Source organism: Echiichthys vipera, assembly GCF_963691815.1.
Source record: "Echiichthys vipera genome assembly, chromosome: 9".
NCBI classification, from domain to species: domain Eukaryota; kingdom Metazoa; phylum Chordata; class Actinopteri; order Perciformes; family Trachinidae; genus Echiichthys; species Echiichthys vipera.
Genome location: NC_139834.1, coordinates 16,046,586 through 16,334,943, shown reverse-complemented (window position 1 = coordinate 16,334,943; position 288,358 = coordinate 16,046,586). Strand labels below are relative to the sequence as shown.

At 40.7% G+C, this 288,358-nt stretch overlaps 20 protein-coding genes across 24 annotated transcripts; 9 read left to right on the top strand and 11 right to left on the bottom strand.

Moving 5' to 3' along the window:
- Positions 1 to 33,477: 33,477 nt before the first annotated feature.
- LOC310952258 (G2/M phase-specific E3 ubiquitin-protein ligase-like) lies at positions 33,478 to 36,999 on the top strand (the record flags this gene model as incomplete). The annotated part of the gene is made up of 8 exons (XM_083920825.1): positions 33,478 to 33,559; positions 33,696 to 33,893; positions 33,982 to 34,068; positions 34,580 to 34,833; positions 35,430 to 35,552; positions 35,969 to 36,109; positions 36,551 to 36,686; positions 36,782 to 36,999. Exons 1-8 carry the CDS (start codon positions 33,496 to 33,498, stop codon positions 36,997 to 36,999), a joined length of 1,221 nt encoding a protein of 406 aa, XP_083776951.1. The 5' UTR covers positions 33,478 to 33,495.
- Positions 37,000 to 39,149: 2,150 nt separating this feature from the next.
- csrp1a (cysteine and glycine-rich protein 1a) lies at positions 39,150 to 49,141 on the top strand. Its single transcript, XM_083919784.1, has 6 exons — positions 39,150 to 39,390; positions 43,011 to 43,120; positions 43,665 to 43,833; positions 43,924 to 44,053; positions 44,145 to 44,241; positions 48,165 to 49,141. Exons 2-6 carry the CDS (start codon positions 43,012 to 43,014, stop codon positions 48,239 to 48,241), a joined length of 582 nt encoding a protein of 193 aa, XP_083775910.1. The 5' UTR covers positions 39,150 to 39,390; position 43,011; the 3' UTR covers positions 48,242 to 49,141.
- A 454-nt stretch (positions 49,142 to 49,595) lies between these two features.
- phlda3 (pleckstrin homology-like domain, family A, member 3) lies at positions 49,596 to 52,058 on the top strand. Its single transcript, XM_083920862.1, has 2 exons — positions 49,596 to 50,257; positions 51,399 to 52,058. Exon 1 carries the CDS (start codon positions 49,816 to 49,818, stop codon positions 50,245 to 50,247), a length of 432 nt encoding a protein of 143 aa, XP_083776988.1. The 5' UTR covers positions 49,596 to 49,815; the 3' UTR covers positions 50,248 to 50,257; positions 51,399 to 52,058.
- Positions 52,059 to 57,391: 5,333 nt separating this feature from the next.
- Positions 57,392 to 59,777, top strand: tnni1a (troponin I type 1a (skeletal, slow)). The gene is made up of 5 exons (XM_083920394.1): positions 57,392 to 57,430; positions 57,686 to 57,817; positions 58,472 to 58,561; positions 58,682 to 58,858; positions 59,397 to 59,777. Exons 1-5 carry the CDS (start codon positions 57,422 to 57,424, stop codon positions 59,499 to 59,501), a joined length of 513 nt encoding a protein of 170 aa, XP_083776520.1. The 5' UTR covers positions 57,392 to 57,421; the 3' UTR covers positions 59,502 to 59,777.
- A 1,609-nt stretch (positions 59,778 to 61,386) lies between these two features.
- Positions 61,387 to 69,246, top strand: lad1 (ladinin). Its single transcript, XM_083919429.1, has 14 exons — positions 61,387 to 61,488; positions 62,234 to 62,410; positions 62,943 to 63,228; positions 65,281 to 65,354; positions 65,941 to 66,106; positions 66,386 to 66,478; positions 66,799 to 66,842; positions 66,918 to 66,960; positions 67,169 to 67,212; positions 67,321 to 67,387; positions 67,498 to 67,638; positions 67,728 to 67,817; positions 68,382 to 68,507; positions 69,034 to 69,246. The coding sequence occupies exons 1-13, from the start codon at positions 61,451 to 61,453 to the stop codon at positions 68,478 to 68,480; spliced, it is 1,362 nt and encodes a 453-aa protein (XP_083775555.1). The 5' UTR covers positions 61,387 to 61,450; the 3' UTR covers positions 68,481 to 68,507; positions 69,034 to 69,246.
- Positions 69,247 to 75,721: 6,475 nt separating this feature from the next.
- tnnt2a (troponin T type 2a (cardiac)) lies at positions 75,722 to 80,557 on the top strand. The gene is made up of 9 exons (XM_083919602.1): positions 75,722 to 75,746; positions 77,972 to 78,035; positions 78,140 to 78,256; positions 78,362 to 78,439; positions 78,556 to 78,666; positions 78,760 to 78,869; positions 79,295 to 79,385; positions 79,484 to 79,524; positions 80,425 to 80,557. The coding sequence occupies exons 2-9, from the start codon at positions 77,982 to 77,984 to the stop codon at positions 80,456 to 80,458; spliced, it is 636 nt and encodes a 211-aa protein (XP_083775728.1). The 5' UTR covers positions 75,722 to 75,746; positions 77,972 to 77,981; the 3' UTR covers positions 80,459 to 80,557.
- Positions 80,558 to 83,612: 3,055 nt separating this feature from the next.
- pkp1a (plakophilin 1a) lies at positions 83,613 to 101,424 on the bottom strand. The gene is made up of 15 exons (XM_083920170.1): positions 101,062 to 101,424; positions 98,045 to 98,163; positions 94,137 to 94,328; positions 93,800 to 93,987; positions 93,343 to 93,484; positions 92,860 to 93,067; positions 92,458 to 92,626; positions 91,628 to 91,745; positions 88,298 to 88,462; positions 88,010 to 88,186; positions 87,497 to 87,650; positions 87,199 to 87,385; positions 84,985 to 85,069; positions 84,167 to 84,283; positions 83,613 to 84,022 (listed from the first exon to the last, which is right to left on the bottom strand). The coding sequence occupies exons 1-14, from the start codon at positions 101,243 to 101,245 to the stop codon at positions 84,209 to 84,211; spliced, it is 2,163 nt and encodes a 720-aa protein (XP_083776296.1). The 5' UTR covers positions 101,246 to 101,424; the 3' UTR covers positions 83,613 to 84,022; positions 84,167 to 84,208.
- A 2,767-nt stretch (positions 101,425 to 104,191) lies between these two features.
- tead3a (TEA domain family member 3 a) lies at positions 104,192 to 121,070 on the bottom strand. Its single transcript, XM_083919789.1, has 14 exons — positions 120,909 to 121,070; positions 116,280 to 116,522; positions 110,574 to 110,638; positions 110,302 to 110,364; positions 110,137 to 110,199; positions 109,067 to 109,078; positions 108,549 to 108,659; positions 108,332 to 108,375; positions 108,158 to 108,219; positions 107,938 to 108,071; positions 107,652 to 107,822; positions 106,546 to 106,686; positions 106,286 to 106,438; positions 104,192 to 105,934 (listed from the first exon to the last, which is right to left on the bottom strand). The coding sequence occupies exons 2-14, from the start codon at positions 116,284 to 116,286 to the stop codon at positions 105,821 to 105,823; spliced, it is 1,140 nt and encodes a 379-aa protein (XP_083775915.1). The 5' UTR covers positions 116,287 to 116,522; positions 120,909 to 121,070; the 3' UTR covers positions 104,192 to 105,820.
- Positions 121,071 to 135,983: 14,913 nt separating this feature from the next.
- On the bottom strand, positions 135,984 to 138,524 carry LOC310951361 (adenosine receptor A3; the record flags this gene model as incomplete). The annotated part of the gene is given in 6 exon segments (XM_083919555.1): positions 135,984 to 137,199; positions 137,359 to 137,828; positions 137,952 to 138,316; positions 138,318 to 138,414; positions 138,416 to 138,461; positions 138,464 to 138,524. Coding segments are annotated over 6 exon segments (1,251 nt in total). The 3' UTR covers positions 135,984 to 136,987.
- A 1,428-nt stretch (positions 138,525 to 139,952) lies between these two features.
- Positions 139,953 to 190,320, bottom strand: LOC310951517 (uncharacterized protein). 2 transcript variants are annotated; one of them, XM_083919778.1, is made up of 6 exons: positions 190,273 to 190,320; positions 142,042 to 142,076; positions 141,116 to 141,329; positions 140,900 to 141,009; positions 140,607 to 140,757; positions 139,953 to 140,422 (listed from the first exon to the last, which is right to left on the bottom strand). In XM_083919778.1, exons 2-6 carry the CDS (start codon positions 142,060 to 142,062, stop codon positions 140,115 to 140,117), a joined length of 804 nt encoding a protein of 267 aa, XP_083775904.1. In that variant the 5' UTR covers positions 142,063 to 142,076; positions 190,273 to 190,320; the 3' UTR covers positions 139,953 to 140,114. The 2 variants fall into 2 exon arrangements, with proteins under 2 accessions (XP_083775904.1, XP_083775903.1); XM_083919777.1 differs by lacking the exon at positions 190,273 to 190,320 and adding an exon at positions 142,260 to 142,299.
- lgr6 (leucine-rich repeat containing G protein-coupled receptor 6) lies at positions 158,890 to 197,012 on the top strand. The gene is made up of 18 exons (XM_083919776.1): positions 158,890 to 159,435; positions 173,982 to 174,053; positions 180,650 to 180,721; positions 182,562 to 182,633; positions 185,641 to 185,856; positions 186,052 to 186,123; positions 188,719 to 188,787; positions 189,261 to 189,332; positions 189,443 to 189,514; positions 189,882 to 189,950; positions 190,341 to 190,412; positions 190,855 to 190,920; positions 191,032 to 191,103; positions 191,578 to 191,649; positions 192,160 to 192,285; positions 194,609 to 194,763; positions 195,361 to 195,441; positions 195,578 to 197,012. Exons 1-18 carry the CDS (start codon positions 159,215 to 159,217, stop codon positions 196,831 to 196,833), a joined length of 2,907 nt encoding a protein of 968 aa, XP_083775902.1. The 5' UTR covers positions 158,890 to 159,214; the 3' UTR covers positions 196,834 to 197,012.
- Positions 197,013 to 197,189: 177 nt separating this feature from the next.
- On the bottom strand, positions 197,190 to 201,032 carry ube2t (ubiquitin-conjugating enzyme E2T (putative)). 4 transcript variants are annotated; one of them, XM_083919779.1, is made up of 8 exons: positions 200,915 to 201,032; positions 200,310 to 200,407; positions 200,085 to 200,197; positions 199,901 to 199,970; positions 199,690 to 199,795; positions 199,499 to 199,597; positions 198,954 to 199,037; positions 197,190 to 198,273 (listed from the first exon to the last, which is right to left on the bottom strand). In XM_083919779.1, the coding sequence occupies exons 3-8, from the start codon at positions 200,191 to 200,193 to the stop codon at positions 198,157 to 198,159; spliced, it is 585 nt and encodes a 194-aa protein (XP_083775905.1). In that variant the 5' UTR covers positions 200,194 to 200,197; positions 200,310 to 200,407; positions 200,915 to 201,032; the 3' UTR covers positions 197,190 to 198,156. The 4 variants fall into 4 exon arrangements, with proteins under 4 accessions (XP_083775905.1, XP_083775906.1, XP_083775907.1 ...); XM_083919780.1 differs by having other exon boundaries at positions 200,085 to 200,194; XM_083919781.1 differs by lacking the exon at positions 200,310 to 200,407.
- Positions 201,033 to 204,369: 3,337 nt separating this feature from the next.
- LOC310951839 (putative methyltransferase YdaC) lies at positions 204,370 to 207,547 on the bottom strand (the record flags this gene model as incomplete). The annotated part of the gene is made up of 4 exons (XM_083920279.1): positions 207,492 to 207,547; positions 205,435 to 205,691; positions 204,948 to 205,128; positions 204,370 to 204,566 (listed from the first exon to the last, which is right to left on the bottom strand). Exons 2-4 carry the CDS (start codon positions 205,687 to 205,689, stop codon positions 204,370 to 204,372), a joined length of 633 nt encoding a protein of 210 aa, XP_083776405.1. The 5' UTR covers positions 205,690 to 205,691; positions 207,492 to 207,547.
- A 1,251-nt stretch (positions 207,548 to 208,798) lies between these two features.
- Positions 208,799 to 211,236, bottom strand: LOC310952291 (putative methyltransferase YdaC). The gene is made up of 4 exons (XM_083920864.1): positions 210,979 to 211,236; positions 209,816 to 210,072; positions 209,366 to 209,546; positions 208,799 to 209,175 (listed from the first exon to the last, which is right to left on the bottom strand). The coding sequence occupies exons 2-4, from the start codon at positions 210,068 to 210,070 to the stop codon at positions 208,985 to 208,987; spliced, it is 627 nt and encodes a 208-aa protein (XP_083776990.1). The 5' UTR covers positions 210,071 to 210,072; positions 210,979 to 211,236; the 3' UTR covers positions 208,799 to 208,984.
- A 1,739-nt stretch (positions 211,237 to 212,975) lies between these two features.
- LOC310951402 (putative methyltransferase YdaC) lies at positions 212,976 to 215,414 on the bottom strand. Its single transcript, XM_083919604.1, has 4 exons — positions 215,157 to 215,414; positions 213,994 to 214,250; positions 213,544 to 213,724; positions 212,976 to 213,353 (listed from the first exon to the last, which is right to left on the bottom strand). Exons 2-4 carry the CDS (start codon positions 214,246 to 214,248, stop codon positions 213,163 to 213,165), a joined length of 627 nt encoding a protein of 208 aa, XP_083775730.1. The 5' UTR covers positions 214,249 to 214,250; positions 215,157 to 215,414; the 3' UTR covers positions 212,976 to 213,162.
- Positions 215,415 to 215,613: 199 nt separating this feature from the next.
- On the bottom strand, positions 215,614 to 219,962 carry LOC310951401 (putative methyltransferase YdaC). The gene is made up of 4 exons (XM_083919603.1): positions 219,826 to 219,962; positions 218,646 to 218,902; positions 218,197 to 218,377; positions 215,614 to 218,005 (listed from the first exon to the last, which is right to left on the bottom strand). Exons 2-4 carry the CDS (start codon positions 218,898 to 218,900, stop codon positions 217,809 to 217,811), a joined length of 633 nt encoding a protein of 210 aa, XP_083775729.1. The 5' UTR covers positions 218,901 to 218,902; positions 219,826 to 219,962; the 3' UTR covers positions 215,614 to 217,808.
- A 296-nt stretch (positions 219,963 to 220,258) lies between these two features.
- Positions 220,259 to 224,289, top strand: etv7 (ETS variant transcription factor 7). The gene is made up of 9 exons (XM_083920960.1): positions 220,259 to 220,460; positions 220,719 to 220,866; positions 220,992 to 221,156; positions 221,253 to 221,429; positions 222,635 to 222,742; positions 222,871 to 223,008; positions 223,184 to 223,326; positions 223,470 to 223,570; positions 223,655 to 224,289. The coding sequence occupies exons 1-9, from the start codon at positions 220,434 to 220,436 to the stop codon at positions 223,794 to 223,796; spliced, it is 1,149 nt and encodes a 382-aa protein (XP_083777086.1). The 5' UTR covers positions 220,259 to 220,433; the 3' UTR covers positions 223,797 to 224,289.
- Positions 224,290 to 227,015: 2,726 nt separating this feature from the next.
- On the top strand, positions 227,016 to 228,711 carry pnpla1 (patatin-like phospholipase domain containing 1; the record flags this gene model as incomplete). Its single annotated transcript, XM_083920524.1, has 6 exons — positions 227,016 to 227,223; positions 227,304 to 227,536; positions 227,635 to 227,700; positions 227,783 to 227,995; positions 228,531 to 228,623; positions 228,694 to 228,711. 6 exons carry the CDS (start codon positions 227,016 to 227,018, stop codon positions 228,709 to 228,711), a joined length of 831 nt encoding a protein of 276 aa, XP_083776650.1.
- Positions 228,712 to 249,230: 20,519 nt separating this feature from the next.
- On the bottom strand, positions 249,231 to 250,961 carry kcna10a (potassium voltage-gated channel, shaker-related subfamily, member 10a; the record flags this gene model as incomplete). The annotated part of the gene is made up of 1 exon (XM_083920523.1): positions 249,231 to 250,961. The coding sequence occupies one exon, from the start codon at positions 250,959 to 250,961 to the stop codon at positions 249,231 to 249,233; it is 1,731 nt and encodes a 576-aa protein (XP_083776649.1).
- Positions 250,962 to 277,191: 26,230 nt separating this feature from the next.
- On the bottom strand, positions 277,192 to 278,697 carry kcna2b (potassium voltage-gated channel, shaker-related subfamily, member 2b; the record flags this gene model as incomplete). Its single annotated transcript, XM_083920303.1, has 1 exon — positions 277,192 to 278,697. One exon carries the CDS (start codon positions 278,695 to 278,697, stop codon positions 277,192 to 277,194), a length of 1,506 nt encoding a protein of 501 aa, XP_083776429.1.
- Positions 278,698 to 288,358: the final 9,661 nt, after the last annotated feature.

Below are 288,358 nucleotides of genomic sequence, written 5' to 3'. Positions count from 1 at the left end.
AGAGCCCTACCAGTATCATGAAAGAGCCATGCAAGGTGTGCATGATGAGGTTGGTCACCTCGGCTTTGACCGCGCCCTACACCTTGCACGAGCTAGGTTCTATTGGCCAAGGATGGCCCAGGCCATTGAAAATAAATGCAAGAAATGTCCTCGATGTCTCATGAGGAAGGGCCTTCCCCAAAAGGCTGCCCCATTGGAAAACATTCACACCACCTATCCCCTTGAACTAGTGTGCATGGATTATTTATCCATTGAGCCAGATAGTAGGGACACCCGAAATGTTTTAGTGTTGACGGACCATTTTACAAAGTTCACTGTGGCAGTACCCACAAGAGATCAGAAAGCTAAAACAATAGCCAAAGCTCTTTGGGACAACCTGATCATTCTCTATGGTTTCCCTTGTCGTCTGCTTAGCGATCAGGGCAGAGATTTTGAATCTAAGATTGTGAAAGAGCTCTGTGCTCTGATTGGAGCAAGTAAAATCCGGACCACTCTGTATCAGCCCCGGGGAAACCCTGTAGAACGGTACAATAGGACACTATTAGACATGTTAGGCACACTAGAGGACAAAGACAAGTACCATGGCGGGACTTTGTTAAGCCCTTAACACATGCCTACAACTGTACCAGAAATGACACAACAGGGTATTCTCCGTATGAGCTGATGTTCGGCAGACAGCCAAGGTTGCCCATTGATCTTGTTCTTGGTACTTACCCTGGAAAAACTACTTCAAGATCATATTCAGACTATATCAAGACCCTCCGTGACAGCCTCCAAGAAAGCTACACCCTTGCGTCCGAAAACTCAAAGAAGATGGGTGAGAAGAATAAAACACGCTTTGACAAAAAGATAAGGGCTGCTGAACTCTTTGCTGGTGATAGAGTCCTAGTAAGGAATGTTAACATCAGGGGGAAGCACAAACTTGCAAATCGTTGGGAGCAAGCCATTCACACTGTCGTAAAACGCATCAGAGACAGTCCTGTTTATGTTAAACCAGAAACTGGAGAAGGTCCTCACCGCACCTTACACAGGGATTTACTTCTCCCTTGCGGTTTCTTACCGGTCGAGGATAAAAGTGAATCAGACTCTCAAAGGGAAAGGAACAAAATCCGGACAAGGAGCAAAACAAACAAGACTAAAGGAGCTGACACTGGAGAGGAAGGAGTGGATAGTGATGAGGATGAAATGAGTGATGATGAGGGAATCTGTGTTGCTGTACGGGAGCCACAGATTATCACAAAGAGCCCTTATGTCCAAACTGAACAGTTTCCACCTGGACCTCAACCCCTTGCATTTGTCCCCCCCCCCTTGTGTCATCTCCAGACATTGCCATGCCACAAATGTCTACACCCGGCTTTGACAAATCCAACATGAACACACAACATGAAGTCCCTGGTTTAAGTTCTGTTAAGTTATCGCCTACAGACACTAGGTCTCCAGACCATGTTGTTATTGACATTCCTGAACCTGACATGACACCCACCGTGACTGACCCAGTTCCCATTCCATCAGAACCTGTAGTCAGTAGTGACAATGTTGAAACTGATAATGTTGCTACAGAGTCGGTGAGCTTGAGACGCTCTGATAGAGAGCGACGCCCACCCCGAAAGTTTACTTATGATGAACTGGGAGAACCACTGACTTTGGCCATTAGTTCTTTTTTCCAAACCTTAGGTGTTGCATTCTCCAGTGCTGTAATGTCACCTTCACAATGTCCAAGTTGGTCAGCTGTGCATGAAGGGACTCATGCCGTTTAGAGGGGGAGAGTGTAACCCAGTGTTATTTTATTGTTAGAACTTTTATGTTATTTTAATTTTTTTCAGTCAATGTGAGTCTTTCTGCCAGATATTGTTTTTTCCCTATGTACAATGAATGGGTCACAGTGCCGCAAATGGCAGTTTTTCGCTAAGTATTGTTTTTTCCAATTTACTGTGACCGCAGGACTGCACGCGGGAGCCTCGGTTAGCGAGGGAGAGAACTTTCTTCACTCCTCTGAGAGTCGCAACGAGAAACGGCTAGGAGAAAAAAACATAGTTTTATCTTTGAAAATGTCCTTTTTGTACGTTGTAAAGTGATATTGTCGAGTCCTGTGATGGTTTAAGCCGAGGAGAGAATATTGTTGAAGAATATCCTGGTGAGTGTTAAATGTATGCATTTAGCAGCCTGTTTCTCGAATGTATGAACAAATAGTGTGAATCAGTGTACACTTTAAACGATAAAACCAGTCAGGATATGCTATTTATTGTGGGAAAGTGATTGTTTAGGCTGTAACGAGAGGTTAGCTGTGTCTCCAGTGAAAAGCTCAGCTAGCATACCTACACGTGTTGTTTAGCAGGCGCACTGCACGTGAGCTGACACACGCTGTGTGGAGTGATGTTGTGAACCCGGTATAAGTTTTATATGCACTTTCATTTGTTCCACTGGTCATTTATTGTATTATTATTTTGTTTTTGGATAAACAAATGTATTGTTATTGGCCAGTAACTGCGACAACTTTCTTTCTGACTTAAAGATATTCTTTATTATTTTGAAATCCAAATGCAGGTAATTCATTTTAGGTGGATTATACATTTTATTTTGCACATTGAGTAATTGCTCTGCATGTTTTGTGCAGGCTGTTTTTTTTTTTCCATTGATAGAATCGGTTTAAAGAATCTGCAGTGCTCTCCATGGACTGGGTTCTGCCTGAAGAGTCTGCAAAGGACGTTCTGGATCTGATGGCCACCTGCTTTCCAGGAGGGTGGTAGGACAAAGAAACGGATTTCCCATTTCCTTTGGAAGATTTTCTTTACTTTTTTATCTGAGATCTCAGACTTTTTACATATTTTTCTGACACACACACACACAAACACGCATACAAAAAAACTGAGTGCGACAAACTGATATGGACAGTGAGAAGAACTGCAGGAAAGGAGAACAACCTAAATGAACAGGATTGAAACTGATAACTCATCGGTAACAGATGTCATTCAACTGATTGAATTCTTTGTTCCAATTGTTTTTGTTCATGTCCATGTTGTGAAACAATTTTTTGGGTCAAGTCTTTAGTGAGAATGGTTAAAATTTTGACAATACATGTTCTACTTTTCCACTAAAGTAATTGTCAGTCTCTTATTATGGTTGGAGGTTTCTTCTCACTCTAAGCAGAGTTACCATTGCCAATCTCCTTACGAATCCTAGTTATTTGATCCCTGGGTTGTGTAGGCTTAGACAGTTGTGTTCTGAAAGACCAAATTGATTCAGATTTAGATTAGTATTTTCTGACTACACAGAGAAAGGGTGATTACACTTTCTCTTGAGAACCTGTCTGCAAAACTTGATAAAAAAATGTGGAAAAAATATAATAAAATACACAACCGTAGGTCTATACGCAATATATGTACAGTATATACAGTATAAGACCTTGTACCGGCTACAACATTAAAGTTTTGAACACATTTATGCATTAATTATTTTAATACGATTCTAAAATGGGTCAGTCACAAAATTGATTACTTTTGCTTTGGATAGCCTCCTTATTTACACCAATACTTTTGTACTTTTACATGTTGAATGCAGGGCTTATAACTGTAACAAAGTGTTGAACACAAAGGTATTGATACTTTTCCTGAATTAAAAGATCTGAGTAGTTACTGATTTATTTTCCACTGCTATGGGCCAATCAACTGATGATGGTGACATCTGTGTTACAGTATTGTCGCTGTACATCACTAGTAGAAATCTTGTCAATATTTATTTGTTTTTTAACATTTAATGTAATTAAAATCAAATCAATATTGGATGTTCACAGCTCGTTCTAACTTGCTGAAGGTCTCTGGTGTTTTTTTTTCTCCCCCTATAGTGAACCATGACTATGGACCATCAGATGTGTAGAAAGTGTATGGTATGGCCTGTATGAAATCAGTGCATGTGTCTGATAAAGTTAAAGGTAAAGTTATTAGTTAAAGTTGATCCTGAAGATGACCTGAGGGCCCAAATGTCATCTGAAGATGAATGGGATGCAATGGGAAATGCATTAAATCCAGAGTGTGCTATAGTTTTTTTCTACTTTTCACTTCTGCCTATAACAGCAGTATGTAATTGACTATCTCTAACGCAACAAATAATTATAAAATAATATATAATATAATAATGTAATATATTTTGCTGACTGCTCCCCCTCAAAATGGTTGCCATTGGCAGCCTTTTAACTTTTTACTGTCAAGCCCTAAGATAATTAACACAGTTTCATGTTACTTGATAATTCTGATGACACATAACTTGTGTGTTTGAAGGTTGATGTAGATGTGAGATTGTGTTTGTGGTTTTGTTCCAATTGAATATTAGGAATCAGACAAGTTTACAAAGTTGTAAAACTTCTCAAAAACAATGATAAATTAATTACTATTTTATGAGCCATCAAAGCCCAGCATGTTGTTCCGAAGGTTCCATCCACCCTTGTGACATCAATGGTTCTGGAACCATGCATCACAAAGGTCTACAGGAGTCTAAATTAAGGTGTGTTCACCATTGCATTATCTTTTGACTTTTGACTCCTTCAGCCACAAAAGCAGATGCAGAGACATCTAGTTTTCAACTGTTTTTACCTGCAATATTTTCAACATCTATCCCTCTGAGAGCATACACAGACATCGAGTCTCCACTAATATTATCACCAAACATGTTTGGGAAAAGCTTCAAGGGCAAGCAGAAGCCAAGGAACAAGATGGTAAGTTGATCAAATGTCTTGATTTGTTAAGTATTTTCTCAAAAGGTCAAAGCATTTTACTTAAGTTCACATCTAATTTACATGTACAACTGACATATTTAAATAAGCAGAGAAAACTGACAGACAGATAGATAGTATTGTACCATCAGCTATTTCACATTTATAGTCTGTTGAAAAATGAATTATGCTCAATGACTTGAAACGAAGGAAGATGCTTCTTCATTTGAAATCAGTGGGAGTAACATGACAAATTAAAATTTAAGTCAATGTTTATTCATTCAGGTCGTCTCAAAGACCCCTGGTGGGGCCAGCTTTGGTACAGGTCCAACAAGGTCCTATGACAGCCCAATGAAAATCGATGGATCCCCCACCAGTGTCCAGCAGACTTGGAAGCGTGATGCTCAGGTCCCCTCAAAGACCCCTGGTATGACCAGCTTTGGTACCGGTTCAACCAGGTCCTATGACAGCCCAATGGAAATCGATTGTTCCACCACCAGTGTCCAGCAGACTTGGAAGCGTGATGCTCAGGTCCACTCAAAGACCCCTGGTATGACCAGCTTTGGTACCGGTCCAACCAGGTCCTATGAAGTCCCCATGGAAATCGATTGTTCCACCACCAGTGTCCAGCAGACTTGGAAGCGTGATGCTCAGGTCCACTCAAAGACCCCTGGTATGACCAGCTTTGGTACCGGTCCAACCAGGTCCTATGAAGTCCCCATGGAAATCGATGGTTGCACCACCAGTGTCCAGCAGACTTGGAAGCGTGATGCTCAGGTCCACTCAAAGACCCCTGGTATGACCAGCTTTGGTACCGGTCCAAACAGGTCCTATGATATCCCCATGGAAATCGATGGATCCACCACCAGTGTCCAGCAGACTTGGAAGCGTGATGCTCAGGTCCACTCAAAGACCCCTGGTAAGACTAGCTTTGGTACCGGTCCAACCAGGTCCTATGACATCCCCATGGAAATCGATGGTTCCACCACCAGTGTCCAGAAAACTTGGAAGCGTGGTGCTCAGGTCCACTCAAAGACCCCTGGTATGACCAGCTTTGGTACCGGTCCAAACAGGTCCTATGAAGTCCCCATGGAAATCGATGGTTCCACCACCAGTGTCCAGCAGACTTGGAAGCGTGATGCTCAGGTCCACTCAAAGACCCCTGGTAAGACTAGATTTGGTACCGGTCCAACCAGGTCCTATGACATCCCCATGGAAATCGATGGTTCCACCACCAGTGTCCAGAAAACTTGGAAGCGTGGTGCTCAGGTCCACTCAAAGACCCCTGGCAAGACCAACTTTGGTACCGGTCCAACCAGGTCCTATGCCAGCCCAATGGAAATTGATTATTCCACCACCAGTGTCCAGCAGGCGTCCTGTAAACGTCCCATGGGCTTTGAGGATGATTCTCAAGTCCAATGTAAGAGAGGGAAAAGTACTCTGGAGCCCAACAACAAGAAGGCCCCCAGTAGGAGCCGTGGCAATGGTCTAACCAGGCCCTCTAACCGAGCCATGGAAATTGATGGTTCGACCACCGGCGTGAGGAAATCTCTGAAGCCTGGTGCTCAGGGCCAGACTCAGACCGGGACAAACAATGGACCAAGTCCTGCCAAATGCACAAAGGGCACAAATGAGTTCACCACTGTCAAGTGGACGCTGAAAGAAAGCTTGGAGGCCCATCGAAAACCTTACAATAGAAGGAAATATTCTGATGGCGGTCCAGTTGATATCAGAAGGTAAGTATTATATTACTTCCATGTATTCCTTATTAACTGTTGATGTTAAGATGCTGGAGATTTAAACTTTTCTTTTTATGCAGAAGGCCCAGACAACCAGAATTCTCTGACAAATCAACCTTTAGAGGAGGAGCACAAAACCTTGAGCATGGTGGCCAGGGCACTGACAGACACAAGTACGTTTGCCAAAAAATGTCTTCAGACCTAGGTTGTATCTTTTGTCTTTATCACAACTTTTAACAATTTATTATCTGTGCAGACAGGACAAGGAATACACTAGGAGAGGATGGAGAGGAAACACTGAGCCTGGACCAGGTGTAGACAGACGCAGGTACGTTATTTCACTCACTCTCACTCTCACACACACACAACACACACACACACACACACACACACACACACACACACACACACACACACACACACACACACACACACACACACACACACACACACACACACACACACACACACACACACACACATCACTTCTTATAAACAGTTGGGATTATTTATATGATTATTCATATCATTTATATTTATATGTTTTATATGAAATCCAGGATGTTTTCATCTTCAGGTTCGGTTTTGATTGCAAAGCTTTTAGAGACTCTTGATTTTTTTTCTTTGATATGTTGTTGCTTTTATCTGTTGTAAATGTTTGGAATAAATTCTCATTCGACAGGTTCTTTAACAAAAGGGAAGAAACTGGACCCGCAAAAATCCAAGCAGCTCACCGTCACTCCAGACCTTATCAACGAAGGGAGCAAAATGCGATGCATTTCCAACAACGGAGAACCATGCACAACACACATAACTATTATTGATTGAGTGATTGATTGATAATTGTTATGTAAATGTTGTAAATAAATGTGATAAATGTATGTCTTCCTATCTCACAATTTCTTTGTTTCGGTTCCTCTATAGCAAATGTCACAAGGTTTCCCGAAGATCTTCCCGAAGAACCGATGTATGATTTCTCCACACTGGCTGGGGACAAATCATACATCGGTTAAGAATGGCTCCCAGCTGAAGACCCTGAAGCTGATACTTGCGGAGGTGTGGCAGGCAGAAAAAGCAATGCCGGTCAAAACATTAACCTGTCAATAAACATCTTTTGGTTGTTTTAACTGCATACTTTTGTATTTGGGGCGAGACTATTTAGCAAAGAGGGAAGACTCTGTGGATACTATATACTGTATGTCCACCTTTTAATTCACCTTTTATTGATTTTGAAGATGCCTCTCTCTAATTTACAGATATGCAGAAAGTGATTATTTCAATCATTTCTAATAAATGTATAACCACTGACATATTTTATGGATATTTATGGAAACAAAAACAGTGCAAAACAACTAATACACTTAACAAATAAATCAAATAGTGAATGCAATAACTGCAGCAGATAGGATGGATTTTAAGAAGAATGTTTTGTGTACTGTACTAAAAGAAAAAAAAAACATTTACTGTATAACACAGGTGACAGTCATTGTGTCCTTTCACGTGTTAACTACAAAGCTATTTGACACTCTATTAATGTGATTAATATGGTTTCAACACTTCTTATCATCATACATTAATAAACCATTGGCCAACACATATTCTCACGGAATGAGTGGTGGATGATTCACGGTCATTGTTAATATAATGTTCTGCTTCTGCAGGACATGAACACTGTAAAAACCCTGAGTGTATAGTTTCTTCCCCAGACCAAACTAATCCTCATCCACTAGTCTTGCTGGTGTTACGAGTGGTCTGTTTTGACTATTTTTTCAAGTGCTTGTTTACGGCAGGCTTAGAGGGTTAAAATACAATGGCAAAGGGCAAAGTGAACCTGGAGGGCTTTGTGTTCACAATGCACAGGTTAAACAAAACCAAAATGCGGACATGAGGCAAACTGTACTCAGACCACCTCCCGAGGAGGTCTGAGTTCAGTTTGAGTGTTCACATATGTGCAAAAAATGCTAAGTCATCAATCTGAGAACATTTAGATGACTAAAAGGGGCTGGGTGTGAAAACACCCTAAGAACTCAGACCCGTCTGAAGCGACCCGAGCCGGTTGACTTCAAGTCCGCATTACGGTTCTCCCGTCCATTGTGAAAACAAAGTGCTCCAGGTTCACTTTGCCATCCCGCTGTTAAGTCTGACGTAACACCCTTTCAAAATATAATTTCCGGGTCCAAACGCTCCGTTGAAACAAAACAGACAACAACAGCCGAACAAACAATTATGGTTACCCTGACCTTTTTCAGAATAGTATTGGATTATTATAATTGATGCATAAATGTGTTCAACACTTTAATGTTGCAGCTGGTACAAGTTGGAACCCATCTGTCATATATATTTCATATATTTCGTATAGAACTATGGTTGTGTATTTTAACATATAAAAATTGATTATATTGAATATGAATTTACAGGGCAATCATTGCCAGAAGAATTAAATGTTCAGACGATGGCTTTAATAAAGAGCAAGTTGCTGGCTCAAAATTATGTAAAATTGAATATTTTGTTATATCTTGTATATTGTAAATCTTGCTCCAACTAAAACCACCCATAATCAGAAGCAGTAAAGCACCAGAGAAATTATTAACAGAAAGAAGACTGAAGGCCCCATCAGAGCTGAAGTGGACCAGATAGAGAAGATAGAGTCCTCTTTCTTATGAAGTAACAATGTGAAAGCAAAAAGAACTGAGTCCTGTTTCTCTTGGTCCATTTTTTGGTCCACTTAAAGAGTACTGAGTTTTGTTCGTTTAAAGTGAACTATATGTGAACACCCTAAGTATGTTGGCTGTCTGGAACATGGGGCCTCAGATGTGAAGTTGCAATGAAAGTATAATAGAGGAAAACACACAAAAGAAAGAAGAAGTACTGATAAAGAACAAACTTGTCGTGTCTTTACGACTACATAATTATAAAGTATAATTCTCAAACGGAGATGAAGTTCACTCAGTTTACTTTTAATGTAGAACAGAATATCACTGCGCATGCCGAACCACCAATAGGGAAAACAATGTACATGGGGAGTGATTACACCTAAAGAAATAGATCCTTTTATACACTACACTCCTCCCCTTTTAGATTTGTACTCCATATCTAAGCATATAGTAACATACTCAGTTTTGTGACACATTTCAATACAACAAATATCAAAACAGTCTGCCTTGCAGATCAATATCAGTGCATCAACAATTTCAACAATAACCTTTTTTTTTTGTTTTGTTTTTTTGTTTGTTTTGTTTTGTTTTAACAGTTCAGTCCATAACTATGTTATGGCCACTTGTAACTAAGACAGTCCATTATAAGTCCAGTCTCTTAGGTGGCTCCCTTATTCTGTCAGGGTAACGTCTTGGAATCTGCGGAGTGCTTTCTTCAGGAGGCACATTTCTTTTTGTAGGTGTCGCAGTACTGGGGGTGTCATGATCAGGTGTGGGAGATGGGTTTGACGAACACACCGTATCAGGGTTGTTGGATTCAGGCTGCTCAGTGGTGTTGTTTGGCTGAGTGTTCAACAGCTGATCAACATGACGTCTCCATGTATGTTCTCCAATGTCCACCTTGTACATCAGTGGTCCATTCTTCGTGACTATCCGCCCAGGTGTCCACTTGTTTTCACGATAGTCCCGTGCCAAAACTTGCTGTCCGACATCAAAACTCCTTGCAGACTCACTTGACATTGTTTTGAACTGTTTATTCTGCACTTCCCTCCGTAAGTTGGGTTTCATGAGGTCAATGCGAGATCTCAGGTGTCTGTTCATAAAGAGGGTTGCCGGGGCTTGATTAGTTGTTGCATGAACAGAGTTACGGTACACAAAAAGGAAGTTATCCACTTGATGCTGAAGAGAGATGTTCTCCTTTTCCATTGCTTTAATGGACTTCTTAAAGGTTTGGACAAACCGTTCTGCTAGTCCGTTCGTTGCTGGATGGTGTGGCGCTGACTTGAAGTGTTTAATGCCATTCTTCTTCATAAAAAGCCTGAACTCATCTGAAGTATACTGCGGACCATTATCACTCACAATTTGCTCAGGGAGACCATTCCTGGAAAAGATGTTCCTCAGTACAGAAATAGTCTTTTCTGAGGTTGTAGATTTCATTGGTATAACCTCTGGCCATTTTGAGTGGGCGTCCACAGCAATGAGGAACATGGAGTTCATGAATTGCCCAGCAAAGTCGATATGCACTCTCTGCCAGGGTGCAGATGGCCACTCCCATGGGTGTAAAGGTGCCTGTGGGGGTGCATTTTGAATGTTGTGGCATCCCGAACAGGTTTTGGTGATATCTTCAATTTGTTTATCGATCCCTGGCCACCATACGTAACTACGGGCGAGACTTTTCATTTTAACTGTACCCAGGTGACCTTCATGTAGGTTCTCCAACACTCTAGTGCGAAGCTTTGAAGGCACCACCACACGTGATCCACACATCAGAGTTCCCTGGCAAACGGAGAGTTGATCACGTCTCACAGAAAACTCATGAAACATGGCATTTCCGTGGGCTGGCCAGCCTTGCACCGTGATGTCATACACTTTCGACAGCATTGGATCATTCCGTGTTTCTCTCTGAATCTCAGCATTCGTTACTGGTAACTGGTCCACCAGTGCTGTATGGAACACTTCTGCTGGATCTCGAGATGTTGACCTTTCTTCCTCAGTTGTCTGTAGCGGGAGGCGTGACAAACCATCAGCATTACAGTGTTGCTTGGTCCCCTTGAACTCAATGTCATAGGAGTGCGCTCCCAAAAACAGTGCCCACCGTTGTAGTCGGGTGGCTGACATCACAGGGATTCCTTTCCTGGGGTTGAAGATGGATACAAGGGGCTGGTGGTCTGTCACTAATGTGAACCGCTGGCCATAGAGGTAGTGGTGGAACTTCTTTATGCCCCACACAAGGCTGAGGGCCTCTCTGTCGATCTGTGCATAGTTGCGTTCAGCGCTCGTCAGAGATCTTGAAGCGAATGCAATTGGACGCTCAGATCCATCATCCATACTGTGTGACAACACGGCACCAATGCCATACGGGGATGCATCGCATGCAAGGCGGATGGGGCGTGATGGATCATAATGGGTAAGGAGTGCATCAGAGGTGATCAGTCTTTTTGTTTCTTGGAATGCTTTCTCACATCTTTCTGACCATTCCCATTTGGTTCCTACCTGTAGCAGGGTGTTCAGTGGATGCAGCACTGAAGCCAGGTTTGGAAGAAACTTGTGGTAATAGTTTACTAGGCCCAGGTACGATCTAAGCTGTCACACGTTTTCTGGTCTAGGGGCTTTCAGTACTGCTTCGACTTTCTCTTGAGATTTGTGTAAGCAAAGTTTGTCAATGACGTGACCACAATATGATATTTCACTCTTGAAAAACTCACATTTCTCTCTCTTTGCTCGTAGGCCATACTCACTAAGCCTTGTGAGCACCTTGCTGAGGTTTTCAAGATGTTCTTTGTCATTCTTTCCTGTCACAATGATATCGTCAAGATAACACTGTGTCCTCGGTATATCTTGAAGCACTTGATCCATTGCTCTTTGCCAAATGACTGGTGCTGATGCGACGCCAAACACAAGCTGATTATACAGTCCTTTATGCGTGTTGATAGTTAACAACTTCCTACTTGATTCCTCCACCTCCATTTTGAGATAGGCTTGTGACAAATCAATTTTTGAAAACTTCTCCCCTCCAGCTAATGAGGAGAAAATGTCTTCAATTCGTGGCAGGGGATACTGCACAGTACGCAGCACCGGGTTAATGCTCACTTTAAAATCGCTGCATATGCGAACACCTCCACTTTTCCCCTTCTTGATAACTGGAACGATTGGCGTAGCCCAGTCACTCCAATCAACTTTAGAAAGAATGCCAGAAGTCTCCAGATTCTGAAGTTCAGCATCTATTTTCGGACGCAGTGCGTACGGCACTGGACGCGCCTTGTGGAACCTTGGTGTTGCATTGTCGTCCAATTCAATTTTTGCTTTTATGTGTTTCAGTTTGCCAATGCCTTTTTCGAACACATTTGCATGATCTTTTAGGAGCTGTGAAATCCTTTGATTAGAGCTACATGTGGAACTCTTCAGGCCTGGTGATATGTTGAGAGCTTTTATTGTATGCCAATCAAGCTGGATTTTTCTTAACCACTCACGTCCAAAAAGAGCTGGTCCTCCACTTTTCAGTACATAGAGCTCCAACTGGTGTGTTTTGTCACCATAAGTCACATCCACTTGCAGTTTTCCTTTAGGAGACACCTTTTCGCCAGTGTATGTCTTTAACATCACTGAGGTCTTTTCTAATGGTAGCTTGGAAAACAGTCTTTTACAGTCCGCTTTAGATATTACAGACAAAGCAGAGCCTGTGTCCTGCTCCATTTTCAGCTTTACTCCAGACACTTCCATATTATTTTCCTATCTGATTCGGTTATGCTATGCAGTTCTAGACATGACAGGTCATCTCCGTCAGTTTCAGTGCTGTCTGAGTTTTCACATTCTGTCACTTTGTGTACATGTTTTGCTTTACGCTTGAAACTTTTGTTTTTGTCATATTTGTCTTTTTGGCTGTGCTTTTTATCTGTTTTGCACGCTCTTTCTATGTGGCCTTGTCTATTACATTTTCTGCAGGTCTTTTCTTTGAACCAACAGTCATTTGCATCATGGGAGGTTTTTCCACATCTGTAGCATTTTTGCTTTTTTACATTGTTGAATGACATCTTATGCATTTCAGTTTCAATACTTTTCGTTTGTAGTTCTGAAGCATCCTTAGCTGCAGTTTCCATTGAGATAGATATAGTCAGTGCTTTATCTAATGCCAAGTCCTTTTCTGACAGTAGCCTCTTCTGTGTGCTTGAGCAATGCATGCCACATACTAGCCTGTCCCTTAATGCATCAGAAAGTCCCTCCTTGAAGTCACAGTATTGAGAAAGTTTTCGTAATTCAGTCATGTAATCAGAAATGCTTTCATCCTTTGCCTGATTTCTTTAATGGAATCTGAATCTTTCAGCTATCACCAGAGGTTTAGGGTTCAAGTGGTTTCTCAAAATCTGATTAATTTCGTAGAATTTCTTGCTAGACGGTTTATATGGGCTAACTAGGTTGCGTAGGAGATTGTACGTTTTAGCTCGCATTAGACTGAGGAGCACGGAGACTTTCTTCTCATCCTCCACGTCATTAGCATCACAGTACAGTTCCACTCTCTCTATGTAAGCATCCCAGTCTTCATTTGCGCTGTCAAAATCGTCTACTTTTCCAACGAAAGCCATTGTCAGTCTGCAGATGAACCTCTTTAGCTTGTTCAGTTGCGTAGCTTACTGTGTACTATGCACGTTACTCACGCATCCACATTTCCCCTCCGTTAGTGCTGCTGCTCTTGCTTTCTCTCCTTTCCTCCGGTTGACTTGTCATTCCATACAGTCGGCTCCATTTGCACGTTAAGTTCGTGGAATACTCGTCGCCAATTTGTCGTGTCTTTACGACTACATAATTATAAAGTATAATTCTCAAACGGAGATGAAGTTCACTCAGTTTACTTTTAATGTAGTACAGAATATCACTGCGCATGCCGAACCACCAATAGGGAAAACAATGTACATGGGGAGTGATTACACCTAAAGAAATAGATCCTTTTAAACACTACAAAACTAGAAAACATAAGAGGTTGATTGTAGCTGAGAGGAAGTTACCAGTTCCCTGTGAAACTTTGTATCCAATTGCCACACGACTAAATCCACCAATTTCACCAAAATCCTGGATTTGTCTCTGTGTAGGACTGTACCTCATTTGACTGCACAGTTAACACTAGATGGTATTAGAGTGCCTTATCATACACCACCAGAATGTCCAAGTTTGAGATGAAGCCAATTAGATGAAAGATTGCATATTAGAAAGGTTCCATATCACAAAGCCCGAATGGATGTAAATGGTTTTGAAAGGAACCGGACCCGCTAATGTATTCTTTGGGGAGGTTTTGTTTTGTGACACAATATAAACGTGATCATATAAATAACCAAGGATCTTCTCAAGATGTTTAGAGCAGTGGTTCTCAACTAGGGGGTCCTCAGAAGATGAGCACAATGTGAGCAAGAGTCATAAGAGTGACTAATATCTTAGTAGGTTTCAATTCCAAATCCCCACTGTATAACTTGAAAATTCATGGGAAAAGGATTTGGGGGTAGGCATTGCTGAGGGGCAGTGGAGGGACATTTTAAAACTGGTCCACTCTTCCTTGATTTGTGCCAGGCACGGCCTAATACAGTATTACTGCTCTTTTTGGGCTCCCTCCGTCCATTACTACACAACGTGTCGTGGCCTTTACTGCCCTGCTCGCCAGATGTAACATTCTCCTTAAATAGAAACATGTTTCTGCACCGAGTCACAATAGTTGGATACGTGACATTTTACAATGTCTACGGTTAGAGAAGTTAAGGTTCAGCATTCCACAAAACTTGGGACCCACTGCTGGCTCTTCTTAGTAATAGTCTGAACCCCCAACACCACCACCACAACCACCACCACCTTTTTTCCCCCTTTTATTTATTTATTTTTTCGTATTCCTCCTTGCATTATTTTATTGAATTTTTTTTATTTTCTTTTTTACCTTGCCTATCTACTTATGTTATATGTTGTTTGGTTGGTTGATGTGGCTGTGTCTGACAGGGTTTGTTGAGAGGGATGGCGGGATTCGTGTTGGGTTTTCTTTGTTTTTGTCTCTTTTCCTTTTTTACTTGAAGGCAGACATAAATGTACGGCTGTTATGCTTTTGTAACCCAGTGTTATTTTATTGTTAGAACTTTTATTTTATTTTCATTTTTTCAGTCAATGTGAGTCTTTCTGCCGGATATTGTTTTTTTCCCTATGTACAATGAATGGCTCACATTTACTGTGAATGCACCGCAGGACTGCACGCGGCAGCCTCGGTTAGCGAGGGAGAGAACTTTCTTCGCTCCTCTGAGAGTCGCAACGAGAAACGGCTAGGAGAAAAAAACATAGTTTTATCTCTGAAAATGTCCTTTTTGTACGTTGTAAAGTGATATGGTCGAGTCCTGTGATGGTTTAAGCCGAGGAGAGAATATTGTTGAAGAATATCCTGGTGAGTGTTAAATGTATGCATTTAGCAGCCTGTTTCTCGAATGTATGAACAAATAGTGTGAATCAGTGTACACTTTAAACGATAAAACCAGTCAGGATATGCTATTTATTGTGGGAAAGTGATTGTTTAGGCTGTAAAGAGAGGTTAGCTGTGTCTCCAGTGAAAAGCTCAGCTAGCATACCTACACGTGTTGTTTAGCAGCCGCACTGCACGTGAGCTGACACACGCTGTGTGGAGTGATGTTGTGAACCCGGTATAAGTTTGATATGCACTTTCATTTGTTCCACTGGTCATTTATTGTATTATTATTTTGTTTTTGGATAAACAAATGTATTGTTATTGGCCAGTAACTGCGACAACTTTCTTTCTGACTTAAAGATATTCTTTATTATTTTGAAATCCAAATGCAGTTAATTCATTTTAGGTGGATTATACATTTTATTTTGCACATTGAGTAATTGCTCTGCATGTTTTGTGCAGGCTGGTTTTTTTTTTCCATTGATAGAATCAGTTTAAAGAATCTGCAGTGCTCTCCATGGACTGGGATCTGCCTGAAGAGTCTGCAAAGGACGTTCTGGATCTGATGGCCACCTGCTTTCCAGGAGGGTGGTAGGACAAATAAACGGATTTCCCATTTCCTTTGGAAGATTTTCTTTACTTTTTTATCTGAGATCTCAGACTTTTTACATATTTTTCTGACACACACACACACACACACACGCATACAAAAAAACTGAGTGCGACAAACTGATATGGACAGTGAGAAGGACTGCAGGAAAGGAGAACAACCTAAATGAACAGGATTGAAACTGATAACTCATCGGTAACAGATGTCATTCAACTGATTGAATTCTTTGTTCCAATTGTTTTTGTTCATGTCCATGTTGTGAAACTATTTTTTGGGTCAAGTCTTTAGTGAGAATGCTTAAAATTTTGACAATACATGTTCTACTTTTCCACTAAAGTAATTGTCAGTCTCTTATTATGGTTGGAGGTTTCTTCTCACTCTAAGCAGAGTTACCATTGCCAATCTCCTTATGAATCCTAGTTATTTGAGCCCTGGGTTGTGTAGGCTTAGACAGTTGTGTTCTGAAAGACCAAATTGATTCAGATTTAGATTAGTATTTTCTGACTACACAGAGAAAGGGTGATTACAAAAGTGGCGAGCTAGCCAGGAGATTGGTATAGTGGCTGTTGTTATCTCCAACCTAGACGATAAACTGTTTTGATATTTCACAGGAAAAATGGATCTTTGTGGACGTTTTCAAATCGATGGTCAGAAAACCCTGTATGTTACAGGAGTTGAACAAAGTTGTACAGATGGTGACATTTCTGATGTGTTTGTGATAAATGGAAAGATATCTGAAATAATTAGAGTTCCAGATGAACCACATGAGCCTCAGGGCAGAACACTTGTTATCTACGAATCAGAACAGGCTATTTTGAAGATTGACCCTGTAACCTTAGGCGAACTTCAAAGCCCAGCAGACCCAAGTGTAATTTGGTCTTCTAAAACTGTTAGAGATATCACTCGAGGAGAAATGGGCAAAGAAGTGGCCCGCAGATATCTGAGAGAACTTGAGGTTTTGGGGGATAGTGGGAAAGCAGGCTTCCTTAGCTTCCTTCAAAGTGAGTTACAGGCAGGCCCCACACCCCAGACTGAGACACGACTTACTAATGACCAAGATATTAACACTACCACTCATTACACTGAGCCGACTGAACCGGTAGAGCCCACAAGTGCCTTTAGCCCCCGTGCTGAACCCTCTACAGGCTCAGTTCACATAGATGAGAGTATCTACAACCCTTCTCATGTCCAGAAAGTGGTAGTTGAACACATCATTCGTAATGAGCCAACTCACACGTCACTTTCATACGCAAAAATACGCACTTTCTCAGGTCGACTGCCAAGGCCCAATGGTGAAGTTGACTATGAGGCATGGCGCACCCAGGTTGATCTTTTACTTAGTGACTCTGTTGTGGAAATGGATTCTTCAATAAAGATCAACAAACAGGATCAGCTTTTTCTCCGTGGTTTATTTTGCCAAAGCATTTTCTTCTGCAGACAAAAATACGTTCATCCCCACATCCTCACAAGTTAGAGTCTAGCAGGGAATGACGATTTGCCAAATCTCGCACAGTCTTTTAGTTAGAGGGACAGGACGTGAATAGCCTTGTTTGGGTGACGTCTTTAGACCAAACAAAAACTGCCTTAGACATTACAATTCTGAACATTCTGAGCTTCTCTCATCACAAGGTCTCTAACACAGGGTACAGATGCACACATATGCCATTATACCATCATGAGTTAGCTATTTGCATTATCCATTAAGAATGTGAGACAGAGGAGACACTGAACTGTGTCTGACCTGAAAAAACTATGATTATGAATTACAAATATCCAAAATTCCCACAACAACTCCTTTTTGACTGATGCACACAAAGTGAGGAAGATACTAGAGAGCTTACTTAGCCCTGCCTCAGAGGTTGTAAAGCCCCTAGGAGTCACTGCACTACCAAGCGCTTATGTCACTCAGCTGGAATCTGCTTTTGGTGTTGTTGCGGATGGAGAAGAGCTCTTCACTGCATTTCTGGGATCCAACCAAAACAGTGGCGAAAAACCCTCTGCCTTCTTGAACCGTCTTCACAGTCTCCTCACCAGAGCCATTTCTAGAGGGGGAGCCTCTGCTTCAAATGTAAAAGAACTGCTCCTTAAGCAATTCATTCGTGGCTGCTGGGACCAAAGCTTGATAATAGGTCTCCAGCTTGAAGGAAAAAAGAGTTCTCCTCCCTCATTCCCCGACCTTCTTCTCATGTTGAGAACTGAGGAAGACAGACGGTCAGCCAAGTTAGATCGTATGAAGAAACATTTGGGCGCAACAAAGGCTGCTGCACATGCCCATTCTGTCTTCAGCATGCCCGACTTTGACTCAGTGCCACTTGCAAGCCCCACCTCATCAGAAAATGAAACTGTGAAACTTGAACAAAAAGTCAATGAACTCATGAAACAAGTTGAAAAGTTAAGTCAAAAGCCAACGGACACCACCCGAATGAACAATTCCCCTGTAAGCCCACAACCAGTAACACAAAAACTAAACGAAACTGCCAAGCTTGAAAATCAAATAGCTGAATTGACCAAACAAGTCCAAATGCTTGTCCAAAACCAGAGGGTTATGCCTACATGCAATTCTGAGAAAACCGAGCCCAAGGAGTCTTTAGCTGCTAACACTAGACAACCTCAAGCTCCCGCCAAAATCCCTGGCATGCCTCGTGCATGGTTTAGTTTCAAGTGTGGGGACGAAAATCATATAGCAGCCCGCTGTACAAATGCACCAAACCCCACTCTCGTCAGAGAAAAGAATGCTGAGTTGAGAAAGAAACAAGCAGACTTTGCAGCACGGCAGGCTGCTGCTCCCTTTGCTTTAAACTAGTAGCAGCTCCTGCCGCGGGACCCCCAGGAGCTGAAACCCCTAATTCCCAGAGTCCCAAAACTTTTGACACTGAACTGCAAAACAAAGACCCAATGCAACCCACGGGCATCTTTAGCCCTGACTTACCTTTGCCCCAAGGACTTATAGGCCCACGCTGTGGAGCCTCTGTGCTCGTCGATGGTATTACATGTGAATCCATAATGGACTCAGGTTCACAGGTAACAACAATCTCTGAGTCTTTTCACAAAGCGCATCTTTCTCATCTTCTTATACGACCCATAAACGCTCTTCTCGAAATTGAGGGAGCAAGAGGGCAGAACTTTCCATACTTGGGCTACATTCATTCACACATTACGTTCCCCCAGAACATGGCGCGCAAAGAGCAGCAGCTGGCCGTACTCGCACTTGTAGTTCCCGAATGTCACTTCAACAGTAAAATTCCTCTGCTGATCGGGACAAATGCACTTTTACGGCTTTATGAACAGTTTGTAGAGCAAGATGGGCCCGAGTTTATTCACAAGTTGCACTCTAAACAGTTTGCAATGATCCTTCAGCATGTCGCCCAGGCCCAGAGAAATGACGCTCATTCTTACCCTGTCATGTTACCCAGTAAAAAGCCAGTTACAATCCTGGCAAACCAAAAGATATGTCTCATGGGCAATGTGAGACTAAGGAAAACGAGCCAGAACATAAGCTTCGTCCTTGAATCTCACGAGCAGCACAAGTTACCAGGGGGACTGCTTATAGAGTCAGTTTTGGTAGACATTCCCTCTAAAGCCAGTACCAAAGTGCCTGTCATTGTGCGTAATGTGAGTGAACACAATGTTACATTGCAGCCAAATAGTGTTGTTGCTCAAGCTTGTGCAGCCTAACCTGTTTCGCCACTACCACCTGGCCCAACTAAGATCCCCCCAAGTCAAACAGAACAGGAAAACAGTAAACTCACATTCAATCTTGATGAATCTCCCATTTCAGAGCAATGGAGAGAGCGAATCCAAAAACAGATGCAATTTATCTCTGAACTTTTTGCTCTTGATGACATGTCATACGGCCACACTACAGCCGTGAAACATAAAATCAAATTACATGACGAAACACCTTTCAAAGAACGACCAAGGCCTATTCACCCAAGTGATAGGGAGGCAGTGAAGCAGCATCTCAGAGAGCTACTCGATGCAGGGATCATTCGCGAGTCTCACAGCCCCTTTTCTTCACCAATTGTATTGGTTAGGAAAAAGAATGGCTCGATCAGGCTGTGCATCGATTACTGTAAATTAAATCTGAGAACCATAAGAGATGCATATGCACTACCAAATATTGAGGAGACATTCACAGCTCTTAGTGGAGCTAAGTGGTTTTCGGTCATGGACCTCAAGTCCGGCTACTACCAGGTAGAGGTAGCCGAAGAGGACAAGCCTAAGACAGCCTTTGTGTGTCCCCTTGGCTTCTATGAGTTTAATAGGATGCCACAGGGGGTCACGAACGCCCCAAGCACCTTCCAACGCCTTATGGAGCGATGTGTTGGCGACCTCCACCTCTGCGAAGTGCTTGTCTTTTTGGATGATTTAATCGTGTTCTCAGACACGTTGGAGGAACACGAAACCAGATTAATGAAAGTGCTTACACGCCTCAGAGAATACGGGCTTAAATTGTCTCCAGAAAAGTGTCACTTCTTCCAAAACTCAGTTAAATATTTGGGACACATTGTGGATGCTCAGGGAGTTCATACCGATCCTGACAAAATCTCAGCCTTGAAAACCTGGCCACGTCCATCTACCTTCAAAGAACTGAAATGTTTTTTAGGTTCGCCGGATACTATAGGCGTTTTGTCGAGGGATATTCAAAGATGGCTAAACCTCTCAACCGCCTCACTGCAAATTACCGCCCACCAAAGAAACGAGGCAAGATTTACAAGCGTGAGCCATCCCAGTTAGTTCACAGTCCCAACATGTCTTTGGCCGAACAGTGGACTCCTGAGTGTGAAACAGCATTCCAAACAATAATCAGCAAACTCACCTCTGCACCCATTCTTGCTTTTGCTAACCCACAGCTCCCATACATACTGCACACTGATGCTTGTCGTGATGGGTTGGGGGCTGCGCTTTATCAGGAGCAGGAGGGGAGGCTTAGGGCAATCGCATATGCTAGTCGAGGTCTTTCCAAGAGTGAGCAAAACTATCCCACACACAAACTTGAATTCTTGGCCCTCAAGTGGGCTGTGTGCGAGAAGTTTAGTGATTATCTGTATGGTTCCTCTTTTAGTGTCCTAACAGACAATAATCCTTTAACATACGTTTTGACAAGTGCCAAGTTGGATGCGGCGGGATATAGGTGGCTGGCCGCCTTGTCCACCTATCATTTCACCATTAAGTACAGGGCAGGGCAAGCTAACAAAGATGCCGACGGGTTGTCTCGGCGACCCCAAGAGCCACCCCATGAAGATGAGGAGTTTGTCAAAGAGAGAGCTCGCATCGACAACATGAAAAAACGTCTTATTGAAACACATAACGAACTAGATCATGAAACTTTCTCCGCCTTGTGTCAGCGCCATTCTGTGTCAACCCCATCAGAGCCCCTTGTTGTTGTGGAGTCCCTCGCCATGGACCCTACAGCTATCCCTGAGGCATATGGGGAAAATATCTTGCCCTCAATGAACGATGCTGATTGGTGCACAGCACAAAGAGCCGATCCTTCTATTGCTCGTGTCACAACCTTGTTGGAAGGAGGTGTAAAACCTGGATTCAAAGAAACAAACCTTGAGCACCCTGATGTTAAACTCATGCTAAGACAATGGAACAAACTTGAGCTCCGTAATGGCGTACTGTACAGGAAGTTCGAAGACAAAGATTCCCCTGTGTATCCGTTAGTAGAGCCCTACCAGTATCATGAAAGAGCCATGCAAGGTGTGCATGATGAGGTTGGTCACCTCGGCTTTGACCGCGCCCTACACCTTGCACGAGCTAGGTTCTATTGGCCAAGGATGGCCCAGGCCATTGAAAATAAATGCAAGAAATGTCCTCGATGTCTCATGAGGAAGGGCCTTCCCCAAAAGGCTGCCCCATTGGAAAACATTCACACAACCTATCCCCTTGAACTAGTGTGCATGGATTATTTATCCATTGAGCCAGATAGTAGGGACACCCGAAATGTTTTAGTGTTGACGGACCATTTTACAAAGTTCGCTGTGGCAGTACCCACAAGAGATCAGAAAGCTAAAACAATAGCCAAAGCTCTTTGGGACAACCTGATCATTCTCTATGGTTTCCCTTGTCGTCTGCTTAGCGATCAGGGCAGAGATTTTGAATCTAAGATTGTGAAAGAGCTCTGTGCTCTGATTGGAGCAAGTAAAATCCGGACCACTCTGTATCAGCCCCGGGGAAACCCTGTAGAACGGTACAATAGGACACTATTAGACATGTTAGGCACACTAGAGGACAAAGACAAGTACCATTGGCGGGACTTTGTTAAGCCCTTAACACATGCCTACAACTGTACCAGAAATGACACAACAGGGTATTCTCCGTATGAGCTGATGTTCGGCAGACAGCCAAGGTTGCCCATTGATCTTGTTCTTGGTACTTACCCTGGAAAAACTACTTCAAGATCATATTCAGACTATATCAAGACCCTCCGTGACAGCCTCCAAGAAAGCTACACCCTTGCGTCCGAACACTCAAAGAAGATGGGTGAGAAGAATAAAACACGCTTTGACAAAAAGATAAGGGCTGCTGAACTCTTTGCTGGTGATAGAGTCCTAGTAAGGAATGTTAACATCAGGGGGAAGCACAAACTTGCAAATCGTTGGGAGCAAGCCATTCACACTGTCGTAAAACGCATCAGAGACAGTCCTGTTTATGTTGTTAAACCAGAAACTGGAGAAGGTCCTCACCGCACCTTACACAGGGATTTACTTCTCCCTTGCGGTTTCTTACCGGTCGAGGATAAAAGTGAATCAGACTCTCAAAGGGAAAGGAACAAAATCCGGACAAGGAGCAAAACAAACAAGACTAAAGGAGCTGACACTGGAGAGGAAGGAGTGGATAGTGATGAGGATGAAATGAGTGATGATGAGGGAATCTGTGTTGCTGTACGGGAGCCACAGATTATCACAAAGAGCCCTTATGTCCAAACTGAACAGTTTCCACCTGGACCTCAACCCCTTGCATTTGTCCCCCCCCCCTTGTGTCATCTCCAGACATTGCCATGCCACAAATGTCTACACCCGGCTTTGACAAATCCAACATGAACACACAACATGAAGTCCCTGGTTTAAGTTCTGTTAAGTTATCGCCTACAGACACTAGGTCTCCAGACCATGTTGTTATTGACATTCCTGAACCTGACATGACACCCACCGTGACTGACCCAGTTCCCATTCCATCAGAACCTGTAGTCAGTAGTGACAATGTTGAAACTGATAATGTTGCTACAGAGTCAGTGAGCTTGAGACGCTCTGATAGAGAGCGACGCCCACCCCGAAAGTTTACTTATGATGAACTGGGAGAACCACTGACTTTGGCCATTAGTTCTTTTTTCCAAACCTTAGGTGTTGCATTCTCCAGTGCTGTAATGTCACCTTCACAATGTCCAAGTTGGTCAGCTGTGCATGAAGGGACTCATGCCGTTTAGAGGGGGAGAGTGTAACCCAGTGTTATTTTATTGTTAGAACTTTTATTTTATTTTCATTTTTTTCAGTCAATGTGAGTCTTTCTGCCAGATATTGTTTTTTCCCTATGTACAATGAATGGGTCACAGTGCCGCAAATGGCAGTTTTTCGCTAAGTATTGTTTTTTCCAATTTACTGTGACCGCAGGACTGCACGCGGGAGCCTCGGTTAGCGAGGGAGAGAACTTTCTTCACTCCTCTGAGAGTCGCAACGAGAAACGGCTAGGAGAAAAAAACATAGTTTTATCTTTGAAAATGTCCTTTTTGTACGTTGTAAAGTGATATGGTCGAGTCCTGTGATGGTTTAAGCCGAGGAGAGAATATTGTTGAAGAATATCCTGGTGAGTGTTAAATGTATGCATTTAGCAGCCTGTTTCTCGAATGTATGAACAAATAGTGTGAATCAGTGTACACTTTAAACGATAAAACCAGTCAGGATATGCTATTTATTGTGGGAAAGTGATTGTTTAGGCTGTAACGAGGGGTTAGCTGTGTCTCCAGTGAAAAGCTCAGCTAGCATACCTACACGTGTTGTTTAGCAGCCGCACTGCACGTGAGCTGACACACGCTGTGTGGAGTGATGTTGTGAACCCGGTATAAGTTTTATATGCACTTTCATTTGTTCCACTGGTCATTTATTGTATTATTATTTTGTTTTTGGATAAACAAATGTATTGTTATTGGCCAGTAACTGCGACAACTTTCTTTCTGACTTAAAGATATTCTTTATTATTTTGAAATCCAAATGCAGGTAATTCATTTTAGGTGGATTATACATTTTATTTTGCACATTGAGTAATTGCTCTGCATGTTTTGTGCAGGCTGGTTTTTTTTTTCCATTGATAGAATCGGTTTAAAGAATCTGCAGTGCTCTCCATGGACTGGGTTCTGCCTGAAGAGTCTGCAAAGGACGTTCTGGATCTGATGGCCACCTGCTGTCCAGGAGGGTGGTAGGACAAAGAAACGGATTTCCCATTTCCTTTGGAAGATTTTCTTTACTTTTTTATCTGAGATCTCAGACTTTTTACATATTTTTCTGACACACACACACACACACACACGCATACAAAAAAACTGAGTGCGACAAACTGATATGGACAGTGAGAAGAACTGCAGGAAAGGAGAACAACCTAAATGAACAGGATTGAAACTGATAACTCATCGGTAACAGATGTCATTCAACTGATTGAATTCTTTGTTCCAATTGTTTTTGTTCATGTCCATGTTGTGAAACAATTTTTTGGGTCAAGTCTTTAGTGAGAATGGTTAAAATTTTGACAATACATGTTCTACTTTTCCACTAAAGTAATTGTCAGTCTCTTATTATGGTTGGAGGTTTCTTCTCACTCTAAGCAGAGTTACCATTGCCAATCTCCTTACGAATCCTAGTTATTTGAGCCCTGGGTTGTGTAGGCTTAGACAGTTGTGTTCTGAAAGACCAAATTGATTCAGATTTAGATTAGTATTTTCTGACTACACAGAGAAAGGGTGATTACACTTTCTCTTGAGAACCTGTCTGCAAAACTTGATAAAAAAATGTGGATAAAATAAAATACACAACCGTAGGTCTATACGCAATATATGTACAGTATATACAGTATAAGACCTTGTACCGGCTACAACATTAAAGTTTTGAACACATTTATGCATCAATTATTTTAATACGATTCTAAAATGGGTCAGTCACAAAATTGATTACTTTTGCTTTGGATAGCCTCCTTATTTAAACCAATACTTTTGTACTTTTACATGTTGAATGCAGGGCTTATAACTGTAACAAAGTGTTGAACACAAAGGTATTGATACTTTTCCTGAATTAAAAGATCTGAGTAGTTACTGATTTATTTTCCACTGCTATGGGCCAATCACCTGATGATGGTGATCTGTGTTACAGTATTGTCGCTGTACATCACTAGTAGAAATCTTGTCAATATTTATTTGTTTTTTAACATTTAATGTAATTAAAATCAAATCAATATTGGATGTCCACAGCTCGTTCTAACTTGCTGAAGGTCTCTGGTGTTTTTTTTTCTCCCCCTATAGTGAACCATGACTATGGACCATCAGATGTGTAGAAAGTGTATGGTATGGCCTGTATGAAATCAGTGCATGTGTCTGATAAAGTTAAAGGTAAAGTTATTAGTTAAAGTTGATCCTGAAGATGACCTGAGGGCCCAAATGTCATCTGAAGATGAATGGGATGCAATGGGAAATGCATTAAATCCAGAGTGTGCTATAGTTTTTTTCTACTTTTCACTTCTGCCTATAACAGCAGTATGTAATTGACTATCTCTAACGCAACAAATAATTATAAAATAATATATAATATAATAATGTAATATATTTTGCTGACTGCTTCCCCTCAAAATGGTTGCCATTGGCAGCCTTTTAACTTTTTACTGTCAAGCCCTAAGATAATTAACACAGTTTCATGTTACTTGATAATTCTGATGACACATAACTTGTGTGTTTGAAGGTTGATGTAGATGTGAGATTGTGTTTGTGGTTTTGTTCCAATTGAATATTAGGAATCAGACAAGTTTACAAAGTTGTAAAACTTCTCAAAAACAATGATAAATTAATTACTATTTTATGAGCCATCAAAGCCCAGCATGTTGTTCCGAAGGTTCCATCCACCCTTGTGACATCAATGGTTCTGGAACCATGCATCACAAAGGTCTACAGGAGTCTAAATTAAGGTGTGTTCACCATTGCATTATCTTTTGACTTTTGACTCCTTCAGCCACAAAAGCAGATGCAGAGACATCTAGTTTTCAACTGTTTTTACCTGTAATATTTTCAACATCTATCCCTCTGAGAGCATACACAGAGAGACATCGAGTCTCCACTAATATTATCACCAAACATGTTTGGGAAAAGCTTCAAGGGCAAGCAGAAGCCAAGGAACAAGATGGTAAGTTGATCAAATGTCTTGATTTGTTAAGTATTTTCTCAAAATGTCAAAGCATTTTACTTAAGTTCACATCTAATTTACATGTACAACTGACATATTTAAATAAGCAGAGAAAACTGACAGACAGATAGATAGTATTGTACCATCAGCTATTTCACATTTATAGTCTGTTGAAAAATGAATTATGCTCAATGACTTGAAACGAAGGAAGATGCTTCTTCATTTGAAATCAGTGGGAGTAACATGACAAATTAAAATTTAAGTCAATGTTTATTCATTCAGGTCGTCTCAAAGACCCCTGGTGGGGCCAGCTTTGGTACAGGTCCAACAAGGTCCTATGACAGCCCAATGAAAATCGATGGATCCCCCACCAGTGTCCAGCAGACTTGGAAGCGTGATGCTCAGGTCCCCTCAAAGACCCCTGGTATGACCAGCTTTGGTACCGGTTCAACCAGGTCCTATGACAGCCCAATGGAAATCGATTGTTCCACCACCAGTGTCCAGCAGACTTGGAAGCGTGATGCTCAGGTCCACTCAAAGACCCCTGGTATGACCAGCTTTGGTACCGGTCCAACCAGGTCCTATGAAGTCCCCATGGAAATCGATTGTTCCACCACCAGTGTCCAGCAGACTTGGAAGCGTGATGCTCAGGTCCACTCAAAGACCCCTGGTATGACCAGCTTTGGTACCGGTCCAACCAGGTCCTATGAAGTCCCCATGGAAATCGATGGTTGCACCACCAGTGTCCAGCAGACTTGGAAGCGTGATGCTCAGGTCCACTCAAAGACCCCTGGTATGACCAGCTTTGGTACCGGTCCAAACAGGTCCTATGATATCCCCATGGAAATCGATGGATCCACCACCAGTGTCCAGCAGACTTGGAAGCGTGATGCTCAGGTCCACTCAAAGACCCCTGGTAAGACTAGCTTTGGTACCGGTCCAACCAGGTCCTATGACATCCCCATGGAAATCGATGGTTCCACCACCAGTGTCCAGAAAACTTGGAAGCGTGGTGCTCAGGTCCACTCAAAGACCCCTGGTATGACCAGCTTTGGTACCGGTCCAAACAGGTCCTATGAAGTCCCCATGGAAATCGATGGTTCCACCACCAGTGTCCAGCAGACTTGGAAGCGTGATGCTCAGGTCCACTCAAAGACCCCTGGTAAGACTAGATTTGGTACCGGTCCAACCAGGTCCTATGACATCCCCATGGAAATCGATGGTTCCACCACCAGTGTCCAGAAAACTTGGAAGCGTGGTGCTCAGGTCCACTCAAAGACCCCTGGCAAGACCAACTTTGGTACCGGTCCAACCAGGTCCTATGCCAGCCCAATGGAAATTGATTATTCCACCACCAGTGTCCAGCAGGCGTCCTGTAAACGTCCCATGGGCTTTGAGGATGATTCTCAAGTCCAATGTAAGAGAGGGAAAAGTACTCTGGAGCCCAACAACAAGAAGGCCCCCAGTAGGAGCCGTGGCAATGGTCTAACCAGGCCCTCTAACCGAGCCATGGAAATTGATGGTTCGACCACCGGCGTGAGGAAATCTCTGAAGCCTGGTGCTCAGGGCCAGACTCAGACCGGGACAAACAATGGACCAAGTCCTGCCAAATGCACAAAGGGCACAAATGAGTTCACCACTGTCAAGTGGACGCTGAAAGAAAGCTTGGAGGCCCATCGAAAACCTTACAATAGAAGGAAATATTCTGATGGCGGTCCAGTTGATATCAGAAGGTAAGTATTATATTACTTCCATGTATTCCTTATTAACTGTTGATGTTAAGATGCTGGAGATTTAAACTTTTCTTTTTATGCAGAAGGCCCAGACAACCAGAATTCTCTGACAAATCAACCTTTAGAGGAGGAGCACAAAACCTTGAGCATGGTGGCCAGGGCACTGACAGACACAAGTACGTTTGCCAAAAAATGTCTTCAGACCTAGGTTGTATCTTTTGTCTTTATCACAACTTTTAACAATTTATTATCTGTGCAGACAGGACAAGGAATACACTAGGAGAGGATGGAGAGGAAACACTGAGCCTGGACCAGGTGTAGACAGACGCAGGTACGTTATTTCACTCACTCTCACACACACACACAAACACACACACACACACACACACACACACACACACACACACACACACACACACACACACACACACACACATCACTTCTTATAAACAGTTGGGATTATTTATATGATTATTCATATCATTTATATTTATATGTTTTATATGAAATCCAGGATGTTTTCATCTTCAGGTTCGGTTTTGATTGCAAAGCTTTTAGAGACTCTTGATTTTTTTTCTTTGATATGTTGTTGCTTTTATCTGTTGTAAATGTTTGGAATAAATTCTCATTCGACAGGTTCTTTAACAAAAGGGAAGAAACTGGACCCGCAAAAATCCAAGCAGCTCACCGTCACTCCAGACCTTATCAACGAAGGGAGCAAAATGCGATGCATTTCCAACAACGGAGAACCATGCACAACACACATAACTATTATTGATTGAGTGATTGATTGATAATTGTTATGTAAATGTTGTAAATAAATGTGATAAATGTATGTCTTCCTATCTCACAATTTCTTTGTTTCGGTTCCTCTATAGCAAATGTCACAAGGTTTCCCGAAGATCTTCCCGAAGAACCGATGTATGATTTCTCCGCACTGGCTGGGGACAAATCATACATCGGTTAAGAATGGCTCCCAGCTGAAGACCCTGAAGCTGATACTTGCGGAGGTGTGGCAGGCAGAAAATGCAATGCTGGTCAAAACATTAACCTGTCAATAAACATCTTTTGGTTGTTTTAACTGCATACTTTTGTATTGGGGGCGAGACTATTTAGCAAAGAGGGAAGACTCTGTGGATACTATATACTGTATGTCCACCTTTTAATTCACCTTTTATTGATTTTGAAGATGCCTCTCTCTAATTTACAGATATGCAGAAAGTGATTATTTCAATCATTTCTAATAAATGTATAACCACTGACTAAGTGACATATTTTATGGATATTTATGGAAACAAAAACAGTGCAAAACAACTAATACACTTAACAAATAAATCAAATAGTGAATGCAATAACTGCAGCAAATAGGATGGATTTTAAGAAGAATGTTTTGTGTACTGTACTAAAAGAAAAAAAACATTTACTGTATAACACAGGTGACAGTCATTGTGTCCTTTCACGTGTTAACTACAAAGCTATTTGACACTCTATTAATGTGATTAATATGGTTTCAACACTTCTTATCATCTTACATTAATAAACCAGTGGCCAACACATATTCTCACGGAATGAGTGGTGGATGATTCACGGTCATTGTTAATATAATGTTCTGCTTCTGCAGGACATGAACACTGTAAAAACCCTGAGTGTATAGTTTCTTCCCCAGACCAAACTATTCCTCATCCACTAGTCTTGCTGGTGTACGAGTGGTCTGTTTTGACTATTTTTTCAAGTGCTTGTTTACGGCAGGCTTAGAGGGTTAAAATACAATGGCAAAGGGCAAAGTGAACCTGGAGCGCTTTGTGTTCACAATGCACAGGTTAAACAAAACCAAAATGGGGACTTGAGGCAAACTGTACTCAGACCACTTCCCGAGGAGGCGGGATTTTTCACATATGTGCAAAAAATGCTAAGTCATCAATCTGAGAACATTTAGATGACTAAAAGGGGCTGGGTGTGAAAACACCCTAAGAACTCAGACCCGTCTGAAGCGAACCGAGCCGGTTGACTTCAAGTCTGCATTACGGTTCTCCCGTCCATTGTGAAAACAAAGTGCTCCAGGTTCAATTTGCCATCCCGCTGTTAAGTCTGACGTAACACCCTTTCAAAATATAATTTCCGGGTCCAAACGCTCCGTTGAAACAAAACAGACAACAGCCGAACAAACAATTATGATTACCCTGACCTTTTTCAGAATAGTATTGGATTATTATAATTGATGCATAAATGTGTTCAACACTTTAATGTTGCAGCTGGTACAAGTTGGAACCCATCTGTCATATATATTTCGTATTTAACTATGGTTGTGTATTTTAACATATAAAAATTGATTGTATTGAATATGAATTTACAGGGCAATCATTGCCAGAAGAATTAAATGTTCAGACAATGGCTTTGATAAAGAGCAAGTTGCTGGTTCAAAATTATGTAAAATTGAATATTTTGTTTTATCTTGTATATTGTAAATCTTGCTCCAACTAAAACCACCCATAATCAGAAGCAGTTAAGCACCAGAGAAATTATTAACAGAAAGAAGACTGAAGGCCCCATCAGAGCTGAAGTGGACCAGATAGAGAAGATAGAGTCCTCTTTCTTATGAAGTAACAATGTGAAAGCAAAAAGAACTGAGTCCTGTTTCTCTTGGTCCATTTTTTGGTCCACTTAAAGAGTACTGGGTTTTGTTCGTTTAAAGTGAACTATACAGTATGTGAACACCCTAAGTATGTTGGCTGTCTGGAACATGGGGCCTCAGAGGTGAAGTTGCAATGAGAGTATAATAGAGGAAAACACACAAAAGAAAGAAGAAGTACTGATAAAGAACAAACTAGAAAACATGAGAGGTTGATTGTAGCTGAGAGGAAGTTACCAGTTCCCTGTAAAACTTTGTATCCAATTGCCACACGACTAAATCCACCAATTTCACCAAAATCCTGGATTTGTCTCTGTGTAGGACTGTACCTCATTTGACTGCACAGTTAACACTAGATGGTATTAGAGTGCCTTATCATACACCACCAGAATGTCCAAGTTTGAGATGAAGCCAATTAGATGAAAGATTGCATATTAGAAAGGTTCCATATCACAAAGCCCGAATGGATGTAAATGGTTTTGAAAGGAACCGGACCCGCTAATGTATTCTTTGGGGAGGTTTTGTTTTGTGACATCATATAAACGTGATCATATAAATAACCAAGGATCTTCTCAAGATGTTTAGAGCAGTGGTTCTCAACTAGGGGGTCCTCAGAAGATGAGCACAATGTGAGAAAGAGTCATAAGAGTGACTAATATCTTGGTAGGTTTCATCACTCAGTCCACAATGTTTTTCTATACTTTTTGGTTCCAAAATTAAACATGTTTGAATATTTGACCAGGTGGACTGGCAGTCATCTTGGATTTGACCTCTCATGCCCCTCTGAGTCCAGATCTGACTTCGGTCCAAATCTAACCTTCCTAAAAATGAACAGATTGTCCACTGTACAAGAGCTGTAGCATAGCCTACAAGTACTACTAGAAATAACATTTCATTTGATTGAGCTGAATGAGAGTAGTCCTTCTCATGCTCATGGGTGTTTTCCTGATGAATTCTGATAATATACAACCTCACAAAGTACAGTTTCAGTGACTCTATCAATGCTGCTAGTTCATTAATCACTCAATAAATTCGATACAAAATACATTTCTAATATCCTTGAAGGATAAAAACCCAGTAGGGGTCAACTGGTCGTACCTCGAGTCTGAACAAAGCAGAGTGGGGCTGCTTTTACCTACGATGATGCGCACACAATGGAACCAACTTTTCTTTTACGCCTTTATTTTCAGTACAGTAAAAGGGTGACAGGGAATGGTGAGAGAGAGTGAGGGCTACATCCAGCAAGGGGCCACAGGACACAAATCTAAAATTATTTAAAACTTTGCGTTTCTCTTATGCACTTGCAGGTCTTTGCATTTGGGACAATTTAAAACACATACAGCTTTGTGTAACTGTATTTCTGGTCTATTCCATTTTATTAAATTTTTAAATATAATTTTTAATCTACCTTTTTTTTATTTTACTTAATTCTGTTTTTGATTGTTTTTAAATGTCATCTAATGCTTTTCTTTACCTATGTAAAGTACTTTGAATCACCTTCATGTTTGAAATGTGCTATATAAAGCTGCCTTGGCTTGAATAATACTACAGTATACCACACCTGTGTTGTGCATTGTGGTGAAACACTAAAAATACCACATTTACTGATATTTGTGTAAAATTAGTTAAAAGATTGCATCCATCCATCTATTTGGAGGTATTTTCAAACTCATGTAGTAATATTGATTTAAGCCATTTGAGTTATAGTTGTGACTAGTTAGTATGAATCTGTTGACCTTTAAAAAAGCAGCTGCCTTAGGCTAATAGCTACACTCTTTCTGCGTTTACAATACCTGTACTGACAAGTTAAACCAGCTTAGTCTAGTGGTAGTTGAAATTCCCTCCCAGGACCAATGACAGCACACACAAGAAACAGAGAGCAGACTGTCACAGATCTTCACAGGTAAGCACAGCTGCAACCTCCTTCTGAGCATTATTTACCTACCTTTTCCATGTTTATCTCCAGGTCCTGCATCTGTCTCACTGCTTTTTTCCCCTTTTCGTCTAACATCAGGCACAGTGTAAACTGTTTTTTATAGGATGAACCACACCATCTTCATAAAAAAAACATTTTCCTGTTGACATTATTTCACAGTCTGTATACTTTACAATAAACTAGAAGTCAGAATCACACTTTTCTTCTGGACTATTTGAGATTATTTTTCCCTTAACTCTGCTAAAACAATTTCACTTGATCCTAATCCCTGTCAGTAGTATCTTAATGTTTATATGAAACACATTGTGTAACTTAACAAGGATATCAATATTTTTTTCTAGAATTAACCCAAAGCTTAGTTATAAGAAGTAAATTCATCCATTAGCAACATAGAAAAGCTCATTCGCTAGCTCATGGTCAGATCCAAATGGGTTAAAAGTTGGGGAGCACTAAACATGACTCTCATTACCTCCTGCCTGAGGGTCACTCACACACACACACAAGCTGCATACCTGTAAACAGCAGCCTTGCAATTTGAACATTTTTCTGGACTTGTTTAAACACAGGGCTGTTATATACAGTACATTCTCTAGTACTGAGTTTACTGCGTTTGTTTAGAGCATTTGGTATTAACCCTTAATATAAATTATTTTCTCTCAGATTGTTGGAATGTACTGTCCCTAATGATTGAGTCAGTACCTGCAGAAATGGAAGGAACAGAAGAAGTTACCACAAGTACCACAGGCAGTACACATTTCTTTGACCTAATCTTTTATTGTATCATAAAGTCATTAGTGTTCCTTATACTTCATTTATGGACATTGTTTATTTCAAATAGTTCACATTTTATTTCCTTGTTTTGCTCTTTTTGGTGCTGTCTCAGAATGGAGAACATTGGCAGACCCAAAACAAGCCGGTTGGCTATTTTCACAAGATCTTCTCCACAGCAACAGAGATTCAAACAGCTTATTTCTGACTGTGGATATCAGACAAGGCAAGGAGGAGCAAGACCAAGCTTTAGTCACATTTTACAAGAGGGACAACGTTCGGTGGACATCACAGCTTAAATGCAAACTTAAAGGTAGTCACTACTGAATTAAAGAGCACTGCTATAACGAGTAAAAGTGATTTACGTATAGAAAAAAACAAAAGTGTCTTTTTTTTTACAGGTGACGTTGCAACAGGAAGTGGGGTCGACCGTCACATTATGTCAACAGTGATTTTCAAGCTTATGAGTGGATTCAATATAAACTTAGGTTAGACACCACAACATACACACACAACAACAGTGCTGATTATTTCGAAATGATAGGCCTATAGATCACATAAGTAATAAAACAGGAAAGGTTTATGTCATTATAGGGAATACTTTGGCTATCGACCATTGAAAGTGCAAGTACTGTATTTAGGGCAAAGTAAAGTTATTCATAAGAAAGCTTAGTTGTAGTATTTGTATAGTCGTAGTTGTAAGTGTCCTCTGTCCATTAAATTATTTAATTTAAATCTGAACAATCCAAAGAGAAAACGAACAAAAAAAAAAAAATCTTGACGATTTAACCAAATAATTGAACAGATGGTTGACAGACCATTTATGTGAAATGTACGATCACGATTACAGTAATAACTAACACCGCTTATCAGATTTCAAGAAATGTGAGCTATTGTACTGCATGTGTCTAAATCAACAAAAAAATTAATATTAAAATCTACACTTACTCATCTACTGTCTTTTCTGCTCATAGGTAAGTTTTCTTCATTCTGTTGCAGGAAGTGCGGCCATCACCAAAATCTTTGAAGGTGAGCCGGATCACCTCATCCCCTCCGTTTCAGACGAACTGCTTGACAATAACATGTTCACAGTTGCGGGCCGGATGATTGGCCATTCTTTCTTACATCATGGCCCCAGTTTCCCGGGACTCAGCCCAGCCATTATTCACATTCTCTTTGGAGGTTTGTTGGAGACTACTCCTGTGACAATACGGGACTGCCCTGACCTCGACATCCGAGACACTGTAAAAATGGTGAGTATTGAGTTTAATGGTCCCTTACTGTTAAAAGTAGGGATTCCTTGTATTGTTTTTTTTTTTATTATTATTCCGGTCAAGATGCTAGTATAAACACTGACATTCTCAAAATGCTCAAGATACAGAGAATACACACACAGCCAGTATTTTTTTAAAGAGCCATCAGGACTTCAGTACGGTTGTGATGTCACAACTATACTATAAATAGGTAGAAGTGCCACTACAGTGCTGTTAGAGTCATTCCCCATAGAGAAGGCAGATGGGAGACCCCGGAAATGTTGACCAATCAGAGCAGACTGGGCTTTTTCTTAAGGAGGGGGCTTCAAGAGATGGATGCTAAGTGTTTCAGACAGAAGGTAAATATAGGTATATTCAGACAGAATGAGAAAGCCTTTCTAGCAGAAATCTAAAATACAAGTGTCACCCTAAAAATGAGCACAATATGTCCCCTTTAACTGAAGTCAGCATACAACATGAAAAACATACCACTAAAAGGCTCTCTCTCTACCTGTGACTAAATACACTGAACCAAATATGTATTCTATTCATTCCGCCTGAATAAAACATGTTTATCATTATGTTTTTTATTCCAGCTTGATGGAGAAGCCGAACTAAAAGAATTTGACATCATCCACCAGCTCTGCGTGTCGTGGGACCTGCCAGCACCAAATACCACCAACAGGAAATGGCTGTCTGGAAAGCTTCTCTTACACGCTGTAATAAGTGTTTCTATTTACTCGACTTTGGCTTTTCAACTCTTTTTAATCCCTCCTTGCTAGTCCTGAACACATTGAATCCACTTTCATTAGGTAGAATATATCTTAATTTCACTATGCCCTTATAGAGTATTTCAGAGAGCATCTTCCACATCCATATCCTCTGATATACTTTCCATCTATCTTCAAAATGGTTCAGAAAAAGGGACTTTTATAAAGTCTCCGATTTTTCAAGAGCTATTTTTGGCATTGTAAAAAATGTGATAATTGCTTATGAAGGTGTAAAATTGTGGTGAGGTTAGAAAATACATCTGGTCCCGTTAAAAAAAACGTTCAGTACATTAACCTTCACTTTAAAGCATCAGAGAGAAGAGTTTTGATGAAAGATTTTGTTTATAATGTGCCATGAATTGCAGGTTATTGAGCGAACAAGGCATCAAATCAATCAATTCCGAAAAGGCTTGAAAGAGACAGGACTGTGGCCTCTCCTCATTCACAGGAGAGATGTAATCCCAATCCTATTTCCCAGGGAATCAGAAGCACAAGTCACACCTCAGGTACAGCAGACAAAGACACATCTATTGCATCATTGCCGCTGCATGGTTCGGCTCAACTTGACTTGACTCACTTTTGGTACAAGGTCTTTTTCTCTTTTTCTTTTTGCACTGCGGAAAGTACCCTCTCAGTGGAGATGGGATTCTCAGCTGATCATAACCTTTGACACGACACTCACTGGATCCTTTTATAAACACCTACCAGAGGAACAACTACACTTTGTTAACTATACTGAGTAGTGTACAGTATTGTTTTATACAATCTGGGTTGAGTGAATACAAAAAATGGGGTTGCTATTTACTGTTAGCCTGGAATGTCAAAAAAAGAACGAGTTGAGTAGAGCCATGCTGTACCATGCAGAGGAAATGCAACATAACTGTAGTCCGATGTTGCAAAAACCTGGCCTTTATTTTGAATACAGCTGGAGTTAAATGTGATTTCAGATGATCTTGGATTGCATCATATGGCCATCATTTATAACTGTCATCTTTGAGAGCTACAAAGTCGAGGACGATGGCGAGTCTGATGTCACGGATGTATGTCGAGTATCTGGCTACTTGAAAACATTTATTGAGAATGGTATGTACGACTACTGTTATATGTTTTGGGCTGCTGCAACATGAAGCCTTTTCAGAAGATTCTTTGTTGACTGATCAGATGCTTATTCAACACAGCGTCTCCAGCTGAGCTCAAGAGCCTCATTAAGTTCTGGATAGGATGGGAGGTGCCGGCCACAGAGATGAAGGTGGAAATAGTTGAGACCACACTTCCGACAGCTTTAACATGTTTTGAGAAGCTCAGGCTGCCGAGGCATTACACTACATACAAAACATTTCATCGGGATTTGTGTGCGTGCATATCAACCAGTTACAGCGGATTTGGCTGTGTCTGAAGTGGAATAATGTTCACTTTATGTAAATTGAATGCGTGGAACTGGCCAATGTGTGTGTGTATACTTAATGTCTGCTTAATAAACCAATCTTTGATTACTTGTCTTTTCCTAAATATGATAGTTTTTATAACAACTTCTTTCTTTTATAACAAGAGTCTTTCAACTCTTGAATTTCACTTTCCATATCTGGAATCTGCAATGTTTTTTTCTGTCGGTGCTTTATGCCATCACCATGGCTGAAGCTAAGAATCACAGATTGCAATTACAATGAGTAACAACCACAATGATTTGACTAACTACATAATTTCCTTACTCTTATGCTTTTTATTAATGACTCCCTTTTCTACAACACAAAACATGCTGTCATTATCATTCTGCATTGATATCAATTTATATAAAAACCTTCCTAACATTTTTGTAAGGACTTTTGGAATAAAACTGAAATGAATCTTTATAGATTATTCCATTGGCGACCATGTTATCACTCATTTTAAATAAGTAGCTACTCATAAATTTAGCACTGTGTTCATATATAATTGTCAATTACATTGGACAACAGACAGTTTAAAAAAGGATCAAAGTATTTTTTTAAATCTACACATTATCTCACTTTTCAAGACCTGGTGTCTACATTGCCCACAATGCAATTGAACGCTGACAGTTCAGTCAAGAGATTTAAGCGTGTTATTCTAGTAGCTGCTAATGGCCTCAAGTTGCTTGCTTCAACCAGAGATGAGGAGAGAGCTACAGAGGCCCGGTAAACTAAATTCTTTCTAACTCCAAACACATAGATTCTTTCCATTTCCAAAGTTTTGGTATCAGACCCAAAGAGTATCATCACTTGAGGCAGTTTATCAGATTTTGCTCAGCCAGAAAGGTCTTCATACAACTTGTTTTCCCACATGCAATACTATTACCTCAAGAACTAAGCAGACTGTGACGTGTGAAATCTGTGAAGTTCCCCTACCATATATGTTCAGATAAATCTATGGCTCCAGCTTCTCAAAAGTGAATATTTGTTGATGTTCTAGATGACTTAATATTTCTGGGTTTTTCAACTGTCTTTCAGAAAAGGCAAAACATTTGGACATCACTTTGGACTCTATTTTCGGACATTTTTAAACAGATCAATTTAGAAGATAGTCTGCATTTTAATTGATACTTTAAAAATGATGTGTTGTTGTCACTGTATGTAGGCCCTCTAGACTTTGTGCTGGTGTTCATTACCCACAACGACCACATGATGGTAGCAGAGGGAAATCATTGTAGAGCTAAATGCTTATCATCCACTCTGCTTTCTCTGTCAGCATTAGCGAGCAGACCCTCCATCCATTTCTATTAATGTTTTCTCATCCATTAAGCATATCAGAGTGACCTTTACCAGCTAGGCCCTAAAGGTCATTTAAGGTTGTGGTGATAAAGTGCAAAGGCTGCAATTACTTTGAGATTGCGTCCTATTTGCTGTGTAAGAGGAAAAAGAGCTGATTTACCATTTGACTCTTCAAATGTCTTATATTAAAGGTGAACCTTTCTAGACGGATGGAAAAAAATAATTAAAAATAATTAATTAATTATTAAAAAATAATAGTCAAAGCAGCAGGTCGATTTTCCTGTAAGTCCATGTTAATTTTGTGTAAAGCAGCCTGCAACCAAAGCAAAACAGCTCACATAAAAAGGGGAGGAAATGTTTAAAATACCAAACACTTTTAAACACGAACCTGCTTTTAGCATCCTGCCATTTAACATCAACAAGGAAATAACTAAATTAGGCCTACAGTGATCCGAAACAAAAGGAAAGAGAGGGAAGAAACACCTTTAAAATGTAGGAATTTCAGAAGTTGAAATGTAAGTCTTTGTGAAGCAGTAGTAGTAGCAGAAGTAGTCTTAGTGCTACTTCATATGTTTTCTGCTTATAATTTATTATTCTTATTTACTAGTCTATCTGGCTCTAATTATTAGTAGGCATACAATACGGTATATCCACACAAGGCAATTCTCTCTCTCTCTCTCTCTCTCTCTCTCTCTCTCTCTCTCTCTCTCTCTCTCTCTCTCTCTCTCTCTCTCTCTCTCTCTCTCTCTCTCTCTCTCTGTAACTCCCCTATTGCTCAGGGTGCCATAAGTTTGCTGACTGAAGCAGCACAAACAGAGACTCCTCCCTTTCAGCACATTTAGAACCGTGGAAAGTGAAGACGCACATACCAACTCTGCCTGAGTCTAACATTCGGGTTAGTAAGAAAATCTACTTTTCTCCTGCAGATTAAAAGTGCAACTCCTCCAACTGATTTTGGATCGCCAGTTTCCTGAACACACCCCAGTGCTGCATTTCTCCAATCAGGGAGTCAAACTTCAACCTGTTCATCATCACTAACTGACAGCACTTACTGACTACAGGTAAGTTACGTTAATGTGATACAGCCTGCTCAAGCTTCCTATTTTCTTTTTGCTTCTTGCTGTATCTAATTTCCTACTCTTTGTGCAGATGCATGATGGGAAAAACACCCTGCCATAATGTAAATGTAATTTCCGAGCAAGTCAGGTCAGAGGAAACTCCTTTGTTTGAACAGCTATTATCCATTTAAGTTTGCAAAGTGGTACCAAAGGGTGCAGTTAAACAACAACAAAATGTGGAACGCTACTGTACAAGAAAACCAGATACAGTAAGCAAACATCTGTATGCTCTCTGGTGTGGGCAACAAAGTGCTCCTGCTAATAATGTCAGCCTAAATCATACAGATGTCACATGCAGTCACATTAACTTCAAAAACGGACTTCCTGATTTGCTTCCACATTTTACATCGCCCTTGTTTTCACTAGGTTTTAACATTCCTGTTCAGCTGTCGCCACGTGTCTAAACCTGCAGGGCAACAAAGAACTGGATTATTCTTGTAGTTAAAAAAAACAAGTTATAAGTTAAAGAAAAGCCTTGACATTTAACTCTGAAAGACCAATAATCACGACCCTCGTCTTTGTCAAACCACTGCCCTAATTTTATAAAAGAATTATGGCTCTAATAACCTTTTAGCCTGTCAATCGAGAATGCCCTTCATTACTTATCACCTTGTCTGACCTCATGACAACTGTCTGTCTCACCACTATCAACTACACTTTCAATCCTGTGCTCTGACTTGTCATAACAAGTACAAAGCTAAATTTCTAATGAATTTATCACCTTTTTTTTCTCACCGTATTTATCCAGGAGGGAGCTGGGTGTTTTGGCGTCATCTTCACACCATGACACTCATCTCATGTCCCAGCTTCTACATTGCTCCTGATTGATTGTCTTGCCTCCAAAAGTACTATAAAACCACATGAAAGAGTCAGAGTTATTTGAGACTCAACACTTCGAGTCATATTTTCCTAGTTGGGCTGGTACAATAATATTCATGACATTTCTGCTTTTACTGGCAGTAAAAGTAAAGCTCTTGTCCCGTTTCCAGGACAGCACAATATGCTAACTTTGAGCCTTCACACAGAAATATTCCTGAAATAATGCCAGTTGGTGTCTGTTGGCTGTTGACAGGAATTCTCTCCAGGTGAACATTATTGATCAAAGCCTTTCACTTTCCCTTTCATATCCTATGCTTGTTCTGCTTCAGCACCGTTAGAACCATACTCAGTTCAGGCTTCTGTGGTTGGGCCAGTCAGTCTATGACTTATTAACAAAACAGTTTGAGTTCAATTTTTTGTCAGTTTACGACTGTTCGAGCATGTAGAGCCACAGACTCAATGATCCAGCAAAAACAATGGACTGGCTTTACTTGTTTTATTGGCTTTAAATAAATGAGCTTGCATGGGCTATAGAAGGTTTATAAACAAACTTGAATACGTGAGAATCCTGATAAATTGGTTTGTTAAACTCTGAGGTCTGAGCCCTGGCTCCATCAGTCAGCTTGTCAAAGTATTCTTGGGTAATACACTGAACCCCAAATTGCTCCCTCTCCCCCTGCAGGCCAGGCCCGTTTGTACTCACACTGCCTGGGCCCCGCGCGAATGCTTCTTGCTTGCCTATACGTCATCACACCGTAACACGTCCCACGCATTGATTGACGTCATCACGATGCGTCACTTTGTTTACAAATCTTTCCATCGACCTCAGAGTTTTTGTGCGTCTTGTCCGACTGTTTTGGGATATTTTCATCCGACCAAATCTGCGGTTAACACTCCACCTCCGCATCACACCAACGTGAACCTTTCGCCACCATTGTTTTAAATGTCAGCCTTTTTTTTTTTCTATGTCTGAACAGGCGCACATAAAATGACGTCAGAGCTGCTGTAGGCCTCGTGCTCGTACACGTGCGCACTCTCGTGCTCGTACATGTGTAAATGCGCTTACAAAAGCCCATCTCTACCAAACGGTCCGTGGCCGGCAAGCTGGCCGCAGCTAGGTGCGGTGCAGTTGCACTCACACTGGTCAAACGAATTAGGCTTTACCAGTGGAACCTGTTTGGGCACGGTACGGATGGACAGTGTGCGACCTAAACTGTGATGAGGGATCGACCGATATGGATTTTTTTGGGCCGATGACGTTAACGTTTTTTTTCCGCTGATTACCGATACGGACTGCCGATTTTCTTGAGCCAATATTTGAAGCCGATACTACTTTTGCTCCCTCAATTTACATCATAAAAATCATAAAAAATACACAATACTGATAACAAATGTTACTAGGCTCAATTTTTTTTGTTTATTGAACTTAAAAAAGGCGTCTCCAGCATCAAGGAGCTGCCTGTGAGACGCCTGCCGGGGGAAAACTATCGGCGAACACAGCAGCAAGAATCGATGTATCGGTCTATCACTAATTATGATTGATATAAAGGTGCCTTTAGTGGTTGGAAGACCAGTATAAGTCCATTTACCATTTACTGTACTGTATACATGATGTATATGTACTATATGCACTACCATTCATCTCCAGGGATATTCATCATCCATTCCAGTGATAGACGGTGCTTAAAAAGACGGAAAGTCACAGTGAAACAGGCAGACACAAACTGCTCCATCTATTTGCTCACCTGCTACGATTTAATATAATACAATGAGCTAATATTCACATTAAATACCATCCTATCTGATGTCTGCAGTCAAGATTTAAATTTTTGGGTGTATGTATTTTTAAAGAAAGGCTGATATAATTTTGTGTGACCAGGCATACACAGGATGTATGTCCATGGGTGATAGGAAATGGCCTTGTATTATACTCTGCTCTGAGAGCTCAGCTCAGAGATGACCCTTATAGAGTTGCAGCTGCTTCTTTATTTAAAACATTTCCTGCCTAATAGAACTGACCTACAACTCAGATAAGAGATTTGCAGAAGTGATGCAGAATGAGACAGAAAGGCAGGCAGGGAGTAGATTGTGAGTCAGGGCTAGGGAGGTGGGAGGGTTTACACGGTCAGGAATGTGAATGCGTGTACACAAGATTGGATTGGGAGGGTCATACTGGGAAACACACTGGGTAGAAACAGGCAAGATGCCAAGGTCTTTCACATTCCGTCACTTTTAGGACTCCTCAAAAAGTTACATTTTCACATTACTTCCACGCAGACTGTTTTCAAGATAGAGCAACTATCCTCTCCAGCAGATTAGGTACAAAAAAATAACAACAGGGAAATAAATGTGAATTCTTTTAGTATTTTCTTCTGCACTGCTGCAGAAGAAACCACAGAGAACTGGCAGGAGTGAAATTACACTCTCTGGGTCTGGCTTTACAAAGTCAAAATTACAGGCGACCACATTAAGTTTCTTACAAAATAAACGCTTGTGTTTGCTTGATGACTGTGCAAAGGAATTTATTAGTTCAGTGACTTTGTTGTGTTTTTCACATGTAAATTATAAGCTTTATAACCAGGTCAAGAAAATAGTATTTTAATTATATGCTCTGGAAGAATGTATATAGAAAAGATTTTAGCCAGATGCAAATGTTTATTATTTTCTACCATCAAAAACAAAACAAAAAAATGTTTTCACAGTGTGTTTGTGTGGTTGTGTTCATGTTACCTACATTGTTAAAGGATGCCATTAGGAGGAGGAAACAAGTGTGGCTGCTGTCAGAAGACAGTTTACTTTGCAGAAGAGGTACTCTGTGATCGGCGGAGCTTCCACAAGTCCTGCTTCCTGTGCAGTGAGTAAACTCTTTGCTGCTTCCTGTCATTGTCATTGTGGCAATGGCTGAACTTCTCACACTTATAGCTTGATAAAATAAAATGCTGTTGGTACTATGCATGATTGAAAAACTTTGACATGTACTGTTGATAAGTCAGATAAAGAAAATATCAAAACGGTTTCTAGCAAGCACCTACACCTAATCTAGCTACACTTACGGCAGTTTAGGTTATATTAATTTATTTCTTAAAATCATGCATTGTAAGTTTAGCCATTGAAATGCATTTAAAAAAATCCTTCTCTGCCTCAGCTTGAAAAGTATGTGGTTCACGGAGCTCTGAGTGGTGTTATTTGTCTTTTAGCCATGTAATCAAACATTCCTGTGATGGAATTTGGATGAGAACATATTTCTTAACTAGAACTGTTCCATAAAAGGAAACCATTAGGAGCCTATCTAAATACATGAATCTGTATGTGATAAAAACCATGTGCACAAATATGCAAAACAATAATATACATTTGCGTTTGTGTGCGTGTGAATGTGAATGTGTCTGCTTGTGCAGTGGTGTGTAGGAAGAACTTGGACAGCACAACTGTTGCTGTTCATATGGATGAAGTCTACTGCAAGGCATGCTACGGCAAGAAGTATGGGCCAAAAGGCTATGGTTATGGTCAGGGAGCAGGGACGCTCAGCATGGACAAGGGAGAGTCTCTGGGTATTACACATGAAGAGTGAGTAACACACACACACACACACACACACACACGTGCTGATCATTCTCTTTTAAAGACCCTTTATCCACAAGTCTCTTTCTCCATCAGACCTGCTCCTCATCATCCTACCAGCAACCCGAACCCATCCAAGCTGGCTCAGAGGTTCGGAGGGTCAGACAAGTGCCCTCGATGTGGCAAGGCTGTCTATGCTGCTGAGAAAGTGATTGGAGCTGGGAGTGTAAGGAAAATGCACACACACGTGTACACACACATGTATATGCTTGAAAAAACACAGCCCTTTTAAAGATGGATCTTCTATTTTTCTACAGTCATGGCATAAAGTTGGATGTTTCACCTGTGCCACATGCGGGAAGAGTCTCGAGTCAACAACACTCGCTGATAAGGATGGAGAAATCTACTGCAAAGGTAAAACTTCACTTCCTATACAAAAATTAAACAAAATCATAGCAGATGACTACAATTTTCCAGAATCACTGTGGTTCCATACACATCCCCTAAACTGCTAAACCATATGAGCATACCAGACCTAATATAACAAGGTTTTGTAATTATAATGGTATAATTATATTAAGCAGTTACATATATGAAAAAAAAACTAACCCGAAAAAAGTTCTAACAAAAGGTTTCATAGCTGTTTTTTGTAGTATTAGGTGTCGTTAATAACATACTCAAAGTTTACCAAAGTTTGACCACTAGAAAGGTGTCATTTTCATCTTGTGTGTCTAACCCCATGTTTTCTGGGTCTATGAATCCTCATCTCATCTCATCTTCATCCGCTTATCCGGGGTCGGGTCGCGGGGGCAGCAGCTTTAGCAGGGGACCCCAAACTTCCCTTGCCCGGGCCACATTAACCAGCTCTAACTGGGGGATCCCGAGGCGTTCTCAGGCCAGTGTGGAGATATAATCTCTCCACCTAGTCCTGGGTCTTCCCCGAGGCCTCCTTCCAGCTGGACGGGCCTGGAACACCTCCCTAGGGAGGCGCCCAGGGGGCATCCTTACTAGATGCCCGAACCACCTCAACTGGCTCCTTTCAACGCAAAAGAGCAGCGGCTCTACTCCGAGTTCCTCACGGATGGCTGAACTTCTCACCCTATCTCTAAGGGAGACTCCAGCCACCCTCCTGAGAAAACCCATTTCGGCCGCTTGTACCCGCGAGCTCGTTCTTTCGGTCATGACCCAGCTTTCATGACCATAGGTGAGGGTAGGAACGAAGATTGACCGGTAGATCGAGAGCTTTGCCTTCCGGCTCAGCTCTCTTTTCGTCACAACGGTGCGGTAGAGCAACTGCAACACCGCCCCCGCTGCTCCGATTCTCCGGCCAAACTCACGCTCCATCGTCCCCTCACTCGTGAACATGATCCTGAGGTACTTGAACTCCTTCACTTGGGGTAAGGACTCATTCCCTACCTGGAGTAAGCAATCCACTGGTTTCCTGCTAAGAGCCATGGCCTCAGATTTAGAGATGCTGATCCTCATCCCAGCCGTTTCACACTCAGCTGCGAACCGATCCAGTGAGTGCTGAAGGTCACTGACCGACGACGCCATCAGGACCACATCATCTGCGAAAAGCAGAGACGAGATCCTCAGCCCACCGAACTCCCCCCCCCCCCCCCCACTACGACTACGCCTTGATATCCTGTCCATGAAAATCACAAACAGGATTGGTGACAAAGCGCACCCCTGGCGGAGGCCAACCCCCCACAGAAACAAATCCGACTTACTCCCGAGGATCCGGACACAGCTCTCGCTTTGGGTGTACAGAGATTGGATGGCCCACAGAAGTGACCCCCTCACCCCATACTCCCGCAGCACCTCCCACAGTATCTCCCGAGGAACCCTGTCATATGCCTTCTCCAGATCCACAAAACACATGTAGACTGGATGAGCATACTCCCAGGCCCCCTCCAGGATCCTTGCGAGAGTGAAGAGCTGGTCAGTTGTTCCACGTCCAGGACGAAATCCACATTGTTCCTCTTCAATCTGAATCTAGTCTATGAGTCTATGAATCCATTGGACTAAAATGCACTGACATGATTACAATCTTATGGAATAAATTATTTTGTGAGATTACTGTAAGGTTTTATCTTTGTTTGGGGTGAATCAGAGATGTAAATGATTTAGCCTATGTCATAGAACTCCTACTCAGTGCGTGTTTTTGGACACCTACCCTTTTGTTTTTACTAAAACACAGACTTGACATTCAGTGTAAAAGTTATTGCATCCAAAAGTAACATAAACAACTCTGAATTAGCCCTAACAGAGGCCCGTGTGTGAACCCTCTAAAATGGTCAATCATCAATTTGAATAAGGTAATACATATGTAATACATCCTCTATTGCTTTTGAGTATAAAGGTGGCATTATACTAAACCTAACAAAACTAAATTCACAATTTTCAGCAATTCAGAAGATGGTGGAAGAGAATCCCGGCATTTGATACTGATTGCTGTTGGCAGCAGTGTATAGGCCTACCATTTGCTCAAACAAAATTCATCCTTAACTACTTGAACCCCCACCCCCAAATTTAACTGACTTCTTTACACACTTTGGGTTCAGTCTTTCCCCAGTCCTACACTGAACATAATCTTTCCCATCAGATGCAAATGCATAGCACCTACTCTCATCACTGAAGTGAACTCTGGACCAGTCTCCTCTGTCCACACAACATGCTCCTCAGCAAAGCCAAGTTTAGCCTTTTCATTCTTTCTGCTGATGAGAAGTTTGGTCATTGCACAATGGTCTTGTCCAAATTGTCTTAAAAGACGAGACACTGTGTGCCAAGACAGACCCTTTCCCTGTTCAACACTGAACTGGCAAGCAACTCCAGCAGCAGTGTTGAACCGATTCCCCATTGTGAGTCTTTGCATAACCATGTCCTCTTGTGCACTTGTTTTACATGGACGACCGGCCTTTTTGATGGACTTACGGAAATGAATCTGTGTCCTTGTAAAGTTTAAATTTTCTTGAAATAACAGACTTGGAACACCCAACCTCTCTCTGATGGCTGAGAGGGTCATCCCTTTGGCCTTCATCTGGACAACCTGCTGTCTCAGGGTCACCTTAGAGTAGCTTGCCATCTTGCAAAGTGATCCAGGAGAGTAAATGAAGTAAAATGTCACAAGGGGCCAGATTAACATCAATAACTGGGAGGTATCTGAAAGTGTCCTCTAATTTTGCTCATTGTTTTTTCACAAAATAAAGGTTTTTGTTGAAGTGCCTTGGTTATTTAAAAAAAAACATGCTAGTACAGCAGTGTTATAGCCACAGCTGATATTTTTTCATATTCTGAACAATAAGAAATAACAGTATTTCAGAATAAATCAATAATTAATACTTTGTTCTGTGATTTGTATCCCCACTATAGATATACGGTATATAAAATAGATATAATATATAAATAACAGCCCGCATTGATTTGGGGCTATTTGATCTATTCAGGCTGCATTTGTCTGGAAGAGATATGACATGTAATGCACTACAGTACTAATCCAACTGCACAGTGTGATGTGGGGGTGGGGATTATTGTACGCAACGCTCCAGTCGCAAATGAGAGAAAATGAACCATAACCAAGTTTGTTAGTGGTCTGTGAATGGGTGACTAAATTGTAATAAACCCAATAGCACAGCAGAGGGCCCCCTAATACAGAAATATATCCTCAAGTACACAACAGTAAAATGCTTGGGAATGAGAAAAACAGCTCAAAAGCTTATTTCTATTGTTAAACTTCTTTCTTTAATGTTTTTGTATATATTGAATTGAGAAGACTGGCTCACTCTTCAAACCAGAATTACGTTACATTATTGAAGATTTCTCTGCCTTACATAGCATGCATAATGAGAATACACCAGTTGTTTTTGTTACGTCTAACATTTTTAAAGGTGTGCTTTATATCAAGTTCTGGTATTCCATATGTTGATTTATTAAAATTATACAATAAAGGAAGGATGCGAACAGCACAACACAATGCTTCTTTCCAAGCTTTTTTTTCTCAAAATGATTGAAGCCATAGATATACAAGTTTATACAATAGATATACAAGTTTAGTGCATCAAAGCAGGAAAACATTCATGAAGGCTGCATTCCATTTAGATAAACTAGTTCTGGTATTGTGCATGCTCACTCACTGATACGGCTTAATGGGACGCCTCATGGATCTATCTTTACGCCTTTGCTTTCCTGCGTTGACAAGTCTGCTGTGGAGAGTCTAAACTTTGCCCACTTTGCCTTGAATGCTAAAGACACGCAAGGCACCAACTGTGTTTAACTGAAGGATATGATGTGGATACCATAGCGACGAGTGTTTTTGACATTACCTTTCTTTTCAACAGGCTGTTATGGCAAACAGTTTGGTCCCAAGGGATTTGGGTATGGATTGGGAGCCGGTGCGCTGTCACATACTCAGTAGAGGCCACGGAGCTCCTCGTTGACAGGTTTCCAGAAAGCTGCTCAACACTCTTCTTCCTGCAGAGGGCAGACTGCTGTCAGTAAACATCCAGCTGACAGACACATGCTTAATTTAAAAAAAATGAATTATAAGATTATACAATGGGAAATATAACACCATCTCTGCCTCATATAGGCCAAAGATGATTACTATTTAATACTGAAACATTACGCTACTTATCAGTTTAACGCTGCATTGATGATTTGCACTTTCACTCTCTTGCACTTACTGTTCTCTCCTCTGCAAATGAAATCTCAGTATCACATTCACAACATTTCATGTAATAGATTATGCTGCTTTTTTATATGTTGTGCTTTCCAAACAGAATAACAATAAATAAAGCTGAAATATTGTAATTTGTTATACTATGAATGTGCAGAAATTACATAAAAACATGTGAGTGAAACTGTCTGTTCCTTAGGAATAGGGAAATAATTGGAGGATGACGTTCTGTGTTAAAGTTTCAAGAAAGATCACATGTTCATTTGATCCATTCCTCTCATAACATCGCACTGACGAATCACATTGCTGAGAAGATAAGTCCAGTATCATGTTGGGGGAATCACAGCTTTACTCCACCCATAACGCTCTTCTGTCACATAATTATATTGCAGCCATGCAGCCTTCAGGGAGGTGAAGAATGACAAAAGGTTTTTGAAATGCCATAGTTACGCTTTACCCTATACAGTATGAGAACAGTGAAATTACAAGGCTTCGAAGTGTGTTATGAAACATGTAACCAGTTTCTCAACTTAATTAATTCCATTACGTTACTTCTCATTGGTTTCAAACATACCTGCTATTATTCCAGGGTGTATAATGTATAAACTACTGTATAATTTATCAGAGCTGATATTTCTCCAACACTTTATTGCAAATGGCACAATACACCAAACTAATTAAATTGATTTAAAAAAAAAAAAAGATTATTCACTGATCATTCCTTTTTTTGAACTGCTCAATAAAAAACAGTATTTCTTGTGTTTCTCTCTCACACAAGCATATCACATCTTAATCCACCTTTTAGCCTCCCACTCACATTCAAGCTCTCCAAGATACACGAGATAAAGCAGCTGTGACCTAAGTGGGAGGTGGCTAAATGCACCTACCTGTATGTCTGCTAACACAGAAACACAACACAGGGCTGTAAAATCACACTGTCGTGCACTCAATTGACTAACACGCGCACGCTCACATGAGCAGGGAATTTCATAAACAGCCCCGGATCTCCTGCCGTCACTGGAGGAGGCGTGGGAGGTCCACAGGAGCCGGGCATGTTCGAACATATCCAGGCAGACCAGCCTGCCAACCCCACGGAGTGCTGGCATTGCGCATGTATGGGATTTACGCAGACTATATGAGAGTTGTGTTGGTTGTTTTTATTAATGTCACAGCTCAAAACTATGTTTGCCTGAGGGACACTTGCTACAATAACACATGAGATGTGTATTTAATGGATACATCTCGAGACGCACCATTGCTGAAGACTGTCTACGTTTCGGCTCTGTATCTGAAGACTTCGGCACAGTGTGGCCATGTCTTATTACCCGGATAAGGTGATGAGAGACGGACTGCTGGAGAAGCGCAGCAGCGGGCTTCTCCAGCTGTGGAAGAAGAAGCGCTGTGTGCTCACCGATGAAGGGCTGCGACTGCACAACTGCAAAGGCGGCGGCGGGGGTGATGCTCCGGGCTCGGTGTGGAGCTCCAAAGCCAAGGAGATCCGCTTTGAGCGCATGGCCACGGTCGATTGCGTGGAGTACAAGCGAGGGCTGGTGTACTTCACCGTGGTCATGGCTACGGGGAAGGAGATTGACTTTAGGTGTCCGCAGGACGGCACAGCGTGGAACGCGGAGATCGCTTTGGCACTGGTGCGTTATAAGAACCTGCAGGCCGTGCAAACAGGACGGAACAGGCACCTGTCCACTGCACACCTGGGCAGCACCGGAGAGGATGAGGAGTTGCTCTGACCTGGTACAGGTAAGCCCTCTTTGCGTGGAGATGAATTAGACTGGGGCTGTCGTCCAAATGCATAAAGGTTTGATGATGTTATTAACTTTTTTAGGTTTACATATGAATAGTTTTTTTTTTTGGGGGGGGGGGGGGGGGGGCAGTGTGGCACCACAGCCTCTCCTAGATGGAGTGTCTCAGGTTCACTCTCAGTGTCACTTACAGTAGATTAACAGTGACACCCAAGTCAAAGCATCATTGTAATACATCCAGGGTTTATTTAAATGAATAGATGCCATAAAAGTATGTGTTTCTGTCCTCCCAGCCGGAGGTTCTCGTCCCATTTGTCATCAAAACCCCAAAAGTCTCCAAAGAGAGCATCCGCTGACTTCACCCATCATCTCCCCTTGCGTGGTTTAAGGGGGTGCTAATAGTTCAAACAAGGTGGTGCCTTGGTTAGATGGAATGAAAACATCCCAACTCTTGAGAAATTCGGTGGCACATAGCCGAGAAGCACTCAAGCCTCAAGTTAAAAGGTTATTTACAAGTACCACTTCAGTGTTTAGACGTTCCACTCAGAGTCAAAGTATGTCAGTTTTTCCCCTTACTATGGTCATCAGCCTTAACTGCACCACAGTCGTCTTAGGACACAAACCCACTCTCACTTGAGGACATAATTATGATGCGATGTGAGCCTCCAAAATAACATCTGCCAGCCTCTCCCTCACTAGGCAGCCAAGTATTTTTAAACACACACACACAGCCATACAGGCTTCTCGTATGTATTTAGCTGACATAAAGACAACTGGACATTTGGGTGGACCAGAGCCAAGCACCCTGTATGTCTTTGTCAGCTTTTCCACGTCTAGGACACAATCAGTGCCGTCACATGACAACAGGGTTATTTACTGAAACTGGTCACTGAAATCTCAAATGTTCATGAACTGAGTGTGTAAGTCTGAACTATGAGCTCACAGTCCAGGAATCCACAGCGATGCTTCCTTAGAAGAGCTGCAGTAGTCAGTGCCCAAATTAACTCAGTAGCCGTGGTAACAGTGTAATATAACTCACTACAAATGAACTTTGTAGAACCCCATCAGCCATACCCTGTTGAATATAAAAAGTAAGAATTGAATGTTGAAAAAAATCTGCTTTTCTCTTTTTACTCTAGCCTCCATGGGTGTGAACCAATCAGAGTGGAGAAGGGATACTTCAGCTTGATTCTGTGGTGCAGAGCATGATGGGATGTACAGTCATCAGTGAATGTGGATTAAAGGACAGAGAAACAACAAACGCTCTTCTTGTCTTCCTGCATGAGCTTTTTCAGGCTGTCATATAAAGCCTACAGTATGAGTCTGCTAAACTCTAAGCATGGAGAAAAGGGTTTTCTTCTCCGGAGGTCATTGTGGAGGCCGCTACATAAGGAAGATATGGCGTTATCTGGACAGAGACTGTCGAGCTGGGTCACTGTCTACCCCTTGTGCCTTGATGTTTTCAAAAATACCTTTCATTTTGGACATTAATTTCCCAACGTTTTCTAACGTTGCTGAAACAGGAGTCACTTGATGTCTTCAGTCTTACTTTTGATGGAAACACAGCGCTGTTTGACTGGCTCTGAAAGCTTTTGAACATGAAGAAGAAATAGTTTGCGCATATTCATTGCACATTGTATTCTATATATTTGCCATGTACAGTATTACACTCTTGAAAAGATTAAATTCATTTTTGTCAGTAATCCTGAAGTGCTTTTTCTATTTTTGAATTATGCCTCTGGAACATACAGTATAATGACTCTTTGAGCTAAACAGTCAGCTGTGATTTTATTTTAGGTTCAGACCATTAATTGCTAAGCTCATCTGTTTCCAGTTGTGGTGTACCCTTGCTGTTATAGCCTCTGGAAAAAACACACATCTCCAGATACACACACACGCATTTTGGCATCGCTCTCCTGCTCTTGCGTGTGTGCTGAAGTCAGGACACCTTTTGTTCTGAGCAGCGTGGAGGACTAATGAGAAGCACAGTGAGCCTGAGGCATGTGCACGCAAACATCCGCCCACACATACTCACCTACAGAAGCCTTACATGCACACCCAGCATGATATCCAGCAAGGTCTCAACAACAGCAGATTCTTGTTAGCGAGGCCTAGCATATGTATATTGTTCATTCAAGCCTGTTTCGTGTGTCATGAATTTAGCACAGTGTGTGTGTGTGTGTGTGTGTGTGTGTGTGTGTGTGTGCGCGCTCTGAGTGAGCTGTAGGGATCAGTGCAGGTCAGGAATAAAGGGTTGATTGTGTAGTGACTTCTCCCGTTACTGTGGAAAACCCCAAAGCTAGCCACACCGCATGAGTCAGCAAGGGACCAGGAGCATTGCAAGGAGTGGATACACCCAGTGATGGATCATTGGCCCAAACAGTGTGTGTTTGTGTGTGTGTGTGTGTGTGTGTGTGTGTGTGTGTGTGTGTGTGTGTGTAGGTACAAATAGACAGAATACTGTATGTAAAGGACATCAGTGGAGAAGAGCGAGGTAGTGGCTATGTGCAATATGTCCTTTGAATCTAGTCCTTCAGAGGGGTGTGTGCTCACACTACTCAGTGGAATGCCCTGTCTAAACATCATAACCGGTGTCCAGGGTGTCTGGTTTTCTCAGCAGATAAACACACACGGACAGAGATCTTGTTATTTCACAAACCAAATCCTAGAACATGAGCTGATCTAGAGTTGAATAAATATTAGTCAGAATGGGACAGACATGGCAAATATGACTGTCATCTCATCCGTTAATCAGTGCTGGTAGAAAGAGGAAGAAATGGAAGCATGTGTGCATTATTTTTTTGTCAAGGATTCAAAAATTTCTCTCCAAAATGGCAAGTCTCCTTTCTAGGCTTTACCAAATGGAGCTGTCGTCTGCTGTGTGAGCGTTAAACCACTAGAGGTCTGTCTCTCTCCTGTTGAGAGCTTCTCTATTCGCTGTTGTTTGGCTAATGTGAGTGTGTATGAGGAGTCTCTGTCATTTTCACATCAATGTTTTTGGGAAGTTTTCATTTAGTGCAGGCTCCTATTTTTTATTCTATTTTATTGATATCATTGTGCTATATTGTATAAGCTTGACATACCATACGTGAAATAAATCATATTTTCTTTCTTCTAGAAGATTCTTGGAATCTGTTGGACCCTGATCTGTGAGCCTCTTAATTGTGTATAAGCATTTGTATATTGTCACAACATCTTGCTCTTGGCATCTTAAAAGCATAGCAATTTAGCTTTAATTTAAAGAATCTTACGTTTACAAAACTGACATGGGAATAAGGGTTTGAAAAAAAAAAAGCATCTTGAGAAAGTGAAACCAGTAGAAGGGAAATAAACTCAGGGAACACGAGGAAAAAAAGAACAAGTGTATTGTAAACTAACAGCTTTAAATTAAAGATGCAGCATCATACAAATGGTAACATAGTAATTTTGGTACTTGCTTTACACCTCTGTATACAAGTATTACTGTCACCTAAAACTGTATTTTAGTCGTGTGAACCTGCCAGTCAGTCAAATGCTAATGCTAACATGCTGACATGATAATGTTAAGATGCTCATGTTTAGCGGGTGTGTTACCCACCATAGTTTATCGCACTAACATTTATACACATACTTACGCTTACATTCATCATTTGTCTTGCAAGTATTTGGTCATGAACTAAAGTTTCCGAAAAGGTGAAGTTTTAACCTGATGCTTGCGCTAGAAGTAAAGTCAGGGGAACACCAATGTTATCACAATTCATCCTGTGGCGAACATGCATTTCTGCACCATATTTAATCAATCCACCCAACAGTTCTCTTCAAATTTCACTTAAAACCACGAAAGCCAACCTCATGGTGGCGCTGGAAGAAAAGTCAGGTGATCAAAGTCATTATGACTATGATTGTTTGGAATCACGAATGTCTGTACAACAGTAAATGGCATTTCATGTAATAGCTGTTGTGATATTTCACGGTGTATGTGTGTGTAGCTAAAAATAAAACTTCATGGTCGAGCCCAATCATAACACGGCACAGGTGTTGTCACTCTCTCCTTTTTCAGCTCTTCTAACTGAAATCACTCATTTACAAGTGTATTCTCCCATTTTTATTTAGTGCCAATCTTTCACGAGTATAAACATAAAAACTCCTGCCTATAGTTCATCATATGAGTTGCCTTCATCATCCTGTGTCGTGCAAAGGCCAAATCTCTAGGCTCTAACTGCTGGGCCCTGGTTTATAATGAATCTGCAAGACAAATGGACAAGATTAGGCAGTAAGAGAGATGGGGTTGACTAATTATAGCCTCCACTAACAAAAGAGAAAGAGAGAGCGGGACAATGGGGGTGGCACTGTTAAATAGAGGGACACCAAATCGTTTGCTCCATCTCTGAACTGTCCATCCTGCCTCTGCTGTTGTTGCATCTCTCTCCTGCTTCTGACACCGGTAAGGTCCCTTCATGGTGTGGTCTGTAAAGCTTTTCAGTTGTGAAGTGTTAGGCTGTACATATTTGGTACACAAACCAGATGGATGGAAATTTGAACAGATATAAATCTGTCTGATAAAACCATTTATTTGTTGAGAATGTGTAGACTTTATTCAAGTTTTCAAACAGCTAATCCAGTAAGTCAGGATATTAGTAGAGGTAAAGAGCGTTATTAAATGTTTTTTATGTAATTTTGTCACTAGCCTGGTTTCATCCTTGGGGCTGTGGCTGCACCTAAACCACAAGTGCATTAGCCAGAAACACTTTGCAGGATGATCAATTAAAATAATACAAACTAGTCGGTTTAAATCTGAAGCTAAAGCAGCTCCATTCCAATCCGAGGTTGTGAGGGAACTTTCCAAAGCTCCTTGGTCTGTTTTGGTTTTTTTTTGCATTGCCAAGTTTGCTGTACCACAAAAGGCTCATAAGCATCCAGGAGTTACTGGCAGTAGATTCCATGATCCAGGCTGGGCACCCCACAGCATAATCACCCCCCCAGCAGCTGTCTATCAGATGTCCCCTGGTCTATTTGGGGAGAAAGGCCACTCTAAATTCCTCTCTCTGAGATAATCCAGAGGAGAAAGATGTGGATGAGAGCCGGCAGAGATGGATGAGGGATGGCAATCAGTGTGGAATTTTCCTGATCCGTTGGAGCGGCTCGTAACTCCATCATGCTAGGAGGTCTTAGGTGCTGTCATTCTCAACTGGAATCAACAAGTAAAATGCGAGACAGACATTAAGAGAGAAAGGGAGAGGAGAGCTGAGATGAAGAAGGACTGAGCGCTGTAAATCACTTGTTGATTTGACAAAGGCCAGCAGGCCATGAGACAGAGGGAGAGGAGGGTTAGGATAACGTGATGACAAAGGTGAAAACAACACTATAGAGATGAGCTGACAAGACAAATTAAATGGCAGTCTCACCTTAAGCCTTGTTATACGTGTCACACCTTTCATGCTATACAAAATGCAATTCACCTTCATTGTATTGTAGGGGATACAAGTCTCGACAGCAGATATCTCAAAACCTCACAAGCCTTAATACTAGACTTAAAGTTGGATTTGACGTTGCTTAGACCACCTAACCCTTTTGTCCTCCCAGTCCTGTCAGATGAACTCTAGTTCCCCTTCATCGTCAAGGCCATTTATAAGTTAACCTCACAATTTAAATGTTTACCCATTATATTAAAGCCATTTTCTTATATGAAGTCGGGACATTGTTCGACAGATCAAGTGTGGACATTGTCTGAAGTTTTGCTTTCGCACATGTAACAAGAGGGGCACCTTGGTAGAGTGGAGGCGTGACGCAAATTACACCGCACATCACAAAGCCAGTTGGTAACTTGGTCATAAACTCTTGCTGTTCCTTAAATTTGTCTGATGATTTTGGTGTTGGCCCATACTGACAGTAGTTCCTGCATAATAAAAACATAATCAACATCCCCAATCACTGGCTGTGAATTCTCGCACCTTGGGCTCAGACGGAGATTACACAGCCTTTGCACAAGGGAGCTGTCAGGATAAAGGCTGTTTGATGTCCGATCCAATTGATTCAGGATAATGTCCAGATAATTTCAGGTGTGCAGTGATTGTCTCCACTGTAATCAATTGGTTTTACCTAATGATTTTCACCATTTATCCATGACGTTTTGCAAATTTCTTAAACTGTTTATCCATTCCTCTTAGCTATCTATTTTAACCATCTACAGGTTTGTTATTTGTTTTATTTACCAGACACTTTTTATCCATTACTTTAAGCTAACTATTGAAAATGTGTATCAGTTAGTGTTACAATTTACATTTAGGTGTCCACTTTGCCAACTTCATAACCAATAACATGTGCTGTTCAAGTGTTACAGCTGACTCAATGTGGATATATTTCTTCTAATTCAAATTATAGTATCTATTTTTTTCCCAAATTAGTTAAACTGCTGTACAATCTTTCCACGTACCGCCAAGCAATCAAGAACCTCTTGTTGGGAATCAATGTCTTCAACCTCAGTAGCCAGAAAGTGTGAATGAGGCGAAATGGCACTTTAAATCCTCAAAGTCATAGGCTTTTTTCACCAACAGGAAATCCAGTCATGTGACGCTATGATTTTTAACATGCAGGAAATAGTTTTGTGAGACCTGAAAAGTAGATTCCACACTTCTCAGAAGTATGACAATCAGAAGTCAGTGCTGAAGCTTCGTACTGGCCTGCTGACAGCTTACAAACACTGAAACAGACTCCACATTCTGAGAGAGCACTCATAGAGAAGCGTGGAAAGATGATCTGGCCTTTCAAAGGCTGATGAACAAACATTGACAACTGTTCAGCGTGTGTTTCTAATCTCCTCTGTCTCTCCTCCAGTGAGATCTCATCAGCAGGATGCCTGAGCATGTGTGAGTGATTAGGCTTTGTGGTCTTATTATAGACCATTTTATTCATTCACACACAGACACAAAACAAATATCTCTCATCTTTGTTTAGGAATAAGCCTTGGTTGTTCCTTTCATTTAAATCTTATTCATTTTTCTTTTACAGACAAGAGGTAAGACCATTTTTCATCACTGATTACTGAAGTACTTCTGGATGCTAAAAATATTCAAAACAGTTCATATAATTATATTTCAAGCTCTAAGTGCAGTTTCTGCTTTTTAATTGTGTTATGAATTATGCTTTCCAGAGGAAGCCAAAGATCTCAGCTTCGAGGAAGCTGATGCTCAAGGTAAGAGACATGAACCAAATCGTTCTGTAATACATGTGTTTGACCACAGGCGAGCAGCAGAGTCATGTTCTCTGTAGCTGTACTGTATCCTTTGATATACAGATACATTTGAACATCCAGAGTCTGTATTGAGACCTGAATGATTCTTTAAAAAAAAAGAAAAACATTTAAACTTTATGTGCTGGTGTGCTTTACCAGAGCTATGTAAGAACATCGTGTATTACACTGTATTAATTGTCCATTCATACCGTGCAGAGTCTGATGGTGGCAAAGGCCAAGGAGGAATTGGAACAGGAGGTTGTGGTTAAAGAGGAGGAGAAACAGAACTATCTATCAGAGAGAGCTCCTCCTCTAAACACTGGCGGCCTGAGCCTTGCACAGCTGCAGGTAACTTGTCCTCAAATTGTCAAAAATTACCCCACATACTTTCTATTCACTCTCTCCATTGGCTCTCCAGTAATTTTAAAGAGGACATATCATGCTTATTTTCAGGGTCATACCTGTATGTTGGGTTTTTTACTAGAATAGATTAATATGCTTTAATGTTTAAAAAAAAACACATTATTTTTCTGTCTGTCCAAATGTACCTGTATTCACCCTCTGTCTGAAACGTTTTAATGGCTGTCTCTTTAAGACCCCTCCCGAAATAGTACAGTATGCCCTGATTGGTCGGCATTTCGGGATCTTCCACATCTGCCCTCTTGGCGTCTCTGCACCACAATTGCAGCTGGGAACATATTATACTGTAGTTGTGACATCACAATTGTACAGAAGTCCTAGCGGCTCGTTTAAAGGCACAGTTTCTGAAAACGAGCTGTGTGCATTTCTCTTTTAGATTGAGCAATTTGATACTATTACTTCGTATTAAAAAAGAAATGGAAATCTTACTTTTTAAAATATGGGACCTTTAAAATGATTCAGGGCATTACACCTCCTTAATCTAATTTTAGTTGTCTCTGTAAATCAACTAAATGAGAGAGGTGATCACTTTTGTAAAATACAGATTTTTAACTTTTGAGGTTTATGTGTGTATATGTACAGGACCTGTGCAAAGAGCTTCATGCCAAGATAGATGTGGTGGATGAGGAGCGATATGACATTGAAGCCAAAGTCATGCTCAACACACGTGAGGTAATCATTTCTTCCCCCAGTCCATTTCCATGTGCTATGGGATGATATAAAGCAGATGCAGCAGGACTGCCCTACAGTACTAGTGGTGATTACCTTTCAATTATCTGCCCCTTTGTCCAGATTAAAGACCTGAACATCAAGGTGTTGGACCTCAGGGGGAAATTCAAGAGACCTAGTCTTCGTCGTGTTCGTGTATCTGCTGACGCCATCCTTCGCTCGCTGCTGGGCTCCAAACACAAAGTCTCCATGGACCTCCGGGCCAACCTCAAGTCTGTTAAGAAAGAGGACACTGAGAAGGTGTGTTAACGCTCATGCATGCAGGCAGAGAACACAAGAAAACCAGGGCAAGCAGAATGTATACCTTCCTAAGGGCAAGCACGCTTGGTAGCTACTGTGAAGTTTTAGATATCACAAGTGTCATGGAACACCTGGAAAGTGTGTTTATGTGTGTGAAGGGTGTGTTTGAGATAGTGAGCTGTAGGCCAGTGCAGGGCAGTGACCTTGTGTGTGTGTGTGTGAGAGGAGGTACGGTGCATGGACAATGATCCCATTTTACATAAAAGAGTAGCTTTTGTGAGCAACTCCCTGGTCACTGTGTGTGTGTGTGTGTGCGTGCGTGCGTGCGTGCGTGCGTGCGTGCGTGCGTGTATACAGTATTAGGTGCTGTAACCAGTTATACTAGCACGGTTATACAGTTCCAAGGTGACAAAAAGGGCATCAAAGGCTTAGACACAACGCTGATGATCATATTTTCTGAACCTGCTCTATTTCACAGTCTCTTTGAATTAATAAAAAAGAAACCATTATTTTATACCATTTAACTCTCTTTCTGCAGAAGAGGCCAGTAGAGGACAGTGACTGGAGGAAGAATGTGGAGGCCATGTCAGGAATGGAGGGAAGGAAGAAGATGTTCGATGCTGCTAAGGGTCCAGCCCAGTGAACTCAGAAGGTGATGGGCTAGTGTCATGTGAGTGACATCACTCTTCCTGCATCTGAATCAACTTGGTTTTCCAACCGTCTATTGCAGCTTCTGAATTTATGTATAATGCAATAAACTCTAAACAACAAAACGTCCCTGCACTCATGAAATGTTTTCTTTCTTTTTGCCCTGTGCCATTATTAGTATTGTCCTCTTAACTGATATTGTACCTGAGCCTCCAGAGATTTAGGCTTATATTTGTAAAGCAAGAAAACTGAGGATAGTATTTTAACTTAATCAGCAGGCCAAGTGATATTATAGCCAATAAAAATATTATCTTGTCAAATTAAACTGCATCTTTGATATTCTTGGTTTCTGGTGATGAACTTTAAGCATGGCCTGTGGTTTTGTGAACAGCCAATGATGTGCACTTTATAAGCTGGATTTACAAATATTAAACACAAAATGTATCTTTTTTTCATGCTTTTTTCCCCTATGTAAATTTGTGAACAAGTAACTATGGCTTTCTTTAAATACATAAAGCAGGGAATCTTCACCATTACTCATTACAGCTGTCTTCCCTTTGCAGCAGTGCGAACTTCATGTTACAGAAAGCACCGCAAAAGTACAGCGCAACGAGCTGCGTGGCTGTAGACTTGTTTTTAATATTACAGGGATGTAAAAGAACATATGGCCAAATAAAAACTTAGGCTACAAGAAATGCACCTCTCACACTGAGGCACTTCTGTGATAGAGCACATTTCTGCTGATAAACTTCTGCGTCTGCCAGTTGTCCACCGAGCATCCTGTTCACAGCTTTAGCCGCTGTCTGTTTTGCATGCTCATAAAGCACATTGCTTCCCCAATGGTGCTTTAATCATTATCATCTTCTCTTGGTGAATGCAAAGGACCTGCAGTAGTCCTGTGTCACTAAATAGGCCACTGCAACAACATAAAAACACACATAATTCAGTCTTCAGTGTTTACAATTCAGTCTTCAATGTTTACAATGACAGCACGTTTTGTTTCTTTGCTCAGGGAGTGACATGTGAACTAGTTAGATTGCATCTTGATGGTTCAAGATATAAGACAGCCTCCTCCAAATATGAGTGAAGCCGGCTTGTGTCCAAACACACAAAGGGAAAGATGGGTATGGGCATCAAGAACTACATGTTATCAGTCATTATGACAGTAGCTCATCCTGTTTGTTGTGGCCTCATGGTCTGCACAGAATATAGCAGGTAAAAGCTTGGTAATAAATCCAGGTGAGGTGGAGGGGTGTGTGTGTGTGTGTGTGTGTGTGTGTGTGTGTGTGTGTGTGTGTGTGTGTGTGTGTGTGTGTGTGTGTGTCTGAGCTCGAGAATGGGTCAGAGTCCGACACATTGGGCTTTGAGGACAGGTGTGGCCTCACACAGTAGAATAAACAGTCTGACTCACAATGTAAAGAGAGTCATTGTGTAGTGCCATAAAGCCTCAAAACCCAATTCGACATAAATCATAGTTACATGTAGTTTTTCTTTCTTTCTGGACCATCCAAATCCGTTGAAATTTATTTTACAACTTATTTTCACTGTTGTTTTTTTTTGCTATTTTAGTTTATCTTTATTTCTTGGTTATATCTTTTGTTGCTAATTTCCTGTCTGTGTGTGTGTGTGTGTGTGTGTGTGTGTGTGTGTGTATGTGTGTACGCGGATTCACAGTACCACAACCACAAAAGAGTCACTGCCAAATTCCCACCATACATGGAGAAGAGCACTCTCTTTCTCTCCCTCCCTCTCTCTCAGGTGGGTAGCTCACCTTTGTGGTCATGTGACACTTCAGTGAGCTGCACCGGGGTAAAGGTGGACTGCTTTGTACCGCACTGACTGTAATCTGACTGCCGCCCAGAGAGTGTTAACATTTGTCAGTCGACTCTTTTCTGTCTGTGAGCGAACTGCATCTGGAAACTTTTTGGGACTTTTGCTTCCAATATGTCGCTCAGTCGGAAGAACTGGTCGGCTTTGTCCAGGTAAGATTATATCCGTGCTTAAAAAAAAAAAAAAGATAATATGACACCTGTGTTTGAGAGCACCATCTGCAGCTGCTGTTTAACTTTAGTCACTGAACTAGCATAAACGTAGCTTACCCTTGCAGACAAGCAGAACAAAATTAAGGGGAAGGGAAGTTTATTTCTATAGTACATTTCAGCAATATTAATTTAAGGATATTATAATAACTGTAATCAGCAGCCAGTAGCTTTATGAAATTGCCATTTTCTTCCTCAATTGCTGTCATTATTTCAGGCATTTCTATCTTTGCTGTGTTGTTTAAGTAGTATGCTATAAAGTCACAATTGTCTTCTTTCAGGTTAAATTATAGAGATAACTGGAAAATTGTGATGAATGTGATCAATCACCTGCACAACAGTAACTTGCTCCACCAACAGACTAAGAAATTCCGTTTTCTATACAAATCCTGCATAATACTGGACTGAACGAGTCATTCAAAGTTGTTAAGACAAGCAAACAGCTGTGCCTTTACTTATTCGCATGTGATGATGAACAAGTAAAGCAGGTTCTGTGTAACCATTATTATAAGAGATATATCTCTCCTTTCGAGTGAACAAAACAAGCAGCTCATTGGATATTTTCTGAAGATTTCATGAAAATATTTCATGTTGAGTTTGGGACACTATTTTATGCATTTTTGCCTCAGTTTCATTTACTGTTTCATCTCCACATACTCTTATTATCATGTATATCCCCTGTGCTCAGCCTAGCGCGCCAGTGGACGATGGAGGACAAGGAGGAGGAGGAAAGGGAGAAGAGAAGGAGGGTGAAGAGCAACACCGAACCAGACGCTGACTTCAGCCAAACAACCCAAGCGACGTCCACCGGTGACAGCACCTTTGGGACAGACTCCACAAGTGAAATGTCCCAGGAACTCAGCAGGTTATTCTCACAATTTAGCAAAGTGCATTATTTATTTGAATAAAAGACAACAACCTCAAACTTGATATATAGGCTGACTGAACATGTGTGCCTTGCTCTTCTCTGTTTGTTTTAGCACTGCTATTATCTCTTTTTCTTCTGTCTTTCTTGTATGTTAGAGGGCCATAGGGATGCTAGTGTGTAAGAATCCAGCTACTTTGATGGTGCGCCTTTTGAGTAGATGGATTTCAGAGGCAGAGAGAGGGAGAGAGAGGGAGAGAGGATTCTGACACTTTTGCCCCATGGGAGTGTGTCATATGTATACTTAACGCATGAAGAAAGCTGATACTATACAAGGAAAGTATGAAAAGCTATCAAAAACTCTATCTTGCTGAGTTCCTGGATCAGAAGCAGTCTTCAAAGACAGAGAGGAACTGTAGAGCCTTTCATTAGAGAAACCTGATCAGACACAGGACTGACAGGTCCTTTCCCTCACTCGAGACGATCATGTCGGTCATTCATGTGTGAGGGTGTATATACTGTTTCTTTTCAGTGTGGAGCAAATACAGCTAGACTTTGTGGAGATGCTGCGAGTCCGTGATGAAAAGCGGAGGATGAGGCATGTGGAGACACTGAGACAACAGAAAGAGGTAGAGGATGATGGAGCGGAGGCCTGCAGAGGAGGAGCCAGGGTGGAGCTACTGGGGGACATAGATGATGAGCAGGGCAGTGAGTTGCCCTCTGGGGAAGCCCCATCCAAACCACAACCAGCTCTAAAAACATCCTCTTACAGCCCCACCACCACCACCAGCAGCAGCAGCAGCATTAACATCACACAAGTAAGACTGGAGTCACCTGATACCTTTCATCAGAGTGAAAGAAAAATTTGGTTATCATAGTTATTTTATGACAACATGACTCAGAGTCTACAGCCATGCTGATAGCTCTGTGAGGCTGTACCTAGGCACAGCATGCTTTGAGCTAAATGCTAACATGTTCACAATGACAATGCTAGCATGATGGTGTTAAGCAGGTGTAATGTTGCCATACCATGTTCACCATCTTAGTACAGCATTTTAACATACCAATATTTGATAATTATTACAACATGTAAAGTACGGCCCTGTCTAGATGGTAACCTTAGATTTGCAAAACTCTCTGTACCTCCTGCCTGACGACAAAAAACCAAAGCCAGTAACACTTGATGAAAAGTTACTAGATCACCAAAGTTATTAGGATACATCATCTGGGAACCATGAATGCCTGAAGCGAATGTGCTAATCTATGCAGTAGATGTTGAGATATTTTACAGGTGGTGCTGAAGGATAGTGACTAGAATTTATCCTCTGGGGATGATGAATGTTGGCACAAAATGTTATAGCAAGCCATCCAATAGTGGTTGGCTGACCGACCAACATTGATAACCTTCGAACCATGCAGCTAATATAGCAAAAAATGACAAAAGTAGGGCTGGGCGATATGGCCAAAATAGGTAATTTCATATATCGATGACAAAATATATATATCACAATAAAGTATGTTTCCTAGTAATCCATTAAATACATAGTCTATATGATATAAATAACCATGTGGTACAGTCTAGCTTTGTTTACTCCTGTGTGAATTAAATACTTAACAAATGTTCTCATTTTAGTGCTAAATCAACGTAAGAGTCAAGTAACAAAGAGTAAAGTGACGTAAATATTGCTGTAATGCAGTCCAGCCGCTCAATTAACGCAATAGAAACAATACCGAAAAAATATATACGATGCACATTTATGAAAGAAGGATTAGCCATAAGGATTTATGGAAATGCTTATTGTGGTACTAATAAAGGAATATCTTATCTTAAAAATCTGCTCACTTTTTTAAAATCATGGGTTATGTAATCCAGTTAATGTCGATCGCACAAAACTGTGTTAGTGTAAAGTTTGATTATAAAACCAAAACTGCAAGTTTCAAATGATATTCCCTCAGGTATTTCAGATAACATTTCATAGAAGTTTGACTGAATGTGCTTGTTCTTGTCAATTTAGACAAGGTTAATGTGAATCACGAAATCTCTATATATCATTTTTCATGATATTAGTTCCATTAAAAGATTAATGATTAATGATTATCATATTGAATTATTGCCCAGACCTTTGACAAAGTATGAAGTGCCTTCACTGACAAACAAATTCTCTGGCAAGACAGGTGGAGAAAATCTTCCTTAACATCAAAACTAGTAATGCTTCACGCAGTCATAACGCAGTGCTACCAATAGTGCCACCCTGCAGTGGGGTTAATCAGTTCAACTGTTACCCCACACAGAGCAGGGAGAGAGTCGTGTTAATCATTTTCTAGACTTAACAACAACAACAATTTTTTCTCCCCCTCACAGAAAGAAAGATATTAACGTTACATGTTATGTAAAGATGTAAAGACTCTGTGTGCATTAGTAACGATATTCAGGGGAACAAAGCCAGACAGACAAACAGAGAGTGTATGATGCTCACACACAGTCATACACGCACGCAAGTCATAAGTCTTTGTTAGTTATCAACACCTTTGGTATATTTTCTTTGAGTAAACAACCATCAGAACATATAAGTCAACAAAAACATTTGAACATTGAGGAAACCATTGTATGGATCATGTGTTATAACTGGACCTGCACTCTTCCTGTCAATCAAATGACCATGCAAACCATCTATAAAACTTTGATAAGAAGTGCTTACAGTCATAGTTTGCACTTTATCTTTTATTACACTCCAGGTGGCTCTAATTCAGTGTATCTGCAAATTAGGCCATAACCATACAGTGTTATGTAATGCAAGGTGTGGCTCAGTTCAAAAGCTTGTTTGTTGTGAGCTCATGTTGATCGTCTTTCCTGTTTGTTTCTTTGTCAGCACGAGAACGGACAGTCATCAAGCAAAGACCCCAATCCCAAGCCGGTGTTCACTCCGGCCCGCAAGTTTTGCAGGTTATGAGCACAATTTCTGTCTGTTGTTTTTTTGTATGGGAGTCAACCGGTAGGATGAAATACAGATCAAACATTTCTTTACGATAAGATAAAAGGTTATCAATTTCAAACAGAGAAGTGAAGGACAGTGTAGTAGAGCAGTGTAATGGTAACCGAAAGCAAGATATTCCCCAAGTGAAATTGATTTTAATGATTTAGTTTATGTTGAAATATAGCATATCGATCATATGAAGAGAGCTATATGTACTTCCAAACCAGTCTTCAAGAGACACATTTGTTTAGATAAACAGTCAATATAGAAACTGGAAACTCAAGTTTGGATAACGAGACATCGAGGCAGCCAGACACCTGCTGTTTGCTCTTTGGATACAAACAGATTTCCCCATAGCATCATTTAATTGGTTTGAAGCTTTATGACAGCCTTTATTATCCCAGGGGTTGGACACAGATCCTAGAAAACAACATTTTATAATAATATTGGTGAACAGGGTACAGTACACACTTTACTGTGAGTTGGATCACTGGTTGCTTTCTCATGCACACCTTCAACTGACCTTTCAGTTCACTTGTGTTTCTGGTGTTGCAGTTCTGTCTCTATCTCACTCGACAAAAGCCCCTCGGCCAGCGGGTGCACAAGTCCCATGAGCCCTCCTTCTCCGACAGCCCCCATGTCACCTCAAGAACACTGGCCATCACCTTGCCAGAGCCCATCTCCTGGGGGAAGCCCTGTCCAGAATGAACACACGCAGGAGGTATTTCAACACACACGTGCACACACATAGTGAGATGACATAATTTACAAGTGTTAATGCCACTGCTCATCAATCAGATAAAGCAACAGCCCCCTCTAGTGTTGAGATTAAAAGTTGCAGTCTTGTGCCAATAACAGCAAACAATCATTGTATCTATACAGTAGTTGTACATGCAGCGTGCACAACAGTCTTAAAGAATAGAAGGAATGCTCACTGGAGCTCATGTTCATCTGAATGGGAATAGTTAAATATGATACTATGTATGTTACTTTACCTCAGACTGGTGTGAACGGCGCTTCCTCCACCAGCAACTTTGAACCGACGGCCAAACCAGCGTTTGTCAGGCAGAGCTCCAGGACTATATCTTTCCGGGTAAACATATCACACGCAATTTCCCTGCTACATTCCAACATTAACTTTTGCCTATTTGACTGTTAAAACAAGATTGAATCTTGCGTGCATCAGCTGTTAGAGTATCAGTTCAGGGTAATTTGCTTGTGCTACTCCCTCAAGCTTCAGGTTGATGCTAATAGCTGAAGCAATATTTACCAGCTTTTACTGTTCACTGGTTGCTTTGTGAACACCCTAACTCATCACAAGAGACAGGAGGCCTGTGCTGGTCATTAGCTGCTGATGTTTGGACGACTGTAAGGTCTGCTAACACACATTTACATCCACTCGGCTTTCCACAGATGATGAGGAAGAAAGAAGAGGAGAGCGTGCCACTGCAGAGGAGGCAAGAAAACATCTGTGTCTATATTTTGAGTGTCTTTACCTCAGTTTGATTGCTGACTGCTTTATTCTGTTGTAGTGCGAGTGTGAGAACTGCCTCAAAGAAGTTTGAATCCAGCACAGTAAGATTCTTGGCTATCTTATCTAATTTCTCCGTAACATTTACACAAAGGTATTCTGCCAGTAATGGCCGATCACCGATGCTGGCATGGATCATGGATCATAGTGCATTGAAATATTATTATTAATATACGTATTATTATACAATGTACATTATTTCTGTAAGTTGTACATAGAGGATTTACAGTGTGTGTAATGTTAATTATCTAGGACCAAAATGAAGATGGAGACAAGGCATCATCTTTCCTGAGAAAGTGAGTTTGTAGAGCCAAGTTATTTTTTAAAGTTTGAACTACTGTTATTTTAGTCAAAGTGTACACAGCTGGACCTGTGCATATGTGCATTCTGCTTTGCTTATCCAGCTCTAGGCAGAGGATTTCATCCAGGTCGATCCAGGAGAAGATGGAGAGACTGACACAGGCTGCACAGGTCAGACTCTCTGCAACAAAGCAGATTAACTCAATTTAAGTAACTGTATAAGTAACAATCATTTTCTTAGTCTACATCAACACTGATGTATTCCTCCTATATGAGCGTAGAAGTCAGAAGTGGCGCGATTTCCAGACGTGACCAAGAGGACCCTGTTCCTGCTGGATGAGGTGTCCAGGAAGAGAGGCCTCTTTGAGAAGGAGAAGGAGAAGCAGGCAGCGAGCCCCACCAGCCCGGGAGTTTCCAGACAGGTAGACTCATTACTCAGTGCATTAATCAGTACATGGGCTATAATTATTAGCACTTATTGGTTCTGATTGTTTCTGTCGGAAATTCACAGGAATTTAGGGGCTTCACATCAGGAATGTCAGACCGGATCAACCGCTGGCTCAACAAGCCCAACCATTCTGGGTCTTCACACAGTTCTTCTGTGAGGCTATTTGCATTGTTACATGTCTGTTAAAACTGCATTATGTAAGAAGGTATACAAGTGTAGCAGCCAGAGGGCAGTCATACTCTTTCAGCTAGTGTATGTGCCTCAAGTGTTCTGAGCAGGATATATTTTTGTACTTCCTGCTTCTTAACTTTGATTAGTAAGCCCTATTCCGATTATGTTCCTGAGAAATAGACTTTCATATCTCGTCCCGGCAACTATGATTATTTTTTATTTAAATTCATAGGAAATAGCAACATTCTTTCTTCAGTCTTTTCATTTTACTATGGAGGGGATGTTTAAGTTGTGGTGATTAGAGACTTCAATTAACTGTGGAAGTTGAGTTCTAAAGTTTATAAAAAAAAAAAAATACCTTAGAGAGAGAGAGAGAGAGAGAGAGAGAGAGAGAGAGAGAGAGAGAGAGAGAGAGAGAGAGAGAGAGAGAGAGAGAGAGAGCGAGAGCATACAATGGCATATACAGCTCTCTATTCTGTCTGTTGTATTGAGGGTTGATTTTGTTGTAGAAATAAGTGTGAACATTTTTCAATTTAATATTTGTAGGACTTGAGACATGTGGACATCACCAGTAAGAAGAGCCTGTTCGAAACCAGGCAGGAGGACAGCTTCCCAAAAACCAGTCCTGGAAAAATCTGCAAGTGAAGAATGTCCATTTATAATACCCAGCAGGCAAGATTACTGTCCCACACTGCACTTTAAAAGGTCCCATACTGTAAAAAGCTAAGTCTATGAATTTTTTGTTGTTTATTATAAAGCAGGTTGAAGTGCCATATAAATACTCTGAAAGTATCAAAGCGTTCAATCCACAGAGAAAAGCACACAACCCATTTTAGAAGACAGAGTCTTTAAATGTACTTATGACTCCTGTACGGTTGTGATGTCATACCTATACTATATATATATATATATATATATATATATATATATACATATATATATATACGTCCCTCCCTCTCTCCCTCTCTCCCTCCCTCCCTCTCTCTCTCCCTTCCTCTCTCACCGCCCCCCCCCCCCCTCTCTCTCTCTCTCTCTCCCCCTCTCCCTCTCCCTGAGGGTGTATATACGTATATTCAGACAGACCTGTACATGTATAAACCGGACAATGAGTGTAATATGGGACCTTTAACATAACTTTACATTTAACTATGAACTAAAAATGTGCTAATTGCTTGCCTTTGTGTGCCTTTATTTGCAGGATTTAATAGACGGTGAGGAGGATGCCGTGACTGACTGATTCGTTCTTCGAGCTTTTCAATGTTTTTCTTCCTTTCCAAAGCACACAGGAGGAACAGATATGTCACTAAAGAAGTTGAGTTGAGTTTTAGTTTTAAAAGGGCTGAAAATGGGGATACTGCTTTTAAATTTGGGAAGCTTTAATCATACACTTTTACATTGCTTTTTTCTTATTTCAAACACTGAAAAACTGTTTAATGTGCGAGGAGTAAAAAGCAACATTAGAGAAGAAGAACAGTGACAGAAAACAGCGGAAACAGGGTTATATTTCTTTTAAAACTCTTTAGCTATTTGCATTAACTCTGTGTAATTTTTAAGCACTTTAAACAGGTGAAGGTCTTAAGGCTAATGGTGCCTATGTCTAATCTGCCAAAATATTCTTTTTGTTCTGTGTCACTTTGGGCAAGATGCTGCCTGTCTAAGGAATAAAATGTTTTATTACAACAAATTTCTGTCATAAATGTCTTGTACAGTAATGTTGCTTACACAACACAGAAACACTTTCTAGTCTTAAATGTCCATATACTCTGCAACATCCCTTATCTCAGCAGAGGGAGGATGCAGATAAGAGTCAGATGCCTGTGTGTTGTCAGTGGCAGGTTGCCATACACGGGTGAGATAATGTGTGTGCGAATCATTGTCTGTGTGCTTTATCTGGATCTTTTTTGGCACTGCAAACCACACTCGGGCACACAGCAGCCTTTTTTGGGAATGGTGATAATGGAGAGTACATGCTATCTAAAAAGGTTATTGATAACACAACAAGGGGTCCTAAAGCCTCTTCTCCACTACCCAGTCTGTCCCTTTGCTCTCTGAGACCCAACTCGCGTTTCTATTAGTGAAAGCAGCGACATCTCCTCTGCTGTCTCTCCATCTGATCTCTTTCTTCATCACTCTTACTCAGGTAAGTTTCACTGAACGTTACATGTGTCTACTCGTACCCAGGGTGCAGTATTTATGCTATGAAATGTTTTTAGGAAGCTGTGAAGAATGTGAAGGAATTTACGCATTCTGTTTAATGTTTAGATTCACTGCTGCACACCTGAAGGCTCCCTGTCATGTCTGACAATGAGGAAGTGGTGGAGGAGTATGAGGAGTAGGTCAAAGCTTGTTTTTCATTTTTATGTTCCATTCAAAAGCACTTACACATGTTTCTAATGTTTCTGTTTGAATATACTGTACATGTCTGTCTGTACATATACAGCCAGTTATACAACTATACATTGTAGTATCTTTACATCAATTGTAGTGACAGATGTATGTAGACAAAGAGTAATAATGCACGTACATGTTTGGTTTTCACAGGGAGGTGGAAGGTAAGAACTCTCATCATGACTCACCGCATGCAATTTCACCACAGCAGAGAAAAATCTGACATTGTTACTGTTAAAACTACAGCAATGTAGTTTCAACAGGTGTTTTCTTTGAGTAATCTTTTGTATGTTCAGCCTGTAGCTCCCATAGGTCTCGTATATACAGTATAAATTAGCAATGTACAGTACTGTGTAAGTAACCGGCATGGTAACACTTTACAATAAGGTACACAACATTTTTGAGTAGTTGCCAGGGAACTAAAATAATACAATTTTATAGAATAGGAAATGATTAGTTATTGATAAGATCATTGAGAAAAGAGTGAGGACCTAATGAGAAACAACTTGAAAATGGATAAATCATTAATAAGTGTTTCCCTAATAATTCCTAATGGAGGACTCTTTAGTAGATCTAGAAAATTATGAGTCACTAGAAACTAGACTGACAGGTCCTATATTAATGAATCTTAAGTACTTTCTTCATGATGAAAACTAATAACGACTAATTTATCATTCATTCATTACTTAAACATTAGTAAGTCTTCTGAATCAAGTTCCTGATTCGTTCCTCACTTGTTTCTAAATGATCATTAACTAATCAATAACTAATCATTGACTACTCTTTAATGTTACTCATTGACTGATGGTTCACTCACAGTTAGTCCCTCATATTTGCTCTACATTTGTTCTCTGGTAACAACACAGCATTTTATGTCCCTTTTTGCTAAGTGTTGAGAGCATTTATTCATTTTCATGTTTGATTTACCGTAATGCAGCACAAAGTGTGTTTGTACCGAAATACTTTCTTGTTGAGTCAAAGATTGCAGTAGGTAGATTTGTTTTGGGAAAATCCAGAGGAAGTAAAAGTTATTTGTTTGGGATATTGTTGATGATGGATGATGATTTCCTCTTTTTGTTCTTTATTTTGCTTGTAATTAGTTAAAGCATGACAGCCAAAGTAGTTATGTGTGTGTATTAACATGCAGTTCTTCTCATTGTGTGTGATTACATTTGTATATTCCCTCTCTCGTGTATTTTCCTGGCTGCATGATTCAGAAGAGGAGACTACTGAAGGTATGGAACATTTATCACTGAAACTCTGGTACAGCGATAAACATTGACAGCCAGAGTGCCTGGCTAAAATACCATAGCTGTGATCGAAGTGCATAAAGTTTCTAGATCTTTTACTTTAAAGAGCACAGTGTAGGATTTAGTGAGGTTGCAGATTGCAACCAACTGAATACCCCTTCCCTCACTCCTCCCTTTCATTGCGTTGAATAGACTACGGTGGCCTTCAGGTAACGTAAAAATGTGAAAGGCCCTCTCTAGAGCCAGTGTTTGGTTTGTCCATTTTGGGCTACTGTAGTCCCTGCTCCCTATGTAGGTATGAAAGGCTCATTCTAAGCTAGCAAAAACACAGCAATTCTTATTTTCATGTGATTAAACATTAAAGAAAACATAATTATGAAGATTGTATTCCATTTCTGCCAAGAGATCCCCCAATATCCTACACACTGGACATTTAAGTAAAAGTACTAATACCACACAGTAAAAATACTCCAGTACAAGTAAAAGTCCTGCATTTGAAATGTTACTTAAGTTAAAGCATAATAAGGTAATGTACTTTGTAGCTTTCAAATCCAAGTTCTATTGCAGACAAATATTATTATATATTATATCATTAGGTAATTATTGGAGCTAATTTTTAAAATATTTTCTTATTTTACTGCTTTAATGTTTGACTATTGGTTATTTCTGTTTTGTATTAATCTGCGGATTACTTTTTTGATTAAAGGATTGATTGTTTGGTTTGTAAAATAATTTAAAAATAATTATAATTTTGTCATCACAACTACCTAGAGCCCAAAGTGACACCTTCACAATGCATGTTTTATTGCAGCCAAACCTCAACATTATTAAATTAAATTATTTAAATAGAGAAATTGTGTTGTGATGAGTTTACCTTGTCTATTTACATTGACGTGCCAAAGTGATTAGCTACAGGCTATGATCTTGCATATTTACGTGAAAATGCTTATTAATATGCACTGTCCCTGCTTTTAAGTAAATCTGAAATAGCAAATCATCCCATTTGGGAAGCTAGAACCATGAAATGTTAGGAGGTTTTGCTTAAACTGCTTAAAAAATTATCAAATGGATCAAATACTCGGCTCTGTTTAACTCATAGCAAACGATCATATTTTATAAGCACTTCATATGTTTTGTGCACAAAATGTAGTTTGTAAATTAGCTAGTAACAAAAGTAACAAATCATTGTAGTGAAGTAAAAAGCACAATATTTTCCTCTGAATTGTAGTGGAGTAAAAGTAGAAAGTGGCATAAAAACAAAACACTTAAGTAAAACTACAGTACTGCATACAGTAAATGTACTTAAGCACAGTACTTGAGTAAATGCACTTGACTGACATTCATGAATTACTTCATCTGAATCATTCATGCTTGGTTTTATCAGGCTTTGAAACATTTTCTTTCTGAATGTCGCTGGCTGCTTTGCTGGCTGACTGGCTTTACTAAATGGCTCTCTGCTTTTGCTCAGCAGGAGAGCAGGGAGTAGAGGAGGAGGAGGAGGAGGAGGAGGAGGTGGAGGAGGCAGAGGAGGAGGCAGAAGAAGGTACTGCTTGTGCTTTGAGCTGAAAGCATCTTTTTTGACACACTCCAGAGTCTGCAAATGTCAGGTTGTACCAGGAGTTTTGTTTTTGGACCAACCTCTCAATCACAATCAATCTCTAGTGGGATGAAGTTCACTATGCACCTGCACACTCTGGGCTTAAACATTAGGAACTCAAGATCCATATAAGTGTTACTGACAAATAATACTTGGGCTGAGAATATCCATTTAACATTTGGCAAACACGGAGACGTTTACATAGAGAGAATGAAGAATGACTTAATTATCAATAAATAAAATAGGAACAAATCCTGAAATTAAATAAATGATACATATTGAAATGTATTTATATATATCCGCTCTTATTTGTCTATGGACTGACAATTGTTTTTCTGTATTCTCACATTTATTCATGTATCTATTTCTGTGTCTGGATTTTAATGAGGTATGTGGTTTTAAATTATTTCTGAAGCAGAATTGGTCAGCACCATCTACCACATATGCACTGAAATACAGAAATTATATTATTAGAGTATAAATGTAGAAATATAGAAATAAATGTACAAAATGTATACATTTAAGAGGTGAATTTGAGTTAAAATTAGTTCTATTTGTATTTTAATAATTTGTCATTTAATTATCTATTATTATATTATGTATTAGTTGCATATTTATGTATTATTAATAAGATAGGATGAACCTTCACTGATCCAAAGAGGGAGAATTCCGTTGCTGCAGTAGCAAAAGAACAGAAATAAAAATAAGTAAATAGAAAAAGAGAAGGTAATAAATAAATAAATAAATAGAAAGAGGTTTATGAAACTTAAATACAGCAGAAGCCAAATAGAAACTATACATGGCAAAAGTACTTTGAATTATTAAAATTGTGTATTTATGATGATCTGACCTTTCTGGATTAGACAAACGTCAACAAAATCAGTGTATTTTTCCCATCAGTAATAGTCTACACCGATAAGACGCACACATACACACACACTGGCTCACAACAACTCTTGAGTGTTGTCTGATTGAAATACCAGAGGTGGGAAGCTAATTCCCAAACTGTCACTTGTTTTCTTTCTGCATTTAATCAGGCTTAGCATCTGTTCTCTCATCTCATTTCCAAAAATGACAGGCCATTGACAAACGAGAGTGATGGTTCAGATTAGGCAATGAGTGAATGTGAGTGTGACTTCTAACTGGTATGTCACTATTTGCTGTCAAACTTCCTTCTTTGCCAGAGGCCGTAGAAGAACGGGAGGAACCTGCTGCAGAGGAAGAGGCCAACGAAGAACAAGGTGAGCAGTTGGAGAGGAAAACATTTTGAATGCAGACATGTTGTTCAGTGCTTTTACTTTGTCCTTTATTACCCAGCAAGAAAACATCATGTGTATAATGTCGAAAACAAAGTAATGATGATTCACTCAAGACTGATGGGAAAATGATCTTCCATCTAGGTCACAGATCAAAACCTCATGTTTTCCTCCTGTGTCTCTCTCACTTAGTCACACCACAAACAGCCACTGGGTAAAAAATTAAGCCCTGTTAATCTTTATCTTGGTGTTATTTTTGATCAAGACCTCACCTTAGACCAAATCAATTGCTCAATCCAGCTTTGATCGGCTCAGAAATATTTTAAGGGTTAGACCATTCCTCTCCACTAAAAATCTGGAAACTGTTATTCATGCCTTCATAGCCAGTCAACTAGATTACTGCAACATCTTGCTCTCTGGCATCAATAAAAAAAAACTCATCCAAAACAATGCTGCCAGGATTTTGACTTGAACAAATGGCCACATTACACACACCCTGGCTTCCTTGCACTGGCTTCTGGTGCTTTTAGAATTTATTTTATAAGATTATATTGATTAATTACAAAGCCCTGAGAGGCCTTGCCCCAAGTTATCTGGCCTCTTATTGCCTTATGTCCCTCCCTGTAGCCTGAGGTCCTTGGATACATCATTCCTGGATGTTCCAAGGACCTTGTTCATACTCAATGGTCTTAGACTGGTAGTCACGGCACCGAGACTCTGGAAAGCCTGCTGAAAATGATCCTTTTAGCGTCCTGCCTTTATGGCCTGTGTGTCTTATTTTTGGTGAAGTGTCATTCAGAGGTTACAGATGCCATACCTTCTTTGGTGTGTAACTGCTTATTATCAAAACACCCTCTCTAACAGAATGCTATTCATGATATGTGACACATGCATCATTTACTGTTGACACACATACCAACACAGATTAGCAAACACTAGGTACCTGACTTGCTCTATTTTGGTCTTTCTCTTTATCTCATGTCCTCCGACAAATGATTGTGTCTGTCAACACATAAATCAAAACAAGTTTCTGTCCTCTAATAGACACTTATTTGACACATACACTCATAAATTCACACAAGCCTCTCAAGTTTCTTATTTTGGTTTCAGATGGAGAAGAGGAGGAGGGAGAAGGTAACACTATTTATCTAAATTGCATCAAAATGAATGTTGGCCACCCATACTCATTCTGTTTTTCTTGGACGTACTCAACATTAACCAGAGTGAAACCCAGATGAAATCTGCTGAACTAAATTTCCCTGCATAACAAGCACATAAACTGTCATTTCCTGGTAGGGTTATGAAAGGTTTTGGTGTGCTCTTGGTGAGAGTGTGTGTGGTCTGAACTAGCTCACTGGTGTCTTCTCTTTCAATTCTTATTTTCCTTCTAAACAGAGGAGGAGGCCAAACCAAAATTCAAGTAAGTAATGATCTCTGATGTACACGCACACACACACACACACACACACACACACACACACACACACTCTCACACACACACACACACACGTTTATTCTTCTACAGCACTGTTATGGAAACCAAATAGCTGTGGTGAAAGAAGTATTCAGATCCTTTACTTAAGTAAATGTACAAACACCACACTGTAAAAAATAATTAAAAAAAAGTCCTACATTGAAAATGTTACCTGGTCTAAACACTAACAACTAAGTACAGTACTTGAGTAAATGTACTTTGGTTACATTCCACCACTGCCAAATGCTTAGTGTAGAGCTAGTTCTGCTTTCTATATGGAAAGCCTTTGAATAGTTGGAGATTTTGGCAAATACACAAATTGGCTTTTTGCAGAGAACCTGTTAGATGAGAAGATTGATAACACTCTCATATCTGTATGGTCACGAATCATACCCGCTAAGGGGTCATCCCTATGTTTCCCAAAGGGATCCTATATTCCCTGGCCGTAGAAGCCTCTGCCTTCGCTGATCTTATTTAGCATTTTGTTGAGGTTAGGGGTTAGTGTTAGGGTCTACATAAGCCCATTTGCCCAGGAATTGATTGTGAAAAAAAATAACGGACCGGGGAACATAGGACCCTTTTTTAAGAAAAGTTGGGAACATCAGGCCTAAGGGTCCTATGTTCCCTGGTCACATACAAAGCGGGGAACATAGGTACACTCCCCTGGCTACCTTAGCTAAACTTCACTTAGCTTAGTTTAGTTTAGTTTGAGTGTATTGAATGACATATTATTGTATTTGATGTGTGTTGTTGTGTGATTTTGTGTGGTATTTTATTGAGTTTTAGGTGGTGAAGCCAAAGACAAATTTCCACAATGTGGGCAATAAAAGGATATTATTATTATTATTATTATTAATTAATTTAGCTTAGTTTAGCTTAGCACAATGCCAGGAAACAGCAAGGCTTTGTCCAAAGGTAACAATGATCCTTCTACAGCGACTCTAAAGCTGACTAATAAACACTTTGTATCTTGTTGTTTGTTAAATCTGTACAAAGATACTGCCTCTAGACAAGAAATTAATCATTAAAAGTTGTTTTTACATTGGCTTTTGTATGCATTCAATAAGCGAGATGTCACATGAGTCAATGCACAACTCGTGACTATTAAGGTACTTTAGTTGAAACCCCTTTTGATTGAATAAATGTGTACCGAAACTCCTTTTCACAGTTATAACTCCTTAAAATATAACAACACAAACATGACAATTTTTTCAATTCAGTGTGACTTACATGTCCTGAGGATATCAGTATGTCCACTGCCCATCCATCCATAAATCTGCTTCGAAATCAAAGGAAAAAAGACGGTTCCTTGTCCCCGAACTTGCCTGAGAATGATCACGTTTTTAACGTTTCCTCGGCATCAAAGTAATCCCGTAATTGTCGTCCGTGCATCCATTAGACAGTGCACATAGGAACTGCTAATGGATAACTCGGCTCACTTTTAATGCTGCCAATTTCTCAAACATGTAAACAAAGGTGCATAATAAAAAAAAAAAAAAAAAAAAAACGGGGTTCAAGTTGTAGCTACGCACACCAAATCTTTATCTTAAGATAAAGACTTTAAGATAAAGAAGATTCCTGTTTACCTCCCCCAAAGCATCATGGGAAGCACGATGGTAGTTCCAAAACTTTCAGCATGAATATCTACCAAATTAAAGTAAGACAAATACAATAGGAGTGATAAAATACATCACTAAAACCAATCACATTGTACTATACATATATTTGACATTTCTGAGGTGTCTTGGTGGATAATCGTCCCAATAAATAAAGTAAGACAAAATAAAAATAAACAAGTACTGTGAGTTAAAAATTTAAACAACAATTAAAAAAAATGTATAGCTAAAATTTCAGTTGAACCTGTTTGTAAACAGTTGAATCTCACCCATGCTCTAAATCTCAGCCATGATGGCTACTATCAGTCATCGGTGTTTAGAAATGACATTTGATACAGTGAAGAATGCAGCAGAATATTAATTGGTTAAGACTTGACATATAAAATCTGAAACTTGGATGAACTTCAAAGAATACAACATGCAGAGACATGCACATTAAAGGGACATTTGCACTTTGTTGAACCTTCTGCTTGCATGTTATCCTCATTTGACACCCTCAGTGACAGTGAATAATGATGTCTTTCTTCATATTTCTTCCTATTTTTTAATCTTCAGGCCATTTATCATGCCCAACCTCATCCCTCCTAAGATCCCAGATGGAGAGAAGGTGGATTTTGATGTGAGTGACAGATTTACAGTACTGTGCTTTGTCTTATAGTGTAAAATCAATGAAACATAGACCCATTAGCACATGAAGCACGCACTGAACCCCATTTTCTGTAGGATATACATCGTAAAAGGATGGAGAAAGACCTGATGGAGCTTCAGACTTTGATCGAGGTTCATTTTGAGAGCAGAAAGAAGGAAGAAGATGAGCTCATTAATCTGAAGGACAGGATTGTAAGAGCCTTACACTATAACAAATCAAATTTAAACATTCACACACACACACAACAATAAAAATCCGCTTTGAGATCTGTTTAGATGTGATGATCTGTTATGCAGGAGAAGCGCCGTGCCGAGCGAGCAGAGCAGCATAGAATCCGCAGTGAGAGAGAGAAAGAGCGACAGAAGCGCCTTGAGGTAACACCCTGTTCAAGCTGCTGTAATGTTATGTATACTTCCTGCATCTACTGAATGAGCCACATCCTAACATTTCAGTCCTCTCTCTCTCTCTCTCTGGATCCATGTTTCTTTAGGATGAGAGAACTCGTAAGGAGGAGGAGGAGGCTAAGAAGAGAGCAGATGATGATGCGAAGAAGAAGAAAACCCTCACCAGCCTCCACTTTGGAGGTTACATGCAAAAGCTGGTAAGCAGGTGGAGGGTTCATAGCGGAAGGGTTAAAGTTGTTCTAATGTGAAGGATGTAGACCAGAGCCATGTTTTATTTCACTTTCCCACAGACAGAAAAGCGGAGTGGTAAGAGGCAGACTGAGAGAGAGAAGAAGAAGAAGATCCTGAGCGACAGACGTAAATCTCTGGATATCGAGAACTTGAGCAAGGACAGACTCAGGTAGGTGGAGACATCAATGGGATCACACCAACCACAATGCCAAATCGGGCCAGGGCCGTAAAGTTGTGGGACCAAGGACATTCCTTACTTTCTACCCCCCTACTTTAGTCCCCCTTGCTCGGATCACAACCGTTTTCGAACCACATTTTGATCTGAACTACTTACCAGTTATATTTTATGACTATATCTTGCCCAGTTGCAAAGCTATTGTGGTGACAAAATGTATTCACAGAGAGGTAGAAACCTGGCAAAATAATCAAAACTGTCTCGGTGGTAGTTCCTGCTACAGTCCGTGTCTCCAGGACAACATCTTGCCACGATGAGACACACACACATAGACATACAAGGTGGATACATTTACCAGTGTCGCTGTTGCGGCTGGTAACAACCATATTGTGTCATTTTTCTGTATCTATGTTTCACAGTGAGAAAGCTAAAGAGCTGTGGGAATGGATGCACAAGCTGGAAGCAGAGAAGTTTGAACTGCAGTACCAAATCACCAGTCAGAAATATGAGGTGTGTGCTACAGTACACAATATATTGTTGAAGTAAGGTTCAGCTTATAATAGGCCTCATTTGATAACGGTAACATTTGTACATTTTCTTTAATCCAGATTAATGTGCTGAGAAACCGCGTCAGCGACCATCAGAAATCGTAAGAATGAACTTGGAATCTCATTTTTTTTAATCCCTCTGATGAAACACACACTTTTAACACAGATGTACCATGTTCATGCTCCTCTTATGTAGACTTTATATACTTGAAAACAAGTACCGGTAGATTGTACTTAAAAAAAAGTCCATCAGAGAGAGAGAGAGAGAGAGAGAGAGAGAGAGAGAGAGAGAGAGAGAGAGAGAGAGAGAGAGAGAGAGAGAGAGAGAGAGAGAGAGAGAGAGAGAGAGAGAGAGAGAGAGAGAGAGAGAGAGAGAGAGAGAGAGAGAGAGAGAGAGAGAGAGAGAGAGAGAGAGAGAGAGAGAGATATGTGACACGGAAATGTTAATCAAAGTTTTAAGAAAACTTGCATGATAAGTTCACAAAAATCAATAATTATGTACTGGATAAAGGGATTTGATAACTAGAATAGTATAAACAGTCACATACTGTAGACATGTAGAGTCACAGACACAACCCGTCGAGTTGTCAAAGCTAAGCTTTAATTTGACCCACTGATCGCAGCATGCAACAGTGTTTTCATTTAAATGGTGGCTTTGTGAAGGTTATCAGGTTCTTGTGTATGTATGTTCATCTTGTCATCATGGCAGGTACAGTATGACGCCGCCGTTTGAATGATCATCACTGAGCTCAGAATACCTTGTCACAGCCTATCTCTCATTTTGCTCACCTTCTCACGAGCCCCCTGAGGCTCTGTTAATCACTCAGACTAGGTGTGGCAAAGAAGTCAGCTGTCACACCTGTCACAGACATGCTGAAAGGGCGATTGAATGTCTCACAGTGTGCCTTGTTATTTTTGGAATGGATGGTAGATGATTCTGCAACCTCACAATGTTGGCTATTTGTCTTTTGTCTCATGTGACCTTTCCTCATTTTCAACAGATCTAAGAGGACCAAAAGAGGCCTGAGAAAATAATTGCAGACCTTTCGAGTGAGAAGTGTAGCTATCAGCCCTGTCCTGCAGTCACCGCCTCAAACTAAGCCCTGGCTTTCCTGCCCCAACCCAGTCACACCTGTTTCCCCATAACAAGCACCACCTACAGGACCAATTATATCCAGTTTTCCAGCTCCATCTCTCTGTTGCTTTCCTCTTATTACCATCCTTCACATTAGCTCACCTGTGTTTTAGGGTGTAAATAAAACAGTCTTTGTCCAATCTAGCTCTTTCAGACTTTTGAGCGTGGGTGCATGAGCTTACTGGCACCCAAAACTCTACAGAGAATAAAACTACATTCAGATGAGATGAATGCAGAAAGCCTAAAGCAAAGACAGTAAAAGACATCTTCCTACTCAGAGACAAGCTCCGACATGATTAAGACTGTCATGATGCTCCTCGGGCTAACGCCCAGACCTCCAGCCGACACACACACAAAGCTGTAAGAGCATGAATCATTTTTCATTTAACCGTAATCTAGGTGGGAAAATCCTTCATATGAAAAAAAAAAAAAATACATTCTTCCCTTTAACTGCTTCCCAACTTCTCTTTCAAAATGTAACAACACCTCACTTCAAAGTGAATTTACACGACAACATCCTTGGTTTTGATAAGTCAGAGTTGGAAAACTAAACACCAACTAAGTCACTGGTGAGGAAGTGATGTGGCACCAAATATGCGGAAACGTTACAAATTATAATGAAACAAGCATATCATTCAGAGGTGATGATAAGATTTATGAATATGTGGACGGATTAATTAACAACACTACATCATTCAGGAGAGGGATGATAATATATAATTTGTTCAAAATCAAATTATATACAGAATATTTGATATAGATCCATGATGGAATACAAAAATATGGCTACCTCTTTGAAAATAGAATGAGGCACGGAGAATTTATTTTTTCATGCAATGTGGTTTATAAGTCAACAGCAGGCCATGGAGGGACAATTGGTGGTGAGACAATTTTTTCCCCCACTTATTTTCATTACATGTCAGGACAGCCCTTGTGGTGAAAGTCAAACGGTACGGACATATTTGTTCGTGTTTACTTAATGTGTTAATGGTCTGGTAACCACAGTGTAAAGGAGAATGGAGAAAAAACGCTGCAGAGTGAAAGCTGTCCTCTTTTCAGACTCAGGTCTTAAAAATCTCACCACACCTGCTTCAGCCAGACCAGGGGTAGGCAATTCTGGTCCTGGAGAGCCACTGTCCTGCATGTTTTAGGTTTCTCTCTGCTCTTACACACCTGACCTCCAGGACAGGAACTGCCTACCCCTGAGCCAGACCCTAATACCAAATTTAAAGCTGAAAGGCTTCTCATTTTGTTTTCATGTTTTTTCTCTATGTCGGAAAATGGCACGCATAAAAACCCAGCTGGAATGAAAACTTGGAGCTTAATTAGTTCAAGATGTCTACAGTACATCGAATCCTACTTTGTATTGCAACTGCTGCACCGCAGTTTCCCCCGGGGTAAATAAAGTTCTATCTTAAGAAATGATGAGCAGTATGCAATGATCCACTATCTTCCAGCACAGCTCGTACACATATTATGCACATTGTATGAACCATTTGTTAGCACATTGAATTACTTTAAAGTTGGTTGTTCAAGAAAGAAACTTGTTGTTTTCATATCTGTTATTTATTCTATGTACAGGCTGACTGACAGGAAAAGCTCCTAATCATATGCCACATACACACATTTCTCCAAAAATACATTCTAAAGCAATACTGACATCAATCGTCCCCGAGGCCAATGGACCTCGACAGGACTTTGCCTCAAGTGTAAAAAAAAGTCACTGCAGTGTATGGTGGAGTCGTGGGGAATCCCCAACAATCTCAAGTCTTTGCTGATGTGATTTCTAATGCTGGGTCTTTAAAAAGCATTGGAGTGCTGAGAGGATTTAAAAGCGGTTTTCAGTAAGTAAGACTATAATTTGGTTATAAGAGCAGATACCAAGTCATTGGTCCTTAAAACTTTATAGCTAGCACAAACTACATATAAAAGGTTTAGATGCTGAATATTCTTGAATAAAAGAATGCATAATGTTTATATATCTTAATGTGTAGCTCTTCTTGCCTGAGGTTGTGCAGACAGATAATAATTCATTAGACGCAGCCTCTTCATTATCTCCTTAGTGATTTTGATCGAATGCGATGAAAGAACACTTGAATAATCTCAGCGTGCAGCCAGCAGCCAACCCTGACTCGGTCAGGCTGTCAACTGTTGATACATTTCCAATGAGACTTCTCATGGGTGTGACTATCTATAATGCTCCAATTCTCTTTACACAGTTAATCAAAGTGAATGGGCACAGCTGGAGTTGCGTATTATATTCCAATACTTCTCTGTCTCCAATTCCTCAGTTTATGCAAAAAAAATGACAATAATGAAAATACAAACATAAAAAAACCCAAAACATAACAAGGTGGGTTTATGGCACAGCAACAGAAAGGGATTTTAGTACTGCATTTTACCAAAATAGTTCAATGTTTTGGGCTTATTCACTTTCTTGTTAAAAGTTAGATAGTAATGTCAATACCGCTCTCATATTTGTTCCAAAAATATGAAGCTATTGCTTAGCTTAATTTAGTTTAGCACAAAGACTTGAAACAGGTACAACAGCAAGTCTAGCTCTTTTCAAAAGTAACATATTTCCACTTCTTAACATGTTAGATCTTGTTTTGTATAAGTGTAAAAATGACACATTGTGCTTTCAGGGGTCCTCAAACCCCTGTAAAACCCACAAAGTGTGGTTTTAACACTTTGGATTGTAGGGATTAAACAAACAAGATGTTAATTATTGAGCTTTAGAGGTGCAGGTAGTTGAATATTGTTACCTTTGGACAGAGAGAGAGAGATAGTTTCAGTCTTTGTGCTGGGCATATTCAGTGTACAGACGTGAGAGCGGTGTAAATCTTCTCATCAACTTGGTGACAAAGCAAACTAATTTCCAACATGTGGAACTATTCCCTTAACTATTGAAAGCTGTTTCTGTTCTTTTTTTTTTTATATATAAAACAAAATTCTGCATCACAGAATGAAACAGATAACAGAACAAAGTAACAAAAAAATCCAACTGGATGTACAGGATTTCATCTGGTAGCAACAGTATCACAAACACACAGTCTTTTCATATATTTTTCTTAAAACTTTTAAAAACATTTTTGGGCTGCTCAATGCTCAAGGTCAAATTTGAAAACAGTGTTATTTGTGAGTCTAAATAATCACAGATAAAGTAGTCTGGTGCATTGCAGCTCTCAGGCTGAAAGAACTGGGTTTCAGCACTTGCACACTTTACCAACCAAAAAACACGCTCAGCCCGCTACAAACACAGACAGAAGCGTATCCAAATTAAATACATAAAACACCGCAGGACTACTCATGAAATTGAAAGCTCTTTTTCACTATATGTACAATGTATGCTGGACTTTTAATCGACAGGCTCTTTCAACAGGGTTATTATGTGAAGAATGTAATTTTACTCTCCTCGTTGCAAGGGTGTGGCCACAGCAGTGTCGAAACATGCCAGTTTCCATCTGCAAGCACACAGATACATGCAGAAAAAGAGAAACACGGAGAAAACATTTTAATCCTTAAGACACAAATTCTGCCAATTCTGGCCACAATGAGCCTTGAAATCTGAATATATATAGATACAGGAATTCAGAAGCAAATCGTACCTATCAAAGCTCTGTGGTGCCGTTCCACTCGTTCCGTCACACTCACTCGATAACCTGTGCTGACCTGTGCACAGCTGTGGTGTTGTCATTGACAAAAAGTGATTTGCCCATACCCAGCTGTGGATAAAAATGTTTTTAAAAAATCATCAGTTAAGGGTGTTGCATGTATGCACGCACACGCACGCACACACACACACACACACACACACAACACACCCTTGTCCTAATAAAGAAGAAATGTACTGTATCAGCAACTTAGATGAGCCTCAGGCGAGTCGCGGCAGTGTGAAAACGGCAGTTTTCCCTCTCACAACAGCTTTTATTTCTTTATTAATTACATGTATACGTGTTGCTACTACTCATATCAAGCATGTTTGCACACTTGCTCATACACCTACACACTCTTAAAGAATATCATTCATGTATACTGTCTATCCTCCATCTCTCCACCCTTGATTTTTACCACGTTGACCTCTTCTTCATCTCTCTTCAATTTTCCATGTGTTACCCCCCCCCCCCCCCCCCCCCCACTTAGTAGATAGTGTGCACCAAGAAACCAGTCTTCCAGGATTCCAGTGTGACTGTTTCTGTGTTCACTGAACATTAAGGTGTGGCAGGAGGGAAGGGAAAGTGATTGTGTGCACCGTAGGAGAAATAATAAACACCCACCCTTTTCAGCTCGGCCCTCCCTCTGCTTGTGCAAGACAGTGTGAGCATGTGCTAAATCTGATAAAAGGATTCAACAGGTCTGTGTTGTGTCTGCCTTAGAGGATTAAACACACGTCTGTCACACATGATTTCAGTTCATTCTTACTTACCTTTTTCACAACGCCTTGCAAATTCTTCTCGTTCCATAAGCTGTAGAGCAGCAGTGAAGCTGCTTTGCTGCCTTTGGAGAAAGACCTACAACAGACGGGCAGAGGTCATTAGGGAAGATCAAAGGAAATAAGACAGTGCCCAAACACAAGAATTGTAAGAAAAAGAAACAATGTAGGCACTGAAGATAACACCTGTACTGCTGGTATTTGAGATACTTTGACAGTAGAAGACAGAAGTTGACCAAGTGGCAGTCTTTGTGTTCAAATAACCTTTTGACAATAAGCTACAATAGCAACTTCATAACTATAAATTAAACGGTTGCTTGATATAGTAACTGAAAAAAGGAAGAATGGTAGAAAATGTTTGCTGTGCCACATACTACATTGCATAATCACAGAACATGTGGACAATGGTTTTCATCAGAATTCCTTCAGCAGAAAGTAGTTCCGCTTAAAAGTTAAACTGAGAGAATGATTTTCTCTGGAAAGAGATGTTTTTGTTGTTGAAATGATTTGTTCCTGTGCTGTGAGCACCATAAACATGGTGAGTGCAATGACTAAAAAATTAAAGGAATCATGGTTTTCATATGTTTCCAACACACGGATTACACGGACAACGCGGATTGCCCGAATGTTCTTTTGTTAGTGTGCCAGTCGGTGTTTAATCAGACAAAATAATGGTTAGGTTCTTATTGAAAGGTCACATGGATCCCACATGGATAAACAAATCAGTGTTAAAAGGTGTTACAAATCACCAGACAGAAGGATCACAATTATACAAGCAAAAATTCGAGCCACAATGCAAACTCAGTTTAATTCAGTGTATTGCACAATGAGCTACACTCAGCAACAGATAATGTCTTTTAAATAATTGTCCAAAAGGTCAAAATAACTTTTCCCAACAGAAACAGTCAAAAATCACTTCTCGGTTTCAAGCACAACAATATAAAGAAAGAATTCCAGTTAGTTTAATTCTGTTTTAGTTGTTTTTTGTGAGGAGTTGAGCATCTTCCCAAACAATTTAACAGACGATCTTTGAACAAGTGAATCTCCAACTTTGTCTGAGTTTTCTGAGAATTGGAAACACGCGACCATGTAGAGACAGAATTTACATGCCGCCGTGCAAATAAGATCAATAACATAAGGCTATTTAGTTTGTTTACTAAAAGGACAAGGTATAGAGCTGTTCTATAGGAAAGGGATCCTTAAATGACTCCTGTTGGGATCTGACGCTATTCAGAAAACACAAATACGGTAGACAAAATTTACTTGATGTCCTAGGGGGGCAGAGGGTGCCTAACCCCCTTAATATAATGGTAGGGGAAACACTGGGATAGGAACTAACAAAGCTACAAAAACAAACTAACCAACTGAGGCGTCAGTAGACCAGCAACTCCTTTATTAAGTAAAAGTATTTGTCAATGAAGTCTGGTGGCTTTCATGAGAGCATAGATAAAAGCATCAATTTGCTCTGTGTAAACTCAAACAGGGTTGTCTGGTAAAGCAGTATTAAAATATTCTATATATAGCATACACTTTAAACGAAATTCCGATGTAAAATCATCCCAGGGTCCTTTTCGGCAAGTACACCCATCAAATAAGCGTGATAAGAGTCCTTACACATAAAACGAAGCATCACCAACGTAGTTAGTGAACTCGGAGTTTATTAAAAGAGTGTTTTTTGAAAGACTTACCTACTGGCCCCGGTACTAGCTCTTCTCATAGTAAAGTCCATTCAAGTCAATTACCAAATCAATCCAAAAGGAAGGAGCCTATTGATGCTTCGGTTACTGCAGAGGTTCGATGTTTTGAGCAGTATTAGTGGTTAAAAAAACTGCTTTAATGCGTTCACCGTGCTGCCCTGAGCTAATCAGTGTTAGCCGCACTCAGCTGTTAGCAACTGTTAGCGACTGTTCGGGATGTCTCCGATAATAGTTGTTACACGACAAAAAAATTCTGGATGGCTTATTTGGTGAGTGTATTTTCCGAAAAAGACCCTGGGATGATTTTTACGCCCAAGCAGATTTTTCTTTTAGGAGTGCCATTTTACATTTAGCTGCTTAAGGCAAAACAAGGAAAGTTCATTTGTGTACCACCTTTAAAACACTTATGCAATTCAAAGTGCTTTACACACAAGTCAAACAAGTGCACTTAAGTGTGTCACAGCTATGAAATCTGAATCTCCCACACAGAGATGAATAAATAAAAACTCACCGGTTCTCACTGAGGTCAGCAACTGATGACACCAGTGCATTATTGATGACCTTCTTGCTGATCTCAGTGTCCGCCAACATCAGACTGTGGACTGTGTTGCAAGCCGCTGCTATAGTTTCATCAGAGTTTCCCATCTCTCGTGGGCCAGAGGAGAGGAGGCTTGTGAGCTCAGGCAGAATCTGCTTTGCTACAGAGAAGACAAAAGACACATACAGTGAATCAGTTTTATGTAGATTAACTCTACATTTACATACCTGCTGCCTGTGAAACAAACATCAACATTTCAACTTTTCCTTACCCATGGAGGTCTGCAAACTGTTGGTCCGAGACATGTTACCTAGCAGGGACATGGCAGTCTTCTGCAGGCTCTGGTTATTGGACTTTAGGAGATGGGGAATGTGCTGCAAAGCCCCCAGTTTTTGAACCAGAATCTGACTCATGGCACTAGACCCCTGGAAATGAAGCAAACACAATACAGGAAAAAAACACATTAGCTCAGTTGTATCTCCCACATCACTGTCCATATCTGCATTATGGTTTTGTAATTATTTGACATTTGCATGCATCTCACTTTCCCTTGTTCTAACTTCTTCCTTCTTTCTCTCTTTCACTTTGAATCCTTGGAGACAAGACTCCACCCTTTCTTACAAAACCAGTCAGTTCTTATTGTGAGTTGTGCTGTTGTGTCATTAATCCCTCCACCTCTTCCTCTCTCTGTTGCTTTTTGACTTTCTTAAATCTGAGATAATCCTGAATGTCTATTAACACCACACACAAATGGTACGCCCAATAATGATCTTCTCCGACTCACCATTCCCTTGCCAGCAGTGAGGTTCTGCAGGGCACCACAACAGGCTTCCAGGGTGGCACCTTTCTGGGATGAGCCCAGCAGAGACAGGTAGGTCTGCATGGCTCTGGGGTGGCACAACCACTTCACACCTGATGGGTTGCTGTCCTCTGGCAGCCCCCCAACAGCGTCAAATGAAAACTGAGGAGAAAGAAAGAAAGACAGAGATGAAAAGGGGAAGGCCGCTTGGATGAAGGCTGTTCATGATTTAGCCAACAAACATAAGGTGGAGGTGTGGTGGTTGATGCCCACCTCCTTTGGAACCTTGCTGCTCCTGGGGCTGAAGCATCCAATCGTGGGGCTTTTCCTCCCAAGTTGGCCCTCTGTCAGAGGTTGGAACTTGCTGAAGCACTCCGGGGTCTCCTCCTCCAGTTGGTAAGTCAAGTTATGGAGGATGCATGAACAGTTCTCCACAGACTAGAAGAGAGGAGAGAAATAAACAACACATCATAACATAGCTGATCTACTTTCTGACTTACCTGCCTGTGTGTTTTAAGATAAATTCTAGCAAATCTGAATATATTTTTCCTAAATGCAAAAATAAAATGACACCATCCACTTCTCATTCACTGCAACAATATAACAAAGGAAGACCCCACTTGTGGTCATTTACTCTCAGTCGACTGCAAAGACAAGCATTTTAACTTATTTTTAAAAAACATTTAATTAAGAAATTTGAACTCTGCACCAAATTTCTACAAGGGAGGCAGTGAGTCAAGTGTTATTATCCATATTGACAAATTCTGGAACTTCCCTTTATGATCATTCGTCCATCCCACATAGGTAACTCATTTAATCTTTCTTAGAAATGTGTGGTTCTCATTTTAAGCACTTAAGCAAATGTCAGTTTGTATGTCACTTTCAGAATATCAAATGGATGAATTCTTCTAGAAACACAACACTAACATAGACATGTTGACCAAAATACACCAGTTTCAGTAAATTCAGTAGGGTTTGGTTAATGAGACTTGATTAACGGTAAAATAATCTTAATAAAAAAGTTATCGATATTCAATGAAATGAGGAAAGATTAAGCTAAATACACTAGAGAACAATATTAGAGAACAAGTTATGAATACTTTATTTATTCTAAAATGTTGTTATTCTTTATATTTCAAAATTTGATAGAAAATCTGCTGTGGCTATACCACTGCTGTACTAGTATGTTTTGTTTATTGTATAGGACAGGCAGGAAATGGGGTGAGAGAGAGAGAGGGGGAGACATGCAGCAATGGGCTGCAGGTCGGAGTCGAATCCGCAGCCTCGAGGACCTTCAGCCTCTTTACATGGGGCGACCGCTCCAACCACTCAGGATCCGGCCGCCCCTCTAGCATGTTTTTTTAATAACCAAGGCACTTCAACAAAAACCTTTATTTTGTGAAAAAAAGCATTGAGCAAAATTAGAGAACACTATGAGATACGTCCCAGTTATTGGTGTTAATCTAGCACCTGCTGAGAATTTACTTAACTGTTGGACACACCCTATTTATTAGGTAGCTCTCCTGGTTACTTTGCAAGATGACAAGCTGCTCTAAGGTGACTGAAACCCTGCGATAGCAGGTTGTCCAGATAAAGGCCAAAGGGATGACCCTCTCAGCCTTTGCAAGAGCAGTTAGGAGTTCCAAGTCTGTGATTTCAAGAATATTGAAACTTTAATAGAACACAGATTCATTCAAGTCCCTAAAAAAAGGCCAGTCGTCCATATAAAACAAGTGCACAAGAGGACAGGATAATGCAAAGACTCTCGATGGGGAATCATCATCTCATCGTTTAAGACAATTTGGACTGAAAGACCATTCTGCAGTGACCAAACCTCTCATCAACAGAAAGAATAAAAAGGCTAGACTTGTCTTTGATAAGGAGTATGTTGTTTGGACAGAGGTGAACTGGTTCAGAATGCACTTTAGTGATGAGAGTACGTAAAATGAATTGGTTTCTGATGAGAAACATTATGTTCAGCGTAGGACTGGGGAAAGACTGAACCCAAAGTGTGTAAAGAAGTAAGTTAAATTTGGAGGTGAAAGTGTCATGGTTTGGGCGATGTTTTCTGCAGCAGGAGTTGGGCTTTTTGTACAGCTACATGGCAGCTTGAATGCAAATGTTTATGTGAACCTTCTTCAGCAACATGCAATACCATCACTCCAATTGTCTCCCAATCAGCCCGTAATTTTCACACAAGACAATGCCCCCTGTCACACTGCAAAATGGGTTACGCAGTTCCTCGGAGCTAAGAATATTGAAACAATGAAATGGCCAGCCCAGAGTCCAGATCTAAACCCCATAGAGAATCTCTGGAAAATCCGTAGTGACAAAGTAATGTCTAAGAAACCCACTACAGATACCAAACTGTGGAAGAGCCTGCAAAAAGAACGGACCAAGATCAAACCAGAGCAGTGTGAGAAACTAGTGATGTCCTGTGGGCACAGATGTGCTGACGTCATTCAAAGCAAAGGCCTCTACACTACTATTCATTTTTTAATCCTATAGCCCTAAGAAAACATTGTTTAAATATTCTCTTCTGACACAATGCTTAGTGTCATTTTTCACAAAATTAAGGTTTTAGTTTTTGTTGTTGTTTGTTTTTTAATTCAGAATAAATCAAGTATTAATACTTTGTTCTCTAATTTTGATCTCCAGTGTATATACAGTATATATTACTAAAACCATTATAGCATCAACACGCATAAAGCAAACTGCAACTGTCCTCATCCATAACCCCAGTTACAGTTTACTACGTCACTTTCTGCCACTCACACAAGCAACACCAGTCATGCTCCACTACTTCATTTAAATAAACCTGTGTAAACAGAGTGCTAGCACAAACATAGAATTAAGCACACGTCCACGCCCAAAACAATGAGCACCCACTAAACATATACACATGCTGACTCGTCCTGTAGTATTTACCTGCTTATGCAGTGTGTGAACATATGCTATATATTTCTAGCATCCGGAAAGAAAACACTCGAGGTAAGCTCTAAAGAAAATATGAGTGAACTAGAATACATCTCCAAACATAAATCCAACCATAGCTGTTCTCGCCTGCTCACACATACACAATTCAGTGTTAGGGTTAAAACACTGCTGTGGGACAGAAATACAATGTGTGGCCTGATAAACAGACAAATAATTCTTGATTATAAGGTCAGTGAAGCAGTCGCTAAAATAAAGTTTCAAACTTTCAATGTAGACTCCCTATAAGCACTGTGGTGATGTCAATTGCTCTCTGTAGCCCTTGATCGTAGGACTGCAACCAACGATTATTTCCTTGATTAATTGATTAATCATTCTATAAAATATCTGATTATAGTGAACAATGCCTCTAAAAACGTCCTTTAGCCCATATCAAGGTCTTTCCATTGATTAATTTTCTGCTCTACTTGACAGCATCAAGTTTACTCTTACTTTATAGTGATGATAATGGTGTTGTCGATCAGGGAAGAAAATAAACAAGAACTGAAAAATCTAAATTTTCTCTTTTGTAGCCAATCAGAGGACAACAAAATAGGTAAAATTGCAGGGATAAAAATGAGGCTACTTGTTTTGAGAAAAGGTTTTGTTGATATAGAAGAGAAAGTTTACCTTGTCATCAGGGTTTTCCTCTGCCACACAGGACTGGACGTAGCTCATTAGGGAGTCAATGAGGCCACGGCACTCTCTCATTGCCTTTCTCTCCTTCTGTTGGGCGCAGCTCAGATTCCTACACACATTTCAATCATTCATTTAAATCAAAAAGGAAACACTAACATGTCTAGAATGTAATTGTAGAGTGCCTTTTAACCATGCACCATCACACCAAACTTGGCCCTGGAGATAAGGCACGAGCTGCATGTTAAACTATGGTTTAATACACATTTGTATTACATAACTGCCAAATAAGAAAAACAGTTCTCTGGAGTGATGCAATTTTTTTTTCTTCAATTCAGGTATCGCAAGCATTTCACATAAAAACAGGTGCTGGAACAAAAAAAAAAATAGAAATAAGACAAAGAAGTGTTTTTATAAATTATTATTGGCAATAATAATAAATCTGCCAATCACTTTTTGAATAAAACGTTAATTGTTTCATCCATAAAATGTCAGAATATTGAAAAATGTACATCACATTTTCCCCAGAGTCCTAGGGGACATATTCAACTGTCTTGTTTTGTCAAAGACATTCAGTTTTTAATATTATAAAACAAGGAAAAGCAGCCATTCCTCACACTACGAACATGAAGATGTCTGGCACTTTTGCTTAAAAAAGAACAGTTTATAACTTCATGACAATCAACTAATCGTTTGCATTGCGCAGCCTTGACAAAGAGGTCTCTGACACCAAGACATTGCTCTATTTAATGAAACTTATTGGAAACTTTCTGATCTGACAACATATAAACCATCAGACGTACTGATAAATTAAATGTTCTCACCGCAGACAACCTGTGGCGTTGTAGAAGACATCAGGGTGTATGTTGTTGTTGGCGCTGTTGTCTGACCAGCAGGTGAATGGCACCACCACATTCTCAGTCAGGGCGGGCAGAGCTGTAGCTATAAGTTCTTCCTTCAGCTCATCGGCAGAGGAGAGGTTCCATAGCAGGCCTTTATATGGCAGGAAAATTAAAGTTACAAGCATTTAAAAAAACAACCTGTGCATTGCATCTATGACATTGTGCTAGTGGATGGTCAAACAAGCTACGACAAAAGTAGAGTGGAAAATGATGATACATATAAAATATAAAAATGGAGAAATTCACATTGAATATAAATTTGTGCCCAATAGATCACTCTTCTACCTAATATTTTAAGGTTCTATCTAAATAAAAATGTCCTACCAGTGATTTGTTTCTGGGTCTCAGTGGAATCTGTCTCCTTTAGTAGCTGCAGGGCCTTCCCTATGCCGCCACAGTGCTGAACCTCCAGCTTGTTGCCCTGGTGTTTGAATACCAGGTTCCTCAGAGCCCCAGCAGAAGCCTGGCTCACCCCAGGGTTGGGGCTCCGCAGCAGGGTCACCAGAGCGGGGATGCCTCCTAGTTGGGAAACCTGTAACATAAAAATGTAGAGTAAAGATATAGGACTTAAAAAGTGTGGCAATATTTCAAACACTTCCAACAGAAGTACAAACAGAAAGAGCCTTCTCCTCCCCCTTCCCTCAAAGCAGGTTACAGAAAGGTCTTCACAGAACTCCTGCACCAATTATATCTCTACTGTAAGACAACCTTAACGCAAAGGTCCAGTGAAAATAAACAACATCCATGTGTGCATGTTTGGAGAATGTGTCTGTATGGAATAATGTATCTGTGTGCAAGCGTTCGGACCTCCTGTTTAGTGCTCTCCTCATTGAAAGTTTTGTGGTGGATGAAGGTGGCTCCACACTGCTGGTAATTCTCCTCAGGGTGAGACAGGTACTCTACAGCCTCCTTTAGGGTTATGTCTGACACGCTTGTCGTGTTGTTCACCCTGCAGTAACAGGCAGAGGAACACAAGAGGCAGGGTGAAAATTAGAAATAGAAAATAGACCGCTCATAGAATAGAACACTCCTGACCGCTAGCAAAAAAGTCATCACACAGAAATAGCTGCAGCCAAACCCTTAAACAAAGGATAACAACAAATAAAATATTAAAAAATTGACCTCCATGTTAAGACTACTTTATGATCAATACAAAAAATACAAATTGGACTACATATATTTCCCTATAAGATGTTACATATGTAATTGACGAACTCTTATCCTATACATGTATATTGTTGCCCCCATCAGCCCCTAAACTCACGATGATTGTTGCTCTATCTTGGATGTTTTGATGGTGCCCATCTTGCCCTCAGTGTGATGCTGAAGGATGGGTGGCTGGACGATGCGTGTCTGGCTGTTGGTCATCTGAGTGCCGTTGGTCATAGAATAGGTGCTGTGTCTATACATTCGAGTCTGGTTGCTTTGCTGGTTCACCTGCCCTTTGGCCCTCTAAAAAAAAAAAAAGTACAATGGTAAAACAGTATAGCATTGTGGAGTACTTGCAGCTTTTAAGATATTTGTTTGAAGAATTGATTCCCTAAAACAACATGTTTAACTACTTCAGGAAACATCAATTCTACATAAAAACAACTGATTACCATAAAGGATGCAGATGAAGGAACAACAGCAAATGGACGAGCCAAGGCAGGGTCACTACGAGCGGTTTTCAGCCCATTGGGATTCTGGGACCAGTTGGTCATGTTTATTTGCCCTCCCGATGTGCTTGAGGTGCTGATATGTTTTTGTGCCATGTTTCTAGCAGATAGAGTGCGAGTCTTCTGAGTATTTCCCTAAAAACAGGAAATGCATGTCTCAGGAGGTGTCTACAAAAAACATTTTATTATAAAATAATGAACAAATATTTTTTAGCCAGTCATGGAAAACAAACAAACAATCACTGCATCACATTAATGTTTTTTTCTGTTGCAACAAAAAAAGAAAGTAGGTAACCCACTTTTCTTGAGAACAGTTGTCAAAGACATCCCTTGTAACCCAGACAGAAGAATTTGACCTGACACAAAGCCTGCATAGCTTTTCTCTTTCTCGGTTTATGCTGAAGGCAACAGAATGCACCAAACAGTCACACAAACCAAAGTAACATGATATCTGTCATTGGAGACCGACTCAAGCAGTTGTGTTAAGAGGACTGCTCGCACAGTTGAGAAGTTTCTCACAGAAGATCTTTGTGTGTGCTCAGACCCGGCACCCATTAAACCTGTCTTCACAATCCTGACGTCATTAAACACCTTAATCTCGTCTCATTACGTCTTTGTTTATGTATCAATTTATTTTGACTTTACTTTTTTGGCTTTGTCTATGTATTTGTGTGTGTGTGTGTGTACAAAGAGCACACTATCTAAGCTTTGCCACAAAATAACTAAGAACGAAACTCGGCATAGCCTGAGCAAAATGACAGAACCTGTCAATTTTGTAATTCAGTGTGTAGTCATTCTCTCAACTAAATCTTGGCTTATTTGAAAAATTAGAGTAAAATCATAAATATGGCAAAGAAGAACATTCCCCATCACTCTTTGAATACACTAAATATTAGTAAGGAAGTGTGTAACAATGATCACCAAAAAATTATAAACACACAACAATTTTCGCACATTACTAACTGCCGCTGACATGTTAATTTATGAATGTTATCAGGAGGGGATATTGGGCAACAGGGAAGCAGAGACGTGGGATTATTGGTTTGCAGCACAATTAAAAGACATTTCATTACAACATCACAAAAGTCACCACTAGACATACACGCACACACACACACACACGCATACACATACTTCTCAACTAATTAGAGGTCAGGAAAAGTAAAATAATTGGACTGGCCAGACTAGCTGGACATCCTTTGTGACCAGGAAGGAGTGGTCAAAGTGCATGGGGGATAAGGTGTATGTGTACTGCATTGCCTGTTTAAAACCTTAATGGCTTATGGGATAAATGAAAACTGAGGTGGTGACACACTGTACTTTCTGTGTACCGAGTCTCTTTCCTGTTTCAAACCGGACTGGTAGCTCAGATACCTGCCAGGCCTACTTCTTAGCAGCAGAAGCATGATGGAGGAGCGATCTGTCAACAACATGTTTGATAAGAACTGTTAACTTTCAAAGTGCTGCGTGTTCCCTTCATTCAGAGGCCGGACAGGAGAGACGGATGCAAATACAGCAAAGCAAAGAGAAGCAGTGCAGAAAGAAATGCAGGATGAGGCTTATATGGGAACAAAAATCTAATACTAAAATATTATTGTACAACATGTAATGCTGAGTATGATTGATGATCATTGGATAGTGCTGCAATAGGTAGGATGCACACTGACTCTCATGGCAGCAACATCAAGACATCAAAGTAACACAAAGTAATGTTTGATCAAATATTAAGCAATGTCTGACTTTTATTTTGTATTTTGAGTGTCGTGGCTCTGCTGCCCTCTTGGTAGGATAAACTGCCATCATATTCATATTGAAAAATGAATTGGGGGGGGGGGGGGGGTCAAGCAGGCGAAGATTGTCTGATGCCCCTACCTGTGTCTCCAACACAAATGTTTACTGTTCACTCGATTTAGTGGCTTCTGATGGATGGAGTTAGGCATTATGACAACCTTCTTCTTTTTATTTAATTTTTTTTAAGCTTTACTTATTCAGGGGGAGTACTCTGAGAGCAATGCTCGATTTTTCAGGAATACCCTGATCACATTCACACAGTTACACATTCATACCTGGAAGCTACCAAGAACAACCACTGTCTGATCTGCTGGCCACTGAGCAGCTCCAAATGAGAAGTTAAAGGGGTTAAGGGCCTTAGTTAAGGGCACCTCAGTGTTGCCCTTAGTATTTTTACCTTGCAGGACACAGGAGTTGGCCTGGCCTACTGCTGGTTAATTTGTTTGTGTCATTGCATGAATCCAAACTAACCCTTTAAAACACCTAAGTCACACAATAACACTGCCTAACTAACTGGCAGAGGCAGTGGTAGACCAGAAACTACAATGTTCTGCGAAGTAAAATTATTTTGTTTTTTTCAAAGGACCCTGTGGTCCTTTGGCCCGGTGGCCCCCGTGAACAGCAGTACATTGCTTAGCTTCAAGGTCTGCTAAGTATGCCATACAACCCCACATCAAAAAAATCTGTCTTATCCCTTTAAATATTTATTTGGCTTCAGGTGACAGTTGACTCAACCACAGAATTAGAGCAACACAAATGAAAACAATGTGACAGAATGTTATTTCATGAAGGGATAATGAATTTTCATCAGCAAGAACACATCACCACACTCCCTAAACATACCTCAACTCACTGTCAGTAGGTCAGGTCAATTCAGAGCGTGACACACACACGCGCACACACACTCACACTCACTTTGATGAAGTCAACATTACTCCAATGGGGAATTTGTATTAGTCCAGTATCGCAAATTAGTTGAGCTCACCCTGATGTTTAGTGACAAGACTGAAATTGAGAATGACGTTCAAAAACAATATTGGTCTGTAAATTTCTTTAGCAGGCAAACATGCATGCCTCACTGCTAGATACAAAACTGTTACATTTTCATTATACTGTACTCACAGACAATATAGTGCAGTATATAAGAGAATGTACCTGACTCACTCACAAAAGCAAATTGTCTAACCAGTAAAGCTATGTGGGTATACCATGAGTTTAACCAATAGGAGTACGGTATGTTTCATTTCAACAATGTCATTAATCACGTGTGAGAGGTACCTCCCATCTGGCAGTATCCAGTGATTCATATTTTCTTAAAGACAAAGTAAGAGGATTGATACCACTCTTAAGTCTGTCCATTCAATATGAAGCTGGAGCCAGCAGCATTTAACTTCCAGCACCTCTGGGTTATGTGGAGTCACTGCAACCGGCCACTTAACAACTGGAACACCACAACTTGTCATTTTTACACTTCTCTTTTTGTATGGATTTAACAATCAAGTTAAAACATGTTCATTAGCGATATTTGGTAGCTGCTGGTATGCAGATTTTGCTACCTTTAGATAGTGCTAGGCTATCTGTTTCTTTATGGTAAGCTAAAAAAACCAACAACTAATTATTCCTTTAAATTATTTTTTTTAATCTATGCAATTAATAGTATTCATTATTATATTGTCAAAGTTAAAATTATCTTTGAGTGGTAATACAGTTCTTAGTATCTTTTAAAAAGCCTAATCTGCAGTACCCACAGTACCTTTTCTTTTTTTTAAATGGACAAAAAAGAATGCCAGTATAACATAATCACAATCTACTCACTGACATGGATTACTGCAAGCACGTTTTATTTCATACTAAAATATGAATTGAAACAAATGCCAAAATAGAAGAAATTGTTCAAAAAAACTAAAACAGTAAAAGTGATCAGAACTCAACATAAAGTATTTGGGATTGTAGTAAAACCACTGATTGAGTCCTTCAACGCTGAGTCTACGGGAGGGGAAAGGGTTTGTGCTATCTGAAAAAAATAATGAACGGGGCTGTTACATGAGAGGAACAATTACCGCTTTGTTGAAGCCCGTTGACAGAGTGGAGCTGGTGTGGATGAAGGTGCCATTTGCTTTGGATGGAGAAAACTTGAATGTTCCAAACTCGTATGGCATCAAAGTGTGGGGAGACGTGGCTGTTAAAAGAGGAGACGTATGAGAGCTGAAACAAACAACAGTAACATACAAAGGAACGACTCAGGGCAGTATGAGAAACACCAGAGAAATCTGAAACAGGCCTAAACAGATTAATGTTGTCATGGTGACCTCAGATAAGCATTGAACACACAAGCTGGACAGCATGAGGTTGTTGTCTTCATGTGGGGTTCAGGCCAAGCATTCACTGGATGGACTGAGATAAAGGACTTCAACTGCACTAAAACGCACGCGGAAATGGCTACGTTTCTCCTTGATCTGTAAGATAACATTCATGTTTACTGGTAAACGGTAACTTTCAGTCAAGCTCCTCTGCAATACTTGTTTTTATGGTGTGATTTGCCAGAGAGGATGAGTTCAAACAGGCTCAAACAGACTCCGGTCTCCTGTAGGCTACTGGACTGGTGGAATTATTTTTTGTTGTTGCGACTACGATCTTGAGACACTACATAGCGGTGTTCTGCTCATTCTCCATATTCAACCTTCAAGCAATATTGGATGCATTTGTTAAAATGTTGAATTCCTAAATTAAGATATTTGGAAATAAACTACAGTATTTGATAAAACATTTGGTTCTCTATTTTCAAATTGCCAACTCTATTGTTATTTATATTTCGATTTGGTGGCCTTGTTTTGGTGGTGTGTTGGTTAGCACTGTCACAGCAGGAGGGTTAGGTTAATTGATGATTCTAATTGTATTGTATAAAGTATTTTATTAAGTTTTGTGCAATAAATGATCAATGGTCAAAATGGTTAATAATTTAATTTGTTTTGATTTTGTGTTATCAAAGATAGCTGAGAGGACCTTCACACACACACACACACACACACAGTTGTTAATATCAATATGCATGTCTGGCATCAGTTAGTCAGACAGAAAGATAGACGTGACATAATGTAAGCTTTGCGAAATTTTGCCTTTACACATAGCCAACTTGTTTGAGCACCTTCGCCTGTCTGCATTGTTGGATGAATCATGGGAACATGAGGCTTACTACCATATTTGTAAGTCTGTGACTTTACTATTATAGGATTACAGTTGTCAAAACAACCGCATACTCATTAACATATTCATATATGAAGTCTGTGCAGGAAAGGAAATATGCTCCTGAAGTGTCTATAGCACTATCTCACCGAATAAAAAGGCCTTAGATGGTAGTCTCTAAGTCTATCTTTGTACTATCTAGCCAAGCAGATTGTTTCAATTTTATGTGCTGAGCCTGTGGTTTTACAATATCTGCCTCTGAAACTTCTGCTGCAACATTATAGTCGGAAAGCTGTTCCAGACTTTCAGTTGTACTGCGCAATAAAGGAAGGCTATTGCTATGACATTTATATTTCTTCTGTGTGGTTTTACATTTTATATATGTAAAGTGTATTTGAATATTTTGAAAAGTGCCATTTAGGCCTAAGTAAAATGTATGTTTGTTTTAAAATTACAAGGTCCATTTTGCAGTCTGATTAAGTTGGATGAACTAACTCTTCTTTGGATAACCAGTCTTATTCTACCTACTTGGTGTTTGAGCACCTTGAATACAAATCCGATCAGCAGCAGAAGTGTCAGGGCACATAAAAAAACAAAGCTAGTTGCATGGCTAGATAGCACTCGGGATACGTGAAAATATGCCCTTTTGTAAGTTGGTGACAGAACAGACTGGGTCTTGGCTGCTAACAGGAAAATCCCCAGTGGAGGCATGATGTTATTATTTGTTGCTCCAACCCTGACAGTAAAACTTATTTTGAATAAGCCAGGAATGTTAATACTTTAATGTGACGCATGAAGACCACCAAACTCTATTAAATACCATAAATTAATATTATACAAGTGCAGCCTCGGGTGTGTGTGCAACACTAACGTTGTGGTTGTTTTTCTTAATATACAGTGTATGACTTCCGTTAAGTTCCCTGAATTTGCCCTGAGCAAAGTATCATTTTGTTGTAGATCTACTTTGAAGATCTTCAGCTTACTTTTACCTTACATTTTAAACCACTGAAATAAGAATAAGAACAAAAGCCACAATTGCAAAAAAAAAAAAACGTTAGACATTGTGTATTACCAAGTTGGGCTTTATGCTTCTCATATGGGCAACATTTTTCTATCTATACTGAGATTTATCTGAAGCGTTGAATGCATCAGTAAAAGTAAAATAGCATACAGATGGTGTGTCCTACTTTATAGATATCACATTATACTGATGTTTTCTTTACAACTTCATCTCAACTCAACAGAAAGACCTGAAACTCATTTCGCAAGATAGAAACATGTTTCTCAATTTGTTGTGGATCTTTATAACGCCTCTTGGAATAAAAGCCAAATACCAAAGTTATTTTGTAAGACTAGAGTGTAATTTTGTGTTTGAGGGCTGTGTTACTAACATTCCTAACTAACAGAGAGAAACCGCTGTGGCACGCCGCGCTCAGGATAAGCTGGATGTGTCTCTGACAGTTTCTCAGAGCTCACACTAAACAAAATCACTCTCATGTTGAACAGAAGCCAAGGATCACATCTCACAACGGAGATATCATCCACAGTTCGTTACCAACACACCTGTACCTGCTGCTCCTGGCACCTTAAAGGCGGAAAACCCACCAAGAATTCTTCCACAAACTACAGAAATGTTTATCCCCACTTTTAGGCTGCAGTAGTGCATAGTTTCCGCACATTAGTTGGGCTAAACCGCAGCACGGAAAAACTTGTGGGGACGTTGTGACGCATTATTTGCAGGAAACACAAGAAGCTAACAAGTGGCTAAATTAGAGTGCCTGGAAGTAAACAGCACTGTCCAAATAAATAGGTTAGTTACAACGTGTATTATGCGGTATTATTCTTGACACTATGGTGTTGTATTAATGTATTAAGCTGCTTGTATTATCCATACTTGTTGGTGAGGGCGACATTGAGCCGTTCTTCCCGTGTTTAGACTTGCTCCTCTTGATGGTGTCCACTTGATCCAGCACGCGCTGCTGTCCCGAGCGCAGCTTGTTGTCGGAGGGCACAGCGAGCGACGTGTCATCCTTGCTCCCGATAGTCATAGCTGAACGCAGCGGTTCCGGAGCCATCATCTTTCCCAGCACGGTACCCTTCCTGCCAACACTTCAGTAAAAAGACAGTTTTCCAAAATAAAGTGTAGTCCCGGAAAAGAAAAGTGCGACTCGACTCAGCGCGAGGGAGTGCAGCACACCAGAGCCAAGTATAGTATGTTCCCAGAGCTGTGGCAGTGAACTCCACCTCGGGACCGCGCCCGTCGAGGCTGGGCTGGATAGAGTTCACAGGCAGGTGCAGAATGATGGGAGGGGCCGAGGGCACTACATTTCAGTGCAGTGTGCAAAATCTGCACAACTCAAAAGAGGGGGTTAGTGTAAATACTTTTCTGTGTTAAGGACTTTTCTATTTTCCCTGCAGCCCTGTAAGCGCATTTAATGACGTGTTGTGTATCTGAGGTCTTTGGTCTTGTGCTCCTCCTAATTGTCGCTAAGAGGCAAAGATGGATACTGTGACTTTCAAAACGTAAGCTAATAGGCTTCTCGAAAACAGCCTCCATTCGAGAGACCGATGGTTCGATCCCCAGCTCACCGTACACATGTCGAAGTGTCCTTGGGCAAGACACTGAATCCTGAATTGCTCCCCGTGCTGCGCATGGGTGTTACATGTGTGAATGGTTAGATTAGATGGTATGTAAATGTCCAGAATGTGGAAAGTAGTGTGAAAGCACCTTAAGTAGTCAGAAGACTAGAAAGGCGCTATATACTGTTGGTACAAGTCCATTTACCAAAATGTATTTATCTACAGGCATCTTGCTGTAATTATTGTAATGCAAAATATTCTGGAAATTTGTATTTTTTTGTGTGCCAAGAATGCACCACAGGTAGGCTTGCTACATAGGAGGTGCATGATAAATTCAATATCAGACATCAGCAAGGGGCTGGCTTTTCCACCTAATATCTCTGCTAACTTCCACAGTAATAGCTGAGACAATGAAACAGGATGATTATAGTTTTATTTAATCATTTAAAACTGCTCAAACTATCATGTAAGGTACGCAACAGCATCATACTGTATATTATCACTAATCTGATTTTCCTTTAAGCAAATTGTTGAGGACAGAGGTGAGAGTACAGGACAGGAGCAAGCATCTCTCAGCTCAGCCAAAAAGGACAGAGAGAGGGAGAGAGGAGATAATATGTGCACATGCTCTCTGCATAACCGGATTGTTCTGGCTATGTTTCCGCAGGTGACATTTTCCCACCACACCCTTTGCCTCAACACTGCCAAGGTAACGAATATCATGTGTGTAATTTATCTGTGATGCGTGTCTGTGTGCGTTTAACAATGTAAGTCAATGTTGGTACATATAACTCTCTCTCTCATATATATGCCAGAGTTCTTATCTTGACAGTGAGGGAGCACCATGAGGGAGCTATTTGTTTGATTCACTGATAGTGTAAATTCCTCTGATCAGGTGAGATTATAGGCTCAGCACAAGGCGGTATTGTTTGAGTGAAAAAAAATTAAAATCTCATGTAGATTTATCAGATTTTAAAGCAATTACCACATGAAACTATACCTCTTATCAGTGCTCCCCGTGGCTCAATCATTTACTGATTTAAGGTGAAACACATGAGCAACCTGTGAACTATTGGCAATAAGAACCACACCCAGACTATTTCAACGGTGGCAGTTTTAGCAGCATGGCATTGATTGAGCCTTCCACAGAAAACAATCTGACTAATGTTTGGCAGTAGAACAGTCATAAGACCCAATGAAAGGGTTTAACTGGAAGTGTCATTTTCTTGACAGGGTTACAGTTACAAGACATCTGCACGAAGCCAAATCTCACTCAAACTTAGCCACACTTTCTGCAGTTGTAGAGAAGTGTGTAGACCAACATACTTGAGTGGCCAGCATGGTCCAGTCATTTGAAGCAAAAAAATATTTCTGTGTGCTGAAAACAACTCAAATCCCAAGCACACAATGAGCATTGTCAGCACACCACTTTTGAGCCTGGATGGACTGTAAAAAAAAAAAGCACTCTTATCACTTACACGTTGCCATGTATGCCTTGAAAGGATGCCAAGACATATTCATTGTGCAATTTATTACATATAATTTTGAAAGATTCTGAAAAAGGTTAATCTTACAAACCGGCGTACAGCCCAGCACTACAGTAAGGTATATTAGCTGGAGATTTAAGATGGAGGTATGTGAAATGGATTAAAGTAGATGCCTGAAGGCACATATGACAATCTGGACAGACGAGATAGCAAAAGCTTTGTTGATAAATGTCAAACTTTGCCCCAGAGGAGCAGTATTTCTTGCGTATCTGTATAGTAGAGGCCTACCTATCATTTGAACGTCCCTTAATGTTTTACATCACTATCTCTTTCCCTTCAATGGTTCACATATTGTATTAAAGAAGCATACAGGATAGCCTTCACAAAACACCAAGAAATTAATATGGATAATTTATAGTAACAAAAATGTGTACTTTTCTTTTCTTCAACAGAGTCATAATTATCTTTAATAGCTTTTTTGATTTAATGATACGCACCAGGATTTGTACACAGGGGAGTTGTCTAAACCTTATGCCAATGCTATTATGTAACTGTGAAGGGGAGCCATGGTAGTTCTCACCCAAACAAAAGCGCACACCGATTGGGTTACTATGGAGAAGGTAAAGCTTAATCCTACACGACAGTGCTACAGATACACACGCCTCTCATGAACCACCCTCAGACTGGGTGGTCTGTAAAATTGGGGTGACAGCACCATCTAGCAGGCCTAATGAGAATTGCAACCTGTGGTTTCAGAAAACACAAATTGCATCAGGGGCTACAGCTTCTCAAACACTGAACCCGTTACAAAAGCTTTGTAAACTGAATAAAAGTTGTGATTTCTTTTCCTACACTTTAACTCAATACTACGAATACGACCAAACATTCAATGCCAACTTTTATTACTTGACAGTTTGATACTCCAGTCTATGACACATATGGGATTTCACAGAGGGTATTAACAGTTAAAAAGGTAGATAATATTTAGATGAGGTTACATAGGTGAGGTTGTGAAGTGTTAATATGAAGACTCTAAAATCTACATGATTCTGCAAACACCATGTTTATTGGTACAGCATAAAGGCACAGATTTAATTCACTGAGTAGACTTGACCAAGGAGTGATAAAGCACAGCCAACCAGAGTACTCTGATGGGGAAAATAAAAGAATAAAGGCTGACCACACCGTGAATATGGTTATTCAAAACTGAACCAGTCGGCTTTAACTTTCACGATCGAGACAAATCATTGTCACCTTCCACATGGTTATAGATAATCCTGCCAGGAAAGGGCATAATAGAGTCAGATAACACTTATAATATTAAAAAATGCTGGTAGCAATGTGTACCAGTAACCAAAAAACATTACATAGAACAAAGGAAAAAAGGTGTAAGCTGGATAATTGGTTAGTGTTAGCAGACAAAAATCTACCCCAGTGCACAGTGGGTGACCATAGTGTGGTCTGTACCATACATCATTTTGCATACATTGAAAAAGATACAACCAAAACACCCATCATTTCTGATGATTATAGTATAACACTTCTAACTGTGCTGGTAAAATACAAAAAAGATAGTTCATCTTTACAAAAATGAGTCTATTTACCTTATTTTGGCTTATAAACAGTACCATTACAAGTGTAGTGTACACGTCCTATACATCAGTGCTCCTCAGGTTAAGGCTTTATGAACCAAAGCACATTCTTATCCGAACTCACGTGGAGGTAGAAATACTGCAGTGAGCCCACACAGTCAGAGTAAAAACAGTATGGTGTACATGAACAGTAAAAGATCATTCTTTCATTCAAAAATGCTGCTCACACCAAATTGTGTAAGAAATCTGAAACTGTTTGTCAACTTTTTTGTTTCCAAATATTAGTGAGCCAAATTTGAACACCACCTTGACATTTGATCAAAAGATCTTCCTCTCCACACACCTTTAAACAGCAAATACATCTTAAAGGATGGCTCTTTACACTTTGACAATATGTTTCAAATATAAATATGACTTTCATCTCTTTACATGTAGTGTATTGCATTCTGGGGAAAAGGCACGCTCATACTTTCTGTCACATGATCCTAAAAGTTTAGATTAAACTTTGAGTTTGTGGTTCCTTACTAAGCAATGATAGAGGATACACCATTACAGGCTCATTCAATTCCTACACTACAAACTGTAGAAGTTAAAGTCATTATGGAACCGTGATATTTGAAGTCTGACTATGAAAGATGTGCACACTCAGTTTCACAAGACGAGTCATTTATGTGACTGAAAAATTCAATTGGATAACATCACAGCACTCACTGATAAATATGCCACATTTTGGTCGAAGTCTGTAAAAATTATTTTCACTTTAGTGTTTTAAATCACTGGATGTTAAGAAATGTGTGCATACATATTTTCAGAGATGGTATTTCATTAAAAAAACAACGGGTGTGACCACAGTGTGACTGTTGGTCTGTTAAAACAAGTGTGTGTGTGTGTTGAGAGTAGAGGAGTAGGGAGTCTGTGTGTTTGAGCTGGAAATAGTTTTTATGCTGTATGTATCAAAAAGTCTGAAGAGTCTCTGCATGCACGCAACGTGCTGCTAGTCGTTAACTAGTCGATAAACATGGTACTGTGCTCCGTGTTCACTAGTGGACACCTCGAACACAAAGGCAATGCACAGGAGAGTCTCCTGAGTTTCTCGGTTGGACACCACCTAGTTAAGAAAAAGAGGAAAACATTGTGTGGTTCAGGATTCAATAAGAAAGCGTACAGCGTAACACGCACGCACACGCACACACACACACACACACACACACACACACACACACACACACACACACACACACACACACACACACACACACACACACACACACACACACACACACACACACACACACACACACACACACACACACACACACACACACACACACACACACACACACACACACACACACACACACACACACACACACACACACACACACACACACACACACACACACACACACACACACACACACACACACACACACACACACACACACACACACACACACACCTGTAGGATGGTGAAGTTCTCCAGTACACTGTTCATCATGTATTTCTCTGGCAGGTGTTTGAGCTTGTGGATAAAGTTGATCATATATTCACACATGGGAGAACGATGGATGCGGAACACATACTTTCCCCCTTCCATGTGTGCATATTCTGTCTGGATGGGAGGAATCCACACATCACAATTAAACGTTTAAATGTTCATATGTTTTGACATTAATCCTTTATGTGCATTTTCAAGAAAAAGGGGATTAATCCTCTTACCTCAACCTTCTCGACCACCTGTTTGCCAAAGGAGCAGACCTTTGTTGAGACACTGATGGTGATGTTTTCTGTTCCACTGTACTGGCTGCTCACACCGTAGAACACACCAGATCCCTCCTCAATGTCACTGCTCAGGTCCGCCTGAAGCAAGCACACAAAAAGATGGACTGAGAGACAGAAAGCCAATACCCAAGACAGATAGGACTAAATCTATTTGATTCAGGAAGGAAATACATTCAACATGGTTGGATACAAACAACGAGTTTTGGGGAGTATGTCTGAACGTAAACATAACTTTTGATGGTACACTAGAAAGCTCCATAGGGCATCTTTAAACGAAATACTGCTCAATTTTTTGCACTCCAAAGATGTCGACATCCTTGCTCGACATGACTGTGTTAAAGAGGCTGTAGCAGGGTATGTTTTGAAGCTACAGTGAAGATATTGTTATCATATGACAGAAGACAACCTGAGGAATCCCTTACCACCATGTAATGCTAACTTATTGGGAATGGTGGTAAATAACGCTTGAAAGTCAGGTTAAATTTGGCGATGGACAAACAAGCATAACCATTTTCAAAGGGGTTCCTTGACCTCTGTTTTCAAGGTCTCTGATTGAAAATGGGTTCTATGGGTACCCACGAGTATCCCCTTTACAGGAATGCTTACTTTACTTTAACCCCATGCCGTTTGGAGCAAAATCTATGAGGTGTGGATTTGCATGCAGTATAAAGTTATTTTTGTTTATTCTAAAATGGTCTATTTTAATATCTCTCCATACTGGGGTCCTTAAACAGTCTTGGAATTGCATGAATTGGGTCTGACTGGAAAGTCGCGATTCTTGTTGATTCAGTGAGCCCAATTGTATTCATGTATTCAAAGATGAAAATTGGTCTATGGTAGGGAGGAGTGGAGTGGAAGAGGTTAACAAAGCAACTGCCTGTGCATCACATTGGCTTTGCTTCCCCTGTGTGGTGCAGCAGGTTATTACCTCAGCGTTGTGCAATGTATAACACAAATCATCTCCTGATTTCTTGTGATTACGGTTCTTGTGGTTATAAAAAAAAAAAAATCTAGGGTTGAGAACACAGGTTTTTTGTACTGACCCAGAACTTGACGAGGAAGAATGCGTTGTGCGGCCCTTTTTCGTACAGCTCCTTCAAGCCTCCTTTCTTCTCAGAGAACTTGTCGTAAATCTGCCTCACATCTATGGACTCCAAAACAGGGTCATTGTAGCCCGGATTTGATGGGCCAATGAGTACGAAAAGGTGTTTATACTGTAGGGTAGGAAGGAGAAGTAATAAGAAAAAAGAGGGAGTTAGTTGGTTTTGGTGGTAAGAAAAAAAAAAAAAGGTATATTGTTGTATTGCATGAATGTCTGGATGGCTGTACCGTCTCCCGGTCTCTCTGGATCTCCATAAAAGCAGAGTACTCCAGGAGCCGTAGTTTTGCTGAGGCGATGGTTCTGTCCTGCCATACAGGAGCTGCTATAGCTGCAGGGCGTGGGGGAGGCAGGGGCTCATAGCCTGTCAAACATTTAAACCATGAAATTACATACTGTACAATAATTATTGCTATTTACTCAAATTAGTGAGTTTGTGTTCACACTTACTGATAGGAGCAGGGACTGGGGCTGGTAGTGTAGTGTATGGTGGCTGTGCAAAGGGCTTGATGCTGCAAAAAGGTAGAGTAGGAACCCCAAAATTGAGCAACAGTAGCAGCTTAAGCATAAGACTTTCTCCAATTCTAAACCAACAAAATCGACTATTCTGCCAGTGATACTTACTCCTGAGAATGTCCAGGCTGTCCTGGCATAGGGCCGGGCCAAAACTAAATAAAGGGAAATGGGGCAGATAGCATTACTTTAACCCAGAAGGTAGAAAAGTACAGATACAGTTGTATGTGTGTGTGTGTGTGTGTGTATATAATTGTGTGTGTGTGTGTGTGTGTGTGTGTGTGTGTGTGTGTGTGTGTGTGTGTGTGTGTGTGTGTGTGTGTCTCACTCTGACTGGTGGAGGGAACGGAGTCTGTGGTTTCATTACACTAGCAGACACAATCTGAGCTGATGAGAGGTTGGCCACTGTCTGCAGTGCCTTGTCTTTTGATACCTGGTCCTGAATGAGAAAGAAAAAGTAATACACAATGATAATGCTTCATCTAGAAAATCTAGTGAAATTTAGGTTTCAAAGTAAGCCAACCTTCAAGGCCAGTTTAAACAGCAAGCCAGCCAACATATTATACAGTACTTGAGCATGATGCAGTAACTATGAGGGAAGACAGGACAGAGAGCAAAGCAGATATAGGAGGATGCCAAAGCAGGAGGCGCACCAAAGCTAGCAGGCTAGGAGAGCTAACTGGAGCCATCACCAGCATTTAACTAAAGCCACTAAAAACAAAAGAGTAATGAGAAGGATTTTTGGGTCTAGCGGTTGAACTGCATTGTGGACTAGCAGTTATGTGATGCCAACCACAAAGCACAAAGCCTGAAGCAGAAGATTGTAGTTGTATAGCCAAAACTTACCAAGTTCATGGCCTATGGCAAAGAAGACACGTTATTAATTAACTTCAGTACATTCAAAATAACAGCAGATCACAGAGTCACTATGAGGCAATGAGGAACACCTTCCCCCAGTACAAACACTTTCAAAATGACTACACACCTAACCTACATTGTCAAACACACTTCATGCTAAGTCTTACATTGACAGGTCAAGCGACATCCTATTAATCTGTGCTGTCTTAAAGCTGAGTGCTGACGTTTGAACACATCTGAACAAGCGCTCCAAAATGTGTATTAGAGTGCAACAAGTTATATGTGTTCTGGTGCAAAATGAAGTCACAAAGAACCGTTATTACAGTGCATGGTAAAACCACAAGAAAACTGAAAAGATATAAAGGACTGAGGGAAATGTCTTAGAGCGAGAACGTGGAGATCAGAAGTGATTTAAAAGAGAAAAACAAAATTTGTCATATGTGCTTGAGGGGGCACATTAAAAACTCCCTGCATATTTGTGTGTGTGCAAGCATTAATGTTCATTACTACAGCCATGCACATGCTTAGGTCCACCTACTGAATCTAATGAAAATATCTGTCCACAGCCACAAGCATCTGGAACTAAGTTAACAGATCAACATTACTGCCATGCATTAAACAAAAACCTCTTTCCCAAATAGTATGTATATACTGTACACTAATGCATTAAAAAGAAAATCTGACTTTTGCACTGAGTAACGCCAGACATTATTTTGGAAATATAACGCGTTTGCAAAGCCTGAGCCTGCCACATCACGTTCCCATGGCCATTATCTAACGCTATCTAAGTGCCCTAATGATGATCATGCATTTAACTACTTGTGAACTAGATTTATACTTCTCCAACAAGGTGTTCCAGTGGTTCTGCCTTAGGTTCCTATCCTGGTATCGCCACAACACTAAATTGATGTCATGCTTTATCATTTTAAAAAATAATCTGCCATAAACTCTGAAGAAGCCATCTATGGTGATTTAATGTTAATGTTTAATATTAGGTTGGATTAAGGCCACATGCAGAGCGAAGCAGCTGGCATGGTAAAGTCAGTGAGCGTGTGTACCTTGAGCTTAGACTGAATGTCACGAGACTTTCTCTTGGCCAAGACCTGCAGGTGACTAGAGACCTGACGAAAGACAGGACGAAGGACAGAGGATGGGAGGAAAAAGGAAAAGAAGAGGGGATGTGACTACAGAGGGAAGGGAGAGTGGATTCGGTGGGCACCCACCTTAATGCTGGTCTGGTATTCTCGTACCCTCTTACGTGCCAGAACCTGAATGTGACTAGACACCTATGAAGCCAGGGTTACCCCATGAAAAAACACACATTCACAGGGTGATTTTGCCATTTTAAATAGCCGTGGTCCATTAATAATCAATTTAACAAGATGAATGGGTAAATGAAAATGAAATACAACAAATACTCAGGACATATGAGCTGCAAATCATATTACATAAAGCACATGTAAATACTGTAGTCTTAAATAACACCTGTGCTTACCTGTTTGCGTGTGCGCGTCTTTCCTGTTCGCAGCTTGATATAGCGAGCTATAAGCTCATTTCGACCTAAAATTGAGAAAGTAATTTAATCAGAATAGAGCCCATAGACACACCAAAACATCTTCTACCATCATAAAACCTAAGTTACACGTAATACAATGTTTTGCTATGATGTCAGTAAGCAAAACACAGATTTACCGCATGCTAAAAGCTGCAGGGAACTGTGACTAATTTTAATAAGTCAGCCAAATTAGTTTACATATACATTGTATACTGGGTGAGTAAGTAGGAGTTCAACATTTTCCTCAAGATCAAAGAAGAAAAATTCCCCTTTTTTGGCATAAATTGTCTCCAAACCAGTCTTGAGGCATGTAGGGCCCTCTATTCATTTATAATCTAAAAATGGCCAGAATCTGAGGTGTTAAAACCAAATTAGGCAATCTAGTTTTTGTTTGTGTCATTCAAAAACAGGCTTGCATGTATTTAATTACACCACTCTAACCGCTGGTGCAACCAATCTCATTTGTTCACTGAAATAAATATGAACCTAGAATGCAATGATGACAGTAAGCCATGCAGTCTGTATTTTAGTTTGTATCTTACAACATAAATCTTCTGTACAATCAGAACACATCTGCTCAGACCCCGAGTCCATCATTCGTTTTTCAGCCTAGCCTCACAGTGACATTAGGGATTTTAACTAGTCAAATGTATGTTTAGGTTGTACTGAAATCGCTGCGCAATCTTTGGTTCAAGGCAAAAGATGATTAAAACAGACTTGGAAACTTTTTTCCATCACATTTGAAAGTAAGCCAGCATAATATGAAAGATGAATGCGATTGAACTTCCAGTAAGTTGATGGTGCAGCTACTGCATTCCCCCCAACAAGCTTTGATTTTATGTGGTTGTATGATATTCTCATTAAGGCTAGCTTGTGTTCATTTTGAGTCAGATTTGGCCTTGCTAGTTGCCAGATGGACAAGTGGTGGGAATGGAGGGAAAAAGAGAGGTCATCATGTAGTTAACAGACTTCCAAAATGTGGTCACTACAGACTGCATGGTCAGCGCTTTCTTTCTCTGCCTCCCCCAGCTCCAACCCACACCTGATGATCTGCTTGTCTTTAATCGTAACTTGTGAGCAACTTACTATTCATCCTGCTGCAGATGTCAGAATTAGAGAGAGGCTAAAGATAAAGGTGACCAAATGAAGCCTTACAGACTGATTCCACATCTTCAATCACACAAGTACGAACATCACCGGCATTACCATCATTCCTTCTGGGAAGTGGCTCGATGCTGTAGGGACTTAGGAACCATCAGACTGAGTCACATCAGCTCTGTGGACTTACCAGAACACTGAATTCCCCAAATCAACAGACGGGTCTGACTCAGACCCAGCAGTCTGCGCCAATTCCCCAAACAGGACATGTGAGCTTTCCTGCAGCCTACCACCACTCCACATAAGGCCAAACACTTTTTCAAGTCAACTCATGTTCCATTTGTTTTAATGTGTTTGTGATTTATACATCGACATGAGAAAAGTAGGCACATTAGGGGATCAGTTGGAAACATGTTTATGGATTGCAAGATAAAGTTCCTTTGCAAGTAACTATGCTTGTTCAAAAAATAAGCAACTTCATGAAGTTATTTTTCCATTTATCCCCTCATCTGCTTTTTAATTTTTTTACCCATTTGCTTCCTACCTGAATCAGGATGAGATTTTGCTTTTAAAAAAAAGTGATTAAGAGTGGCACAGATCCAAACAAAACAAGCTTTATTTTGTTATTATTTTAATAGGGTTACACAGTTAGAAATAGCTGGAAATGACTGCCAATATAGCACGATCTGCAAGGCGTCTTAGAAATATCAAGCGTACAGTTTTCACTTTGGACCAGTGGAGTCTGGCCCTCTCACAGCAAGGTGTGAAGAGGCCCTGCCAAATATGTATTTGACAATCTGCATCAGACTGTCTTTGAGCCAACTTGAGTTCATCCCATCTGTGAATGAGCACCTGACCCAAAGATTTTCAACCACATCCCAAAACAGATTTGATTTAGTAAGCCTTGGGCTTTGTTCACAAAAGGCCTGTATTTATCAAAGTGCGAGAAGTAGATTATGAACTTCAGTCAACTTTTACTCCCATCACAAAATTAAGAATGAAAGCAATTTATCACATTTCTTGTGTGTGTTTTGGAGGACTTTTACAAAAATAAATCATTGTCTATTTTAGCTAAAGCAATATAAATCATTAATGTTGACTTTTTGTGTTTGTTTCAAGTACAAGTACAGTAATTTTACCCCAACTTAAATATTTAAATATTCTAAACTAGCTATTTTATATGTTAAATTATAGTATATAATTTCCCTTAGGGCGGCGGTGTGGCGGTCAAAGCAAGAGGGTTCCTGGTTCGACTCTAAATTGCCCGTAGGTGTGAGTGTGAATGATTGTCTGTCTCTGTTTGTCTATGTGCCCTAAAAATATTACTCAGTAAAATGTACGGTTTTTAAAAAAGAATTAACAATATGGCAGATGCTACTCTTTGCTTAATAAATGTCTTATTCTCCACAGAACACTCCCAAATTGTCTGTCTTTGAAGAATAAATAAAAGCTCATTTTGCCAAAGCTGGACACAACGTCAAGTACAACACCAACAATATCATAATTAAAACAAGCAGCCTGGTTATCTGTGTTACCCTGGGAATGGAAGAGCAAATGATCTGTCTGCTGATCCTAATTTGGGAATACATGCCTGACACCATAATCCAGGGTGACATCATGGTAATTACATATGACTGAGAGCACAGAGACTTGAGCTCAAATACGACTGGCTTAGTTTAGTGGAGGGGAACATACTCAAATGCATTGAGGTAAAATGTATATTTTAATACAAGACTAAGCATTCTGGATTGTGCATATTATACAGTTCCTTATTCTTTCCCCGTTTTAACAGCTACACTAAGTGATCCAATTTTGTGAACATGACTGTTCCTATTGAGTGAATGAGCACCAAATGCTTCTAAATGCATGATATCCATACTTATCCACTTGAGCTACTTTCAGACAAGATGCACTATTAATCAGCCAATTTAGGACATTTCCTACACTGCTCAAGTTTGAATAAAAGCAGACACACTACAAGTTGGCGCATACAAGATTAATAAGTACATAATTGTGGCGTTTAGAGTAAGAAATGATTTTAGCCAGAAAAAGCAGTCCAGGAGGAAATTTGGACAATGTATTGAATTAAGTATTAGATGAATTTGGGCTGCCCCGACCAATGATTTTCTTGGCCGACCAGTGGTTGTTATTTAGAGGAATTAGTGGAAGAATCGACACCCTTGTGTCATTATTTAACAAGTGCCACAGCCACGCTCGAAATCTGCCATCTCTTAATAACACCGGCAAATTATTTCAGATTCTAATTCTGAATGTGTCAGAAAAAAATCAGCAAGGAGACTGTCGGAACATCAGCGGGTAGCTAGGCGATGCTAACTTCACTGACATGTTAAAGTGGTAGGTCATGTTTGTCGTGGATGAGTGATACTTTTTCTTGCACAGCTTGCATTTGACCTTCTTGGGGGCTATCCGTGTTCTTTTCAAAGTGATCCCATATTTTAGACGTCTTTGCCGACATGATTAGCTATTAATTAAAAACAAATTAAAAAAAAACAAAACACTCAGTGAGTGAGGGTCACGACTTTCTTTATCTTGCCCTTCACATTAAAAGCCCTCCAGCCTTTTAGGCCCAATACTAGCCACCAGTCACATAGACTTTCACTTAATTTTGACAAGACAGGGCTCCAAGTGTTTTTTTTTTTCTTGCGACCAATCGACCAGTGAAATTTTGGTCCAGTGCTTGGTCCACTATTTGGGGGCAGCCCTAAAATGAATATAAAGCCATCTATGCATGAGATCAGGCATGGTGCCTGAGAACTTTAAAGCCTGCATTGATAGTATGCAGTAATTATGCTTAAAATTGCTATAGTTTGTACTCCCCTTCCCATTTTGAACCAAAGACTGACATTATGAAAATATCAAACCATAGTGGAACAAGTGAAGTAGTTTTATTTCTACACCCCGTTTTGGAATTTTAATTTTATTTTGTCTAAAATGAATAGATATTTCTTGTATATAGTTAGAAAGTTTCACAGCTGAAAACAAAGTGACTCAAAAGTTTGGAGCTTGTTTGAAAATAAGAAACCACAAGTTTGATGCGAGCATTAAGTTCAGTGTCCAACGTGTGAATGTGTACCAGTGGGACGATTCTTGTTTATTCAGAAGGAAGTGGGAGTGGTCAACACAGCGAGCGCACACTCCCACAAAAGGAGAAAATGCTGCAACATTGAAACAAACATTCCCTTTCTGTCACATAGGATCACATATCTCGTTTTCCTCACAACACACACTCACACATACACAACTGAATGACACAAGCTGCTGCAGGCAGGAATGCCAACCCTCAGCCAAAAAAAAGACTTAAAATGCTTGGAATGTTGGATGCTAGCCAAGGCCTTCAATAAGGTAGGAAGAAACTTCAAACTACATCAAAGCTATACTTGCAGGCAGTGTCCTGGACGGCGCCAATACAAAAAAACACCACAACACTGGTTATGCAGTCCCAGAGACCAATATGAAATAGACTTTAAGCAATTAGTGCCCAGAGCAATCAAGCAACTTCTTCATATGCTAATCTTAACCTGACCTGAAAGCTCAACCTGCTCTAAACTTTGACCCTGTCAGTGCTGAATGCCCTTTGACATCAAAGCTAAATAGCCCTTTTCTAAAATACTTGCAAGCGATTACCTAGGCACAAACTAAGAGGTGTTTACAATAACAATCAATATGCGCATTTCCATTTAGGTAAAATGTGACAACTGGGAAAGTTTGATGGCACGCCCTAATGTCTCCATTACAAAAAAGGTCTCTGACTAGGTTTCGATCGTGCACTTCTTTCTCCAAGTGAAAAAAACAGAGTAGTTGCAGTTTGAATAATCTGGTTGACATCTTGTCTTCCAAGAAACAAAGGTTTTTTTAATCATTCCACTGGATAAAAGTATCTACTCTTTACTTCGCTGGCTTTTAAAAATGCTGCGTGTTGTATCCGCCATATAGCGGGTGTTTTTGTAGTGGAAATGACACTAATGACCCTCTGTGTTCCAAAGGGTTCGCACTGGATCACACCTGGCCTTTCCAGCACTTTTTTGGAAAAGAAACCATATAAGAGATAAAGTTTCAGTTTTATGTTAATTTGTAAAAGTTGAGGCCAATAAAGTGTTTGGCCAATTGGGTAATTTTGGCCACTATACTTAATAGTTATGTTTACTAAACCATTGTCACTGTCTGGCTTGCAGACAGGGACTCCACAACACACATGAACAACAACAACAACAGTTACCTAAACTAATCATTTAGAACTAAAAATATATATTTTTTTTAAATAACAAAAAAATTCTAAATGAATCATCCCTTGTATCACAGCTATAGTTCCAAAATTTACTTAACTTGCGTGTAAACAAAATTTTGTTTCTAATGGTAAGTGCTCTACATGCTGTATATTATCTTACACGTCTCATTCCTTGATGACACTGCAGCAGTGGTTGACATAAATATTGTAATTTAAAAGTCAGTCAGACATGACTATAAACAAATGTGGATAGGTTGGCTGGATGACAATCATTGTTAGGACAGAAATGTTCTAGTCCTCACCATACATCTTCCCCTCGTCTGAAAGTATGATCTTCCTCCTGCCGCACGGAGGGTAGATGGCCAGAGCTTCATGAAAGCTCTGCTCAATGTCTGGACTCCAAACTCCCTCAGGGTCACCGTCCAATCCACGGTCCGCCCCGTCCGCCGCCCCTTCTCCATCGCCACCCTCCTCCTGCGCCCCATCAGGGCTGCCACGGCAACTCCACTCCGACGCAATGATGACGGCTCCTGGCCACAGCACACCTAGAACAGACGGAACAAGACATTTGTAAGATTTCACATACTCTGTTACTTTCAAATGTTCCATTCTCGCATGGCATGGTGTTTACAATAACAGGCAGATTTAATACTCAAAATTAAATATACATTTTTTATAGACAATGGCTCCTTGATTTCACACACATTAAAAAAAAGCAGCCTTCTAATTTAGCCTTTGACCATTTAGTTTGACGGCTGAGATGACAACTGTGGAAGCTAATTGCTAAAACTAAGCTCCAACTCTTTTTAAAACAATAACCCTGTAAAAGGGGTCTTATATGTGCACATGGCTACATATATGATGTATTACTACTGGCAGCCAGTCACAATATTGTAAATATGAAAGAAAAGTATGAGTCAGGGTGCCATTTCCTTCTAACATAACTATGTTTGTCTGCTTAGTTTGTTAAATGTAACACTATCTTGGTTAACTACATCTGTGCTTGTCCTGAATCCAGGTTTAAAGATGGGTGTTTTTCTACAATAAAAAAGCATGAAAAGCATCAAAATGAGCAGAGCAGTATTTGTTTTTATAGCTGATGAATTTAGGCAAAAAGGCATCGCAATCAGCATGAAATTAATGCTGTCATCTCCTGGGTGTTTTGAAAACACAGTGCACTGTTAAATCATCCATTAAAGCAACATATACAAACCATAAAATGTATAGTCTGTGTACAAGGAATGTAAACAAAATCAATTTTTGTGGTACAGAAATTTTCTGTATCTTCAACCCACCAAAGAGCTGGAACTCACCAGCACATACCCCTGCCTACAGTTTTATCTCTTAAAAACACCTTTTCTTTGCTATACACATAAAAATCCTTTGATTGAGCATTAGAGCCTAGCCCTCAAGGTGTCTCACTCTAATGATCCACTGGACAGAGCAGGAGAGAAGAATAGTGCAAAAATAATTTGTTAGCTAATTGATTGCTCACTCCATTAGCCAATGGACAGGCATTATTTTGATTACCACTAAGAAATGACGAGAAAAAAAAAATCAGTTTCTCAAATGTGAGGATTTTCTGATTTCCTTACTCAAGTAGGTATTGAATTTCGATACTTTTAGGCACTGACTGAAAAGCTTCTGTAGTATGGAAAAATGACTTGTTCAATTCCAGGCTTCAATACCAATCTCAGCAGCGTCCGTGAGCCAATAGGCCCCAGCATGCAGCATGAAAGCTCTAATAATGGTGGTGATTGGCTGTCTAAAGTTACATGTCGTGTTTGTAAAATTGGTACCAAACAAGTATTGTCGAACAATACCCAGCCCTGCTTGTGAATTATAGTGAATGAAATTTTTTTTTTTTTTTTAATTGTTGGTCAGACAAACAAAAGGAATTTGAAGATTCTACTTCAGGTTCTGGGAAATTATGATGTTGCTTTTCACTATTTCAGGCATTTTATAAACAAAACAATTAATTGAGAGATATTTGGTGGGTTTATTGATGTGATCATTGCTTGCTGCCCTTTTATGTAAACATGCAAATTATAAAAAGAAAATTCAACAATTATCAATATTAGTTTATTATATCAAATGTTCCTGCCTACAAACATTTCACATAAAGGGAATATAACTGAATCCCAAGTTCTTAGATCGTACATGCTCGCAAACACAAAATCAAACGTGAGTTTTATGAATGAGGTCCAAAAAGAGAGGTTCCGCACTTTGTTTTCCTAATTTCAAAATGCATTGAAATGGATTGACGGAACCAGGATTACATTTGTGGATGTACAGAGAATGGCGACAGATTTCTGGGACTCGGAATGGCTCCACACTTCACCTGGAGCGAGATCAGATTCATCTGAAGTCATTTACAGCCCCCATGAGCACAAGGTGTATTAATAGCCCTGGCATTCGGGGTTAAAGACCCGACAAGCAAAATGGCAAAACATTAAGAGCTCGTAAAATTACAAAGTCACTGGCCAAGGTCAATGGAGACATTACCAGTTGGTCATGCTATTAAGGTTACACCAGTTAGTGATGGCAAGGCCAGAGAGCCATTTTCCTTTAGCCAACCGTCCTGGAGAAACTACTTTCGAGTTTAAAGGCAGTACATGAGCCATATGAACTTCCCAGAAGCCTGCAACGTTAGGCCACATGAGGAAATTACACATTCTTTTGTTATTGTTGAGAATGCTCCAAGTCTCCTCAAACACAGGCGCACATGCAACATGAATGCTGCCTGGTGTGTAATGTTTTCCAGAGTGTGGCTAACATGGTCCCTGCCACAGAAGAACCACAGAGGATCAGTGGTCACAAGAGCTTCCCCTGCTGTGGTGGGCTTATTGGACACACTCTGCACAGGGCCTTCCCACTTTCAATCACTGCTGGCTGGAATGTGCTGTCAGGCCCTGGTGAGATGGTTAGGAAAGAGCAGTGCCTGAAAGAACATTGTGAAATTCAAAGGGACTCGAAAGTTTTCTTGTGTGAGAAGTCAGATCTGATTAACTTAATGTTCCGTTTGAGGTCCTGGAGACCCCCCTGGCATTTTTAACAGTTAAAAAAACCCACTAATTATTGTTTAATTACAGTTTGAGTTAGATAGATTAGATACTGTGCATTTTTTGTCTGTGAATAGATTTTTGGCAAAAAAGGGGAATAGAAATTTGTTCATGCAACATTAAATACCCTCTTATTTGCTGTAATAATAATGCTTTATAGTAATTTCCACATTTAGTTGTAATGGTAATACTTTAATACTTTTCTGGATATAAGGTTTAAGGTCAGAGCAAATCAATTAAAAAGTGGGGAATCTGTGGGACCCCAAACAATGGGTGCAATGGTAAAGCCAACAAAAATAAGTTATAAGTTAGCTTTGATTAAATCACTTCAGTTAACTGAGACATGGTGCAAATGATATGCATTGTTGGCCGTAAATATTATACCACTGTACACGAGTGGCCAATTTTCACTTTAGGTATACCCGCAGAATCCATAGGTAAATTATAATCCAATCCAACACAATAGCTAGCCATAAATTCCACCTTTACAGAGATTATATTCGGCTTTGATTGACACTGTAGGCATTACTGAGATTGTAGTTGGGATGGTGTTGAAAAAACATAGATATATATATATTTGGGTTTACTGATTTGAGGGGGGGAAGAATATTAGACCTTTTAACACATTTTAATATAAATTTGCAGTCCAGTACAACACCATCATCTGCAACATCAGTAATAAGTTGATCCAGCAAAACTGAATATTATCATCTTCATGAATTGAGAATGTGTGGCATAGCTGTTGTATTGATTGTAAGTGTACCTAAAAAAAATTACCACAGTATATATCAAGGGTATATATGATATAAACTATGATTTGCAAAACCGTGCAACTAAGGCATCACAGCCACAGCTTTTTCTTTACCCAGAGCAGTGTGGCAAAGATAGGAAATTAGGCACTGGGGGCATATGCAGCCTTTGGCAGTTTCAATATAACTCCCAGTGGCCAAAAAGGTCAGATGTTTAGGGCAGTGAGGATCCAGTAGAGCATCAGTCTAAATAAAGCTATGAGCTCAACAAACACTGACAAGAGACACATGCACATTACGGGCTGCCTGCCTTCAGCTCCAATGAGAACAGTGACATTATGATTAACCAAAGCTGGATCTCATTATAGTACTTTCACATTTACATGGCCACCTGAGCTAACTACAACTACTAACGTTACTATCCTAATAATACTACGGAGTTCTGTAGGTTTAAGACTGTAAATCAATCAGACTTCAAGCACTTCATGTCAAACCAGAAACTAACAATAGGGTTGCATTTCTCACCAGATTTCTGTTGAACCAGTAAGACTAGTCTCACATGTTGATGACACCTTAACAATAACAAGAAATGAATCCTGTCGGCTAGCATGTTAGCATTAGGGGGAAAAAAACAATCACACTCAACGGTTGGAAGCAGTTTAGCCAACTGTGAGTTGGCAAAAACCACCCAAAAGTATGAAAAGACGACAATGTACCTGGTCCTAGCAAGTTGTTAAAACACTGTACAAAGACTTAACGTATAAGAAGAAGGGTTATTTTCTATATTTCAGTGGATATTTTCACAGACAAAGCGACTGATAACATAGTCGAGCTGGCATGCTAAGTTGGTTAGCTTGCGAGCTAATAATACCTCAACAAACTCCAAACTAAAGTCCGAAAGACACCTAAAAAGTGACCGCAATTACAGCAACGAGAGGCTGGGTGAATAAAAGAGGAACACCCTGCCAAACACGGGAGGCTCTGATTCAGCTAAAGCGGCAGCGGGAAAATGCGAAATATGTGAAATATCCCAAAACTTCCGAGCACACACGAAGCGAAGCAGCTGCCGCGGCATGAAAGTTGCAGCACACAACAAAGAAGTATCTGAGAGCGCACTCACCTCACAATGGCTTTGCTGCCCTGTTGTTACAGCCACACACTCCTCCTCGTGTACTTTTGTTTCTAAAGCGGTTTTGCCGTGTGTGTCGCGAGTATTTCCTCGGTTAAATTAATCGTGTTTGACAGAAAAAGGCGGAATGCCAAGTATGAGTTTGGTATGAAATCAACGCGCGGAGGAAAAACGCACACAGAGGCGTGGCGTCGAAAACACGCGCACACGCAAAAGTTTTGTGGGTCCCACAGGCAAACTCCTCCCCCCATGACACCAGACTCCTGGTTGAAAGAGGAAAAGGGGGGTAGGTGAAAATGTGCATTTTATTGTTCTCTTCCGACAAAATATAGGATATGTACTGCGTCTTTAGAATTTAGGGTGGTTTTATGCTCCTGTAATAGTCACATAAACTCACTCACTGCGATTGTATTCGCCTATTATGTAGGACTAAACATGACCTAAGTCCCAATAAATAAATAAATACAGGAATACATACATCAATGCAGAAATACAGAAATAAATAAATGAATGTTGAAATTAATAAATAAATGCATGAATAAATGGGGCCTTCTTCCTCATTAACTTATGGACATGCCCAAATAAATAAATGTAGGTGAACAAAAATGTAGAAATAAATGTAAATGTATTTATTTTTCTTTATTTTATTATATGCACACATTTATATATGTATATATTCATTTATTCATTTTTTTATGCATTTGTGGATTGTTTTATTTATTTATTTATACATTAATTCATGCATTTATTTATTTTTGTATTTATTTATTTATTTATGTATGCATTTATTTAGTCCTGTATTTATTTATTTATTTATTTATAAATATTTATTAAAGTCACTAAGTACATTTACTCAAGTACTGTACAACTTTGAGGTTCTCGAGTAACTCCATCTTAATCTACTTTGTACTTTATACTCCTACTGCACTACATTTCAGAGCAAATATTGGACTTTTTACTCCACTACATTCCTTTGGCAAGTTTAGTTACTAGTTACTTTACAGATTCAGATTATTTATACGAAATACTATCAACAAATCAAATAACATATTGTTATAGATTGAGCGTCACAGCAATATATAGAGAAAATCGAATAAGCACAACCTTTACCAGCTGCAACATTAAAGTGATATTTACTATATCATAATCTAATATTCTGAAAGGGGCCATTCTGCATAATGCGTACTTTTACTTTTTGTTCTTCAAGTACATTTAGTTGCTAATACTGTTTTACTTTTACATATTGAATTCTGGACTTGTACTTGTAAAAGAGTATTTGTGTGGCATTACTACTTTTACTTTAGGCCAGAGTACTTCTTCGACCGCTGATAGTGTCTCTCTGACTGTGGTAGAAGAAGTACTAAAATAATTAATACAAGCACCATATTGGAAATTATACAGTACAGAAGTAGTACAGAAGCCAAATGATTTCTACTTAAAGTAGAAAAAGTAAAAGTACTAATTATGAAGAAACACTTCTTGAGTGCCTGCTATTGGATATTTTTTCTAAATGTTGTAATAGGTAGCCTACTTTATCCACCACTGTTTACTTATCTTTGTTTTAAAGAGTCACAACTAGAAAGGATTGAGAACTAATGGAGCAGCAAGTGAATCAAGTACCTGACAGTCAGTTGTGAACCACATTTTAATAGAATAAAATAAAAATCTCACCAAGGCTGCTTCACCAATGGGGCCCACTCCGGGCTTACGCTGTGTTGGTTTTTGCTGATAACTGAAAATGTGCAAATAGACGCTACACAAACACAATAGTAAGGGTCTTAGAGTGGGTCTTGCTTTATTACCCAATCTTCTTGAAGATGTGTCAATCTATCTTTAAGCTCTTGATAACTTACATTTTGTGCTCATATCTCTTGCATATTCTAAGATGAATGTGTTTAATCTAATTGCTATGCAGTAAATCTTGCCCATGAGAATTATTATTAGATAATTCCCAGTAAAATGACAAATCCCCAAAAGCTATTTATATTACAGTCGACCGTGATTTTAATATACCAACAGTAATAATACATTGATAATAATATTAACAATAATAATAACAACAATAATACAATATGTAAGCTTTCTTTGTAGAGGGCAACAAACTGACACATCTTAGTATATCGGACCATTATTTTAATAACTCGAGTATAAATTCAGATATATTCATCCTCACATAAGATGAAATATCTAGCAGATTGTATTTTCCATCTTATGCTGTCACATATCAATACTACACAATTCGTAGTGACATGCTGGGACAGTGGGGGGGGGGGGGGGGGGGGGTAACAAAGCTGCTCAGGGATCCAAATAGGCTTGGGTCAGCCCTGGTTAATGATTTACATCACCTACAGTATTACTCTCCCATACTGACAAGGTGAGAGTAATTAGAGGAAAAGGCCCTGCTTATGCAGCTGACACGTAACAGTGATTCTATTGTAAAAGGGGAGTAATGAAATGTCACGAGACTGACGAAGAGACTTAACCCTCTTATTCTCAACATGCCCCTCAACTGCTGACAATAAGCTCCAGTTTAATGGTACAGATTAAATACTGACATCCTGCAGGATCTACACCTATTTCCAACAATTGGAGTCAGGATCAGCAGTCGTCGTATGATGCAGAACGTTATCACCCTAAAATTTCTAAGACTTGCTTGCCCAAACTGCACCTATAAAATGCCCTTATCACCCACTTGACGTCCTATGGACTGATGTTGTTAGTACATATGGCCACTGGAGGGCAGTGTTGCCACACTCATGGGTATTTCAGGGGTCGAGTAGGCCTAAGTAGACATGGGGATTGTTGAAAAAAGTGAATGCCATTTATAGCCATAAACAGCTTTTTACCAGCCCTGATAACAACACTGATATTGTTTTCACCTTGTGTGTGTGTGTGTGTGTGTGTGTGTGTGTGTGTGTGTGTGTGTGTGTGTGTGTGTGTGTGTGTGCGTGTTCCTCACTTCCCTTTGGGACAAAATCAGAGGGCTTGTCTATTTGGGGAAAAAGTTGATTCTTGGGTCTTTTTGTAGGTTAGGTAAGTGTTAAAGTTAGTACGGTAAGGGAAACACAAGCATTAGTTATGGTTAGGTTTAGGGTAGGTCTCAAGGAAATGACTGTAAGTCATTGTAATGTCCCCAAAAGTGACCTAAGTGTGTGTGTGTGTGTGTGTGTGTGTGTGTGTGTGTGTGTGTGTGTGTGTGTGTGTGTGTGCGTGTGTGTGTGTCATCTCTACAAAATTATTGAGGTATTGATTATTTTTCTAGGTGTTTATACATCTGTCTGTCTGTGGCCAGAGTTTGCCACCACGTTGGCATCACAACTCAATATACAGTCATGTAACATTACAGATGTGTACTGTACCAGGAACAAACAAAAGTGATCGATTTAGGCTGATAATAATAATGACAGACTGGCCTCAGTGTCTCTGAGTGAAATACACAGTAGATGACAGATTACCTAACATCAGTTGGATTTCTCTTTGACATGTACAGACTTGTCCTTATCTCAACCTGCCTGAACAAAGCCTTCTCCCTTCTGCAGTGAGTTTATGGCCTCAGTGGAGATCAGGTAGTTAGAGAGGTAGCCCATTTTCTTTGCCAGCTTCTGGTTGGGTGGGGGGATTATTTAATTTCCATCGCAAGAGTGGCTAGGCTGCTCTTCATACTGGAAACAAAGAAGAAGACATTTAGGCTAATGGTCATTCCAGTACTCCCTCCCTTCTTCATTCTTCTTTTCCATTTCTGTGTTGTTGTCATTACACTTTGATCACTAAGTAATGTTGTAATACAATTGAATTATGATTGTCAAAATAGAATATAATAGAATAGAAATACTTTATTGATCCCAAGCTGGGAAATTGCACGCACACGCACATGCACACGCACACGCACACTCACATGCACAAACACACACACACACACACACAGACACACACACACACACACACACACACACACACACGAGAATCTAATTATAACCCAGTACCTCCTGATAAATTACTTAAAAGTATCCTCAAAGAAATCAGTGTCAATGACTGTCACTCCAATGACAGTCGTTGGCATTTGGAGCACAAAGGCTTCCAGTGACCTCATTGGCCCTGCGTACGCCCTCACAAGAGGTTAAATACCTGGATCTCCACACCAGATGTTGGACCAGTCCCAGTCTGGTCAGATGTGTACATGAACTGATGAAGCCCTTTTGGATGAGAGGTGAGACGTCTTCCTAGACAAATAACCAAGTCCGGTTGCTTTTGACTTAGATTTCTTTGGGGAAAACGATGACCTGGACAAATGAGAACATTCACAGGCTACTTAATAGTATGTTTTTTTTGTCTTTAATACCGCACGGACAACTGTTTTCTTCCATCTCTGTGTAATAGTGTGTTTAAAATACAATAAAATAAATACAATGGAACTACTAGTGTTCTTTTTTTCCACATGTATGTTAAGAGAATGGCACATACTTCTACCCAACTATTGCTCAATTATCCTGAGCTGAGACATATAGTTACAGTTGGCATCTTATATCCGAGATATTCAAACAAGTGAGAGGAAGTTAGGAGGAGTAAAAAACAAAAATGTGGTTCCTTCAAGCATTCTCTTTTGCGGCTCACAAAATGCATTTACACAAGTCTGCCGCTAGATGGGGCGCCTCATCTTTAGAGTGAAAACTGCTCAAGATGGTAGTTTTACCAGACAGTGAACTCATTTATCACCTTTTTAATTTTTTTTTTTTTTTTAAATGAGCAGATGTTCTGTTGGAAGCCTTTCATAAACACTATCAGATATGGTCAGCAATGTAATAATTATGGGTCAATATCATATTTATCCATGTAAATAAAAAAACAACTAAACAGACACCGTCACTAAATTGGTTTAAAATGAATTAAACAAATACCTTTCTTCTTAGCTGATACAAACCAGCTATTCAAAAATTCAATTATTTGTGTATAGAAACCTATTTTAGGACTGTTATATTGACTGGTAGAAAGTGCCTTGCCTTAAGTATTTTTTTTTACTTTATTATGTATGTACGATGTAGCCTATTTGATTTTTATTTATTTAATCATGTACCTTGATGTATTGTCCATAGAGCCTTGCCGCTTTGAATATGTCTATAATGTTTTTGGAAAATGCAAATTCAACATTCCTATGAGAATTTGTAATGTAGTGAATTGTTCTAATAAAGTTTTGGAGAAAAAACAAAACACGTTCTGCTAGATCGTTAAACTGTTTAAAACTACTTTAAGCCTTTAGTCTGACTATTGCGGTCCTCTGTGAGCAAAGTTTTGCATTCATGCCAAACAACATATCACGATAATAGATCTAATGTAGATATCCCTTCACCCCTGCAGCTGGTGTGGAGCCTGGTGCTTCTCCAGCAGCAGCGAGCAGAGCGTCTCACCGGAGCAGGTGAGCAGCAGTTTAGCTCGAATGTAGGAATGGACAAAAGTTTATTTTTGCATGGTACGTTTATGTTAAGTTTTGCTTTTTTTAAAAGTGAAATCTTTATTTATTTATTATCTTGCTAAACAAATGCTTCAGATTGAAAGCTAGTGGCTAATACCTTCACATCATATTTAAAGAATATATTTTGGGGGGGGGTTATTATTATATTCTGGTTTTATTTGGATTTGTCAGGACTCTAAAATGATTCAATAAACAGGCCGAGGACTGTATAATAATCAAGTTAATTTATTTATATAGCCCAATATCACTTATCATAAATTAGCATTAAGGGACATTTATTTTCGCCAGACTTGGGATATCCCCAAAGCAATTTCAGTCAAAAGCAACTGGACTTGGTTTCTATATACTTTATATACATTATTATATACTTGGTATAATAATCAAGTCGAGTTGCTTATGACTGAAATTGCTTTGGTGAAAATGATGACCTGGACAAATGAGAACATTCACAGCCCTAGACTTTGGGTAACTAATTAATAAAGTAAATTGTTGTTTTTGTCATTTAATTAATCAATAACTGAATGCACATAAACTTCTATGGCTATATTTTCAGTATTGGATACCATAAATCAGATTCTGGTCGTTTTTGAACCACTGAAAATGCATTTCACATAGGATGTCACCACAATAACCGTGGAATCCATTTACAGTATTTTAGCTCAATGCAAGATTTGAACAATTTGCTGCCAATCACTTTAAGGGTACCTAATGAAGTTGTGAGGAATAAAACCTATTTATATATTAATTTACTCAAACGTTAATGCTTCCTTTAGTCCTGCAATTAGGGTAATTTAGTAAAAAAGCATTATAAGCCAATTTAACTACAGTTTAGTTAAAATAGTTATAAAAGGATTAGCCCTTTTCTAATAAACTACCTCAACATTATAGTATTATAACTCCTGTGCACCAAGTTGAGGTGAGTAAATCAGTAACAATGTACATGTGTGTGTGCGTGTGTGTGTGTGTGTGTGTGTGTGTGTGTGTGTGTGTGTGTGTGTGCGTAAAAACAGGGGGCCTACTTAGTTTTATCTTTCAAAATAATGTAAATATTTGGGTTTTCAAATGTTCGTGTGTGTATGTCTGTGTGAAGCTGTCTGTGCACACATGCAACTGAGCTGCTCGTGTTATTGATACCAGGGGAGATAACAAAGTGAGTGTGTGTGTGTCCCTGTGTGAACTGGGTGTGAGCACCAACACACACTGTTATCAGACTCAGCTGTCACCCCATCAGTTGACCAACATCACAACTGTGGCACAGTTTAAAAACTCGGCTTGATGTCTCGAGCCGTGATCAGCTTGTCTTTTACATGAGCTCTACAGTGTAATGCTTTACTGTTGCATAGAATAAACGCAGGAGGAATGTCACAAACTGCTCTCTTCCTGTATGAAACAAAAAATGGTCGATGTGCACTCGGAGTGCATCTGCTGCCACAACTGTACTGTATGGTCTTGCTGTGCCTATATTTGTCCTCCCCTCCTTCTCTCTCTTGCAGAGGGGACAGGAGAGTCAAGAGTTGGACGGTTGCCAAAAGAGGCCGGCCCGCCATGCAGCTGAAACTTTTACAAGCCAAGCAGGAAGAGACGCAGTGAGCGATCGAAGAAGAAAAGGAGGAAAAGAAAAAGTGAGAGAGACATCTGAGCTCCTTTCTCTCCTTCTCCCTGTCTCTCTCTACTCTGTATCTGTCTGTCTGTCTGTCTGTCTCTCTTTTTTTTCCTGTTCCTGGTTAAAGCCATACTGTATTTGCCCGCCTTCATTGGCAGGGGGTAAGTGTACTGTAGGGCTGGAGGACAGGAGGGGAGGGGAGGAGGGGACTTTGGGTTCAGAGAGTTCAGCTGAGGAGAGAAATAAATGCATAAACAACAAAGGAGACATGACGTCAGGTTGAGGGGCTGTCCAACCTGCTGGCTGAATCTGAGCCTCCATGGAAGAACTGGATTGTTAACACCACATGTGTTTGTGCGCCTGTGTACAGTATGAATGTGTGTGTGTGTGTGTGTGTGTGTGTGTGTCCATTGTCCTATCTTCGAGACTCATGTGGAGTTTAAGCAGAGAAGCTGGACTATTGTGGTCTGTTTTGTATCCGCGGTGAGTGTTTGAGGACTGGGAGAGCCCTCCAAAAGCGTGTGTGTGTGTGTGTTTGGTCAGTTAGAGGATTCATTAACTCAGGTATTTCAGCAGCTGCAACAAGGAATTAACTATTTTATGTGCAAAAGACAAAACAAGCTTTTTTTTGGTTCTCTTTAAGTGGTTGATGTGAGTTTTAGGAGAAGAGGAAAGTTGTTTGCTTGGATTTTTAGTATTCCTGTTTTTTTGTTTTTTTTAGAATTACACTCTGCATTTTCAAATTGACGTCAGCTCAGAAGCGAGCCCTGATTGGTCGGCTCGCCTTGGGATACCCGCTCAAACGTCAGTGATTGGTTCGCAGACAGGCTATAGAGATGGTCGGCCATTTACGAACAGATGGATTTATGTTTTCTCTCCTAATGATTGGGGTCATCTAGAGGCGATAGCTCGCCGGTCCAAGATCTGCATTAGGCGTTCAACTGTCTTGCTGGTGTGAGAAAGCAGAGGGAGACCTGGGAAAGATGCCAATGGCTGGAGAGAGAGAGAGAAAAAAAGTGACATTCTCTGAAATATCCACCCTCCTCGCTCATTGATTCACTCAGCTGAACTCCCTCAAACCCCTCCCACCGAGGGCAGATATTATCCCTGCTGGAGGGAGAGGACGAATTTTGCAGAGGGATGGAGGGAGACGCGGAGGAAAGCAGGCAGAATAAAGCTGTCAAAAAAAGACTCCTCTGTGAGGCGAGAGAACTTCAGTTTAGAGTTCGTATCTCAAGCCAGTTTTTTTTTCTTCCTCCGATCTATTGATTGTAAAAAAAAATATGGCGAGCTGGAACAACATGGCAGAAGTCTCACTCGCCATTTGTCTGTTGCTGCAGGATAGAATAAGTACAGTACAAGGTGAGAGTCGTGTTTTGGATGGTAGATGATTAACGTAAAAATTCTCAGAGTGCTCCAGCTGCTGTCCCACTGTTTGGTGTCACCGCGTCTGCTCACGACAGTTTCCTCTCTTTTTTATTGTCCGTCCGTCTCACACTCTTTCCAAACTCTTTTTCTTTGACTCCTCCTCTTTCTGTTCCTTCTCTCTCTCTCTCTCTCTCTCTCTCGCTTACAGCATGTCCCTCCCTTCCTCTTTCTGTCTCTGCACACCCCCCCTCCCCCCTCGCTTTTCTCCCCTTGCCTCTTGGCAGCGGTGCCAAAGTGGGCAGGCGGACCGAGGCAAACACAGCACAGGGCAGAGCAGAGGGCGATCCAAAGGCTGGGCGAATTGATTATGTGTATGTTTGTGTTTGGAAGTGTCCTCCGTCTGTGTGTTTGCCTCCGTTTTGGTCACACGCAACTGCAAGTAACGTGAGTCTATTGTGAGTCTTTTTTTTGTGCTCAGTTTGATACTGTGGCTTGTGTGCGTTTTCTGTGTATGTGTTATAGGGCTGTGTGAGAGCCGACGTCCCTCTGTCACCCCGTGTACGGACAGACGCACTCACGCCAGTAGGAGGGGATTGTGGGAAGGGGGTGTAGCTCAGAGGGTGTGCTCTACTCCTCTCTTTTCCCTTCTTCCCGCCATCACGGCCCTCTTCTCCTCCAGTCCTCCGGCCCAGCCCGCCGCTCACGTACAGGCTCCAGGTATTTTTCTTTTTCATCCTGCGACACCTCTTCCCATCTTTTTCACAGCCCTGAAATCTTTCTCTTCCAGTTCCTCTTGCACTCTTCTCTGTCCTTTATCGCGATCTTCCTCCTGTAAATGTGTCTACCGTCGTCAGTTGCCACGCTGCACCCCGCTCGCCGCCATTTTCACTCAATGGACATAACAGGAGAAACTTTTCTAGAGCTCAGAGGGACTCCTTGACTCCCTGCTGGCCATCTTCTTCCTCCTGCTTCCATTATCTCTTTTTTCTCTGTCCCTGTCTCCCACTTCCTCTCCCCTCTCTCTGCTCTAGGACAGCAGGCTCTGACAGAGTGGTAAACAGTCTTTCTGTGGCTTTCCGTACTAAACAGGTGCCTCTTTGTAGACTGGCAGGAGGAAGTACAGGCCTCCTCGGTTACTTTCTGACCTCAGAGGGTCGACTGAGCAAGAGAGCTGTCGGGTTCAGGTCAGTACAAGTTTAGCTGCACCCACAGTACAAGTCAGACACTTGGCAGGTCTCTTATCATCCAGAGCCGTTATGATAGCTGGTACGAGGGCACTGTTGACTTTGTTTCCCTTCACGCGCTGTTGTACTTTCTGCCACCGTTAAAACTCAGATATGTGGCAGCTGTTTCACAGGAGCATGCCCGTTTGAGTGCAGGTTTTTTTTTTATCTTTCTGCGATCTAGAGGTGTGCCAGCTTGTTAAAAGGTGGCAACTGTGATGTTTGCCTTGACACGTTGCATCACATAGGCTACTGTATATGATACCGTGTACTTCAGAGGAAACTGAGGCGGAAATGAAACCGAAGAGAATCAAATGGACAATGCTGTAAAGAAATGTTTCATGTTCTTTCTCATTGTATCAGTAAGGCTCTTGATTTATTTCCAACGGTTGTAAAAGAAAAAAAAATGGAACGTGAACAGTAGCAACTGTCCGATCAATGTTCTTACTCAACATATCATTAATATTACATCGTGGATTTCAGTACAGTATCATGCCAGAGGCCAGAATTCCATGAAATAAAAAGGCACATTATCAATCTCTTCGGCTGAGATAAAACAGGATATGTAAATTAATCATCGACCCATTAGAGTTTTCAACCTACTTTTAGAGGGGAAATTTAATCATTTTACTATCTGCATATTGTACAAGATAAGATATTTCTTTATTAGTACAAGTATTAGTATGTACAATTAGGACTCTAAGTGGACTACTTCTTGTTTGTACTTTATCTTGATCTAAATACGGGTCAATGTTAAGATGGCGTCGTTTTATGCCACGTGTTTATGAAACAGTGAATATGGGCAGACCCTTTCAACATGCCCCTTACAATCCATGGGTACACTACTTCTAAATTCCCCTGCATCAGCCTCTGTCATTTAAAATCGATCAGCTTTGGTGTTAAGCAGCATATTATTCTACAAAAAAGAGCTTCATGTATACTGACATGACAGTGACGAGAGGGAAATGTTAAGAAAGAAGAAGCTGTAGAAGAAAAAGAGAGAACAAGGATTACAGAGAAAGAAAGAGAGGTAGGAGTGAGAGAGCTCTTTCCACGCCCCTCTCTTATCCTCAGATGAACTTTTCGTGTTGCCTCATAATGTTTCTGAGTTTTTTCTCCGAGAGGCAGTCAGGCTAACTTCCTATATTCAGCCTCAACGTAGCTGATTGGTTGATATCTTGGCTGACCAGTCGCGGTTTGCAGCGAGGCAACAGGAAGTGTCTCTTCTCATGCAGGAAACTGCAGCTGCTTCGGCCTGACATACACCACTTTGTACTCTTGCACGTATACTCTTTGTATACATGCACTTAGATATGCGTGCACAACGTTTATGGATGCGTACGTGTGTTTGGCCTGCTCTGTGTGGCATTAGTGAATGCTATAACGTGGGCGTGTAGCAACATGCCAGGCCAGGCATCTGAGCTATTAGAAACATTTGAAACCATGGTAACCACACATCTCATCAGCACATTTGCAAAAGCATAGACAAGTGGAAAAAAGAGGAGAGGGGATAGAGAAGAGGAAACCTTTGATCTGCATTTGCTTCATTCTGAGGTTTTTTGAAACACATCTGGCCATTGGGTAATTGAAGGGTATACTCTAGCTAATAAACCAATAACTCAAGACAATCAAATGGTCCTCATTTTCATCTTATATCAGCTAATAACTCATTCTCTTGAAGAAACCAATTCATTTACATATTGGGACAAACTAACCTGAGAAGTATAGAGCTAAAATGGAATGAGTGTGTGCCCCAACATCTTTTTTTAAATACTAATTGTTCAACTTAGCTCCACTAAGTGAATGTATCTATGGGTTAAATAATAATAATATTGTTGGACACTGCGATAGTCAACACAATGGCTCCCTTATACTCCTGCCTTATCTGGGTCATACTATCTTTTCATCAAACATGGTGCCTGGCATGTTTACCTAGCTCTTATGCCCCTGAGCCTAACGTGTGTGTGCAGCCCTTGCGAAACAGAGGAGTTGATGGCAAAGAACCAGAAGAATTTTCATTTAGTTAACGTGTGTTATATCGGGATCAGATAGGATGAGCTTCTTTCATGTACAAAGGTCAAGCAAGCGACTGTACATACATAGCGTGTTTCTGTGTGTGTGCATATGTGCGAGCATGAGCCTTATGTGTTTGCGCTTGGTTAATGAGGATATACAGAACATCAGAGCAGGCACCATGCCAAGTCGGCACGGAAGAGGCTCAGTGCTCTCGTCGTTTAATGTATGAATCAGGCACTCCTTAGGGAGTGGGAAAGATGGTCGGATAAAATCACCATAGCGCTCAGCCCTCTTTCTCGTATCTGCCAGATGCCTGGACACCATTTCTCTCCAGAGTAAGACTGGACACGAGTAAGACAAGACATCCGTTTGCATCTTTTTAACTGTGGGAACTCTTCATCCTGCCATTTATTGTGCTGCATACTTCCTCTGCCAACTCCAACTCCCCCACCGCTCCTCCTCTTTGCCACCATCACCACCTCCTTCCTCCCTCATTGAAATTCTGCCTGGCACACAGACACTGCCCATTCTTGGCACAAAGCTCAGTGGGAGAGATAGAGAGAGAGAGAGAGGGAGAGAGAGAAAGAGAAGAACCTGTACCAATCGTCTGGTGCCCCCTCCGTTGTGTCTGCCAAGCATTCGTTCCATCTTGCGGACCAAGGGACCAGGCAATCCAATAGGTATTTCCCTGCCTCTGCTTCCTGTGAAAATCTGCTCCAATTGTGAGGAGTTTTGTTGGCAACTGAGTGTGCTGTGTGTGTGTGTGTTTGGGGATTCGCTGATTAATTTGTGCGTTTATGCCGTTTGTTTTGGATGAGGAACAAATTCGACGAAACCTGCACTCTTTCCCAGTGTCTTGGAGGAAGCTACAGCCTATTGTTTCTATGATATTCTTTTCATCTTAATTTACGCATTTCAATTTGTTAAAGATGGCGCTGTAATGGTGGTTTTTCATGTGTTTTGATAGCACAGCAGGTTGATGTTAGAAGTTTGTAAAACCTTAATCATGGAAAGAGCGAAATAAGTAGATAATTTGATTGTGACATCTTGTCTTTAAGGTATGTGTTTACTTTTTAAATTTCTAAAAGGCCCTTCCTATTTTATAGTTTTCAATTTATTTAAATCAAATATTGGATGTTGCATGTCTGCAACAGAATCAGGTATGTGCTTTGTAGATGCTGTTGCTGTACATCTGTTTGTTATTGAAAAAGATACATTTCCCCGACATGGGGTTTTTGGAAAACCCCCAAAAAACATGTGTAACTGTCACCCATACTAAACATACTAAAGCAGGAAATTGTCTCCAGAGAAACATATCCTGGTTTCTCACAGCAGAGCAGTGTTGTCAGAGGGCAAGAGAGGACAAGGACTGCGTTTCTTGGCGTACATAGAAAACCGCTAATATGAATTTACTATCATTTAGCTGTAATTCTGCTGTGACAGATGCACAGACAGACTGTCTGATAGGCAGATGAGATTAACTCAACGGGCCACATTTCTTCCTTTCCTCGTCTTTTCGTCAAGATCCCCTCAGCTGCCCCTCTGGCTGGGGGCTCATTTATTTTTGAGCTGTTGACAGAGAAAATGATTTGCCCCAGCCGAGCCATGTGTGCCCCCTTTATGTGCCACAGACAAAGTCCACGATCACAGACAACAGCGCCTAATAGAGCTCACATGACTGACCGAGTTTGGCCTCAGTGTTTCCAAAACAGTTGGGAGTTGTGCAGGGAAAGGGACGCCAATTTTCGCAATTAAACCAGAAGCACAGAATTTCCCACAAGCATTTAGTTTTAAATATTTTTCTTTTTTCATTCAGGGCCATGCTCAGATGTCTTCATTAATTTGACCAATCCCCCGCCTCCCCCCCAATACACTGTGTCATATCACTATTAGTCAGAATACGACTCCAGTCAGGAGACGTTTCCCTGCAACCAAACAGAGCTTGTAGATCTGTCACTGGCACGGTGGCAGAGTTGGGCACCATGCCAACACCCCCCCCACCCCCTTCTGTCTGTCTGGTCTTCTGTAATCAGACTAGCAGGGTCTACTGCATGCTAACTATGGGCCGATCTGGAACAAGTCTCAGGGGTTGTGGCTGTATGCTAATTTATGCAAGCAGTGTACCTCCTAACCCCTTCTCTGTCTATCTGAGGCCCTGGTCTGGCATTTAGTCTGGCACTAATTAACCCTTCGGTCGCTGCCATGTTAACCTGCTGGCCCATCCCAACCTTTATCCCATAAGACTGTAGCAGTTAGCTGCCTGAGGATGAGCTAGGTCTTTCTTAGTTTTGGAAACTGCTTCAGTGCCAAATTGTTGATCGAACCAAAGCTGATCTGGTGCCAGTAACATGCTGTATGTGATGATGCTTCTTCTCCGTGAACTTTTCAGTCTGTCTGATAAGTATTGTTCGAGTTGCTCTCTTACTTTGTACCCGTGGCTATGTCGTCTGGTCTGTTGGCTTCGTCTCATTGCTTGGCACAAGATTGATTCTCCATCACTGTCAATTGAACAGCCGCTCTTTCTTCATCGTGAGACTGCAGGCTCGGAAAAAAAACAGAAAGGTAGACCTTATAGTGTGTTTAAGCAGACCTAAAATGGCCGATGTGCGGGACGCCATTTTGTGTTTCCTTGTTGTGTTTTGGGGGGCAGAATCCCAGCCTTGTATTCAATCAGAGGCAGCTGGTGGAAGCCATATTTGCAGGCATCTGTGTGTGTACCTCCGTCTGAGAAGCAGCAGCCAGCCTACACAGGGATAGCCCGCTGGAATGAGCTCAGTTTTTTGGCAAAAACGGAAACGAATTCCTGGCACAGAGTCGAGCAGCTCTTTTTTTTCCCCTTTCTTTGCGATCACATGCCAGAGTCTCAGGAAGCCAGTGAGTTGTTTGTCGGGCTTTCACACATTAGTGCTCACACTTTCCGCTTACTGCTTAATTATTTGTCTTTGATTTATTTTAATGGAACGGAAGACATTCAGCTTCTCAAAAAAGAAGAAAAAAAAGAATGGAGCTGGTTTTATCGGTGAGGATGTGCCAATATGTAAAATCATCTTTTGGTAAGAAGTGAGAGACATTTCTCCAAATCTTGGCTGTTGAAGACTTGTTGTCACGAAGCAGTTTTTCAGGCATCACTCATGATTTTGAATCAATTCCAGGAAAAAACAAAAACAAAGAATAAGACATAAGAGATAAAACTGAAGACATGACTTCACTTGCTGGGACTCAATATGAACACAGATGTAATATAAATATACACACATACAAAAAATGACAACCCTACACAGTTTTATCTTGCATGTATTCCACAGAGAAGAGAAGTTAATTAAGAGAACCCTCTCTGTCTCTTTGTCTTCTTACCGTTACAGGAGAGTTACCTTTGTGGATCTTGATGCTGAAGCAACGTGGATGCTGTCCTTGGGGCTGAGGTAGTAGATTGAATAGTTGTGGGGTTGTGTAACCTCTTTTTGAGATAACTATACAATCTACTGTCTTTCCCAAGGAGACAGCTGAGTCAGCCACTCTCCGACTGTCATCTCCAGATGGGCGATCGTGCCGTGCAATCAAAATGTACGCCAGCAGCAATCAACATGATGCACTGTGTCAAGCATTGTTTGTTTTTGCTAGAGTAGGTAAAGTAGGTTTCATATTCCCTTGCAGGACGTGAACGTGCGGTGTGTTTGATTTGGGCTCTGTCAGGGTGAGGTAGTAGGTTGTATAGTTTGGTGGGTGGGATTGCAGCCTGCTCAGGTGATAACTATACAGTCTATTGCCTTCCCTGATGAGCTCACTGAACACTCATGAATGCCCAACACACTCTCATGATAGTATCACATTTATTTGTAGATTCAGAAAGAAAGCAGCAAGTAGAATATGTACAGCAAAAGGTTAGTGTTACATTTGTTGAAGCTGTAAAATGACAAAAATATGTACATCTCAATAAAGTCATACTGTATATGCCTCAAATCAGTTGTCAAAAAAAAAGAAATCACTGAATGGGATCTTGAAATTGTTTGTCACCCACTGCAACTCTGCCAGTTTCATGGTTTGTGTACAACAGCAGCTGCTGAGTTTCTTAGTCTACAGCAGCCTCTAGTGGAAACTCACAAGATAGCTTTGACTTAAGGGAGGCGAACGCATGTCATGGCGAAGAGAAGTTTGATTCAAACCAAACACTACACACAAATTCAAACATTCACTGGCTGCCTGTATTTCCTCCGTAGGTTTTGTGTAATAAAGCCATAAATGATTGTGAGATGCAGTGAGTGTCTTGTGTGTGTGTCTCGTGTGTGTGTGTGTGTGTGTGTGTGTGTGTGTGTGTGTGTAAAAATCATCCTGACAAAGTCCTATCTACTCAAACCTCGAAAAAAATTGTTTTAAAAATGACTGTGGTTCTTTGTTAGCATGTGGTCTTCCCTCCTGATCCACACGTCTCTGTGTGATTGGCTCGACTGCCTGATATTGATCGGCGAACTTGCTTGTCCCCATGGCAACAGATCAGCCTACCGATGAATCGTCTCCATATTTGACTGTAGGCCTGTTGGATCTTTGGGATGCGGCAAGCGTAGACCACAGGGTTGACTGCTGAGTTGACATGTGATAGGAGAATACCTGGAAAAAATGGGTTACTGTCAGATTTTACTGTAACTGCTGGTAAATAGTGTGATATGTAACATTTTTTTTTTTTTGCAACTTTTGAAACAAATCTCTAAACATGAATACAAAACGCAACCAAATGCAGTCTGTGTAAGTTCTAGAAAGGCTACCTGCCTGTATAGATTGTTCCCTGTGTGACAGCTTGAGGACCCTGAAACAGCAGCAGACAGTTCATCAGGTGCAGAGGAACCCAGCAGCTGGCAAACAAAATGAGAACCAGAGCCAGGGAGCAGGCCAACCTCCTCTCCCTGAGCAGAGAGGCCTGGGCTCGGGGACAGCTCTCCTTTAGACGGCCCTGCAGGCTCCAGAAGATTCGAATGTAGAGGAGGGTCATGACCAGCAGGGGTGCCATGACACATCCCAGAAAATTAAAGTAAACCATGAAAGGGAGGGAAATAACTGAGAGGAAGGTGCAGGGTGAAGAGATGAATGAGGAGGAGGAGAAGGATGTGTTGGTTGACACAGATGCTAGAGAGGAGTAGTTGTTCCAGCCAAACAGCGGGGTGAACCCCAGTAGACAGGAAAGTGTCCAGCACACAGACACAGTCATCCATGTGCGTCTCTGAGTGGCCAGGGCTTTGTATCTGAGGATGAGGGATAAAAACAGAAAGAATGAATAAGAATTATCTCTGCAAATCAACATGAAAGCAATGTCGTCCATGTAGCTTTTCCATCTGTAAACCAGTTTGTCAAGAGTGCTACCTCACCTGAGCGGTGTGTGTAACCGGAGGTATCGATCCACAGCGATAGCAAGCAGTGACAGCACAGAGGCCTGAGTCAGCACAAGTACGACACAGCTGAGGAGTAGGCACATGTTAGGGGTCACACTCACCCAGCCATCCAACAGTACGGCCAGGGGCACAGCAGCCACACCCACTAGGAAGTCAGCCACCGCCAGGGAAACGAGGAAGCAGAATGTGGGCTCCCGGAGGGAATCCCGTATACCAATACACACCGCACACACCACCAACCCATTGCCAAGGCAACAGGCCACAGCAATAAGCACTTCCAGTACTGTGTAGGCAACCCAACTCCATTCAGCCATCACTGAAGTTGGGCACCATGGAAGACCGAGAAGCAGTTAAGTTTGATAGAGCAGGTTTCCTTGAAGGCCTGGTCAGACGAATTCCACAAGTCCAACATATCCAACAGCGGTTATTGTTCAGACAGTGTTCCTGCACTCAGCTTCAAATGTCCAGAATTACATTGAACAGATGCTTTTTATATGCAAACATGCAGGCGCTGCTGTGTGCACTCACAACAACAGGCGTGTACTCCATGGAGACGCCATCTGTATTTCATCTGTGAGTGGAAATCCTTTTCTCACAGATAAATGTGCCCCAGTAGCCTTAGAGGAGGGGAACTCTGAATAAGCCATGTCACATTTTTCACACAACAGGAGTGTTTGACATTGCCAACTTTATCATCAAAATGTCCTGTTTCAGAGTGTTTTGTAATTATTTTATTATTTCTGAGCAGCATTTGCATATTGTAACTGCTTGAACTAATTTGAGCTAGTCATTTTATGAGTAGATCATGTATTATATACGTAAAATCTAAATCTGTAAAGTATCTAGTAATCAAAGTGGTAAACAAATGTAATGGAGTAAAAGGAACAATCGTTAAATAAGTAATTCAGCTCTGCAGTACAGACTGTCTTAGTCCAGTATGTTCAATATTATGTAATTTGCTCTTGTGTCACCTGCTTTTCAGCAGTGGTGAAAAGCCACTAAGTACATTTACTCAAGTACTGTACTTAAGTACAATTTTCAGGTACTTGTACTTTACTTTAGTAATTCCATTTTTATAATTATTTATACTTCTACTCTGCTACATTTCAGAGGAAATATGTACTTTTTACTCCAGTACATTTATTTTGTAACTTTAGTTACTTTACAGATTCAGATTATTAATAGAAAATGTTACCAGCGAACAAAATAGGATATATTGTTATAAAATTAGCCTTACCTTTTCAGCTGCAACATTAAAGTGATATTTACAATAATCTATCAATAATTATGATCAAATAATATAATATTCTGAAATGGGCCATTCTGCATAATAGATACTTTTACTCTTTGTATTTTGATGCTGATACTTTTGTACTTTTACTTTTGAATGCAGGGCTTTTACTTGTAACAGAGTATTTCTACAGTGTGGTATTACTAATTTTACTGAAGTAAAAGCTCTGAGTACTTCTTCCACCACTGCTCTTTAAGTATGTGAGTGGGGTGCCATCATTTGACTATGAAAATTAAACTGCAAGTAACATCTCTTATGTGTTCAATGCGTGTGTGTGTCTTGCTACTTTGTGTCTGTCAGGGAACTTTGTAGCTGCTGATTAACAGGTCTGTTTTTAGAGCTGCTTTTTCAATGCCTGCTTACTTTGCATACAGTTTTGGCAGTGTGTGTGTGTTTGCTTCAGTTTATAAGCATGTCCGTGTTTGCTTGTCTGAAATGCACTACACAGAACATCTTTGAAAATGTTTTAATTTATTTAATCTTAAAAAAAGATATTTTGACACAAACAGATCATGTTTACACAACCTAATTTTCTTAACAAGTTTATAAAATAATCATATGAATATCTGCTGAATAAAAAAAAAACAGAAATTCACACCTTTCATTTAAAACATTTTTTAAGTTCTACTTATAAAGTAGATATTATGTGATAACCTTTTAGATTTACATACATTTTAATACCAGTCTGACCTGCAGTGTTTCATCGTCTGGCTTTTAAAATACTCAGTATTCATTGGTTTCTACATGCCATAGAATTAGAATAAACAGAAAGGACATTAATGGGACAACCATCTGAATATCCATCATGCTTAGTCTATTGTTATGCTTATATACGCTCCTCATTCTTCCTACACTGTACTAGAGTCTCCTTGTAGGCCTCTCAGCGTCTTCTCGTCGAACCGGTAGGTGAGTTTCCGCTTCACCTTCTGAATCTCGCCAGTGCGGTTGTAGTTCCTCAGCGCCCGTGCCATCTTCTGGTAGGTCATGGTCTTGCGATTACCTTTTCGCTGGCCCCACAGCTGCGCCAGGCGCTCCTTGTTTTGAGAGGAGAACTGAAACGTACCAGAGGAGGACTGGACCCACCAGATGCAACTCCGCATCGATGGAGTCTGGAGCATCTCGAACAGGAACTGGAACAAACGCTCCTTCCTCTTTCCTGCAAAGGAGGAAGGGGATGTAAATATGAATATGGGGTGACTATGACTCATATGTATGTGTATGTGTGATTAAGCAACCCAACAGAGGGCTTTGTACTAAATACATATATGTTTGGTGTGTACATATGCTGAAGTTTTGTATAGCTGAGAGTTTTTGGTGTATAGGTGCACTTGTGTGTATACCTGAGAGTGGGGCAAGAGGCAGGGAGTCTCTGTCTGTCTTGCCTCCACTGTTAAATGATGGTGATGGGGAGTCTTGGTAATCCTGGTATTGGGAGCTACTGGACAGCGAGTCTGAGTCAATGTATGTAGGTGCCTCATAGGAATAGTGGTCCTGAAGCAAACACATATAAAAAACATATTAATAATTCACAGTCAATCGAAAAGTCTCATGTGTCTCACAGTGATGTATTTAGCTATGAAAAAGGTGAGTAAGCTCTAATTTACTAAGAGACGACTGAGGTCTTTGAACTCACCCACTGGTTGTCATGGGGACTAGGCCAGGCAGGAGGTAGGGCTTCTTCATAATCCTCGTTAGGAGAGCCACAGTGCCACTCATACGGATGCTGACCTGACCAGCTGTTCTCTATGCAGGAAGAGATAAAAAAAAACAGTGAGATAAAATATATAGACATCTACAAGCACATACATCATCTAGTTATCATCTTCTTCACCGTCACCCCTACACTAACCTATGATCCTGGTGCCCTGGTGGGAGTGTGCGTGTGTTTGTTGCCCCATGGTGGTCGGAGGTGAAGCGGGTTTGTGGACAGGCTGGACCTCCAGTGAGTGCTCCTGCAGGTACTCCTCGATGACCTCCAGGTCCACCTCAGGGCAGGAGGAGGGAGCCACTCCACTCCAGGCCCCCCGACCTCCACTCAGCCTGATCTCAGTCACATAAGCCATCTGAGAGACAAAGAGCAGGGCAGTGGCGCTCAGAAAGCATTGTGTTTTGTTGTGTGATGCTAACAGAGAGAAAACACTTTGCATGATTGGCGGTATTTATCTTGTGTCACAGCCTGAGGTGTGGTTACTATAAGACCGCACACCTGCTGTTTCTTCTCCCCATAAAAACATGTTCTTTAATAACCCTTTGCTTTGAGATCTGAAGATCAGGGATGCACTCATTCATCAATTGTTAATGAGCTGTGAGTCGATGAATCATCCTTTTTCTACATAATATTTAACAGCAGTGATCAGACTTTAGGATGATTCTGTTTTTTTTTATTTGCCTCCAAAATGACGAACACAAATTACATTCAAGGGCAGCAGTGAACATTACGATAATTAACCTGATGTGACTGTGTGTTTGTGCGATTGTTTTCTTGGAAATGGGCCAGGAAACAACACAGTGACCATGTCTATTTTAGTTTGACTAGCAAATGTATGCAAGTGTTTCACCAGCACAGTAGACATTCAGGGAACAGTGATGTGAGGTGACATTTGACCTTCAGCAAACACAAGTCAGTTACATTCATTGAGATAATGTTTTAGGGCACACTATTACTGAAACATACATTTATATATAATAAAAAGGATTTGCCTTTATCACTCATGGGCTTACTTTAAAAACAAAAAGATAAAACAGCAAACGCTTATAAAATATCGCCAAACTCACCATCTCCATTTCCGCCAGCATACTTAAAGGCTAATCTGGAAAGAGAAAACACACTTGTGAGACACCAGAATCAAAACTCAAAACGAAATGAAGTGAGAAGTGAAAGAAGCTGTCACACACACTTCTCTAACTTATCTGTCAAATGACAGCAAATGACTAACAAAGCAAATCAGAACCTGAATGAATGAGCAGTAGCACAACAACGAGGATATCCGTACCTTGTGAAGTCAGAGTGCTCCAAAGTAATATCCTCAGGCAGTAGAAGGTGGAGACACGAGAATCTGAAAGCTCACCTGTATGATGCTCCACCTGCATGTCACCTCTCTTATATATTTTGCAAACTTTTGGCCACCCCCCCTTGACCAAGAGTATTGTAAGAGTGGGAGTGGTTTACAAAATAGAAGTGTTTTTTTTTTCTTGACAGATTGTCTATTTCATATTTGAGATTCAGTGAGCATTTTTAGCTTGTGAAGTTTTGTTTCATGGAATCAAAACATGCGGTGTATCTGTGGTTTCTTATCATTTTATTCACAGGAGAGGTACCATGGAAGATAATGATGTGGCAGAAAGACTGAGCAATGTTGCGTTCATTTAATCTAGGGAGTGGGGACAATAGAGCAGAGAGGGAATGTGTATAACTACGTACTGTATATGTTTTGAAGAAAGATGGCTCTGGAATTTAGCTCCATTCTACACACACTTACTCACATGTACAACTTATTTACCTATAAATGCTCTTCTCACACATGAGAAATGTTTATGAGTGGACCATACTCAAGCTTTTTTATTTTATTTTGTGGTAAAAAAAAATATTATATATATATTTATTTCATTTTATTTTCTAATTATGTTCTTATTAATTCTTATCATTTTTAAATAAAGTGCTATGTTTTTTTATATTTACATTTATTTTAATAATTTATTACTTTACTATTATTATTACTCATTTTTTATTCATGCCTTTCTTATGTTGTGAAGAATATGTTGTTTTCTTGGCTGAACTCTATTCAATAAGGAAATGTCCACAAGACCGAATGAGGACCACGTTTGTGACCATTTACTTCAATCCCCAATATGTATTATCTATAAGCACTATATAAACATAATCAGTTGTTTACATCACATTATAATAAGAGATTTAAGGACATTTTAAACTGTCATTCATTATCGGTTTATATAACAGCATCTAGTTATATACACTTCACAGAAGGCGTTAAAGCCGATAAATTGTTAACATGATCCGAGATCTGCTTACAGCTACATTGTAATGTGTAATAAAACATTAATAAAACATTTAAGCTGCATACAATAGCTAAATAGGGAGTGTTAAAATAAGAGTTACCCTTAAGCCTCCTTCATCAGTAACTGGTAACATTTTTCTTTCTTTTTTTCTGGCTTTAACGGTATGCTTATATACTCATCTGACTAACTGACTAACTAACTGACTAACTAACTAACTAACTAACTAACTAACTAACTAACTAACTAACTAACAAACAACTAACTAACTAACTAACTATCAACTAACTAACTAACTAACTAACTAACTAACTAACTAACTAACTAACTAACTAACTATCAACTAACTAACTAACTAACTAACTAACTAACTAACTAACTAACCAACTAACTAACTAACTAACTAACTAACTAACTAATAACTGAGTATAAGTCATATACAGTAACTCAATTCTGTGCACATAATTTTAACTTTGATGTATAGTATTTTTAAATTACCTTCATTAGGCTGCTACAATCAAAATTACATTTTCCATCACACCCACTGATTTATGCTTGTTCCTTTTTGTTACTGTTACATGTATTATCTTTCCAGACAACAATTCCAGTACACTACTGGCAAGGCAAGGAGTGTGTGGAGGGATTTCCCCTTACCTTTTTAGCTCTGACTGTAACACATCAAACTTATCCACCTGCTGTACAAACATTAAACAATTTGAAAACAATCAACATATGTCTGGGGTTTGGAGTTGGTGACAGTTAACCCATTCTGAAACATCTACATCAATTCAGTGCCTCAGTACTAAAGTAAAGATGGTGATTCAATTTACTTTTATTTAACCGACGCTTCTATTTCTCCAGATTCTATACACTGGTCCTCTGTTTGAACTGGGCTCATGAGAGTTTCCCCAAACAGTCCAAAGACAAATCTAGTCAACTGCAACCTATACTTGTTCATTGGTGTGAACAGAAATGTCAGGGACTCTTTGTATAAATGTATTAACCCTCTGATGAGCTTGTGACCTGTTTATGGTGTTTCCCTGCGATGCATGTTGGAATGAAGCATGTAAATGTTGACAAAACAAAACAGCAGTGAATATTGTTAAAAAAGTAAAACAGGTATTTATGGCCTGATCGACAATGTCGTAATAAATCCAAATGCAGTGCCGCTAGCCTGTGACCTCCTTGGACTTATGATATATGATGAGTATGTAATGGGATATGCCGCAGGTATTTACACCCTGTGTTTCATTCCTGGGCTATCGTCTCAACATGATAAAACTCAAACTGTGCTTACTTACTTGATACTTTTCATCTCAATTCATCACAGTGAAATATTACCACAGGCAACAACACTGTAAACCTATCAGAGTACACAAAGAAAAAACCTCGGGTCATGGACGGTCAATATGTTAAAAGTGAATCAGAAATGACTTGCTTGGTTTCCAGACCAACCTCCTTTATTTTACAAAATACATGAAATATCCTTTATTTTCTTTCTTTCAGGTTCTGAACTGTACTTATAAAAATGTGTATACATGACGTGTAAATAAATGTGCATGTGCCCAATCAAACACACTCACGTGTAAAACTCTCATATTCTGATTGAAACACACAGCAGCTGAGCCAATAGTGCCACTGATTTCCCACCGATATGACAGGCTGACCATCTGGAATACTGTAGTCTTTATGAATCTCTCTCGCTCACACACACCCACACACATGCACACACTCCCACACACACACGCAAACTGCCATGCAATGTGAAATGTCTTCTGCGCTGCTCTGTTTACCCAGTGCATGTTTGCTCATGTGCAAGTACAAACAATTAGAACCTACTGTACACAAATACAGTATTTTGAGTCTGGTTTGATTGATAAATCTGATCGTGAATCGACTGCTTCACACCACTGTAATTGTGTCCTATGGTTTTTAAAGCAAAAGCAGAGGCAGTGGGAAAACTTGTTCAGCAAGGTGGAGTAAAAGCTTCCGTGAAATATCAGAAGCGTTTCCCGTACTTGATGCACATGATGTCATACACCCTTATTAACCCTGAGGATGCTAACTGTACATATAAAACAGATGAAAGCACATCCATAAGTAACAAATCAAACCGCAAATTAGGCCATAATCTTTATGATGTGGTAAAAATCAGTTAGTGTATCTAATATTTGTTCACTGCAAAAGTTATAAATATAATTCTCATCAAGGTAGATATAACCATCCTCCTCAAAAGTACACCATAATTCTCTTTTATGAGCCTTCGATGTCAGTGACGCAAACACAATGTCAACTGCATATTTTCTTTTCTATGAAACTGACATTGTGCCAAACAACTGCTGTTGCAGGTGTAACTTCCTTTGACACGCAATATGCACACGTACTGTACGTACTTAATGAACTACAAGCCAATACTTTTGTCAGACCATTATTACAATCCAGTACCAAACTCATACTATTAGAATATACCAGTCCCAATCCATGTCCTTTACAGAGCCAAACGTAAATTCTTCTAATGTCCTAGTTTGTCCAAATAATCAATATTCAGTTTACAATGATATTCGATGAAGAAAAAAAGGAAAATCCTCTGGAATCAGAGAATATTGGAATTGTTTCACTTTTTCAGCTTGAAAAACAATTCATCGATTATTACAATAGTTGCCAATTCAATGATTAATTAAATCATCTTTTCAGCTCTGAACCCTGAGTACCATTTACATTTGTAAACAACTGGATTTCAGCCCCACTCTGGGTTATAGGCTTACATCAAACTCGTGAGCTATGACGCACATCTATGGACCTTTTCAATGATGTAAACATAAACATTCCAAAACAGCAATGGAATGGCAATGGAATTCAGTTTAAAAGGTTTATAGAATTCCATTGCTAGGCAACAGCCTAACTTCCTGGTAACTTCCTGTTAGCTAATGTCATTCACATACAGTGCAACAGGAACTAAACTTGGACACATTCAGAATGTTTATGTTTACAACTTTGAAAAGGTCTATAAGGCCCGCCAGGTGCTCTCTTATGGTCGGGCATTTTGTCTACAGTCTGGGTTTAAGACGTGGCTAAATTTAGGTACAAGACTAAGACACATAGATTTACATTGAGATTGTAGATAGGTGAGGGTTTGTGTGGTTAAAGAAATAGTGTGGGAAAATAAGCTTATTCACTTTCTTGCTGTGAGTAAGTTAAGAGGATCGATACCACTTTCAAGGCTACAGACAGCAGCTGGTTAGCTTAGCTTAACATAAAGACCGAAAACCTTACTAATGCCCCTTTCACACATGCACTGGAAGCATGACATTATTATTATTAGGGAACTGTTTGTGAGAACGCCAATGTTTGAATCAGTTGAACCAACCACTAAATGGACTTTACCCTTTCAGCTCCCAAGTACAAAGTCTGTGTAAAGTCCAATTGCCCGAGAGGGGGCACGTTGATGACATCATTGTACGGCTTCCACAAAACCGGAGGAAAACAAACATCCTCGGGTCAAGAAGAAGGGTGATTTACTTGAAGACGGCATTGAAAATGTCTTACTTGAGAGACAATGAGATATGGGAACACATATGGGAATACGCCAGAAAAATTCAAGCAAAGGCAAGAGACTCAATTGTGAATGACCAAATTACGAAGTGGTTACGTGACCGTGTTGTAATCCGTGTCATGTCCTGACTCCTTCACACTCTACCTAGGCGCAACCCCTGATCTAAACCAAACGGAGCATTTCCAGTAAGTGAGAACGGAGAATCTCCCGGTGTGTGCTACAGTACATGTGTGAAAGAGAAATTCATATGAGAAAATGGCTTTATTAATATGTTATAGCTACATATTAATTAAGCAAAAAACAAAGTGTAAGAACAACATTGTGTTTTTCATGGGAGGTTATGTGCTGGGCGAAGGATCTTGCTGGAATCTTTGTTTGCTACCTCACTGTAACGACAAGACTCCAGTCTTTGTGCTAAGCCAGGCAAACTTTCTGCTTGTGCTAGCTTCATAACTATTGTACAGACATAAGAGTGTTATTAATTATATCATCCAACTTTTGGCAATAACGCAAATTTTCCAAAATATAAAACTGTCTGGTAAAGGTCAGGGTCAGTAATAAAACTGTGGCAGCAATGGTTGTATTGGAAAAAAAGGCAGACATTACCATTAGGCAAAGAGAGGCAACTGCCTGAGCACCCCAAAATCCAACCAAAGTAACCGTATACTAGTAGTAGTAACAGTAGTACAGTAGCACATGTATTTGCAGGAGTAGTGGTGCTAGTGGCCGAAGTAGACATTACAGTATAGTAAGCATAGTAGTTGAAGGAGCAGCAGCAGAGCTGTCAAATCATAAAGACACTACTCAAGTGTGCTTTATATAAAGACTTGATAAACGTGTTCGGAAAAACCCTCAGCACTCAGTGAAAGGGGTGACGGTTAGGATTCCTATAACTCAGCTTGCACCTGGAGGACTCAGACAAGGTGATAAGGCCGGAGAGACATTGGACCCTTGCAGTCTGAAGCACACAGAGTGAGGCAGGTGAAACCTGAGAAGTGTTGCTTTATTAGGGCATGCAGGTATTAAACTTATCGGATTTGTGATTTTGGAACTGCCGTAAAAATGTTGTGAATTGTCTTTTGTAAGAACGAGCTGGGAAAATCCAAAGCTAAAAATAAGAGTTTGCATCTAAAAATAAACTCAAGGTCATTACGGAGAGGGTGAGATTTTGAATCTGACTTCAAGTAATGTGCAGCCATATGGGCACAACAAATATGATACGATACATATAGGATCACTTTCTTTATTTTATACATGAAGCACTACTACGGTCATTGAAGGGACATAACAGCTACAGTATACTATATATTATTTCAGAATATTAATCTCTTGATAATAATCAGTTTGCATTATCTGACTGTGTACGGACCATACATAAGTGACCACTGTCATTCTGTGGCAATTAATATCAATTATAAATACATTTGCATATTTCTGATGTTGCTGAGCGTGTGTGAAGTGTGTGTGTGTGAGAGAGAGATTTGATCATCTGTCTGTCACAGAATTGCAGGTGAATTATAAAACTGACTTGTGGATACACATGCACATAAACACATACAAACATTGTTGACCATTAGTGTGTAAAGCACTAAAAGGTTTGTCCTGGTCTTATCAATACGTTAATCAGTTGCTGATGAGTAAGGGGCTGTGTGTGTGTGTGTGTGTGTGTGTGTGTGTGTGTGTGTGTGTGTGTGTGTGTGTGTGTCCAGGTGTAGTGGGTTTACAGTTATACACAAACCCCTAGATTAGTGAACATACGCAAATCACTTGTACACATGCAAGCTACTGGGAATTCCCCGCCTAGACAAAAAGGTGTGTGCTTTGGAGTGAGTGTGTGCATGTTTGTGTGTGTGTCAGGTGATAAGTGGTGAAGCCACAATTCCCCATTAACAAACATCAACATGTACAACATTCGGTGGACTTGAACTGAATAATATGTTGAATATTCAGCAGCCAACACCGCACACACTTTTTTGATCGAATCATTAAATTAATTATATCATTAAATTCTGGCGACATACATTTGCATGTTATTTCTTTATTCCATGTTACTCCGGTATACGTGTGTATTTGTAGTGATGGTGATTTGAATTATCTGTGAGGAGCAACAGTTTTAAAAAATCTGTTTGATGTTCACACCCATGGGTAGGGCTCCAGTGGAGGCCAAGCGAGTCTGGCAGGTGAGGAGGCAGTTGGACATGGCGTGGTGCTGGCATACGTACAGTATGCAAGTATGCAAAACCTGAGGTTGACCCCCAACATCACAACCTCTTTATCGCTCTCACACGCTTCTGTCTTTTTCTGTATTTTCCCTCTATCTCTCTTTTCTTTGAACTCAATTTTTTATTCAATTTTGTTGGATCCAAGTGGTAATAATGTTCCTATTTTTATAGCTTAAGTGTTATATTGGTAATGCATTTTGAAGTTGCAATATTATCATTAATATTTAATGAGTACTACTTTCTACAGCTTATTTTTTCAAGATTTGCGTGCTTATTTAACAAATCTTAACAAATTTGCAGTGTGCACATAAATACATGTCATTTACATATGATAACCAGCAGTGCAGTGGCCAAGTGGTCCCGGCTGAGGAGAATAATATACATCACTCATATGGGAATGCTGGAGATAAGGAATGGGATTGGGAACTGGTGGGACTTTGCATTCCCACGGAATTGATTGTGTCCTCCAGTAGGCAGTCCTACACTCTGCGGTCTCAATAAACAGTCATAAACTACAGACACAGACACGCACACAAACCCACCAGCCTTATCGGAATAACACATAAACTTGAGTGTGAAGACTGTACATAAATCATCTGTTTTCACAGTGAGATAAGCAATAGACAAAGAGAGCCAGAGGGAGAGAGTGAAACTTTATCTGAGCTCTGGAGGATAAAATAAAACATCTCCATGAGATTTTCCATCTTTCTCCCAAAGAATGCAATAAAGGGACGGTCTTTGATGAGCTATTTGGAAACCAGTCCCTGTTGCACAGAGGAAAGCCCACACACGCAACAATCAGGGAAGCCATGCATATTTGACAGCTTGACCATATCATAGTGTATTCTCCTGCTAGAGGCCCACACCTCCACGCCACAGCTGTTGTCATGAAGGGAGGGTAGATGAAAACAATAGCTGTCTTTTCTATCAACCTCCCACATCTAAACTCGTCGCCTCAGTGGCAACAAACGCACACGTAACATCTGTTTGTTGTCCCGCTTTACATTGTTTAGGGTGGTGGTGCTTGATCTTGTTCATATGTTAACATTCTAGAACAAAATGATCTGCTGTCCACCACACTTTGCTGTAGTAAATTATACGGATAGTGTAACATGAAAAAAACAACAACACCATAGTTTGTTACAGTGTGAGGGCGGATCAAATCATTGTTGTACATCTTGACCCAATTAAGTCTGAAGTCAATTCCCACCAGAGAAATGCAGTACTATGTTTGTAATTTCACTACTCTATTGCACTGAGAGCCTTGGTAGTGAAACTGGCATCAAACAAAAATACAACTGTTTTGAAGTTACAAATAAAATGGAATCTGAATGATCTGGAATTAAAGCAATAAACATGAAGAATCTACAGACATGGTCGCAGCTCTGTGAGGCTATGCCGCAGAGCTTTGAGATACAGTAAATGCTAATGCCAGCATACTAACATGTGCAATTTGACAACACAAAACATACAATGTTTAGTACGGTAAAATGTTGCTCACCTTCTTAGTGTTAGCATGCTAAATTAACAAATTAGAATCTCAAAAATAATGAGAAACTTGAAATATTCACGCAATATATCCAAATAATGAGAACATTTCTACATATTTAGACTTAAGCCCACGTTTCTTATTATTTTTAGATGGTTTCTCATTTTTAAGCTTGTTTTTTTCCTTTACTGGCAGAAATGTCATTGCCCTTCAAAACATATGGAGGAATTTAAGTGATTCTCTGTCAAAGTTTGGTATCAATCCAAACTATCATCCACTTTTTTCCACCAAAAATAACTCCTACAATAAATGTATATATAAGTAATTTAAAAGAACATTAAAACCGAGGCTCTCAAGTCAGGTGTTTGCAATTAAAGTCAAGTTCAGTTGAAATAAGTTTTTGCTTCTGTCAAACTGCACCTTGCGTCCACATCTCTGCTGTATGATGGTCTCAAGAGAAAAAAACAAAACACAAAGTAAATCTTGGGGAACAGTCCTCAGAAAGGGATGAAGAAATTCCAAAAGGGATGTATCACAACAATGCACTTCATAGTTTTATTTGATTGACGTTAAATCCATTCAAACCCCATTCAGTAGGGTTTTTTCCCGCTGTGATTTCTGCACCTTTAGGAGTGTCCGGCAGAGTCAGGACAACCGTGTCAGCATACGTGTACTGCACTTTATGGTTAGCCTGTGTGCTCTAGAAAGAGCTTGCGATATTATGGCATAGGAAAGGCTTCCTCTTTCCACAGAAGACCACGTCACTGTCTGGATGGCTATTGGACATTTATCACTTCTGCTTTGCTGAAGTCCTCAAAGATCAGAATGTGGTCAGCAGAGTGAATGGCAGGACAGTTTGTGTTGGGTCCCTGTGGTTTGAGTTGTTGTGCTGAGAGTGCATTAACAGAATCATAGTGCTGGAGCTACAAGAGTACATAGTGTATTAAAAGTATTAGCTTCATGTTTAATTGTTTTACAACACTGAATCACAATTGATGTAATTGTGATTTCAAATGATGTAATTTATGATTATTCAACTCGTTGATATTGAAGGGAATACTTTCATTAGCACATGTATGTTTTGGTAAGTATGCGTGACAATAGACACAATTTCACAACACCATGTAACCTGACTAGACTAGAACTTGGAAGCGGCTCTCCGGCTGCACATCAGACTATATCAACTTCTGCCTATGATGCTTATGAAGGAAAGACCCTGATCACATCACACATTAAAATGCCTCCTCAGCAGAAAGAGATTCAGGCCTACCGCATGAAGGATTCTGACCAGAGAAAAACGGCGGATGAAGAATGACTAGAGGAAAAAGAGAGAGAAGGCTCATTCTTTGTGAAGAAGGCGTGGATGTGTTGCAATGGGCATATGACCGAAGAGATGGATGCAAAGGAGAGACACCCTAAAAAAAGTACTGAAAGTCATGGCGGTAAACATTGTCTAGTAATGAACCGGGTGATATACGTGACATTATAGTTTTTTCTTCACATAAATGAATAACATAAACAGATGAGGATTTGTAAATGTTTTCTTTTTAAGAATTGTAACCAAGATATGTATGTATGAGTGGTTTGGAAAAATAAACACTTTTATTTGTCATTACTCTACTGCAACACCATTTAAAGGTAATGTGCTGATTTATCTGTCTGGCTGCAATTAACATTACTGATTTACTGTAAGTTAGACTGACAATCTAAGAATAACATGTACATTAGATCTGATGAATTGAAACTTCAACACAGACATCTGATGACTATTGCTATAACTTTCGACTATTGCTATAAGCATATTTATAATATTTATAATATCACTAAACAATAAATAAACTTACAGTTAATAGTGGTACATGTAATGTTCTTAACAAAATAAGACAGGGGTCTATAACAAAATGAGGGACTTCATTTAGTTTATTATTTTTTTGTATTATTAATTATTATAATTATTTATTTTTGATCATTTTAAGTTAACACGAATAATATAAAAAATGAATTATTCACATTATTTGTAAATAAAAATACTGCTTGCAGGTGATCAGTGTCCAATTTGACTGTGTTGCCTGTGAACTCACTGGTGCATTTATTTAAAAAATATTATAAGAAACACTAATCTCAGTTAATCTAAAACGCTCGGAAGTTTAGTTTATCAAAGATTTATCCAGACCATGAGACCAGGGGGTTGTCGCCACCAGCAGGTTATTTACTCCCTGTCCAGCTGCAGTGATGCGGTTCTGTCTTTTGGCTGAAGATGGCGCCATTTCATCAGCTAATTCAAAAGTCTGCTCTGGAGGCCATAAAGAGCAGTTCACACAATATAATGGTATGTTTTAATAAGATTATTGTAATCATGCTCTCAGTGATAAGTTTCATTCTTCCCAGGTGTCTAATTTCTGTCCGTATAGCTGTAATCTTTCAACTGCTGCTATGTTCTTTTTAGATGTCTAGTGTGAAAGCTACAATAATAAGTCTCCTCTCTTCATCTCTCACTACATTGTGTTGAGTCTCCAGCTAGTCCTATCTAGGTTCTGCATGAATGGGACTCTATGGAGACAGTCCAATACTTTCAGTCACTGTTAACATTCCACTTCAGTCTCCCTCCACACTGATACGGCTGATACTATCGAGAAGAACTGGGTACGACGGCACAAACATTCATCACTTACACACATGCAGACACAAGTGCACACAAATAGACATACACACGCTGTAGACGTGAACCTGCACGCGCTATACAGAGGCATGAAAAGGCAGTCTTTTCCACAGTGATCACTACTTTATTTCTACCCAAAACAAACTTTTTATATACGATATTTACAGTTGTAAGTCACACAGACAAAGACATGCATCTAACTCACTCAAAAACACACACCCTCCGATGGCAGCGCCACTGGCGTCGTTCAGAATAGCATCAAACGGAGTGGAGCGTCTCTGTCTTTGGCAGTGTACAGGTGCAGACCTGTCTGCTTTAGTCAGTCTATTTCACCATATTAACCCCCATATATCACACTGTCACTGCAGAGAAAACAAGCAGTGGAGATCAAAACACAACGGTGCATTGTCTTATGACATCTTAATGTAAGGGAAAGGGTTTGCATGTAGTGCATTTAAAGTTTTTTACCCTCTTAAAATCATTCTTTGGTGAAATATTTTATTTAGTCAAAAAGGGTATGCTTATGTACATAGAGCACTCTGGATTTAATCATTAGTTTAGTTAGCTTAATACACAAATGTATTGTTTGACGTGTGTCAATGAAAATGTGATGTCATGACATTATTAATATGATGAAACTCAACACAAACTAACTAGACAAAGGAATACTGTGTTTACATTTGCTTCAAAATAAGTGATATTGTCCATTTCTGTCACTGCTGAAAATACTGTTCTTTAAGAATGTAAGATTATATCTGATACTGTGTCTTCTGTATAACATTGTGTGAAAAGCCTGCTAAAAGCTATCCAACTCTGACCACTGACAGTTTTTATTAGCCATGCTAGCGATGTGGCTCTATGAAGGGCAACATGTATCTGCCAGTCCAGAACTTTGATGGTTGGTCGTCCAGATAATTGATGGGTTACCATGAAACCTTCTACAACCCTTCATGGTTCCCAGAGGATATAGCCTGCTGACTCTGGTGATGCTCTGACTTTTTCTCCAGCACTACTTTTAGGTTCATATTTGTGATTTTGAGTGAAATGTCATGTCAACTACTAGATGAATCACGTGAAATTCACACATGAAAATCAACACATTTCCATCATCCGGTCAAAATAACTTGTGTTTAGTGCAAATTAGCAAACGTTAACATGCTTGTACACTAAACTATGATGATAAACATAGTAAACATCATACTGGTTAAACATCAGCATGCTAGCATAGCATTGACACTGTGAGCATGTTAGCATGCTGATGCTGTATTGATAACAGCTCTGGAGGTGTGTTACTGAAAAGATACAAACCTCCGACCCTCCAGCTGAAGTGATCTCACCAGCCCTCTGATGGATGGCTTTGCTGAACTCCATGACTGACTATGTCCCTGGGCCTACTATTGTTCCACATGAACTACAAACACACAAGAAAATACCTCCACCCCTGTCTTGCCCACTCAGCTGCACCCCCTCCTGCCCATAACCCCTGCCCAACCCTTGCATCCTCATCCCCTTACCTCATCCCCCTTCCGCCGCTGCTCTTTCTTTCATTCATTTATTTCCTTTGTACTGTGAGATGCAGAGAGGAAGAGAGGGAGAAGGGGAGGGATGGAGGGAAGGCGAGGGACCTTTTGTTGGCTTTCAGGTGCTTTCACATGAAAAGCCTCAGTACACACCTAGGTTGCCGCCACCGGCGACCCACGGCGTCTCATTTGCTTCCGCTGAGCATACCTGAGTGAGCCTTCAATTGCCTCTGCCCAAACACAGACACATTAGCTAGCACGTGCATCTACAGACACCTGCATCCAAATGTGCATAAATAGACATACACTTCTGTCGACTTTTTATCTGGCTTAGATTGGGTAAGTATTGGTAAGTATTGGATGTGCAATGGGGTGGGGCAAGGAATATGGGTGGTGAGGTAAGGTGGGATGGCGTCTATGTGTTGGGGAGTTTGGGGGGTTGATTGCACGACTACTTTCTCTGTTTTCTCCCTGAATGGACTCTTCTTGTTGCAAGGAGCTCAGGTAGCCTTGTGTGTGTTTTATTCCCAGGTAGGCCACGGTAAATGCTCTCAAGTTAGTGTCAGGTGTCAGGTAGCTACTTGTCTTTGTGTCTTCAAGGCTGCCGTTGCTTGGATAGTGTTTACTGCCCAGAGAAAGGGAGGGGGAGGATGGGGAAAAAGAGGGAGGGGGCTCTGGCTTTGATCTGAAGCTGACTTTTGATAGTGTGGATGAGTGAGAGAGCGAGTGTGAGAAAGGAGAGAGAGGGAGAATAAGAGCGCATGCATATTTCTTCAGTGGCATGTACAAATGTCCGCACACATGCTAACAACTGTGTGTGTGTGTGTGTGTGTGTGTGTGTGTGTGTGTGTGTGTTTGTTTGAGCCATTCATTCAACCCAGGCCTGGACCCAGCCTTTCTGGAGCCCAGTGAAGAATTTGATTTGACTCCCACCCTATCTGAAAAATGTGGGATTTGAACAAGACTACAGTGCAACACACACATCATGGAAATGTCACATAATTTTATGCACGTCAATTGACAAATTTATCCTACATCGAATGTGTATTACACGCAAAAAAAACGCCAAATTTATCCAGTTGATTGGAAATTAAAACTTTTTTTCACCTTACATAGTATCAGGCAAACTTATGGTTGCAATCTGTTTTTTATTATTATTATAAAGCAGGTCAAGGTATATTAATATATAAATACTTTGAAAGTATCAAAATGCTCAATCCACAGATAAATGCACACATGCCGTATTCAGAAACTGTGCCTTTAAACGAGCCATCAGGACAGGACTGTTGTGATGTCACAACTATACTAAATATAGGTAGAAAGTGCTGCTGCAGTGCTGTTAACAGTCATTCCCTGTCTGCAAGGATGGTGCCAAGATGCAGGGAGTGCAGAACCTGGAAACATTGGCCAATCAGAGCAGACTTTTTTTTTCTTCTTCTCGAGACTTAAAGAGACAGGCGTTAAAACAGAGCGTTTCAGACGGAGGGTAAATACAGGCATATTCAGACAGACAGTATGAGAAAAAGAATGTGTTTCTTGAACATTAATGAATGGAGCAAATACATCCTCTTTAAAGATACTTCTCAGTTCTCTATCTGAAAATGCAGTGAAATCAGCTGCCACAGATTCCTAAAAAAATGGATTACACTGACCCATATTTAACACTTGCGTCAGTATTGTCAGAACAGGTGCAGTTTGACCAAACATGAAGCTCACTTTTTCTAAAAGGAAAAAGTGTCATGCCTGGTTGTCTGCATATTTGTGATTGAAGGAAGGGAGGCTAACAAATGAGAAGATAGAGAGACCAATAAGAGAAAGAGACAGGCAAAGACCAGACATGCAGGTTTTTACAGTGCATGTGTTTTAGGGCTCCCCTAGGGCCAGACAATTAAAGAGCATTTAAAAAGATGACAGAGCTCTGCGCACAAGAAGGGAGGGGCAAAGAGCCAAGGGAGTGGAAGAGTTTGCAGGTGTATGAAGAGCATGTGCATATTTTTGTGGATGTGGATGTGTGCCTGTGGGAATGTACGTGTGCGGTACATGGGTGTAATGTAAGATCAAAGTTCCTCTGAAGAGTCTGTATATCTGGCCTGTTTGCATCTGAGGTTGTGAAAGAAACAAATACCACAATACATCATGTAAAAACAATTTTGAAATCAACAATAGACAGAGACCAGCAACATGCATTCCAATACAAAGAAGAAGAAAGAGCAGAGAGAGCACAAGAGGGACAGAGAGAGAGAGAGAGAGAGAGAGAGAGAGAGAGAGAGAGAGAGAGAGAGAGAGAGAGACTATGTGAAGAACAGCTCTGAAAGACTTTTTGTAGGGACATAACAAAGGCCCCTCAGAAAACACAGTGGCATCGGAATGTTAATTAATTAATGAGAAACTATTCAGCCTACAGAGAATGATGGAGAAAGAAAGACAGAAGAGAGAGACGGAGAGACCAGCCGGAAGGGTAGGCAAACTAAAACTGGGTGCAAATACATTTATAACTGTATCAGTTTCAAATAGCATAGTATGCACTTATTCTAGGCCCAGTTCTATGCAACTTCCAAGGCTTGTTTAGGGCATATGCTGGTCATAAATTTACACATTGCATCTTTGTTCGTGGCTTTGCATGTGTTTATTGAAAGATTCTGTTCCTCAAACCTCAGCTTTCTAGGTATTAAGACAGCCTTGTTTGAAATTCACTACCAAGCAGTTTTGAGTCAATCCAGTTCGGTTTAAAAAGATATCATGGGTACAAGTGGTTGTTTGATTTTTATCAACTCATGGAAGACTGCATAATCTATCTCGTAAAACATGAAAATCCCCAAAACTTGAGTCATGAGGTGTGGTTTAATGCCCATTCAGGATTTCCTCTACACTTCTGGAATGTATTGCAATAATCAACCATTGCAGTGTTTTATTGTAATATTCCCTTCTATTGGAAAAATGTATTATCTCCTCTCCCTACTGCTGCTTTTTACTTAGTACGGAGATACGCCTGAAATATACCAAAAGATGGCTCTGCTTTGAAAGGCAAACCAGTTTTTCTTTCTTTGATTTGTTATTATTAATTATACAATGCATCATTAGGTGGGTATGCAACCATCCTTACACAAGTGAGTTGTGTGACATAAAGCAGAGGCTCTAATTTTTTATAGCATTCTTGTTTTGTCCTCAGTGTACCAGGAAAAGCACAGATTTATTTTTAATATAAAATCGACGCAGGTAAGAATTATGTCTCGTAATAAAAGAAAGGGAGGTTGGATGAGATTATTTTCAAGATTCTGTGGAAAAAACTGCAAGTGAGCACACAGACCATGAAATACAGATAGGCTTTAGCCCGAGGCAGCTGACACTTCTTCACAAATCCACACTCTTCTCTCTATAGAGTGGAGTGTGTGTATGTGAAATTGATATGTAGGCTCCTTTGCGCTGGTCACTCATAATCTGTTATTTTCTATAGGTGTCCCATGTGCATGTGTGCATGCAAGCATGTTTGTGTTTGTCTGTGTGTGTGTGTGTGTGTGTGTGTGTGTGTGCGTGCGCGATTGCGACATTCCAGCAGCAGAAACCTGAGAAGGTGTGACTTACAAGACACTGGATTTGGCTCTTTCTGGGGGACTGAGGGGTGCTGAAGTGTCAGAATTCCAATTTCCTCCAAACAGTCACTCCCAGTCACACAGTCTGACCCTTTGCATCTCTCTAACACAGCCAAACACACTCATTCCTATCCTCCAGAGCTTGCTTTTTCCTCCTCTCTCTTTCAGCTATAAACACTGTCTCTCATTTTCTCCCAGCTGCATTCATAAAGTCCCACAAGGAGAAATCTTGTCTCGCACCAATGTACTGCATTGCAGCCCCCCTCCTCCTCCTCTTTTCCCTTCCTCAAACCTAACACTCACTCTTTCTCTTCACATTGAGCTTCTAGGCAAAGTAAAACAGGGGGAAAGGAAGAGAGGGAGAAAGAGAGGGAAGAGTTTGAGAATCGCGGGCCCCTCCTACTTTCCGGAGATGCTCCAGCCCATCCCTAAATTGTGAGCCAATGAGGGTGGCTCATTCGCAACTCATGCGCTCCTTCTACAATAGGTAAGGAGAGAGAGACAGAGAGAGCAAGAGATATATACAAGGAGTGTGTGAGAGAGTGAGGGAGAAAGAGTGACTGTGTTTGGGAGAGAAAGACAGTGAGAAAGGAGAGGGCAGAGTAAGAGGGAAGAGGGGAAACAACAAAGTTAACCCCGGGGATGAAGAGGTGACTGAGAGATACAGAGAGATGAGGAGATTGAACTTGTGACAAGGACAGATTTACAGTTTGGACATCCGGCACAGGACAAAAAGGCAGTCAGGGCAAAGCCAGGAGGGGAGTATTTTGGAAAAGCAAAGAAACATTGGAACCCCCTCACTTGATCAAAGCTGCCTCTTCAAACATCAAAGAGGACAAAAGAGAGTGTGAGAAGACAGAAATCTCTACAGGTGTAGTTGCAGACAGGTGGACAGTCAGTCATGCTGCACGTGTTTCTGCTACTCTGCGTGGCTGGAGGAGTTTGCGGGTCCACCCCGGGAGTGTGGGGGTATGGACACATCCAGGAAAGACAGGGGCCAGCGGCACCGCAGTGCCCGTCTCCGTGCCAGTGTGAAATAGATGGGATCTTCGTCATGGTGGACTGCTCAGAGTTGGGACTATCATCTGTGCCGACCAACCTCAGCCCTCTCACCACTTACCTGTGAGTACCACATGCTACTGTTACAACAGTTTGGGACTTCCTGTGTGTTATTTTATCTCATTCCACTTTCACCTTTCCACCTCCAGGCCTCACACTTCATCCTGATTGTTTCTTTGACCTAAATCATCCTTTTCTTGTGCTTCCACATTGTATGCCCAAGTCATTCTCTTTTATCCACTTTCCTTCTCATTCATCATGATTTAGTGCCAATTTGTTTTATATGAAAAATGAAAGCCAATCGTGAGGTGCAACTGTTCTCTTGATCATTCATTTTTAATTAAAAAAGCTGAGATTCCTCTTATAGAAATACAGCAGAAGGCAACTCTGGCTTGTGGATGTGTGACCAGCAAACAGCAGCAGAACCTGCATGTACATAAGAACGAACAGGGTCAAGAGTGTGTGTGTGCTTGTGTGTGTGCTTGTGTGTATGTGTGTGTGTGTGTGTGTGTGTGTGTGTTGACCAATATGGCAAAATTACAGGACCACTTCTTTCAGTATCAGGTTTCTGGGCGCCAACTGGAGACTGAGCGTGAGATTGAGTGTGTACATGCACATGTGTATTCCTTTGTGTTCATGTATGTAAGTGTGTTTGTGTGTGTCAAAGTAAATGACACAAGCATGTGTTTGTGTGTGTTTGAAAGAGGAAGTGTTTAAACGCGGATGTTTCAATGCGTGTTTAATGACCAGTTTTCTGTCACTAATCTGTATCTCACTGTTGTTTGGTACACAGATAAGATTGATGGCATATGATCCTGCTAAATTAAGTTAATTTTCTCCCATTTTAAAGAACTTAACTTCCTTTTAGTCCTTTTACTAAATGTTTGTGTTTGAAAGACTGGCTAGAGAAGTGCCACATACTGTAAAACAATTAGAAACATGATGATTAATTACCATAATGAGTTGCAGGAATTAAGCCCATTTCACCACCAGGAATGTTTACGAGCAATAAGAAAAAGCTTTAGACTAAAAGACAGCAGGTCTGAGCGGTTTCTAACACCACCCTGCTGTGGCTTAAAGCCAGATCTATTAAATTGCTTCACTACGTAAACCTCCGAGGACAGATTGGAGACACTTTGTGATAACTTATATTGAACTGATAGAAGTCAAATCCAGGAAACAGAGCGGGATAGAGCAGATGCTCACAAGGGGCTCCACAAGCATTACATCAGTGGAGGGACAGAATTTAAAGGGAGGGAGGAAAGACTGACAGTTTGTGTACCAAACGACTCTAAAGGAAACATAAATGCCATGAATTATGCCCATCTCTTCAGTTGTCACAGGAACCTGCAATGGGCGGATTTCACTGTTCCTTCATAGTTAAAACACATGTAGAGTTTATGAAGGTGAAATACGGTCTCTATCTCCATCCAGGAATCCCTATACCTGTGAGAATGTCAATTGGTTGGCCAAACACTGGGGCATCTCACACAACTAAACCAGCCCACTCACCTACAAGCAGAGATGAGATTAATCTGAGAGGGAGAGTGTTAAATCCAAATTAATTTAATTGAATAAAAACAGTGATGACCTGAGACTCTCTTTGTGAAAGTCTACACTGCTCCTAACTGCTTGACTATAAACACAAACATCAAGGTTGGCCGATACTGAAATTCCCCTACTGAGGATATTTCTTTAAGAAAAACGATATGAGAATATTGTCCAAGAAAAGGCTGAAGAGAGAGAAGCACATAGATAGAAATATATATGGACTAGAGATGAAAATGTCGCATAAACCCAGAAGAGGCCACATTGTATAGGCAGTAAGCACTATTTTACATGAGGGCATGCTGAGACCAGTAGATCAGGCCAATATTTCATTGATCAGCATTGATACACAGAATTAGGATAACACACCTACATCTCTACAACCTATAAGTTTGCTGAGCTGGTGAATTTACTCTTTATCCGACCACAGCTAGCGATCATACCCCGCCGCTACTACTGTGTTGAATAAAAGCATGGAAAAAAGCTAACCAACTAACTGACAGATATCTTGCTATACTTTGGTGCTACACTAACACTCATCCTGCGACAGCAATGTGCTTTCCTACGATGTGACAGAGTGTGTGGAGGAAGCATTACCTTTTACTCCTTTAGCGGCTGGTTAACGGAGGCACTGGCATTACAGTAACGTATATAACTTCCAGCAAACTTCAAACAGCATCAGGTATCTGTTTTAATGGTATATTCCCTGGTCTAGACCACCTAAAATCATAATAACACAGAATCTGTCAGCATATTAGTGTATCGTTCACTACGAAGACAGTTTGTAACTTGTAGGCTACCGACTACGTTAAATTCACCTATTCACCTGAATTTTAGTTTACATAACAGACACTCAACTGTCCTGCAGACGTGACATGAACTAAAAACAGGCAGCTGCCTCATTAATGGTGAGTATTAAATATGGGGAAACACTGAAGATAGAGACTGAATAGTGCAGAATTGAAAACAGGCATGGCATAATTGAATATCGTCCTGTTATCATGGACACATGATGACCATTATTAGGGCCAATCAATATCATACTGAACGATCATTTTGTCATATCGCCCAAGCCTCGCACACACACATACAGACACACCCACACGCACACAGATATACACACAAACACACTCATTCCCTACAAACACAAGAGTAATTGCTCATTTCCCCTTGTTACCTAACAGTGGAACTGGACCAATTAGTGAGTTTGAGGGCTGATTTAGAATAAGATAAATAAACTCAGAGACCAACCGCACACGCCCACACACACAGTGACACACACACATTGCAGAGAGTAGAAAAAGGGAATGTGGGACAGCACGAGAGATGCCGCAACAAATTAAGATAAGAGAATCACAGATCTCTCTTACCTCGCTGATTAAAATCATCAAACACATACAAAACAACCTCCCCTTCCAAAGCCCACATGCGCGCGAACATGCACGCACAAACGCAGGCACACACACAAACACACACTCAGTTTCTCCTTTCGTCCTGGAGTATAAAAGGTTACAACAGCGGAGAGCTGGTCCAAACCCCACCAGGATCTGTCGAACTGTCCAGCACGCCCTGCTGTGCTGTGAAGGCTGGATTAGCCTCCAAGCACATACTGTAGGCTGCCGAGGTCACAGGGATTTGCTTGGGAACAGTCCACATTACAAACCACATCCACACAATGCTGTGAAAGTATATGACATCATTTGCCCGTGTCATCGGAGAGCTCTTCAAAGTGAGCACAACTGTTCATGCTATAGTGGCCGAGAGGGCAATCCAGGCTATGCATGATTCACTCTACTTTCTAGTGCTTTTTTGCACATTCGGATAACCCCACTGCATATCAGATACAAAATAGAATATTAATCAACGAAAACAATTTAAACACTGAGGCAAATCCAGCTTGCCTCTGCAAAGGAATTTAACTTTACAGGGGCAAAGCAACTCAGAGCAGAGTGGGTAGAGATTTATGACAATAATCGTTTCCGTGGGCAACAGATGAAATGAGCTGTCATGTGAGACGCTTTGAAAGACCATCTCTTTGATATCAGATTAGAGAGGAAAGATAGTGCCCAAGGGTGTGCGTCTGTGTGTGCATGTATGTGTTGAGTTTGAGAACACTGCGTACAGTATGTACAATGGGGATCGGTGCTGTTTTATGTGTAGCTGCAAGCAAGGTAATTTGTCATAAGAGATAGCTAACAGTGACACAGTAAGTACCTGTCTGTCACAAATGTTAGCTGGGAGTAAATTAATTAGTCAGTGGTCCCCCTATTACATATACAAAGAAAATATTTAATTGTCTTGGAAATAATTAAAATGTTCATGATCTGGCTGGCTGGTACTGTACATAAACTGTTTCTAAGGTTGCCAGGTGCTTATGTTCACACATGTCACACATCCTTCAGTGGTCATCAGTCTGTGCATGTGTGCGTAAGAGGAAAAGAGTATGTGGGTCCGGGGCTGGTCTGTGACTGGAGTTGAGAAGCGATTAGGTGATGTTTTGCGGTAGCGGTGAATGCGGTGAACTTTTAATGGTGTTTTGGCCGAGGCCAGGAAACCACTGCTAGCGCTTTACCAGACAGAGGAAAACCAAGGAGTGTGTGTCTGAGTGAGCATGCATGTGTGTGTGTGTGTGTGTATGTATGTGAAGACCACCCAGACTGCTGAGTGATTTTCTTTTCTAGCAAGTGGAGGTGAAGCAGGAATGTTAGAAAAATGAAGCGAGAGAAGATGAAGAAAACTGACGAGAAGAAAGGTGTAGATTAGAAATTGGTGATGGAGAAATGTGTATTGATTTTGAAGAATCAAGCGAACGCATGCACACACGCACACACACTCTGTATATACACATGCAGGGGACAACATCCTGCCCTGTATGGTGGCCATGACTGTGCGTGTCATTTAGCCATTATGTAGATGGAATGATTCCTATCACGAGTGACCGGGGGTCACACTGTAAACATCACGTCTGAGAGAGAGAGACGGAGAGAGGGAGAAAAGGGGAGAGAAATTAAAAGGGATGGAGGAGGAGAGGAAAACATGAACAAAAGTAAGACAACTGCAGAGAAAAGAGAACAATGTGTGTGTGTGTGTGTCCTGTCACTGGAAGGTTCTCTATACAGCAGCTATCAGCTCCAGCATCAGTGTCCTGGCTCCAGACGTCTATAGCCCCCCCCTCACTATGCTTCCTCCCCCATCTATTCTCCTTTCCTCACCTGTTTACTCTGGCCTCCTCCTTTAGATAGAACAAGAATCCCTTTGCTTGAGTGTGTGTCTCTTCAAAGCAGGTGTTGAAGCTGGTGTGAATTTATGATTCCTGACTTGCAATGGCCTCTTACTAAATCTAAATAAATCTAATTTAAATCTAAATGAATACATATAGCTCAGGGCAGCGCAGTGTGCAAAGTGAAGGTTGTATACCAAAGCCAAATGGTAAATGTTTTCAAGGTGTGTGTGTGTGTGTGTGTGTGTGTGTGTGTGTGTGTGTGTGTGTCGGCTGGGGGAGGAGGTGCTTTGGCTACAAGCCAACTAACTAGCAGCTGTGATCAGAGTTGGAAATGAGAGTTACAGGCATTATACAGAGAAAGAAAACAGTGGCATATGCCATCATAGTTCATCTATACTGCTTCAATAGACATTTCAGAGTATTTTGTTTACCCATTCCTTCCCTTACAATTTTGTTCCTCCCTTCCTTTCGTCCTTCCTGCAAACTTGAAGTGTTTGCCTCAAAGTGTCAATTCCTCAGCTCTCTCCTAGATTCCCTGGAGGCCGGCAGAAAAAGCCACTTCGCCCTGCTGCAAAAGTGATACTTATGCCAGAAGGGTGTTGCAGAGAAGGAATAGGCAGTTAGCATTGGATAGTGCAGCAGTTTGTGGTTTCCTGAGAGCAACCTGGGAGGCTTTTAAATGTCGCTCAGGGACAGACGGCAGGTAGGCAGGTAGAGAACAACAATGGAAACAATGACAATTCCCTTGGGAGCGGCATGCAAAGAAGACACAGAGGCCATAGTGTGCTCTACCGTTCCATATCCTGTCCTTTAGAAAAAGGTAGAAAGCAATCACGATACAAGATCTTAAAGGGGAACAGGGTGGAGGAGGTGGATACCAGAGAAGTAAAGTGGAGAATGTGTTTGTTGTGTATATGCACAGGAGCCTGCATGTGGACTGAATATAACTGCGGTTGGTATTTGTTGAGGTCAGACCTGTGCCATCTGACTGAATATGTAAATCTGTTATATTTCGTGTAATAGCAGTGTGACGCAAGTATAATACTGGGCCTAAGAATGTGCTCTGTGTGACGTGTGGTTGAGAGGTGAAGGGCGGTTTCTGACTGAGAGGATTCAGAAGGCCTGCATGGCCCAGATTCCTATTCAGCCCCTTTACAACCCTGGGAATCCATGGGAATGTTTGTGTGTGTGAGTGTGTGTATGAATCCGTGCAAGTGCACAAGCCCTCTCCTTTCCATTACAGAAAAGGCATTGTCTAATCCCGGGCCAGGCCACGACAAATGTCTGTAACTGCTCTAGTGCGTGTACATGCATATACACATGTGCATGCATGACCTGTGACTTTCAGAGCTGTCATTTGTGTCAGTGTATGTGCTTACGGTTAGGTAACACACACACAATCATACTTTTACCAGTTAAATATAGTTAAGTATATGTTGTCTCCACCCATCCCAAACGTATTCTGTTTCTTGCTGCAAGAAGACGCAGTTTACAACAATTTGCTGCTGTTGTTGCTTGCCAAGTGTTAGATTACAGAGAAACCAAGTCAGTGCAAAGATTAATTAGACATCATTTTAAAACTTTCTTGTTTCTTAAGCTTTCTCTTGACTGTATAACTTTATATTTTGTGGTTTGTATAATTTATGTCTCGTCATGTGTATCTCTTTTATTTTGCCGTTTTCTTTTCTAGCACTTAGCTTTGGTGATACCAGTTTAATTACTTTCTTTTGCGATGAAAATGACAAAGGAAGGAGCCCAGTGATTGATACCGTTGTGATACTCTGCAAAGTACATTTTGCCTTATCTTATGGTGAAAGCTCTGTTTACGCTGAAGAGGGAGCTGAACATTTAGGAAACATTTTTGGTAACAGAAAGTGAAAAGTAACATGGCAGAAATAGTGAGCTCTAGACTGGAGAATCTCTACAAGAGTGTTGAAAGCAGTGCATTTAGGACATAGCTCTCCAAGTTCCCCCTGTACCTCAACATGGGTCTGTCTGTCTCTGTCTGACTATCTGTGTGATCGCTGGCCAGGCCTGCCAACTAAAGTGGCTAATGTGGGGCTGGCAGTGTGCAGGTGATGACTAGTAAGAGTTAATGATACCTAATTCCCTTTCCAACAATGTACGTACATATAGAGACACACACACACACACACACACACACACACACACACACACACACCCCTGTGCGCACACACACACACACACACACACACACCTGTGCACATACCCACAAAAGACACCCCTCTGCACATACACACAAGAAAACATGTTGCATAATCATGGCTATACCGTATGTACACACACATGCTTGCTGGCATACACACTCATGCACAAACTGACTTAATGATGGTTAATGCTCTATCCAATCCCCTAGTGCAGCATCAAAGCGTCCCACAGAGTAGTGCTAATACAGCGATGCTAGCAGGGATTAGGATGGGAGAATGGACCACTGGGAAGGGAGTTAGCTAAAAGGAACAAAGAAGCAATCACAGACACACTTGCCAAATGTCACACACGTGTACACACCTTAGGGGACATGCGTACACGGACATAGAGTAGCCAAATTGGGGTACTGCACAGGAAGTGGAGGAGAGGATGTAGAAAACAGAAGGTACAGAGAAAAAGATGATTGAGGAATCCTAATTTAGTTTTGTGAAACTGATCTGAATGTAGAAACAGCACTCAGGTCACTATGACGGCATGAGGCAAGAGTATAATTCTTGCTAAGACTGGGCTTCACAGGTGTATTTCCCATCTGCTGTAAACGGAGGCTTGAGGGAATTCTGCCACTGTGGAGCCTTTGCAAGTGTAGCCAGACTTACTCACATCTCTGTTACATGTCTGAGAAGGAGCAAAATAGGAAATCTGGACTTTCTACATACATGGCAAGAAGCCAAACTAAACCCCTTTAAACCAACAGCAGCCACATGTCCTCATTGGTCTGGGGTAAGATTTCATCAAGTGCTGCTCTTAGTTCAGGTCTAGATGTTATCCGCGTTAAATATATGGCACAGATGAGCTGGTCATAGATGTGTGAGCACAGCGGTAAAGGAGAAGTGAGCCAGGAGTGGATTTGAGGAGTCTTCTAACTAGATCCAGTGTCCTCCTGTTTCTGCCATTCAACCAAATGAAGTCATAATAGAGCCTGACACTAATACTCATCGGGTTTCATTTACTCTTGTATCCACTGTTGAGAATCTGCCTTGAATCAGCATGCAGGAAAGGACACCTCTGTAAGAGATACCTTTACAGGATGTGTGGAAAAGTGGTGAAATTTGTATCTCTTTTCCACACATTTTTGCCATTATTTTAACAGATTTCAGTGGTTGGACAAGTGGTTGTCCTGTGATCATGGAACATTTCCTTCATGTGATATAAACTGTTAGCTTTGATTTAGGAAGAAACAAAATCTGCTGTCTGACATATTTCATTTAACAAACATATATAAAAGCCAGACAAAATATACATGCCAAAACAACGGAGTAGTGGACTATGGTCAGGGCTATGAATGCCATTCTGCCTTCCAAAGCTATGTCCTACCCACAACAGCTGCCTGTCAGTCCTGTCCACATGTTGGAGGCAATTGTATGTTGTGTAGTGCCGACTGTTCCAACACTTCCTGTTCCATTACTGAAGTGCTTGACCTTTCACCCTCCCTTTCTCCGTCTCATGACAGGGTTTGTGTGGGAGGACAAGGAGCGGACATAGAGTGTGTACATGCACGTGTGTATGTGTGGTATACCAGGGTATGAATAAGTCCCAGAGGGCATGAATATGTTTCCCATGACATGGCCTCAGACTAAACAGCCGCTCTCTCCAGCCAGACATCCGCCTGTCATTCTCCCCTAAACCGCAGCAAAACATGGGAACACAAAAACACAGCCGCATCTCCCTTTTCTGTCTTGTTATCTCCTCTTTTCTCTTCCTCCCTCCCTCTCTCTCTGCTCTTTTGTCGTGAAGTCCTCCCCGTGGCCCTCCTTGTCCAGGTGAAAGACTTCTCCTCGCCCTCTCCCTCTCTCTTTGTGCCCCCTTGAATGAGAGAAAGAGAGAATAAGAGAGGAAAAGATAAAGAGAGAGTGCCTTCGGACACAAAGGGCAGTGTACCCCTCCCAGGAAGTCTGGGAGAGAGGGAGGAAAAAAAAACACATCTTTAGAGGAAGGAGGAGGGGAGGACAGCATTGTACCCTCCTTCCTGACTCTTTGTGTGTGTGTGTGAGTGAGAGAGAGAGAGAGAGAGAGAGAGAGAGAGAGAGCGAGAGAGAGAGAGAGAGAGAGAGAGAGGGTGTGTGTGTGTGTGTGTGTGTGCAAGCTCATGTGTGACCACGAGAGAAACTCAATGCCAAAGCGGTCAGTCGATTCAGATAGAAAAAAGCTAACACACTTAGACCTCACCCTCACACACAGTACGCACACATTCTGCCCCCCCCCCCCCCCCCTTACACAAACAAACACACAGACACACACACACACCAACCATTTAGGCCCTCTTTAAGGCGGCGCCAAAGCATTGACTACCAGTTGCATTGTGTGGAATAAAAGATCCTCTTTCATCATGGCCTTAACTGTTTCAAAGCACTAAGCGGAGAGGATCAGACTGGCTGAATCCGACTGAAGACATTACTGTCATAGTAACTGTAAAAGACAGCCAAGGTGTGGCTCAAGTACCGCTAATTCAGAACTCCTGCCCTCTGGGCAAAGCTCTGGTTGTTGATTTCCACTAAAGATCTATTACTCTAATGTTCCTCACAGATAAGCCGCCTTCAAAGGTGCAGAGCTTACCGCCATTATTGGCTGTTTGTTTGGTAAGTCTCCACCTGAGTGAGTGAGAAAGGGATTGGCAGGGAGACAAGTAGAAAGAGAGAGAGAGCAGGGAAGGAAGTGATAGGGGAGACCTCAGGGTATGGCTCTTGTGAAGTGATTTTGTGCGTGTGTTAAGAGAGAAAGAGTCATGAAAACATGCTTCTCGAGGGCAGCAATGTGAGCCTGCTTGTTTACATGATTTTACTGCATTGTTATGTACTGTACCTGCATGTAATTTTATGCTTGAGCAACATGCCAGAAACTTTTCCATACATGGTATTCTTTTTTTTATTTTTTAACTTTGAGACAATGGAATTCTCCAAAGTGAAATGTATCAAGTCATCTCCCCTCAGCCTGCCCCCCACACAGCTTTGTCTGACTGACACATTTGACCATTGATGATAGAAACACCTGAATGGTGATCGCATCTGTCCCGTGCTGAGGGTATATTCACTCACCAGGGTGGTCCATCAGCCACCCCACATGAGCCACCTGGGGCCTGGAGCGTGTACATGTGCCTGTAGATGTAGAGCGTGTGTGTGTGTGTGTATGCATCTGAACGTAAACAGGTTTTTTTCATATGATGTGGCCAGTTGTTTTGCTCTAAATCAACCAACTCTTGTCAGAAATGCTTCCAGTTTGAAATTGGCTACAACGGAGCTAGGGGCACATTCACACCCTGACATACACTGCCTTTGATCACAGAGCCGATAACAAACTTCAGTAGTTCTGTTGACTGCAAAGAGGAAATATGATAAATTACATTATTGTAACTGCCGGGCTGTGTAATCCCATGCTCCAGTTGATATTTGAAACAGGGATGGGGAGAGAAAGAGTGAGTGTGAGCAATAGAGTGGCATAAAGGGCCATGGCTGATGAATGAAAATGTACCTCTGCTTGTTCATGCTTCCATTCCCCCCTTAAGACAAGCTCCTTGCCTTAGTTACTCTATCAATCACAGCATAAAGCGGTCAAATATCCAGTTCTTTACCTTTCTTCCCATGCCAAACCTTCCTCTCTTACAATCACATGCATACAAGCGTACACACACTTTGGAGATGAAAGAATAAACGATCTATCAGAGCACATTGTGTATCTGCAAATCACGGAACGATGGAGGGAAAAGGAATGGAAAAATGTATTTTTCTCCATACTCTTCCAATTGCTGCAATACTGGCCACAATTTCACACACGCTACTGTGCTTAAACCACACAAAATTACATGCACGCACATGAAAATATAATTTCTCTCCAGGGAAACAGAAAGAGATCACTGGGGGCTTTGTCAGTCATTCTGGTTCAGAGCAGAGGGGGATAAAAAGAACAGTTAAGAGGCACATTTCGCAGTGTGTTTGTTGAGGGATGAGCATGGGTCTCCATGCCTGGATCCTCTGCTCCTAATACTGCTCAGGAGTCTTTAGTTCGTCATTCAGCAGCAGACAGAGATCTGAGGGGTGGAGATGGCCTGTGAGCCTCTGTCGGTTGAGAGATGTGTTGTCCTGTGAGCAATATCTGGCTGCTTTCTTGACGCTGCGATGGCCAAGATAGGGTAAGACAGTTCCCTACTGAATACTTGCATGAAAAATAAAGCAAAGAAATCACACGAACTTCCATTCTGTCCCTCACACAGACAGACCCATACAGCAATCTTTTTCCATGCCCTTACAGTGTTCATGTAAGATGTGGTGAAAGCGCGCCCAGGGACTGTACCACCACATCTGCGGGCTCACTAGAAAACAATAGGAGTGTGAAAATGAGCGACAGACATCTTACCACACACACCACAGTCACCTATAAATGGAAAAAATATTGCACTTCACACACAGATATTGACACACATACTTTCACTCTCCCTTGCATACACACATTAAAGGTGCCCATAAAATGGGACACCAAAACCCCAATTCTAATTGTGAAACTCCCATACACTGCAGAGCCTGCAAAAGCTTTAAGCACTCCCTTTCTCATTTATATTGCGCCCGTTTATTTGCGCTGAAAATATCTGCACGTCACAGCGCCAGCCGACACAATGCACATGTGGTAGTCATCAATCATAATTATCATGGTTTAAAAAAGCCACAGCTGTTATTTGATTTTAAAAACAAGCCATAGCGCAGCGCCTTCCAACGATACGTCAAGTTGTCAGCGGAGGCCTTGGCCTGCACAGCAGAAATATCTCTCTCCTGCTTCCCAATGAGCTTGTTGGAGAGCACAGCAGAGCTGAGCTGCATTCAACCTTTCCCAATGACTCACCACTGTGTGTCTTTATTTTTAAACATTTTCTCTCTCCATTGCTTAGTGTTTATTCTGTCTGAGTGAGGCCGCTTTTATGGACTTCACACAACGTTTGTTTATGGCTTATTTAATCAGGACCAGATAATGGAGAGTTGTCTCCATTCGTGGGCGCATCCCCAGAAGCTGGGTGAGGTGATGTGTGTGTGCCTGCATGTGTGTGTTGCTATCCTTTAATGATCCCCAGAAGGTCAGAATAAATTATTTTTGCAGAAGAATATTAGTACACAGACAAGTAAAAGGATTAAGGTGTGTATCTGTATTGCTCATGAGGCCCAATAAGAATATTGTGCGCTTCCTGTGTTATATGTGATGTCACCTCATCTTGATTATGTCAGCTGGTTTGCCGCTACTGCTGGCTGTGTCATCTCCATGGCAACTTTGTTATCAATTATATTTACCTCTGACTTTAATCAAGCAGTACAGTGAATTACACTTGTTGCATTCATTTCCAAATTACTGCCTGGAGCCTGGGCAGATTGTGCCAAAAGCAGGACAAACATGAAGTATATAATTCACATGAAATCATTAGTACTTTTGTTGAGAGGGAGACCTGAAGTCAGCAACACCTGATAAGATTCTATTCTATGGACATATTTAAAGGTGCCCTGCGGAGTTTTTATTGTAAACAAACATGACTACATTTTTTCACATGAAACTGCACTGAAGCCCAATACCTCTTACAACATTTTCAGAGCCTTTTCTGAATTTTTGGACACCTGATTTATTTACTCTCTTGTGATCTCCTTCTCTTTTTTTGCCCTTAGCTACCTTTTATGGTGCATTACCACCACCAGCTGTCAATATGAATTACCACTCTCCGCGGCATAAATGTTTATAATGCCACTCCTGTGCTTATAAAGAGAAACTCCTCCCATTTTCAAAATTCATACATTTTATTCTTATAATATTAGTTATCCATATAATATTAGTAAACATTAACAAGTCTCTTTCAAACCCAAAAGCTAAAGGGCTAAAACCCAGATTTATGATGTCATCAAGTATAATGTGTGGTGCTGCTCCATAGACAATGAATTGGGAAAGATGCTATAGATGACACTGAGAGCACCCCGGGAATATGGGTACATTTTCAGTTTCATAACAACTCTTACAACACTACAATAGAATAAGCATATTTGGGTACAAAAAAGCAAACTGTAAGTCTCCCTTGTCTATTGAGCAGCTTCACAAATAGTAATTGAACTTTCCTAGGCCATAGGAGTACAGTGAAATGCATGAATTTTGAAAATGGGTATAGCCCTGTTTGTTCTGTTACAGAGATAATCAACCATTTCCCCCTCAACACTGATCGAAAGCATCCACCCTGACTGTGTCCCTGAGTAACACCTTGATCCCCTCTCTCTGCAGTCAGACCTCCCAGGAGGGGGCATGTGTAACAGGAAATTCCCATGCAGGGAAACGAACATGCCAAAATTATGCTTTCATAAGGAAAATATTCAATGTCAGCAGAGGCTGTAAAATGGATACATACGGTAATTATCTGAACTACAAAATCTCATAGGCAGGACACAGTTAACTTTGCAAGCTCATCAGATGGTGAGAACACACCTCCTCACCCACAGTGACAGTCCACATCCTGACCGCCTGATGTTAAATGTTATCCTTGACAGGGTACCAAACTGTTGGTATACTGAGTTTGTCTTGTCACAACTGCTAAATATGACAGTCAACTCAAATTCCCAAATTGGTAAACCAGAATGTTGCCATGCAGTGTTTTTTCCACATCGCCTCTGACGCTGAATATAGATCATGCTTGCGGATAGATTCATCCAGTCCCCCGTCAGCTTGGCTGACTTGACAAACAAACAGCCAGTGTGTCAAAACTCCCAACTGCAAAGGGCTTCTGAGAGCACAGTTTACACTTGCTAGCCCGGTGGTCTGGCTTTATGAGCAATGGTTAGTGTCATAGACACACAGAGACGCACACACATACAAGCCTCACTCATGAAGACTCATTCGAGACCCCAAGGGCTGTGAAAGCAAAGAAGGGGTGACGTCGCACCTCCTTGCTTTCATTGTGTTTATCAAGAGATGACCTTACATGACTGGGGCCACAAGGTTATGTATGTTTTCTACCAGAGGCTGACACATAAGTTATACGTCCTCATACTATCCCAAGTGTTTAAAATGCAGGTTACATATGTGTGCTAAATGTGTGAGTGTATGTGTGATTGTGTGCATGTATTTCGAGCATCCTGTGCCTCTCCCTCTTTGACCGCAACGCAGCTGCGTCAACACTCACCCCCCAGCACACCCTCTCACGTCAGAGTGTGTTAGAGAGGCAGAGAAATGGAGTGTGTCTATGTTACGGCAATGAACAAAGGGGGAAGGAGGTGATCTCCTGAGAAACCTGAGGAGGAAAAAAGAAGAGGGAGATAGATATGGAGGGAGGCTGAGGGGTCAGATCTGAGAGAAGGTAGAGTGAGACATCTGGAAAAGAGAAAGAGTCACTGGGACGAGGAGGAAATTACAGCTGCCCAACAATGATTCATTGGGGAAACTTCTACATCTCCCTCTCCTCCCTCACATCCTCCCAACCTCTCTACCTAACCCTCTAACCTCTCTCTGCGTACTACTCCCCACACTGAGGATTGATCGCCATGTGGAAATCGCGTTCTAAACATTCTTAACGTAATTTTACATGCAAGTACCTCTAAAGAACATGATATGGTATGCATTGATTGATACTTTGATACTGATGCTCCCCCTTTTCTATCTCTAGTGATCTAAGCATGAACAACATCAGTGAGATCCAGCCCAGAGCCTTCCACCGACTGCACCTGTTATCAGAACTGTGAGTACCAAATCATTCAGCTCACATTCAATTAATAAAACTCCATCGTCACAACTCACATATGACAAGAAACAGTCACTCCAAAAGCTGCTGATACGCACAGACCTCAGTGATGGGGATTGATGACTCTGGCCTGCCTCTGATCTCTCCTACCAAGAAACTGCCTGCAGCAATACACTAGAAGATCCTGGGACGGCTGTACAAAAGAGGGAGGCGGAGGGAACCCGATATTCTCCCGGAGTGAATATATGGTCTTTAAAGTGTTTAGGGAGCAGGTTCTGTGCTCAGCATCCAAGCCGCTGCTTTCTTGCCCCTTCCCCCACGACTTTGTTTCATCTGGACAGCTCAGCAGGAGCACTACACACGTAGACACAAACCTTTGCCAAGACAAACAACATATTATAGGAGAACTTCAGGACAGGACAGGGGAAAATGAAACAAGTATAAATGTATGTTTTTCTTGTTGTATAGCATTATGTATAGGTACAGTTGGGTATCATTTGAAATGTTTTGATATTGGTGCCAATACACTAAATGATTTAACTGCCAAAACAGACGCTATACTTTTCTTGGATGGTAACAAATTAAACAATATCTCAAAATAAAAACACAAGAATTTGATCAGCCTCTGTGCCACATTCTTTGACTTTTTTACTCAGGCTACAGGCACAATTTGGTCAGTGCTTCACAAAGTTGAAGGTATTGGTTTCACTCTCATAGGGCTGATGAAAGCATGCATACTGTAACAATACTTTTTTCCGGTCAACCTGGCAGATATCTGATTTGACCGCTCAGCAGTACTCAGTTAAATCTCGGTTTTACAAAGGCTGCTCACAGATATGCCCTAAGGGCGTAAATGTATGTGTATGTCAAACTTCACCTGATTCTTTTACTTCTAAAGCATGCCGTGTGTGTGTGTGTGTGTGTGTGTGTGTGTGTGTGTGCGCGCGCACGTCTTGGGTGTTTGAACAGTCCGCTATTTTCTTTGCTAAGTCTTGCAGCTGCAGCCTGTGAGGCATGAGCTAATGATGATGAAAGTAAAAGGTTAGTTGGATATCTATTCAGCTGACTTTGAGTCGCAGTCAAACTGGATCTGAAGAGTATAATGAAGCTGAGCAATGGCGTTTTGTGACACCTTAAAGTTGGAGAATTACATTCAAAACTTTGATTTATTGTCATGTATTAAATTGCGGATCTCAACTTTTGCTGTCATAAAAAAAGGTAAAGGTCAGATATTGCTGATGGTTTAATAATCAGAACCACACGGCGCATAGTGATGCTGAACATCAATTCTGAAAAAGGGGATGGGGATCTTAGATGCGGCTCCATCTGCAGTGTTTGTCCTGAGACAATCCTCGCAGTGTTTTACAGCCCTGTTGATCTTGCTTCGTCTGTATCGCTCTCATGTTCTGACACTTTATGGAGACGTTCTGTTGTTTTGTAACTCTTCCAAGGAGGATGTTCCAGCCCTAAAGCCAATTTTTATAGCCTGCTGACCATTTCTTGAAATACGTTGAGATGATGATGATGATGATGTTCCAAGGCAGGGAAAAGCACAATTCTGATATCTACTCCAATCAAGGAGGCTTAGGGAGATGAAGCATAGCAGGTTATGTTAAACACATTATAATTACTACAAGTTATAGAGCTTAGAAAAACAAACCGAGGCTCTAAACACAGACACAGTCGGACTGAGAGCGAGATCGTTTGATGTGGGTCCACAGCACTAGTTGGTAGCACAGGGAGAGGCAAGGGGAAGGCATGTTGTGACTGGTAGAATGATAAATTGTTTGATGTTGGGCTCTTCCTCTCTGCCTGTCCTCCCTCACTCTAGGTCCCTCCTTTCCAATTCATTTCTACAGACCCTCCCCCATCTCCATTTTACTGCAGGCTAAGCTAAACTTTTCTGCTGTAATTTTTCTACTTTTTTCCCTTTTGGGCCCTTTGCACGTTCTTACAGACCAAAACAAATCAGCTTATGGCAAGAATACCAGCTGTATACTATTATACGCTATGGGGAGGAGAGGGAATAAAATCCTATAAGTAACATACAATGTCTTTCTTAACCACTGCTCATAAACGTAAACTGTATCATGATGCCTTACATCTCTAGTATCAAAGTATCAAAGTGCACACAGCTAATCCCTTTGAACCTCAAATGAGGTGATTAAATTAATTCACAAAGCAGAGAGCAAACCTCCCTTTGATTCATTATGGCAGTGATATTGACAATAAGAAGTGTAATCACCCCTCCCTCCAGCCATTTCTCTACCTGTAACTCCTTATTTCTAAATTGTACTCTATTGATCTGAGATCCCTCTTATTAAGCCTTCATTTAGTGCTTTGATCAGTGAATTGGCCTCTTAATTCAAACACACAAACCTGCACGCAACTGTCAGACAGAGCATGAAGAGAGGCGACTAAGAGGCAGACTGCATTTCATGGATTAATGAGAGGGCAGCGATGCCCGCACTCAGGCACAGACTCTGAGACTGGTTACTCATCTACCAGACATATCAAAGACATCCCCTCTCTTCAAATGTTCAGGTCTAATATCAAAGATACATTATCTATTTCTGTTCTAATTGCAACCTCCACCTATAATTAGTATCAAAGTGCATGCTGTTTGTACCTCCGGAGGTCAAATTTCACTCTGCCTTTATTTTGCATTCACTTCCATCATAATCAGCTGTATGGGTCGAGACGCTCATGCTGATCTTATTATTATCTGTAGCCATCACACACCTCCTAAATACAGAGGCCTTACAGGGAAAACAATCTCATTGGATTTCTTAAAACCCTATAGCATCTTTTGACCTAAGACTGTATAAAACATTTGTGAAGCTTAATGTGGGCTGTTGCCATCGTGGGCAGTGCTTGATGCCGCCTAACTTCCAGCTAAAGTAAATAGATAAAGCGTGGGTGGAGCTAAAGCGGGTCGAATGAAGCCTACAGTGTATGCTAGCCATGCACAACAGCACCCACCTGTCACTAAAAGCGGTCACACCCTTAATTATGCAGAACTTTAAGCCTTAATATAATTGAAACGTTATATAAAAAAGATTTAGCCTCGTAAATTTGTTGTGAATGGGTAAATTAGCTATATAGACCAAAAAATATTTTTTGTACTAGGCTGTAAACATTATTTCTGCTGTAAGGTTGGACATTTTTATCATGGGGGTCTAAGGGCATTGACTCGTTTGTGAAACCGGCCTCAAGTGGCCATTCAAGGATCTGTAGCTTTTGGCACTTCCACGTTCGCCTCATTAATCAGCCACGGAGGTTGTTCTTGACACACAATATTAACAGCTTAAGAGAAAGTGCATGGAAAATAGTGTAAGCACCTGTTATCAGCTAAAGACAGAGAATCTGGATTATCCTCTCAGCCCTGTGAGAGTGCTCTCAGGTGCTCTCCAAATAACACACAGACGAAATTCGAATGTAAGAGGAGAGAAGTGGTGAGTGGAGGCCAGCACTGCCCTGCTCGTCTTCCTCTTGGTGATAAGATTGTCTGCTGATAGTCCAGGAGTATAATGTAGGTGAGGGTTAAGGGTTTACAATACTGGCTCTCTTGATAGTCCAGGTGCACCACACAGCTGGGACTATCTAAGTCAATTAAAATGTTTCTCCTTTTAGCATTGCCAACATTGTTTTTTGTCTGCTTGTCTCTTTCTCTCCCACAAACACGTAGCCAACAACACACACACACACACACACACACACATACACACACACACACACACACACACACACGCACTGTTTTCCACATGTCTATATTTTACTCCAGTAATTTTGGAGGTTAATTCCGGGTTAAGTGGTTGACCCTCAGGCTGGACCTCTGAACAGAAGGAGGGATAACATTTCTATTGATGGACCACAGGTGAAAAAGGTCATACATGCATTTGTACTTACAGACACACCCACCCACACACAAACACACACACACTCTCTCTTTAATAAGACCTGTTTCTCCTCACCTTCTTCTTTCATCATCTTCTCCTAACAACCATACTGGCCATGCTGCCAATATGGTGTCCTATCGCTACCTGAGATATTATCCCAAAAATAGGAATGATGCTGTCTGCTGTCTAGGTCTTTATTCTGTATTTTTGTTTATTATTTTGAGGCAATAGGACGTGGTGATACATAGTATAATCAGCAGTTGGCAGGCTTCAGTCACGCCCTCACTGATCAGCTCTGATAACAAGGCGGTCCCCCAACTCTCCCAATTCTCTCACATGCGTTTGAACTACACACTCTGTTGTTTTATCTGTGAGTTACGTCAACAGAGTTGAATTATGCTGAGGTGGAATTTTTATCAACGCAGTCCAGGGGCCAAGAAAAATTCTAACCATCCCCAAATCAAATTAAAAGAAAAAATAGTTGGAGCCACGGTTTGACAAGAGCAAGGCGCCTTTCATTAGAATGAGATTGATGTGGAACGACTAGGAGGCTAAGTGCGGAACATTCACTCATACGTAGAATCATTTACACGCACGTACACAACACTGATATCATGGAAACAGTTGGTCAATGGCAAATGCCAGTGTTCTGTTGATGTCTATCAAGAACGTCTGAACATTTCTTTCCTTTTTCAATATCCATCTTCGCTTTGGACATAATTATTCTTTTGACAAATGAAATCGGCAAAAAAGCATGATTCCACTCTAATGCTGTTTTGGCTCCAATGGTGCAGCTAATAGAGAAAGGCTGGTTGGCAGTAGGACTGCACATCATACCATGGCCTTAACTACAATGTTTGTTTTCTAAAACTCTAAATTGTTGGCCCTCCTCATCCCCCCATTGAGAAGACATTTATTTTTCTTTGGTGCTACCTATATCTTTTTTCCGTCCAGTGCGTCTGTAACTAATCATTGTTTGAATACGAACCAAAAGAAGGCACTTAGGGGTCTTTGCAGAAATACGCTTAGAGAGCTTAGAGCTTATTTCACTGATGTCAGGACCTCAGCAAGGTCTATTGAAACAGTAAACTCTGGAAATGTTGCTATTGAAACTGTCCCTGGTAACCAGCTTGTGCAATAGCGGAAACTGAAATGGTATTGAAGTAGCAGACCTATCGTCCACTGAGGGACAACAGATGGGCAGTATACAGGTTTTTTAATCAGTGAAAATCTGACCTTAGAGCAAATTATACTCCTTTATCTTAAAATAAGAAATGAATATTGAAATTTGTGGGGTCAAAGAGCTGCAGACCTACTCCATCATCTGTGTCTGTGAAATCTATATTGAGCCATCATGTGGTGCAGTCAAAGTCTGTTTGAATGAGTTTTGACTGTGGTTTGAGAGGCATGACTAAATGGCACCACAAAAGCCTGGATAACGATCAGTCCATTTTGTATTCTAGTATGCTGATTTGGGTGTGCATATACGTGTGTGTGCTTGTGTTGATAAATACGAGCTCTACAAGAGTTCTAAACTGGGCTGAGTGTGAGATTTGGCAGGCGCGGGTAGGGTTGTGCGGTTTGCCACTGCACAGTAATAAGACTGAGACATGTTGACATGAGTATCAGATGTCAGAGGGAGTTTGCTGGGAGCTCTCGTCCATTACCATCTGGGTGATAGTGGCTTGGAAAGACAGGCAAAGTGTTATATCATTATTTCAATATCCTGGCAATGATGGAACAACTCAGCCAGAGGCAGGCTGCTTAGCATAAGATTCAAATGTCAGGAAAATGTCACCTGTACAGCAACGGTATGAGTAGGAGGATGCCAATGAGTTTTGAAGTAGTATGTGTGTGTTTAATAAAAGTGGGTGGTCTCGAGCTGTGAAGACCAAATCTGTGTTTAAACTGTGCTTCCAGCTCGTGACCTTGAGAGTTACTCTGTTGGACTGAATGTTATTTATTTGGACATCTTATACACACTCACAAATGACCATTAGGTGCTGTGTTTGATAAACAAACTGATTGGATTGCCTGTGTGAATGTGTGTGGTTTCTCTCCCTCGCTGTCCTCAAGGCCCCCTCAGAACGAGCCCAATTTACCTCAAGGACATGGAAAATAGCACACGCATTCACACTGCAAACACATATGCGCTCATGTGCGCACCTTCCTACACACACACGCACATGCATGCACGCACGCACGCACACACACACACACACACATACACACACACACACACACACACACACACACACACACACACACACACAACCTCACACACACACACACGCACACGCACACGCACACACACATACACACACACTCACACTCGTACAAGCAAATATACTTTCAGGTTGCACTTGTTGACCCAGTCTCAGTCTCATTCAATTCAATCTTTACTCATTCATAAGAGCTCCCAGGATTGGTTAGGGTTTCAGGCTGCGCTTTGGGCCAATAGCAACCACATTGTAGGGAATCGAATATTGTTATTTGAATACTGCCCCAGCAGTAACCCCAAAGCAACAACTCAAGGATGAAGTCATATTACAGCTACATCCAAAAACATAGAATAAAGCAAAAGGCATAACTTCTCTTATGAGACTAGTAATTTTTTTTGTGTATGTGCTTCTATTTCATTTTGCTCTTTTATATTTTGCTTTCCACTTTTTGATCTCCCTGTTTCTCTCCTAGGCGTATCTCAGGGAATCAGCTGAGGTATATCTCAGGCCACGCTCTCCAGGGTCTCCACAGCCTCAAAGTTCTGTAAGTAAACTACTCAAACCTCCCACCCTATTACACTCTGGTGATTCAGACCTGATCCCAGGTGGGTTGTTCCACTATTCTGGGGGGGATAGAGTTGTGCTCCCTTGAATAAAACACACAGGCCACGCATCATTAACTGTAGTTAAAGTTTATGGGCTGGTTCCTTCATTCCCAAACAAGCCCTGTTTCAGTTGCGCGCGCACACACACAGACACACACACACACACACAGGTGTAATGTAGGGACCTCCCAGTCACACCACCCACAGAGATTACAGCAAGTGACAAAAAAAATCACTTAAAAACGCCATTCAAAGCTGTTCTCTCAACACCCCATTTCTCATAGTGTATTCATAGCCTTATGATCCATGGCCACCAACTGTTAGTGCTCCCGTGAAGTATTAAATCACAAAAATGAGCAAAGCAACCATAAAAACCATGGAACTTTCTGAGTTGTGATCATGGCATCTGATGAGTTGCTGCCATATTTCTACTGGTTGCGAGACAAGGGTATTAAGGAGGTTTTCATGAGCCTTGGCAAGAAACGCAATTCCTTTTGGACCCTCGCTGAGAAAAGTTTGAGAAGCCCTGCCACAGAATATAAACTTAGCTAGAGAATTGTAGTTTGTAATTTCATGGAATCTGGGGGATTGCCACCAGGCACACAAGTTGATCTTCTTTCACCTTGTGTTGTGAAACTAACCAAGACAGAATGAGTGAACCAGCCATGAATCCTGTGCTATTATGTCATTACTGCAGAAGGGCACACATATCCTAAATTCATACATGCCTGCAAGCATTCATGCTTCACACTATAACACCCTAGCAAACTTTGGACGGTCCCTTTGACCTCAGAGCAGCTGAGCTGTTGGTTTCCTTCCAAAATACATTAGTTAAAGTCAGGCCGTGTCAAACACAAATGGGCCGCTGACCTTGTGTAGGGTAACTGCAAGGTCCCTGCTAACTCTCTCACACACACACAGGGTATTGAGCCCAGAGTTGAGTACAGCGAAGTTACCCGAAGGGAATTTCTTTCAAACAGGAAAAGACATCTATTCAATGTATTTATCATGGCCCCAGTCGAAACATTTCCCCGATCCTCTCAAAACCTGAGCAGCAGTTTTTCTACACTGAGGCAATCATTGTACTGTATCTTACACAGGAGAATATTGTGAAACACACTACACTACGAAAACGTGCAACATTGAGTTATGTAAATAAATATAGCAAAATGTGCTTTTTACATCCTGAGACACCGAGAACGCATTCCCAATCAAAATAATTAATAGATAATAAATAATTTAGATTGAAAATGGTTCGTACTTGGCAGTAGAGGTATTAAGGTTAACTCATACTCAGAAAGATACTGGATTGTTATACTATAATAACTTGTGATGCAAGGCCTAATACTCTCAGCCTCAATAAGACTGACTATTGGGGCACCATGATGCGAGGATAAAAGCATAACGCCAAGATACTAAAGACCATACGGCTTGTGTGCTAATGTCAGACAACTGGCCACGATAAAAACTTGAAATAAAGAGGGAGAGAAAGACAGAGAAAGTAAAGGAGGAAAAGAAAAGAGAGGGATATTGTTTGCTCCCCACTTCCTCCTCACTTTTTGCTCCATTCTTCTGAGAATGACATCAGCAGCCCACCCAAGGAGCTTCTCTTTTCTTCTACCCCTCATTCTGCTTCTCTTCAAGCTTTCACTGACCCTTTCCTTCTTGTGTCAGATTTCCCTCATGATGGAATTATTTGTTCTGCTTGATATTCCCTCACGCACACTATCACGTACAGACCCATTACCTATAACTAAATGATCTGTGTGTGTCTTTCAGGATGCTACAAAACAACCAACTTGAGAGACTTCCTGATGATGCTCCGTGGGATCTACCCAACCTACTGTCTCTGTGAGTCTCTCTCTCTCTCTCTCTCACACACACACACACACACACACACACACACACACACACACACACACACACACACACACACACACACACACACACACACACTAATCATGCTACTATACCTCATCTAGCAGGGAATACATCCCCTGACCACCCACCGGCACATCTCAGTTCTAACCGCAGTGCAGGTATCGAGTACTGCTGACATATTACAGACCATACCCCCTATAGTTGTGCATTCAGTGCTGTACTGCCTGACAGTAGGACTCACAGCCCGACTCTGTCAGTGCAGTTCATGGTAGCATCTGGAAGCCATGAGGGAAACAGCAGACACTGCAGGCCAGGGAGAGCATCTCCAATGAGCTGTGAAACAACCCCATTTTCCATCAATTCCTCTCTCTTCCTCCTCCGCTCCTCTCCCACCACCCACACTGCTATCCCCCTGGCTAATGAGAGTGTTTGGTGGCATAAGTGTCTCATCTGTGGGGTCAGTGTTAGTGTGTGTGTGTGTGTGTGTGCGTGTGTGTGTATGTATGTCAGCGTGTGGACCACCTCATGTGTAATTCCCCACTCCTACCCATCTCTTACCGCACACATAATCCCTGGTTTCCAAATTAATAATTATTTTTGTAAATATCCATAAAGCCATTTCCTTCATCACACAGACACGCTCAAATTGCTGGAGTTGTTACATAGGAGGGGTGTGCACATGTAACTCCTCTACCGCCTACAACGTTCCCCTGTCTGGTATTAAGCAGGCCTGCCCTCCCTAAACACAGTCACCGAGCCTGCGCGCGCGCGCACACACACACACACACTTACACATCGTACACACATACTGTACCTACAGACCGCCACTATGGGACAGGCTGTCCCTGTTTGAGTTTATGTATAACTTCAGGATGTGTGTCATGTTTTCATACTATGTGTGGTCTCTTAATTTCTTCACATAGAGAAGCTCTCAAGTAAAAAAAAAAAAAACACACACACACACAGACACACGCACACACCTTGTCATTACAGTAATGATAAGCCCAGCAGAGAAAGATTACTGGAAAGCTTTGGAGAATTAAGCTTGTTGGCGCCTCTCACTGACATTAAACACACCAGGTAAAAAGAAAGAGACACCACATGGGTTTTAAATTGGTATAAATATATCAAGGAGGCCTTCATCTAAAATAAATCATGTCTTAATACGTATAAGAATCCTTTTGTCAGCAGTGAATTGAATCTGAGTCAAGAAATTTGTCTCACTCTTTGGAACAGGCAAATTACACCAAAGTGTTGAGAGTTATTGTTTAGTTCGGTGCCATCAGGAGGAGACAAGTTTTTTGGGTCACAACCAACAGGTTAAGCAGCATAATCACCACTGATGAGTTCCACAAGCCACATTAATCAGCGTAACCCTGTTTTTATAGAATGACTCGATAGTAGTGAAATGTGCACCTTCAAGTTCCTTGTTGTATAAAATGTTGGCCATCTGGAGAATTGAACCAGAGGAGGCAGGTTCACAGATCTCCTGGATCATTTAAGAGAACTCTTTCTGTCTCTATTTCTCTCTCCCGTAATCGTGCCTCAGACTTTGATGTGATGGACAGGAAATAGTTGCTGCTTTATTGGCTTCTGTGGAACATTCCTGGTTCTGTCTGGACCTTTTGGAGACCTGGCAGGTCCACCCAGAGGAGCAATTATTATTTTGCCCTAGAGAACAAACCAGAAATGTGAAGGGTCTTCCGTAGCTTTCATCTTGCAATTTGGGTCAGGGACAAACAATGTAGTTGAAATGCACAGGATGCGCAAGGACAATGTTTAGCACCAAAGAAAATGAGCACACGCTCAAGATGTAAAGAAGATGAACATTTCTTGAAGCATTCATGTGTATTTACATGTATGGTGGAGGGTGTTCCCTGCATGCATGTGTGTGAGCATCTGCCAATGTATACAATTGCCTCTCCTGGAAAATGGAAAAATGGAAAATTTCTCTAGAGAGAAAAGCCCAGAGTCCAGAGTTCAAGTTAAGATTTCACTTTGATGATGCTGTTTGTTTGGTGAAGCCTCCAAGGGGTGAGGAAGCTGAGAAGGAGCTGTAACACCAGAATCAAAGAACCACAGTAGAAGATTGATAAGGGAGGATGTTTGAAAGACGAACAAGAGTTAAGGAGTGAGACACAAAGAGGTTAGTAGTGTCTGGGAGTGTATCAATGAAGATGTAAGTGTGAGAGGGGCCAGAGGGAGGAAAAGTAGATTGTGAAGGGCCAAAAGAAAGAAGAATAGTCAGAGGAAGTGGTCTCAGCTTGTCAACTTTGCCCGAGGGGATCATTCATCACTATGGACAGTGTATGTATGCATGTGTGCATTTACGTGGGTGGGGGTAGGGGGTGTCACAGTCCACACTCGTTGCCTGTGGGTTGAGGACACTGAGGGGTAGAGGGAACAGAGGCATGTTAGGTTTGGTATGGTTGAAAAGATAAAAGTGCATGAGTGAAAGAATGTTTGCGTGTTTGTGTATGAGTGGTTGAAACTCCCATGGCGACAGTGGGACTCCGATGGAAAGAGTGAAAGACAAACAGCTGAAGATGTGTCTTTAAATGGTCATCCCTCCTTCTGTCTTTCTCCTTTTTGTGGCATTGAGGGAAAGAAGCTTTACACAGCATAATAAAATGTGGTAGAATAAAACAGGCACGTCACAACCGTTCATGCACGTTTGTATCTGCATATTCTCATCTTACATTTCATACATGTCTGTGCTGGTGAAGCTAGACATGGCTTACTTAGCATGGGAATTAATCCTAATGAGAAGCTTCTAAGACTCTGCAGCAAAGATGAAAGGAGGAGAATAAAAGATGCATAATTCTCATAATAACCTTACTGTAAGCCACAGTGTTTCATTGCCACGTCATACAACCACTAATGCACGGACAAGCCCGAATGCACATGCACATAAGCAAACGTACTGTACTTAGACTTGGTGATTATCGCGCTAAGCTCAGTTCCTCTCACCCTGCAGGCGTCTTGATGCTAACCTCTTGTCTGAGGTTCCTGCTGGGGCCTTCAGAGGGGTTCGCTCCCTCAGACACCTGTGGTTAGACGACAATTCCCTAACAGAGATCCCTGTGACGGCCCTGGACTCACTGCCCTCTCTGCAGGCCATGACGCTGGCCCTCAACCAGATCACACACATCCCAGATTATGCATTCACCAACCTCTCCGCTCTTGTCGTATTGTGAGTGACATCTTGATTTGTTTACTTAAAACCCTCTGATGTTTGTTTGTCTGATGAGTCTGATGTTTCTCAACTTACCAGAGAAATGATTTGTTCCATTGACTTAAGTCTAAAGCGGTGATGATTGCAGTGTGGAAACGTTTTTCAAAGGTAATTTTTCTGATTTGTTGAAAAATATGTATGGCCTTTTTCCAGGCATCTCCATAACAACCAGATCCAGAGCATGGGTGCGAGATGTTTTGAGGGCTTACACAGTCTGGAGACACTGTGAGTATCACACACAAGTCACGCATAGATGCACACACACGTAATCACAGACATGCATGCGCACATGCTTTTTTGGACAGAGGTTACCATTACAAAGTAAACACGAGACATTTTCACTATCGCACGTGCGCGCGCACACACACACACACACACACACACACACACACACACACACACACACACACACACACACACACACACACACACACACACACACACACACACACACACACACACACACACACACACACACACACAAAGTGATTTAATTTCAAAGGCTCTAATGAGTACCAAAGTATCAGCAAGTATCAACATTCATTCTGTATGGTCATCTTTCCCACAATCACATTGCCTTAAGATATATGAAGAAATCCTTGAAATATAACCCCAAAAAGGTCAAAAAGCCACCAATTTACTCGCATTCATGTCTGGCTACAGCCTTATTTCTTTGTGTTTGGTGTTACTTGGAACACCTAAAATGAATGTGTTTTCATAAATCTAATGTACCAAGTATGCCAAAGAATAATGAGGTGCAGCGCTTAAAGTCATAATGATTAATGTCCTGGTAATTTTAGCAGGTGCTTGAACATTTCTTAAAACCACATGAAACAAATGAACGAGGAATGTGAAGATGAAAAGTTCATCTTTGATTATCTTGAAGTAACGTCAACAGAGTCCTCTGTGTTTTGTAAAAGTAATTGCTTAGCAGTGCTGAGGTCAAATATGGCTCAACGTGGCTACAGGAGAGTTGTTTGAGCGTACGTGCCGTAGCTTCAATAACTAGATCCTAACCACATACCAACATGGAAACCACAGGATACTGACAATCCTATGAAAGAGGTGGAGAAAGAAAGCGAGCGAAATGGACACAGTGCAACTGTGTCTCCTGCAAAAATCATGGTGGTCTGATGAAAACATCGGTTCTGGCATGCTGCTTAACAACCTGTTGAAGTGTACAAAATGATGCGTTCCTTTTTATGAGCATGTGTGTAGGCACTTGCGTGTGTGTGTGTGCAGATAAGCAAGTACTTCTGCCTGAGCACTCACAAGCATATGGCCAGCTTAACACTCAACTTAAAGGTGTTATCCATACTGGGAGATGTGAGTGAACAGGGTGTAAGCCAGGGGAGCCATGCTTAAGGGGATGAAGGAAACTAGAGAAAGAGAAAAAGAAGGATGGAGCTCTCCGTACCAGAATAGTGCGTGTTAAAGTGTTTGGGCCGTCAGCGGCGAGGAGAGACAGATGATTCAGCGGGATAAGATGACAGGTGTCATTGACGTGGGGATTGCGCTGGTATGAGGGGTTAATCTCTCACAGCGGCCTCGCTTATGAGTAATATAAGAGACCATCTGCATCACCACAACCCTCCGCAACCCCTGGTGTGTATTATAAAATCATTACAATGTGGAGCCGTCCAGGGGACTGCTGGAAAACACAACTGCATATGCAAACAAGACATAGCAGACACAGACAGACAAACATTTCACAACATCCACTGATACTTAGGGGTAAACACACATGCATATCTAGAAGTACTTCATCAAAAGCATTTTGCTGTCTAATATTTGAAAAAACCCAAAACAAAACAAATCCAGTTTTCCAGTTTACCTGGATGAATCTTCAAAGACAACGTGCATACCCAGGCACATGTCTTAATATGGCAAAGGCAAACATGCACACTACACTCTGTTCCACATACAGTACACAAGCACATCTACAATACATACTCATATAGAGTGCTGCAGGAATTAGTCCTAAAACCTGGAAATGAGTTAGCATTTTTGCCCTTCCAGTTCCCTTATCTTGAGGCCAATATGCTTATTGAATGGGTTTTTTTGGTTAGATGCCTGATTTGTGGTTAACACAGGCTCAAGATATTTTCACGTAATGTTCTACAACATGAATTATAACAGTAAATACTCCATTTTTTTAAGCTTTTACGTGTCATAAAAATCATGGCAAACAAAATAAGTTGGAAGCTCTCGGTGGTGCCATTCTAATCATGCGACTACGGTGTAGTTTGTTTATAGCAGTTTGCCTTTCACTATTGGCAATTGTATTTACACTTCAAAAATCATAAAAGTGCTGTTAATTTGTGCAAAACTATCTTGCTGTTTACAACGGAGTTCGTTCAAATCATATTGGCTTTTTTTCGAGGGAAGCAGGGCGATGCTAACTTCCGGTTTGGCCTACAAAAACACATCAGTGCAGCACTCTATGCAGAAAAGAAATACAGTTAAACTCTGTATCCTGCCACCTGCGTATGAGCTGTGTCAGCTAAATTGAAGAAATGCTTGTTTTGATTCAGCGTTTCCTTGGAAACTAATCAGAGACAGAGCTGAATTATCAGGTCAGAGCAGCAAAGGTCAAAAGACAAATCCAAACTTCAAACTCGACAGCTATCAGCCTCTCAGAGTCTAGAGGAAATGACTGCGGATACACATGCAACCAGGAACACTTTCTCACACACTGATATAAAGAAAATCCTGCATATGGTTGAATTATGATTGCAGAGAAATAAAACCTCTATCATGCCTTGGACTTTGTCAAATATTATTCAATAATAACTGTTTATCTTACTGTGTCGCTCTCAGGGATTTAAACTACAATGATCTGCAGGAGTTCCCTGTGGCAATCAGGACACTGAGCAAGCTGCAGGAACTGTGAGTACACACACACACACACACACACACACACACACACACACACACACACACACACACACACACACACACACCTGCCTGACATGACTATCATGGTTGCGTTATCCCAAGTAATCCCGTTAAGTGATTTTAATGTGGCACTCGGATACAATCTCTCTCGCCCTAAGCAGGTGCTGGCTACACACCCACGCACCCGCTCGCCTACACATACACACAGACACGCACGCATGCACACACAAACCATGTTTTTCCTCAGCTTCAGCAGATGTTTCGCGCTGTGCATATGTGACACAGCTACAGCGTATGTGTGTGTGTTTACATCTCATTTATCCAAAAATGTTTTTCAGCTGTGCAATGGCAGGTGCAACATGAGGACATATCACTTGCCTTTCGCTCTTCAAAACACACACACACACAAAATCAGAAACATATTGATAAACTGTCTGACTAACAGTATGTTTTTATATTTGCAGGGGCTTCCATAACAACAATATCAAAGCCATCCCTGAGAGGGCCTTCGTGGGAAACCCTCAGCTCCAAACCATGTGAGCTTAATGCTCAATGTGCACATATTGTATTAGATAAGCACATAATTGCATGTCAACGTCATGTATGGCGCAAGTCACTAAATCAATTGTCACTTTCTTTTTTACAGTCATTTCTATGAAAACCCCATCCAGTTTGTGGGAAAGTCTGCTTTCCAGTTCTTACCGAAGCTGCACACACTGTGAGTATGCGGTCAGTAGGAACCATTCCAGTGAGTTAGCCCAAACACTGTTTAAATCATCCTCTGTCCCTAGCAGTGAGAGTTGAGTGGACATGTGTAATGGCCTACTGAATGATGTTGTGTTAGCGTATTGCTGTGCTCTGCGCTGATGTGGTAAGAGAAAGTGTGTTGTAAGAACATGTTGAATGGTGTGACTTATGATGTCTTGTGAGACAGCCAAAACAGCCTGTGTTGATGTTGGAGGAAAGGTTTGATGGCTGAAATGAGCTGTTAGACAAGGTCTGCGTGAGTGCGTGCGTGTTTGTGTCTGAGGGAGAGAAACTGAGCGAGAGAGAGTTTTCTGACACTTTTCTCCCTCTTGGTGCAGTTCCCTTAACGGGGCAACCCAGATTCAAGAGTTTCCTGATCTGAAAGGAACCACTAGCCTGGAAATTTTGTGAGTGTCTCCTTTATCCCCACACACACCACCACACACAGCATACTATTATATCATCTAGCGGGGTTCATCACATAGAACAGCAAAGAATGTGAAAAGCCACTGAGGTTGAGGAGAGAGGTGCAATCCTGAGAGAAAAAGAGTGGAGAGATAAGAACAAGCAGGAGGGAAAAAAAGAGAATGTGTGTTTTAGGATTCTAGGAGAGAAAGGGACTGAACAGGACACTCAGAAAAAGGCATAGGGAGGGGTAAGCTAGCTATGCCAGCCAGTGAAAGGTTTGGCGAACCTACACAGTTCACTGTCCGACCAAGTTAGACTCACAGGACTGGGGGTTCCTTTCGCTTGCTTGCACTTCAACAATGATCAGAGGATCCTCTTTTTCTCTATAGGACACTGACTCGGGCTGGTCTCTCAGCTCTCCCTCTGGATCTATGTGAGCAGCTGCCACGCCTCAGAGTGCTGTGAGTACAGACACACACACACACACACACACACACACACACACACACACACACACACACACACACACACACACACACACACACACACACACACACACACACACACACACACACACACACACACACACACACACACACACACACACACACACACACACACACGGGGGGGGGTGTTGAGGTACAAAAACTGATACACAAAACCGAACTGTGGTGAGTTGTGCCCTGAAGCAATCACTACGCTATGAAATCCAATACCCCCCACCCTCCAAATTTTTTTTTATTGTCCTGCTATATTGCCTTGCTCACAATCGACTGTTCCCTCAAAAATCCTGTCACCCCCATAATTTCCCACGCTATAAATCCACAGCTGGTCACTGTGTTTATGTGTACTTTGTGTGTGTGTGTGTGTGTGTGTGTGTGCGCGCTTTGTGTATTGTTGTAGGGAGCTGTCTTACAACCAGATCGAGGATCTGCCCAGCTTTTACCACTGCTCTGCACTGCAAGAGATGTGAGTAGTTCAACTGCCAACAAAATTGCACACACGTATAAATCACAATTAACATTTCCCTGCACTTTTTACATTGTTCTTACGGATGTCTACATGTATTTCACTCGAAAGAGGGCTACAGCATAACCAAATCAGGAGGATAGAGTCAAGCACTTTCCAGCTGCTCACCTCTCTAAGAGCACTGTAAGTCAACCTTTAACTGTTCTTTTTCTCCTACATGTCACTCATTCACCGTCGTGATCAGTGGTTCCCAACCTTGGGGTCAGGACTCGGAAATTATATCTGAGGTTTCAACAGATCATTAACAGAATAGGAGAAGAAAAAGGAATTACTAAAAAACGTAATTCTTCAACCGGCATTTTCTTCTGTGCTTAAATCTTGTGAAATACTTATAGTTTAGAAGTATATAGTTTTGCCCCTAAAAAATATAGAAATTGAACAATCTCTGGAGGGAAAATCACTCATAGTACGATGAGACGTCACAAGTAGATATTGGTTAATTTTAGCCTACAAGGTTGGGAAGCATGGGTCAGGATAAAAATATGTCAATTTATGGCATATTACTGACATCTAGTGGTGATCAAGATACAACACTTATTGTGTAATTACAATTATTTTCGCTCCATTTCACTTCACTTTGATTCATTTTTCTGTCAGTGATCTGAGCTGGAACATGATCGAGTGGATCCAAATGGACGCCTTTGCCTCGCTTCACTCTTTGATCAAACTGTGAGTAAACACAGATACATTACTATCATTAAGACTTTTTTACCCTTCATTTGGGCCTTGTGCAGTGTCACTTGTCTCCCCTAGAAGGCGTGCTGAATTCTTGCATTTCTAATTAAAGTTAAGCTGTATGTCAGAGCCTTTGACTTATACAAGCACTCCACACAAAAAGTGTTGTCTTTGGCTGAGTCTACAGAGAACACTGATATGCATTTATTGCTTTAAAAAGCCTTCTGTGTGACCAGGAGATTCATCTCAGGTCATGCCAATACAAACTGCTTCATTGGAAGACTGGTTAAAGTATGCGTAGCTAAATAAGCAGATACACTACATCTGACACGAAGTGTTATCTTGAAGGAATCTGATAAAGCCTTGTCTGGACAGTTTAAAATATCTAAGAGACAAGGTCTTTTTGTTTCCAAGGATGACCCTCAGATATGTGCACTGACTTAGCCTGATCTGACACCCACCCTCTTCTGTTTCTTTCTCAAATTCTTCCTATATTTATCTCAGGGACCTGACTGAGAACCGTCTCAGCTCAGTACCTGTTGCAGGTTTGGGGAGCCTTACCCATCTCAAGCTGAGGGGCAACACAGAGTTATATGAGGCCTTCAGTCCGGATTACTTCCCCCGTATGAGGTAACACACAAACACACCATCATACATCCTTTTATTCTTTTCTAACTTAAAGTGAAATTCCGGTGTAAATCATCCCAGGGTCTTTTTAGGCAAGTTGGGTCATTAAAAAGGCCATTGAGACAATTTTTTTCGTCGATGAACTATTAACTTAGATTTTCCAGAGACGCTAACAGCCTGCCGTGGCTAACACAGATAAGCTCAGGGCGGCGAGTTGGATGGAATAATCTTTTTTAACCACAATACTGCTCCAAAAAATCATGAAACTTCTGCAGTAGCATGATAAGCGCCCCTACACATTAACCGAAGCACCAACAACGTAGTATGTGAAAGAAACTCCATTCAAGTCAAATACCAAATACAATCTAAAGGGAGGGAGCTCATTGATGATTTATTCCAGCAAAACACATAAACGTGGTTTGTGGCAGTTTGGTGAAATGTCCCACACAGCTTTCCCTGCAGCAACGAAACATTACGCAGATCTCAGGGGTCAGGGTGTAGGGGGCAGAAGACGCACACTGAGTGCAGGCACGGGTAAAGACGACTAGTCTGCAACGTGAAGTGAAGAGAGACAGAATGTTCTGTATTTGTATCTTTCCCAGCTGCGAAACAAAAATGAAAGCTTACAACCATGAAACTTTTCATAGGCTGCCATTGCGGTACAATGACTATGCTCTGATAAACCAGTTATTGTTTTGAATCTGGACATTGAGACGGCGATCGAGAAGTCGGTAACTACAAAAAATATGTTTTTTTTCATATTTGCTGAAACTGTCACCATATCATGACAGCACAAAGAGACAGGCGATCTGTAAAAAAGTAATGTATGTCTACCTCAACCTTCTGTTCCAGTCTGCTTCCAGAGAACTTCCTGTGTGCTCCTTCTGGCATTTGCTAATTTCCACCGTGCCTGGAGAAAAACAGTCACTCTTGACGCGTCAGTGACTGCTCTGAACTCAGATCAAACTGTGAAACTAGGCAGCTATTGACACTGCGTCAGAAACCCCTCGGCTCTGTGTGGTTGATGGTCGGTTGGTAGATCAGGTGCATTGTGCTGTTGGGATTTGGTGACAGTTTCAGCAAACATTAAAAGAAAAACACTTTTTTAAAGAGAAATTTACCAACTTCAGCTTTAATGTTTCAAAATACACTTAAAGGTCCCATATTGTAAAAAATGTGATTTCCATGTATTTTTTTAAATTTAAAAAGCAGGTTGAGGTGCTAAAACTAAATAATAACTGTGAAAGTACCAAAATGCTGAATCCACAGAGAAATACACACAGACCGTATTCAGAAACTGTGCCTTTAAATGAGCCGTTGTGAATTCAGTACGGTTGTGATGCGACAACTATAATATATACAGTATAAATGCAAAAAGTGCTGCTACAGTGATTTCCCAGCTGCAATGATGCAGAGACACTGAGAGCGCAAGTGTGGAAGACCAAGAAACGCTGACCAAACAGAGCAGACTGGTCTTTTTCGGTAGGGGGGCTCAAAGAGACAGTCGCTAAGAGTGAGCGTTTCAGACAGAGGATTAATAAACATATATTTAGACAGTATGAGAAAATGTGTTTTTTGGACATTAAAACATGTAAACATGTTCTTGTAGAAACCCCAAATACAAGTAGGAACCTGAAATTGAACAAAATATGTCCCCTATTAGATGATAACTAACCCAGGTGTGTAACCTGTGGCGGTAACAAACAATGCCTCACTTCCCATCCCTTCAATTATCCTCCCTCACAATTTTCTATTAATATCTTCAGTTTACCTGAAGCAGCCAAGGCCGACAATAAACTAATTACACTGTATCCCTGCAAGCGATTCCTGAACTGAACTTCAACGATGAGGAAGCATTTGTCAGTAGCAAGTTCATTCTTGTTACAAAGATCCTTGAAGACCTGGAAAGGTGCAGTGAAAATGGAGAGTGAGTTTCAAAGACATAGGGGATGGCAGGTGATCATGTGACAATGTCAGCATTACTGTAAAACATCGTACAAAACAGAAAGCCATTACAAAAGCACTGCACATGTAAAGTAACTGTTTGCATACAAGCATCCACAACAAAGTCCGCTGATCCAGACAGCTGACAGTTTCAGCTACGTGTTCCCTATAGTCTATGATACCTCCTACATATGTTGCTTTGAAATGCTGATATAATAATAACATCCAATACTGTATGTAAAGCCTATGCTGGTAATGCTCACATTAAAATGGAAAGTCTTAAGGTTTTGTTACCATTTCTTTCTGCACTTTTTAGATCATTTGCTGTGACGTTTTTTTCCCCCTGGTGTATTATCAATACTGTTCCATCTGTTTGGTACAGGGTAATAGAGATGCCTTATGCCTACCAATGCTGTGTGTATGGTTCCTGCGAAAGCTACAAGCCAGCCGGCCAGTGGGACACAGAGCAGAGCAACACTGATGAGGACCTTCACAAGAGGACTGTAGCCATGTACCCTATCCATGCTGACACACATTGTAAGAAAGCATGCCATTACGGTATCTGTGCAAGCATATATGCAGTACACAACACACATGGTAGGCATCCAGGACAAGGGGTAAAGTAACAGACGGAAATCTGAGCCCCATATGTCTGTGGTCATAGCTGAATTATTGACACAAGCCCACTTGAAACATGTCAGACCCTCACTGAAACCACAGCTACCTGGCAGCTGACGCAAACTTAGACTTGACTGTTGACCCTCCACACATTCCTGTGGCAGCCATAAAATATAAACACCAATAAATTCAAATTAAGTTGAAATTAAAACCATTAAATCAACACCATTAAAGCTGAAAATAAACAATTACCAGGTGTACCAAAATATACAATAACAAAGGATGATTAAACCATGACATATCAGATTATAATGTATTTACCTTGAATTGTTAGAAAAACAGTCATGATGATCAAATTATCCTCTACAAATGCATTTTTTTTATTTCATTGCAAAAGAATGTCAGATCACCTCCTTTCTTGTGCCACACACTATCTAACATGCATATACTGTGTACATGTATAAATCCCAAACAGTCTGTAATAAAGCCATACACACGCTAACCCTGACATTCCAGATGACCCTGACCTGGAGGAGTTCCAACTGGAAATAGAGGAATCCAAACTACAGACTAGTGTCCAATGCACACCCACTCCAGGTAAATGAAATTACACCTTCAGTGATGATGTTCAAGCTACTGTTTGATAAACTGGCTACAGATTGTCACATCAAAGCTACCCTGTAAAGAAACTGAGGCATGAATTGTCTACAGCTAATGATTTGTTTGTTTGCAGGTCCTTTCCGTCCCTGTGACTCTCTTTTGGGCAGCTGGCTGGTTCGTGTGGGCTTGTGGTCCATCTCCTTAGTGTCTCTTCTGGGGAACTCCCTCCTGCTCCTCTCCCTCTTCGGCTCACCCGGCTACCTGTCACCGCTCCGCTTTACAGTAGCCTGCATGGGTGCTTCCAACCTGCTAACGGGTGTGTGTACATGCACCCTCGTTCTTGTGGACGCGCTGACCCTGGGAGAGTTTGGTCACCATGGTGCCCGCTGGGAAGGGGGTCCTGGTTGTCAAGCGACGGGATGGGTCTGGGTGTTTGCTTCTGAAGCAAGTGTGTTGCTGCTGACTCTGGCCGCTGTGCATTGTGGCGTGAGTGTGACGTGTGCCCGTGCATATGGGAAGTCCACATCCCTTGGTAGTGTGCGCACATGTGCACTTTTCTGCCTCACTCTCTCCCTCACGCTTGCTTCTCTCCCATTGATAGGAGTTGGGGAGTACGGGTCCTCTCCTTTCTGCCTTCCCTCGCCCCTGCCACCCCCAGCCTCCCGACTACCATTCTCCCTAGGCTTTCCCTTGGCGCTCATTTTGATGAACACCCTGTGTTTGCTCATAGTCACAGGCTCATACATCCGCCTATACTGGGAGTTACTCAGGGGAGAGTGTGAGGGCCTTTGGGACTGCGCTATGATCAAACATGTTGCCTGGCTCATATTCACCAATGGCCTCCTCTATGTACCAGTAGCTTTTTTATCCCTCTGCTCCCTCCTGGGTCTCCTCTCTCTGGGTGAGGAGGTGCTAAAATCAGTTCTTCTGCTTCTCCAGCCCCTGCCTGCCTGCCTTAACCCCCTCCTCTTCCTCCTCTTCACACGAGACCACTCCCAGTTCTTCTTCTGGCCTCACCCCAAAGCGCGTCCACAGCTACGCCGGGACCGTACCCTGGACTCACTGGTTTCTGTGGAGACAGAGAAGAGCTCCTGCTCCGATTCATCAACACAGGTGTCACTTGATGAGGCTGACGCCCTTTACAGTGGGGGGTCTTCTTTCCAACCGCGACTGGATCCTATCAGGTTTTCCCACTGCTCCTCTACTTCCTCTGTTCCTCTCATCCCTTGCCAGATACCCACTCCCACAGCCAGGGATAGAGACAGGGTGACAGAAGGAGGGAGCCTGAACAACAATGAATGTCTGAAGAGTTTGGATCAAGATGTGATTCATAACACTTGCCCTCTGTATCACTCTACCATGACTCCCCCTCTCACGTCTCATCCATGAGCCTCGACGTTAGCTGTCTGAATAGCTGGGACACTATGGACTATCATCAAACAGCAGCAGCGAGACCAGCTCTAGGTTATCGAAATGAGTCCACACAGGGTCTATAGAGTACTCTAGAGAAGTCCATGAGAGCACAACAAAGTGCTTCTGAAAATGAAGAGTGCAACTAAAAGCTCCCTTTACAGTAAAGACTATTAAAAGGAAACAACAAAACAAGTCTGTTAAAATAAAGGACAATTTCAGACAATACCCAGTGGACTGCATCAGTCATGGTCTGGCATGACAAAAAAGAAAGCTCAAATAAAAGCTGTTACAATTTACGCATCAGACAAATCAATGGTTTAGCCAGGGGGAATTACGATAGAACCAGTAGAATTGTGTAAATGTTTATACTGAAATGAGATCATGAGACATGCAGCTTAGAGGTTACAGATGTTTAATTGTTATATTTTAAGTGGAGTTACCTTATTTGTTCGTTTTTTAAATATAAGTTCTATCCCATTGCTAAGGTCTGTTTCAAAGAAAGGGAGTCATTATCAGACACACCAGGATATTTTTTTACCAGAGTAAGCTAACATTTTTCATTCACAGAAATGCGATTGTCAGATATTTCTTTGCAACTGTGTAATACTGTAATAGAGAATGTTATTCTTTATGTAGCAACAAAATGTAACAGGAATCAGAACCCAGTTTCATACGGTTTACATGATTATGTCTCAAATATGCAAATTTGCCCAACAGGAGGCAAGCAGTTTTACAAACTGAATGGGATGTAGCTATCTTTCTACAGACAGAGTAGGCTAGCAATATGTATATACAATGTAACTACCTCTGAACTAGCATGGTATTGACTCACTACAGCCTTATGATGTTTGTCTCCCTTTTATGATAAACAAATATATAATTTTATATATTAAGAAATAAATCCTTAGTTTGTAAAAAAAAAAACACTTGCTATTTAGGATGTACATACTTTGTATACAATTGGTAAGCATAAGTTTGAATAAAATTATTATCTGCATATTGTATAAACCATCAACCGCTCTGCTCATGCTACTACCACACTACACAAGAAGCCAAGACATATGTACATACTGTACTTTTGTAATACATTAAAGTAGTTTAATAAACTTTAATATCATCACAAAACACCAAAATTATACATATGTGGGTGTTTCTGGAATAAAAAGAGGAATGCATACATAGTAAAAGGAAGTAGGTATTAGCGCTAAATATTTAAATCATACTTTACAAGTAACCAGGGGTATAAAGCACTGTGGCTCTGGAGAAGACAAGTATGTGGCTCTAACAAGTGAGATGGAACTACACACAGGTTTTCTTTGCTGATTCCTCTTCCTCCTGCTGTGCACCGAAAGCCTCTCTTTTGCGGGATGAAGTTTTCTGATCCTGAGTATTTTCTTTGTTGCCCTCCATGACTCCCTGAACAAAGACAAATACAAACCATTTTAGACAATGACAGCACTGCCAATATCTTCCTCACCATCTCAAAAATGAGAATTGAGAGAATGTGGAGGACACATTTGAATATAAAATCGAACAATCGGCATGAGTTTGTTGCAATTCAATATTAAACTGGTAGACAACATTCTATCGAGGGACCATAGCACCACCTTGTGGGTAAAATACAATACTACAAAGAGCCAATAAAATGACAGTTCTATGGAGCAGGTGACTAGACCGACAACGATTAGTCAACACAGCTGATATCGTTAAGTAATTTTTCATGCAAAAATGGCAGAAAATGCTGTTTTCAAAATCTCAAATATGGATTTCCTGCTTTATAATCGTATTAAAATGAATTGTGTGGTTTTGGTCTAAAAAACAATACATTTAAAGAAATACCTTGGACTTTGAGAAACTGAACTGGACATTTTACAGAACGAATAATCCAGAAAATTATCGGTAGAATCAATAATGAAAATAATTGTCAATTGTAATTGAATTTTAGCCCTACAAAATAATCATGTCACCCACTAAAAAAAATGGAGCCTGCTGGAGGTCAGTACATAATGACATTAAAAAAAGTTAAAGAGGGGAACAGTTTAAATCATGAACAGAAGTTACATTATTATCGCTTCACCCATACACCAAACACTTACCGTGTTCTTCTGAACAGCATGTTCTTGTGTCCACTTCCTGGCCTTCTCTGTGAACAGCTGTTTGTTGTATTTGAACTCTGACGACTACATTCAAAAGATGTTAACTTCTCTTTACATGTGTATACGTCAGAGATACACAACTGATTACAGTATCACAATTCAAATGCTCTCTACAAGAATTTTAAGACCGTAAGAGGCTGTATATTTGTGACAAGAGGTACAGATGTTTCAGACTGATATCTAAATAAGTTATTCCGGGCATTTAGAAAAACCTCTGGTTTGTAATACAAACGCATACTGGAAAGAGTATTCATTCCAGGTGCAAATTTTAAACAGTGTTATCAAGTTCTCGGCCTAATCTCCAAAAAAGGTCATCATCTTCAAACGCCTGTCCCTAACGGGGTCGCAGGGATGTCCATATTTGTATTAGAATAGTCCTATAAATAATATTTTTAAAAAACTACCAGAGTGGGATTGTGTGTCAAAGTTATACTACTCTAACAGATATTATGATATCTATAAATGCAAGATTGTGTGCGACTCACTATATCAGCCATTAGGGGGTCATCTGGATTGGGCTCTGCCATGAGCAGCTGAATGGAGGTGAGGACGGTGGAGATGTTTAGGGATGGCTTCCAGGCCCCCTGAGTAATAATAATAATATAAATGAAAGAAAACCAGACAATGGTCTTAAATCAGAAAAAAAAAGTATATTTTATTGTTAACCTGTTCTAACCTTTGGTGGAAGTTTGAGGGCATCATGGCAGATGCGTCCTGAATTGTCAATATTTGGGTGGTAGATGGGGGTTAAGAATCGCATTTTTGGAGGCTCAAATGGGTATCTACGAGAGGAAAACAGCAGGTCAGTCCTACTAAACTGCAGTAAGTGTTTATAATGTTGAAATGGAGAGACAACATATCAATGTTAAAGCTTTGATAAAACATACCTCTCAGGGACTTTAATCTCTAAGGAGAAGAGCCCACCTTCATATGGAGTCGCTGTTCCACCCACTATCTCTGTAAATCAGAGGGAAAAAAAAAATACATGATCAGGTAGATGTAACAAATATATAGCTTTTCATTTATGTGGTATATTGCTGAGAACAACAGGCGTATGCTGAGAATACTTACGTGCCCTGAGGTCGTCTATCTGGTCCTCGGTCTGCCAGCATGTTATCCCTGGAGGTGGCTCGTTGCTCAGCATCTGAAGTTCACGCTTCAAACGGGAAGCCCGCTGCATTCTACTAAGGAAAGAAAAGAGTGAACAGGAAGAAGTGTTGATTAATGCAAAAAAAACAAATTGCCCTCTTGTGTATTTATGGATTCATTTTGACCAGACAGAAAATATCCACCCACTTTATAGTTGGGGGGGACCAGGTGCACAGTATTTTGATAGGTTCTAGTTTTCAAACGGAAAACCACTGCAGGACAGACACTGACTTTTATCCATATACCTGTGAGGAAAGCAGGGAGGGACATTACTGTGTTTGATGACAGTCAAACTGCACACGTGGGTGAGTTGTCACCATCTTTACCATGTCAGTCACCGTTGCTAACAATGATTTGGGGAATACGCTAATGGAGCTGGATATGTTTATACTTTTAACGGTTAGTAATAGAAAAAGAATACATGAGTGAGCTGATAGCAGACTATTACATAAGCTCCTTCACTCGCTAAAAGCCTAACCTGTAACCTGCAGTCTGTCTATGCATAGTCTGTGTATATATATATATATATATATATATATATATATATATATATATATATATATATATAAACTTAGTCTAACGCTTCATGTTAGCATTGGCAATGTGTCCTAACTTGTCCCACGCGTAACATTTAACTTGCTAGCGCTAAATTGTGTAAATATGGGAACATTTTAGTGTCTTAGCGAGTCCAATAACCACACAGTAGGCGATATAAGATGTTTTTTACTTGATATTAATTCACAATCACTTACTTCCTCCCGCTTTGTCGTCCACTTCACGACCGCTGTTCCGGTTAAACGTCCCTTTCCCACTTGACTTCCCAACAACTGTCCGAGAGCAGAAGGTGAGGACGGGCGAGCTCTGTTTTGGATATCCCCCTTCCTACGTCGTTTACAGCATAGACATATAAAGAGTAGATGCCGCATCGAACGTTGGGCCGCGAGAAATGCGGCCGCCATCTTGGACCGGTCATTCTCCCAGATCAGTTCTATGAGTGACTCGTTGAGCCTCTGAGTTGAGCAGCAGAAGGAACAAGATGCCAGAGCACTGTGCAGCGTATTCCTGCTCTAATCTAATATTACAATATTACAATTCATAATCAGTACGGTACAGTACAATTTTAAACAATTATACATAAATCCATGCATTTTTGAATGTTATAGTGAGTCCCTCAGGCTGTGGCAGGTAGATACATATTTAGCTGCCAGAGGAGCTGCTGTCCCTTATTTTATTATTATTATCTTGTCACAGTAGAGGCGTGGAGATTAGCCTCTGTGGGAATGTTAGTTAATTCACCCCCCGGCCAGATGTGTGTGTGCATGCCCGTGTAGATATGAAAGGAGAAGCAGGGAGGAGAGGGGTTGTCGTACATGTGGTCTAGTGTAAATGGATTGCACATTTCCAGCAGTAGGTCAGCGGAGGATGTGCTGTGGTTTCACGAGAGGAAGACACTTCAGAGACAGTTCATCTCAGGTCACCTCAGATATTCTCAGTTTTGTTTTTTTAATATTGAACATGACATTGAGATGAATTATGAGATAATGTTTCATGTCATGTCACTTTTTTTTTTAAAGTTAAGACTATCAAAGGAGAAGTGGCAGAATCTGACCAATATCCTTTGCTGTTAAACTGTTTCATCAAACAGGAGCAACATGATGTGGGGTTTATTATAAAGAATGAATTAGAGATTTACGAGGCAAGCGTGAACATGTATTTCCACTCTGTGCCCGATATTCTCACAGCTGAACAAAATGTTCCATACATTTTTACTTGGTTCTCCACATCTCCACTTAAAGCAGGACGAACGTCACATGTTTGTAAAGCAGAACTGATGAGTCCAGGCTTTTTTAGTTCAGTTGTACCACAGAAGTTGAAACAGTCTGAAAAGAAAAAATCATACATTTATTTAACTAAGGAAAAATCTTAAATCGTTTGTATAATTTAAAATGGATATTACTGAACTATGCCCCGTGTTTTTGTTTGCACATTAAATACAATTACTACATAATTAAAATATGTAATAAAGAAGACATTCACATAATTAGACCTTGCCTAAAAACAAAGGACACAGTCATTTTAGATACTATACAAAGTACTCCTACAACATCACTTTCTTTACCAATTAGAGCTACACTCTAATTGGTAACTGTGCAAGAACAAAACAGTGTGAAAATGATCGATTTAACAAAATGTGATATATATTTGTATACCACACACACTCGCTCCCTCTCCTCTCCACTACCACGACTATTCGACTGGCAGAGCATGGACCATTTCTGAATATTTATAAACATATAGGGTTCGGCTCTTGTTTTTGTTTTTTAGTGCTTTAAATGGAAGTGTGTCTGTTTGACTTGTATTTAGATGTGTCCAAAATGTCATCTCTCTCTCTGACCTAATTGTATTGATACTCTTGATTTATATGTATTTTAATTTTCTCTGTGGGTGTGTGTGTGTGTGTGTGCATGCGTGTGTTTGTGTGTTTGTGTGTGTGTGTGTGTGTGTGAGAGAGAGAGAGAGAAAGAGAGAGAGTGAGTGAGAGAGAGATTTATGTATTCATGTATGAAATACAGCCTATTAATACTCTATAAATGATTTCTATTGTTGTGTTTATATTTATAGTGTTTGCAAAACATCTATCATACATCACATATATCATATATCAGAATATTCTATTACTGCTAATCCCACTGTGAATATTAAAATACACTGAACCGTGTCCTGTCCTTACACTGAGTGGAGCGGGCGACCGGGCCAAGATGGCGGCTCCACCGCTCGTCAGCGCCAATAGGCCCAACGTTCGATGAGGCGTCTACTCTTTATGTCTATGGTTTACAGAGCCCGCGTTCAACTTCTTCTTCTTCTTCTTCTTCATGTAGGCTCCGTAGAATCGTATTACTGCCCCCCACAGGTCAAAGCTGGAACTAGAACATTACATACAGTCCTTTATCATGCAGGGATTGAAGAACTGCCATGGAATAGAGTTGATGTTTCTAATTGTGTCCAAACAAATATAAAAACAGAAAAAGTCTCAACTCTAAACAATACTTTTCTTCCTGAACTTTACTTTTTACGTTCTTGTTCACTGTCTCAAGACTCCAACATTCACAAAACATAAAAATGTTTTTTTTACATTGCACAACCACAGTGCTCCAACCTCTATCTTCACAGTTTAACGGACGGACAGAGACATGTTTTCCTAACTTCAGGTTGTGTAGAAAAGTTATGTCCTCCTGACTTCCGTTTCACACCCTCTCTGCCAAGTATGACACAGCCATCAAGTGTTTAATTTGGCACATATTTCATTTCATAACTAATAAAGTTGGTAAATATAGAGAAGCTTCTTCTTTCCTAGTTAACTAAGTCATAGGGGGACACAAATGTTTTCATGCAGTATTTTCTATTATTTTTAGCCTGCCACAAAATGTATCCCATCTCTAAAATGACTGATGTTGTCCTTCATCTTCTCCCAGACTCTGAAGGACAAGTTGCCCAAGTGTTTGGTGTTTTTTAAAGTGAGAGATACAAGCGGGTACAAGCGGCCGAAATGAGTTTTCTCAGGAGGGTGGCTGGAGTCTCCCTTAGAGATAGGGTGAGAAGTTCCGCCATCCCTAAGGAACTCATAGTAGAGCCGCTGCTCCTTTGCGTTGAAAGGAGCCGGTTGAGGTGGTTCGGGCATCTAGTAAGGATGCTCCCTGGGCACCACCCTAGGGAGGTGTTCCAGGCACATGCAGCTGGGAGGAGGCCTGGGGGAAGACCCAGGACTAGGTGGAGAGATTATATCTCATATTAATATTATATCTTATATCAAGTTAGAGCTGGTTAATGTGGCCCGGGAAAGGGAAGTTTGGGGTCCCCTGCTAGAGCTGCTGCACCCGCGACCCAACCCCGGAAATGCGGTTGAAGATGAGTGAGTGAGATGACCCAATCCCCTCCTCGTGAAAACTCATGACAGTGCTTTTTATTAAGTATTGGCAGATGCATGCTGCCCTCTTGGGAAAACACTAAATATACCTTTTCACTGGAATGGGAAATTGATGTTACAATGAAATATTGATTAAATTGCTAAACAAAAACAAATGGTGTGTGTGTGTGTGTGTGTGTGTGTGTGTGTATTGAACTGTATTTCTGTATTTTAGTTGTTAGCTGCTGATCACAAAAGTGGATACAGTACAGACAATCTCTCACTTGCAATTTGATTTCAATTTTATTTTGAGGCAGTGGCATAGATAGCTTGAAAAGTAACTTGTTTGTGCTGTCTGTCTTCCATTCTGACATCAGTGAAGCCAGAGTCTCTCAGAGCTGTCATGTAGACCTCCGGGCGCCAGTTCTCCCCAGAAAACACTCGCTTTGCTGCAAAAGCAGAAACACGTGACAGCCTCAGCGCAGTCACCATCACACCACCTGGGTGGATTCAGGGGAGGAAGAAAAGAATGACAATGGTGCAAAAAAGAATTACTAAAAGACAGTCATGGCTCAGAAAGTGACAACTAGAACTAATTTAGTAAATCACCAGAAAATCTGAGAAAAGTTTTAATTTGGATAAATGTGCATTGAAAAAAACTGTCTGTCTTGTTCACACCAAACGCGATAGACGTGAATAAAGTGGCAACTCTACATTGACGCTTCATCGCTTCGCTCTTATCGCTTGAATCGTGTCGTCTGAAGCGACATCGCGTGTCATTGTGTCATTTTACATTGATTTTGAATGGTAGCTTGATGCTTTCATCACCTCCATCACTTTTGGTGTGAATGCACGGTTACTGTGACAACAGCATGTCCTACCTGGTTTCATTACCCGGTGTATCTCTGTGGCTGCCTTCCTGAGGTCAGGCCAGAAGTAGTAGCAGTTACAATGAAATACTCTATCCACAGTGCTGTCTGCAAGAGGCATTTCTGCTACATCACAGTGGTGTAGCGTCACTTTCCCACTGGCCACAAGGTCCTTCAATAACTCACTTGCTGTCTGTAAGAAAAAATAAGACAAATATTGCACTATTCCATCCCCCCTTCAAATACCTTTTATTACATAGGACAGACAGGAAATGGTGTGAGAGAGAGAGGGAGAGAGAGAGACATGTAGCAAAGGGTTGCAGGTCACAGTCAAACCTGTAGCCGCTGCCTCCAGGAACTTCAACCTCTTTACATGGGCAGAGTGCTCTTACCACTGTTCCACTGGCCGCCACGTGCTTTGTTCTATTAAGACACTCTTACGATAACAAACTTCAAGACATGCACGTGATAAGCAACTCTGTCAGTATTTATACTTCACCTGATGCATGTATGCTGAGTAATCTACGCCTATGAGGCGCCCTGTGGGCTCTGTGAGCAGTTTGGCTGCTGACTGCAGACCCAGACCGGGGCCGTGACCCAGCTCCAGCACTGTGTCCTCAGGTTGGATCCCAGACACCTGCACAACACTCTCCTCAAGGATTTGGTTGTACAATGTGAGAAATCTATTGACCAGCCACCCTGCCACTGATCGTGTTGGGTGGCCCAGCTGTTTCCCCACTTTTTCAGCCCACATCACTGGAGAAAAACATGACAGCAAACATGTGGTTAGAAACTATCTCTTACAACCATAAATGGCCAGTGACCCAATATTTCACAAACCTTGACTATTTTAAGCCCTGGTCTACTATTAGAGAGGGGTTCATACAGGTTAAAAATGCATTCAAAAAGTGGCACTATTTCAATATTTTGAACATAATAACCTTTGTGTGACCTGTAGGAAGAGACTATTTTTTTCAAAATAAACAAAGAAAAAAACTGACACACTAATATTTTATTTTAACCCCATTATTTTGATCCAAAACCAAAAAAACATTTAGAGATTTTCTATCGGATTTTCTGGTAATCAGAAGACAAAAAATCTTAAGATACATCAGGATCAGGTGAGAAAAAATTGTATAAACCTCTCATCATGGATTTGTATATTTCTGAGTAGGACTTATTTTTATTATAGCCTACTTAATGATCATAACTGTATCTATTTAAAAAAATAAGATTAGTATGCGACAGCTGAGCGTTCACAGATCCATGTACGTGTTTACAGATTTTTCCACACATTTACAAATCTCAATACACTTGCAAACCGGAATACACACTTAGAGATATCTTTTAAACAATCTACAATTCTGAATATGCACACAATATGTATTAATACACACTTTACATACACACATTAGGCTTATGTCCTGAGAGCTGCTTTTACAAATCTGATTAGGCAGACATTGATTGAGATACAGCTGCCCAATCCACCACACACATTTGCAAATAATTCTGCTACAATAACACAGTCCCATAGATTAGCCAATATAGCTTATTGTCATTTTTATTTTCAACACATTCACCTGCAGGTTTTCTAAACATTTGCATACATGGCCAAGCTTTCTCTCCGGGAGGATTTTACTGTGACACCGGGCGTGCCACGTCATGTTCCTGCAGGTATTTCCACTGTGATATTCATTATCATTTTGTCACTGCACTTAGATATGGGTAATAGGGTAGCCAGTGGTGTAGTGGTAGTTGTAGCTGATGAGTTGGGTGCACTAGGCTAAGTAGACAGGTTGCCGAGGAGGAAGTGGCTAATATTATATATTCTAGTTACTTTTGGGCTGATAGGTGGGTAAGTTATAGGACTGACAGAAAAAAAGTCACCTCCACTACACCACTGAGGGTAGTCTAGGTCAGGGGTCTGCAACCTGCGGCTCTTGGGCCGTATGCGGCTCTTCAGCCCCTTTTCAGTGGCTCCCTGTAGCTTTGCCAAAAAAATGACAGTAGACAAGGGAACACCTGTTATCTTAGAGTTCAAGGTGATTTTTTAAACAATATTACGTGAAACTAAAAGATGCGTCACATCCTAGATCTACATCCCAGCGCCCTTCCCCTCAGGTGGCTAATCTTGAGTTGGTGACCCGCACTGGTATGCTAGCCGCGGATAAATCCCCCAAAAAACATTGGAGGAAAATAGTGTTGCATGGACATATTCATTTGCTTTGCTTACCTGTTTGCTTGATATGTGGTGAGAAATTAACACACAACATTTTTTAGGACAGGTAATAATAGGAATAAATTGTCAACAGTAACTATATATAAACCTTTATAGGCTGTGACATCAATTATGTTTTGCGGCTCCAGACAAATTTTATCTGGTGGAAGAGGGGGCAAAATGGCTCTTTTGATAGTAAAGGTTGCAGACACCTGGTCTAGGTGCATGAGGTGTTGTTGAAGGCGGTCGCATTGGCGTCAACTTCACGTGTCACCATTGTGAGAGCCACCACTGTGTAGGTTTGTCTTTAGTGCTACTCTCATGGATAAACACCTTACCTAGTTTGACGTTTAGCAGTCTGCTTGTACCAACGCAGCCGCTGGTCTGTCCGATCTTCCTGTAAGTCAGGGGGGAAGGAGGAGGAAGGGGAGGAGCCCCGAGGACGCACACGCGCGCTGCACTGTCCTGTCGTCCCATTCACATATCCTTACTCCTACTGTTTTTTTAGTCACTCACTCCCTGCAATTTGAATTTTTACCCTTACAATAATTCTTTATTATGATACCAATCTTCCCTCATAGGCTACCCAAGTTAAAAGGTAGTAGACCCATAGGTCACTTGAGGGTGTTAAAAACATATATTTAAGTATACAAAAGGTTATTACCTGTACATGTATACTTTTGTGCCTAACTTACGTACAGTGTACGTAAGTTCTACTTCAATGTAGCCTCCTAAAAATAAATATTATTGCGCAATACTTACAGTGGAATTTCAGTGCACTTATGAAAAGTTTACTTTATTGTATGTTGTACGTAAGTGTACTTTTAAAATACTTGTTTTCAAGTCCTTTGTTATACATTAGGTCTATTAATATGCTAAATTAAAGTATAGGCCTACTTTTATTTCACTAATTAGAAGTGTCTTTAAGTGTACTTACAAAATGTGCACTTAAAATAGGTTAAGTTGTTATGTTGCAAATACTTATAGTGGTAAGTTGGTTTATCAAGAAGTATAATCATTTTCTTTTTTTATAGTCCTTTGTAATACACTGTTAGTATGCTTTATTAAAGTGTATTTTGATTGCATTTCATTAGAAGAGATGGCCTATTTAAGTATACTTACAAAAAGTGAACCTTAATAAAAGTTTATTTTAAGCTGTTTTTCAGTGTTCTTTTAAGAAGTAAACTAAAATGCAAATACTTAGCACTTATGAAGTAAGTATAGTTGATGTCAAGTATTTTGTAATGCACTATTAGCATTCTTTATTAAAGTGTACTTTAATAAAACTTCATTAGAAGGGTATTTAAGTATACTTACAAAAAGTGTACTTTAATATTTTTATTTTCAACTGTATCCAAGGGTACTTTAAAAAAGTATACTAAATTGCAAACGCTGAAGTTGGAAGTTAGTTTTGAAAAGTATAATTGTTTTCAAGTCCTTAGTAATTCACTATTAATAAAGTGTACTTTAATTTCACTTCTTGAGAAAAAAAAGGAAAGGAGTTCCTCAACCAGCTCAATTGAGTCTGTGTCTAATTTTCTGGGTGATGGCAAAAGCTGATATTTTCAAATAAAATGTGAGGGTATTAGTTACTAGCCAGTGACAACATTCTTTTAGTATATAGAGCCGGAAAACTTGACACATGTCAGTGGAGAGAAATGTCTGATCTTTATTTGTTTATTATTATTACAAAAAGTTTTTAAAAATTCAATTTTTAAAAGGTACAGCTTAAAAACTGTGTAATGTAATCACACCAAACCTTTAAGACCTACTGATCACAAAAGTGGATACACACAATCTCTTACTTGCAATTTGATTTAAATTTGATTTTTTAAGCAGTGGCATAGATAGCCTGAATAGTAATGTGTTTGTGCTGTCTGTCTTCCATTCTGACATCAGTGAAGCCAGAGTCTCTCAGAGCTGTCATGTAGACCTCCGGGCGCCAGTTCTCCCCGGGCAACACTCCCTTTGCTGCAAAAGCAGAAACACGTGACAGCCTCAGCGCGGTCACCATCACACCACCTGGGTGGATTCAGGGGAGAAAAAAAAGAATGACAATGGTGCAAAAAAGAATAACTAAAAGACAGTGATTGCTCAGAACAACTAGGAGTAATTTAGTAAATCACCAGAAAATCTGAGAAAAGTTTTAATTTGGATGATAAGTGTGCCTCAAAAATAGAGTCTGTCTTACTGTGACAACAGCATGTCCTACCTGGTTTCATTACCCGGTGTATCTCTGTGGCTGCCTTCCTGAGGTCAGGCCAGTAGTAGTAGCTGTTAGAATGAAATACTCTATCCACAGTGCTGTCTGCAAGAGGCATTTCTGCTACATCACAGTGGTGTAGGGTCACTTTCCCACTGGCCACAAGGTCTTCCAATCGATCACTGGCCATCTGTAAGAAAAGAAAAGGAAAAATATCTTACTATTAAAAATTTGAGTATAATATTCTCCTGTCGAACACAATAATGCCCCTGGCTAAAAGCTGAAGTTTCTTCTTTTGTCTGTGTTTAGTGTTCCTCGCAGAAATGCTTGCTACATGGATTCTTAATATGTTGTGTGCTTTGTTCTTTAAAAACACTTCTGTAAGCTGCAAGACATGCATGTGATAAACAAACTTGAATTCAAACATTTTCTTCCACTCTGTCAGCATTAATACTTCACCTGATGCATGTATGCTGAATAATCGACACCTATGAGGCGCCCTGTGGGATCTGTGAGCAATTCGGCTGCTAACTGCAGACCCAGACCGGGGCCGTGACCCAGCTCCAGCACTGTGTCTTCAGGTTGGATCCCAGATATCTGCACAATACTCTCCTCAAGGATGCGATTGTTCAGTGTGAGGAACTTACTGACTATCCACCCTGCCACTGAATCCGTTGGGTGGCCCAACTGTTTCCCCACCTTTTCAGCCCACATCACTGGAGAAACATGAAAAACATGAAAACAAATACATTTTCATACGTTATTCAAGCTCCGGCTCTTTCTGTCGACATGTCGATGTTTCCTTGGGCAAGATTGAAATTGCTCACAATCCCCATCTTGAATGTTTAAGGATCAAATGATCCTTAATGGGTTGAGAAAATTCTCCCACTTTTTAAGTGTTACTTGGATTAGCTGGAAAATGCATCGACACAGAGCTGAAAACAGGGCTGTTTTTCTGAGAACAAGAACATTTAGACTTGTTCTAACAAGTGGTGTGAGGACCTGTGAGTCCTGTTCTACAGTATATCATGCTGATAATAATACTGAATACTTGAATAATGATGTGGGAATGTGCCTGCAGCTTCACAGGTATGGTCAGACACATCTGCAACACTTTACAATAAGGGCATATTTCCTAAAGGCTACCTAACTAATGTATGACTTGTGCTTATTTGCATGAGTCATGCATTAGGTAGTTAACATGACTATGATGACTTTCTGTGAGTAATTAAAATAATTATTTAATTAGTGTTAATTCAGTTACTTCATACATTTATTGGTATGCGGCCAAATGAACAGGATTCCTATAACAAATGTTTTGTTCCCTAATTATAAAGTGTTACCAACACATCAGTAAAACACAACCCATAGGTCTACAACAACAATATGATGCAGAGCATAGCTTAAACTATTCAACATCTAGTAGTTCAAACTAGCAAATGTAATAACTACAGAAATAAGAGGCAACATAAGCCTAAATATTAACAGCCATGCACCAGTCATATTAATCCAAAATCATCATATCTAATATTAAAACCATTTTTCCTGCATGGTAAGTGATTCAATGTTGCTGGTCATGCTTTTATTTTAAATAGGCTACTTCTTCTAAATCTACATCTTACCTGGTTTGTTGCTCAGCAGCTTACAGCTCCTCGAAACGCCTCCACGTACCCCTGACTGCAACCCGCAGATTGGGGAGGAGCTCTACAATTGACCCCTCCCATGTTTAGCTCCTCCAACTTTATTTTCAAGGCACCTGGTGGTGGAAAGAGTGCAACACATTCACCCTCGTTAATAATGTATCAAGGACAAATTCTTGAACAAGGCAGCCTACATACATATTACACAGTCAGATTTGTAAGATCCAGGAGAGAAAATGACTGGGACCTGAAAGGAATTGTTCCATTTCCAGGGCCTTCTCGGAAACTCACCTACTGGTCTTCCTTCCTTAAATATGGTTTCAAATAGGCTACTTTTTCTAAGTCTTATTCTACATCTTACCTGGTTTGTTGCTCAGCAGCTTACACCTCCTGGAAACTCAGCTGCTGGTCTTTCTTTAAGTCGGTAAGAGGAGGACGAGTTCCGAAGACTTTCTAGGCTTTCTAGGCACATGTGCATCTCAGTCCTGTAGTCTGTCATTTTTTTATCCACTCCCCCTGTTTATCACTAACTCACTGCAATGTTTCATAATTTTCCCAGCACAGTAAATCTCCATTCAGGTATTTCATGCGCGAAAGGAACTGCATTAAGCTGGTTTAAGTCTTATTTATCAGCTTGATTGTTAGTGCTACTCTCATGGATAAACACCTTACCTAGTTTGACGTTTAGCAGTCTGCTTGTACCAACGCAGCCGCTGGTCTGTCCGATCTTCCTGTAAGTCAGGGGGGAAGGAGGAGGAAGGGGAGAAGCCCCGAGGACGCACACGCGCGCTGCACTGTCCTGTCGTCCCATTCACATATCCTTACTCCTACTGTTTTTTTAGTCACTCACTCCCTGCAATTTGAATTTTTACCCGTACAATAATTCTTTATTATGATACCAATCTTCCCTCATAGGCTACCCAAGTTAAAAGGTAGTAGACCCATAGGTCACTTGAGGGTGTTAAAAACATATATTTAAGTATACAAAAGGTTATTACCTGTACATGTATACTTTTGTGCCTAACTTACGTACAGTGTACGTAAGTTCTACTTCAATGTAGCCTCCTAAAAATAAATATTATTGCGCAATACTTACAGTGGAATGTCAGTGCACTTATGAAAAGTTTACTTTATTGTATGTTGTACGTAAGTGTACTTTTAAAATACTTATTTTCAAGTCCTTTGTTATACATTAGGTCTATTAATATGCTAAATTAAAGTATAGGCCTACTTTTATTTCACTAATTAGAAGTGTCTTTAAGTGTACTTACAAAATGTGCACTTAAAATAGGTTAAGTTGTTATGTTGCAAATACTTATAGTGGTAAGTTGGTTTATCGAGAAGTATAATCATTTTCTTATTTTATAGTCCTTTGTAATACACTGTTAGTATGCTTTATTAAAGTGTATTTTGATTGCATTTCATTAGAAGGGATGGCCTATTTAAGTATACTTACAAAAAGTGAACCTTAATAAAAGTTTATTTTAAGCTGTTTTTCAGTGTTCTTTTAAGAAGTAAACTAAAATGCAAATACTTAGCACTTATGAAGTAAGTATAGTTGATGTCAAGTATTTTGGAATGCACTATTAGCATTCTTTATTAAAGTGTACTTTAATAAAACTTCATTAGAAGGGTATTTAAGTATACTTACAAAAAGTGTACTTTAATATTTTTATTTTCAACTGTATCCAAGGGTACTTTACAAAAGTATACTAAATTGCAAACGCTGAAGTTGGAAGTTAGTTTTGAAAAGTATAATTGTTTTCAAGTCCTTAGTAATTCACTATTAATAAAGTGTACTTTAATTTCACTTCTTGAGAAAAAAAAGGAAAGGAGTTCCTCAACCAGCTCAATTGAGTCTGTGTCTAATTTTCTGGGTGATGGCAAAAGCTGATATTTTCAAATAAAATGTGAGGGTATTAGTTACTAGCCAGTGACAACATTCTTTTAGTATATAGAGCCGGAAAACTTGACACATGTCAGTGGAGAGAAATGTCTGATCTTTATTTGTTTATTATTATTACAAAAAGTTTTTTAAAAATTCAATTTTTAAAAGGTACAGCTTAAAAACTGTGTAATGTAATCACACCAAACCTTTAAGACCTACTGATCACAAAAGTGGATACACACAATCTCTTACTTGCAATTTGATTTAAATTTGATTTTTTAAGCAGTGGCATAGATAGCCTGAATAGTAATGTGTTTGTGCTGTCTGTCTTCCATTCTGACATCAGTGAAGCCAGAGTCTCTCAGAGCTGTCATGTAGACCTCCGGGCGCCAGTTCTCCCCGGGCAACACTCCCTTTGCTGCAAAAGCAGAAACACGTGACAGCCTCAGCGCGGTCACCATCACACCACCTGGGTGGATTCAGGGGAGAAAAAAAAGAATGACAATGGTGCAAAAAAGAATAACTAAAAGACAGTGATTGCTCAGAACAACTAGGAGTAATTTAGTAAATCACCAGAAAATCTGAGAAAAGTTTTAATTTGGATGATAAGTGTGCCTCAAAAATAGAGTCTGTCTTACTGTGACAACAGCATGTCCTACCTGGTTTCATTACCCGGTGTATCTCTGTGGCTGCCTTCCTGAGGTCAGGCCAGTAGTAGTAGCTGTTAGAATGAAATACTCTATCCACAGTGCTGTCTGCAAGAGGCATTTCTGCTACATCACAGTGGTGTAGGGTCACTTTCCCACTGGCCACAAGGTCTTCCAATCGATCACTGGCCATCTGTAAGAAAAGAAAAGGAAAAATATCTTACTATTAAAAATTTGAGTATAATATTCTCCTGTCGAACACAATAATGCCCCTGGCTAAGAGCTGAAGTTTCTTCTTTTGTCTGTGTTTAGTGTTCCTCGCAGAAATGCTTGCTACATGGATTCTTAATATGTTGTGTGCTTTGTTCTTTAAAAACACTTCTGTAAGCTGCAAGACATGCATGTGATAAACAAACTTGAATTCAAACAATTTCTTCCACTCTGTCAGCATTAATACTTCACCTGATGCATGTATGCTGAATAATCGACACCTATGAGGCGCCCTGTGGGATCTGTGAGCAATTCGGCTGCTAACTGCAGACCCAGACCGGGGCCGTGACCCAGCTCCAGCACTGTGTCTTCAGGTTGGATCCCAGATATCTGCACAATACTCTCCTCAAGGATGCGATTGTTCAGTGTGAGGAACTTACTGACTATCCACCCTGCCACTGAATCCGTTGGGTGGCCCAACTGTTTCCCCACCTTTTCAGCCCACATCACTGGAGAAACATGAAAAACATGAAAACAAATACATTTTCATACGTTATTCAAGCTCCGGCTCTTTCTGTCGACATGTCGATGTTTCCTTGGGCAAGATTGAAATTGCTCACAATCCCCATCTTGAATGTTTAAGGATCAAATGATCCTTAATGGGTTGAGAAAATTCTCCCACTTGTTAAGTGTTACTTGGATTAGCTGGAAAATGCATCGACACAGAGCTGAAAACAGGGCTGTTTTTCTGAGAACAAGAACATTTAGACTTGTTCTAACAAGTGGTGTGAGGACCTGTGAGTCCTGTTCTACAGTATATCATGCTGATAATAATACTGAATACTTGAATAATGATGTGGGAATGTGCCTGCAGCTTCACAGGTATGGTCAGACACATCTGCAACACTTTACAATAAGGGCATATTTCCTAAAGGCTACCTAACTAATGTATGACTTGTGCTTATTTGCATGAGTCATGCATTAGGTAGTTAACATGACTATGATGACTTTCTGTGAGTAATTAAAATAATTATTTAATTAGTGTTAATTCAGTTACTTCATACATTTATTGGTATGCGGCCAAATGAACAGGATTCCTATAACAAATGTTTTGTTCCCTAATTATAAAGTGTTACCAACACATCAGTAAAACACAACCCATAGGTCTACAACAACAATATGATGCAGAGCATAGCTTAAACTATTCAACATCTAGTAGTTCAAACTAGCAAATGTAATAACTACAGAAATAAGAGGCAACATAAGCCTAAATATTAACAGCCATGCACCAGTCATATTAATCCAAAATCATCATATCTAATATTAAAACCATTTTTCCTGCATGGTAAGTGATTCAATGTTGCTGGTCATGCTTTTATTTTAAATAGGCTACTTCTTCTAAATCTACATCTTACCTGGTTTGTTGCTCAGCAGCTTACAGCTCCTCGAAACGCCTCCACGTACCCCTGACTGCAACCCGCAGATTGGGGAGGAGCTCTACAATTGACCCCTCCCTTGTTTAGCTCCTCCAACTTTACTTTCAAGGCACCTGGTGGTGGAAAGAGTGCAACACATTCACCCTTGTTAATAATTTATCAAGGACAAGTTCTTGAACTAGGCAGCCTACATACATATTACACAGTCAGATTTGTAAGATCCAGGAGAGAAAATGACTGGGACCTGAAAGGAATTGTTCCATTTCCAGGGCCTTCTCGGAAACTCACCTACTGGTCTTCCTTCCTTAAATATGGTTTCAAATAGGCTACTTTTTCTAAGTCTTATTCTACATCTTACCTGGTTTGTTGCTCAGCAGCTTACACCTCCTGGAAACTCAGCTGCTGGTCTTCCTTTAAGTCAGTAAGAGGAGGATGAGTTCCGAAGACTTTGTAGGCTTTCTAGGCACATGTGCATCTCAGTCCTGTAGTCTGTCATTTTTTTATCCACTCCCCCTGTTTATCACTAACTCACTGCAATGTTTCATAATTTTCCCAGCACAGTAAATCTCCATTCAGGTATTTCATGCGCGAAAGGAACTGCATTAAGCTGGTTTAAGTCTTATTTATCAGCTCGATCTCAGTTTGTACATGTTCATGACAAATCTTTCCTGTACACTAAAGTTAGTCACGGAGTCCCACAGGGTTCTGTCCTTGGAACGATTCTATTCACCTTATATATGCTTCCTTTAAGAAAAATCATGAGGAAGCACTCCATAAACTTTGATTGTTATGCTATGTTGTTAGCGTTTGACCTGCAATGTAGACTATTTCATTTTCTGGACGAGTTATAGACACGTGAAAATACACCAATGGAGCTGGATCTGCTTGTACTTTTAACAATTTTTGGAATAGAAAAGGGGTGAGTGAAAGCAGACTATCACAAAGCTTACTGTATGTATCACATGCTAAAGGCCTAACCTGCAACCTGCATGGTCTGCTCTGTGAATAACCAGAGGGAAAAGCATAGAGATGTTACAAGCTGAGGAGCAGAACAGAATTGTTTAATTTTAAAGACAGTAAGACATTAATCTTGTGTGCAAAAACTTAGTCGAACGCTACTTCTCAGCATTGGTAATGTGTCCCACCTTGTCCCTCGCATAACAGTTAGCTTGCTAACGCTAAAACTATGGGAACATTTTATTGTGTCTTTGTGAGTCCAATAACCACACTTTAGGCAAAATAAGATTTTTTTTTACTCAATATTAATTTACAATCATTTACTTCCCTCCCCTTTTGACAATTGTCGTAGACTTCACAACCGCTGTTCCATCTTAATGTCACCTTTTATCTTTTTCACTTGACTTTACAACAACTGTCCAGGAAAAGGAGGTGAGGCTGCTTAGCGTATTACTGCCCTCCACAGGTCAACGTTTGAACTAGAACATTACATACAGTCCTTTATCATGGAGGAAAGGAGGAACTGCCATGTAATACAGTTGATGTTTCTAATTGTGTCCAAACAAATCAAAGACAGGAAAAGCCTCAACTCCAAACAATACTTTTCTTCCTGACCTACACTTTTTACGTTCTTGCTTCACTGTCTCAAGACTCCATCATTCACACGCAAGAAGTCATAAACATGTTTTCCTACAATGCACAAAGAGTAATTTAACCCACAGTGCTCCAACCTAAATCTACACAGTTAAACGGAGTTCCTACAGGAAAGAGACGTACAGAGGCCAATTTTCCTAACTTCAGTTTGTGTAGAAAAGCTAAAAGTAATAAGCCATACTTTTTGAGGGAGTCTCTGCTCTGTAACCTTTGTTCCCCATCAAATGTTTAATTTGGCACATATTCCAGATCACAACTTTTAAGGTTAGTGAATATGGAGAAGTTTATTTTTTCCAAGCAAAAGTTAGGATAAACTTTAATTTAGGCTATTTTCTGCTGTTTTCAGTCTGCCACAAAATGTGTCCCCCCCTCTAAAATGCACGGATGATGTCCTACCATCAAGTGTTTCATTTTGCACATATTTCAAAGCATAACTAGTAACGTTGGTAAATATTGGGAAGTTTCCTCTTTCCTAGCAAAAGGTATAGGGGGACACAAATGCTTTCATGCAGTATTTTCTACTAATTTGAGTCTGCCACAAAATGTATCCACTCTCTAAAATGCACTGATGTTGTCCTTCATTTTCTCCCAGACTCTGAAGGAGAGGTTACCCTAGTGTTTGGCCACATCTGTCTATAAACGTTACAAATGATTAGGTTAATAAACTACTTTTTTTCAAAGTGAGAGACGACCCTCAGTGCTTTTTATTAGGTATTGGCAGATGCATGCTGCCCTCTTGTGGACAACACTTAATATACCTTTTCACTGGTTTAGAAAATTGATGTTACAATGAAAAACTATTGATTAAATTGCTAAATAAAAACAAATAATGTGTGTTGCATTGAACTGTATTTCTGTGTTTTAGTTGCTTTTATTCAAGCCGCCACAGAGAGGCGAACCGATTTTTTAGAAAAGTCAGTATAACAAAACCTTACAATAACAAAAGTGGGGTAGACTACCTACGTACATCTCACACTCAAATTTAGATTTAGACTTTTAGATTTTTTTTTTATTTCAATTTTATTTTGAGGCAGTGGCATAGATAGCTTGAAAAGTAATGCGTTTGTGCTGTCTGTCTTCTATTCTGACATCAGTGAAGCCAGAGTCTCTCAGAGCTGTCATGTAGACCTCCGGGCGCCAGTTCTCCCCAGGCAACACGCGCTTTGCTACAAAAGCAGAAACACGTGACAGCCTCAGCGCGGCCACCATCACACCACCTGGGTGGATTCAAGGTGAGAAAAACAGAATGACAATTGTGCAAAAAAAGAATAACTAAAAGACAGTGATTGCTCAGAACAACTAGGAGTAATTTAGTAAATCACCAGAAAATCTGAGAAATGTTTTAATTTGGATGATAGGTGTGCCTTATTAATAAAGTCTGTCTTACTGTGACAACAGCATGTCCTACCTGGTTTCATTACCCGGTGTATCTCTGTGGCTGCCTTCCTGAGGTCAGGCCAGTAGTAGTAGCAGTTACAATGAAATACTCTATCCACAGTGCTGTCTGCAAGAGGCATTTCTGCTACATCACAGTGGTGTAGGGTCACTTTCCCACTGGCCACAAGGTCCTTCAATAACTCACTTGCAATCTGTGTGAAAAGAAAAAGACAAATATTACACTACTCCATCCCCACTACAAATACAATAATATCCCAGAATAAAAGGTTAATTCAGCTTTTGTCTGTCGTTCAGGTATTGTCATGCAGAGAGCAATACATTATGTACAGTATGTGGCTAGTCTTGGCTTGCTAGAGGCTTGTTAATATGTATTGGGCTTTGTATTTTCAATACACTCTCATAATAACAAACTTCAAGACACGCTCGTGATAAGCAACTCTGTCAGTTTTAATACTTCACCTGATGCATGTATGCTGAATAATCTACGCCTATGAGACGCCCTGTGGGCTCTGTGAGCAATTCGGCTGCTAACTGCAGACCCAGACCGGGGCCGTGACCCAGCTCCAGCACTGTGTCCTCAGGTTGGATCCCAGACACCTGCACAACACTCTCCTCAAGGATTCGGTTGTACAATGTGAGAAATCTATTGACCAGCCACCCTGCCACTGATCGTGTTGGGTGACCCAAATGTTTCCCCACCTTTTCAGCCCACATCACTGGAGAAAAACATGACAGAAAATATATTTTTATACATGTTGTTCAACCCCGGGCTCTCCCTGTCCACATGTCAATGTTTTCTTGGGCAAGACACCAAAATTGCTCACGATCCACATCTCGAATATGAGATTTTTAAGGATTAAGTGTTCCTTAATGGGTTGAGAAAATTCTCCCACTTTTTAAGTGTTACTTGGATTAGCTGGAAAATGCATCGACACAGAGCTGAAAACAGGGCTGTTTTTCTGAGAACAAGAACATTTAGACTTGTTCTAACAAGTGGTGTGAGAACCTGTGAGTCCTGTTCTACAGTATATCATGCTGATAATAATACTGAATACTGAATACTTGAATAATGATGTGGAAATGTGCCTGCAGCTTCACAGGTAGGTTAGACACATCTGCAACACTTTACAATAAGGGCATATTTCATAAAGGCTACCTAACTAATGTATGACTTGTGCTTATGTAGGGAGTTAACATGACTATGATGACTTTCCATGAGTAATTAAAATAATTATTTAATTAGTGTTAATTCAGTTACTTCATACATTTATTGATATGCGACCAAATTAACAGGATTCCTATAACAAACGTTTTGTTCCCTAATTATAAAGTGTTACCAACACATCAGTAAAACACAACCCATAGGTCTACAACAACAATATGATGCAGAGCATAGCTTAAACTATTCAACATCTAGTAGTTCAAACTAGCAAATGTAATAACTACAGAAATAAGAGGCAACATAAGCCTAAATATTAACAGCCATGCACCAGTCATATTAATCCAAAATCATCATATCTAATATTAAATCCATTTCCCTGCATGGTAAGTGATACAAAGTTGCTGGTCATGCTTTCATTTTAATATGTTATATGGTTTCAAATAGGCTACTTTTTCTAAGTCTAACTCTACATCTTACCTGGTTTGTTGCTCAGCAGTTTACTCCTGGAAACTCAGTTGCTGGTCTTCCTTTAAGTCACTAAGGAGGAGGAGTTCCGAGGACTTTTTAGGCTTTATAGGCGCACGCGCTGCCCTGTCCTGTAGTTTGCCATTCACTTATCCACACTCCCGCTGTTTACCACTAACTCACTGCAATGTTTCATTATTTTCCCAGCACAATGAATCTCCATTTCATGCGCTGAAGCCACAGCGGGGTTTCCTCATAGGCTTCTTAATCTAGTCTTAAAAGTATGCAACGCTTCATTAATATGCTGCAGGATCGCGCTCTTATCAAGTGCGGTCAAATTCTGTTGGAAATGTTCTCCGCTGTTGCTTCCTCCAATCAGCCTATTTTGCACACACCCCCTGCAAGGATTATGTTTCTTTCGTTTTCATTTCCCGGAAGGGTCGAATGTGAAAATAGTGTTGTTTTATTTCTTCGAAAGTTCTTTTCTTTCTTCGTTAATGTGGAGTTTGGGAAGGTTTGACCCGCAGCGTAGGCTATTTCATTTACTGGAAGAGTTATAGACATGCTTACAGGGAAATCACCCATTATTTTGTACAGTCGCGCAGATAAAGGACATTTCCATGGAGAACGTTTCACCTTTGGTCAAGGTAAGTTAAGGTCACAGGGGCATACCTTTTAACAAATGGGGAACCCAGATACTTTTTTATTTTTTTTTTTCAGATTAAGAGCTTTCAGTATAATTCATTATGGACATTATTTATGTCCCACTGCTATTGTTTTGGTAAGTGAATATTTAACCATAAGCTAAAAGGTTTTAAAATATATATCTGCATTGTTGTTTCTATACTGCCATTTATTGGTGTGTATGTGTACTTATGACATACATGTGTCTGGATGCTTTGCAGCAAGAAAACAGAGCAAACTGTCCTCCATCCATAATGCATGGAAGGCATGTCAACATTCCTCTCAGTGTGCATCACTCCACCCCTAAGCAGCTTCCCTTGGTCAGTCCTCCCTCGCAGGAAGACTTGTGGCATCTACCTGGACAGCTGCGTGAGTCAAACTACCTGGAAGATCCCACTCCATCACTAATATGCAGCAAAGCAGATGTAGCAGCCTCTGGCACATCAAAAATCCCCCCTGTTACAATGTGTGTTTATGTAACATTTGTCTTCTAGGAATAAACCCATCCCTGTGGGACAAGGAGGACGTTGCCCACTGGCTCCACTGGGCTCAGAAAGAGTACTCCCTGAGGCGGCCCGAAAAGGGACGCTTTGAGATGAACGGCCGAGCCCTGTGCCTGCTCACAAAGGAGGACTTCAGGCGCCGCTGTCCCAGCTCAGGTTGAATTGAGTGTGCATGCAAAAAAAAGGGTGTATGCTGATTACTGACTGGTTGTTACACCTATGTTTTCATATGCACCCCCTTCTTTTCTACAGGTGATGTTCTGTATGAGATCCTACAGTGTGTCAAACAGCAAAGGAGGCGTGTTGTCTGTGAACCCCCAAATTTGTCTCCCTCCCTGGCAACTGGACCCATTCAAAGCCCAGTCAGCTGCCAGATAGCCCCTCAGAGTGTCCAAGAGCCCCAGTCTCCCACAGTCAATGGCACCCAAGGTCAGTTTTTTTTTTAGCTCTCAATATACCCAAATGTTTAATCAAACTTAAACATATGGCTATAATATAGAGGAAAGATCTGTACAACAAACAAATTCATAATGACATCTGACTGTCATGTGCTGCGGAGAACACACACACTTACCGTAGGCCTATGTAGATAACACACACAGTTGATTGTTAGAGCTGGTGGTGTATCAAATTAAACTTGTTTATCCTGGTTTAGACTGTGGGCGTGATTACTTCCTGGTGAGCATGCACATGTAAAAACATCATGCAGGAATTCATGCTCTCCCTATGTTTGTTTTACTGTACTTGTGGGTACATCCATCAGCTTCTTATTCCCAATTTTTAAAGTTTAACCTCTAACCAGTGCATGTGTCCCCTAAACCTTTATGCTTGTCAAGTTAATTTAAAATGTACCACTCACATGTACAGAAAAAGTATAATAAAAGGCAAATATGAAATTGAGTTGACTAGGTTAAGGGTTGGGAGTAGTCATGCACTGGTGGGGGTAAAGAAGTAACCACAATGTCAAATGTTTTTTAATTAAACAGTAGAATGAATATTGCCACCTTAAAGAGTATTCAATTGTAGTAAGCAGCATTTTAATGTTCTTAATGGTCCAGTTGTTGAGAAGTCTCACCAGATTATATGCTGCAACATTAAGTACTTTAATAAACAATATATACAATATATCATATGCAATGTGCTATGTATTGCATGTCAAACATTTATTTGCAGTTACACACATCACATAAATGTGCAGGACAAGATATGACAGCATTAATTTGCACTTAATGGAGATCTGAAGTAGTAGCAACCCAAACCTGTGCATGAGTAGAGTTCTTTACTTTAATTACTTAAAGTTTTTAATTTGCTACTTGACACCTCTTGGTTGAACATTTACCCTTCAGTCAAAGGAATACAAATACACACAAAAAAGGTGCTTTCTATTGTAAGTAGGCTGTGTGCCAGTGGGTGTGCCCTGTGGCTACCCATAAACCAATGATTGTATAACTCAAGTCTAAAACACTTTGTTCTACAGAATCTACTGTATGTAGTGAAATTTGTATTGTACAGTGCATTTACCTTTGGTAGCCTATTATTGTAAAAATGTTTCAGCTGTTGTAAAATCACTTTTGCTTTCAGTTTAGCTCTTTCTTATAGTTCCTCATATTTCTCTCTCGCTTTATTCACTGCAGTGTCTGCAGCTGTTGTAACCAAAATGAAAAGCCAGACGGAGTCCATGTCACCTCTCAGGGATTGTCCTTTGATCGTCTACCCTAACCCTGCTTCACTCGGACGTACTAGTGGGTATAACAAACCACAGTATCAGAAATACAGTGCCTTGCAGTTGTAATTATTTGCCCTGATGTCTGATTTTGTGTCCCTTGTGCTTTGTTGCTCACCACACTTTCCCTGTCTCTCTCTCTCTTAGATGGATCAGCAACTGTCTCTGCATTGCCCCAAAGCCAAGTTCCTCCCCAAGCAGAGAGTGTCATCCAGGAGCCGCTCAACCTGTCCAGTCGAGAGAAGCCAAGGGGCCCAATGCACAAAGTCCACGGCCGGATCCCAGGTATGTTAATTTAGCAGTGTTACTGCAGTAATCACTCAGAAAATACATATAAATTTCATTCTGATATGTGCACTGATATGCTGCTGAGATATGAACAAGGCTTTAAATACCAATCATTTATGATAGTAGTACAAGCTTTGGCAACATGTGTCTTATTGCTGTTAATATTGGCCAGAGTGCAGACTGCTGTGGGACTATGTGTATCAATTGCTGTGCGATGACCGTTACCAAGAATACATCCGATGGGAAGACCAAGACAACCTTGTGTTCAGGGTGGTCGATCCCAACGGGCTGGCACATCTCTGGGGAAACCACAAGGTGAGCACCCAGGCCTGTGTGGTTCATCTTACAGTGGAAATAAACACACAGGTGGAGAGACAAAACAGCTAAAACAGGGGACATGGGGGGCAGAGTGAATGTTGTAACACAGGTGTTTGAAGATGTTTGATCACTTTTTACAGAACAGAGACAATATGACCTATGAGAAAATGTCCCGGGCTTTGCGGCACTACTACAAGCTCAACATCATCAAAAAGGAGAGAGGACAAAAACTCCTCTTCAGGTATCTGTCCCTTTTTTGTCTTCTTTCTCCTCCGGTCCTTTCCCGCACATTTATTGTTATTGCCTCTTCTCTGCCTCCCCTCAGGTTTCTGAAACTCCCACAGGACACCAAGAAACCGCACAGTGATCCTGCGGAGGACTTTCCAGACAGCAGTCCTACACAAGAGTTCAGTGAGGACCATTTTGAGGTTTCCCCTGAACATGCTTCTCCACAGCATCCTCCATAGAAAAAAAAATGTATTAACAACACAAATGATTACAGAATAGGACATGTGATCAGAAATATAATACACTGCTAAGTGTGTTTTCACTATTTTTTATGCACTATGATATTGCTTTCCATTTTGCTGTGAATCAACATGTATTACTGTGATCAGAACAGACACTTACATTAAGGGATGAGGAAAACTGTGAAAGAAATCATATCAATATTCAAACAGCCAATTGATCATTATAACTCAGGCTTGCTCAATATTACCTTGCAAGTAAGAGGTGTAAATTAAATTGTTCCAGTTTTGTTGCAGATTGGATGAGGCTGTGTGTAGTGATTTTTCATGTTCATACAAAAAAGTTAAATGCCAGTGTGTACAGTTTATTTTACAATTAATTGGCTTTTTCAACTTCAAGGCGAGGTATTTGTAAGTTTCAAATTTGGTATAGCCTATAGGTTAATTGTAAATGTTTAACCTGCTTTGTAAAATATATATTTTTTTTGTTGCATATTTTGTTTACTCTGGTTACTATTAGGTTTCTCGTGAAGTTGTCCTGGAGAGCACGAGGGCTCAGCCCAAATGATCTAGTGCACTGTTTCAAAAACCTTTCCTGGAGTAACATTACCCCTCATCCTGCCTGTTTTAGATAGCTTCCTTCTCCAACACAGCTGATCAACTTATGAACTCCTGAAGCCGCTTAATAACAAGCTGATCATTTCAGTCAGCTGTGTTGGAGCAGGGGTAGATCTAAAACATGCAGATCAAGGGCTACTTCAGGAGAGATTTGTGAACCACTGATCTACTGTTTGGGCATAAAACATGATGCCCACTTGTGATTTTGAAAAAAGTCAGTTTTGTTAATGGGTTCAGACTAAAACTGCAGGTGAATGCCTCTTGATACTTACCTTTCCAGACAAAATGTAGTTGTCCCTTCTCTCTCTCATTTAAATTCATTATTTTAAACTCCTGGCTGTAGAAAACCCACAAAGCTGTGCCATATCAACCTCTCACAAGTTCCAGTTTCCAGTGGAGCAGGGGTCCCCAGTTGTATAGCTGGTTTCGGTTGAAGAAGAGCCATTAGGAGATTGAGACCTACTTATTTTTTATTCATAAATAATTGTCAATGAAGAGTGACAGGTAACAGGAGAGAGAGAGAGGGGGGGGGGGTGATATGCAGGAAAGGGCCACAGGTGGGAATCAAACCCCGGCCACTGTGTTGAGGACTCCAGTCTCCAGTAACCACTGAGCCACAACCCGTTAAGACCTACTTAAGACAAAAAAACAGGGCAGAACATTCTCCTTACGGACATAGGCCTGTAAATTTGACTTAATGTATCGCAGCATTAGCAAGCTCATAAAAAGAGGCAAACATACACCCACTCCCAATATTAAAGCTGCCATCTGTAACTCCAGGGGGTGCTGTGGGAGCATGATAACCCATAGCTCAGCTGCTGATAAATATCCTCACTTCCTAGACAGCGGAGTATAAGGACTTTACACAATGAGTTTACTTACTATATTTGAATTCACTTCATTTTACCAGGACAATACACTCAGTACCAATACTACTTTACAGGAAAGTCTTAGGTACCTATATTAAATGACATCTCTTTTACTGTTTACTACTCCAAACCGGGCCGCACAGCCATGACAAAGCAAGGAGATGCACACGTGACACAATAAACTAATTATTTATTGAAGAAAAAGTAACTTAAAAAGTAACCTAAACTAATCATGGCGTGTGTAGTCAGTGGTGTAGGTGAATGCATGAGTGGAGACGTGTGTATATAATGTTCTGGGATGAGAGCCAGCTTTGACTGGGCTGCGGGAGAGAGTTAAGAGCACCCTGACTCTCACAGCCCAGGTGATGCCAATGGTGCTGACGACCCTGCTGATGTCAGAGGGAGAGAGAGAGAGCAGGGAGCAGGGAGGGTCGTCATACCTCAGGTGGTGCAAATGCTGCTGACGACCCTGGTGATGTCAGAGTGAAAGAGAGAGAGAGAGAGAGCAGGGAGGGTCGTCACATCTCAGGTGGTGCAAATGCTGCTGACGACCCTGCTGATGTCAGAGGGAGAGAGAGAGAGAGAGAGAGCAGGGAGGGTCGTCACACCTCAGGTGGTGCAAATGCTGCTGACGACCCTGGTGATGTCAGAGTGAAAGAGAGAGAGAGAGAGAGCAGGGAGGGTCGTCACACCTCAGGTGGTGCAAATGCTGCTGACGACCCTGCTGATGTCAGAGGGAGAGAGAGAGAGAGAGAGAGCAGGGAGGGTCGTCACACCTCAGGTGGTGCAAATGCTGCTGACGACCCTGGTGATGTCAGAGTGAAAGAGAGAGAGAGAGAGAGCAGGGAGGGTCGTCACACCTCAGGTGGTGCAAATGCTGCTGACGACCCTGCTGATGTCAGAGGGAGAGAGAGAGAGAGAGAGCAGGGAGGGTCGTCACACCTCAGGTGGTGCAAATGCTGCTGAGGACCCTGGTGATGTCAGAGTGAAAGAGAGAGAGAGAGAGAGCAGGGAGGGTCGTCACACCTCAGGTGGTGCAAATGCTGCTGACGACCCTGCGGATGTCAGAGAGAGAGAGCTCTGTTGTGTTAATATCGAAAGAAATACATTTGACTTTGTTTCAGTGAAAAAAAATACAAAGTATTGATTTGGTAGTAAAATAAATACTAAATCTAAATATGAAATGTTAAAAAAATTCCCTAAATGTAAACATAAGATTTCTAATGTATTTGTCACATAATCATACTTTTAATGTCACTAATACCTAACTTGATATCTTTACAACAATAGTGCCTTAGTCCTTTTGAAAACTGTGAAATCCAAATAAAAAAAACCCTGTCTGTACCAAGAATACTAAAAGAAAGGACTCATTTAAAGTCTGATTCTGTTACTTGCTAGACTACTTGTGTTTCATTCATTCAGAATTGCCAAATATGTTCATTTTATATCCCATGGGATTCAGCCTTATAATCAAACCAAAATTGTGTTACCTTTAGGACTTAAAATGGACAAAAGGTCATTGAGATAATTGTATGTCACACTGTATCACATGGACATGGCTAACATGGTATGTCTAATTGACATCAGTTTAAAACGCTGACTGTGAAACCATTGCCCTCCATTCCACTGGATGACTCATCTCAGCCTGACAGCCTGAGTTTTTGAACAGCACTAAGGATTTTCACCATCTACGATTTAAACATTTAAATTGATCATTCAGAGCCTTTAGAAAATGGCTCCAAAAAGTTCCAGTTGTCATTATTGGGAAGTTCCTACTTCCGTCTCCTTCTCTGGGTCTGGATTCATGGCCACTTATCAGTTAGGAGTTGCCCAGTGCTTCCTGAATTATGCACCCTGGATACTGCGCACAGCACCTAATGTCCTGGGTGCATCTGCTGGGTCTCTGGTAGCAGCTGCTGTAGTCTGTGAAATTTCCCCAAGTAAGTGACTTTGTCTGTTTGTCTACTTCTGCTGCATGTAATCACTGTTTCTGACTCAAAGTCTTTTATTTCATTTACAGTGACTATTCGGGATGAGATGCTGAATTTTGCCCAACAGTTAATCTCTTTTCCACTTGGACCTTTTAACCCCTCAATCAATGTTTTCCAATGGTTAGAGTGCGTTTTACACAAACATCTTCCTTCTAACGCACACAAACTGGCCAACGGCCGTCTTTCTGTGGCTGTGACACGCCTGTCTGATGGCGAGCAAATTATCATGTCTGAGTTCCAGTCCAAAGAGGATGTGCTGCAGGTGAGTTGCCACTGCAAATTCACACCCTCATGAATTTTAGTTTTGAAGCAAAGAAAATAATTGTAATTAATATCATTTCTATTCCATATTCTCCTTAGGCTTTGCTATGCAGCTGCTTTGTGCCATTGTACTGTGGTATGCAGCCTCCAACTTTCAAAGGAGTAGTGAGTATTTGATAGTATTTTCAAGCTCACCTCAAGCACATTATTCAGTCTGTCATGTAATGTATGTCATCTTATCTCACAGTATTACATGGACGGGGGTTTCAGCAACATGCAGCCAGTGACAACTGTACCCTGCAGTCTAACCCTGACGGTGTCTCCATTCTCTGGAGAGATAGATATATGTCCTACTGACACACCTTGCATGTGGGACTTGGTGGTGAGTGGCAGCACCTTGAAGGGCAACATGGCTAACTGCTCCAGGATCCTCAACGCTCTCTACCCCATGACTTTAGAGGTACTTAACATTCTTAGAATTGTGAAACAGGACATTCAACTTGTATTTTATATCAATTTGGACTCAACTGAACACTATTCAGGCAATCTGATATTTTTCATAGTTTCTGTGCTACATAATGTTGCTATATATAATAAACCTACTGTATCTGTAAATGTTTAAGTGAATCCTGCATATAATCAAAATTGAGATGGGATGCCTCTTTACTTGACACATGTTGATTAATCGTTGTGAATTACGTATGACGGTGTATTAGTGCCAATTATGAAAAAAAATATGGAATGGGGGGGGGTTATATTTCAAGAAAAAAATCACAGATTATTAGATTAAAGTGGCAAATCTACTAGAAAATGAAGTCACAGCTTTATGAGATTCAAAGTAGCAAAATCTACAAGAACTTTGAATCTCATAAATCTGCAACTTTTTCTCGTAGATTTGCTACTTTTTTATCTCGTAAATCTGAGACTTTTTCTTGTGAATTTGCTACTTTGGATCTCATAAATCTGCATTTTATCTGTGTGCTTTCTTTCTTCAGACCCTGGAACAAGCCTACCACAGCGGCTACAAAGATGCTATTCATTTCCTACAGAAAAATGGTGTCAACTGTATCTTAAAAATTGAAGATTCTGTACATTTTTGTAAGTGCAGACTAAATTTGATCTACTTCTTTCTCTTTCACGTCTTTCCTTCATGTGCAGATCTTGCACCGGGCTTGACGATACACAAAGTATCCCTAGTGCCACTTAACTGTCACCAAACTAAAACGTGTTTGAATCCGAAGACTGTCGTAGAGGAAGAGAAGGAGATGAAGGTGGGAAAGGATACACTTACACCTTTAATAACAAAAAGGTGCTTGCAGACGGGCAGCTCTACTGAGGATGAATCAACCAGAAATCAACCTCCTCTCAATTTTGACATGGAAAAGAATGGTATGGCTTACTTACTTACTTACGCACGCACACACACCTTGCTCTGATTTCTTCTTCAGGAGATTTTTTTTTTTATTAAATCATACTGTCTGAAGTTTGTCAGAACATTAAAACTATTACACAAAGCATTTGCGAACATCTGTGTTTCAGTTCTGCTGACCTATCTGAGCATCTATGGACTCACTTCGAAAATCTTATCCCACCTGCTCATACCACTGTTGCTGTCGTTTCCTGCACTACTCCAGAGTAGGCACAGGTAATACTGTAAATTCACGGAACACACAGTAGCTGTATAACAAAAATGTACCAACCATTGAGAACAATGAGGTTGTATGTTCAGAAACTCTCATGTCTTATACCTCCATTAAGATAGTAACAAAAATATGTACCGTTAAGGATCAATCTCTATGATTTTTCAGGTTTAAAGGCACAGTTCGACATTCTGGGAAATCTACTTATTTACTTTTTAGATGAAAGTTAGAAGCTAGTCCCATATTTGTTTAGGAACATTGTGCAGAATACCTGAACTTAGCATACTGACTGGAAAAAAAACATAACACACTATACTATATACTATAAAGTCATTCTTAAAAAAATCATATATAATATTTTAATTAGTGCAATTTAAAGGCATTGAATTTTTGATATGGTCAGCTTCAGACAGAGACAGACTAGTTGTTTCCAGTATAAAAGCTAAGCCAAGATTACTAGCTGCTGGCTGTACAGATTGGTATCAGTCCATCTATTTCTCAGCAAGCAGGCAAATAAGCATAGTTCCCAATATGTTGAACTAGTGGTTAAAGATGGATATAGAGGATCCATGCATTCAAAAATCAAACACCGCCTGTCGCTTCCGAGGCAGATTTTGCTTTGATTTTTTTTTTGTGTAAAAAATCTGAATTCATACTTTGCCAGTTTTATACCATGTCCATTAGAAACTTTTAAAATGCTTGTTTTCTGAATGAAGTTCAGATGAATAAAGGGTATGCTATGCAAATTTTTCACCCTTTATTTCAGCTGGTCCTAAGTTGCGTCTTTGTAACTTTCTGTGTAATCCTGTCACGTGAAAAGTTTGCTTTGCATTTGGTGTGGTTACACCTTTGTGGTTTTGTTATGACCTACAAAGACACCATTATCAATAAGTAATTAGAAATGCATTATAATTTAACTTGATCTACAGGATTTCACTTTTCTCTCCCCTGCAGACTGGTATTGTTGTTCAGACTTGCGTCTGAGTTGATGTTCTTGACTTGGCATTGCCTGAGACATTTTACATCCTTCTTTTTCAACATATGCATCTGTAGCCTCAAGAAGAACATATTCGATCGGTAAGCCAGTTTCTTTAATTTAGTCATTGCTTTCTGAGTTACCTTTTACTTAGAATTTGTGAGATTATCTGTTGCACTGGTATTTTCTTCATAACATCTTATCTCATGTCTGACCTAACTTGATTGGATTGAACCCAACTGAACTCATCTTGTTTTAGGGTTATGTTCATCATCCTGCTGCTGCAGTGGGTGCTTATGGTGCCTCAACAAAGGCATGCTACAACTTGATGTGAGTATCTCTCTTCTGCTCATAGAGAAGATCTCAGGCATGGGATTCTACAAAAATGGCCCATCACTCCATTACTGGACACAAGAAAGCAACATTTCAGTGCAGAGAGCAACTGACATCTTTGAATTAGCTCACCATGCAGAATTGTAAATACTATATTCTTTGTATAGCTGGTCATGTGTATTTTGTGAAGATAGGCCTTGTTGAGTGCATATTGCCATTAAAGAGAGAGATGAAAAGTCTTGATGGTTTAGTTTTTTTTATTTAAAGGGGGATTTGTTTGTTTTAACTTTATCACGGCCTACTTGTAGTAGTCATTTTACAGTCAACATTGTACTGGATTTATAGTGGGATGTAATACAATGAAATACCATTTCCATGTGTAAATATTGTGTGATCACAGTTACGTCATCGGAAGATGGGCCTATTGAAATTGCTTGGCCTGAAGATCAACCACTTGCTCTGAAGATCAATGACATAACATCCTTGGTGAAGGTTTAACTGCTGGCTCTGTTTATGTTATACAACTAATTGTAATCATTTAAATTGCCCTGTTAGGCCTAATGAACTGAATTATAAACAATATTTATTTATTTTTTATGTATTACAGTGAAAATGGATTGGAAGAATGGATGTAGGTGATACATTTCCCCACTGTGGGACTAATAAAGGATTATCTTATGTGATCTTATTGGCTGACTGATGATTACTTGATTATATCAAGTCACATCAAGTTTTCACAGAACATTGCAGAAAATAACAGTGAAGTTATGAGTTTAGCCCCAGGTTGTCTTTCTACACTGTCCCTAATTTCACGTCCTTATTAGAGGTAGAAAACAGTCCTGTGATGTGCTGTTTGAACACTGCACTCTTTCTCTTCCCGTTCCTCCTCAAGTGTAAGCATTCACTACCTCACTATACTACTGTTCATTGAAATGATGTCAAGCATCAGTAGCCTCTGGCATGTCTTTATTTACTTCGCAGAGGTTGCTGCAGGAAAACATCCTAATTCTGACAAATGATGGCAATGCTAAATTTCATAAGTGCTATGCCACCTTTGATGTTGTTGGGGCAGAAACCATTGACCCTTTTAATCTGGACTGTAACAAAGATCAAACTGCTTTTTGAATAAATGGTGATCCTCTTATTCACAGGCGGATTAATGCACAGGCTGGCCTAGGCTGCAGCCTAGGGTCCACACATGTGCAGGGGCACCTGATTGGCCAGACTTTTATTTTTACATTTTTAATTTACTACACTGGGAAAAAAAACATGCCTCCTATTGGAGTGAATGAAGTCGCTGATTGGACAGATATGGGACACATTTACCAAATCAGCTGCCATCATGTGGCCGGGTTCATAAGTTCAGTTTTGTTGTCAAATGATACGTCACTCGCTGTTACTAGAAAGAACAGTGGAAAAATGTCAGAAAGGAAATGTGATAGTGGATCAATAAAAAGAAAAGCAGAAATATGACTGAAAGAACAGCAGGACCAATATATACTAAAGAAAACTCCTAAATTGCAGACTCTATCTGTTCATGAGAGCGGTCTAAAGGCTAAAGTTTTGTCGGCGCAGTTGATACCACAATTGCAGCTGTAGGTACAGCTAGCTTTGGCCAGGAAATAGACAGCAGCCACATTGGCCGCGACAGTGCCTCCGAATCTCACTCAGATCAGGAGTCTGAGACAGAGGGGGCGACACTTCAACTAACCGAAACACCGGTTTGTTGTCCCACAAACACCCCAGGAGTAATCCATGATGCCCCTGCCCTCACGCCCACGGACTCCTCCGTTACTGCCTCGCCCGTTCCTACTGAGAGCGAACAAGAGGCCGCCGATCCCGCTACCTATAACTCGGATCTGGAAGGAAACTACAGTCAGTGTTTCCAAATGTTGATATTGCCCTCCGACTATTCATGACTTTGCTTGTAACCAAAGCCAGCAGGAAGCCTTCTTTTTCCAAACTGGGACAAGTTAAAAACAGACTGAAAACCGCAGGTCTGTCTCTGATGTCCATCAAACATTCTGCTCAAACTGGATATTTACCAGCCTCATTAAAGACTTCCCAGTGATAAAAGGGGGGGGGGCTTCTAAAAAAGGTACAAATATGATTGTGCTGTTACTGAGCTACTGGGGCGGCAGTAGATTTTCTCTTCTTCTACTGCTGATTTGTTTTTTGTATTGTTATTTGTTGTTATTATATTGCACAATGGTCTGATTTGTGTTTCAGTCAGGACGTTGTAATTATTTATCAGTAGCATGCATATTCAAAGGGGCCCATGACCACCTTAATTCGCCACTGCTCTTATTAGTCTTGTATAATATATTTTTATAATTGTGAACTATCAGATGCTGATTAATTGTGTGGTTTTGTACACATTACTAACCTGTAAAACAGGAGAAATAATGACGCAGAGGAAAGTTGCTGCCGTTCATCTGGTCGGTCCTGCCAGAATACCAAGTTAACGGCATGTGCGTCATGGTAGCAGTCACTGTACGGCAAGCGTTAAAGTCCATGTACTAGAAGCGCTCTGCTGCCCTCTGCTGTCCTCTCCTGTCCGCAGTAATGTACTTGTTTTTAACACAAAGCCTTGAAAGTTTTCTCTAGACTTCCTCAACTAAATCAACTAATGTATGTATACAGGATTAATACATCATAACAAGTTGAATTAACAGGGTGAATATAGTATAACATTAAAATAAACAGATAATGTGACCCACATATTCTATGTGGCTCACATTTACTCAAAATACCTTGTTAAATAAATGGGCTGAGATTGCCTCCACACAGCTCTCACTTTGTCATGACCCTCAGCATACTCACATGCACTAACACACAACACATGGATAGACTGTCTATCACAACAAACAACAGAGAAACTCAGACTATAACAAACACACACAAAGTGAGAGTGACTTAGGACGCCATCAATCCACTGCATCTTTACATAACAAATGCTTTATTAATATTTTTAATGTCAAGTAACCTGCAGCTTCTGATTGTGCTGATTTGGATTCAACTTTGTACACTGTACTGTCTGCTGTCTTCACTTACTGCAGTATACATTTCAGATTAATAAACCATGTCAAATATTGAGATTCAAAAATATATATATATTTAATGTACTTTGTTGATTAATACAAGACTACACATGCCATTTTCTGAAACTGCTGATAAGTTGAAAGCGTAATTACTATAGCTGAAAGATGAGAGTGACCTTTCTGGCATTTTTATGCCTTGGTTACAGAAAGTACAGAGATGACAGAAAATTTGGAAAGAGAAAGATGCAACTGGTCCCCAGTCAGGCTTAAACCAGGAAACTTTCAGGTCACGATGGGTGTCTTAACCTCTAAACAACACCACATACAGTCCTACATGATCAGCTAATCCACCTTTCACAATCCTGCCTAAACGGCAACATGTGTTGTCACATCTCTGTGCTCCATGCCCTTTTCATACAGATGGCCTATTACCTGCAGAGAGATCCTCTTACATAATGAGTGTGGATGGATCATACGGATAACACACATCTGCTGCAGAGCTACACCAGCCGCTGATCCGGCCAGTCAGCGAGAAACCAGCTGGCTTTGTAAATACAGAGAGGAGACACAGTGTGGTGTCTGTACAACTGAATCATGTAGGGGTTCATACATTCAGGATATGCAGACTATCAAGGGTCATGACATTTTGATTCAAGAAAATGACTGACAAGGCTAAAATTAGAGCATACTCTGGTCCCTGTCTGTCTCTGGTGATGATACCTCTTAAAGCACATGCCAAATCCACTAATCCCCCTGGCAATAGAGTGAACAGAGTGCATTTAGGCAGGCTGTTCTCATTCACTGTTTGTACATAACTACAAAAAGTAATGCACTGTAATTCATATGTAATCCACATATTTATTACTGCAGATATTACACAATGAACAAAAAACAAAATCAGGCTGTAGTTTACTGTAAGAGAACTGCACCCTTTGTTCTTATCTGAACCAAGTTATTTTAGCGCTACCCTAGCTTAAATGCTGGTTAAATGATAAATCGACTTTCAAAATTTGATTGGACAAAATGACTCAAATTCTGATTGTGAAACACATCATTACACAGGAGTTGCAAGGCTCCAAAAAATGTATCCTCTGAATTACATGCATAGACTGTATAAAAAAGGATGTAGCATCTCTGTCAAGGTCCGTTCACTCAAATTGATCTAATTGTACTTGCCTACCGGAGTCCCCATCTTGTCAGACTTTAACTCCGCCTCATTTCCTCTTACCAACAAAGGGCATTGATGTGACGTTGGGGAAGGGTTGACGTATACCTCTGAGGTGAAGTGAGGGCGAGCGGCTAGCTGTCAATCATAAATTCATAAACTAAACATACAGACTAGAATTTTTTTGTACCAGGCCATAAATAGGTTTAATTATGCTGTGAAAAATGCCAATGGGTGAACTGCAGTTTTTGGCACTTCCGTATTAGATTAACCAGGAAGTCGCTGTGGTGGGGGACTGGCCCCACGGCATCATGTGACAGACTCAGTAGTTGCAATTTCACTGTGGCCACTATATGTCAAATTGGCTCCAAAGCCTCACTCACCTCCTGGGGACTGGGTTTTGGTACCTAAACTTAAAGTTGTACTGCATAAGAACTGAGGTATGTTGTTTCTAGCGGCCTCTTTGGCAGTAAGACGTAATTGCAGGTGAACCTGTTCTTTCAGAGCCCTCCATCTTGTCACTTTCATGGTAACTATGTGTGTGTTGACTTATTTTATTTTGCTCTTTTGTAAACCTTATTGGAACACCTTATTCTGTCATGAACGGTGCGGGGAAATAACAACAAAGGGACTGGACCCAAATGCAGACAAGGACACGGGGTTAGACGACGGACGGTCAGGGAACAGGACAGGAAAACAGGAACGTGGGAAACTACGGAAAGAAACAAAGACAACAAAGATTAATAAACTACAAACAACACGGAGCGCAAAACCTGAACGAACGAGAAATGGGAGCCAATCCGATGAAGAGTTTACCAAGGGAAGGATAACAACGGTCCGGTGCCGCATGCCTGTCAGCTCAGGGTTCTTATACTCCTTGGGTGATTAACGTAACAAGCTGCAGTTGGGAAGGAACACGCCTTACCGTACCTGGACAAACCATCACAAAGGGGAGACACATGCAGGGAAAAACAAACAGAGGGAGACAAACTTACACAAAAGGGCGAGAGGAGGGACTGACAGAACCAACTCTGGACAGTACCCCCAGTCGACCAGGTACTGGAATCCGCGCCCTCTGCGTCGCACGTCCAAAATGGAACTGACCATGAACGCCGGATGGCCGTCCACGGTACGGGGGGGTGGTGGGGTGACGGAAGGCGGACACAGTGTGCTGATGGATACTGGCTTCAGCTAGGAGACGTGGAATGTCAGATGGATCCTGAGGGACGCTGGGCGCTTCAGATGGACCGCATTGCGATTGATAATGGCCTCAACCTCAAAGTGACCAATGAAATGGGGAGCGAGTTTCCTGGAAGCGACATTCAGAGGAATGTCGTGAGAGATCAAACCACACCTTCTGACCTGGTCTGTACTTGGGCGCAGGGATGCGATGGCGATCGCCATCCTGGTGGCGAAAGGTTCACGTTGGCGTGATGTGGAGATGGAGTGTTTACTGCAGATTTGGTCGGATGAAAATATTCAAAAATAGTTGGACAAGACATAAACGTTACCATGTTTTCTGCGCTGCTTTCCATTATTAGGCCAAAAGACTGCACGCTTTTGTAAACAAAGCGACACATCGCGATGACGTCAATCAATGCCTGTGACGTGTTACGGCCCAGGTAGTGTGAGTACAAAGGGTTCTGGGGCGTGGTGGGAGAGAGACGGGGGGGACAAGTACCCTAAAGCATGGGACACGGTATGGATGGACCGTGTGAGTGTGCCCTTACTTATGGCAGATTGGGGACTAGTTCACTACATGAGGTAGAGACAAAAAAAAAACTGAAGGGACATGTACCCATATACACATGCTCTAGTATGATATGTGTGCATGTACACAAACTTGTATTTGTGTATGTTTTGCCGCTGGTTTACACTTGAGAGGGTTTAAGGTATTACAGATATGATGACATACTGTATAAACCCTTACTTATAGTATTAGCTCAGTTTGTGCATGTTTGTATGTATGTGTGTATTACTGTATGTCAGGTGTGTAAGTATGTGTGTGTGTTTGTGTGTAGTATCCATCGTCTGACCACTCAATTTAAGCCTTTTAACTCTCAGAATCCCATATTCTCACACATAAACACTCCCAGATGGATGGTTACATTATGCTCATCTCTCAAAATTTACATTCAATCATTCCACCACTTTGGTCCAGACTGAAATATCTCTACAACTTTTGGATGGATTACCATCACATTACTCACACTGGTGATCCTTTTAATTTTCCTATTATGCCAGCATCTGGTACTTAAAAAATCTATTATGTCTTTTATGTAGAAGTACCTCTAAAACAGATAGGCATTCCCATCAGTCTCAGCTGCACTTTGTGTTTAGTGCTGATGCTGATGACATCTCAACAAATTGTGAAAGGTTGTGTAAGTTCTAGAAAATTCTCTTAAGATGCACATGTGACCAACAGTCAGTCTACGTTTGCTTGTCTTGAAGGTAGGTAATCTGTCGGATCTGGAGGGGATAAATTTAGATTAAGGCTTTCCACTCAATCAACAGACCTAACCAGATGTTGCCAGGTTTCACTAGGCAGCAACACAAGTTGGACATGTTTTAATGAATCAGTGTGTTTGTGTGTGTGTGTGTGTGTGTGTGTGTGTGTGTGTGTGTGTGTGTGTGTGTCCTAACTGAGTAATAAACAGCAACAGATTAACAGTGTTCAGTTTCTAATCCTTTCCTCCTCCTCCTCCTCCTCCTCCTCCTTCTCTTCCAAATTTAGAATTTAGTGAAGAAATACTGTCTTCGTATTGATGATGCCCAGCACTAAGGGACATCAATTCTTTGCAAAACAGACAGCTCCCCTTTGTCCCAATTCGGACTATTTTACTCTTCATATAACCTCATCTATTGAGATGTAATCATTCACCTAAAGTTCAAGACACATCAAACCGACATCATAGAACTAGCGGTACAATGGCTCACTGTTGCATCACCTCACATTACCTGTGTCTGGGCCAAAAGGTTACACTTGAACACACTGAGCACACTTTGTGCTTGCGTAAGAGGAAAAAACTCAAAACTAACTATCATCAGGTAGTGTGAATGGCGGATGGTTGTAAAATCAATGTCACTGTAGAAACTCGAACATTACCTGGCAAAAGAAAAAACGCCCCAAAGATGGAGGAACCAGGAGGGTGATAAGAACCATTCTTTCTACAAATGAGACCAGTGAGTAACAAAATCTGTCTACTTATTAATGACAACTGATGGATCCAGTGACCAGATAGCCAGCCTGACCATCTAGATCTACTTGTTCATCCAAAATGCAGAGTAAATTCACAGAAACTAACTTCAAATTCAGAGCGCTGATGTGAAAAAAAAATCTTAAATAAGGACTCCAGATAATCATCCAGTTAAGGAGGAGTGTGAGTGTGAATGTTGTGTGCGTGAATGTGACTGTGTTCAGGGGAGAAACCATTTTCTTCTAATACTTTGATACAATTAGAACATTAACGTGAGGCAGAAGAATATTTGAAGCCTGGAGAGTTGCAGATAAAGGAGACAGGGCTTATCTTTTAGAGGAAGACAAGGAAGTCCACAGCCACACCTGAGCAGAGCAAAGAGGTTTTTGTCTCTCTATCCATATTTAATCTCACTCCTCTTTTTTCTCTCCTTCATGTTGCCATTACAGTGACATTATAGTGTGTATGATTTACCCCCTCACTTTCCCAACCATCCTTTCCTGTCAAAGTTGAAAATGTTTACTCTGTACTTTTTCTTCTGCCACACTCCATATCATCATCCTTTCAGTTTAGAAGTTGAATAATGTGTCGCAGTGTAATGCCCATGTGTAGGAATAAATGTCTACACACAGATCCTTTTACCTTCACTGGCAAAATCATATTCGATTTTTTTATGCATATTGAATAAAATGGGCGGCACGATGATGTGGTGGTTAGCACTGTTGCCTCACAGCAAGAGGGTTCCAAGTTTCGAATCCCTTCTGTGTGGCGTTTGCATGTTCTCCCCGTGTCTGTGTGGGTTTTCTCCGGGTTCTCCGGCGTCCTCTCATAGTCCAAAGACATGCACGTGTTAATCCGATACTCTAAATTGCCCATAGGTATGAATGTGCGTGTGAATGGTTGTCTGCCTCTGTTCGTCTCTATGTGCCCTCAGTGTCACAAGAACACAAAGTTGTTTTACCCATCACGATATTCTCTCATGACGGGTAGTTCATAAGGTCCCTGCTTTAAAAGAACAAAAACAAATCTTTTTTACCCATTTCCTGCAAATTTATTTTCCAAGAACACCCATGCTAGCACAAATACAATCAAACTCATTCATACCTTGTACAACCAGATGTGTTGGCCTCAGATGCTCCAGTGGTGCTTTTTCATGGGCCTTGCTCAAGAACACATCACTGGTGTTATGTAGGAGAGAGAAGAAGCAATAAGTTTCTACTTTCACCACGCATCTTGCAGTGGCAGGAATTGAACACGCAACCATTCAGTCACAAGCTCTTCTATTTAAAAATGTTGACAACAGCCATGGGTGCTATGTGAGACACAAGGAGTAACAAAAATCTTTATGATAATCCTCTAATGTACCTCAACCAGGCACCTGTTTTTTTGTTGTTGACATAGATGTGTTTTTATATATGTTCACAGACATTTGGCTTTCCTTCCATTTAATTCAGCCAATTGTAAATGTATGAATAAGAGCGTAAATATTATAAAAAATATTTGTACCTGAGCTCAATATATCCTTTAATTCTTCTATTAAATGCATAACACTGCATTTAATTTATTTAGTTTTTTATTTGTTGTTTCTCCAGCCTGGTCTCACCAAAAGGCGTGTGAATGACACGCTATTTCTCTCAAGCCATCTCGCGTATAATTACAACGCATGTCATGATTTTTGCGTGTCATTTCACGCCATGTAGTCTCAATTGACTTGTATTGAGATGGCGTTGTCATTTCACGCACAAATGTCATTGAGGGAAAACCCACGTGTTCGTATTTCTCTGCCAACTTGCGGAGAAATACGAAGTGGTGGAGCTTTCTGTCAGAGGGATATTTTTAAATCAATATTTCATGTGAAGGATGGCTGAAATAACGGGCGTGAAATGCCCTAACCCTAATCCTAACCCTAACCCCTAACCCTAACCCTAACCCTAACCCCTAACCCTAACCCTAACCCTAACCCCTAACCCTAACCCTAACCCTAACCCCTAACCCTAACCCTAACCCTAACCCTAACCCTAACCCTGGGGAACTACGGGCGTTAAATGACACGCGAAAAGCTTAATATGCGACATGCACGAAAAGTCATGAAAGTCATGAAAAGTTGCGTGCTATTTATACGCCCTCCCATGAGACCACGTAGGTTTCTCACTATTCACTGTATTCCCTTGCTCATTCAGGCAGTCATGGTGACTGAAGTTGTGAAAAAAATCAAAAGTGTAACAGTAATGTTTATTGTTCTTGTTGTTTTAATGTTTTTTTTTTTAATTTGACATTTGCTTCTTGTTAACTTTTGTGGATGACATGAGTTTTGTTTGTGGTTATTACACACGCATTAGATTTCTTCAAAGGATTTTTTTTTTTAAATCGTACCTTCACAATTTGCTTCTTTTGTTATGTTATGACACATTTCAGTTTGGAATTTTGAAGTCGTAAAATGTCGTCCATTCTATGTTTTGCTTTTTTCACTGATTAAGAAACATCACATTTATCTATACAGGAATATTATGTTTTTGTGTGAAAAGCCAAAACAAAACTTTAAAATGTGTGACTTGTTCCCTGGGCCATTAAAATCTCTGACTTTCCTTTATGTACGAACCCTATGGCAGTGGGCCATTATAACCAGTCACAGTTAATTATAGATGAAGACACACACGATACTTGACGCTCAGAGGAGGGAGGCCCTCACTTAAACTGAAATAAAGTCTGTGCTAGTTCCTTCCTCTGTGTCACATAAACTCTCCCTTCACCCTACGCCTGTTGTGCCGTCCTCTGTCTGTCTTCTCACTCGCTTCCCATATCTCTCACTCCGGCATGGAACTTTCCATCAAAGCAACTCGTTAATGATAGAGCACTCTCATGCATCTTTAAGTGCTTGACGGGATCTTCCACTGTGCAGTTTCAGCCTTTTGATCACAAACTCACACAGATGTACACCCCAAAAAAAGTCAACAATGCAGTATAGTTTGTTGTTTGCAGGTGGATAATAAAAGGGAAATTAGGCAATAAAGAAAATGTACTTTGACCTTACTGGATAGATAGGCACTATGTGGATCAACCGAGAAATCCTGTTTTGGCCCAAATGTGTGTTTAAGTTATTCGTAAATGTGTGAAAGATTATTCATGGAGTTAGTAGGTACAACTTAAAATCAACAGCTTTTTCTGTATGAAAAAATAATTTTGTTATGTGCATTCATTATAATGAGTTGATAACTTAATCTAATAAATTGGTTTAAATGAAAATAAATAAAAAAGTTGTAACGTAATTGTAATGCATGGATTTTCAACAGATATTTCTGCCTTAACTCAACATATACAGTAGGTGTATTCAGTTGGCACAACTTAAAAATCCATGTCTGTGTTACTTATAGCTGAGTACAAGGCTGACCGCGAACAGACCATGTGGCACTGCCAGATGGGAGTGCAGGATGCCAGTGAGCACAGCACACATCTGCTAACTTTGGGGTTTGGTGAGTAAAAATTGACTCATATTAGTCACAGCAGCTAATCAGCAGTCTGTATAAGAAAGAGTTTTACGAAAACACTAGGTGTTTTTTCTTGGTCAGCAGTGCAGGCTACTGTGTAAGATATCAGTAACTTGCAGTAGCTAAATTTTGTTTTTAGGTGGCAAGTGTTGATTTGTTTCTTTCAAATTTATTTAAAATCTGTAGTAGTGTTTGAGCAGCAATAGCCCCAGGATAGGCCATTGTAGGTGACGGCACACATTCAGTGTGTTTTAACTTAATCAGCCATTGTAGCACCAATAGTGCCTTCTAACATCTGCATTGACAACGAGGATATTGATGCCTTAGTTGTACCTAGTTGTTAACAGCACACGTGTATTGCCCACTGCCAATTTTGCTGCAGTACTTGGAAGGTGGTGGGGATAAGTGCAACCCATGCAAAGATTGTCTTCGAGGAAACTGAGGTCCTAATGGATAATGGATCACGTGAATATTCCCAGAGCCTGTGGATTGCTGATGGGGCTAATATATATATGCATTCAACATCAGCTACCCAAAAGAACTGAAAACCAGTAAGATATCCTCTAATTAAAAAAGAAAGGTTGCCATGTTGTGTGGAATTTGTTGATTACTTTGCTGTTTAATATTGTATAGTATGTGTATTGTTGAGAGTTTAGACATTTAGGTCGTCCTCAAATTAAGACGAAATGTTTCATTATTTACATGTGTTGTTTAAATACTGTATAGTATTTGTACTGTTCAGAGACTGTTTTAGATATATTTAGAGTCTTAATTTAAGAGGAAATATTGTATTGTGTTGTTTACGTGTTGAAAGTTTAGACATTTATGCTGGTCCTCAAATGAAGAGGAAATGTTGCATTACACTATTTGCAATGTGTTGTTTAATTATTATACTGTATGTGTAGTGTTGAGAGTTAAGACATATATTCCCTCCTCAAATTAACAGAAAAAGCATTATTTGCAATGTGTTGTTTACATAGGCCTTCTGCATGTAGGTGTACTGTTGAGTGTTCACCTAGTTCAAAGCAATGTAGGCTATAACTCAAACTGCCACACTGCGAAAATGTGCACTGCACATGTGCGTGAGACGCTGACTGTTTGAATAAACAGATCATAAAAATGGAATTGGATATTTTCTGACTTAGATAAATGGTTCTTGTGCGAAATAAAATAGGACTGGCTCAACATCAAAAAAATGATGTAACAATTTCCATGGACATGTCTGCGTAGAATGAAAGGAAACAAATAACTTGAATATACTAAAAGGAGTAATTTTAATGCAATAAAAATGAATTGGTTTAACTTAAATAAGCTTGTAGAGGAATAGGTGAATCTTGTTGATCAAAGTAACTGAGTTGGCCTAACTAGAAAAGTCATGGGGCATGTACCTAATACTAGCTACGTTGAAATAACTTTTTGCACTGAGCCAGCACATCATTCGTTAGTGTATATTTTGTCAGTTTGTGGGAGTGTGGGAGGATGGGTGCTTTGGAAGCCCAAACAGTTTAATCGTATGCCATCCCAGCAGATTAACTTCAAACACTGCATGAAAAAGATAACATTACTGCTGTCACCTACACAAACAGGATCATAACTGTTTGGGCAAAGAAAAATGGGAATATTCTTGGACCACATCTTATAATGGGTTCCTATATTTATATATACCGGTGTATATATATATATATATATATATATGTGTGGGAGTGCAGCAGAGGATCTATACATATGTGTGGTCCCCTTGAAGTTAAGTGAGGGTCACACAGTCATTTAAAAAAATTTAGTGCAGTTTGTGTCGCCTATCTCAGAACAGACACATAAAACAAGTTTTGAGGTGAGAGTAAGAAACTCCAATAACATAGTGGAAACCTTTATATTTTTATAAATTGTAACAATATGTGTTTTAATATTTGCATGAATTTGTCATTTCAGATATAATAACTTATATTATACCTTATTTACTTACACAGAAAGTAATCTGGGAGTATCTATTATTGAGTTTGGGTAATCTCTTGGATTACATTACGGATTACAATTTTGATGAAGTGTCTAGTGACTGTAACGTAATTTTAGAAACCTACCCAACCTTGCCAGGGATGCAATTGGATTGACTGACTGTGGAAAAAATCTCACAGTGTCATGCGAATATGGGACACACACACATACTGAATAAATCACCGGAAAGAGACACTAGCATTAATATCAAAATCTGTTTTAGCCCTCAGTAATATGATGTGATATCGGGATTTCACTTATCGGATGGGAATGATCTTTTCAAATTGAGTCTGAATCCATGGAAATGCTGAGGCTCAACAGTGTTTGTAAGCAAAATGCAGCTGTTATTGCAAGCTTAGAAGCCTGGGGCTGTATTCAAAGCTCGCAGAGAGCTTCTCATTTAGCCTAAAATGTCCTAACAAGGACTCATATTTTAGTAATGATTAATTTAAAAACATTCAGCAACTCTGAGGAAGGTAGGGATAAAAACTTTTACCATAGTGAGATGGTGTGGCTGGCTGGCAGATGTGAGAGCATCTCTAATGAGTTCAACCACAAACATTCCTTGCAATCTATTCTGTATCTGTAATCTGCGTTTCATCAACTCACTGTCATTCTGCGTTTGGAGAATATTTCCTGAATTTTCTCCTCTTAAGACTCCTGAAAGTCTTCCTCCCTATTCCTAACAGTTTTTTGTTAATAACTTTTATCTCTACCAGGATCTAATTTTGATTACAAGAGGAATTTCTTTTCATAGAATTTCATCACTAGACTGTAGTTCTTATACTAGGAAACTGTATGAATATGAGCCCAGGAACATCATCACAGATTTACTACTGAGAACTCATGAGCAAGATAGGTTTCTTCTTCTTGGAGTGTACTCCATGCTTGCTTGATGAGTGTCACCAGTCTTTCTTTTCATCTCTGTCTATTTTAATTTTATAGAATCAAAACACTCTTTTTATTGCTCATTTTAACCAGATTCATAGATCTTTTTCAGAGCAGACATTTTGACGTGTCATAGGAAAAGCACAGGGGGAACTAAAAAGATTATTGATGGCTCGTTAGAAGTCATTGCAATACAATGCAGCAATTACCATATTGATAAGGTTATTAGTTACGCCTGTGTTTGTAATAACAGAATGTGGGTTTGGGAAGCACTGAGTTAAAGTGTGAGCGTAAATATAATAAAAATACAAGTTCCAAATGTGTGTACATACAGATGTATGTGTGTGTAAGAGATCTATTACATTGTAACCCGTTTCCGCACTTGCTTGTAACCTATCTACTGTATGTGGCTTACACTCCATTACCAGAGACCAGGTAGCGTGTGAACTCCACTGCTGTCTCCTCCCAAGTGTAATTCATCCCTCCTTTCTCTCTTTTCATTGCCAGCTCTGTTTTCACTCTTTGTCCTTGGCTGTCCCTCATTTCTACGGCCATGTAGTGATAATATGGGTCATATATTCATTCATAGTTTAGGGTTACTACTTAGTTTAGTTTCTCCTGAAGAAAATGCAACCGGTTTTATTACAGCAATTCAAAATTTGGGGAGTGAGAGCAGCCAAAAAAAACCCGAATTTGCTCTCTTCAGCAGCACTCAGAGTTTGAAATTTATGAAACACTGTGTGTATTCGACATTGTGTATTATTGTTCACAACCCTTCAAAATAACACAACAGCTTTGCTGTGTGTCACAGAATAAAATTCAGCTCTGAAATGGTTTGTGTCATGAACGGTACTGGGAGAAACATGAAGAAACGGGACCCAAATGCAGACACGGAAACAGAGTCAGGTTTTAACGAGAATGACTAAACTATGTACAGAAGAGTCCAGAAAGCAGGGGGAAAAGGAGTGGGGTCCAGGTTAAGGGATTGCTCTCCAGAGTCAGTCCACTGAAGGTGACAAAACAAATGACAACAATATGATCACAGGAAAAACACGAGCGGGTTGTAGAAAAAAAGATGGGGATGCAGGCAAGGGAACAGGATCAAGGGAAACTAAAACAGAAAGAAACAAAGAACAATAAGCGTAAAAAATACACGGAGCAGAATATCTATCATAGGAACAAAGGAGAGCTAACGAACGAGACACGATACCACGTATATGATGAAACGATCTGGCACCGAATGCATCCCACATCCTGCTTCTTATACTGCAGGGGAGGTGATTAGTGGGATTGGGTTCAGCTGGGCATAACGCCTTCCGTCTCCAAACAGACAAACACAGAGAGGGGAGACACATACAGGGAAAAACAGACAGAACGAGACAAACACAAGCACAAAAGGAAAAGGGAAGGACTGCCAGGATGTGATCCTGACATTGTGAGTCTTAATCTGCATTTGTTATAACACATTTCTCGAATATCAAAAGTTGCTTTGATAGTTTCATTGTATATCAACAAACATCCTGTAAATACTGCTAATTTTTTGATTTCCGCACTTGAAAAGATGTACCATCACATCTGATATCTCAGGAAAGTGGCCACATTTAGGTTTAGTTTAAGGTTTTTGTATGTCTTTGTATATTTGCATATTTACCTCATGAGTTACATTGAGTATGTTATTCAGACACTAACATCTTTTACATACACAGATCTTCGCTGTAAAATGTGTTTCTTCACCTGATCTCTTTGCTTTTAAGAAAATATGGGTTTCATACAAATTGATATTTAAAATGCTGAAATCCTGAAATGTCTAGTTAAAGTAAGTATTGTGCATCATGTTTATGTTATCAGTTAGGTGACATAAAGTAGCCTTTTGCCTTTTATTTAGAAACATTTCTTTACCATACCATTCCTTTACCAACAGAACTTAATAAATATTTGGTTGATTATACTGTAGCAACTAAAAAAAAAATCCACATTATGATGTTACTGTGTCTATGCATAGTGTTTGCAACAAGCAATCCTTCATATTCATCTTGTTGTGTCTAGTTGCTTATGAGTGATAGAAAAAAAGACCCCTCATCAGCAATCTTATCCCCTGAAAAATGTGCCACTCCACCCACCAGCTACCTATTATGAATACGCACACCACAATTAGTTATTTGCTAGTAAAAAATCCGACACCCTTTTAACACCATTAGGTCATGATATCTAGATTTTCATACTGCATCACATTTAAATGAAGTACATGTTTATTTTAGGAACCTTGTTGGTGACTGTGAGATATTATTTCATATGACAAATAAGTAATACATATTAGAAATATTTACTGAATACATAAATAGTATCAGGAGCCTTAATCAGTCTGAGACGAGGTGTTGATGTCAGTCCAGAGAGAAGGGTGTCGAGTGAAGCTAACAGGCATTAATAGCTAGAGAGAACCACTCCATGTCAACGATTGACTGGCATCCTATTGTTGTTTGAATGTGTGTGTGTGTGTGTGTGTGTGTGTGTGTGTGTGTGTGTGTGTGTGTGTGTGTGTGTGTGTGTGTGTGTGTGTGTGTGTGTGTGTGTGTGTGCGCGTGTGTGCATGTGTGTGTTAATATTACAGTGAAAGCAGAGACAGGAAGTGTCTCACAAACACACACATGCACACAGATACACTTTTCTTATCAAACACATCCACAAACATGACAAGTGAGAAGACATGATTTGAAATCCCAGATTATATTGCATGTATAACAGTAATCCGTATACTGAAATGTTATCATTCATACAAATACAGTATAATGGTCTAGTAGCTGTGACGACACAGGTAATCACTTCAGGCCAGTCTAGCTCTGAGCTCAGAAAATACATAATCTTTGATCATATGCTCAACCAGATATTCAGACATTACATTACAGTCTATCATGGTATTCCTGCATCCCAATTAACACATTACTTATTCTACTTTCCAATATTTCTTTTACAATAGAAAAACATATTATAAAAGAATCACCAGAACATAACATTGATACTGTACGACATTATTTACAATGATTCATTCAAAAGTAAAACAGGTCATGGGACTTTTTGACCGGTAATTTCCCCTGATCTTGTAAGAGTTCCCTTTATTCAGCAGCTATCTTTGGCTTCTTCCTTCTCTCTGTTTTTGATTATCATGGCGTCACTGAAAGGTCTACTTCCCCAACAAGATATCCGCTAGTTGACAAAAATGATGATAAGCATAGTATCTAGTTCATGATCAGATGAGATCCACTATTCTTTGGATATGTGTAATTGTATTTAAGGCCAGAATGCATTTCTAAGTTTGACAGCATTTTGGAAAACAACTCTCACAAAATAATAATGCTAGAATGGAGAGAGGTTACAACGTCTACATTTTCAACCAAGCTGAAATCAAAAATACTGAGCATTATAAACACATGTATTACAGATTATGTATGGCAAAGTCAACAGTATCCCAACATTACATAATTTAAGGCACTCCATTATAATACATAGTGTGGAGTCATTACGACTGCTTACAATAGTGGAGGATTACACCCACGCTACTCATGAATAAATACAATAGTGAAACAGTTTTAAATAAATAAATAAATACATGGCTATTATCTACAAACTACGTATACACAAGTTACTCATTCAAGACACGGACAGGAAAATTGTGTTTTTAAAAAAAATGTAGTGCTATTTTTTACAACCGTTGTCTTGTTTAAGACTGTTGATCTTGTGGCCGTAGTAATTATGACTAGAGCAAAGGAGGAAGTAAGGTGACATAGTATAAAGAAGTCACTCACTCACAGGAAGAAGACTGCTGGGATAAAACATGCCATTGGCCGCCTATTTCAGCAGGCATTCTCCTCCCCTTTTGCTATCTACAGTATTTTGCAAGTGCACCGTCGTTGTTTCCGGGGCTTAGCACTTCCCAAGATGATTGTGATTGTTTTAGAGAAATACAAACAAGCCATGATGTACCAAAGTACGTATAACTACGTACATACTGAATTTAAGTGGCAAACGTAGGCATACTTATTTTAAATCAAACCAAGATCGTTTCCTAAACCTTAGCAAACTGTGACCGTTTCACAACATTAACGGCATGTTTAAAACAGCAACCACTATGTATGAAGACATATTAATCTGCCACCAGTAAGGCCTCTAATTTAGGAAACACTTGTTTGGATCGTATTAGAGGGTAGGAACACACAAGTTATGCGGTTGTGGGTTGGAGGACTTGATTTATTTTCCAAAACCAGCTATGATTTTGCAAAGTTGTCTGCGGACTGCGGACAGAACATACAGTATATTTGGCATTAACCAAATTGTCCAATATACAGTGAATGTATATTCCTGTGTTATATGACCCGTTCACGTTGGCTGATCTATGAATCTTCATAACAAATCTGATAATGTACATATAAGCCATTCCTCCTTTAAGCTGAAACTTTTCTCTTTCTCCATTCATTACATTTAACTGATTTAAACTTAGCTGAGACCTATGTTTTATGGCCCCAGAAGACACCGTTTTAAAGTTGAGAGTCATAGTGGCCACAAATATCAACAGTGAAGCTGGTGTGCATAACGATAAAAGCAATAGGATAAATGACCAATACAGTGAAAATAATAATAAGAAAAATAATCCTTTACATACATACTACTGATACACGGCAGATTTGTATGTGAAAAACAATCCTGAACATTGGTGAATCATTCTACTGTCTGTTGTCTGTCATGTTTGTTATTTTCAAAGTGTAGTTTTCATATTAGACGCAAAAGAGGTAATTAAAGTACACCCTGTATATCCTTATAAATCATAGTTTTCACTAAGTAGAAATAATTTATCCCACTGATACCAATAGACCATTATTTCAAGGAAATCATGACAGTTAACAGTTAATTCCCTCCATATCCTCTTCTTCAACATTTCTTTTCTACTTTGTGGCAGTCTCTCCTTCAAAGTTTTGTCCTTGTAGAGTCATTTCTCTTTGTCAGTCTGCCAGATGCCATTGGCTTTATTGAGAGAGGTGTTGCTACCCTCTTTGCTACCTGTCTCAGCCTTCATGGCTTGCTCAACAGCATCTGCTAAGGGCAACTTGTCCTCTGCTTCTGTCTCTCTGTGATAGAAGTAGTTAAAGTTGGATACAATGACGGGTACAGGCAAAGCAATGGTCAGCACACCTGCAATGGCACACAAGGTACCAACCATTTTACCCCCCATGGTAATGGGACACATGTCCCCATAGCCTACAGTGGTCATGGTAACCACGGCCCACCAGAAGCCATCAGGTATGCTGACAAACTGTGTGTTAGGCTCATCTACCTCAGCAAAGTAGATAGCACTCGAGAAGAGAATGACTCCGATGAAGAGGAAGAAGATGAGCAAGCCCAGCTCACGCATGCTGGCCTTAAGAGTCTGTCCAAGGATCTGCAGCCCCTTTGAATGACGTGAAAGTTTGAATATACGAAACACCCTGACCAGACGGATGATACGCAGAATGGCCAAAGACATGTTCTGTCCTGAGTTCTCTTGTGGTGTCGTGACTAATTCTGTAACCACGGTAACAAAATAAGGGATGATGGATATAATGTCAATGATGTTCATGAGGTTGTGGAAAAATTCACTTTTGCTAGGACAGACCAAAAATCTCACACATAGCTCAAAGAAAAACCAGGCAATGCAGGCAGTCTCAATGATGAAGAAGGGATCAGAGAAAGTTGTAGGCTTTACACCAGATGGAGCAACAGAACTGTAAAGTCCAGATTGGTTGAAAAGCTGAACTGCTGGGGGCACAATTTGGTCGGTGTCATCTCTGAATTCCGGCAGCGTTTCCATGCAGAAAATAATGATGGATATGACAATAACAAAAACAGACACCAGCGCTACACCTCGGGCTGCATTTGAGCTTTCTGGATACTCAAACAGCAGCCAGAATTGCCTGTTCACATCATTATCAGGTAGAGGGATATCAACATCTTTTATGAATCCTTCATCTTCTCTGAACTGCTCCATAGCCTCACTTCCAAGCTCATAGAACATAATTTCATCGGCAAACACATCCAGGGGAACGTTAGCCGGACGTCTGATCTTACCCCCTGACTGGTAGTAATACAAGATGCCGTCAAAGCTGGGTCGGTTCCGATCAAAGAAGTACTCATTCCTCATTGGATCAAAGTAGTCCATCCTCTTAAAAGGATCTCCTAGCAGTGTCTCAGGAAACTGGTCCAAAGTTTTGAGCTGTGTCTCAAAACGAAGACCAGCAATGTTTATGATGACTTTCTGTTCTCCTTCTTCCAGCCCTCGTTTATCTACAAACAGATCCTCACAACAATCCTTTGCCAGCCTGCTGAAGATCGTCTCACTTTCCTTGGTGCCCTCACTGTTAAGCAGCAGTTTCCAGTTGGAGATCATACTGGCGCAGCTACTGCGCCCTTGTCGGCTTGGACTTGGCATGGTTGGGGACTGGGGTACTCCTAGTTTCTCTGTGTGTGCAATAGGTGAAGATGAAGTGGATTCCCAAATGCAAGAGGGCACGGGTGTAGAGGGAAGCTGAGAGGCTCGCATAAGGTAGTCGCTGGATGGGCTGCAGTGCTCTGGGGGCATGTCCACTTTGAGAGCTGTGGTCTCATCAGCATAGGTGTCCACCTCATCCTCAAAGCTGCCGTCAAGCTCAACCAGGCTCTCAAAGTCTACCAGGGCAACCTCCATGGCTGCACGTCAGCCAGGGCAAAGCCTTGGGACCCCAGGATAAGACAATCTCACACACACACAGTTGTAAAGATGGGAGGCTCAGTCAGCAGAATCAGCAGCAGAGTAACAGAGCACCCAATCTTTAGCAAAGCACTTACAGTCACAGGAGAAATGAAAGGTTCCCTCTATTTTTGTATTCTCTCCAACACCTGTAGAGTGAAAGACAGAGAGTCAGTGTGTTTCTCTCAATGGTTAGTGGGTTTGTTTTGTGTTAACTATCAAGTGACAAGAATATGACGTTGGAAAGCACATTTTCTATCATGACTCCTATTTCTTAGATACCCATCTCTGTGGAAACCAGCATAGAGAGAAAGACAAGTGAGAGAGGGAGAGCAGTTCAGAAATGAAGGAAGAAAGGGTAGAAAGAAGGCGAGGCAGATCAAAGATGAAAAAGAAGAGAACATTACAGAGACTCTAATCTTTTTTCGAAAGAAAGACACATTTCTTGTTACTTCTTACCACAGTTATGAAAAAACAGTACTGCTATTGTTGAGGCATTGGAATGAGTCATGTAACTGTGAAAAAGTAAAATAACAAACATGAAACTAAACAGCAATAAATGGAGGCCTTAGTTATTATATAAATATCTCTTTGTCAAATTGTCACACACACACACACACACACACACACACACACACACACACACACACACACACACACGCAGACACACACACACACACACACACACACACACACACACACAAACAAACACACACACACACACACACACACACGCACATGAACATAATCACTATCATAACACCTGCTGCTCAAGGGAAAAGAAATCAATGCACATGCTTTATGTAATGACCCAAATGCAAGGAGAGAACAGAGCAAGGTAACTGGGACTGCCTACTCCAGGCACTAGAGTTAAGTTAAATTAAATTGCACTCTGCAACATTTTTTCTTCTAGGAAGCCACTCTGCACACTTCTGCTATTTTGACATGTGTAGCTGCATAGTACAAGCTAGTGTGACTTTTCTTCAGCATAAATAAGTAAGTTGATCCTTGAGTTGTGCATCGACTGGTATGAAAGCATTTTTCTTGATGTGCGTATGATTGCATGTGGTGTGCATGACCAGTTGCAGACGTCTGATGCAGATGTTTAATAAAATACTTCAGTCAGGAGATGAGTCACCATCTAAAAGCAGTGCCAGTGATAGCAACCTTGTTGGAGGGAGAGAGAGAGAGAGAGAGAGAGAGAGAGAGAGAGAGAGAGAGAGAGAGAGAGAGAGAGAGAGAGAGAGAGAGAGAGAGAGAGAGAGAGAGAGAGAGAGAGAGAGAAAGCGAGAGAGAGATGCCATCTGACTGAATAAAGAGGCAGGGCATTTTTTGGGAAGACAGATGTGGAAAGGAAAGGAAATGACATTGGGAGGATGGGAGTTGATAGGTGGGTGGATGGACAGACAGGATGATGAGAGGGGCAACAGAGGAAACCGATGACGATGTGGGGTAAAAGACACAAAAACTACAATATACTGTGCACACAGAAAGAAGAAATAGAAAACTGGTGTCAAATGAGAAGATGTTGGAAACAGAATCAGTTGAATGATTTATTTAGCCTTAAGTTAAACAGGAGAGTGCCATTGAGATTAGGAGTCTAGGGAGACCTGGCCAAGAAAGGTAGTAGCACAAATACCAACACCGTTACAGACAGAAAAGACAAAAGGAGACATAAACCATAGGAAGCAAGGATTGCAACAATTGGCATATTATATGATGAAAGCCATGCATGAAGTAGAATGATAAATCAAATGATACCCTCTTCTCCTCTTAAACCACATGAAAAAAAAAGCAATTTGACCCTTTAACCTATGATCCTAAAAAAGGAGCTGCAGACGTAGATACTTGCTCTTTGATAAATAAAAATTTGCAAATGATATTGCTCTGCACGACCAATTCCTATTTTTTCCCCCGATAATTCAATCTACTGTTGATGTTTTGATATTTTTGCATGTTACTGAAAAAACTGCCAACTCTTCAATGCCTGTCTTCAAAAGTAAAAACTTATGGAAAGACTTATGACTGCTCAGACTCTCCAAAATGACAAATGGTTTCCAAAAGAAATCAGTAACAGTGATTCGGCTATTGACCTTTAATTACAATTGTGCCATAGATCTCTTGAGAGTGGTATGTTTAGTTTAAGATTGTGGACATAACTGTGAAATCTCACTCAAGACGTGTGAAATAAAATAGCTCTGCAAAGGAAGAAACAAGGTAATGTGTACTAAAGTATAAACTGCCTAAACAAGCTCATAGACAGAATAACAAGCAACATATATCTTACCTTCCTTAGCAAGAATCCTACAGATCATATGGGTACAATACGCTATGCTGTGAAAAGCATAGCGTAAGAGGAGAGGAAGTTAAAGGTCCTCCACAAGTTCTGCCACTTCTGTTGCTCCCTGCTACTGCCTCAATTGACATCAGAATGGCTAATCTATCACAAACTACATAGGGTAACCTTATGCTGGAGTAGAAACTAGAGCTGTGGCAAAGGCCACATGCGTGTGCACACACACAATCTCTCTCACACACACACACACACACACACACACACACACACACACACACACACACACACACACACACACACACACACCCACACCCACACCCACACCCACACACACACACACACACACACACACACAAACACACACAGTATGCTTATGTCATAGAAAAACATAAAAAGCAGCCGAATAAAATACGTCAATATTGCGCCATTGATATTTATTTAAGTGTAAGTCTAAAGTGTGTGTCTGCGTTTGTGTGTGTCTGGCCATGCGTGCCATAAGCAGTCTCTCAGTTATCTGGGTAATGTGCTCAAGGCCTTCTAGACTGGAACGGTGCGATTAGATCCTTAGATCTCTCCATGCTTGACCTACTCACCCCCACACCCCACAGACACACACTGTATCCATATCTGACTTATTCACAGTTCCACAATAAATAATTGATGTTTAACAACATGTTCAACATGACAAAGAAAGAAGGATGAGAGTGACATATGCAGGAGGAATCAAAGCTCTCTTTCCCCCCTCACACAGCCTTCTACCTTTCAACTTATTGGATTAATTGTAGCTGAAAATGAATATTTTCTATCAGTAGTGCAGGAAAAAAAAGGAGAACTTGTATCCTAAGTATCCCTGAGTATTTTTTGGCAACCACTGAGGATATACATGGTCCAAATTCCAAGGAGCAACTCTCTGACGCATTCCACCATACCTCTCTGTCCTCATGCTGTAAAACATATTTGTACACACAGGCACTTAAGGAGGCTGCCACTCAACTCTCATTATTCCTAAAGCACGTGTGAACAACTACTACGGAGAGACTTGTCAACGGTGTTTAATCAGCATGTCTTGTTTGATTTCCATTAACATTTGTTGTTTGTTTTTGAATCCTGTTTTATGCCGTTCAATTTGACTTGTGACTTATGAATTATAACTACGCAAGGACATAAATAAGTGCTTTTTATGCTTTATGTACATCTTTAGCGCTTTCTGAAGAACTTTCTTGTTGTTCTTTCTGCCAATACAATCTTTAAAATCAGTGCATTGTATTGTATTGGTATTCTCAATTAAAAATGTTTTGATTGTATTTGTTTATTCATGGATAGCAGCATGTGTCACACACTTGCAAATGCTCAAGCAAGCAAAAGAAAAAACTACACAAAAACAAAGTTATTGAGCTCAATATGAAATGAATCCGGATGTTGTGCATTGGTAGAAAATACATGATAACCTTTTTCTAGATTCCATCACACATGAGTACTGTGCATTTGTTTATTAATTACAAGATGCAAATTAGCAAAAAATACTCAGGGAGGTCATGTTTCCAGCTCAATTTGGCTCAATTTTCTTGAAGCCTGGGTGTTACATTGATAAAGGAAGAACCCATTTATTTTTTGAGCGGAGCCTAATCATGGGGCAGATACACAAATTATATTGTGAGATCGAGTGTTGAGAAATTAGTTCCTGGCAGAGAAAATTCAAAATTGATATTGTGATATTGGGCATTTGGCCTTTCCAGAGGCCTGCAGTCTCCCAGTGACTATCCCTACAGTAATGAGATTGAAATTGATTTCATAACAACAATCAAAAGTTGTGATGTTGACATCATGAAACTTGAGATTACTGTTTAAACCCTTTTTCATTTAATTCAAGACAACAATAAAACTAAAGAACAACCAGGCTGTCTGAGGTGGACAAGGTATTGGTTCGGGGGGTTGACAGGGCTTATAACACTAACAAAGAATTAAAAACCTGGGGGGAATGAAAAATGAATAGATAATAAATAGATATTTAAAATTCAAGTATATGGGAAGGCCTTTGAATCTGACCTGCGACCCTTTGCTGTGTGTCACCTCCTTTCTCTCCCCCCTTTCCTGTTACTGTTAAGCTGTCCTAAGAAAAAGGAAATAAGGATAATAATGTATAATGACTGTAAATATCCATTACATTATATACTGTATAATACATTCACATATGCATTGAAAAAGACTCTAGCCAGACTTTAGCAGCTGTGTTCAGTAGCAGTGAGGACACACTTCTAAGGAGGCAGTGTGACCTTGAATTGTGTTAGGACAGCGTAAAACAGAGGTGTCATATGGGGCCCACGCCAACCCATGGTGCTTCGACTATTCTTACCATGCTATTAATACACAGGGAGTCATGGTGAGAGCAACCCATAACAACTGTTACATGTGTTCACAAATACAGACATGGTTGGTAGGAAATAAAAACAACATGTGGGACAATATGAAAATCTCTATCAGAAATATGGTGTTGCATGCTGTGCTTAGCTAAGCTACTGTGCATTTTAGTAAGCTGATTGCTGTGACTTTACCACATGTGTAAACATGAACAGATGTTCAGGCATATCTAGCTTAACCACAATCCTTTCCTGTAGCTGGTCTGCAAGAGATGCCTGCGTATGCCCAATATTAACATTACAAATAAAAGGGGACATATGCTCATTTCAGGTCAATACTTGTATATTGGGTTTCAACTGGAACATGTTTACATTATTTAATGTTCAAAAAGCATATTCATCTCATACAGTCTGACTAAATATACTTGTATTCACCCTCTGTCTGAAACGTTTTAGTACGCATCTCAGACCCCCTCCAGAAAAAGCCTAGTCTGCACTGACTTGCCAGTGTTTCCGGGTCTTGTGCATTTGTGCTCTTGGCGTCTCTGCATCGTCATTGCAGCCGGGGAATGCCTGTTACGTCACACTCCGACTACAGTTGAGTCATCACAGCTGTATGAAAGTCCTGATGGCTTGTTTAAAGGCACAGTTTCTGGATACAGGCTGTGAGTATTTCTCTGTAGACTGAGCGTTTTGACACATTCACAGGATTTACATAGTACCTCAGACTGCTTTATAATAAAAAAAGATGTGGAAATTTCACTTTCTACAACATAATTTTCTGCTGTCGAATCCAACAAAGGATTTACTATTTAAACCACAGTAACAGTGCTGTCACTGTCTAAACATTACATTACATTACATTTAGCTGACGCTTTTGTCCAAAGCGACTTCCAATAAGTGCATTCAACAATTAAGGTACAAACCAGAAAAGCAAGTTATTAAGTAAGTGCGGCGGCTTCAAATAAGCCAATCTATAGAGTGCTACATATGGGAGGTTTTTTTTAATCACCTTCTTAGCCAAGGTGCAGTCGATCATGATGCAATGTTTCCACATAACAATATAATCTAATTGAGACAAAGTGCAGCAAATTAAAAACATCCCTCATAATCGATATGACCATAAGGTTAGTGGTGTAATGACAAAAGTACATTCAATCATGCAAACAAAAAACATACACACACACTGCTTCCCTCGAACTGAGCTGATTCAAGTCACATTTGTGCCTCCTCCCCGTCGAGAGTCAACAAATTACGTCTATCTCGTAAGTTGACTTCAAAGCTGAGGAAGAACAAGACTAATGACTGAGGAAGAACAAGACTACTGACTTCAGCCCTTTTAAAGGATAAGTATTTAAGACCCACAAGCCTGATACAAATACAAGTTATTACAGCCATTATGATTTCCAAACCCTCAGCTCTGACATTAGCTGGCAGTTGTTTTTTTGTGGCTTTGTGTGTGTATGTGTGTCCAAAGTAATTCCACTCAGACTTCAGAGTCTTCATTAAAGTTTCAAATGATATTTTGCTTGCTGCTGATCTCAATAAATACCCTACATTTGAATCTAATGGACAGGTCATCAGCTGTCAGTCACCTAGAAACATGGGTAGAAATGTACCTCATATTTCTCCTGGTTTAGTTCCTCAATTTTCACAGTCACTCTTATGACTTTAATTATTTATGTATTCTTCTCTGAGCTCTAAAACAAGTTATTATATTATAAAAAATAATTAGAAATTATATTATAAAGGTAAAGTAAATACAGTATGGTTGACTTAGTATGTTGGACCTTTTGTAATGTCCCTGACTGTGATGTGATGGGGTCTGTGTAAGGGCATCGGTTGGTAGAGCTGGTATTTTTGGACCAGTTTTGACCCTATTAAGCAGATTAATGCAGGCTCGGAAGCTCAGTGCTATAAGCCGAGGGATCTCTCCGGTCAGATCAACACAGATACTAGCGAGCCAACACAGATAGGCAAACAAACACAAAAAGTAGCACACACACACACACACACACACACACACACACACACACACACACACACACACACACACACACACACACACACACACACACACACACACACACACACACACACACACACACACACACACGAACACAGAACCATAAGGCTGTCCGAATCACATATTTCCATATTACCTCCATCTTTAAATATCTATCCAACAGAACATACATAGCAACACATTCACTTTTCACATATTACAATTTGGATTTATATGCATTTAAGGTATGCTTAAGAGCTCTTAAGTACTTAAGTACGAGCTCTGAAAATATAAACTTCAAAGAAAACAGGATCAAACCCAAAGCCTCAGAACCATATTGTGTCTTTTATTCCACACATTCTTCTTGCTCGTCAAATCTCAGCCCCTACATCAGCTACGATGCAATTCGACCACTGGAAGTTTGGTTGGAAATGGTTGACTCTAGAGTGGATGGGCAACGGCATGACCTACCGGTGGGTTTATCTGTTTGCTTGCCAAAGTAGGTTGAGTCATGTCCTTGACTGACAGCAACATAAGCGGTGACAGAGATTAGCGTAGATGCTACCATAGCATCAGTTATATCAGAAATGGTAAGTGTTTCTTTGTACTTCTTTCTCTACTCTTTTATAATCCATTTACAATAATTGCTTCTCAGATGGCTCTGTGAAACAACCCATCTGACGAGTCAGGTCATCTTTCAAATCTGGGCAACTGCGGCAAGGACTTTAGCATCTGTATGGGGCGCCCACTCTACCAGATGAGCTACTGGGCACCCCTGATTTCTTCCTTTCTTTTTCTTTTTGGGCTGATTTTCATGTGAGAGATGGTTGGGGGTGTGGTTGTGTGTGATAAAAGATGTCACTGCTGGAGTGCAGAGAGGTGTGGGGAGAAGCACTGAGGGAAGCCGCATATAGAAGCTGGTTTGAAGATGCTACTCAGACCACACTATAGCTTCAAACAGTTCCAGCCCATGGACACCTGCACTGTTTTTGATCATTCATCTATCCCCAACCTAAATTGGACTGCAAAAGCCAGAGGGACCTCATCGCTCATGGGAGCAACAGCTAGTGCTATCAGGGCCTTGTCTGAGGCACAAGCTACGCGGCTAAGCTACCATCGTCTCTCACTTGCGTAAGCGAGCCTGTCTCTCTACTATTTGTAAGCAGTCCTTATGTTCCTTTTCCCCTCATTTTCACCTTCTTCAGCTGACTCCATGTTAGGACCAAACTAGTTCTTAAGACTCCCCAACCCCAGATTAAAAAAACAAGTCAAACTTGTAGTGTTCAACTCCAACCAATGCCTCCCTCTGGAGCCACAAAACGCTTTGCACAACCTTTTGTCACATAATGCAGGAGTACTCTCCAATAGTAAAGAGTTCCCTTACAGGTTAAGCAACAAAAGACACTTTGTGGACATCAGGGAATGATTATATTCATGGTTAATAAACCATAAAATAAAAATTAGAGTTGAGATTATTAGTTGAGTAATAGAAGATTGTTTGAATTTCATGCAAGTGCAAAACATTACTTGGTTCAAGCTTCTTGTTTCTTTGTCATATATGAGTATATTAATTTGGGTTTTGCACTGTTGTAACATGGATTTTTCATTCATTGCTAATGAAAAGAAATACTTGCAGCTTTTATAAACGCTGACCTCCACTCTTTCACTTTGTGCTTTGCCATATGAATTTCACATCACTTCCTGCAGTCATACTACAGTACATGTTTCCATAGAGCTTTGATTGCTAATTCGGAAAGCTTATGTGTGAATATAACTGACCTCTTGCTCCCCATTGCCATAATGCATCTTAACAATTAATAAGCAATCCTACTGTACACAAACAAAGCCAGTCATTTCTATTCAGTACAAACATGCCTATAAAGATTAGTATGACAGATATAAATTAAGAATATATGTTTTAATTATCAAAGCATCTATTATCTGAACAATAGATTTTAAGAATATCCTAACCTTACCCCTCTCTCTTAAGCTTTTAAATCATTTACCGAAATATGAATTACAAATGTCCATTTGGTAATGCAGTTCACAAAACCAGAGCCAAACTCTGCCTCTCATTAATTGCCGCTAAAATTGATGCTAACTGGACTCTCAATGAGTGTGTGAATGATTGTGTGTGTGTGTGTGTGTGTGTGTGTGTGTGTGTGTGTGTGTGTGTGTGTGTGTGTGTGTGTGGCATCTATCATATTAATGTCAAATGACACTCTCATCTTTGTTGTGTTGTCATTGATTTTAGAAGACTATTACAAGAGAAACTATGGCTTGTACAATCCACAAACTGGTCAAGCCCGGAGTGACTGGACAATATTAAATATCCCAAATTTAGGGAGTGGAATTTAAAACTCACCAACACATGACTTTGGATGACGCATGCACATCACACTGAATAAGAGAGAGTTTAAATTAAATTTCTTGACAAAATGCTAGAAGACATCTAAATATTTTTGCCCATATGCCTGTCTGGAGCAGGGGCATTCATCAGAGGTAAGCTGCTGATGCTGACATGGGTGTGTCTGCAGGCTCCATTCCAAGTCCCAGTGCACAGCAGCTGGGACCAAAATCCTCCCCTGGCCTTTTGACAACACAAACACACACACTAACATGCACACACACACACACACACACACACACACACACACACACACACACACACACACACACACACACACACACACACACACACACACACACACTCACACACACACACACACACACACACACACACACACACACACACACACACACACACACACACACACACACAGCAGCTAAAATCACTTCCTAATAGATAAAAAAACAAAACTTCTAAAAAGCATCTAAAAACAGCACATGGCAGACCTTCGTTGAGACATTGTCAAAACTGGAGCCAGTCATACAGGCTTAAGCATGATGTGCTGTTTGGCTCTCTGATACCAATTGAACTTGAAAATTTAAATCATCCTCATGCCCCCCACCTGAATTAATTATTTTCACACCTCCTGTTGCTCTTTAAATGTATTGTATTGTTATTGTAAACATTTCCATGTGTGCAGTAAATATTGTGGTGCATTCAAGCAGAAAAAAATGTAGCTATTAATTCTGAAATAATTAATGAAGTCATGGTCCTTGTGCGTATATACGCATTGCATTTATTATTTAATCCAACTGTTAATTTTTATTACCCACTCAATCCATGGATTAACTACAGGGCCAAGGATATAACTGCAGTCTGTGCATCACTAATCTTACTATCTGAATAATGTGATAGCAATGCCCCAACAATGAGCCACCTCCTCCACTCGAAATTTACAGATAGAGTTAGAGGGGCAACATCATTCATTCATAAAAGGGTCCTGTTTGAGCCAACAAATGTAATCCTAGATACTTATTCCCCCAACTGGCTCGACATCATATTCTCACATGGATCGGACACTCCTGAGGTCGTAGTGGTGGTAGATGTGGAGAGAGCCTGGGGTGGGGGTGGGGCTTCCTATTTTATGTTTTGGAGAAATTTGGCTTTGATTCTAATTTTATTTCTTGGGTTAAGCTTTTGTATGTAACCCCCTCTGCATCTGTAAACACTAACAGCGTCCGTTCAGCATGTTTCCCTCTCAGGCGTGGGACCTGGCAGGGCTGTCCGCTCTCACCCTTGTTGTTCAACATAGCCATTGAGTTGTTAGCCATCTGGCTTAGAACCCAGAATGAGTTTGAAGGCATCACTCGTTTCAGTCTGGTCCACAAACTCTCCTTATATGCCGATGACCTTCTATTATTTATTTCAAACCTCACAACCTCCCTCGCCCCAGTTTTATCAATCCTGAATCAGTTTGGACACCCATCGGGGTATAAATTAAATATTCAGAAAAGTGAGTTATTCTTTGTCAACAACTTGGCGAGATCACTCCCACAATCCATATTCCCCTTTTAAACAGCTGATGAGGGGTTCAAGTATTTGGGGGTGTTTGTCACCAGCTCCTTCAGGGACCTTTTTCAAAAGAACTTCCAGCCGCTATTGGATAAATGCAAGTCAGACTAGATGGGCAGGCCTCCCCCTGTCTCTTGCAGGTAGGGTTAAATTTATTAAGATGGTAATTTTACCAAAGTTTCTGTACCTTTTTCAACACCTCCCACTTTGTCTTAACAAATCGTTCTTCACTAACCTGCAACATATTCTTCAACTCCCTTAACCTGAAGGTGAACTAGCACTCCCTAGTTTCCGTCACTACTTCAGGGCTTGCAACATTAATAAACTTTATATTGGCTCTGCAATGAAGTTGCAGACGTCTGCCCACCCTGGGCTAATATGGAGATATCATCTTCCTCCTGCACTTTGCGTCCCTACGATTTTCTCACAGCTCCCCGTAACTGCCCACAAGGTCTCATCCAATCTGGTTGTCATTAATGCCATTAAAATTTGGATCCAGTTCAGGAAGCAGTACGGCTTGCAAAGGACTTCGGTCCTTGCACCAGTTTTGAATAATAATGCTATTCTCCCTTCCCCGCACCGAACCTGCATTCCTCATATGGGCCTCAAAACTCTTAAGGACCTGTATGACGAAGGGTTTTTTGTGTCCTTTTGCATCTATGTCAGACAAATACAGCCTGCCTAAGAGCCACTTTTTTCGGTACCTTCAAATGAGACATTTTATCCAAAAGCAAGTCCCACATTTTCCAAACCGCCCGCCTGAAGCTGAGATGGACCAATTCCTGTCTCTCAACGTACAACACAAACAACTGATATCTGTCATTTATAATAAGATTCCTCTTTTGAGCCCAGTCCACACTGCCTCACCTTAAAGTCCATGGGAACAGGATTTGGGGGTAAACATTACTGATGACCAGTGGACATTCTGGTCCACTCATCTTCGATTTGTGCCAGGCATGGCCTATTACAGTGGAAGATGCTTCATAGAGCCCATTTCACTAACCCTAAATTGGCTAACATATACCTTAGTAACAGTGATGCTTGTAACCGCTGTAAGCAGTCCCCAGCCGACCACGCACACATGTTCTGGACGTGCCCGAAGCATGCTAAATTTTGGTCCGATATATTTCAAACCCTCAAACAGGCTCTTAACACAAATTTGGAACCAAATCCCCTGACTGCTCTTTTTGGGCTCCGTCCTTCTTAAAATCTGACCATTACTACACAACATGTCATTGCCTTTACCACCCTGCTCACCAGACGTAACATTCTCCTTAAATGGAAAAATGTTTCTCCACCGACTCATAATAGTTGGATCTGTGAAATTTTACAATGTCTCAATGTACAGTGTCTTGGAGAGGTTAAGGTTTTCACAGAGTGGATCTTTGGAGGCATTCCACAAAACCTAGGACCCACTGCTGGCTTTTATTAGCATAGAATCACTGTTATTCCTGACGATGCTGAGGACACTTCGTAGTGCTGGAAGAAGAGAGACCCCCCCCCCCCCTTTATTTATTTATTTTTTGTTGTCTTTCTTTTTCTTGAATTAAGTTAATTATTTTTGCTATTAGTTTTAGTTAGTGTTTCTCTTTCTCTTAGCTGTTTCTGTCTTCTGGTCTACAAAAATCACTAAAAAAATTTGGAAAAACAAACAAACAAAAAAACAACAACGACGACAAAAAAAACCCCACACACTCTCATCCCTCCCACCATCTACCCTGAGGGGATTAAACCTGTCTCATTCAGAGAAATATTATGTTTTTTTAGAAGCCTTTTTTGTGCCAGATCCAGACGAGGGAAATATGGCCATCTGGTCTGACTCTATTTCATATCACTAATCTCAGGTGGCATATAAACAAGTAACACACGTGCACAACATACAGACACACACACACACACACACATACACACACAAATGCCGAAATACACTAGGCATATAGTCGATCTCAACATCTGCTTATAAAATAATTATATCACCTATTCTGTACCACTTTTGACCCCTTTTTTGTCTCTCTAACAGCTAAGAACTTGAACAGTGTGGAATGACTCAAAGCCACATCTCTACAGATGTAAACCAGATTATGAGAGTGTAACTGCTGATGGTGTCGAATGAAACAGGATAAAAAATATTTTATATATATATATATAATATATAGCCTTGCTTCACTCATACTGTACATCTGGGATCGCTCCATAGGAACGTGATTTCAAAAGGCTGTGTTCCTTATAGAAGATATATTCGCCAGATTGGAAAACATGGACCAAATAGCAGCATCGATGTTGACACCTGCTTCCTCGATGTGAGGATTGTTGTCTGAATCACAGCAGTCTCTTCTCCGCTACGTCACATCTATAAAACCCTCAGTGGCGGAAATTTCTATAGAGCATAGCAGCAGAGGTCTGCAACAGAAGGACGTTTTATTTGGTGGATTTTGGCAGACTATTGGTGGACCTGCACACACTGTCCACATTGCCATGACAGAGAGCTGGATTCAACTCAGCAAATTTTGTATTTTATCTAATCTTTTCTGTTAACAGGTCACAAAATTGAGTATGTGACATTACATGGCAGGTGGGTGGAGAATAGAGGGTCGATGGGCTTTTTTAGGGGGGCTGGAGAAAAGTAGAAAGTGAATGAATTGAATTGAATTGAATTGAATGAGATGCCCATTTCATAAAGTCTGCTTTCAGATTAATATATATTTATTTATAAGAGCAGCAGGCTACTACCCTCTGCAGAGGCACATAATCTCTTCCAGGAGGTCATAAGTTGAGCTCTTTACCTGAAGTTTTCAATTAAATTTAAGGTGAAGTAAAACATCCTTTTTTTCTTTTTTTAAATCCATTACATTTCTGTGACAGCTTAATCAACCACTTCACAAATCGACAGTGTAAAAAAAACAAAAACAAGCAGAGGTGCTGGCTTTCCTCAGTCCTGAACATCTTTGAAAACAATTATGAAGGAACGGAACATAACAGGACCTGATGCTGAAAAATAGTCCTGAAGTATTGTTGGGTCAGTACAAGTAAGCTACTTAGGGAAGAGATATGTCCCCATCATTTGGAACGATTGATCCCAAAAAAAGCCATGCACCATTTCCCTCTATTATGTTTACATAAATATGACCCAACCCCTTTTTTCCAATTCCTTTAGAAATTAAGTCAGCTAAAAAAGATAAATAAGCTGTGATTTCTCTGTTGTTCCTGTGGAAGACAGGAGCACTACTCATGCAGCGCGGCTGTGCAACAGCTGGTTGAATTAAATAAAAGACACTCCATCACAGATGAACCTGTAGCACTTGTTGTGACGGACTGTTCGAGGAAAGGGAAGCGGCCTACCTTCAGTTCGATCCTACAAACTTCCGGGCGTTGTTGATGATAGTTTTGGCTCTCTGGGCCGTGCCGGTCTCATGGTTAATGCGCACTGGCTCGACTGACACACCGCGCGTCCCGTCAACCCCGGGCTGGCCGCACCGACAGCAGGCACGGCGGAGGTGCCCCTGCCAGTCACCCTGAGGCCAGATGTGAGAGTGATATAACAACATGGTTACGTTTAATTTGGCCAATTCCCCGCTTGCACAATCCCTTATTTTCTTCTTCCTCCAACTAAAGCTGTGTCTCTTGATCTCGAGGGGCAGAGAGAGAGAGAGAGAGAGAGAGAGAGAGAGAGAGAGAGAGAGAGAGAGAGAGAGAGAGAGAGAGAGAGAGAGAGAGAGAGAGAGAGAGAGAGAGAGAGATTAAAAAGGGTAATTTCCTATAACCTCTGCCAGGCTGCCCCTTATGCTCTCTTTACCACCATCAGTCATAATAACTTCCTCTTCTCATTTCGGATCCCAATGCGGACGCAAGGAGCATTCTATTTTTTTGTCCCAACAAAATGCCTTTGAATTATAGGTTCACAGGTCAACTTTTTTTTACCCCCACATATGCAGTAGTACACCACAAGACCTGCAGAGAGACCCCGGTGTGTAATATCACTGGAAACACCTACTCGATTTGACTGCTGAACTGAAGATCGTGTATTTTTTATTTTCCCTAATCGCTTACATAGAAATTGCTTTAAGGGGCGACATTTTCATGGGCAGCATAAGCAGGAAAAACAAACAGGAGAAAAAATTAAAGCGACCAATACCTTTCAATATTCATGTGTACATGACAGTTTGGTTTGAAGATGGACCTGAACATATTCCAATCTATCCTTTTATGCGTTATAGTACTGTATGCCATTCACTATGGATTTCACTTTTTTCAGTTCCACCTGCTATACTTTGTTAACTATTGCATATCCGTTAGTAACTCTATATTGCAGTCCATATGGGCCGCCCTGATTAAAAATGTAACCTCCTCATGGTTGAATAAGAGTGATTCACGACATCACTTACTGTCATATTAATCTCTCATCATCACTGTTTAAATGCATGTGTCTGGCACAGATGCTTCCAATGCTGACCCCTGGACCCGCCTGCAGTTTTAGGCTGGAGAAGAGACGCCACTGTCTGGCTACTGTCTATATGAGTTTGGATTGATACATGGTCACATCTGGTGTGGGGCACAGTAGGGAGAGGCTTCCCTCTGCAGGATTCTGGTGGAACTGCACTTTGTTCACTATTCCCTCAAAAACTTGTATGAAACACTGGTTGATTATGATGTATCCCATCTAATTTTGTCCAGAGTAATTTACCCTAATGCTCTTCAAAAATAAAACTGTGTGTTGCATGTCCCCTATTTATAGACCATGACATGTATCTACCTGTTCCTGTTAACTTTGCAGGATACACAGCCACATAAGTCTGGCTAATGTTCATGCATTTTCACCAGATTAATCCATAGTCATGAGTAGCACTATCTTCTTCCATGACTGTATGTCCCAACAAGCCTGATCTCTTGCTCTTCTCTCACTCTCTATTCCTCCTAAAGCTGTTCCTGTCAACACCCTGTTTCTGCTCTATTTTCTCACTTGAGTCATAAAAAATAGGCCAAAGAGAGTAGGGGCAGGCAACTACAAAGACAAAGCGAACGAGGGGAAAGAGAAAGGATATTAGGAAGATTTTCTACAAGTCTGTAAAAGTTACATTTATGTTTTTTCATGCCATCTAGATTTGCTTTTTTATCTATTGTCAAGAAAATAAAAAGCCTTCTTATTCATCATATTTGCCTTGATCCAGTACCTTTATTTTCATGGCACTTCATCCTTGATTGCTAAGTTTACATTAAAAAACAACTAATCAAAATGACTACTTAGACTACTACTACTAACCACAAAGAGACTTTGTGGCAAAAAATACTACAGGGATGCAAAATGACCACGTAGAAAACTGTCTGAAAATAGGTGCATGATGACCACAAAGAGGCCCAAATTACAACAAAACGACTAAAAGTAGTCTTTTTACTACGTATACAGAGTGAGGGGACTCTTACATGTCTGTGCCCAGGGGGCCATTGTCTCATAGTCCATCAGTCCATGGATGGAGGGAGCGTAAATTAAGCCTTGAGATGGAGATAGAATTACTAAGTAGCCATCTAATGCAAATGCTCTCTAATCACCAAACGATTATGTAATCCACTTCTGATACATTCTTGATCAATACACTAAGTGGCATGAAGAACAAAAACAAAGTGATGATTTGTGTGTGTGTGTGTGTGTGTGTGTGTGTGTGTGTGTGTGTGTGTGTGTGTGTGTGTGTGTGTGTGTGTGTGTGTGTGTGTGTGTGTGTGTGTGTGTGTGTGTGTGTGTGTGTGTGTGGTGTGTGGTGTGTGTGTGTGTGTGTGTGTGTGTGTGTGTGTGTGTGTGTGTGTGTGTGTGTCCAGTGTGACCACACCTGCAAATCTATGTTTTAGTTGTGTTCTTGCAGGTAGAAAATAATTCATGCAACAAAGAAAACTTGAAAGATATAATAAAAATACACCTGGAAAGAACAGGGACCAAAGAATGATTGAGAAACAGATAGGCAAAATGGATACCAGGAGGGATAATAGAATGTGGACTTTGAGTTTATGAATTATTAATGCAGGTGGGATATTTTAAGCGCCCCATATTATGTCTGTGAGCAATGAGCGGGTGGAGCTACAGAGAGGAGAGGAAGTGGGTATCATGATGAGTATTATTGCACTTAGCCGAACACAGACACACAGACGGGTTTAATGTGGCATACATGAATTGAGATTTCTTTGATAGTGGTTTGTCTAAGCTGTTAATGGCTTTGAGTCTTACTTTCTGAAGCAGAGGTGCTGTACTGTAATAAAGCAAGAATGGTATATAGTAGTTCACCCTTGTGCATCAGGGAACATTTTTTTTTCTCTGTAATTTTATTAATTATTTAGGCTGTGCTCATGCAAAAAGCATACATTTTGGCCAGGGTGTGAGTTCTTTGTTGAATTTGGAAGTTCAACCACAGTTCCTATAATAAGTCTATAATAAACCACATACTCATTGAAGCCATCAAAACATTTTAGCACATTTTTTTCCTCCAAGGCAACAAGAGGGCTGGAAATTAAATTGTGCTATAATCAGGATTGAAGTTTAAAGGTTAAAAGACTGAAATAAAAATATTACAATATATTTTTATAGCATTTTTTGACATACATTCTTTCCTCTATTAGGACATACAGGGAATGTTTTGATCACGAAGGATCGAAAGGATGCACAAGGGTTGAGAAGTAGAGGAGTTAGTGCACGGCAGACAACTTTGACGTCTGTCCACACAACCAATCAAAATTTACATGTAGCTGACCGATGAGGGCATGTGTTCCCAAAAAACTAGAATTGCGTCATGAAAACATACTGATGGATGCTTGTCTCGACTGTGGTGCAATTTCACTGCTTGCACCAGATTCAGTTTCACCTCTTCAGGTTATCAGACACACACTGAGCTGATGTCTTTCATACTCTGATTTTTCTTTTGCAGGAGGTTGTCTCAAGTGTAACTCAGTCTTTGTAGACAAAGCTGTCTGTCTCTTATTATGCAGCACTGTTTATACTATTTATATGTTTTACCCTGTTATTTGATCCTGCATAATTCTTGCTCCACAATTGTGTTGCTGGCTGAGCTAAAGACTGACCGAATACAGGGACGTATCAGCAAGGGGATTATAAAAATAGCAGTGGATTTCCTTTCTGTTTATAGGGGATGCATCCTTCTCAAATTATGTCATGTATTGATCCATTTATGAATTGTTGTCCTTATTTACTGGACTGACTGCAAGTCAACTAAAGAAATAGGATGAAATAAAGGATTTAAATGCAATATACTGTATATTATCTATAAAAATGTCTTCACTTATATTGACGACCCTTGTGGTTCTGTGTTGAGCTGCAAGTAAAGGTACAAAATGTAGGCCAAACTCGTAAATCAGTTCAGCTCATTTAACACATTGACAGGCTGAGGCTCCCCAGTGGTGGTCTTTTCTCATACGTCCACCTAAAGTTCTAACGCTGCTTTCACTCCGCCCCCTCAATTATTCACTCCCTATTTAAACCATCCATCCATCATCCCAGATGTGTTTCTTTTTACATGAAGTTAGCATGCTTTAAATGAATGAATTAATAATAATAATGATAATACCACATTTTCTTTGTGTTCAACAAAAACTGCAGATCCAAGAAAAAGTCTTGGTCCGCCAACATAATGACTAGAAACTACGGAATATACAAAGTCCTCTGGCTGTTTAACTATCAAAAAAAAGAAGGAAATATTCCCTTTAAACAGAAGGGATACCTGCTGTGTGTGAGCTAATAATAGATGAGTTTAATATAACGGGTTTCCACCGTTGGGACACGAGTGATGAAAAAAGGGCTTCCCCACACGCACAGGCACACTCACGCACACGCACAGGCACACTCACGCACACACACACACACACACACACACACACACACACACACACACACACACACACGCACACACACACACACACACACACACACACACACACACACACACGCACACACATATATAAAATTTTCACACAGGTTTCCCCAATGGAACCTGGTGTGCTATAAAGAAAGCTCAGGCTGACAGGCCATTAACTGAGGCTGTGTATTAGGTTATAAATCAGCTCATACTGCGATGGGCAAATATTCACAGCATGTGAGGCAATCACTTGGTCCATTTGGTACTGCCTCATACAACGTACCAACACAAATTCACTTGCGTCCATCAAAATGACATGCCATGGGAAAGACACTGGGCAGGAAAACTTATTAGGAATATATTAATTTTGTTATTTTCTCCTGGCCTCTGTAAATCATTAAATAAAGGTTGCCTACTAAATAAAAGGGCTGGTTAGGACAAAAGCAGCTAGTAAAACAACCTCGCATACATTGCAAGACGGGATAACCCACAGATGTGCGATATGGTTGGAATATTGGCTGCCTGTCTGGCTGAAAGAGAACTTTAGCCAAGCTTCCCCTTAATAGATAGCTAATCAAACAGCAATTAGTGGATCAATACTCATCAGTTATCTGGCAGGATGCCTGGCTACTGTCCTTAGCTGACATACCGGAACTAAGCCAACTGAGGTGGACCGGAGGGAGCATTATACTTCTGCTTATATACTGTATGTCTAAGAGAGGAGAATCAGATCAGCCATTGTGCATTACTTTGGTGCTTAGCATTGTTGGAGAGGCAGATAAATTGCGACGAAGAGAGTTGAACACAAGAGAAAAGGTGTGGGAAATGAAATATGAGAGGGGCAAATAATAGAGAGGGAAAGCAAAATTGAATTAAAGCAGTGATAAGAGAGGAGAGAAACATTGCCAGCTGCAAGGGAAAGTGTTAGATACTGATGCCAATGTTTGTACTTGTCCCACTCTACGTTGAACCAGGAGTCAACAGCTCCTCACTTCCCTTCGATTGCTGGTTTTACAAATAGACCAATTTGCCTTCTCAATAAAACACAGAACACAAAATTAATTTAAGGAGAGAAGCGAAATACAATACCATTGATTAGGTGAGGGTCAATAGTCAATTCAAATATACCTTCTGTAGTGTAATGGAAATGCTTCCTCTCAAATGATGCTTCTGTCGATTAATATTGCATATGGAACTTTTTGTTTTCTTTCACATGGCTTTATTCATGCACTTTACTTTACTTTACCTTACTATTACTAACACAGGGTCTACAGTAAATTGTTGGATTTCATGTAAACAGACACTGATTTAGAGTTTGAGGAAACCTTTTCTGCTCAATTCTGTGCATTCTTTTTATATAATGCATATTGTTGTGGTGAAAAACATATTTTGGCTGGCATCATACAGTAATATATTATTATGAGGCAAACTGATCTGAAATCCACTATTATAATCTCAAATCTATTTATCTATTTGCCTTAATCTTCACAAAAGGACCTTTACATCACATGACAAAGACCCAACAGTAGCTTGATGTTATCATAAATACGTTATTATTGATATTTTCATGAAGACCATTATTATTCAACTAGGTTTATAATTTACAATTATTTTTGAATGATGACATAATCTCTTTTAATTATCTCTATGAATCAGTTGTATTCATTAGAAGTCCTAATGAAGGATCCATGTTTCCTTTCAGGCATTCCTCATTCACTGTACATATGAAAAGTAATGCATTGCAATTAATATGTAATCCATGTATTTTTTACTGTAGAAGGCAGCAGAGCAAAGAAATAAATCAGGTGACAGTTATAGAGCGCCAAATTAATTCTAAGGAAAATGGTTTGGGTGCTGTATGGGTCCCAAAATACAGGACTTTCATCAGGGGAACCAGTGTTTGTGTCCCAGGAGTACTACGCCTAACCATGAATTTTTTTTAATCTTAACCAAGTCGTTTAGGTGCCAAAACCGGTCACATAACGATAGATGCGGTGCCTGAAATTAACTGTCATGGTCATATACTGGTGAAATTCCGGTGTAAAATCATCACATGTTCTATTTCGGCAAATGCAATCATCAAATAAGCCATCGAGTCAACTTTTCTATGTATAAAGTATCAACGGAGATATTCCGGGAAGTCGCTAATTAGCTCGGGGCATTAAGGTGAACGCATAAAAACTGCTTTTTTTAACCACTTTGACTGCTCCAAATAACACCAAACCACCAAAGCAGTAGGATAAGAGTCCTTGCACATAAAACAAAGCACCAACAACGTAGTTAGTTAACCCAGAGTTTATTAAGAGAGTGCTTTGAAAGACTTACCTACTGGCTCCCAAAAGGAAGGAGCCCATTGATGATTTATTTAGGAATCGGTCGCCTCTTCCAATTTATTCTGGGGACATGGAAAAAAGTGGCTGGCGCCTCCCTAGGGAGCTGTTCCCAGCACGTCCGGCTGGGAGGAGGCCTGGGGGAAGACCCAGGACTAGGTGGGGAGATTATATCTCCACACTGGCCTGGGAACGCCTCGCGATCCCCCAGTTAGAGCTGGTTAATGTGAACCGGGAAACGGAAGTTTGAGGTTCCCTGCTAAAGCTGCTGATGAGATGAGATGAGACATGGAAAAAAACGTCCAGTACGGTGCGGTTGATGAGGGACGGGGAATCCTCCATTGCAGTCACACAGCCTGTATTCAATGATTCCAGGCTACGGCAAAAAATGTGACTCTGTTGGCAGCATAAACATCCTTCTTCGGTGCCCATGGGCTCACATTACCCACAGGCACACCAAAAACTTCCTGCACACCAGGACTGCTTAACCTCCTGTTGTCTGTTCTCCCATCCTCCGACTCCTTTCATCCTGTTCCTGCAGCTATTCCTCTATAGGTATGGGCGCCCATCGAAATCGTAAAAGTCACCTGTCTGACAGAAATCTGTTGACTCAGCCATTTCGGTTCCTATGTGTGAGTGTTCAATCTTGCCTTCTAGTAATGCTTGGACACTAACGTGACCTACTGACATAGTGAGCTAAAGCTACCTGTAGCCCCTTCCGGCAACATACCCCCCATCCCCTTGCATAACATGTTGGTGCCGCAGGGAAAGATCCTGTCTGGGAACTTTCCAAACTTTCAATATCTATTATTACCTTATTTCTCACAAAACTGCCACAAACTACAGTGTTTATGTGTTTTGCTGGAATAAATCATCAATGGGCTTCTTCCTTTTGGATTGCATTTGGTAATCGACTTAAATGGACTTTACTATGAGAAGAGCTGGTACCGGGACCATTAGGTAAGTCTTTCAAAATACTCTTTTAATAAACTCAGGGTTCACCAACTGCTTCATTTCATGTGTAAGGACTCTTATAATGCTACTGCAGAGGATTGGTGTTATTTTGAGCAATATTAGTGGTTAAAAAAAGCCATTTTAATACATTCACCTTGACCCGAGCTAATCAATGTTAGCCACCGTCGGGTGTTAGCAACTCCCCGGAATATTTCCGTTAATACTTTATACACAAAAAAATTGTCACCATGGCTCCTTTTATGAGTTTTTGCCGAAAAAGACGCTTGAGATGATATTATGCCGTAATTTCACTTTGAATAGAACGTCATATTTCACAAGATATCATATGAATTGTTGTGTATACGTTTTAGTGAGCTATCATACGAACCCCGTTTCCATCATATTTGGTAAGATATATGAACCCCCATTTACAGAATTAAATAGAACATCATATTTTGTAAGATATTATATGAATTGTCGTGCATACCTTTTTTGTAAGATATCATGCAACGTATATGTTTTTTTCTTTGTATGTAACAATGGACAATTTGTGTCTTGGTGGAGTCTTTTCCTTACAGTGGTAGAAAAAACAGGCATCAGCTGAGTAGAGTCTGCAAAGGCTAAAGACAGCTAGTGAAGAAGCTGAGGATTTTCTAAATCTCATACACACAGTCGAATTATATGTGACTGGCAAATAGTTGAAGAGGAAGAGGTGTTTGTTTGGGGGTAAATACATATGTATTAGGACAGTACAGACAGAATCTATTATCTATTATCTATCTATTTGACATAGGCCTGCATTTGTATTTCAGTCAAACCTCAGCCCCTGCACCGTATCAGGCCAACAATAACATTAAAATAGAAAAACATAGTAAAAAACAACAACAGATAAACAAAACATCAGTTCATTAACACAGTGTCTAATGACACAAATAAGTTAAAGTTCCCATAGAAATGATATTTCCTTTTTGATTTCTTAATACACTTCCATCCTTAGTTCCTGGAGCATATCAAACCTAAAAGATAATTCACCAACTTTATGACTTTAGATTCTTGGATTAATTCAGGAAACATACACTTTGATTCCCTGCTACACAGGAATCTGTACATGGCAGAAGCTTGTTTTGAAGCTAAAGCTCTAGGCATTTTAGGACATCATTGAAAGCAGCTGTAAATCTTAGATACATTGTTTACATGGCTACGTGTGTTCACCACCAGCAGTGGGTCCAGTCACTTTGTGGCCTTGAAGTTCAATAGAATCACAGGAGTCTGTCCTGCCAGCAGACATGACCATCACAGGCAGTGTGCGTCTACGTGTTCACTGGACATATATGTTCAATTGTCTGGCGTGTGTGTGTGTGTGTGTGTGTCAAGTGTCCTCTTGTCTGTGGAGTACAGCAAAGAGGGGTTTCCTTGGTTCAGATAATCCTGATGTGCAGTCCTGTCTGTTTCTCCAAGACATTGTTTTTGCCTTGACCGAGTGTCACTTCAGTAGTATGCTTGGCAACGAGTGTAAACAGCAGAAGTCCAGACGAATGTTTCAAGACACATAAAGTCTCAAAGGTGTTCCAGTACACAAGTACAATTTAGAAAAGTCCAAGTACACATCAGATTAAACAGCAAAACAGGGTGTGGGCAGTGCTTATCTTATTTTCTTTCTCATATTTTCCTTCCCAACCTTTCCTCTTTTCCTTCTATTTCCTTCAATCTCCAGTAGTTGGCTGTTACTGATCTCATCTCTAGCATGTGGCAGGGCATTCCTTTCAGTTGTCTGTTTGTAATATACTACATGCATGTGTTATACATATAACACATACACAGGCTGTAAACAGTGTGCTAGGATGGAATAGATTATACAGAGCAGTATAGACCTTTTGAATGGAATTCCATCGCTAGGCAACAGCCTCGGTCCTTGTTAACTTCCTGTCAGCTGTCATTCACATTCACTGTGTGCAACACACACACACACACACACACACACACACACACACACACACACACTCTCACACTCTCTCTCTCTCTCTCACACACACACACACACACGGAGCACGATGGACCTATAGATCAAAGATAAGCACAGTCAGACAGTCCCTTGAAGCATTATGATCCACTTAGCTGGACAACAAAAGTCTGACTGAGTGACTGTTTGAAACAGTGCCTCCACTGGGCTGGCAGCAAATAGAAGCTGTTGTTGTGTTGTTGTTGTTGTGTGTCACTATGAAACACTGGGTTGTGACTGCAACTCATTGTTAAGTCTTTAAAGCTGAAGCGACTGGGTGATTACTAAATGCCGGAACCGTGGATCATATGTACGGATATATTACTATCTCTGTTCTGGTGTCTCTGTTCAGTGTGGATTTGGATTCTCCTTTTGTTTCCTCCTCTACATTCGATAGTTAACAAATACCCTAGACACACATCCCTCTCCGGAAAATACTTGACATGAATTTTGACTCAACAATATTTCAGATAGCAATTGCAAGAAGACGCAAAGCATGATACAGTTCTAAGGGCGAGACATTTGGCTGTAATACAGTATATTGCACATAGCAGCAGCAGAGATATAAGAGTATATTGATGTCAATTTGCTTTTTAAGTGTTATTCGTACTAATTCATGCTACAATGAATACTTCAAAGGACATGCAGCACTACTACAACAGAATAGCATCTGTTTGATAAAAGCTGATGTAGGACACATAGCCTAGGTCCTGCAATATGTGGGCCAAATGTTCCCACATTTTTCAAACTGCATGAGTATCAAAAAGTAAAACAAATACCGAAAACAAAAATGATCTCTTTTACATCCAAGACACAGGTGGCAGCACATCTGTCTTTGGTGATGAGCTAGCAACCCTTTTAACTTGTTCCAGAGACCGGCAAAGTAAACCCATTTGATCAATAGTTTAAGGGGAGAAATATATGGGAAAGAGATTTATCATTTTGATTAGTTTTGAGTCATCAATTTGACCAATATTGCTAATAAGCTTCTGGATATCATAAGTAAGCTTTAAGTAGGTTTAAACACTGACATTGCTCCTTGATACTTATACAGTAAGACTGAACTATATAAATCTGGCTTACAGGTATGACAAAAGAAGGACTTAAGGTGTCATAGATCAGTTTTAGTTGATCTCTAAGGTCTTTCTTTGGTTGTGGGCCTTCAAGTAAAACTGGTTAACTTTGCTGCCATAAACCTTGAACTTGGTTGAAATTAGCTTCGGACAAAAACTAAAAACCACCCTAGTTTGCTCCTTAATTTCATTTGACCTATTTCTACAAACGTGGAATGCTATGAAGTCAAGAACAGCAACATTTATGCTGGGCAGTGGTTTCAGACTGAACACTTCCCACTGAACGTCTGTTACAGTGGACCAGCATGGCGGCTAAAGGTACATTTAAAAGGATGGAGAAATAGGCACTCACTCAGAAGGCTGCAGAGAAAATATTCACTATTTCTACAGTACATTCCCTATCTTAACCATAAAAAATATATGTGAGAAGCACACTTCCATTATTATATTACTAAAAAAGCATACATTACAACAAATCAAATGTGCACACACCAATAAATAAACATTCACTCTGTTTAGCCAGACATTTCTTTTGTCCACCTACGAGCGTGGAAACAAAAAAGGCAGAGTCTTGGCGAAAGTGTACATACTGTACAGTAAATCCACTTGAGCTTCACTGAAGAAAAATGGCAGGAAAAAGGTGTGCTATTGTCGTCTAGATTTAAGCACAACACTGTCATATATCTGTTGGTCTCTACAGAAGCCACCAGCTTGTACTAGACAATATCTAGTGAGGGCCCAGGGAGGAATGCTAGTGCACTCAGGCTTTTATTAACAAATGACCATTTGGCCAAAAGCGTATTAGAATCACTCTCTCTCGCTCTTTGTTGTGCACTTCACTTTTCCCCTGACAGAAACAGATGTGTTCTTAGTGATTTTGTTTTTCTCTGAGTCACCTTGGCAGTTAGAGCATGTTGCTCATGAATGCTGATAGTATGGCCTGTTTTTAATCACAAGTTAATAAGTTAACTTATATTTAAAAATATTGTTACACTGAACCAAATTCTTGTTATCGTGCATCTTCTCTCAGTAGAAGTTTGAGTAAGAATGTACAAACTGGTGGTCCCTTTACACTGTTAATATTGGTTATTACTAGTTAGGCTACTATTTGGCTACTGTTGCGACCAGAATGACTACTGTCACACAGGTAAGACTAACTCCATGCAGACACTGACAATGTCCTAAATGAGACAAGTGGCAATTCTATGATATGCGCAGATAGGTCCATATGATGTGGGAGAAAATGAGGTCCTCTCAGTTGTCATTTTCTACAAGTTAATCCCAGTCTTCTGTTCTGCCCGGACTTCCATACTGGGTGCCACACATTGGTCAATACATGGAGCTACACCTTAATCCTTCCATACAGACCCCAGCTGAAGTAAACCATCTACGGTGGTTCCTATTATACATCTGTACGCATCTTAGTGATGTTTACATAGTTAGTATTGGCCAGTGTGGTGCAGTTTCCTGTTTTTATTCCCTCTGGTCTGAAGTCCTCAGTGCTGTGGTTCACAGCCTCCTGAATCTCCACATAGTCAGATTTACTGAGCGTTGACCCACTGCCGCTCCGACCACTCTTCTTCAGATCGTCAGCTGAGCTGGCTTTAGGCACACTTGGGACGTTCAGGTACTGTGCCTGTTCCTCACCCTCTGTCTCTCTGTGGTAGAAGTAGTTGAAGTTTGACACAATGACAGGCACTGGCAGGGCAATAGTCAGCACACCAGCAATGGCGCAGAGAGACCCCACAATCTTTCCTCCAATGGTTGTTGGGACCATGTCTCCATAGCCAACGGTGGTCATGGAAACCACAGCCCACCAAAAGGCCTCAGGGATGCTGCTGAACTGGGACTGTGGCTCATCTGCTTCGGCGAAGTAGACAGCACTAGAGAAGAGGATCACACCAATAAACAGGAAAAAGATGAGGAGGCCCAGCTCACGCATACTGGCCTTCAGAGTCTGGCCCAAGATCTGGAGCCCCTTGGAATGACGTGAGAGTTTAAAGATACGAAACACCCTGACTAGACGGATGACACGAAGAATAGCCAAAGACATAGCCTGCTGGCCTGCCTGGCCGTCCTCTGGCCTCTCTGCTAGCTCTGTACCCAGGGTGATGAAGTATGGGATAATTGCCACAATGTCAATGATGTTCATGATGTTGCCAAAAAATCCAGCTTTACTTGGACAGGCAAAAAACCTAACTAGGAACTCAAAAGAGAACCAGATGATACAGAGGGTCTCCACGATGAAGAAAGGATCTTTATAATAGGCTGAGCTGTCATAGGTAGAGGTGGTATTGGACATGGACTGAATTGGATAATTGTACATCTCCTCCTCATCGTTTCGGAAAACCGGCAATGTCTCCAGACAGAAGCTGACAATGGAGATAAGAATCACCATGACAGAAATGATGGCGATGATGCGTGCAGGACCTGAGCTCTCCGGATACTCAAACAGCAACCACACTTGTCTCTGAAACTCATTCTCAGGCAATGGCCGCTCCTCTTCCTTTATGAAACCTTCATCCTCCCTGAAGATTTCCATTGCCTCCTCCCCCAATTCATAAAACCGGATCTCCTCAGAAAAAATGTCAAGGGTCACATTAACAGGCCGGCGCAGCCTCCCTCCTGATTGGTAATAATACAGAATAGCATCAAAACTTGGTCGATTTCGATCAAAAAAGTACTCGTTTCGGAGAGGATCAAAATACCTCATTCTTTTCTTGGGATCCCCCAGCAGCGTCTCTGGAAACTGTGAGAGCGTCTTGAGCTGTGTTTCAAAGCGCAAGCCTGAGATGTTGATGACAACTCTCTCGCAGCATTCATGATCCAGTTCTGGGTCGTACTGGTCATGAGGCTGACCCGGATGTGCTGCGGCTTCATCCGCAGGGTCGCTGGTAGCAACCGTCATGCTGGAGGAAGATGGGACCTGCAGGTTTCAGACAGGATGGGGCCACGTCGGGCCAAGAGAAGATAAAGGCTCCACGCGCTCGTGGATTCAGGTAAAGGCAGCACTGTCTACAATGAGCTAAAGGAAAGGACAAAAAGCAGAGGAAGACTCCAATATTAATCTGACAACCATGTGTTCCATGTTTTGTTTCAAATGCAATCAGCAAGAAAACTCATGCTTTTACATTGAGGTGTTAATTTAGATTTGGAGCATGCACATTCAACAACTTGTATCCACTAGTATCTGAATCATTCATTTTATTAACCTTTATTAACTGAAATTGTCAGTAAATCAGGAAATGCTGTGCTATTTTAAGTCCCCCCTGCAGGCAAGAGAAGGGCAGGCGAAAATAACAATGGAGGGGATAAGCGCTTTGGCTCCATCGTGTCTATGTGTATTAGGTTATGAGTTCTGCCTCATATGAGCACACTGCAGGATCAATATGCCAGCCAGTAATACTGTATCAGCTCTCACAGGGTGCAATTACAAACAACAAATCTGATTATATGCTGAGTGCTCCATACAATCTCTGAGATGAATCTCCTCTTTCTATATGTGTGATGTGACCATATAAAAGCCAAGAAAAACTTCATCAAGTCTCTGATCAAATTAATAGTTTATTAGTACTTATAATCAAGCATATTTGTCATAGTCAGCTGTTCATAGATCCCACTGTTGTACTGCAGATTTCTTTGAACAGTTTACTATCAAACATCATAGGCCACTTTACAAATGCATATGTATGAAGATGTATAATATTGTCTGGACCCATTTCAGGCCACGCTGTTTTACTTTAAAGACAGTCACAGATATGTTTAAATGTCTGACAAAAAAAAATCAAAAAGGTCCTACCTATGTGCTTAGGCGCTGACTTGTTTAAAGTGTATCCTCTGGTGGTAACGGGCCTAGCAGAAGAATCCGGTCAAGTCAGCCCAACCGGTCAAAGCAGCTCCCTTTGTGCCAGGCCATATATCACCCAAAGCGTCGGCTCTGCAGCGGCGCGGGAGTGGGAGAGGGAGAGGGGGGAGAGGGGGACAAGGCGTGAGGATGCAAGAGTTATCTCCCTCGCTTGAGTGACCAGTAGTGTGATGCAGCTTAGCTACAGGTTGAAGCTGGTGGAGCAGAGGAGCGGGGGTGATGATGTCGCGGTGGGACTCAAGTGAGCAAATCTTAAAAAATGCTTGGCATTAGCAAAATATGACGGCCCCAGAACAACACACAGCCACCTGCAACAACAGCAAAGGCAATCGTCTGATATCTGCAGAGACGTATTGGGAAAGGGAGACGACTGGAGTTGCTGCTGTCCGTATTTATACTCGGTGGCACCCATGCTTTGGCAGATTTCATTTAAAGTAAAATCACCTGTTTGAACCTCCAAACAGGTCCGTATTCCACCTGGAGGTTTTTCTATCTGTGTTTTAGCTCGTTAAAATGTTATTTCCTAAATGTATCTCCACATAAACTCCACCATCTTTTTTTCTGATAGGGAATATCCATATGAATGCACTAATGATGCACATTAGTAACAAATGGAGGTGGATGGATGTTCACGACCCATTCCATGGAATAACGCAATCCTCTGAGGGCGTTTTTTCATAGGTGAAAAACTATTTTTACCCCCATAGATTTTAGACAAAGCAGCCAAGTTCATGCACTGGGATGCTCAAACATTAAATGACAGTGTTGTTGTTGATTGGCAAGCGCGAGTGAGTTAGTTTGGAGTGGCAGGTGCCAGACATGCTCAAACAATTTGCAGCCCCTTTCCTGCGTGGATCATGGACAGCCACAGCAGACTCCATGCACTAAACAAGCAGCATAGCTTTATCTGTCGGACTACAGCATAATTACAGATAATTGCATGCAGGAATTCACCCTGGTTCTTTTGGTGTGCAGACGCTCGTATTTTTTTTAATCCAGTATGTTTCCTCTTAAAAGGTGCTTCGGGGTCGAGTCCATTCCTTCATATCCCTCCTTCTTCCCTTATTTGACTAATCTGCCCAGCGGATGTGTCATCTCACGATTAACTGTTTCTGGGCTGCCGGCTCTTCCCATGTCTCTCATATTTCACCATAATTCACCATAGTTGAGATGCGTGGGCTGCAGTTGGGCATCGCAGCGCATACTAAGCTTCTTGCGCGCCTCGCCCCATCCCTCCGCGCTCCCCCTTCCCGTTACTCCTGTCCTCGCTGCTTCACATTAAAGGGGAAGCGTCGCCCACCACTGGTTGGAAAAGGTTTACAATAAAAACATGTGCGTCTCAAGAGAGTTAAAGGATAAAACGACATAACAGACAGAAAGACAGACAGAAATTGAGGATTTTTTCCTCCTAAAAGGTTGTAATTGACATTTACAGCTTGCCCCCATGTCCCTGGAGCATCTAACTTGACAACATGTATACATGGTCTGGGACAAAGATAGGTGTAGATTATTCTGTCCATGTGTGTGTGAGTCAAAAATGATCTAATATAGGAAGAAAAAAAAACTCTATACAAACAATATAGTGACTGAAAAACGAGAAAAAGAAATACAATAGAGAAATCTTCATCTGAGCTGAAATGAGGAATCAAAGTAATGACCAGCAGCTGCAGTACCTGTGTATAATAAGAATAATAATAACAACAAGAAGAATACATTTTATTTATGGGCGCCTTTCAGGACACTCAAGGTCACTTTACATGTACAAAAAATAAATAAACAGATAGTTAGCAGTTCAAAAAAGACCAAACATAAATACAAAACAATACACCACAACAGACTAATAGAAGAATGTAGTAAATACCAAAAGGGAGCTGCACGGCTGAAAGCTCTTAACCCCATGGAAGACAGCGGAAGAGCGGAGAGTACAGGTAGGAGTGAAATTGTGGAGGAGGTCAGAGAGGTAAGGGTCCATATGTCCATGATCATTGTTTGAATAGAACACCAAAGTTTATACCTGAACGAATTTAGTAACCTAAATGACTAATTTGATCGTCACTTTCCTATATTTTATCCTTTGAACACTTGACTGGGTACACAGATTTGAAATGTCCCTAAGGATGATCTATTTCTGTACATTTCTGTCTATGTGCTTTGTTACATTGGTTTGCAGAGATATTACGGCATAGTATGTCAACATTACGATAGTAGAACTCACACGTTGAACACTATGTCCTTAAAATGTGTGTGCCACATGTGAGGCCATTAATGTATGCAGAATAAAGAGGCAGGCTCCAGTACAGTTTGTCGTGTCACTGATAATGCTCTGATTATTTACAGACCAGCTCACTTTATCCCAGTTCACTAATTACTACCCAGACCTATTAAGCACATGCAGGCGCACACTCGCACACGGGACTGATGTTAACAGCTCTCAATGGAATCAAAGTAGATGAAATTCATGTCAGGTACAACGATTATACAGTCATATTGACTAGTGCAGTAAAGTGTTCCTGCAGGCAGTCTTTCCTGCCCTTCTTTCCTCCAAAGTGGGGCAGGTGAAAACCCAGATATGTCTTGAGGCAGAGAATGGGAATCACACAGGTGAAAGAGACTCCCTAAAGAATCCATGTCCTCCCCCATGTGTTCTCCTTGCTCTATACTGCCCAAGGACATGTTGGACATGATATGCAATCCTTCTCCAATCAAAGTGTCAAAAATACTGATTAAGATGATGAGATGGGACCACAGAGACTGCAGTAGTGTAGCTCAATCTGCTGTGAAGAGAAAATAGCTGAAGGTCTCAATGAGGAGCCATTGACACTTTTACATAAGGACACTGATTGATGGCCAGGAACTCTTACATGCTTACTGTTCGTGAATGTAAATGATGTGGGGCCAATTCTAAATGGAGGGCAGCTAAGAGTCATCCAATGCTGGGTGTCAGGAGTGTAATGATTCATCATCCACTACCACATTCACAGCAATCATCTATAACAACAGTTTTATTAGCGGTGTGGGAAAGAGGACACGTAGAGTATGGGATTGAGTTTGGTGAGTCATATCCTCTGATGACTGTTTCTTTTCATTCTTCTTCTTGCTTTTGAATTTGCATACACTGGCAATGATCACATCACGTTTAATGTTAGAATTCCATGTGAATAATTCCATGTGAATAATCACAGTGGCAACCTTCTTGTTTTAGTAACCATACCCCACCATGAAGAAGAAGAAGAAGAATTCCTTTTATTAGTCCCGCAATGGGGAAATTCAATTTTTTCAATCTATTATTATTATTCATGTTACACACACACAGGAATACACACACATGCACAAACAGGACCTATATACATGCAATTAATGGAGAGATGTTAGAGCGAGGGGGCTGCCAGTGACCAGCGCCCCGAGCAGTTGGGGGTTCGGTGCCTTGCTCAACAGCACCTCTGCAGTGCCCAGGAGATGAACTGGCACCTCTCCAGTCACCAGTCCACACTCCATTCATGATCCACACAGGGACTCGAACCGGCGACCCTCCGGTTCCCAGCCAAGTCTGGGACTGAGCTACTGCAGACCCATAAAATGATGGTTTATAACCATATTAAACCTGAGCCACAATTTAATCTCATCATACCAGAATCATATCTTGAACAGCCACCTACATCTTCTGGGAACAAAACAGACAACAACACAATAAAAAAACACAGGCATTTAATGGTTTGCAGATAATGTGGAGACTGATAAGCTTTAGAGAAATGTTGGTACAGGGAGAGTTAGAATTAGCCTGAAACCTATTCAATTAACACACAACTCATGGAGGCAATTAAGGCGGCCGCCGCAATTTGGGGAACATAAGCGTATTGCTCCTTTGAGTTATAACTCTGTCAAATCCAAAAACTGAAATCCATGTAGCTCTGGCCGTCGCCATCTTGGCAGTGCATCACGTCGCCAACTAATCCAAAAATGGGAAAGAAGTATGCCATGGATGGAGCTGAGGCGGGCTTAATGAAGCCAGTCTCCTGTGACGGCACCCACCAGTCACTCAATGTGGCTATCCCTAATTATGTAGTACTTTAAGCCAACATTTTTTTTGTACCTTTGTTTGTACCAGACTGTAAACATGTTAATTTCTGCTGTAAAGTTTACAGTTTAACATAGGGGTCTATAGCGATTTATTTGCTTTTGTAGCCAAGTCTTAAGTCTTAGTCTCAAGTCTTAAACTTTTAGCATCGGAGGGTGACGCTTGGGCTCAAGTTGTAGCACACAGAAACTAGCTGAATCCATAACAACATGCTTTCTATTTACCAAATAGAAAACATGATAATAGGAATGACAGATTCCATTATTATTATATATATATATTTTTAAATACACGGGTGTTTGGGCACAGTTGTCTTGATTTTGTCTAAAGTCCCATAGTGATAGACTTTGAAAACCTCTAATCTAGCACTGACAGTGTTATATTACTTGTATGCAGTTGATTCAGAGTTTTGAGGGCCATTAATCCTCCAACCCTTTTAGATCTTCAATTCTGTCCCCAGTTCCCTCTCACCTTCAGGTTGTGCCAAGTCTCAGCAGAATGGGAGCATTGATTCTGTTTTGTGTTCAGCCGAACAGACCAGGTGGAACCTCGTAGAGAAACTTAAGAATGCTTTTCAACTAATGACCCCGCATGACAGCCGTGACCAAGTCAGAGGGCTTTTTTCCCTGTGTATAAAGCATCTTTTTTTTTCTTTTTTTTGGTGTTTTGTGATTGTGTTCTCTTGTGCCAGCTGGTGTACCGTAATGGCTGGACAGGGGCCCTGACTGAGGAGGGAGCCCCAAAATATCTAGACAGAATGTTGGATGGAATAATAAGGACAACAGGGAAGTGTAGGGAGTTTCCTGCACTCCACAGTGTGCTCAGATCCCATTATGCCCATATAAGCAGCACATTCAATTAGTTTACTCAGAGCCTAAATTAGTTTTACGTCCATTACATTCAGCCATTTCACTGCAATCGCACACAAATGGCTCAGATGAGATATATCGTGAGATGTACAGCATTTTTGTGTGTCAGTGTGTGAGTCAGCAGACGTGCACACCTTTGATCTCCACCCTTTTCTATGCAGCAGAACATGTGGAAGTGAGAGAGGGAGAAGAGTGAGTGAGAGACATGGTGAAGGAGAGAGGAGGGCGTTGAACCAACTTATCACAGCAGACTGCAGAGGAGGAGCTCTGTCCTGGATGACCTCTGTTGGTGCTGCAGCAGGTGATCACTCACGCACAACAGGCTCACATACACACTAATGTAAGGACCTGATATATTGGCATGTGTATGCACTCACCACCAGAACACTTGCAAACACTGACACACATTTAGACAAAGTCATACTGACTCCATGATTCGTTGTTGCTTCAAGACAAGAAACTTTAACATCAACTCGGCTGCTTTGTCTCTTACTGTCCTTAAATCACTGAATAACAAAAAGCACTCAGCAACAGGCATTCTCTTCTAAGACAGTAAGTCAGTAAACTTTATTACCACATCATCTTATTTTGACCCTTCATCCTTCTTTTTTTCCTATTCTCCCCTCACACCTCTCTTTCCTTGCATGTCTCCCCTTGGGGTCCCTCGCTATTTAGGGACTGACCTTGGAAGTTCTCTACCTGCCTGTTGAAAGCAGCCAGGCTGATGATGGCTGCTTTCATGATGAGATATGTCCTCACCTTCAGAGTAGAGTACTCAACTATTGATTCTGGATGGGGTTTCACTTTCTGTTGTTCTCACAGCCTTCGAAAACAAGGAAAAATCAATGACCCAACTGGTCAGGAGGTGTGGCTTAGCTTAGAGGGGAAACTTGGGAGTATATTAATAATATCTACAGTATACTGCATGAGTATGCACAACTGAATTTGTGTGCCATATGCAGAGATCCTGTTTACAATGAGGCTTGGCAACATGCTTTAGAATGTTTGATGTGCAGCGACAGCATGGATATTCTCCCCCACCAAGTATTTTCTCCCACATTGAAAGTAGCAGTTAAGTGCTGCCTGTCCAATGCATTCAATCAAATCAACACTTATTGTATATGAGCCACAATCGGCTACCATTCTGTTTCTTTTGCACGACCTGTGGTAACACCGTGCCAGCATTCATCCCTTGGGAAAGGCAACACTTGACCCCAGAGTAATGATGGTGAGGGGACCAGAGGGTGCACAGGAGGAAATAAAAAGATCAGGAAGAGCACATATTGTATGTGTTGCAGAGAACAAGATTGGGATAAGAGAAAGTGAGGAGACAAACATTGTCAGCAGAAAATGTAGTTAGAATTTAGTGGAAAATAACAATAAAGGGGAGGGACAGAACAACTGAGGTGGAGAGGGTAACAGATCAAAGTCACAGTGACAGTGATGAGTCATCCAGTAGAGCACAGCAGCAGCTCTCTCTCCATTTCACACCATCACCCTCTTCACCGTCTGTGTGTTTGTTCTGACAGCAAAAACTGAGATGACTGGCAGTAGATTACCTCTTCCAACAGCTAGAATGAAATCTAGTGTGTCTATACATCTGGGTCTGAATACTCTCCAGATATTGTTTTGAATGTTTTTGTTTGTGAAACCTGCATGTGTTTGAGTGTGTATGTCTGACTGTTTTGTTTTGTCAATATATAGAACATATGTCTGGATCGGGAGTCCCACCTTGTTTCCTGAGCATGTGGCTTGACACTAGAACTGATCAACCAATCAGCATCCAGAAATTATCAGATTTGTTTTATGTGGAAGCACTAGCAACAGCATCATCGCCCCTAGCAACAATCCTTCCCAGCTGCCAATGGTGCAGCTCTGTTACTGAACATGGAAATATCACACAGCTGAAGGCTACAAAGAAAAATACACTGTAGGTGGTAGGTGTGAAAGATAAAAACAATTTGATCTTATTGTATGTCATGTTTTGTATGTAAGGATAAGTCTGATGAGGTTATTTATAGACTCTAGAGTAGTTTTTCATGGTCTTTAATTAATTAGCATGACACCCTCTATTATTACACCCTGAGGAAAAGAAAAACAGTGCACCTTTAAAGCGGCTATAATCAATATTTTATCAATGCAAATCTATGAAATGACAATGTGACAGCAATGTTATGATGCGAAAAGGGGCCAATCACACTGTGTAGCCATAAACCTACAGATAATTATCACCCGAATCTGCAGCTCCCCTCATCTCGTATAAAGCTGATGATATGTTAGTTCACCTTATTTCTGCTGCCCCCAAATCAGTTACTTGAAGCTGAAAGTCATTCAATTTTCCTATACAGTAGATGTTGGAATATCTTAACTGTAGTTGGCATTCGGCCCTGTACACCTCTATGTTATGTGTCAAATGTGTGTGTATGTATACAGTCTGAATGTTGGCTCATGAACGGGTTGTGTTGGCATCATCCTGACTTATTTAGGCCTGCTGTTCAATTGGAGTCCCTGCATGGTGAGACCCAATCTGCCAGTGGGACGGACACACACACACACACACACACACACACACACACACACACACACACACACACACACACACACACACACACACACACACACACACACACACACACACACATACCTAAGATGATACATGAAGCTTAAGTGGCAACCCTTTCAATGCACCTGTAAAGGGCTGAATCAGTTGTCTTCATCTTGCCGATAACCCTCCCTTGTCGCTATGGAGATTTCCTGGTGTAGCGCTATGGCTGGTGGTGACTGGCTGATGACATCATAGGTATTTATGTGTCCTCAAAGGCAGATGCATCTTTCATTTACATGTTTAGTAATAAAGCCAGAGAAAGAAAATGACAGGCAGAGCCAGAGAGAGTTTAAAGGGGGGGATAATTGTCCATAATTGTGGAACTGATAAACATTTAGAATATTAAGTCTAGAACTGTCACCACATTTACATTTATGCCTTAAGGAAAGGCGGTGTGATCCTCGTGGACACACAATAGCCTGCAGAGATGGCAGAGTTATTGGCGAGCTGGTGGGCGAGCTGAAGCAATAAAGCACACTTGCTCATACACAGGATGACAGTGCGATGGTTGTAAACCTCTGTAAGAATGTAAATATTTACCTCCTGCGCCACAAAGATGATATGAAGTTTTCCACTGGACTCATAAACAGTTCAGTTTTCTTTAAGGTTCAGATGTGCAGTTTAAAGAGCAGCCACATGTGTGGCAATAATATTCTCTTAAAATTGGGAATCACCATCTCTTTTCCAAGCTGAAAGTCCTGGTGATGTTGCAGCTCTTGCATCTGCCTGAAAGAATAGTGTATTCTATTTTTGTTTAAAACAGTATCCTTCTATTGCATTGGTGTTTACAAAAAGAAGCAACATGCTTTCATTAAAGATTGGCCCAGTCACACTGTTACAGAGGAGTTGCATGTTAGGTCTTTTTAGCACAAGGACAGTGGAGACTTTTGTTGTATGAGTCTGTTTTTCCTGTAACCAGCCGTAGAAAACGCTGCGAGCCAAACGCTGTTTTTCACTACATAAAGACTGTCACTGTGTGCAGCTCTGCATGTGAAACACTTAATAAACAGTGACATTTCCTGTGTCAACAGCGTATGCATGGAGGTCAATGCAGCAATTAACTTATGAAATCAGAGCAACATTGAACGTTTAAACCATTAAATATTATACTTTTTCCCCCACCATTCACAGAATCATATTTAATATTGCAAAAGC

Excerpts from the sequence above, each read along its gene's own strand:
- csrp1a (XM_083919784.1), top strand. The coding sequence starts at position 43,012 with ATGCCATTAGGAGGAGGAAACAAGTGTGGCTGCTGTCAGAAGACAGTT. Across the intron at positions 43,121-43,664 it reads CAAGTCCTGCTTCCTGTGCA|TGGTGTGTAGGAAGAACTTG; the intron begins GTGAGTAAACTC and ends CTGCTTGTGCAG. Across the intron at positions 44,054-44,144 it reads AAGTGATTGGAGCTGGGAGT|TCATGGCATAAAGTTGGATG; the intron begins GTAAGGAAAATG and ends ATTTTTCTACAG.
- phlda3 (XM_083920862.1), top strand. The coding sequence starts at position 49,816 with ATGTCTTATTACCCGGATAAGGTGATGAGAGACGGACTGCTGGAGAAG.
- tnni1a (XM_083920394.1), top strand. Across the intron at positions 57,818-58,471 it reads TGAGCCTTGCACAGCTGCAG|GACCTGTGCAAAGAGCTTCA; the intron begins GTAACTTGTCCT and ends GTATATGTACAG. Across the intron at positions 58,562-58,681 it reads TCATGCTCAACACACGTGAG|ATTAAAGACCTGAACATCAA; the intron begins GTAATCATTTCT and ends CCCTTTGTCCAG.
- lad1 (XM_083919429.1), top strand. The coding sequence starts at position 61,451 with ATGTCGCTCAGTCGGAAGAACTGGTCGGCTTTGTCCAG. Across the intron at positions 62,411-62,942 it reads ATGTCCCAGGAACTCAGCAG|TGTGGAGCAAATACAGCTAG; the intron begins GTTATTCTCACA and ends GTTTCTTTTCAG. Across the intron at positions 66,107-66,385 it reads AGAATGAACACACGCAGGAG|ACTGGTGTGAACGGCGCTTC; the intron begins GTATTTCAACAC and ends ACTTTACCTCAG.
- tnnt2a (XM_083919602.1), top strand. The coding sequence starts at position 77,982 with ATGCCCAACCTCATCCCTCCTAAGATCCCAGATGGAGAGAAGGTGGAT. Across the intron at positions 78,257-78,361 it reads TTAATCTGAAGGACAGGATT|GAGAAGCGCCGTGCCGAGCG; the intron begins GTAAGAGCCTTA and ends TCTGTTATGCAG. Across the intron at positions 79,386-79,483 it reads TCACCAGTCAGAAATATGAG|ATTAATGTGCTGAGAAACCG; the intron begins GTGTGTGCTACA and ends TCTTTAATCCAG.
- pkp1a (XM_083920170.1), bottom strand. The coding sequence starts at position 101,245 with ATGATGGCTCCGGAACCGCTGCGTTCAGCTATGACTATCGGGAGCAAG. Across the intron at positions 94,329-98,044 it reads CAACGGGCTTCAACAAAGCG|GGAAATACTCAGAAGACTCG; the intron begins GTAATTGTTCCT and ends TCCTGTTTTTAG. Across the intron at positions 88,463-91,627 it reads AGGAAAACCCTGATGACAAG|TCTGTGGAGAACTGTTCATG; the intron begins GTAAACTTTCTC and ends CCTCTCTTCTAG.
- tead3a (XM_083919789.1), bottom strand. Across the intron at positions 110,200-110,301 it reads AATACCAGACCAGCATTAAG|GTCTCTAGTCACCTGCAGGT; the intron begins GTGGGTGCCCAC and ends GTCTTTCGTCAG. Across the intron at positions 108,376-108,548 it reads CGTTCCCTCCACCAGTCAGA|TTTTGGCCCGGCCCTATGCC; the intron begins GTGAGACACACA and ends CCCTTTATTTAG.
- LOC310951517 (XM_083919778.1), bottom strand. The coding sequence starts at position 142,062 with ATGCTGGCGGAAATGGAGATG. Across the intron at positions 141,330-142,041 it reads TGCTGGCGGAAATGGAGATG|ATGGCTTATGTGACTGAGAT; the intron begins GTGAGTTTGGCG and ends TTTGTCTCTCAG. Across the intron at positions 140,758-140,899 it reads GTCCCCATGACAACCAGTGG|GACCACTATTCCTATGAGGC; the intron begins GTGAGTTCAAAG and ends TGTTTGCTTCAG.
- lgr6 (XM_083919776.1), top strand. The coding sequence starts at position 159,215 with ATGCTGCACGTGTTTCTGCTACTCTGCGTGGCTGGAGGAGTTTGCGGG. Across the intron at positions 174,054-180,649 it reads CTGCACCTGTTATCAGAACT|GCGTATCTCAGGGAATCAGC; the intron begins GTGAGTACCAAA and ends TTTCTCTCCTAG. Across the intron at positions 189,515-189,881 it reads TTACCGAAGCTGCACACACT|TTCCCTTAACGGGGCAACCC; the intron begins GTGAGTATGCGG and ends CTCTTGGTGCAG.
- ube2t (XM_083919779.1), bottom strand. The coding sequence starts at position 200,193 with ATGCAGCGGGCTTCCCGTTTGAAGCGTGAACTTCAGATGCTGAGCAAC. Across the intron at positions 199,598-199,689 it reads CCCTCAAACTTCCACCAAAG|GGGGCCTGGAAGCCATCCCT; the intron begins GTTAGAACAGGT and ends ATTATTACTCAG. Across the intron at positions 199,038-199,498 it reads ACCCCCTAATGGCTGATATA|TCGTCAGAGTTCAAATACAA; the intron begins GTGAGTCGCACA and ends TTTTGAATGTAG.
- LOC310952291 (XM_083920864.1), bottom strand. The coding sequence starts at position 210,070 with ATGTGGGCTGAAAAGGTGGGGAAACAGTTGGGCCACCCAACGGATTCA. Across the intron at positions 209,547-209,815 it reads ATTCAGCATACATGCATCAG|ATGGCCAGTGATCGATTGGA; the intron begins GTGAAGTATTAA and ends CTTTTCTTACAG. Across the intron at positions 209,176-209,365 it reads ACACCGGGTAATGAAACCAG|GTGGTGTGATGGTGACCGCG; the intron begins GTAGGACATGCT and ends GAATCCACCCAG.
- LOC310951402 (XM_083919604.1), bottom strand. The coding sequence starts at position 214,248 with ATGTGGGCTGAAAAGGTGGGGAAACAGTTGGGCCACCCAACGGATTCA. Across the intron at positions 213,725-213,993 it reads ATTCAGCATACATGCATCAG|ATGGCCAGTGATCGATTGGA; the intron begins GTGAAGTATTAA and ends CTTTTCTTACAG. Across the intron at positions 213,354-213,543 it reads ACACCGGGTAATGAAACCAG|GTGGTGTGATGGTGACCGCG; the intron begins GTAGGACATGCT and ends GAATCCACCCAG.
- LOC310951401 (XM_083919603.1), bottom strand. The coding sequence starts at position 218,900 with ATGTGGGCTGAAAAGGTGGGGAAACATTTGGGTCACCCAACACGATCA. Across the intron at positions 218,378-218,645 it reads ATTCAGCATACATGCATCAG|ATTGCAAGTGAGTTATTGAA; the intron begins GTGAAGTATTAA and ends CTTTTCACACAG. Across the intron at positions 218,006-218,196 it reads ACACCGGGTAATGAAACCAG|GTGGTGTGATGGTGGCCGCG; the intron begins GTAGGACATGCT and ends GAATCCACCCAG.
- etv7 (XM_083920960.1), top strand. The coding sequence starts at position 220,434 with ATGGAGAACGTTTCACCTTTGGTCAAG. Across the intron at positions 220,461-220,718 it reads ACGTTTCACCTTTGGTCAAG|CAAGAAAACAGAGCAAACTG; the intron begins GTAAGTTAAGGT and ends GATGCTTTGCAG. Across the intron at positions 221,430-222,634 it reads CACAGTCAATGGCACCCAAG|TGTCTGCAGCTGTTGTAACC; the intron begins GTCAGTTTTTTT and ends TATTCACTGCAG.